The sequence below is a fragment of the Lissotriton vulgaris genome, chromosome 5 (assembly GCF_964263255.1).
Source record: "Lissotriton vulgaris chromosome 5, aLisVul1.2, whole genome shotgun sequence".
Lineage (NCBI taxonomy): Eukaryota > Metazoa > Chordata > Amphibia > Caudata > Salamandridae > Lissotriton > Lissotriton vulgaris.
In genome coordinates, this window is record NC_141693.1 from 1,222,728,367 (window position 1) to 1,223,016,724 (window position 288,358).

The 288,358-nt window shown below is 43.2% G+C and overlaps 1 protein-coding gene across 2 annotated transcripts; it reads left to right on the forward strand.

Annotated features, from left to right (window-relative positions):
- Positions 1-1,048: 1,048 nt before the first annotated feature.
- LOC147712346 (uncharacterized) lies at positions 1,049-172,176 on the forward strand. 2 transcript variants are annotated; one of them, XM_086923041.1, is made up of 8 exons: positions 1,049-1,296; positions 20,918-21,038; positions 33,318-33,428; positions 45,364-45,477; positions 140,432-140,506; positions 147,909-148,007; positions 152,537-152,614; positions 169,607-172,176. In XM_086923041.1, exons 1-8 carry the CDS (start codon positions 1,273-1,275, stop codon positions 170,236-170,238), a joined length of 1,254 nt encoding a protein of 417 aa, XP_086779167.1. In that variant the 5' UTR covers positions 1,049-1,272; the 3' UTR covers positions 170,239-172,176. The 2 variants fall into 2 exon arrangements, with proteins under 2 accessions (XP_086779167.1, XP_086779168.1); XM_086923042.1 differs by lacking the exon at positions 140,432-140,506 and having other exon boundaries at positions 1,137-1,296.
- Positions 172,177-288,358: the final 116,182 nt, after the last annotated feature.

Sequence of the window (288,358 nt, forward strand, 5' to 3'; positions counted from 1 at the left end):
TAGCTAATAACAAATTGGAGACCACACGTTACTGTGCTGGTGGTCAGTACACTGCCTGCCACGCCCAGGGCCCTGAGCTATTTATTGATTACAGAACTTGCCCTCCGTCTCAACGTCGGGCCAAACTACCCAACTCGATGCTTGAGGGGCGGGGGGGAGGGGGTGCTCAGCATTTAGTCAATTCCGGTCGTGGGCCACCATGGTTGCGCCCACCTAAGGCAACATTACACTCCAGACCCATGATGGCTAAATGTCATGCTCTGTAAATATGCAATATATAAGCACTTTATAAAATGTAACCTTGAGTGAATATGCAACTTGTATACATATATGTCTAACCACTTTGTACTTACTACTACTCCTATGTGATTGTAGAGTTTTTCTGTCTAACCACTAGCGTTTGTAGTAGACCTTTGTACTTGCTACTACTCCTATGTGAATGTAGCGTTTTACTGGCTTTTATCTTCCTTGAGTGAACTTGCAACTTGTTTATATGCAACTTTTGCTGTATGTACCTTTTTTGTAAATATTGTAATCCAAAGTCTTTATGTAATGCAACTGGTTCTTATGTAAAGCGCTCCGACACCTTCGGGTAACGTTCGCGCTATATAAAATCGCAAATAAATAAATAAAGTAACCCTCCATGCTGGCTTATGAACAGTCAAAATTGCCATCAACACACAGATAGATCTCTTCAGCATGTGCATTAACCACCAGAGTTAGCCTGCCGTCATATCCTTTGTTGGGCACCCAAACATCTCTGCACTGCAACAGGTGTCTTAACTTAAGTAGTAAGATAATTTAAAATGCAGCATTAAGCCAGAACAGATCCACTGACAAATGTATCCTAGCTGCTAATTTATTTGCGGCAGAGTTTGAATATATCATGTATAGTTTGACTGTGACTCCGGTCCTCGTGGCTCCAAGTACTTTCTGCTACCACACCTTGACCGCCAATTTAAGAGAGCCCAGGGTCATTTTCCTCAATTCTAGCACTAACTGAAATAACATCAAAGGGATAAAAGCCTACGCAACCCAAGTGGTCCCTGAGGCGGGTCCTGGCTGCCTGTTGTCTCGGAGCATGCGTCGGGGATAAGTGTTTCGGGTTGTGGCCATGCGCAGTAAATAAACATGGAGACGGACTGAACTTTCACTGGGTTTTCAGGTCTCATAGGCAGGTGTCTAGTTTTGATAAACAATCTCCATCTGCTGCTTGGGTCCAGCACGCGCGCCGATTGTTCATCTACGAAATCCAGTCAGAACAGAATAGAAATGCCCTGGCGGAACCCGGACAAGGTGAGTGAACGCACGCGCCGGGGTGCAGTCAGGAAGCAGGCCTGTGAGACCGGGTCTTCAAATGAAGCCCTTTTGAGTTTAAAGTGTTGGTGAAGACGGTTGCTTCCGTTGTGCGGAATACAGCGCGCCATTGTGACAGGTAAACAGGTGCACAGGGAAGGGGTGGGCACCTGTTCAGCACTTTTCATGATGGGACGCTGAGCAGAGGTTTTGATGGTGATGGAGATCGTTTCCAGACTGTGGAGCGAGTTTGTTTGTCCTGAGGTTGAAGGTCTCTAAAACCGTTAGATATCCGTGACTGTGTCCTAACACCGCAGGGAACGTTTGCAGCTATGAGACATAAACACCCCAAGTTGATATCGGATACGTTGAACAAACAGTGCAATGCATTTAACTTTTAGTACTCCAATAAATGGTATCTAATCGTAGAATTTAGACTGGTTTAGCTGGGTGTTAATCTTTGCATAAATCCATCTGTGATGACACTGAAACTCGTTAGGTCATATGTTGTGCTCCCTGATCTGACGGTCTTGTTTGCTTCTGGCATGGAGGCAGATTTAGGACTGACCTGTAAAATAAATCTGGACAAAGGGTCCAAATTCAGGACACAAGGTCACTTTTATGGCCACTTCTGACGTGGGTCCACACTTCACCACTTTATCAATGCATTTTTTTTATATTGCAGCCAACTTAATATTTGTATGCAGTCTGCTATATGAGATTACCTATAGGTGTGCTACATTTAGATGGGGTATTATGTCCTTGTTCAACAGTAAATTGATACCCTTTAGCATGGTGTCAAGGGAATCAATCATACCCAAATCTACTCCGTCTTTCTTGGACCGAAAGAATCAGCAAGTTTCTAAACATTTCAATACCCATAGCAAACAGTTTGGGAAGCATTAAGGTAAGTGACTTTTTCACGTTCTGCTCACCTCACCCTCCACTAGACATCAAATCTTAAAAAGATTGAGGCAGAGCAGATGATGTGGGTGACCGTCTCACACCTAATGTCACGATGTGAGGCAGGGCACAAGTCCTAATAAAAGAAGTGGGGGGACGGTGTCACCGGAAGTGACGTCACAATAGGAAGTGACGTCACGAAAGGTGGCTTGCACCATCGGGCTCATTGCCTCCCCTCGCTCACCCCTTAGATGTGATTGCATTTGAGAAGTCAGCTCGTGAGCAGCGTGCTGTGAGCTCTGAGCTCCTCGTCCCAGAGAGGCCGAAGAGTGAAGTCCAGCTGTTAGGCAGGGGGGAAGGCGTCCACCCGGTAAAATAAGTGGGGGGATGCCGTCCACCCGCGTGGTACCCTGACTCGAGCCCTGATGTGAGGTACCCACAACTTGCCTGTATGCTCACAGCACCAAGAAGTCCTGAATGATACATTAGTGTGTTCGTCAGGGACTACATTTATCTCAGAACTGGGAGCCTGATCACCTGACAGAATTAAAGAGTAGTATGAAATCAAGATCAGATGGGAGATCTATAGCAACTGATTCAAAGGGTCATTGCTAAAGAACAGGACAAATGAGGGAAAGAAGAACAAGCCAGGACAATTGCTAAAATCAAATGGGCCCTCCATAAGTATCTGAAAGTATTGTGTACATGAAGAATAAGCTCAGCAGAGCGGCCAGAAACCGAAAAAACACTGTCAAGTGATAGAATAATCATCACCCAACCACCCGGGCAAATTCTGTCTGTGTGATGGTCCATTGTTGGTGCTTTTAGTTGGCAGACATTGGCTGGGCACCTTGGGAAATTGGACCCTGAACAATTGTCTACTCTGCCCATGTCTTGAAATAGCTCTGCAGTTGAGCCAACCCCCAACCAATGGCCTGACTCATCCCTAAGTGCCAAAGAACTTGAGAATCTTCAGAATATTTGGGATGCAAATTACACAACAATCAAAATTATAAGGATATGATAAAGACTTTAAAATGTAGTAAGTGTTTCTTTAACATACGGAAGTGTTTCTGTTTACTATATTAGATCACAACATTGCATTGAAATGTATTTAAAGTGGAAGTTTTTAAACTTAAACTTTAAAAAACACTTATTAACCCTCCCTTCTGACAAAGCCATTAGTAAACAAAGTTAACCAACTGTCTGGTTCCCCTTATATCATGGCCAATAATATTTTTATGGCCAATAATATTTTTATGGCTGGTGGAACGTAACAGACCATTAAACATTTACAATTGAGATTTTTGTACAGAATCCATCTTGAATTGAATTATTAGAAAATGCTCTCAAATGAAACAAGTTGATATTACTTGAATCACACAATTTAGTCATGTGGGTGACCTGGGATTTGAACCCAGGTTTCCTGGTCACACATAGGGGCATATTTAGCATTGTGTTGCTTTGCCCTTGTACCACGCAAGGGTGATGCAACACTAAAGTTAGCGTGGTGCGCAAGGGCGATGCAACACTAACGTTAGATTTATCAAGCCACACAAAGCCACCTTGCGCGGCCCTGCATAAATTGATAAAGTTGGAGTAACTCAAGGCAACACAAATCGCTGCCTTGCGTTACTCTGCCCCACAGAGGCGTTCCATAGGTGGAGTGTGGGTGTTCCCATGCATCCACCCATGGATTTTGGTGCATTCCTAGATTTTACATTAATAGAAGGCCTGGGAATGCGTCCAAATGCTACGTCTCCCAGGGGGTGTAACAAGGAGGAATATGTTTATTTTTCCCAGTTTCTCCTCACTTTCTTCTTGTGCTGCATTCTGCAGCACACTTAGAAACAGGAAAATGCCTCTCAGGATTGGTTCTATGCAGGAACGTGTCCCTTACTGCACAAAAACAATCCTGCTTACAACGCAGGTACCCTTACACCATAGTGCAAAGGAGCCTGCATTGACGCTAGTCAGTCAAAAGTGCGCCAGTGCATTGAAAAGACAGGAATGCAGCTTATGATGTTAAATATGGGACATTGCTGCTCTTTCTCTTTCACACAGTGCAGCACAGCAAGGTGGCTCGCTGCATTGTGCTGCGTGAAACTGTGAACAATATTCCCCATAGTGTATTTAAGCAACTGACTAGATTACTTTCATTTTCTCAGTTCTATAACACAAGAGGACAGTATCTTTGTACAATTCTGTCAGTGAATAGTAGACCATTAGTTTAAAAAAAATCCTAGGTTACTTAAAAAAAAGGTAACCATATGCTAACATCACTGGCTTTCTCAGACTTTACATAGCTAGTCAACACAGCAGTCAAAGTTGTGATCCTAGCTCCGTAAATCCTAGGATGATTTTGCATTTCCCGAGGAAAGGATTTCTCTTAAGTCTTGCAACTTCTACTCTGTAGGCCAAGGGCAACAGTGAGGGCTTTCAGAAGTTCACTACTGGAGGAAGTGGAGCCTCTGATGGTGAGATTGCTCAAGAATGTTGCTCTGGAAAGACCTAGAGTTCACTGTCCTTCTCAAGCCTGGAGTTTAGCACTGCTTTTGAAAGTTCTGAAGCATTTTACATTCATACCTTAACATTGTGCCAGAGGTTCCTTCTCAGTTCCACACCACGAGGGAAGTGCTTTTACAGTGTTGGCTCCAGATTAATCTTCTGAGAAAGAATCTTTTTTTTGTTGTATCTACTGGACGTAAAAAGGACAGTTCTCATGCATTTGGAGATAACAGAATCGTGGAAGTTGGATAACCTATTTCTAAATTTGGGTGTCTGAGGTTCTACAAGTAACAACACTTTGATCTCAGAATGGCATGTGAGATGTACTGATTAATGTATTCTTTAACTGGGTATGGCCGGTAGTTTGGCTTGCACAACTTGGGTGACAGCCATCTACGGCTTCAGTCGCGACCAAGGCAGTGATAAATTGTACACTTCTAAAGCAACCATATCCTCATTCGGATCAAAACTCCCTCTTCCTGGAATGCTCCAGTTTTCGGAGTTGCCGTTTGTTTTGTTAGACTCCTGCTATTTGGTTCTGGAATTGTTAAGGTGTGTAATGTGGGTGCGTTTTATTTGTTCTTCTTTGCTGTCTGTTGTGCTTGGCACAGTTTCCTCGAATCAATACAAATGCTAAATAACAAGCATTTTCAATGAAATAGATCTTGCATTAGTTGAATTTGGAGCTACTGTCTTTACAAAAGGAAAAGAAATACGGCGTCCGCCTGCTCTTTCTTTTTTTTATTGATTGACTCTTCTAGCAATGGCGGCACTCCGCACTATGGGTGTTCAAAGCTAAAGCGCGGCGTGATGCCCTTGCTACAAAAGTCAATAAATAGAACAAAAAGTTGTGCGCCCACCATATTTTTTTCCCATTTATTTTCTATTGTAGCCATCACAGCTTGTCGTGCTTTAGCTTAATATGTTTGAAAGGAAAGCACATGCGATTGCTATAAAACTAAATAAATGGAAAGGAAATGCAGAATCCACCTTCCCTTGTGTTGACTTTTGTAGTAATGACGGCACACTTCTCTTTTTCTTTAGATGTTTAAAGCTAAAGCGTGGCGTGCCACAATTGCCACTAAAGTCTATAAATAAAAAAAAAACGAAGGCCGGCGGTCTCAGCATTTCTTTTCCATTTGCAAAGCCAATAGCTCTATGTTTAACTAAAGTTGTGTGGCCAAAACCAGGAAGTACGGCAGCTTTATGGGGATGGAGAGGGAGCGTCTGCAAAGAGGAGGCAACAGATGCCAGCCAAAAGAAACAATTGGTGAAGTCTCGTAGGAGGGAACCAAGCACCCACTGTTGGGCCAGATGGACACTATTGACCAACAATAGTAAAGGAATTTCCAAACGGCAGGCCAACCAACCAGAAGCGCTGTGCAGAGCTTAAAGTACATATTCTGAATGCAACATGTCTCGCAGAGGCAGCACACTTCCTTGGTGAAACCTTAAAAGGGTCCAGCAAATTCCTACCTCGATAGCCACTACACTTCTGGGTCTCTGTGATCCTAGTCTCGAACATCAGACTAGGGCGGACAAGAAGATTATGTGGCTTTGCATCGGGGCGGCCAAGCTCACTGTTGCTGCTGCGTGGAAACGGGGGGAGGCACCGGCCATCTCACTCTGGCATTCACGGCTTTCGAGGCTATGAGTTTGGAGAGAATGGCGGACATCTTCTTGGATGATTTCAAGAACTTTGAATTCCGTTGGGGCCCACTGGTTAGGTTTCTGTCCCAAGGCTTGCCATCTGGAGTATGCCCCGCTAGTGTTAGATCCCTTCACCTATTTCAATTTTGAACTCCCATCTTCACGTACCTTGATTCATGTCCTTTGAAGTAGCTACTACCACTGGGGAGGGGGGAGGACAGAGGGGGCGGGGGTTATGGGTTTTGTTGCTCTTTATATGCATCCCACATGAGCTCTTTCCACGGCATTGCCCCCGGGGTACTTACATGCAGCTGGGCGCCGTCTGCACTAGCACAAGGTGGAGACTGTAGACCCCTGCCCAGGGGACATAGCTCTCTGCCAACCTGCCATAGAGGCTTTTGTCAGTCTGTTGTTGACCCCCCGCTAACCACACAGATCACCTGGTGTCCCCACCACCCATGTCAGACACTGTGCCTGTAGAAGCGTTATTCTATCTATTGGGGATCTGGGCAAGACTATTCTCCTAGCGAAAGGGGTGCATGTGGGCGGAAGCAACGCTATCCCCTGTGTGGGACAATGTGCGGGATTGTCGCATATTTTTCTTATGTTTTAAAACTCAATAAACATACTATTGACAAAAAAGGGTCCAGCAGAATTGTAACAATTGAATTTCCAATTTATTTAATCGAGCTGTAATATATAGTATTTGCTTCAGTAGTGGTGCCTGGTATTCTGGGATTACATTAGAGCTGCAGCTAGATGTTTCTTTCAGGAGATGCAATGCCGCCTCATAGTGACTTCACAGGACTCCTTTGGTTGTTTAGTCTCTGCTGGCATGTGTATGAACTACAGGCCATCTTTCCTACAGTTCTGGCTCGATCCTTATGAAATCATTATATTGAGTGCTCATATTGAGTGAGCGGTGACGCCTTTTATTGTAGTGCTTCAAAAGGAAAACCCTGTAATAATGAGAATTCTTTAAGTACTGGTTACTATTTTGGTTGATTACCATTTTTTCTTATCAGTATTAAAATGGTCATCCCTTTCTACAGGTGACACATATTTACCTAGTTCTTAAGTATTGTCTTGAGGAGGCATGGGGTTTTCAATCTCACTGAGGTCTAGTTTAAATAGTTTTGGTTTTAATTTCACTCGGGACCTCTTCAATAAAGGTCACTTTAGGGCCTACCTAAGCAATTTTATATAGAAATGCATTCCATTCTTACTAGAACAGGCCTCGTAAAATCTTCTTGTCCACTCGCGAGTCAGATTTTATCAGGGTGAGCTATCTTTACTGACCCATTCGGGCGAGGGAGCGTGAGTGAATGAGCAATAAAGATGCTTTCAATCTTATTTTTTTAATCAGATTTGCTGTGTTCCAAAAACAAGATCAAATGCCGCCTTATGTCTTCCTACAATTTGCTGCTTATTTCATCCTAGAGATTGGTGTTTACTTGTCTTTCTCTAACTGATAAGTTAAAGACTGTCGCAAAGTGTACTGTGTGACAATCGTGCTGGGGGTATCGGGAGTGAAAAATGAAAGGCTATAATTTGTCAAGTTTTGTCTAAAAACATTTAAATAGCTTGTAGATGAACTATACAAATATAAAAAAATATATTTCAGTTGAAAGCGCATTTTATTTTGTAATTCTGAAGTGTGATGTTACCAAAGATTTTAAAAGGATCAAAACAAATCGAAACCCTTTACTTAGTGATGTACAAATTATGACTATTTGCTAAAACCCTAATTTCCAAACATTATCGTTTGTATGCTACATAGTTTTATTGGTAAAGCTGCAGGTCATTGGGAAAGTTTGTGGCCATTTCAGTGGAAAATATGCTGTCTGTAAATGACCGTGCACTACCACATCATGCTTTAATAATATATGTATTAAAAGTGAGAGTTTTAAAACATGAACTGAGAAACACTCCTGCCCCCGCCCTGATGACAATGCTATCGGCTAACTAAGAGGCAAGTCGGGCTTATATGTGAGCCAGATTCATATACATGGAGCAAATTCGTATTCTATTAAAACAAACAAGAGAGATTTTTTGGTCAGCAGACATGCTGAACTCACATATTTGAAGGTGTTCTCATATGTGATGATCAAGAAATCGGCGACTCAGTTAAAAACAATATTTGCCAAGGATCACATAATTGAGACCAGTTTATGGGCACATTGCAGTTAGGTCGGGTGGTTTTATCAAATCACCAAACCTGCAAGTCTGGTATTATTTCTATGATTTTTCGAGACTTGCAGAGATGCATACAATGTAGAAGAGCTCCCAGATCTTGGTGAGCCCAACCAGTCCATCTACAGTCCTAACTGTGGGGGGGGACCTATGAAGAAGCATGTCCACAATAAGTGGGTAAGGGTCCACTTCCAAAAAGAATTGAATATATAACCATTGTTTCTTCTCCGATTTATCCTTTAGCCAGTAAATCAAATTTGTCCTCCATCATATAGTTTACAGGGGTGTGGAGCTCCTATGGCCCAGGACGTATTATTTGGGGTCAAGGACAAGTTTGCATGTTTATTTTGTCCTTGAGACAAGTAGGCCCAACCCCCTGCAGCACAAACCCTTTGGCTGCCAGATTACAGTACCACATAATGGATCAGGGAAGGGCATTGTCTGCAGTTAAGGTAATATTTGTGTCCAAACCTTAATGCTGTTCAGACTTGTATGTATGGTTCATTAATAGAATGCTTTTATTATTAGGTTGAGCGCTCTAAGGAAATGTTGTAAGTTCAGACTAAACTACTGACAGTGGTTCCAGTATAAAAATGAGTACGCAAGTTTGCAAAGTTTAGCAATATGAGGCTACGTATAATGCTTCCAGGATTCTGTCTGATTAGATGCAAATATAGGCAAAACTTTGAAAGCAGGATTGATGTTTTTTTGCTTTCAAAATGAAAAGTTAAAAAAAATCCAACTACAAACAAAAGGTTTTGCTAAACTACTGTGAAATGTTAAGTACCGTTTCGTTGAACCATCAATTTAGAAAATGTGTTAATGCATGCTAGTATTTCCCCAAAAATATTTATGATGGGAAATTAGTGTAACTAGTTCATACAAAATTATAGGAAACGTGGCAATAAACAAGCAATGGCAAAGCCAATAGGTAGGTCATTTTTTATCAGCCTTTTGGTTTTGTTAATGTGTGTCTTGTTTTGACATGGTTTTTGTACAACTGTATTGTTGTGGGAGCTGCCGGGCTTTCATCATTATAACAGACAATGGCAAAAGCAACAACATTTTTGGACTCAAAAACCACACATGGCTACAGTAGTACTTGGCACTGAACGAAACTACTTTGTGTGCCGATATGCTCCTTGTGAAAGAGCAGAATGTTGTCACTCACAGTGAAGCCAGCCAGTAGATAGTGCGAGAGATACAGAATTCTAATAAAAACGAAAGGTCTTGGTTAACGGCAGACCTAAATAGGGGCCCAATTCTTAAAGAAAAGTCACAAAAGTGCAGCATTGGTATATGTCTTTGCATTAGTTCAGATTTTCAGCTTTAATTAATTTACAAGAATTTACAGGTGTCAGTCAGGAAATCTTACTCCCAGAAAATATCTGTGAACTGCGTTTTAGCATGAGCAAATATTCATGTGTAGATTTGCTCATGTGAAAATCTGTTGAGCAAGTTCACTTTCCAACCAACCACTTTTTTCCCCAACCCTGGCAGAAATTTTACCTCTGCCCTTGTCAGTACATTTCCAGACTTTCTCTATATGGTAAAGTATTAGACGAGTTGATAAAAACCCATAAACCATTCTATTAGCTTTGAACAGACTCAAAAGGACATTCCAACTATGGGGAACTATTGCTCCTCCAGCCCCTGTATTTAGATCTGCCAAAAGATGGCAAATTGCTAGTATTCAAACCCTACTATGATATGATCTCTGGCATAGTAAGAGAGGCTATCATCACAGCTCTTACATAATGAGAATTCTGCCATAATTTGCCTCTGCACTACATGGCACCAAAGGGACAAGTGGATTTTATTATAGGAAAAGTAGATTTATAAAGCAGCTGTCCCATGGATTAGTAGATCTTTTAATAAATTCCACACCCCTGAGTTTAGTGTGATTAATGTTATATAAGAGGATGGCTCTCGCTTATGATTGTGTAAATCACAGCCCAACTACCCCTATCAATGAGATGCCACTGTAAGTGAATATTTCTCTGCACCAGCAACTAATGAAATTCATGTTTGAGCTTCCGGACTGAGTGAAGTCAATTACTTTGTCCACCAGCAAAATAAAAGGCCAATATCTGGGAGATTAGGATTCACCTGCTTGAGGAAAGCGATGGGCAGGGCTGTGCACTTTCAGGCAGCAAACGATGTCACACACTCAAAGACTGAACTCAGACCAATTTGATTTGTATAAAAATATTATTTAGCTGTATTTATTTCCTAGAACCAAGCAAGGCTGGCACAGGTAAGTGTATTTGATCATTTTCAAGGCGGGTTTAACCCGAACAATGCAAGCAAGCTGGATGAAAATGACTTTGTTACAGGTCTGTAAATGCTTTCAATACAGTGCAAATTACTGTTAGATTGCTTGAATTACTTTTCAGATTACTTTCTGGATGGTGGCTGGTTTTATTACTGTGTGTGGGGGGGGGGGGGGCGCTGATTTTGCAGCGGTACTGCAGTATCTGCTCCCAGTAACAAAAGCAGCAGTGCTTCACTCTGCCCTCTCCTCGCCTTCCCCCTGATGACTGGTTAAAAAAATTGCCAGTGCTACTTTGGGTTTCCAGTGCAGCCCTGGCGAAAGGGTTGTCAATTTTCATAGTTGTTATCAGCAACTCCCACTTAATTAAGGTCGGGTAGAGGGCAGATTACCTTCTCTGTTTAGACTCTAGTTGTTGTGCACTCTCACTCTGCAAGAGGCTAAAAGCCTGGGTGGCTGGAGAGTATAGGCATAGAGTGTGGTCTGCTGTGGAAAACCCAAGGAGTGATGCTGAGGAGCTTAAGTGCCCCAGGTCAGGAGATCCCCAGTGCAAGGCAGGAGGGAGGACGCAGAGCCATCGCAGCAAAGGTATTTTAGAAGGGAAAACCGTAGTGCAGAAGATGTGAAGAGCCCTGCAAATTGGATTGCATAGAAGGGTTAATAATATTGCGACATAACATACGTGAGCACAAATATGCAATCATACGTGAGCACAAATATGCAAACATCCAATGAGGGACTATTGAAAAAGGAATGCTGTTTATATGGAAAAGAAGCCATTGACACATAAATTGCTGTAACTGGAATTTTGAAAGGTCATCAATTTAAGGAATTCCATTTGACTATGACTGAAATGTATTGGTCAACTATAGACAGCAACCTCACCTGCCTGTGAAGCCAGAATCCCCTTAAATTGTGCATTTTATTCTTAGAGGCCTTATACATCTTATTTTTATTTTGAGCAGGACTATTCAGATCTATTTTTTGAAACACCACTTGGCAAGTCTCTATGTACTCATTGTGTAGCCTCAAAGTATGTTCATCAATTTACCAGTTGAAGTTAGAATTCCATGGGTTAAATGCAGTGACCTTTTCCTTTTTTAAGAATGATGAGTAAATGTATCTGGTCACTGGCAATGTCTCTTATACCTGCATTGTTTTGCATCTAATCAATCATTAAAGAAAACAAAGAAGTCCATAAACATAGTCACAGTTTTTATCTATCACGTCATGAATTTACTATTGGCAAGTAAATGTCTGATGTACCACATCAGTACAGTTATTTGTATTGTATAACATTAAAAATGTTAGGTTTTCCAAGGCACCTGTTCCCCTGAAAGTCCCCGAGTGTTCAGGAGACTGTCGTGTGTCATGGTAATGATGCTGAAAGGTCAGCAGAGCCCAGACATAGACAGTTGCATGTCACTTGTGAAATGTTGGTTGATAAGGGAAGTCCATCACATTTCAGTATCACTTCTGACAATATAGTAATGCTGGAGAACAGTGAGTCTCAATGTCTGGTGCATCTCTGAAAGACAATTTGATGTCAGGCCTGTAGCAGGTCACTTGGGAGGCAGCAGAGGCACTCCCGTGCCATGTGCTGTGACACGTGAATACCTCTGCCCAGCAATACTGCACTAACAAGTTGAAAATTAAACATACGATCCAATCAATAGACCAATCTAGGTAAAACTAAAATCATGATGTTTGAAAAAGCTAACAAGAACGTTTACCTAGTAGGAACCCTAGACCATGTACCTCTCAATACACTGATTTATGAGTGACAATGGACAAAATATTTAATTGCAAAGACCGAACAACTAACAGATCAAAAAATTAAAACTTAAATACTTGATATATTTTTATCACAATCATATCATCACTAACGGTCTTTGTGGTCTGGCAGATAAAGGCAGATGCAATGGCTCTGAATTTAATTGAGAGAAATACTTAAAGGCATGTCTTCTGAATAGAAACAGTACGCTGCTCGTAGTTATATGCCTGGAGGGGTAATTCATGGCTGCGGCTGTTCCAGTGGATGAACCGTCTTAAAAAAGCTTGTTGGTGTTTAATTAGCTAAATCTTATTGCAGTACAATCTTAAAATCTGTCATGTGAGATGAATTGCTTAGGCACTGACAGAATCTATACATAAGATACATGCATGGCTTGAAATCTGAATATGATTTATGTGATGAATATAACATGGCCAAGGCTGAATTAAAACAAAAACATAATTTCACCTAAAGTAAAATCCAGTCCATTTTTATTTTAGACTTCTAAAGTGTGATGAAAAGTATTTTAGGCAACTGTCTTAGTTTCAGCTATACTTTTTTTTCACCCGATTACATTTTGGAACCCACATAGCATGCACACGTACTTATACTTACTTTGCATTGTACATCTTGAATATCTGTGCAAAAGCAGGAAATGGTGTGGTGATCAGTTGTAGATTATGGGAATTCAATTTACACTTTTTACCATTTTATATGTAAGTGTGCTGCATTTGGAGGTTTGCACAAAATTAAATCAAATCAACAGTTTAAAAGGTTTGATATTAGCCGAAAAGTGGAGGAATTATGTTTTAAAAATGTAGCTTTTATGGTATGTGTGTACAAAAATTGATTATTATTTGAGAGGATTGGTGACTAACAGTGCAGAGAAGTTGTAAGATTTGGGCAAAGTGTGCAATTGCTCAGGGCCTCACCTTCAAAGATGCCCCTCAGTCATATCTCTATCTCTGTCTGCAAACTTCTCTTCTCTCAGCCTGCCTCTACATGTGTCTCTCTGTCCGGACCATTGTAAGGATATTGGGACCCTGGCAAGGCTTATTTCTTTTTTATGAAAATTATGTTTTGGTTTTACCTTACTGGCAATACGAACGGTACATTTTTAGGTTTCGCTGGGGGGCGGAGCCGTTAGGCTCCTCCTCCAGCGAAATCTGTAGTTTCTAGTATGGGTGACTTTAACCCGCCTCTCTGCTTCATTGGCTAGCTCCATAAATGGAGGCTAGCCATTGGAACAGAGAGGCGTCCGTCAATGCCGGACCAGACACGGGGGCGTTCCCGAGATTCTTTGGCTTTTGCCGACGTCACGACACGCCGGGAACGCCCCCGTGTCTGGTCCGGCCGGGCCGTGTTTGCTGCTGTCCTGCCTTGTGTCCCTCCTCCCGCCGTTTCCCGCCTCCCTCCCGCCGTCCGTTCCTCTCGTGTCCTTTCCCGCCCCCCTCCCGCCCCCTGTGTCTTCTCCCGCCCCCTCCCGCCGTCCGTTCCTCTCCCGCCCCCCCCCCCCGTGTCCTCGTAGGTGCTGCCGCCATTTTTTTAAATTTTTTTTTAATCCGCGGCTGCCCACGCCGCACTTGTGCCAATTTTCGTGCCTCACGCCCCCTGTGTCCTCTCCCGCCCCCTCCCGCCGTCCGTTCCTCTCCCGCCCCCCGTGTCCTCGTAGGTGCTGCCGCCCGTCAGCTGCTCGGCACCTTGGCCGAGGCACGAAGGGGCTGCGACCGCATTGGTGGCTCGTCGACAGAGGCGCGCTCTGATTGGCCGCTGCAGTGGGCCTGTCCCCGTGAGCTGCGCCGCCGTTGGTTGGAGCCTCGCCGCGTCATCAGGATCTGCCCCGGGAGCCGCGCTGTGAGTGGCTGACTCCGGGGGAACCCTCGACGTCAGCGGAGGCCAGTGGGAGCTGCGACGGGGGCCGTGCCTGCGAAGGAGTTTGTTGGGGGCATGAACCGTTTTTGTGATTGTATAACGGGTAGGTTTTTTGTTTTGTGAGCAGTTCAGCTGTTGGTTGTGTAGGAAGGAGTTTATTTTGTTTTTTTCATGAGACTTTACCAAGGAGTCGAGCAGTTTGCTTGGCTGCAGGAGAGTCTGTTGAGTTATGTGCAGTTTGTTTGAACGCTCAGTAGTTGGTAGCGGCTGCCTCAGAGTTTGCCATGGTGTTCAGGGGAGTTTGTTCAGGAGTTCAGCAGTTTGTTCAGAGAGTGGGTCTGAAGTGTGCCGAGTTGATTCGCACTCCCGCCGTGTGTTAGGTCAGGCCAGGTCTTGCTTCTGTGCTACGTGACTGGATCGTCTTCCCACATGTTCTTGCCTTTGCCTCCGGTTCCTGGCGGTGTCCGCCCTTTCTTTACAAGCAGCACTGGTAGTGTGAGTGACTCCTTTACCTCGCTCACAAAGGAGGCCTCTATTTGAAAATTAGGCTTTCAATTGTCACATAATTTACGCCCTGCCTTCCACCTCCCAAGGTACACAGCTGCCCCTCGCATCACGGCCTTACCCCAACCAGAGTATTGTTAAAGGGAGCGGTCCTTGACCGTCCTCTACTGCACCGCAAGGGCCATGGGTTCTGTATTTCGGGGGATGAAGTCCTTCATGCAATAGACGTGATACACTTACTGGTGTTAATGGTGCAGTGCTACCGGTGGTAAGATCCTTCTTACACTCAGCATGCCCAATTTCAACACCACGATGTAGTGAATGCTATTGGGATTGTTGGGCTTTGATCCCCAAGCATGTGTCATCCTCCGTAACCCATTTATTTTTGGAGTTTTATACAGAGCGAACATGACCCAAAGATATCAGAGCGCTTTACATGAGCATCAATTGCATATCAGACTGACACATTCATTTTGGTATTTTTTTAGGCATGGGAAATTAAGTGATTTGCGCAAAATTACAGGATGCGTGAGCCTCCCGCCAGACTCCAACCTGGTTCCCCAGCTTCGAAGTTGGCTGCTTTAGCCGTGAATGCATTGAGAGACAGTGCTGATGGAGGGAGGGCGTGTGTATTTGTCAGAACGCTGGAGTCATTTTAGTAAGAGGAATGGCACTAAACACATGTTTTATCGAAATTGTTTTGTGAATACAGCACGTGAGCAGCTTATGCAATGAACCATCTGTCATCATATTTTCAGTTCGTCCAACAAAACCTATGAAAGCCCGCAGCATTTAGACTTTTGGACCTAATCTCTTAGAAAACCGGTTAAGACTATGACCTAGAATTACTTCTTAGGATTTTCACCTTTCTCCCTTTTGCAAAATCAATTTTCTTTGTGCATTTCGAGGAAAGATGAGGCAGATCCAAAATATTCATTTCTCGTTGCATTTAAAGCCTTTCTTTGAAAAATAGAACACCGAAGCAAAGAGATTAACAATAACAAATGAATTACGCTTAATTAAAAAAGAAGCTGTTTTTCCCCGGACATTTGTCTGCGAACATGAACAAAACAAATTAAACACCAAGAGATAAGGCATTGGCCCTCTCTCTTAATTTATGCAGGACTGCTGTGCTGACCATTCTAAATCTTGCAAGCTGACTGTGAGACTTAGAAGTGGAAAACAATACTGTAAAACGAGTGAATGGATCCTGTTAATATAAGGCTAAGTCGTCAGCTTAGAAACAGTAAACAAACTCAAGCGTGGCAGTTTTTGCTCACAGAAATATTTTTTAATTGGTTTTTACCCAAAAATCTATTTTTTTTAAAACAGCTGTGACTCAACAAAACATTGATGCGCGCTTAACATGTAACGCTAAGCGTAAACCAGGCTTCTCCAAAGAGCAGCTTGCGAACTACTGTTAGCTCACCTGGAAGTAGCTCTAAATTAGCAGCTTTTGCTTGTTAATTGAAGGAAATAAAACATCCTAAAACTTGACAGTCCTGCTGCTCATTAGCTTCCGGGTCTGAGTCTCCAAGTGCAAACTGGAAGCCGGAGTACATCAGTGGTGACTGACAGGAGAGGGTAGACCAGTAGGTGCGCTAACAGAATCAGGCAGAGAAACAAGGGAGGTAGATTGAAGGCAACAGAAACAGGATGAAAACTCAGAAGTATCCAACCATGAAAACAACTAAGCCACGGCTGACAGAAACAACAACCATGGCAAAGACAACATTTCTGCCTATTTAATAATTGAAAGTGACTTTTCATTGATTGGCCAGTTCATGTTTGAGGTTTTGTGAATGGGTGAGTAGATTAATGTGATAGTGAGTCAACAATTGAACAGATTAACTACTGCATGATCGATTAATACTTGAGCGAGTAAGCACATTGCTTGATAGCTCAAAGACTTTGTCAGTGCATGAATGGATTAATTAGTGATTGCATGTATTACTGCAGACTGGAAAACGATCATAGAGGTTGAGGCCTCCAAGCAGTAGTAATAGTAATTTCAAAATGCCAAGCATTAACAGTGTTGTGCCAGCGCAATTGTTACAAGGGTGGGGACCATTGTTCCAAGCAACCCTAAAATATGTTAGGAAATACTATTATTGTGCCATGCAAGCACAATGCAGGAGTGGGGACCACTGTGGCAAGAAATCCATCATATGTTAAGAATTACCATTACCACCATTATGTCTGTTACCATTTTCTCCAACACTCAGTAATCCTTTACGCATGTTCATATTTTCACCATCACTCATTAAACCTAATGGCATGTGTAAATGTGCCTCATTACACAGTAATCAGTGCGTATTTAACCCCTTCGACGCGGATGACAAAGCCAGCTCGTCATGGGCGTTACCTGCGCTGCGCGGATGACGAGCTGGCTTTGTCACGTAACGCGCGATTTTTAAAAATGCCGCGCACAGCGGGAAAAGCCGCCGCGGCGAAGCGGTTAAGTGTTTCCTATTACTCAGTAATGCTTAGTGTGTTTTCAGATTTGCAGCATCTGTTATTGGTGGTGACTGCTGGTTAAGCTTTGAATTCATAAATCTTGAGTGTCAGGCCAGATTTTCCCCTGTTATTTATGAGGCTTGTCTCCAAAGGCACTGTTGTACCGCTACTGTATCCTAGCAGTACAAAAGAGGGTGGTGATGGACGGAGTATCTGAACCAATCAAACACTCACACCCAGTCAACAGATCTGGGTTTAATCCATCACCGTTCTTTAGCCCACTCTGCCACCCCAGTTCAGACATGGTCATATGCAAATCAGTCTGACCCTGTGCCTCATGGGAACAGTCCAGCCCAAACTGCCAAGCCGTGCCTTCCCTGGACCAGATTCAAGCTTCCTAGGACCGGTTTCTGGCATTACAGCCGACTTCGGCCAGGCTTGCTTGAATCCAGTGGCAAAGTGAGCAAGGGACTCACGTCTGAGCATACCCTGCTAACTTATGGCGAACAATGTGGTACAAAAGAGGGTGGTGATGAACGGAGCATCTGAACCAATCAAACACTCACACCCAGTCAAGAGTTCTGGGTTTAATCCATCACCGTTCTTTAGCCCACTCTGCCACCCCAGTTCAGACATGGCCATAGTATCCTAGTGCAGGTTCAGGTTTGCACTCTTCATCATTGTTGAGATTTGTATCATTGATCACTGTTGGCTAACGGTTGATGGCGGTGAAACCCTACTCAAGCAGGAACCACAATCTCTGTCAGGGTGAAGCACAAGCAACCCCCAAATTAACTTGTGCTTAACCTTACGGAACTTTGCACAGAAGAATTCCCTTCTTTTACATTGGCTAGGCCCAGAAGGGCAAGAGATCTTTTAATACTTGCCTACCCTGACAGCGGATCAAGCAGGGGAGTTGAATGATTTTGAGATATGTTTTAAAAAACATGATCTGCATTCTTTGCCCAAGACTTCAACGTTTCTCGAAAGATATTATTTTGGCGGGAGCATACAGAGAAAAAGGGGAGAATGTTGAAGAGTAGATAACTGTTTTGAGAAAACTTGCTTCTATGTGTAATTTGGAGTGGAATTGAGATGAGCATTTGTGAGAGCTGTGTGGGCTGTGAGAGCTGTGTGGGCTGTGAGGGCTGTGTGGGCTGTGTGGGCTGTGAGGGCTGTGTGGGCTGTGAGGGCTGTGTGGGCTGTGAGAGCTGTGTGGGATGTGAGAGCTGTGTGGGATGTGAGAGCTGTGTGGGATGTGAGAGCTGTGTGGGCTGTGAGAGCTGTGTGGGCTGTGAGAGCTGTGTGGGATGTGAGAGCTGTGTGGGCTGTGAGAGCTGTGTGGGCTGTGAGAGCTGTGTGGGCTGTGAGAGCTGTGAGAGCTGTGTGGGCTGTGAGAGCTGTGTGGGCTGTGAGAGCTGTGAGAGCTGTGTGGGCTGTGAGAGCTGTGAGAGCTGTGTGGGCTGTGTGGGCTGTGAGAGCTGTGTGGGCTGTGAGGGCTATGTGGGCTGTGAGAGCTGTGTGGGCTGTGAGAGCTGTGTGGGCTGTGAGAGCTGTGTGGGCTGTGAGAGCTGTGTGGGCTGTGAGAGCTGTGTGGGCTGTGAGAGCTGTGTGGGTTGTGAGAGCTGTGTGGGTTGTGAGAGCTGTGTGGGTTGTGAGAGCTGTGTGGGCTGTGTGGGCTGTGTGGCCTGTGAGAGCTGTGTGGGCTGTGAGAGCTGTGTGGGCTGTGAGAGCTGTGAGAGCTGTGTGGGCTGTGAGAGCTGTGAGAGCTGTGTGGGCTGTGTGGGCTGTGAGAGCTGTGTGGGCTGTGAGGGCTATGTGGGCTGTGAGAGCTGTGTGGGCTGTGAGAGCTGTGTGGGCTGTGAGAGCTGTGTGGGCTGTGAGAGCTGTGTGGGCTGTGAGAGCTGTGTGGGTTGTGAGAGCTGTGTGGGTTGTGAGAGCTGTGTGGGTTGTGAGAGCTGTGTGGGCTGTGTGGGCTGTGTGGCCTGTGAGAACTGTGTGGGCTGAGAGAGCTGTGTGGGCTGAGAGAGCTGTGTGGGCTGTGTGGGCTGTGAGAGCTGTTGGCAATGTAAATAACAATGCCATTTATTTATAAGTTAAAAAAAAAAAAAAAGAAATGTCATGAGCAATGCCAATAACTCTAACTTTTCCAAAGGCGAAACCATTGCATTGTAAATGCTTGTTTATTCTTATAGGGACAAGGCCTCTTTTAACTGTTTTTGAGTGATTCCCGGCCCTAATTCTGAAAGTTTGGTTGGCATTTCACAGGCCTGAATTATCAGAAAATGTGTAATACAATTAAAAAGGGTTTTCCTAACAGGGACCCCAACAATATATCTTTTCCGGGGCCTCAAGAGTTTTTAAGACAGCGCTGTAACAATGCAATTTTGGTTTGGCTTCTTTATCATGGGCCTCCTTTTCATTTCATTTTGTTTAGGTCTGACCTTAAGCCAGTTTTAGCAATCTTACAAGCCTCTTGCTGCTAAAACAAATCCTAAACAAAACCACACACATATTTACATATATAGAGGGGCTTTAGTCAGGTGTCTTCAGCCATTGTTCTTTTCAACTGTCATTCAGATGTTAGTTCTTACCACAACAGTGGACAGCATGGGGCAGTGGGTCAGGCCAATTCATTATACCCCTCTTCTACAGTGAGTGAGGACATTTTCCTGATCACATGTGCACATTCACTTAAAATAAAGAGCACTTCGGTACCGGGGCTGGTGGCCCAATACATTACTTAATCAATATTTTTCTTATCATATTTTGTCATTTTATATTTTTTCTCGTCCTTTTGAGATTAAACTATGCGTTTACTTTACAATAATAAAGCCAATTGTTCCTTTTCTTTGCTAATCGGAATCGTAAGAACCGCATTAAAACTAAAAAGGGTTCTATAATTGTTCTGTATACACCTGGCTGCCAGGAAGCACTTTACTGGTGTATTAAAATGATATGCCATGATAATTTTTTTTAATTTGCATTGTTATTGCAAGCACAAGACTGCTATATAACGCAGTGCCTTGTTTTTTTTTTTTTTTTGTTTTTTTTTACATATTCTTGCAATAGAAATAATCAAAGGCTTGCCTAGGTCAGGTCGTTTGGCTTTGTCTATGCAAGTATTTTCTGTCCTGAAATATAACTTTCTATAACGGTATATTATACCTATTGTTAATAAACAAATGTGTCTGAAAAATTAAAATACCTTTTTAAATAAAAATACTTTTACCTTCGAAAACAAATTTTGTGCAAACTTTTAAGAAACACAATGTCAATTGGAGTAATTATGGGTCTACACCCGGTTCACCATTCCCCCAAAAACATTTATATGCAGGTACCGTTTTTTAGGGGAAATGAAGTAGCCTGTGTGATTTGTTAGAGGAGAAGGAATTGTGTATCCTAAACGAATTTCCATTCAGCATCAAATTATTTTTGCTATAGAGATTAGCTGAGAAGGTAATGCAATATTTATTTTCCGTTCACAGGTTACGTTCCATGATGCTTCTACCTATTTCTCCGAGGAGGAGTGGACACTTTTACAGGAATGGCAGAAAGATCTCTACAGAAATGTGATGAAGGAAATCCACCAAGCATTGATTTCGCTCGGTAAATTAACATCGTCTGCAATGAGCTGTTTTATAATTGAATATATGCCCAATTTGTTGTCTACGGATTCTCTCAAAAGGGTTTTCGATTGTTTTATGTTCTGTCTCCACTCCATCCTCAAGCATTATGAAGTAACGTAACACTCATTTTTTCTATACTAATGGGGTAGCTATGTGCAGGTGTATCCAAAATACAACATTTCCGGGGGTGATGTTGAAAGTGTATGAGTAATAGAAAGAGGGCACTGCATTGATAGAACAAGAGGACCAACTTATTGGTCGTTGGTGAACAAAACTGAAAAGAATCCATAAGAAAATAGTATTTGGGTCTAATGCCATTTTATATGATTATCGCTTACACCAAACTAACGTAGGTCAGTCAAGTGAAAGGATTTTGTCTCCCGAACCGGTTTCAAAAACTAGAAATCTACCATCTTGGGGTTACTTCAGCATTTGCAGTAGATTTCAGATTGTTTGTATTTGTTTGTGGAGGGGAGTAGGGGACTTATAGCAAATCCCAAGAGTACTCGGAAAAATGTATGATTGTAGATAATTTCTCGAAATATTCAAAATATTCTCACCCAGATTTACAAAAAAGCACTCACTTTTTTCCACTTGCATTCTGGATTGTGGGAATTTCAAGCAGAACGAACTTCCACAAAAATAGGATTATGCTTTGCAGATACCAGGCATTTGCTTTCATTTACCTGCTTCTTATTTGTGTTCCAGCTTGTCAATCTTGTTTATTTTTTTTTAAAAACATATTTTATTGGTTACATTCCAAAGACTGCAAAATTCTGTACCGTCGACTGGTACATACACATAACTCCCCGAGTCAAATAGTCAATCTTGTGTTTATCCCTCTCTTTCTCCCTCTCTTTTGGTTGGCTTCCAAGCTTCCACTGCTTGCATTTCAAGTTCTCCTTTTTTCTTTTGTGCTAAGTACTACTTGAAAGCGCACATGTTTTCCAGCTGTCTCCCTCATGTAATTCTCTCCCCCGTTTCTCAGTGTTTCTGCCTGTTACCTGTATCCTTGTCCCCAACCCCTTCATGTTGCACTCGGTCTTGTGTACTCCCCTGTTGCTTTATTGTCTGTGTGCTTCCTCATGTAGCTCTCTCCCTTTGCTCCCTCCCTCTGTCCCCCATGTTTCTTCCCCCACCAGCACCCTTCTTCTCTCACCCATTGCTTCTTCTTCCCACCCATGCCCTCTGTGTTGTTTCTGTTCCTCTACTTTGCCCCTTACATGCTCCCTCTGTGTTCCAATCCCCCAACTTTGCCCCCGTGTTGGTTCCCCACCCACGTCTTCCACGTGGGTCCCCCTTACCACGCCTTTCGTGTTGCCGCTCCACTGTGCCTCAAAAACACTTTTGTGCTACTTATGTATTTTTTATTTACCTATCCAAATCGGTATATAAAAAAGCCTCTTAAGTCATTTTGTAGACATTTGCATGTGGGGTACGCACATGTCAGAGTTTTCGTGCATTATTAACTACTTGCAAAATTTAGATCTGCCTGAAAATTTACATATATACACTGACATTATGCAACTGCACTTGAACGTTACTGTGATTGTATTTTTTTCTGGCTTATGTTAACTAGGCCTTAATTAGCCCTGGATGCCATCTTTCTTAAAATGGATGTCTCCTTCTGCATGTTAACTCTTCGTTATTTCAGCAGTACACAGTCAAGAAGAGCCATTTTGGTTTATTTCCATTGATTGTTCTTGCTGTTCTCGAAGAAATATTTCCAACACGGACACATTTGCAGTTTCCCAAGGCCCTTCGGCTAGCTCACTGCACTACATACAGTAACTAGTTTGTCCTGCCATCTCCAGACTATGTTATAATAGAGTGGTCAGAGTCCATATTCATGTAGTGGGATGATACTTAGATGCTAAAGCAATATCACTTTTTATACAATTGTGGTTTGATTTGCTCGAAGTATAATTCATGGTCGAGCTAAAGATGAGTTTGCAGAAATTGATGATTTCCTATGCAAGAAAACTGAATATGAACTCTCAATTTTGAGAGTGAGCCAGAGCTTTCCAGAATGTGAATAGGGATGCTGGCTGTTTTCTTTTTGATGTTGCTGGTCATTTGGGTCTTAAAACTTTTCTGATTTTGCACATTAATCTGAATTGCTTTACTTAATGAGCATTCATTGCACTGATTCTATGCGTTTGCATTTACAATTTCTGTAACCCATCTTTTGAATTTTTGTAATCTCTGTGAGTTTCTGTTCCTGCCCAAGAACACAAGGATTTAGGCTGTTACTTAATTGGATGTGTATTTTGATCTGATGTAGGGTGTCGTATCTCGGGGACACATTGCCTCCTGAAATTGTGTTTTAACTTAATCTCTGATTCGAATCAAATCAAATCAAAATATCTTTATTCGGGTTCCATATGTGAAAACCATAAAAGTACATAAAACCGCAATAAAATATTAAAAATCATTTTTCATTCATTGTGAAAAAGTTATTAAAAACTGTTACACATCATTACAGGTTCGTACGGTGCCTAATACAAAGTTTTAGATAATGTGCCACAGATTTTGTCATCAGCGAATTTTCCAAAAGTTGCAGGGCTAAATAGGCTGGACGACATCTACGGATGTTCATGACTTTTAGTAGTGGCAATATCCACCTCCTGCGTAATTGCATATAAAATTTGCAAAAAAATATGACATGAATTGTGGACTGTGGGGACATAGAGTCACACGGACACGCTGCAGTGTTGTGAGTCCATACATTCTGAGTGGGAAATAAAATCAGAAAATGATATATGTTAAGCCTAAAACGAGTAAGAAGTAGCTTTTCATATTGCGATAAATCATATTGTAAATAAGGTTGCATAGTTGGAACCAACTGTATCATTAAACATTGTTGTACTGAGGGTTTACCTATTTCGCACAACATTCGGAGTTCAGATAGGTGTGACAGGCACAGTGTTTTTAGGTCTTTTTTTGAAATGTCTGTTACGGATAATGGGTCTTCAAAGAAACTCGGACGGCCAATGTCAGTGAGAAAAGATTTTACATATGCCAGCCATTTTATCTTTTTCATATGGTCTAGTTTCATGCAGTCCTCTATTATTGTTCTCGTGAGGTGGCATTCTTCCGTGGCCCATACTCTGCGCCATAGCATGATAGGCTGAATCTTAATTATGTCCGATATATAGTGTACTCCGAGTTCAAGGTGACACCCAAATGTGGTGGTGCTGTTAGGAACCGCCAATAAAAACTTTAAAAAGGAGAAGATTCATTCAGCAATTGGCGTGCCGTTGAGGTAATGTTTTGATTTTTTTTGTTTGAATATGTTTTATTGGTTTTTACAAAAACATGAATATAACATCATTTATTGACCCAAGCCATAACCATGCATATTATCTCCACAAGTCTATACATCAATCACATTATACCATTATACTCAGGATGTTACCGGTGTCATATCATGTGAAAAAGGGGGTAAACTGGCGTGCGGTTGGTCACAGTGGTCTTGTGGTGTGCCAAATGTCATGGCCTCTACTCCCAATGATTGGTGCCATCCAGTTGCCATTGGAAGGAGCCATCCCGCGGCATGTGACACAACCCGGTGTCTCGGCCTTGTGTGTCTGTGCAGAGTTAGCAGCGAACTCGGGCGGCGAGACCAGTATATCGTCCTCGCGTCTCGGGAACGACATGAGGCCCGTTGCCTTCTTATCTCGTGGCTAAAATCCGTTTACCCAGTGTGCCCATTGTCGTGTCTGAGGCACTAGCGTGCATCCCCCCCCCCCTCTCAGGTCATCCAATGTGCACATATTACATTGTGGTCGTAGTCGAGCGTGACAGTGTTGCTATAGACATGTGGGCTTATCTCTGACTGCCTCAACAGTGTGCCTGTCAGTGGAGCAGTCTCAGCTCTCGGAACCTAGAACTGGCAATGTAGTCAAGGGAACAAGGGAGAAAGAATAGGGAAAATTAAAAGATAAAAAGGGAGGGGTCAACTTGGAAGTGTGTGTTGTGCGATATGGTGAGATCATACTAGCTTAATAGGAGCGGGGTGTGACTGTTGCGTGCGGTCAATTCCAACATGTCTGTCAAGGGACGGCCAACTCGGTGGTTGGTAGGCGGGTCGCGGCGGGGCGGGGGGTGCATTCGTGTAGATCCGCTGTGTTCATGGTCACTCGGAGTTTAGTGCTCGTGTGAGCGGGTCGCAGGCACCCCGGAGCTGGTGCGTCGTGTCCGTACACGATGGGGTCTCAGAATCCGCGTGTTATTGGCAGCACGTTATGTTGCGGCCATGTCTGGAGGGAGACTGATCGGGGGAATTCCCTGAGTCTGGCATTCTCGGTGGAAGGAGCATAGTGTCTCATCCCAAAGGTTCGCTATGGGGCATTTCCTAGGTCCCGCTGTCTCTTCTCTGTGGAGAGTAATGCTCTCTGCCCTCGCCCAGTTTTCAAATGAGGTGCGCCAATGCTCAGCGAGCGGTGATTCTTTGCGTTTCCAATGTTTGGTGAGGAGCCTCTTAGCCGTGATGAGGCCTAGGTCCCAGAAGCGGGAGGGGACTTTGTTGTGCTTCGTTCTCTTATATAAGCCTAATAAACATGCCTCCCACGTACGTGGTACTTTCATGGCAGTGCCTGTCTCCAATAGCTACAGCACCACCTGCTAGTAGGTCTGTATACTTGGGCAGACCTATAGCATGTGTAGGAGATCCGCTCCAGTCAGAGCGCATCTCGGGCACCCCGCAGAAGTGCCGGGAAAGTACTGATTGATCTTATCTGGCGAAAGGTATGCCTTATGCAATATATAAAACTGTATAAGTTTAAAGCGAGCGTTGCGGGGAATGTATTTGGGGCCTTCTAATACCATTGTCCACTCTTTGTCTGTCCACTCCCTCCCTCTGTCCATCGCCCACTTGTCACGCAGCGGCTGTAGAGTGAGTTGCGTGTGTGACAGCAGAGCCTGTGCTAACCAATGGATCATGTGTGAGCCATTTCCCATGACATATAGGTATTGCACAAGCTGGTGTGTAGGCGGCTCCTCCGCAATGCTTCCCCATACCTGTGTGTATGCCCATATTATGGATGCATGCTGTAAAAACTGCCCGGCAGGCAGTCCCGTGCCCTCGGCGAGTGTTGCGAAAAGGATCAAGGCGCCATCTGCATACAGATCCGCCATGGTGTCCACTCCCGGCCGTGTCCACTGCTTCATTGCCGCCTCCGTCACCAAACCCACAGCTCTGGGAGTACCCAAGAGTGGGAGCGTCTGGGCATACGGCCTCAGCGCCTTTGTGAGCCGGAGGCTTCGGGAGTAACATTTGCGGGCCACTGCAATGTGTAGCTGCGTTTGGCGTGTCGTCTTTGCTAGAGGGTGGAACATTGTGTGTATTTGGGTAGGGGACAGCACATCTGTATCCGTAGCCGTATCCCCCAAATTTCTACCACTTAGCCAGGCCGCTACCCACTGCAACTGTGCTGCTAGGTAATAGAGCTCCTGGTTAGGTACCGCGAGGCCCCCGGCGCCTCCAGGGGCGTATAGTTTCCTCAGCGCTACTCGGGGTCTCAGTGTTCCAAATGAGATCCCTGGTCATGGTTTCTAACTCCCTGAATATACAGGTCGGGACATAGGCCGGAATGTTAGAATAGTAATATAGCAATCATGGCAGCACAATCATTTTCACTAGCGTTACTCTGCTTGACACGTTGAGCGGGGGGGTCTTCCAAAAGGAGATTTGCGAACGTATGGACGTGATGGCCCGTGTCAGTTTGCCATCCAGCACTTCAGGTAAAGTTCTATAAATATGCACTCCCAGATATCGAAATGTGGTGGGGTACCAGGCAAGTCTCACATCGCTGATCCTAATCTCGGGCTCCGGGGTATCAGGGCTGAACGAATACACCCCCGACTTGGCCCAATTCACTTTGAGTCCTGACATTGCCTCAAAAGTTCAGAAGATGTCCGATAACTCTTGTGGTAGGAGGGTCAGGTCCCTGACGTACAGGAGCAGGTCGTCTGTATAAAGCGAGGCTGTATGTATTCCATCCGCTAACGGGATTCCCCAGTCCGCACCCCTGTCTCTCAGTAATTCTGCGAGGGGTTCCATAGCCAATGAAAAAAGCAACGGGGACAATGGGCATCCCTGTCTGGTGCCGCGTCCGACCTTAATGGTAGCGTACAGCAGCTTACCAGTGCGGACTCGTACCTCGGGCCTTCTATACAGTAGGCCGACCAGTTCCATGTAATCATCGCCTAGATTAAATTTACGTAGTGTCGCCAGTAAATAGGGCCATTCCACCAAATCGAAGGCTTTCTCCAGATCCAGAACTAAGCACCCCGACTGCGGCCACCATCTCACTGCATATGTCTGCACCTGAAACAACATCCTTATGTTTTGTGAGGTGCGCCTTGTGGGCACAAAACCATTCTGATCCCCGTGCACAAGATTGGGTACTAATGATGCTAATCGTTGGGCCAGTGTTGATGCCAGTATCTTGTAGTCTGTATTTAAAAGTGCCAGAGGCCGGTATGAGCCTAGACGCGTGCCATCTCTGCTCAGCTTGAGGAGAGACTCCAGGTTTGCCTCATTCATTGACTGGGGCAGGGACGAGTCCTCTAGAGCCGCAGAGTACTTCCGGAGTAGTTCGGGTATCAGTATGTCAGAGCATGCTTTGTAGTACTCGGCTGGGAGCCCATCTGGGCCAGGAGCTTTGCCATTCAAGAGGGCGAAAATGGCTTCGCGCAGCTCGTCTGGTGTAAGCGGCATACCTAAGTCATCCCGCTGGTCGTCGGTTAACTCAGGCAGCGTTATAGCACCGAGGTAGTCAGCAATGTCTGATTGGGGTGTGTGTAACCGCGATTCGTATAGCGCACGGTAGTGCACCACAAAGGCCTCATGTATCTCGTCCTTTGTGTACACCACTGCACCATTGGGAGTTTGTATCGCCGTTACGGGGGCTGTGCGATCTTCTCGACTGATCAGCCGCGCTAGTAATTTGCCAGGTTTGTCTCCTGTGTGATGTGTGCGGGCCGTGGGCCATGCAATTGAGGTGTCGCAGCCTGTCCAGTAACTTCTCGTGTTCAGTTTGTGCTTCTAGTAGCCTTGCGTCTTCGCCCTCAGTCGCTTCCTGTTCTCCCTGCAGCAGTTCTGTCTCTATGCGTGTCAGATCTCTCTCTACCTGTTGTCTGGAGTTAGCCTGTGTGCCCATGCAGTGCCATCTAAGCACCACTTTGAAAGCGTCCCACTCTATTTGAGGGGTAGACGCTGTGCCTGTGTTTTCCTCGAAGTACTGTGCTGTTTGTGCGCATATGGAATGTCTGAAAGGGCCGTCTAGGAGCAAATCTGGCTGCAAACTCCAAGTATGCACCAGGGGGTGCAGTCGTCTCCATGTCATGTCTATTATATGCGGGTTGTGATCCGAGTGTGTGCGTCCCATGTAATATGTGTTTGTTACGTGCGGAAGCATCTCACTAGTGACCATGTACCTGTCCAGGCGTACGTGTAAGGAATGTGCCCCAGAAAAGTATGAGTATACCCTGGTGTGTGGGTTGTGGCTGCGCCACGCGTCTTGCAGGTCCCATTGTGCAGACCAATTCTGCAAGGCCTTCGCGGCGGTCTGCGTCTGTGAGCCTGGCGGTGGAGGAAGTGACCGGTCCAGTGTCAGATCGAGAACACAGTTGTAGTCTCCACCCAGTATCCATGGGATCCCATGCCAAGGTGCAAAGGTGTCTGATAAGTGTACAAAAGTCTGCTTGTTCTGTGTTGGGAGCATATAACGAGGCCAGGACCATCAACCTTCCATCTAGTCTGCCGTTCACTATGACAAACCTCCCCTCCGGGTCTATGTGTGTGTCAGTCACCGTCAAAGGGGTGCCCGGTCTCGCTCACACCAAGGTCCCTCTAGCATATGAGGAGTAGTTTGTGGCATAAGGCTGCCCTCGCCACCTGCGGTGTAAGACACGAGTCTCCACCTCATTGAGATGTGTCTCCTGCAAGACAGCTATCTGGATGTGGTGGCGTTTGAGGTAAGAGTAAATCTGGTAGCGGCGGGATGGTGTGTGCATGCCCCTCACGTTCCACGTGCAAATCTTCACAGTAGACATTGTATATCTATAGCATATCCCTCGCCCGACCTCTCCACCACCCCTCGGTTAACCACAAGAGTCGCAACATGGAAACGCCCCAGCAGGGACATCTCGGAGGCACAGTCGCTCCCGCACACCACAACACAGGAATAAGAAGAGTCAGGCAGAACATTTCAGGCGATATGATAAACCGTGGAAGTCTAAATACGTGAAAAATACCAAAAGGTCGATTGCCGAACATGCCCCCGTCCATACTCTCAAGGAGAGAAACAAAGTTTAAAGCTAAGGGGGTCGCTGTGCGTTTAGCACTATAACTGTATCTGAATGATTAAGTCTGTAGTATGAGGGCCCCATCCCTCCCGGGATTTGCAAATTAGGCTAGACCATTTTCAGAAGAGCAAATAAATGGATACATATGCAGTTAACACCATACGTTACGTGTCCCAGTTGACCTACAGCCAGGCGGGCCGGCGCAAGTCCAGTGTCCCGGTTATACATGGCCCACCGCCACCAGGGTCCTTGCGGTTAGGCCAGTCATTGCTCCGCCCTCAGAACAAGTCTCCCGCTGGCCAGATGGCTGGCGAGCATATGTCTCACCATGTACAGCAGGATCACGAGCCATTCCGGGCAGGGGAATGTGTCCCAAACGTCCGGGGCATCGCGATCAGGCCAGTTCCAGGTCCGTTCAATCCCTCAAGCATTTCCCGGTGAGTATTTCAAGGGCAGTGTGTTCCCAGCACTTGTACCGTGTAGTCTGGAAGGAACATGACGGCCGTGTTATCAATCCGCACTTCCTGGAGCTTGCGCGTTTTGCATAGGCTGGAATCTCTATCATGATAGTTCAATATGCGGAGTAGCATTGGTCTGGGGTTGGAGCCCGTTGGTAGCGGCCTTGTCGGAACTCGGTGTGCGCACTCTACCACAAAGTACGGTGAAAGTTACCCCTCCGGGAGAGTGTCTCTCAACCATTTTTCCATGTGCTCCTCTGGGTTCCTTCCTTCCCATCTGTCCGACACACCTACGATAAGCACGCTGTTCCTCCGTGCCCTCCCTTCTGCATCCTCTGCACGGTCATCTAGGAACTCCACCCTGTTCAGGAGGTCTTGTACCTGTTTATCTGTTTGGGTGACCTGGGGTCGTAGCTCCTTCATGTCGCTCTCCAGGGATGTGGTGCGATCCACTAGCTTCTTATGGTCAGCTCTCAGGTGGGTAAGGTCAATGGCAACACTATCAATTTTGGTCGCCAGGGAGGTGCGAGTAAGCTGGATGGATTCTTCTAGCCTCTCCATGGCAGCCAGCATGGTGTCAAGCTTGGCCGCCGTCTGGTCCGGCTCTGCGTTCTTCCCGTTCTTATCCATCTTGCCCCTAGGTTGTGTGTTCCTGGTCCCAGTCCGGGCTCTGTGTCCCCTGACATTAGCACCCTGGTATTCGCCTGGTCCTTGTCGGTGGTGGTGGTGGCAGAGGCATACTCACTGGCCAGTGGGTCGGCGCGAGCACGTGCTCAGCTGTTGACACTTTGGCAGAGGCCTCCACCCGATGTTGTGTCAGCACTCTAGGACAGCGCCGTGCCACTCACAGCGTAGTGTTAAGAGGTATCCCGGCTCCAGTATCGGTCAATCAGCCCCCGCCACAGTGGGCAGCGCACTGTGCAGTCGGCAGTGGGTTGCGTCTCTCCTTTTAATCCACTTGCGCAGGCTCCCCTGGCCGTGGCCAATACCGCCCGTCTGGGAAGTGAGTGTGTGACCGTGTTGTTGGGTCAGGCAGTTCCCAATGCCCTTCACAGGTGGTCCTCCGGTGCGTTCCGCTAGGCAATGGGGCACTATTCACCGCCCACTCCTGCGCCCATCCTGATGCATGCAGCGCCTGTCGCTTCCCAAACTCCCCGTTGCTCGTGGGCCGCTATCGCCTTGTCTCCCGCGGCAGCAGGAGTCGTCCCCGCTCCCCTCTGCCGTCACTCCTCGTACCTGTATGCTGTTTACCACCACGTGGTCGCAGAGTGGTAGCTCAGGGACTCCAGGCGCGGCCGCGGGCACCCGTGTAGTCACGGCCCCCAGTCTCTACAACCACGTTGCTCCCTGGCGCAGATGTCGTGGCCTGATCTCCAGTCCAGGGCCTCAAGGGTCTCCAGCTCAGAGTTCGGGTCCTGTCTCGATCACCCAGCTGCACTCTGTACCAGTCTACAATGCGCTGGCCCGAGCGCTGTGTTACCTCGCGGGGGCTTCCTGCGCTCACGCTCTCCTCCTGTGCTGGTCTCGTGGGTGGCAGCGTGGGGATTCCGGCACCCCCCCCCCGTGCTCCTCCTGTCAGCCCCAGTTCTTGCCACAGGCGGTTCCGATCGCTTCCGCCAGCGCCGCTGTGCCAGGTCGTAGGCCGCACTTCCGGGCCTAGCTCTCCCGCCAAAGCTCTCCTCTCTCCTGCAGTCGCGCCCGGCCCGGCGTCGACCCGCTCGGCTGCCTCGTCCCGAAGATCCCAGTGCTGCCCGGTTCTACCGATCACTACCAATATCGGAGGGGCACACCTCCGTGATGTCCGGTGGTTGCGCCTGTGCTTTCTGGTCTGCTGCAGCAGGTATTTCGACGGGTAAACTCGCCGGGAAGGGGAGCTCAGAGCGGAGCTCTACCCAAAGGCGTCCATACCAGTTGTGTGCTTAGCCACGCCCCCTGTTGAGGTAATGTTTTGATGTGCGAAATTTTAGGAGTACTTGCACCCACAAAATGACATGGCTGAACGTGTCACAACATTTATTTCCATGTTAAGCCATGTTGCACAGCATTGGCGATGCGGTACAGCATGGTTAAAAGCCAGTAGCTCCTAGAGGCGAGACCTATTGGCTTTGATAATGATTGTTTTGAAGTTGGTGAAACTGGCAAGGGCAGTCAGTCGAATTCCATATGGATTGGGGTGATGTGGTTATATCCCTTCAGATCCTTGGTTAAGCATAATGCTGCATGTAGGATGCCCTTAAGGTGCACCAGTGTGGAGTCTGTGAGTTTATGGAGCAGGACATTCCTACCATTCAGAAGCAAGAGTACAATGATTTGGATAGCACTGCAGAAGTCGCTTCCTGGGGGTAATGGTTTCTCTTTCGTTAGTTCTGGAAACAGGCTATCCTGATTTTCTTGATGATGTGTTCCATCAGGGTGAGATCGGTGTCCAAGGCTAATACTAGAAACTTGGCATTTGGTGAAAGTTGGGGATCCAATCCGTTGAGGTTCATGCTGTTGAGCCAGCTTTGGACTAGTTATTGCTTGTTGTTATTGGCAAGTAGCAGAAATTATATTTTGATAAGATGCTAGACTTCCAGGTCTGGATTAGGTTTAAGCAGTGTTTGTGTGGAATGTGTGGAGCTTGGATCTTCAAACACAGGTATGTGCTGCCTCTCTGAATGAACAGGTGTCAGATGGAGAATAAGTGAAGGACTTTTTCCAAGAAGTCTATTCAAAACGTCAGGGTGTGGTCGACAGTGTCAAAGGCAGCTTATAGTTCCAGTAATCGCGGAAGGCTGGGGGTCATCTTGATCTGTGGTAAGCGGGGTATTAGCTATGCTTTGTAATGTAATATCACTGTGCTGCATCATGATCTGAAGCTAGATAAATAGTCACGCAGGAAATGGTTTGTTGGTCTTCACGTTGTGCATAAACTGCTTTTTTTAATGATCTTGCTAATGTAGATGGCCAGGTCATTATGGTCTGCTGTGTGTTTCTTCAGGAGAGGGAGTAACTGGCTTTTAATGAAAGCTTAAGGGGAAGAGGTTTTTAGTGAGAGCCATTCCTCTCTACTAACATAAGGCATTTCCTTTCCATGTGCATTTCTCTCTTTAGATTGGGTGTTTACCGGTCATGTGATTTCTCAGTCATTCTGGTCATTCCTCTGTGCAATTATTTCCTTGGCTTCAACTACACTGTTGTGTACTCTTCTAAGTTTGTGTCCCTCTCTGCATCTGTGTCTCATTTCCTTTTCAAGCTCTGTCTCTATGCTTCTTTTTCGTTCGGTTCGTCTCCACTTTATGATATGCTTCTGGTTTATTAAAAATCTCCCCAACTCCATTTAAAGATTTAAAGCCACAATTTGCCTAAGTTTACACTTGTGCTCCTTCTGGTATTTACCCATATGTGCATATATGTTCTGATCATACAATATACTACACTTTTCAAAAGGGCTGTAGAATAATGAATTTCAGTGTTTTTTATTTAATTTTTGTTTTCTTTCATAACAGGTCCACTTATTACCACCACAGTCATTTCACTAAGGGCTAAAGAAAATGAAGAGGTGAGCCGCGGAGGCAATCCGAAGTCTGAGAGAAAAACTGGCATCAGTGACTTCCCAAGTAAGTGAGTTAGTAGTGACCTGATAGTAAGGTGTAGGATTATCTTTTCAAGTCAAGCAGGCACTCACATGGGCACATATAGGTGCATGTTGTGTTGGTCCTTCTGTAGTGGAAGCAGTTTGAAATGGTAAAAGAAGGCCACCAGACACTGAATGCTGCCTCCGATGGAGTGCGTAATGGAAAGGCCTCCATGATCCTTCTGATGACTAATATACATCATGGATTGTACCAGGAGGGGTCTGTGATATGTACAGTGCATGTGGTCAAAATAGCATCTTTCCCCTAAGCTGAAAGGAATCAACAGGTTATTTAAAGCCAAAAATTAACTTCAACTGGGATAGGAACATTTTATATAGCCAAAGGTTCAATAAATAACTTTGCACACACAGATCAAATTTAGACTGCGACTTCTGTCAGAGAAAGGTTCATGAACTGTATCTTCCTCAGTACCAAGATTGAACCTTTCTAACATGGGGAAGCATCTAGGTTGGGTACAACAGGATGCTTCCCATCTGATAAGGGATCATCAACAAAGTCGCTAGTGGCAGGATCCATCGCTAGCTGAAGAAGTCTTATAAAGAAAGAAATATTCCTTGTCTCTTGCTTATTGCCTTGACTGGCTGTTATCACAGTCAGTCCCTTTTCTCTCGGTGAATCCTAAAATTGCTAATAAATAGCTGGAAATTCCTACCTGGGTGACGGTTCTGAACATTGGCCATGTACTTGTAGCTCAGCCTTGAGCATTCTTTTGGCTGATGGCCTTGTCAGCATTGGATTTTTTTCTGTGTCATAATTCTTTATTAAGAAATTAAAGACGTGTAATTTCGTAAAAGTATAATACAGCATTATAGACCCATATTGGTCTAATAAGATTACATGTACAACATAATATAACATGAAGAAAAGTTGCATATAAGAAGAGAGAGGAGGGGAAAGGAAGGATAGAATAAAAGACAGAAAGCTAATAATGGAAAGAAGGGTATTGTGCATAATATGCTGAGAAATTCTAACTGATTATAATCATGGAAAAGTAAGACAGTTAGTATAAATTATGGAATGAATAAATGTATTTAGAACCACTAAATTAATACATGCATAAATATGGATTATGATGTCATTTAGGATGATGTAGGGTCATGTAGGTAAGTAGGTAAATAGGTAAATATATAAATAGATAAGTAGGTAAATAAATAGATAAATAAGTAAATAGATAATTGGGAAAAATGGGTGTGCAAATAGGTGGATGAATAAATTGAAGGATGAATCATCATTGTTTTGTTGTGGCGGAGAAGCACCTCGCTTTCATAGGCCTGGGCTTCCATGATATGTAGTGTGGACCGGACATGGCTTCTGGTGACAATTTTGAGCTTCGATTCTTGGTGCTGTTCTCATAAAACAAAAAGATTTTTGTAATGACACGTTAAACGGTTGCACCAAAGAGCCATGTTTTCTATGGGTGTCTATAGTTACTATGATTGGTACCCGCTCATAGCTCATTTAGAAGTGAACTCCAAAGTTTTGAAGAGCAGACCAAGAAGGTCACTGCATTTAGTTCCGAAACGAATAACAAGTTTGCCTTGATGGAGCTTAGGGGTACTCAAGAGGTGTAGATTTTGATAATACTGCTAATGAATGCAGATGCTGGTGCTTTTAGAGATAGTTTGATGGTACAAAGTATTTTAAACTGCCACTGTGTCTTCTTAAGTAGTCAAGGAAGTAGAGAAAACAAAAGACTAACATGAGAGAATACAGGAGCAGCAAGGCCAAGTCACACTGCATTATTTTTTATGACCTGCAACTACCAAATAAAGTAAATAGAAGTTCCAAAATGTAGGAAATTGGCATTGTCTTGTCCGGATCCAATCTGAGCAGACTGCCCATCATTCACTATCGATATTTAAACATTTTAACATTTCCCTTAAGAGATTTAAGTAAAAATTACATTTGGAGATGACTAAGGAAATTAGGTGTCATGATTTGCCCCCTGTGCCCCCCACCAGGGGACCTAAATGTGGCACTTCAAGCATTCTAATATGCTCGGGACCTTTCACTGTATGCATAGATTGATTTCTAGGTTCTTCTAAATACTCCGAAATTCCAATTCATTCTTGATCCATGCCAGCTTTTGAGCAAGACCGTCCGCTCTTGCTAAAAACTCCAATTACCTTGGAATTCCCTGATTTCTGCTTTATCTCCATCCTTGCAGGCCAAGGGTAGGTGGAGGAATTCAGCATACCTAGGTGTAAGCAGATGCTAGCCTGCTTACACCTGAGGCTTGTGATCAGTGAGCTCTTTTAAGTCCCAGTTTCCTTCAGTCCCGCATTAGTAATTGCAGCAATATTCTTGTTTGACTGACTCCTTGTTTCCAAAGTTTTTGCTATCCTTCTTTCCAGAATTCCTGAGCAGTAGTCTATCCTTGTTTCCTGATTCCTGAGCAGTAGCTAATCCTTGTTCCTTTTATCTAGTACTGCCTGGTGTGGTACTTTGCTTCCTTGATTTGTAAGCCAGCACTATTTAGAGCATCCTTGATTCTTGAACTTTCACTCCTGTATTCCTCTTTCTCTCCAATGGCTGCCTTCTTCACATTTACCTTTCATTCCACTTTCTAGTTTCCTTTCTCCCTGTTCCTACTTTCTTAGTTAAAATTTTCTATTTGTGGTCTGTGATCTGCTTGCTGCCAAGTGTGCCCTTTGTTTTCTCTTCTTTCCTGTTGAGCACTCCTCCTTGCTAGCTCCTTGTCTATTGTGGCTGTGTATTTTAATTCTACACTCTTGCTGTTACCACCTTGTATGTTCCTGTTTGATCCTCCGGATTCATGTATGCAGCTGACAACCTAGGTGGTGATTCTTTCCCACCGTTAACCGCATGCGCGCTAGCGGAATTCCGCTAGCGCGCTAGGTTTTTCAAAATCGCACTTTGCGTGACGAGCTGGGCTCGTCATCAGTGTGCGAGCGGGCTACACCATGACGAGCCCAGCTCGTCATGAGTGTCGAAGGGTTTAATATTCTCTTAGAGATACTTTTATAACCTCATCATAGGTATCAGCTCTACAGACCCTGCCTTTGCATGTACATCCTACATGTTCATGTGTGTGTTTGCAGTGAGTATCTGTAACAGCAATTGTGAGTGAGGAACTTACCGATCTTTGGTCTTATGTGTGGAGCTCTTGAGTGCTTTACCCCACATTCCCTTTATTGTTTGCGTCGTTTTATACATGCCTGCCACATCGGTCCTTGGTGTTAATAATTCTGAATGACAAACTGCCTCTTGAGTGGAGAAGCGTGGCTCAATGGTTAGAGCGGCAGACCCTGATGCAGAGGTCTGGCCCGGGACCAGGGTTCAATTCCCGCCTCGGCGGCTCTTGGACTCAATTTCCCCGGACCTCATAATTCTCGCCTCGGTGCCTAGTCTAATCATGGGTCCCACTCTGTGACTCTGGGCAATAGCTTGCTTAATCTCCGCAACGGCCCGAGCAGCGCTGTGGATGCCTGGCTTCACCTTGGGGGTGCCCAGGAGTGGACATTTCACAGGTAAGCCAGGATGGGTTCCACAGCGGTATGAATACAGCGCTACGAGGCCTCCGGGTAGAAGTGCGCTATATAAATACTCTACATTTACATAAGTGCCTGCCCTTTCAGAGCCTTTTCCTTTCTTATTTCCTCATACAGAGTTTCCCCTTTGTATCCACTTTCAGAGCTGACTCTCTGCGTGATCTTTGGCGACTCTGTACCAAATATTCTGCTTACATGGTCTACCATGCCACCATTTCTTACCAGAGTTTTGACATTTTGTCAGAAATGGACAGATTAGAATCAAGTTTAACTCCCTGATATTCTTGCATTTGACCTGGGTATGGTTGTTAGCCATTTGGTAGGTCCAGTTGGAGTCAAGCCATGAATTGCATTTTCTATTAACTACAAGTACTTCTGTTTCAATAAATTACACCCATTCAGTTCTAGGTAGATAGGAGTAGATGACCCCTCCATATTCACCAATTCATATAAACCCATTTGCCCAGCGGCCCATGCAATTTGGACTTTCTCGAGTGTGTGTAAAAATGTTTTGGACATGCCAAAGCCTGCAGCCTGGTGGGTGTAATCTTTGTATGTTTGATTTTGTTTGATCAACATACTCTGGAAACCCTTGACCTAGAAATTGTGATACATTATGATTTCTCACGTCTTTATACAGTCCAATAGAGGATGGTAACTTTTCAGTCTTTGTTATGTATTCCTCAACTGGGGTAATCTGGATGATTTCTAACCCCGGGGTAAACATCTCTCATGGCCTAGAAGGGACGTCTACTTGTATGTTTTGGAAAGTATGTGCTGATCCTCTCCCAATGAGTTGTGGTATGTCCGCAGTGATGTCAGGCACTAGAATGTCAGGCACACCTGTTAATTTACTGATTAATCATTCCTTTTTCCGTGCGTCCATCTAGCCATTTAAAAGATTTGGCCAGATATCACGGACGTTGGTATTTTCAGCAACATGATGCCCTGCAGAAGTAATCTGCAAAATAAGGTTGGTCAGGATTGTCCAGCCTTGAAAAGGGCCTTCCACTGCGCAGTGGCATGTTTCTCTGCATGTTTTGTAAATTTCACACTAGCTCGGGAAAGTGAAGCCAGGACAGAGGGGCAACACGGAGTTACTGAAGGAAAACACTACTATGAAAAAAACAGATGGGTGCTCACAACACAGCAAATCTGCTTAATATCTGACCAGGGCATCCAGAAAATACCCGTCGAAGTGAAACAACACATTCATATACACCTCACCCTGCCATACTAGACCGACACCTCGCTCGTTTTTTTTTTAACACGGAGTGCGGTGTCCTTGAAGCGGGCGCTGTTGTCAGTGTTAAAGTTCAAAAAAAATAAAATAATAAACACAGCGTGGTGGTCCAGAAATGGATGCGGCACTTAACCTAAAAGTGCAATATAAATAATAAATAAACTGAGCGCGGTGTCCCTAAAGGGGGCGCCGCACTCAGGATACAAATACAATAAAATAGCATCCGCCACTGTGCCCATAAACAAAATAGTGCTGACCCCCTAGATAAAGCCGGCTGTGTAAGGAGCCAAGTAAAAGATCCAGTCCTTATGGGAGATAATAAACGGCGACAAGGCGGTAACAAGGAGGGACTAACAAGCCTCATAATCAATCGGAAGCCAGCATTTACCAAGGACAATGACACCAGCCAATAAAAAGTATGGGCGGAGAGAAGGCAAGGCTTACATAGCATACTCGACTACTGCATGCTCGCAGAGCGAGCTGCACGTGCTGCTATAGTATCTAGGCCTGGTACTTCACCAACAATACAGTCCTACATCTGCCACCTATTCCAATTTTATCTCAGCTCGGACCTACTCTTTTTTTTGGAAAGTGCCATGCTTTCAAGTTTTTGCTGAAGCTGGTAAGATTATCACTAGCTCTGAGGGGTTTGGAAGCTTTTTCCACTGCTGGGCAGCCTTGATCTGGAAGTCCTGCCCCCTGCCCTCACTTTCCTGAATTTTTGTATACAGACCAGATTAGCCATAGCAGAACGTAAGATCCTGCATGGCCTGTAGTAACTACATATCCTGTGTAGCAGAACTGGTCCAGTTCCCTTTAATGCCTTGAATATACACACATTGATTTGAAGACAATCCTCTCTCTCACCTGAAGCCAATGTAGCGCTCTCATTGCAGCCGAGGAGGAGTCCTATCTTGATCTGTTTAATGCCAATTTTGCTGTGGTTGTTAAAAGTATGTTGACCAAGTAGTCCGGCTCTCCCAAAAGAAGAGAATTTCATCACCAGTGCCCTATGTATTTTCAAGAGGATGAGAGCCAAGTCGCCCCCCTACCTGGGCCTTATTAATATGTTTGTTTTTTGGCTTATATCCATTATATACTTTGTGGAGCCTACCTTCAGGGCTCAGACTTACATGAAAAGGAGGGTTGCATGTGCCCCCCACTCTGTGTCTCTTTAGGGTCTAGGGACCGCATCTCCCAGGGCCTTTTTTTAACGGGGAGTGGGGCCCCCCTCCCTGATCCTTATTTGGTGCTGGGAACCCCAACGCTCAGTGCCTTTAAAATAAATGATTATTATTAAAGGGGAGGGTCTTGCGCAGCCCTCCTCCCCGAGCCTTATTAGCGCACGGGGACCCTATCCCTTACCTATTTTTTTTATTAAAGGGGAGGGGGACTGCATGGCCCCCTCTCTTACCCTTGTTAGGCCCTGGTGATTCCATACCCTGGGGCCCACATTATTAAAGGTGGGTGCCCATCCAGGACACCCACCATACTTGCACTCGTTGGAGGCCACGAAGGGGGGAGCCCCTGGGCCCCCGTCCGCCAGCTTGCTCACCACATGCAGAGCAAGACAGCAGTGCTCTTGGCTGAGGGGGCAGCTACTTATGCTTCTCCCTCTGGGACAAAGCAATATTTTTATCAGATTCCTACACCACTTCAGGAAATGGATCAAAACCAGGGAAACAGATCAAAAGTCTGCTCCCAGTGGGCGGGAGAATTTCTAAAGCTCCTACCTTCTGGGAGCAGACTTTGTGTTTGCTCTCACATGGCCGGTGCGGGCAGGAAAACCCCTATGTCCTGGGGGTGGACTCCCCGACACATAGCTATTGAGCCAGTCCTGAGAATGGGGTCCCCAATGCCTTTAGACATTCGAGGAAAAGAGCCATGCGGGCCCCTCTCATTTTTGACACATTTCGGCCCTGTGGCCCCCCCAAAGCAACCAACCCCACACTGCGCATTGCTTTCAGCCATACGCGAGGGTCATGGGGGACTTTGACACAGGCATAAAAACTCATGCTGCGCACTGCTTTTGCCTGCCCATGACAGGGGTTGGGCCTTTGCCATGTGTTGTAGGATTGGTATTTGGACCCCGGGGGATGCAATCCCCCAGCATCAAAAGTGACAAAATTGGGGAGGGTGCCATGCATTCCCCGGCTCCCATCCCCCAGGGCCCTATGAATTTTAAAAGGGGGGCAGCTGCCCTCCCCTTCCTGAGCCTGATTAGTTTATTTTTGTTTAGAAAGGCGAGGGACCTTGTGACCCCCACCCCCTCCCCGAGCCTCATCAGGCCCTGGGGAACCCATTCCCTAGGGCTGTATGTCTTTTAAAGGGGAGAGCGAATTGAGACCCCCTTCCCAAAGCCCAACTGGCCCTGGGAACACTATCCCTAGGGCCCGCATTATTTCAAGTTGGGTGCCCACCCAGGGCACCCACCATACACACGTTGGGGGTTTGCTGGGGAGCCCCAGGTCCCACATTGCCCCAGCTGGCTCCTCGCGTTGCAGGTAGGAGCAATGCTGGCGCCGGCATTGCTCCTGCCTGCAAGGAACATATAATTATTCTGCTCCCTCCAGGTGGGAGCAATATCTTGCTCTGTTTCCATGTTGCTTGAATATAAATTAACCTTGAAAAAATAAGAGGCCTTTGGCTAAACAGGACCAGTTGGTCTAAATAAATGCTGCGGCTGGGAGTACAGTTACAGAAACAATTGGAGGACAGACTCAAAATACAATCAATCAGAAATGGGTTTTTAGGTCTCGCCTAGCGAACGCAGCACATGCGCTACTTCTCCTTGGCAAGACTATTGTTGTCTGTTTGGTGCGCGAAGGGAGACAAATCATGTGCGCGCACGGACAGGCGATTTGCACGCGCATGGCGTCTCCTCTCTGGCGTCTCCTCTGAAAAGGTACAGGAGATGGCATGCGAGCGGACAGGAGATGTGCACTCCGTACGCGTGCACATCTCCTGTCCCCGCGTGAACACAGCGCACGCATGGCACGCTTTCACTTTCCCTCAGGCTGGGCGAGTTTAGCTGCTGAAGGAAGTGGGCGGTTTATGCAGCTAGTGCTGGACACCCTGATGCTGAGAAGGCAGCTGCGCCTTACCTGATGTATATGGTCAGGCCGTTGAGTGTTAATTGTCTAAGGTATACCGTGTGGGCATCAATATGTGTCTTGTCAGTTAGGCGTGTTGATGGCACTTGTCTGCATGTACCATCTCTGACTGGTCTCTTTGCTAAACATTCAATGTTGGCTTATGAGTGGAGAGCATGTGTTGTAGAATATTCTAGGGGGGGAACGGTCTAGGTTTTACAACTCTTGGTAAGATTTTGTAATCTATCTAAATCTTGATGGGAGAGTTGCTCTGTCTCTGCTCCACAATCCACTTTAGGAGGTCCCACCAATGTGACACTCTCCACAGTGGGCGGCTTCTGGCATGAAGCCAGTCTTGGGCTGAGGGTCCTTCTGGGACTGCTATGGACTGCCCTTCCCCCCACCTAATTTTGCCTCTTCCACAATTTGGTTTGACTTTTGATAAAGCGATTGTGAATGATCTGTCCAACTTCATGCAGGAAATTGACGATATTAGCATTACTGCCCTCGCCAGTGTCCTGTAATATAGTACAAGCAAACTAAGAACTATTTATATGGGAAAAAGGGAGGCTGACAGAGAATTGCGCTAATGAGTGAAGCCGACCGTGGATAGATACTGCCTAGGACCCTCGCAACAGGGGATACAACGACACCTGACTACTGTAACAGATGCTCGGGGTAGATTTTATTTAACCACACTTATTCATGCTTCATTACCTAGTCACGGTCCCAAAATCAGAGGCATGGATAGAAAAATTACTAAGTGTCCATGCAGTACATTCTATACATTTCATGTTTTTAAAATTTTACAAAGACATTAGATTGTGTGTATTGCGCCCATTATTATTATCGAAGAAGCTCATTTACTACCATGGGGTATTAACATTTCTACGTAAATTGAATGATGTTTACACCTGTTGTATCATCTTGACATACATTAAGTACGCAATTAGGAGGCAGTAGTCAGTTACCCATTTAGAAATATTACAGTAGGAGGAAGACTATTTTCAGATATTGAATATTACCCCTGCGTCCGTTTGACATAAGATACCTTTGTAAAATGTTTTTTTTATATTATTCTTTTATGTGTGTCGTTTTGATTTTATTTCTTGTGACATCTTCTACTTTAGACAGATTACCCCTTGATCACAAGTGTTCTAAGTTATGGCTCTGATGTAATTACTGATGAAGTTCTTGCATCCAAAATTTGCCCTGTATGACTTTTTATCTGTTTATGAGGACTGTCCCATAAGAGAGAGCTGCTATTAATGTATTATGGCGTTTATCGTGTTTTTTCCATTCTACCTGCATTTTAGATAGATTACCTCATGAATGCAAGGGTTCTAAACCATGTCTTGGACATAACCTATATATACACCAATTTGAATAAAGATCATATTGATTGATTGATCTGTCCCTTGATTCATCAGGCAGGCCTAAACGATAGGGATATTTAGGACCAGTTTACAGGGCATTATCATGAGATAATTGACTGCAGAAACATCAGTACCACATAAACATCAGAATTTTAGACAGATACAATACAAACCCTCTGTATTTGGACAGTCCCGTGGGCTGCATGCTATCAGTTAGTGCCCTCCTCATTTGACGTAATCCGGTGAGCTGGCGACACTTGAATGTTCTAATGAAACCCTAATGTATGGATAATCATATCCACCCTTGTACTTGTTGTCATTGGCCACTCTAATAGCACGTATTTATAACTACCTTAGATATATAAATATTTGTTATTCCTTTGTAGATTCCATTCAAGCCCTGTGAGTACCAAATACATTTCTACAGCCGGTGCTTAATCCAATGAGATGTCTTACCAGCTGATGGGGCAGCTACCTTTAAACCAAGCTATAACACAGGCAGTGATAAGCATGCATGTGCACTTATTTTGTAATGTAGTAACCCGACGTGTCCAATTTGAAACTATACAGAGCAGAAGTTCAGCTTGTATGCAGCAGTTGGAGCGGAGGGCTGAGATAACCATGACAGCTAAAGCGGTCTGTTGTCGACATACCTGTTGTTTACAATACGAATACTTAAAGTGGGCTTAGGGTCAGCCTGCTTTTTAGGTCGAGCCTGGACAGCACATGTGCTTCTGCGAGGCTTGCAGTAGTGGAGTATGGCTTTGAAGCCCCGCCCACTCTCCGCCCATATTTTTAATTGTCTTGTGTCATTGTTCTTTGTAAACCCTGGCTTCCGAGTCGTTATTAGGCTTGTTAGTCCCTCCTTGGTACAGCCTTTTCTGCATTTGTAACCTCCCATGATGACTGTCCCTTTTACTTCTTTAGCGACGTGGTATGTCTTATTTAGTCTGCAAAAACACTATTTTCTTTAATGAGTTTCTCCTACTGCAGGCATGACGCTCTTTCCTCACCATGCGCACTTTCACTTTCAAGCAGCCCCGGACAATGGCGGACGCTTCTTTAAAGTGAAAAAGGTCTCGCATTTACAAGACTTTGAGCTATTGCCTTTGCAAATGACAATAGCTTAAACTCTCTTATATGCGAGACCTATTGCGTTGCAAATGCTTGTTATAAATTTCTGTGGGCATCATAAAGTACTTCCATCAATCCTTTCTTGGTAAAAAAAATGCAGACCTTGTCTGTGGAGTCATAAATAAGACCCCTTATAGCAAATGCAGGTGAGCCTCGACATTGCGTGAATCCATTTGGGGCCACTGGGTAACGTGTCCAGATTCCTGCATGAAGGGCGTGTGAACGAACACTCTGTGTACTTGAGTTTCCTGTTCACGTTTGTCTGCTGGCTACATGCCACCCCACCTGTGATCTGTTTACCAGTAACCTCAAGCCTAGGTCGCAGAACCTGCCCGAGCAGGTATTTCTGAGTCTGGGTTGATGGGGACAATGCCTGAGGGTCAGGATCTAAAGTAGCTCTCGACTCTCATGAAGTCGTTGTCCTGTAGGTCCTGGGCCCTTGGCCGAAGTCAGAGTGCACAGCTCCCTGCTAACTGAAAGTTTCACCCGAACCAGACTCAGCACGACACAGAGCTCCACAGAGCTATGCAGCTCCTAACTGTAGGCTTCATCAAACCCAATGGCACAGAGTCCCATAGAGCTGCTCAGCTCCTAACGGAACTCCATGTGGCTTTTCACTGAACACTCCACCAGATTACGGCGCGGAGCAATGCAGAGCCGCACACTCCCAACTGAAAGTCACACTGGATCCAACAAAGTGCGACTCAAGAGGTCAGGAGAGCAACTCTGCTCTGCTTTTGAATCAAAATCAGAAGATACCACTTCCACCGGAACAAACCTGCTTCTGCATCCATCCCCCGCTCCATCACTGTCGACCTGAACTTTTGACTTTTCCATGATCCAGCACAACCAGATACCTGCAGTTGATACTATTTTTACCTAAAGTTTTAAAACTCATTACTCTGGTTCTACTGATTGGATGTTTGTCGTTTTGGTATCATTTTATTTATTACAATTTACTCTAAATTTCAAAAAGGTAGGACATTTCAGTTGTGTTCTATTTTCACTTACTGTTTACGTTCTGCATGAATTCTTTACACATTGTCTCTAAGTTGAATCTGAATGCTTGTGTGCTACCCTAACTGAAGATTAAGCAAAAGTTTATTTAGTGACTTTTATGGTTCACCCTGACAAAGATTGTATTATTTTAAGTGGGTTCTCACCCTCTTCAACAAATACTCAATTTTCTTGCATGCCCAAAACAGGATTGAAGGCTTTAGTTAGTCATCTCTTTAATACTGTAATGGCCAGGTTTATATTTATATCAACGATTTTATTTGATACAAAGAAGTAAAGCAACAAAGGCACAGGAAAAAGAAATCTTGTAATTAATGCTAGTCTGAATGCCTTTATTGTTAGAGCTTAGAGATGGGTAGGATTTTTTGTTTTTATCCCAACTCCTGAGAAGTTCAAGACATTTTGGAAAAATTACAGCAGGGGTACATTCAAAAGGAAGGATGCTGAGGGATAGATTGATAAATTAGCATAACGGCAATGTGAAGTGTTTGGAAATCCTGTTTTGCTTTCTTTTTACAACAGGTGGCATGGTACCTAATCACAACGAGTTATTTATAATGAACAGAGAAGAAAGTCTACATCTGAACAATCGTCAAGAGACACAAGAAAAACAAAGAAATTATTGTCTTAGCCGAGGTAAGGTCAATGAATGTGAAATCTGTGCCCTTCTGATTTAAGATGCAAGGTAAATAATCCCTCTGCTGGAAACCCAAGACCATGTTTTAATCAGTGTAATTGTTCTACAAAGAAATTATTAGTTGATTTAACTCAGTTTCAGTTGGTTTTGCATTACAATGTCATAACCGCATTTTTTCAAAACGGATGACCATATCTTCATTAATTAAAAAATAAACCTATTTTCTTATTGCCTGTAAACTTGTATATGGACATGTATAAGCATGTGACCCCAACCTCTACTTGGGGTTTGTAATATTGGGTTTACCTCAACATTTTCATAATAAAATATTGGAAACACATGTAGAAACATTATTATACACCCAGATCATTTTTTGCTAACAAAATATACTGATCGTTACTAGCAACTGTCCTGCTTTACACAATTGCTTAGCATACACACCATGCACTAATATTAACCTTTATACACTTACTAAACAATCACTTCCTACCTTACTTCACAAGTACTCTTATGATAAAAGTATTACCATCTTAAATCAACAAAAACTGCTATTTCATAAATATTAAAGAAATATACTTTCAAAATGTAAAAATCTTCTATTACAAGTAAATGTATGCACATGCATATTTGCCTTATTGTATATTAGTATATCAAACCACTCTTTCTTTCATAGCACGTTTCCACCACCTTTCAGGAATGCCCCTTTTTGAAAAACGCCTTCTACTTTTGAAGCAGGCCATACCAATGTAAAAAGCAAATTACATAGCAATGTCAAAATAAAATAAAAGTACAAGCTGCTTCAAATATAGTAACTTTATTACATGTTAGAACTTACCCAAAACAAAGTAAATGACAATATCTCTAATAACAAATGTGCTTATATTGCACACTTTAACACTAAAAATGTTATTGCAAGCATGCAATCTTAACAAGTTTACTTTCAATATTTTCCTGCTGGTGAACACGAGAGACAGGGAGCCTAGCACCTCACATACCTCTGTTTTCCTTGCTTCCACCTACACTTGATTTTTTACATGTTTTTTCCTTACTTGTGACCTTTACTCAGCACAACCGTTCGCTGTTTAGCTGCTGCTTTTTGACCTGTAAGTTAACTTCTTATTCAGAATTCCATAGATAGAAAAACTGTTGGGACATACTGCCTTGCACATAAAGTCAAACACAAGTAGATTATGATAGGAGCGCTGAAACTTTTTAGACACTCACCCCCAGTCACATAACTGGGTTGAATCCATCATCATTCTTTAGCTCACTTCGCCACCCCGGTTCAGACAAAGACAAAGCTATATGCAAATCAGTCTTGACCCTGTGCCTCATGGGAACAGTCAACCCCGAACTGCAAAGCCATGTCTTCGCTGGACCGGAAACCAGCATCCTCGCACTGGTTTCGGGGTAACACCCATTATCAGCCAGGCTAGCTTTAATCCAGTTGCAAAGTGAGCAAGGGGCCCACGTCTGGGCATACCCTGGCAACTTAGGACGAACTAATCAAACACAAGGAAATAATGGGCGGAGCACTGAAACATTTCAGACACACCCCCAGTCACAGATCTGGGTTGAATCCATCATCATTCTTTAGTTCACTTCGCCACCCCAGTTCAGACGAAGCTAGGCTGAAAGGGCAGGGACTTTGTGCACATAAAGTCAACATGTCTGAATTAGCATTAGTGCCGGTGCAGAGAGGAAGTGGGGACACAGGCCTGGGCTATTAGTTAGTGCCTTGCTTTAAGTATTTAGTTAATGCACGGTTTTGTTCACTGTTTTTAGTACTGAATTTTCACCATATCGTTTTTTTATTAACACTATATTGGTCATTTCTTTGCTGGTAGACATTATTTCAAATGAAGGCTGTACTAGATAAACAAAATTGTCTCCTGTGGTTAATTTTTGTGTGTGTTGTTTTAAGTTCAGCAGCTGCAATGCAAACTTCACCTTCTGATACCTTTTCACAACATTCTTCTTTGAGCACCTCTTCTGTTGTAGTCTGATCAGCAAATCAGTACTCCCACCCTCCTTAATGTTGAGGCCAAAGGGTTGCTACATTAAGAGATTCTCTTTCTGGGACACCTGGACCTCCGCCTGGACCCTCCTTCAGTCCGGTTGCTCCCCCACTCTCCTGCTGACCTGCACACTGGTATCGTTTGATCTCCTGCTTTCAGTTCCTGAAACCCAGCATCTCTGCAGCTCTCTGCTCGCCTAGCGCTGCACTGACGCTTTTATTTATTTAATTAACAGCGCTGCACTGTCGCTTTATTTATTTAAATAGTAGCGCGACGTCGCTGTGGCAGTAACTTGATTTCCGCTACACTCAGGCTGGTTTGTGCGTTTAAGGCTCTTTTTCCTAAACACGCTGTGCATTTGCTGCCCCAGTCTGTGCTCGCCTTTGACCCTCCATTTTGTGTTGTTGTTTTCCCCTGGTCCGCCCCTCCTCCCGCCACCGCCTCCCAGCTGCTGCCCCTCCCACCCACGATTAGTAACCTTCGTCGCTCCCGAGCTCTCTGTGACCGCCTGGACCCTCCTTCAGTCCGGTTGCTCCCCCACGCTCCTGCTGACCTGCACACTGGTATCGTTTGATCTCCTGCTTTCAGTTCCTGAAACCCAGCATCTCTGCAGCTCTCTGCTCGCCTAGCGCTGCACTGACGCTTTTATTTATTTAATTAATAGCGCTGCACTGTCGCTTTATTTATTTAATAGCGCTGCACTGTCGCTTTATTTATTTAAATAGTAGCGCGACGTCGCTGTGGCAGTAACTTGATTTCCGCTACACTCAGGCTGGTTTGTGCGTTTAAGGCTCTTTTTCCTAAACACGCTGTGCATTTGCTGCCCCTGTCTGTGCTCGCCTTTGACCCTCCATTTTGTGTTGTTGTTTTCCCCTGGTCCGCCCCTCCTCCCGGCACCGCCTCCCAGCTGCTGCCCCTCCCACGCTCCGCCCCCTCCACCATCCATTAATGACCAATGACCTAACGCGCAGCGTTCACGCGCAGCGATCGCGCCCCAGTCGCGCCGAAGGTGCGCCAAAGGTAAGCCCGTCTACGCCCGTCCGCGCCTGGACAGCGCCCAGCGCCAGACCCCCTGGTCCCCGTACCTCCCTCCCCTCCCGCATTACGTACGATGCCACCACCCTCCTAGCCCTAAACCCCGGCCGTCTCCCCAACTGCGTCCAAGCCGCTCCTGGACACACCCATGGACCCTTCTCTTGCAACTCCTGCAAGTTTGACGGCACCAAGAACAACTCCTCATCTACGAACACACAACAGATATCCGACCCCAACCACCTACAATGCATCCTGCTCAACACCCGCTCGGTCCACAGGCACGCCATCGACCTCTGGAATCTACTTGACACCATCTCTCCGGACGTCGCCTTCCTAACAGAAACATGGATGAACGCCACATCAGCCCCAGACATCACCATTGCCATCCCGGAAGGCTATAAGATCATTCGCAAGGACCGTACCGGACAAACAGGAGGAGGCATCGCTATCGTCCATAAGAAATCCATCCGCATCTCAACCAGCTCAGACGTCCATCTCGCCAACACTGAACACCTTCACTTCCAGATCCACATCGACCCCAAGACCACACTCAGAGGCACCCTCCTCTACAGGCCACCAGGACCCCGCGCACAATTTAGTGAAGACATCACGGACTTCATCACTCCACACGCGCTCCCCTCCGAGGATTACATCCTTTTGGGAGACCTCAACTTTCACCTTGAAAAGAACAACGACCGCAACACCACCACCCTTTTGGACAACCTCGCCAACCTCGGACTTAAACAACTTGTCACTACCCCCACCCACATCGCAGGCCACACACTCGACCCTATCTTCACCTCCAGCAAACATGTCTCCTTCAGCCACACCACAGCTCTCCTTTGGACTGACCACAGCTGCGTTCACTTTACCTACAACAAGTCCACATCCAACAACCACCCCCAACCCACTCTGCGAAGAAACTGGAACAAAATCACCACCGACCAGATCTCCTCATCGCTTCTTCAAAACCCCCCGCCCTCTCCTCAACCCCCGACCAAGCAGCCACTAACCTCACCCAATGGTTATCCTACAGCGCCGACATCCTAGCACCACTGAAAAAACGACATATCAAACTAGGCAGCAAGAAGGCCTCCTGGTTCAACGATGATCTTAAGAAATCCAAAGAACTCTGCCGCTCTCTTGAGAAGACCTGGAAAAAAGACCCAAACACCAGCACCAAGGACGCCTTCAAAAACGCCACCCGCAAACACCACCAACTGATCCGGAATGCCAAGAAAGCCGCTTTCAAGGACCGACTAGATAGCAACGCCCACAACAGCAAGGAACTATTCAACATCGTCAAGGAATTACCAACCCCTCAGCCAACTCCAACGACATCACCCCCTCTCAAGCCCTCTGCGACTCCCTAGCCTCATTCTTCCACAACAAAATTGCAGACATCCACAACAGCTTCGACAACCGACCCGAAGACCAACCCACCCAACCCTCTGCAGGACCCCCACCCCCCTTGAACATCCTCAATGGCTGGAACCCAATCTCCACTGAGGACACCATCCGTCTGATGAACTCTATCCACTCAGGGTCCCCCACAGACCCATGCCCTCACCACATCTTTAACAAAGCAGACTCCATTATAGCACCGCACCTCCGAGACGTCATCGACTGCTCCCTCAACTCCGCAACCTTCCCGGAATGTTGGAAACATGCCGAACTCAGCGCCCTCCTGAAGAAACCCACAGCTGACCCCACCGAACTCAAAAATTACCGCCCTATCTCGCTCCTTCCATTCCCGGCCAAAGTCATCGAGAAAGCGGTCAACAACCAGCTCGCCGCCTTCCTCGAAACCAACAAATCCCTCGACTCCTCACAGTCCGGCTTCCGAGCCAAACACAGCACTGAAACCGCCCTCATCGCAGCAACAGACGACATTCGAACTCTACTGGACAATGGAGACACAGTCGCCTTCATCCTCCTGTCTGTCATAGCACCCTTTTACAGCGCCTCAGAAACGTCGGAATCCAAGGAAAAGCACTGGAATGGATCACCTCGTTCCTCACCGGAAGAACCCAGAGAGTCCGCCTCCCACCATTCAAGTCAGAGGCCACTGAAGTCATCTGCGGCGTACCACAATGATCCTCACTCAGCCCCACCCTCTTCAACGTATATATGAGCCCCCTCGCGACCATCGCACGCCAACACAACCTCAACATCATCTCCTACGCTGATGACACTCAACTGATCCTCTCACTCACCAAAGACCCAAACACCGCCAAAACCAACCTGCATGAAGGAATGAAAGAAGTAGCCGAATGGATGTAGCACAGCCGCCTGAAACTGAACTCAGACAAAACAGAAGTCCTCATCCTAGGCACCTCCCCCTCCACCTGGGATGACTCTTGGTGGCCAGAGGCCCTTGGAAAAGCACCCATCCCGACGGACCACGCACGGAACCTGGGCGTCATCCTGGATTCCTCACTCTCGATGAACAGACAAGTCAACGCCGTTTCTTCATCTTGCTTCAACATTCTTCGCATCAACAAAACCACCATGGGAGGTAGATCCTTCTCCTACTTGGCAGCTAAAACCTGGAACTCACTTCCCACTCGCCTTCGCCTTACTCAGAACCACCTAGTATTCAGAAAGCAACTTAAAACGTGGATATTCGACAAGTAATTCCCCACCCTTCTTCAAGCGCCTTGAGACCCTCTGGGTATGTAGCGCGCTATATAAATCTCTTGACTTGACTTGACTTGACTTGACTGGGGCACCTACTTATGCTCATACTCCTGCTCGTACTCACACCCACACACTGACCCAGGCTCTATCTTTTCCCATAACAAAACAACAAACCTATTGCCAATGCTGGTTGTTTTTTGAGGAAGGGTGGAGATGTGGTTTATTACTGGCAGTTTGCCTTTGGAGAGTGAAAACAGGAGGGGTATTCTATTAGACCATTGATGTGGATGAGCCCTGTGGCCTTTTACATTTGACGTGAGGTGCAGATGGAGGTTCACCTCTCCACTTACAGTGCCATTGATTGTTACACATCCTGTCAGGTACCCCACAAGGCTTACCTTTGCTTGTGAAGTAGTCCAGCAGAGACGACCAGAGCAATCACCATTCCGGAGAAGCCTGTTATGAAGTGGCGGTAGTAGTTCGAAAACCCAGGAACCTCCCCTGGACACCCATCACAGAGGTTGGAGTTGACCATGGGATGATGGCTTCCACTTTCTTGGCGTCCATTTGTATGCCTGTCGGAGTGATGATATGGCCAAGGAACTCGACAGCTGTGGTGTGGAAAACACTTTTTTCCAGCTGCACATAAAGCCTGTGTTTTTCCAACTGCTGGAGGACGGTACGGACGTGCTGGATGTGTTCCGTGATATTCGGTGAATAGATCAGTATATCATCGATATAGACTATACAGAAAATATCGATGTAATCCCGTTAAACCTCGTCTATGAAGTACTGGAACGCTGCGGGCGTTGCAGAGTCCGAAGTGCATGACTTGGTACTCGAATAGCCGAATCTGGTCCGGAAGGCGGTCTTCCATTCGTCGCCCTTCCGGACTCTGACGAGATGATAAGCCCCCCGCAGGTCCAACTTCGTGTAGATGGAGGCGTTTTTTACTTGATCCAAAAGACTGGAAATCAACGGTAATGGGTACCGGTTCTTCACGGTGATGGTGTTCATAGCCCTAAAGTCGATGCAGGGCCTCAGATCACCTTCTCTCTTAGCCACGAAGAAAAGGGTAGAAGACACTGGAGACCGGGAATGGCGTATGACCCAATTGGCCAAGTACTCATCCAGATAGGAGCGTAAATGTTCGTTCTTCTTCTCTGTGAGGATATAGATCCGACTGCAAGGAAGCGTAGAACCAGATCCTGCAATCAAATGAACATTGAGGAGGCAGGGTGTTGGCCCCTTTCTTGTCAAACACATCTGCCAAGTCTAGGTAGGCTTCTGGTACGTCTGTTTGGGTGACTACCCCCATACCCAGCAGTGGTAATGAGTGTGCTTGAATGGTTTGGACACCAAAGGAACCCTCTTCCAGGTAACAGGAAACGCTGCAGTATTCCGATTCCAAGGTTATTATTCTGGACACCCAATCGATTCGGGGATTGTGGTTCACCAACTGGGGGGCGTCAATTACATCAAAGCCAATGGATTCGGTATGGTGGTTTGCAAAGGTCATGATCATGTCTTCTGTCTGATACCGGATGAGTCCTGAGGTAAGGTCCGTACCATCCACTGCCTTGACGGTTTCCGGTTTTGCCTTAGGCACCTTGGTCATTCCCAAGGTCTGAGAGTAGTGGGTGTCGCTGAAGTTGCCCGTGGCCCCGGACTCCAGAAGAGCAGTTATCTGCCATACCTTTCCTGACTGGTTTCGTAACGTCACCTCCACACCCACATGATGGCTGCCATCGAATACAGCAGGGATTGCTGTCTTGCAGGTTGATGAACCTAGTAGATGGATCCCCTTATCTACTGGGTTGCTTCGTTTCCCATCTTGTCTCCTTTGGAGACAGGCAAAGCATAGTGTCTCCTGACCCGCATGCGTGTTGGTTTCACAGGGCAGTCCCTGACGAAATGTCCGCTCTTGCTGCAGTAGAGACACTGGTTCTGTTTCCTCCTCTTCTCCCTCTCCGCGTTGGGGAGGGAACCCCGTATGCCACCTATCTGCATAGGTTCTGGACCTTCACTGGCGGGAAGGGCTTTGTCTTTAATTTTCTCTGTGTTTTTGTCCCCAAATGACAAAAAGCGATTCTCATCCCCTTTTCCTCTTTTGGTTTTTTAGGGCTCGCCTTTCCTATTCCGCAGGAATAGGAAACGAGCCCTAATGCAGTCAAACCATACTTCAGGCCAAGCAAGGGCTCTCCAGCGAATTTTCGGAAGTGCACGCCTCGTGCACGAGATTGCCGCCTGCCTCCACCCACATCAAAGCCATCTGTTGCTTTGCGCTCGGCCTCAGGCCGGCACTTCTCCTCCCCTAATTATTCACTGCATGGCCGGCCGGCACATCAAAGGCTGCTGCTCCCCATGCGTCTTGTCTATTTTCTGCTCTCTCAGTGTTAATCGGGGACTGCTCTGCCAAGCAACATCGTCATGAGCCAAGAAATGAATTCACTTCCAAATCAGTGTTGAGTGCGTCACTGACTGTGTTTAAATTTAATTTCGAGGTGCCCTTTACATTTCCTTTCTGCTGTGTCTGTCACCCTCAACTTGTTCTGTTCCAGGCGCTTTCTCCCCAGGCCACTTAATGGAATGCGTGATTTTGCATAAAGCCCTCCTACCGTGCCTTGCTAACTAACACTGGGTGGCAGTGAACAACAGATCGAAGCAATCTGACAGAGCCAACAATATTTTGAGTTTACCCCAACTTCCGTCTGAGTGCCGGTTTCATTACCATACGAAAGACAACAGCCAGCACTCCCCGCTCGTGTCAAAACACACCAGAGAGCACTTTATATAGAGGAGTCCAGCAAGTGTCGTAACCAATTACAATTTGGCACCATATGTTTCATTTCGAGTTCAAACACCGATTATATAGAGCTATCCAGGGGATGAAAGACAGTCTGTTAATTCCAAATGGTCTTGGCATTTTTTTTTCTCGATCTGCTTGCCTCCCTCTCTCAATCTGCTTCCCCCAACAGTGTACATAACTCGCCATTCAAACGCCCCCGTCGTTTGCCTGCTCTGTCCTACCTTACCTCTTCTGCAGACCCCCTGCCATTTTCTGTATGACCTGATTGTTGAATGCTCCATGTCTACAAACCTCCCAGCATCCTGGCCATTTCTACTTTCATTACCCACTCCTTTATCTGCCTTTATGGAGGCCACTCTCGCGCCACCACAACCCAATATAAAACTTTGTGGCACCCATGCAGGACCACGCTTTTCTCTGCTTGCCTTCCATCCCTGCCATCTCCAGCCTCCCACCTGATTCTAACTCCCCGCCCACCCTTTCAAAACACGGCCAAATTTAACTCCGTGCAGTGGTTTTTATTAACGGTTTAGATCATCTTGAATAGATGCATGAAAATCGCTTCTTTCTCGTCTTAAGACAGAGTTGGAAAATCCCGGTGAATTTACGGTTAATATTCCTTAGCAGTTACAGCAGTTACAGTAGTAACAGCGTTTTCATTACGTACGCACAAAGTGCATACTTATTCAAACACGGCTCACCATTTGATCTATGTGTGTATTTAGTCACGGCTCCAAGCACCCGCGCCTCTTGGAACCCACTGCCCCTTTGCCTTAACACTTCCACACACGGTTTATACACTTCGCGCATTTCTTCTAAATACTGGGTCATCTCGGGTCTGGTGGCTGAGGAGGAGTGGGGTGCATTCAGCGAGAATTCCAAACCTCATTTTCCGGCTCTTGGTTCTAAGCACTCAGACGCTGCATTGTGGGAGTTGTAGTCAATAAAACCCAAAGCTAGAAAAAAGGCATGTCGGTGTCAAAAGCAAAAGCAGATTTTCAGATCTTTTGAACTTTTTTTTTTTTTTACAGACCTGCAGTTTGGGTTAAACAACTACTAAATCATACGTGTGAAGTTAGGTCATATGAGCAGCCAGCGACTTCTCGGCGCATTCTTTTTAACCCCTAATCTACCAATCTTGAGAAAATTCTGCATTGCGCTAAGAGGAAGTTTAACGGGTTAGAAGCAACCATGATGACGGTCCACAAACGTGTACATTTTGAGCGTCAGTTACATGAAAGCGATAAACCTTTCACATAGGCCTTTCGCGCCAGGACACTTCCGGGTATCTGTGCGCCCTACAAATGTTCATTAACATAACATAACATAAATTAGGGATGAGCGTGGCAGGTCTTAATAAACAGACGGGTTCGTTCATATTGAGCACTCTCACAATTTCGTATTCCTGTATTCTAGACTGGCCTTTGTTTGTTAGCGCAGCAAACCATGAACTAAAATACCGGAGGTGACAAAGAGAACTTGTCTCCTGAACCGTAGCCCATGTCGACACCGAAATGAAACTAAAACTATACCCAACTAACCATTATTTTATAATTTCAGTTGGAACTTGCGGTCTGGGGCTAGACAATTCAAGCTGTCTGAAGCCAATCCTATCAGCGCCATTTCTTTCCCTAGGCCCATTCCTTATCTTGTTCCCCTGGGGACAGTTTAACACCTTCTCGTACCTATGAATGGCAGGTAACAAGCGCATCAGAAACACAAAAGAGGCAAACAGTCAGTGCTGAACACATTAAGGAGGCTGGGACTCTTGTCAGCCACGATTTCCTACACCATGGGGCCACAACACAGGGTGACCTGATGAATAGAGACACTTAATTTCCATTTGAATATATTTGCCTGCCGCCCTTGGGTACTACCTGCACTTAGAAGTGCCAGATGCAAGGTATGAATAGTACTAAATACAAATAAGATATCCGAGCTTGAATGGCGTCAAATGACAAGCCTGAATACACCACAGAGTAACACTTGCGTGCCTCGAATCCTATCAGACCTGGCTAGGGACTGTCATCGAGTACATTTTATTATATGAGACTAGTTCAAGAAGTGGCTGCAAAAATATAGCCCAGTGGCATTAGCACAAGTTGTATAGGGTGCCCACAACCTACAGAGCCTTTTAGCTTGGCGTTCCCGAAACCGGGGTCGGAAAATGCTGTGGATATACCAAGTACCATTGAGAAGCATACTGAAACAATAACGGCTTTTATATTTGTCAATTTGTTTACAGTAGCAAATGAATGGCGCCCATGTGACATCGTTCAATTACTGCTTCCAAGAATATTTCTTGACGCGCGAAATGTGGTGAAAGAGCGTTCAAATCCAGTGACGGTACTTGGGCAACATTCAAGCTGAGCCTGAAACCCACTCAGTCATAAATGTATAGAAAGCCAGAAATATTTGGAAATTCATTTCCACGCGTCTCTGTACTTCAGATATTTAGACTTATTATTTTATACGTAGTGCAAAAAGTGTTGAAAGACACTTAAGTGTTAAACATTCTAAAGTGAGTGCGCAGGGAGAACATTTTTGGGTTGGAAAAATACACTTTTCTTCAAATACTTGTATGAAATCACCACAATGAGGAGTTAGGGAACAGAGCCATGTGCCAGGATTAAATGTGAATCCCATTCCTATGTCCGTAATTTAGGCAGATTGTAAACTTTGCTTAGTTACGCTTATAATTTTTTGAATGGAATAACTGGTCAAAAATGTGTGCTGTCCAGCAGCGTTTGCGACACAGTTCGTTGTTTGCCACTTTGTATGTTGTGATTCCTCGTCAGTAAGGAAGAAACATCCAATGTTTGGCCAAGCATAAAAAGATTGGCTCTGAGGACAGATCTTTGAGGAGTGGGTTCACAGTGTAAAGGAAAGCCACAAAGAAAGGCTGAAAGACCTATCTATCTATCGCCCTCACTCTATCTATCTATCTATCTATCTATCTATCTATCTATCTATCTATCTATCTATCTATCTATCTATCTATCTATCTATCTATCGCACTCTATCTATCTATCTCACTCTATCTATCTATCGCACTCTATCTATCTATCTATCGCACTCTATCTATCTATCGCACTATCTATCTATCTCACACTATCTATCTATCTATCGCACTCTATCAATCTATCTATCTCACTCTATCTATCTATCTATCTATCTCCCTCTATCTATCTATCTATCTCCCTCTATCTATCTATCTATCTATCTCACTCTATCTATCTATCTCACTCTATCTATCGCACTCTATCTATCTATCGCACTCTATCTATCTATCACACTCTATCTATCGCACTCTATCTATCTATCTCACTCTATCTATCTATCGCACTCTATCTATCTATCGCACTCTATCTATCTATCACACTCTATCTATCTATCACACTCTATCTATCTATCTATATCTATCTATCTATCTATCTCACTCTATCTATCGCACTCTATCTATCTATCGCTATCTATCTATCTATCTATCGCACTCTATCTATCTATCGCACTCTATCTATCTATCGCACTCTATCTATCTATCTATCGCACTCTATCTATCTATCGCACTCTATCTATCGCACTCTATCTATCGCACTCTATCTATCTATCGCTATCTATCTATCGCACTCTATCTATCTATCGCACTCTATCTATCTATCGCACTCTATCTATCGCACTCTATCTATCTCACTCTATCTATCTCACTCTATCTATCTATCGCACTCTATCTATCTATCTCACTCTCTATCTATCTCACTCTATCTATCTATCTATCTATCACACTCTATCTATCTATCTATCTATCTCACTCTATCTATCTCTATCTATCTATCTATCTATCTCACTCTATCTATCTATCTCACTCTATCTATCTATCTCACTCTATCTATCTATCTCACTCTATCTATCTATCGCACTCTATCTATCTCACTCTATCTATCTCACTCTATCTATCTCACTCTATCTATCTCACTCTATCTATCTATCGCACTCTATCTATCACACTATCTATCTATCTATCTATCTCACTCTATCTATCTATCTCACTCTCTATCTATCTATCACACTCTATCTATCTATCTATCTATCTATCTATCGCACTCTATCTATCTCACTCTATCTATCTCACTCTATCTATCTATCGCACTCTATCTATCGCACTCTATCTATCTATCTATCGCACTCTATCTATCGCAATCTATCTATCTATCGCACTCTATCTATCGCACTCTATCTATCTATCGCACTCTATCTATCTATCACACTCTATCTATCTATCTATCACACTCTATCTATCTATCACACTCTATCTATCTATCACACTCTATCTATCTATATCTATCTATCTATCTATCGCACTCTATCTATCTATCTATCTCACACTATCTATCTATCGCACTCTATCTATCTTTCTATCTATCTCACTCTATCTATCTATCTCACTCTATCTATCTATCGCACTCTATCTATCTCACTCTATCTATCTCACTCTATCTATCTCACTCTATCTATCTCTCTATCACACTATCTATCTATCTATCTATCTCCTATCTATCTATCTCCTATCTATCTATCTATCGCACTCTATCTATCTATCGCACTCTATCTATCTATCGCTATCTATCTATCTATCGCACTCTATCTATCTATCGCACTCTATCTATCTATCTATCGCACTCTATCTATCTATCTATCTCACTCTATCTATCTATCTATCTCACTCTATCTATCTATCTCACTCTATCTATCTATCTATCGCACTCTATCTATCTCACTCTATCTATCTATCTATCTCACTCTCTATCTATCTATCACACTCTATCTATCTATCTATCTATCTATCTATCGCACTCTATCTATCTATCGCACTCTATCTATCTCACTCTATCTATCTCACTCTATCTATCTATCGCACTCTATCTATCTATCTCACTCTCTATCTATCTCACTCTATCTATCACACTCTATCTATCTATCTATCTCACTCTATCTATCTCTATCTATCTATCTATCTATCTCACTCTATCTATCTCACTCTATCTATCTATCGCACTCTATCTATCTATCGCTATCTATCTATCTATCTATCGCACTCTATCTATCTATCGCACTCTATCTATCTATCGCACTCTATCTATCTATCGCACTCTATCTATCGCACTCTATCTATCGCACTCTATCTATCGCACTCTATCTATCTATCGCTATCTATCTATCTATCGCACTCTATCTATCTATCGCACTCTATCTATCTATCGCACTCTATCTATCTATCTATCTCACTCTATCTATCTATCTATCTCACTCTATCTATCTATCTCACTCTATCTATCTATCGCACTCTATCGCACTCTATCTATCGCACTCTATCTATCGCACTCTATCTATCACTATCTATCTATCGCACTCTATCTATCTATCGCACTCTATCTATCTATCGCACTCTATCTATCGCACTCTATCTATCTATCGCACTCTATCTATCTATCTATCGCACTCTATCTATCTATCGCACTCTATCTATCTATCGCACTCTATCTATCTATCGCACTCTATCTATCTATCTATCTATCACACTCTATCTATCACACTCTATCTATCTATCTATCTATCTCACTCTATCTATCTATCTCACTCTATCTATCTATCTCACTCTATCTATCTATCTATCACTATCTATCTATCTATCTATCTATCTCACTCTATCTATCTATCTATCTCACTCTATCTATCTATCTCACTCTATCTATCTATCTATCGCACTCTATCTATCTATCGCACTCTATCTATCTATCTATCTATCTCACTCTATCTATCTATCTATCTCACTCTATCTATCTATCTCACTCTATCTATCTATCTATCTATCGCACTCTATCTATCTATCGCACTCTATCTATCTCACTCTATCTATCTATCTATCGCACTCTATCTATCTATCGCACTCTATCTATCGCACTCTATCTATCTATCGCACTCTATCTATCTATCGCACTCTATCTATCTATCGCACTCTATCTATCTATTGCACTCTATCTATCTATCTCACTCTATCTATCTATCTCACTCTATCTATCTATCGCACTCTAGCTATCTATCTCACTCTATCTATCTCTATCTATCTATCGCACTCTATCTATCGCACTCTATCTATCTATCGCACTCTATCTATCTATCGCACTCTATCTATCTATTGCACTCTATCTATCGCACTCTATCTATCTATCTCACTCTATCTATCTCTATCTATCTATCGCACTCTATCTATCGCACTCTATCTATCTATCGCACTCTATCTATCTATCGCACTCTATCTATCTATCGCACTCTATCTATCTATTGCACTCTATCTATCTCACTCTATCTATCTATCTCACTCTATCTATCTATCGCACTCTAGCTATCTATCTCACTCTATCTATCGCACTCTATCTATCGCACTCTATCTATCGCACTCTATCTATCGCACTCTATCTATCTATCGCACTCTATCTATCTATCGCACTCTATCTATCTCACTCTATCTATCTCACTCTATCTATCTATCGCACTCTCTATCTATCTCACTCTATCTATCTATCTATCGCACTCTATCTATCTATCGCACTCTATCTATCGCACTCTATCTATCTATCGCACTCTATCTATCGCACTCTATCTATCTATCTATCGCACTCTATCTATCGCAATCTATCTATCTATCGCACTCTATCTATCTCACTCTATCTATCTATCGCACTCTATCTATCGCAATCTATCTATCTATCGCACTCTATCTATCTATCGCACTCTATCTATCGCACTCTATCTATCTATCGCACTCTGTCTATCTATCTATCTATCTATCTCACTCTATCTATCTATCTATCTATCGCACTCTAGCTATCTATCTCACTCTATCTATCTCTATCTATCTATCGCACTCTATCTATCTATCTCACACTATCCATCTATCGCACTCTATCTATCTCACTATCTATGTATCTATCGCACTATCTATCTATCGCACTCTATCTATCTATCTCAATCTATCTATCTATCTCACTCTATCTATCTATCTATCGCACTCTATCTATCTCACACTATCTATCGCACTCTATCTATCTATCTCACTCTATCCATCTATCTCACTCTATCTATCTATCGCACTCTATCTATCTATCGCACTCTATCTATCTATCTATCGCACTATCTATCTATCTCACACTATCTATCTATCGCACTCTATCAATCTATCTATCTCACTCTATCTGTCTATCTATCTATCTATCTCCCTCTATCTATCTATCTATCTATCTATCTATCTCACTCTATCTATCTATCTCACTCTATCTATCTATCTCACTCTATCTATCGCACTCTATCTATCTATCTCACTCTATCTATCTATCGCACTCTATCTATCTATCTATCTCACTCTATCTATCTATCGCACTCTATCTATCTATCGCACTCTATCTATCTATCTATCGCACTATCTATGTATCTCACACTATCTATCTATCTATCGCACTCTATCAATCTATCTATCTCACTCTATCTATCTATCTATCTCCCTCTATCTATCTATCTATCTATCTATCGCACTCTATCTATCTATCTATCTATCTCACTCTATCTATCTATCTCACTCTATCTATCTATCTCACTCTATCGCACTCTATCTATCTATCTCACTCTATCTATCTATCGCACTCTATCTATCTATCACACTCTATCTATCACACTCTATCTATCACACTCTATCTATCACACTCTATCTATCTATCTATCACACTCTATCTATCTCACTCTATCTATCACACTCTATTTATCTATCACACTCTATCTATCTATCTATATCTATCTATCTATCTATCTATCTCACTCTATCTATCGCACTCTATCTATCTATCTATCTCACACTATCTATCTATCGCACTCTATCTATCTATCTATCTCACTCTATCCATCTATCTCACTCTATCTATCTATCTCACTCTATCTATCTATCTCACTCTATCTATCTATCTCACTCTATCTATCTATCTCACTCTATCTATCTCACTCTATCTATCTCACTCTATCTATCTCACTCTATCTATCTCACTCTATCTATCTATCTATCACACTATCTATCTATCTATCTATCTATCTATCTATCTATCTATCTCCTATCTATCTATCTATCGCACTCTATCTATCTCACTCTATCTATCTATCGCACTCTATCTATCTATCTCACTCTCTATCTATCTATCTATCTATCTATCTATCTATCTATCTATCGCACTCCATCTATCTATCTATCGCACTCTATCTATCTATCGCACTCTATCTATCTCACTCTATCTATCGCACTCTATCTATCTATCGCACTCTATCTATCTATCTCACTCTCTATCTATCTCACTCTATCTATCTATCACACTCTATCTATCTATCTATCTCACTCTATCTATCTATCTCACTCTATCTATCTATCTCACTCTATCTATCTATCTCACTCTATCTATCTATCGCACTCTATCTATCTATCGCACTCTATCAATCTATCTATCGCACTCTATCTATCTATCGCACTCTATCTATCTATCGCTATCTATCTATCTATCGCTATCTATCTATCTATCGCACTCTATCTATCTATCGCACTCTATCTATCGCACTCTATCTATCTATCGCACTCTATCTATCGCACTCTATCTATCGCACTCTATCTATCTATCGCACTCTATCTATCGCACTCTATCTATCTATCTATCGCACTCTATCTATCGCACTCTATCTATCGCACTCTATCTATCGCACTCTATCTATCTATCGCACTCTATCTATCACTATCTATCTATCGCACTCTATCTATCTATCGCACTCTATCTATCGCACTCTATCTATCTATCGCACTCTATCTATCTATCTATCGCACTCTATCTATCTATCGCACTCTATCTATCTATCTATCGCACTCTATCTATCGCAATCTATCTATCTATCGCACTCTATCTATCTATCGCACTCTATCTATCTATCTATCGCACTCTATCTATCTATCTATCACACTCTATCTATCTATCTATCTCACTCTATCTATCTATCTCACTCTATCTATCTATCTCACTCTATCTATCTATCTATCACTATCTATCTATCTATCTATCTCACTCTATCTATCTCACTCTATCTATCTATCTATCTATCTATCTCACTCTATCTATCTATCTATCTCACTCTATCTATCTATCTATCTATCTCACTCTATCTATCTCACTCTATCTATCTATCTATCGCACTCTATCTATCTATCTATCGCACTCTATCTATCTATCGCACTCTATCTATCTATCTATCTCACTCTATCTATCTATCTATCTCACTCTATCTATCTATCTCACTCTAGCTATCTATCTCACTCTATCTATCTCTATCTATCTATCGCACTCTATCTATCTATCGCACTCTATCTATCTCACTCTATCTATCTATCGCACTCTATCTATCTATCACACTCTATCTATCGCACTCTATCTATCTATCGCACTCTATCTATCTATCGCACTCTATCTATCTATCGCACTCTATCTATCTCACTCTATCTATCTATTGCACTCTATCTATCTATTGCACTCTATCTATCTATCTCACTCTATCTATCTATCTCACTCTATCTATCTATCGCACTCTAGCTATCTATCTCACTCTATCTATCTATCTATCTATCTATCGCACTCTATCTATCTCACTCTATCTATCTCACTCTCTATCTATCTCACTCTATCTATCTATCTATCGCACTCTATCTATCTATCGCACTCTATCTATCGCACTCTATCTATCGCACTCTATCTATCGCACTCTATCTATCTATCGCACTCTATCTATCTATCGCACTCTATCTATCTATCGCAATCTATCTATCGCACTCTATCTATCTCACTCTATCTATCTATCGCACTCTATCTATCTATCGCACTCTATCTATCGCACTCTATCTATCTATCGCACTCTATCTATCTATCGCACTCTATCTATCTATCTATCTATCTATCGCACTCTATCTATCTATTGCACTCTATCTATCTATCTATCTATCTCACTCTATCTATCTATCTATCTATCTATCTATCTATCGCACTCTAGCTATCTATCACACTCTATCTATCTATCTATATCTATCTATCTATCTATCTATCTCACTCTATCTATCTCACTCTATCTATCTATCTCACTCTATCTATCTATCTATCTATCTATCTATCTATCTGTCTATCTATCTCACTCTATCTATCTATCTATCGCACTCTATCTATCGCACTCTATCTATCTATCGCACTCTATCTATCTATCGCACTCTATCTATCTATCGCACTCTATCTATCGCGCTCTATCTATCTATCTATCGCACTCTATCTATCTATCGCACTCTATCTATCGCACTCTATCTATCTATCTCACTCTATCTATCTATCTCACTCTATCTATCTATCTCACTCTATCTATCTATCTCACTCTATCTATCTATCTATCGCACTCTATCTATCTATCGCACTCTATCTATCGCACTCTATCTATCTATCGCACTCTATCTATCTATCTCACTCTATCTATCTATCTATCTATCTCACTCTATCTATCTATCTCACACTATCTATCTATCTATCGCACTCTATCTATCTCACTATGTATCTATCGCTCTATCTATCTATCGCACTCTATCGCACTCTATCTATCTATCGCACTCTATCTATCTATCGCACTCTATCTATCTATCGCACTCTATCTATCTATCTCACTCTATCTATCTATCGCACTCTATCTATCTATCACACTCTATCTATCGCACTCTATCTATCTATCTATCGCACTCTATCTATCGCAATCTATCTATCTATCGCACTCTATCTATCTATCTATCGCACTCTATCTATCTCACTCTATCTATCTATCGCACTCTATCTATCTATCGCACTCTATCTATCGCACTCTATCTATCTATCGCACTCTATCTATCTATCGCACTCTATCTATCTATCTATCGCACTCTATCTATCTATCACACTCTATCTATCTATCTATATCTATCTATCTATCTATCTATCTCACTCTATCTATCTCACTCTATCTATCTATCTCACTCTATCTATCTATCGCACTCTATCTATCTATCTATCTATCGCACTCTATCTATCTATCGCACTCTATCTATCGCACTCTATCTATCGCACTCTATCTATCTATCGCTATCTATCTATCTATCGCACTCTATCTATCTATCGCACTCTATCTATCTATCGCACTCTATCTATCTATCGCACTCTATCTATCTCACTCTATCTATCTCACTCTATCTATCTATCGCACTCTATCTATCTATCTCACTCTCTATCTATCTCACTCTATCTATCTATCTATCACACTCTATCTATCTATCTATCTCACTCTATCTATCTCTATCTATCTATCTATCTATCTCACTCTATCTATCTATCTCACTCTATCTATCTATCTCACTCTATCTATCTATCTCACTCTATCTATCTATCGCACTCTATCTATCTCACTCTATCTATCTCACTCTATCTATCTCACTCTATCTATCTATCTATCACACTATCTATCTATCTATCTATCTCACTCTATCTATCTATCTCACTCTCTATCTATCTATCACACTCTATCTATCTATCTATCTATCGCACTCTATCTATCTATCGCACTCTATCTATCTCACTCTATCTATCTCACTCTATCTATCTATCGCACTCTATCTATCGCACTCTATCTATCTATCTATCGCACTCTATCTATCGCAATCTATCTATCTATCGCACTCTATCTATCTATCGCACTCTATCTATCACACTCTATCTATCTATCTATCACACTCTATCTATCTATCTATCACACTCTATCTATCTATCACACTCTATCTATCTATATCTATCTATCTATCTATCTATCGCACTCTATCTATCTATCTATCTCACACTATCTATCTATCGCACTCTATCTATCTTTCTATCTATCTCACTCTATCCATCTATCTCACTCTATCTATCTATCTCACTCTATCTATCTCACTCTATCTATCTATCGCACTCTATCTATCTCACTCTATCTATCTCACTCTATCTATCTATCTATCACACTATCTATCTATCTATCTATCTATCTATCTCCTATCTATCTATCTCCTATCTATCTATCTATCGCACTCTATCTATCTATCGCTATCTATCTATCTATCTATCGCACTCTATCTATCTATCGCACTCTATCTATCTATCGCACTCTATCTATCTATCTCACTCTATCTATCTATCTATCTCACTCTATCTATCTATCTATCTCACTCTATCTATCGCACTCTATCTATCTCACTCTATCTATCTATCTCACTCTCTATCTATCTATCACACTCTATCTATCTATCTATCTATCTATCTATCGCACTCTATCTATCTCACTCTATCTATCTCACTCTATCTATCTATCGCACTCTATCTATCTATCTCACTCTCTATCTATCTCACTCTATCTATCACACTCTATCTATCTATCTATCTCACTCTATCTATCTCTATCTATCCATCTATCTATCTCACTCTATCTATCTCACTCTATCTATCTATCGCACTCTATCTATCTATCGCTATCTATCTATCTATCTATCGCACTCTATCTATCTATCGCACTCTATCTATCTATCTATCGCACTCTATCTATCTATCGCACTCTATCTATCGCACTCTATCTATCGCACTCTATCTATCTATCGCTATCTATCTATCTATCGCACTCTATCTATCTATCGCACTCTATCTATCTATCGCACTCTATCTATCTATCGCACTCTATCTATCTATCGCACTCTATCTATCTATCTATCTCACTCTATCTATCTATCTCACTCTATCTATCTATCTCACTCTATCTATCTATCTATCGCACTCTATCTATCGCACTCTATCTATCGCACTCTATCTATCGCACTCTATCTATCACTATCTATCTATCGCACTCTATCTATCTATCGCACTCTATCTATCTATCGCACTCTATCTATCTATCGCACTCTATCTATCTATCTATCGCACTCTATCTATCTCACTATGTATCTATCGCTCTATCTATCTATCGCACTCTATCGCACTCTATCTATCTATCGCACTCTATCTATCTATCGCACTCTATCTATCTATCTCACTCTATCTATCTATCGCACTCTATCTATCTATCACACTCTATCTATCGCACTCTATCTATCTATCTATCGCACTCTATCTATCGCAATCTATCTATCTATCGCACTCTATCTATCTATCTATCGCACTCTATCTATCTCACTCTATCTATCTATCGCACTCTATCTATCTATCGCACTCTATCTATCGCACTCTATCTATCTATCGCACTCTATCTATCTATCGCACTCTATCTATCACACTCTATCTATCTATCTATATCTATCTATCTATCTATCTCACTCTATCTATCTCACTCTATCTATCTATCGCACTCTATCTATCTATCGCACTCTATCTATCTATCTATCGCTATCTATCTATCTATCGCACTCTATCTATCTATCGCACTCTATCTATCGCACTCTATCTATCGCACTCTATCTATCTATCGCTATCTATCTATCTATCGCACTCTATCTATCTATCGCACTCTATCTATCTATCGCACTCTATCTATCTATCGCACTCTATCTATCTATCTCACTCTCTATCTATCTCACTCTATCTATCTATCTATCTATCACACTCTATCTATCTATCTCACTCTATCTATCTCTATCTATCGATCTATCTATCTATCTCACTCTATCTATCTATCTCACTCTATCTATCTATCTCACTCTATCTATCTATCTCACTCTATCTATCTATCGCACTCTATCTATCTATCTCACTCTATCTATCTATCGCACTCTATCTATCTCACTCTATCTATCTCACTCTATCTATCTCACTCTATCTATCTATCTATCACACTATCTATCTATCTATCTATCTCACTCTATCTATCTATCTCACTCTCTATCTATCTATCACACTCTATCTATCTATCTATCTATCGCACTCTATCTATCTATCGCACTCTATCTATCTCACTCTATCTATCTCACTCTATCTATCTATCGCACTCTATCTATCGCACTCTATCTATCTATCTATCGCACTCTATCTATCGCAATCTATCTATCGCAATCTATCTATCTATCGCACTCTATCTATCTATCGCACTCTATCTATCTATCACACTCTATCTATCTATCTATCACACTCTATCTATCTATCTATCTATCACACTCTATCTATCTATCACACTCTATCTATCTATATCTATCTATCTATCTATCTATCGCACTCTATCTATCTATCTATCTCACACTATCTATCTATCGCACTCTATCTATCTTTCTATCTATCTCACTCTATCCATCTATCTCACTCTATCTATCTCACTCTATCTCTCACTCTATCTATCTCACTCTATCTATCTATCTATCACACTATCTATCTCCTATCTATCTATCTATCGCACTCTATCTATCTATCGCTATCTATCTATCTATCTATCGCACTCTATCTATCTATCGCACTCTATCTATCTATCGCACTCTATCTATCTATCTCACTCTATCTATCTATCTATCTCACTCTATCTATCTATCTATCTCACTCTATCTATCGCACTCTATCTATCTCACTCTATCTATCTATCTCACTCTCTATCTATCTATCACACTCTATCTATCTATCTATCGCACTCTATCTATCTATCGCACTCTATCTATCTCACTCTATCTATCTCACTCTATCTATCTATCGCACTCTATCTATCTATCTCACTCTCTATCTATCTCACTCTATCTATCACACTCTATCTATCTATCTATCTCACTCTATCTATCTCTATCTATCTATCTATCTCACTCTATCTATCTCACTCTATCTATCTATCGCACTCTATCTATCTATCGCTATCTATCTATCTATCTATCGCACTCTATCTATCTATCGCACTCTATCTATCTATCTATCGCACTCTATCTATCTATCGCACTCTATCTATCGCACTCTATCTATCGCACTCTATCTATCTATCGCTATCTATCTATCTATCGCACTCTATCTATCTATCGCACTCTATCTATCTATCGCACTCTATCTATCTATCGCACTCTATCTATCTATCGCACTCTATCTATCTATCTATCTCACTCTATCTATCTATCTATCTCACTCTATCTATCTATCTCACTCTATCTATCTATCTATCGCACTCTATCTATCGCACTCTATCTATCGCACTCTATCTATCGCACTCTATCTATCACTATCTATCTATCGCACTCTATCTATCTATCGCACTCTATCTATCTATCGCACTCTATCTATCTATCGCACTCTATCTATCTATCTATCGCACTCTATCTATCTATCGCACTCTATCTATCTATCTATCGCACTCTATCGCAATCTATCTATCTATCGCACTCTATCTATCTATCGCACTCTATCTATCTATCGCACTCTATCTATCTATCTATCTATCTATCACACTCTATCTATCTCACTCTATCTATCTATCTCACTCTATCTATCTATCTATCACTATCTATCTATCTATCTATCTCACTCTATCTATCTATCTATCTCACTCTATCTATCTATCTCACTCTATCTATCTATCGCACTCTATCTATCTATCGCACTCTATCTATCTATCTATCTATCTATCTATCTATCTCACTCTATCTATCTATCTCACTCTATCTATCTATCTATCTCACTCTATCTATCTATCGCACTCTATCTATCTATCGCACTCTATCTATCTCACTCTATCTATCTATCTATCGCACTCTATCTATCTATCGCACTCTATCTATCGCACTCTATCTATCTATCGCACTCTATCTATCTATCGCACTCTATCTATCTATCGCACTCTATCTATCTATTGCACTCTATCTATCTATCTCACTCTATCTATCTATCTCACTCTATCTATCTATCGCACTCTAGCTATCTATCTCACTCTATCTATCTCTATCTATCTATCGCACTCTATCTATCTATCTATCTATCTATCTATCGCACTCTATCTATCTATCGCACTCTATCTATCTCACTCTATCTATCTCACTCTATCTATCTATCGCACTCTATCTATCTATCTCACTCTCTATCTATCTCACTCTATCTATCTATCGCACTCTATCTATCTATCGCACTCTATCTATCGCACTCTATCTATCTATCGCACTCTATCTATCGCACTCTATCTATCTATCTATCGCACTCTATCTATCGCAATCTATCTATCTATCGCACTCTATCTATCTCACTCTATCTATCTATCTATCGCACTCTATCTATCTATCTATCGCACTCTATCTATCGCAATCTATCTATCTATCGCACTCTATCTATCTATCTATCGCACTCTATCTATCGCACTCTATCTATCTATCTATCGCACTCTAGCTATCTATCTCACTCTATCTATCTCTATCTATCTATCGCACTCTATCTATCTATCTCACACTATCCATCTATCGCACTCTATCTATCTCACTATCTATGTATCTATCGCACTATCTATCTATCGCACTCTATCGCACTCTATCTATCTATCTCACACTATCCATCTATCGCACTCTATCTATCTCACTATCTATGTATCTATCGCACTATCTATCTATCGCACTCTATCGCACTCTATCTATCTATCGCACTCCATCTATCTATCTCACTCTATCTATCTATCTATCACACTCTATCTATCTATCTCACTCTATCTATCTCTATCTATCGATCTATCTATCTATCTCACTCTATCTATCTATCTCACTCTATCTATCTATCTCACTCTATCTATCTATCTCACTCTATCTATCTATCGCACTCTATCTATCTATCTCACTCTATCTATCTATCGCACTCTATCTATCTCACTCTATCTATCTCACTCTATCTATCTCACTCTATCTATCTATCTATCACACTATCTATCTATCTATCTATCTCACTCTATCTATCTATCTCACTCTCTATCTATCTATCACACTCTATCTATCTATCTATCTATCGCACTCTATCTATCTATCGCACTCTATCTATCTCACTCTATCTATCTCACTCTATCTATCTATCGCACTCTATCTATCGCACTCTATCTATCTATCGCACTCTATCTATCTATCGCACTCTATCTATCTATCGCACTCTATCTATCTATCTATCGCACTCTATCTATCTCACTATGTATCTATCGCTCTATCTATCTATCGCACTCTATCGCACTCTATCTATCTATCGCACTCTATCTATCTATCGCACTCTATCTATCTATCTCACTCTATCTATCTATCGCACTCTATCTATCTATCACACTCTATCTATCGCACTCTATCTATCTATCTATCGCACTCTATCTATCGCAATCTATCTATCTATCGCACTCTATCTATCTATCTATCGCACTCTATCTATCTCACTCTATCTATCTATCGCACTCTATCTATCTATCGCACTCTATCTATCGCACTCTATCTATCTATCGCACTCTATCTATCTATCGCACTCTATCTATCACACTCTATCTATCTATCTATATCTATCTATCTATCTATCTCACTCTATCTATCTCACTCTATCTATCTATCGCACTCTATCTATCTATCGCACTCTATCTATCTATCTATCGCTATCTATCTATCTATCGCACTCTATCTATCTATCGCACTCTATCTATCGCACTCTATCTATCGCACTCTATCTATCTATCGCTATCTATCTATCTATCGCACTCTATCTATCTATCGCACTCTATCTATCTATCGCACTCTATCTATCTATCGCACTCTATCTATCTATCTCACTCTCTATCTATCTCACTCTATCTATCTATCTATCTATCACACTCTATCTATCTATCTCACTCTATCTATCTCTATCTATCGATCTATCTATCTATCTCACTCTATCTATCTATCTCACTCTATCTATCTATCTCACTCTATCTATCTATCTCACTCTATCTATCTATCGCACTCTATCTATCTATCTCACTCTATCTATCTATCGCACTCTATCTATCTCACTCTATCTATCTCACTCTATCTATCTCACTCTATCTATCTATCTATCACACTATCTATCTATCTATCTATCTCACTCTATCTATCTATCTCACTCTCTATCTATCTATCACACTCTATCTATCTATCTATCTATCGCACTCTATCTATCTATCGCACTCTATCTATCTCACTCTATCTATCTCACTCTATCTATCTATCGCACTCTATCTATCGCACTCTATCTATCTATCTATCGCACTCTATCTATCGCAATCTATCTATCGCAATCTATCTATCTATCGCACTCTATCTATCTATCGCACTCTATCTATCTATCACACTCTATCTATCTATCTATCACACTCTATCTATCTATCTATCTATCACACTCTATCTATCTATCACACTCTATCTATCTATATCTATCTATCTATCTATCTATCGCACTCTATCTATCTATCTATCTCACACTATCTATCTATCGCACTCTATCTATCTTTCTATCTATCTCACTCTATCCATCTATCTCACTCTATCTATCTCACTCTATCTATCTCACTCTATCTATCTCACTCTATCTATCTATCTATCACACTATCTATCTCCTATCTATCTATCTATCGCACTCTATCTATCTATCGCTATCTATCTATCTATCTATCGCACTCTATCTATCTATCGCACTCTATCTATCTATCGCACTCTATCTATCTATCTCACTCTATCTATCTATCTATCTCACTCTATCTATCTATCTATCTCACTCTATCTATCGCACTCTATCTATCTCACTCTATCTATCTATCTCACTCTCTATCTATCTATCACACTCTATCTATCTATCTATCGCACTCTATCTATCTATCGCACTCTATCTATCTCACTCTATCTATCTCACTCTATCTATCTATCGCACTCTATCTATCTATCTCACTCTCTATCTATCTCACTCTATCTATCACACTCTATCTATCTATCTATCTCACTCTATCTATCTCTATCTATCTATCTATCTCACTCTATCTATCTCACTCTATCTATCTATCGCACTCTATCTATCTATCGCTATCTATCTATCTATCTATCGCACTCTATCTATCTATCGCACTCTATCTATCTATCTATCGCACTCTATCTATCTATCGCACTCTATCTATCGCACTCTATCTATCGCACTCTATCTATCTATCGCTATCTATCTATCTATCGCACTCTATCTATCTATCGCACTCTATCTATCTATCGCACTCTATCTATCTATCGCACTCTATCTATCTATCGCACTCTATCTATCTATCTATCTCACTCTATCTATCTATCTATCTCACTCTATCTATCTATCTCACTCTATCTATCTATCTATCGCACTCTATCTATCGCACTCTATCTATCGCACTCTATCTATCGCACTCTATCTATCACTATCTATCTATCGCACTCTATCTATCTATCGCACTCTATCTATCTATCGCACTCTATCTATCTATCGCACTCTATCTATCTATCTATCGCACTCTATCTATCTATCGCACTCTATCTATCTATCTATCGCACTCTATCGCAATCTATCTATCTATCGCACTCTATCTATCTATCGCACTCTATCTATCTATCGCACTCTATCTATCTATCTATCTATCTATCACACTCTATCTATCTATCTATCTATCTCACTCTATCTATCTCACTCTATCTATCTATCTCACTCTATCTATCTATCTATCACTATCTATCTATCTATCTATCTCACTCTATCTATCTATCTATCTCACTCTATCTATCTATCTCACTCTATCTATCTATCGCACTCTATCTATCTATCGCACTCTATCTATCTATCTATCTATCTATCTATCTATCTCACTCTATCTATCTCACTCTATCTATCTATCTATCTCACTCTATCTATCTATCGCACTCTATCTATCTATCGCACTCTATCTATCTCACTCTATCTATCTATCTATCGCACTCTATCTATCTATCGCACTCTATCTATCGCACTCTATCTATCTATCGCACTCTATCTATCTATCGCACTCTATCTATCTATCTCACTCTATCTATCTATCGCACTCTAGCTATCTATCTCACTCTATCTATCTCTATCTATCTATCGCACTCTATCTATCTATCTATCTATCTATCTATCGCACTCTATCTATCTATCGCACTCTATCTATCTCACTCTATCTATCTCACTCTATCTATCTATCGCACTCTATCTATCTATCTCACTCTCTATCTATCTCACTCTATCTATCTATCGCACTCTATCTATCTATCGCACTCTATCTATCGCACTCTATCTATCTATCGCACTCTATCTATCGCACTCTATCTATCTATCTATCGCACTCTATCTATCGCAATCTATCTATCTATCGCACTCTATCTATCTCACTCTATCTATCTATCTATCGCACTCTATCTATCTATCTATCGCACTCTATCTATCGCAATCTATCTATCTATCGCACTCTATCTATCTATCTATCGCACTCTATCTATCGCACTCTATCTATCTATCTATCGCACTCTAGCTATCTATCTCACTCTATCTATCTCTATCTATCTATCGCACTCTATCTATCTATCTCACACTATCCATCTATCGCACTCTATCTATCTCACTATCTATGTATCTATCGCACTATCTATCTATCGCACTCTATCGCACTCTATCTATCTATCTCACACTATCCATCTATCGCACTCTATCTATCTCACTATCTATGTATCTATCGCACTATCTATCTATCGCACTCTATCGCACTCTATCTATCTATCGCACTCCATCTATCTATCTCACTCTATCTATCTATCTATCTATCACACTCTATCTATCTATCTCACTCTATCTATCTCTATCTATCGATCTATCTATCTATCTCACTCTATCTATCTATCTCACTCTATCTATCTATCTCACTCTATCTATCTATCTCACTCTATCTATCTATCGCACTCTATCTATCTATCTCACTCTATCTATCTATCGCACTCTATCTATCTCACTCTATCTATCTCACTCTATCTATCTCACTCTATCTATCTATCTATCACACTATCTATCTATCTATCTATCTCACTCTATCTATCTATCTCACTCTCTATCTATCTATCACACTCTATCTATCTATCTATCTATCGCACTCTATCTATCTATCGCACTCTATCTATCTCACTCTATCTATCTCACTCTATCTATCTATCGCACTCTATCTATCGCACTCTATCTATCTATCTATCGCACTCTATCTATCGCAATCTATCTATCGCAATCTATCTATCTATCGCACTCTATCTATCTATCGCACTCTATCTATCTATCACACTCTATCTATCTATCTATCACACTCTATCTATCTATCTATCTATCACACTCTATCTATCTATCACACTCTATCTATCTATATCTATCTATCTATCTATCTATCGCACTCTATCTATCTATCTATCTCACACTATCTATCTATCGCACTCTATCTATCTTTCTATCTATCTCACTCTATCCATCTATCTCACTCTATCTATCTCACTCTATCTATCTCACTCTATCTATCTCACTCTATCTATCTATCTATCACACTATCTATCTCCTATCTATCTATCTATCGCACTCTATCTATCTATCGCTATCTATCTATCTATCTATCGCACTCTATCTATCTATCGCACTCTATCTATCTATCGCACTCTATCTATCTATCTCACTCTATCTATCTATCTCACTCTATCTATCTATCTATCTCACTCTATCTATCGCACTCTATCTATCTCACTCTATCTATCTATCTCACTCTCTATCTATCTATCACACTCTATCTATCTATCTATCGCACTCTATCTATCTATCGCACTCTATCTATCTCACTCTATCTATCTCACTCTATCTATCTCACTCTATCTATCTATCGCACTCTATCTATCTATCTCACTCTCTATCTATCTCACTCTATCTATCACACTCTATCTATCTATCTATCTCACTCTATCTATCTCTATCTATCTATCTATCTCACTCTATCTATCTCACTCTATCTATCTATCGCACTCTATCTATCTATCGCTATCTATCTATCTATCTATCGCACTCTATCTATCTATCGCACTCTATCTATCTATCTATCGCACTCTATCTATCTATCGCACTCTATCTATCGCACTCTATCTATCTATCGCTATCTATCTATCTATCGCACTCTATCTATCTATCGCACTCTATCTATCTATCGCACTCTATCTATCTATCGCACTCTATCTATCTATCGCACTCTATCTATCTATCTATCTCACTCTATCTATCTATCTATCTCACTCTATCTATCTATCTCACTCTATCTATCTATCTATCGCACTCTATCTATCGCACTCTATCTATCGCACTCTATCTATCGCACTCTATCTATCACTATCTATCTATCGCACTCTATCTATCTATCGCACTCTATCTATCTATCGCACTCTATCTATCTATCGCACTCTATCTATCTATCTATCGCACTCTATCTATCTATCGCACTCTATCTATCTATCTATCGCACTCTATCGCAATCTATCTATCTATCGCACTCTATCTATCTATCGCACTCTATCTATCTATCGCACTCTATCTATCTATCTATCTATCTATCACACTCTATCTATCTATCTATCTATCTCACTCTATCTATCTATCTCACTCTATCTATCTATCTCACTCTATCTATCTATCTATCACTATCTATCTATCTATCTATCTCACTCTATCTATCTATCTATCTCACTCTATCTATCTATCTCACTCTATCTATCTATCGCACTCTATCTATCTATCGCACTCTATCTATCTATCTATCTATCTATCTATCTATCTATCTATCTATCTCACTCTATCTATCTATCTCACTCTATCTATCTATCTATCTATCTCACTCTATCTATCTATCGCACTCTATCTATCTATCGCACTCTATCTATCTCACTCTATCTATCTATCTATCGCACTCTATCTATCTATCGCACTCTATCTATCGCACTCTATCTATCTATCGCACTCTATCTATCTATCGCACTCTATCTATCTATCGCACTCTATCTATCTATTGCACTCTATCTATCTATCTCACTCTATCTATCTATCTCACTCTATCTATCTATCGCACTCTAGCTATCTATCTCACTCTATCTATCTCTATCTATCTATCGCACTCTATCTATCTATCTATCTATCTATCGCACTCTATCTATCTATCGCACTCTATCTATCTCACTCTATCTATCTCACTCTATCTATCTATCGCACTCTATCTATCTATCGCACTCTATCTATCGCACTCTATCTATCTATCGCACTCTATCTATCGCACTCTATCTATCTATCTATCGCACTCTATCTATCGCAATCTATCTATCTATCGCACTCTATCTATCTCACTCTATCTATCTATCGCACTCTATCTATCTATCTATCGCACTCTATCGCAATCTATCTATCTATCGCACTCTATCTATCTATCTATCGCACTCTATCTATCGCACTCTATCTATCTATCTATCGCACTCTAGCTATCTATCTCACTCTATCTATCTCTATCTATCTATCGCACTCTATCTATCTATCTCACACTATCCATCTATCGCACTCTATCTATCTCACTATCTATGTATCTATCGCACTATCTATCTATCGCACTCTATCGCACTCTATCTATCTATCGCACTCCATCTATCTATCGCACTCTATCTATCTATCTCAATCTATCTATCTATCTCACTCTATCTATCTATCTATCTATCGCACTCTATCTATCTCACACTATCTATCTATCGCACTCTATCTATCTATCTATCTCACTCTATCTATCTATCGCACTCTATCTATCTATCGCACTCTATCTATCTATCTATCTATCTATCGCACTATCTATCTATCTCACACTATCTATCTATCTATCGCACTCTATCAATCTATCTATCTCACTCTATCTATCTATCTATCTATCTCCCTCTATCTATCTATCTATCTATCTATCTATCTATCTATCTATCTATCTATCTCACTCTATCTATCTATCTCACTCTATCTATCTATCTATCTCACTCTATCTATCGCACTCTATCTATCTATCTCACTCTATCTATCTATCGCACTCCATCTATCTATCTCACTCTATCTATCTATCGCACTCTATCTATCTATCGCACTCTATCTATCTATCTATCGCACTATCTATGTATCTCACACTATCTATCTATCTATTGCACTCTATCAATCTATCTATCTCACTCTATCTATCTATCTATCTCCCTCTATCTATCTATCTATCTATCTATCTATCTATCTATCTATCGCACTCTATCTATCTATCTATCTCACTCTATCTATCTATCTCACTCTATCTATCTATCTCACTCTATCTATCGCACTCTATCTATCTATCTCACTCTATCTATCTATCGCACTCTATCTATCTATCACACTCTATCTATCACACTCTATCTATCACACTCTATCTATCACACTCTATCTATCTATCTATCACACTCTATCTATCTCACTCTATCTATCTATCACACTCTATCTATCTATCACACTCTATCTATCTATCTATATCTATCTATCTATCTATCTATCTATCGCACTCTATCTCACACTATCTATCTATCGCACTCTATCTATCTTTCTATCTATCTCACTCTATCCATCTATCTCACTCTATCTATCTATCTCACTCTATCTATCTATCTCACTCTATCTATCTATCTCACTCTATCTATCTCACTCTATCTATCTCACTCTATCTATCTCACTCTATCTATCTATCTATCACACTATCTATCTATCTATCTATCTATCTATCTATCTATCTCCTATCTATCTATCTATCGCACTCTATCTATCTCACTCTATCTATCTATCGCACTCTATCTATCTATCGCACTCTATCTATCGCACTCTATCTATCTATCGCACTCTATCTATCTATCGCACTCTATGTATCTCACTCTATCTATCTCACTCTATCTATCTATCGCACTCTATCTATCTCACTCTCTATCTATCTCACTCTATCTATCTATCTATCTATCACACTCTATCTATCTATCTCACTCTATCTATCTATCGCACTCTATCTATCTATCACACTCTATCTATCTATCTATCTCACTCTATCTATCTATCTCACTCTATCTATCTATCGCACTCTATCTATCGCTATCTATCTATCTATCGCACTCTATCTATCTATCTATCGCACTCTATCAATCTATCTATCGCACTCTATCTATCTATCGCACTCTATCTATCGCACTCTATCTATCTATCGCACTCTATCTATCTATCGCTATCTATCTATCTATCGCACTCTATCTATCTATCGCACTCTATCTATCGCACTCTATCTATCGCACTCTATCTATCTATCGCACTCTATCTATCGCACTCTATCTATCTATCTATCGCACTCTATCTATCTATCTATCGCACTCTATCTATCGCACTCTATCTATCTATCGCACTCTATCTATCGCACTCTATCTATCACTATCTATCTATCGCACTCTATCTATCTATCGCACTCTATCTATCGCACTCTATCTATCTATCTATCGCACTCTATCTATCTATCGCACTCTATCTATCTATCTCACACTATCTATCTATCGCACTCTATCTATCTCACTATGTATCTATCGCTCTATCTATCTATCGCACTCTATCGCACTCTATCTATCGCACTCTATCTATCGCAATCTATCTATCTATCGCACTCTATCTATCTATCGCACTCTATCTATCTATCGCACTCTATCTATCTATCTATCGCACTCTATCTATCTATCTATCTCACTCTATCTATCTATCTCACTCTATCTATCTATCTCACTCTATCTATCTATCTATCACTATCTATCTATCTATCTATCTATCTATCTATCTATCTCACTCTATCTATCTCACTCTATCTATCTATCTATCTATCTATCTATCTCACTCTATCTATCTCACTCTATCTATCTATCTATCTATCTATCTCACTCTATCTATCTATCTCTCACTCTATCTATCTCACTCTATCTATCTATCTATCTATCTCACTCTATCTATCTATCTATCTCACTCTATCTATCTCACTCTATCTATCTATCTATCGCACTCTATCTATCTATCTATCTCACTCTATCTATCTATCTATCTCACTCTATCTATCTATCTCACTCTATCTATCTATCGCACTCTATCTATCTATCGCACTCTATCTATCTCACTCTATCTATCGCACTCTATCTATCTATCACACTCTATCTATCGCACTCTATCTATCTATCGCACTCTATCTATCTATCGCACTCTATCTATCGCGCTCTATCTATCGCACTCTATCTATCTATCGCACTCTATCTATCTATCGCACTCTATCTATCGCACTCTATCTATCTATCGCACTCTATCTATCTATCGCACTCTATCTATCGCACTCTATCTATCGCACTCTATCTATCGCACTCTATCTATCTATCTATCGCACTCTATCTATCGCAATCTATCTATCTATCGCACTCTATCTATCTCACTCTATCTATCTATCGCACTCTATCTATCTATCGCACTCTATCTATCGCACTCTATCTATCTATCGCACTCTATCTATCTATCGCACTCTATCTATCTATCTATCTATCGCACTCTATCTATCTATTGCACTCTATCTATCTATCTATCTATCTCACTCTATCTATCTATCTATCTATCTATCTATCTATCTATCGCACTCTAGCTATCTATCTCACTCTATCTATCTCTATCTATCTATCGCACTCTATCTATCTATCTCACACTATCTATCTATCGCACTCTATCTATCTCACTATCTATGTATCTATCGCACTATCTATCTATCGCACTCTATCGCACTCTATCTATCTATCTCACTCTATCTATCTATCTCACTCTATCTATCTATCTATCTATCTATCTATCTGTCTATCTCACTCTATCTATCTATCTATCGCACTCTATCTATCGCACTCTATCTATCGCACTCTATCTATCGCACTCTATCTATCTATCGCACTCTATCTATCTATCGCACTCTATCTATCTATCGCACTCTATCTATCTATCGCACTCTATCTATCTATCGCACTCTATCTATCTATCGCACTCTATCTATCGCACTCTATCTATCTATCTCACTCTATCTATCTATCTCACTCTATCTATCTATCTCACTCTATCTATCTATCTCACTCTATCTATCTATCTATCGCACTCTATCTATCTATCGCACTCTATCTATCGCACTCTATCTATCTATTGCACTCTATCTATCTCACTCTATCTATCTATCTATCTATCTCACTCTATCTATCTATCTCACACTATCTATCTATCGCACTCTATCTATCTCACTATGTATCTATCGCTCTATCTATCTATCGCACTCTATCGCACTCTATCTATCTATCGCACTCTATCTATCTATCGCACTCTATCTATCTATCGCACTCTATCTATCTATCTCACTCTATCTATCTATCGCACTCTATCTATCGCACTCTATCTATCTATCTATCGCACTCTATCTATCGCTATCTATCTATCTATCTATCGCACTCTAGCTATCTATCTCACTCTATCTATCGCACTCTAGCTATCTATCTATCGCACTCTATCTATCGCACTCTATCTATCTATCGCACTCTATCTATCTATCGCACTCTATCTATCGCGCTCTATCTATCGCACTCTATCTATCTATCGCACTCTATCTATCTATCGCACTCTATCTATCTATCGCACTCTATCTATCTATCTATCTCACTCTATCTATCTATCTCACTCTATCTATCTATCTCACTCTCTATCTATCTATCTATCTATCTATCTATCTCACTCTATCTATCTCACTCTATCTATCTATCTATCTCACTCTATCTATCTATCTCACTCTATCTATCTATCTCACTCTATCTATCTATCTATCGCTATCTATCTATCTATCGCACTCTATCTATCTATCGCACTCTATCTATCGCGCTCTATCTATCTATCGCACTCTATCTATCTATCACACTCTATCTATCTATCGCACTCTATCTATCTATCGCACTCTATCTATCTCACTCTATCTATCTATCGCACTCTATCTATCGCACTCTATCTATCTATCGCACTCTATCTATCTATCGCACTCTATCTATCTATCGCACTCTATCGCGCTCTATCTATCTATCGCACTCTATCTATCGCGCTCTATCTATCTATCTATCGCACTCTATCTATCTATCGCACTCTATCTATCTATCGCACTCTATCTATCGCGCTCTATCTATCTATCGCACTCTATCTATCGCACTCTATCTATCGCACTCTATCTATCTATCTATCGCACTCTATCTATCGCACTCTATCTATCTATCGCACTCTATCTATCTATCGCACTCTATCTATCTATCTATCGCACTCTATCGCACTCTATCTATCTATCGCACTCTATCTATCGCACTCTATCGCACTCTATCTATCGCACTCTATCTATCTATCGCACTCTATCTATCTATTGCACTCTATCTATCTATCTATCTCACTCTTCTTTCTCGTCTTAAGACAGAGTTGGAAAATCCCAGTGAATTTACGGTTAATATTCCTTAGCAGTTACAGCAGTTACAGTAGTAACAGCGTTTTCATTACGTACGCACAAAGTGCATACTTATTCAAACACGGCTCACCATTTGATCTATGTGTGTATTTAGTCACGGCTCCAAGCACCCGCGCCTCTTGGAACCCACTGCCCCTTTGCCTTAACACTTCCACACACGGTTTATACACTTCGCGCATTTCTTCTAAATACTGGGTCATCTCGGGTCTGGTGGCTGAGGAGGAGTGGGGTGCATTCAGCGAGAATTCCAAACCTCATTTTCCGGCTCTTGGTTCTAAGCACTCAGACGCTGCATTGTGGGAGTTGTAGTCAATAAAACCCAAAGCTAGAAAAAAGGCATGTCGGTGTCAAAAGCAAAAGCAGATTTTCAGATCTTTTGAACTTTTTTTTTTTTTTTACAGACCTGCAGTTTGGGTTAAACAACTACTAAATCATACGTGTGAAGTTAGGTCATATGAGCAGCCAGCGACTTCTCGGCGCATTCTTTTTAACCCCTAATCTACCAATCTTGAGAAAATTCTGCATTGCGCTAAGAGGAAGTTTAACGGGTTAGAAGCAACCATGATGACGGTCCACAAACGTGTACATTTTGAGCGTCAGTTACATGAAAGCGATAAACCTTTCACATAGGCCTTTCGCGCCAGGACACTTCCGGGTATCTGTGCGCCCTACAAATGTTCATTAACATAACATAACATAAATTAGGGATGAGCGTGGCAGCTCTTAATAAACAGACGGGTTGGTTCATATTGAGCACTCTCACAATTTCGTATTCCTGTATTCTAGACTGGCCTTTGTTTGTTAGCGCAGCAAACCATGAACTAAAATACCAGAGGTGACAAAGAGAACTTGTCTCCTGAACCGTAGCCCATGTCGACACCGAAATGAAACTAAAACTATACCCAACTAACCATTATTTTATAATTTCAGTTGGAACTTGCGGTCTGGGGCTAGACAATTCAAGCTGTCTGAAGCCAATCCTATCAGCGCCATTTCTTTCCCTAGGCCCATTCCTTATCTTGTTCCCCTGGGGACAGTTTAACACCTTCTCGTACCTATGAATGGCAGGTAACAAGCGCATCAGAAACACAAAAGAGGCAAACAGTCAGTGCTGAACACATTAAGGAGGCTGGGACTCTTGTCAGCCACGATTTCCTACACCATGGGGCCACAACACAGGGTGACCTGATGAATAGAGACACTTAATTTCCATTTGAATATATTTGCCTGCCGCCCTTGGGTACTACCTGCACTTAGAAGTGCCAGATGCAAGGTATGAATAGTACTAAATACAAATAAGATATCCGAGCTTGAATGGCGTCAAATGACAAGCCTGAATACACCACAGAGTAACACTTGCGTGCCTCGAATCCTATCAGACCTGGCTAGGGACTGTCATCGAGTACATTTTATTATATGAGACTAGTTCAAGAAGTGGCTGCAAAAATATAGCCCAGTGGCATTAGCACAAGTTGTATAGGGTGCCCACAACCTACAGAGCCTTTTAGCTTGGCGTTCCCGAAACCGGGGTCGGAAAATGCTGTGGATATACCAAGTACCATTGAGAAGCATACTGAAACAATAACGGCTTTTATATTTGTCAATTTGTTTACAGTAGCAAATGAATGGCGCCCATGTGACATCGTTCAATTACTGCTTCCAAGAATATTTCTTGACGCGCGAAATGTGGTGAAAGAGCGTTCAAATCCAGTGACGGTACTTGGGCAACATTCAAGCTGAGCCTGAAACCCACTCAGTCATAAATGTATAGAAAGCCAGAAATATTTGGAAATTCATTTCCACGCGTCTCTGTACTTCAGATATTTAGACTTATTATTTTATACGTAGTGCAAAAAGTGTTGAAAGACACTTAAGTGTTAAACATTCTAAAGTGAGTGCGCAGGGAGAACATTTTTGGGTTGGAAAAATACACTTTTCTTCAAATACTTGTATGAAATCACCACAATGAGGAGTTAGGGAACAGAGCCATGTGCCAGGATTAAATGTGAATCCCATTCCTATGTCCGTAATTTAGGCAGATTGTAAACTTTGCTTAGTTACGCTTATAATTTTTTGAATGGAATAACTGGTCAAAAATGTGTGCTGTCCAGCAGCGTTTGCGACACAGTTCGTTGTTTGCCACTTTGTATGTTGTGATTCCTCGTCAGTAAGGAAGAAACATCCAATGTTTGGCCAAGCATAAAAAGATTGGCTCTGAGGACAGATCTTTGAGGAGTGGGTTCACAGTGTAAAGGAAAGCCACAAAGAAAGGCTGAAAGACCTATCTATCTATCGCCCTCACTCTATCTATCTATCTATCTATCTATCTATCTATCTATCTATCTATCTATCTATCTATCTATCTATCTATCTATCTATCGCACTCTATCTATCTATCTCACACTATCTATCTATCACACTCTATCTATCTATCTCACTCTATCTATCTATCGCACTCTATCTATCTATCGCACTCTATCTATCTATCGCACTATCTATCTATCTCACACTATCTATCTATCTATCGCACTCTATCAATCTATCTATCTCACTCTATCTATCTATCTATCTATCTCCCTCTATCTATCTATCTATCTATCTATCTCACTCTATCTATCTATCTCACTCTATCTATCTATCTCACTCTATCTATCGCACTCTATCTATCTATCGCACACTATCTATCTATCGCACTCTATCTATCTATCTATCTCACTCTATCTATCTATCGCACTCTATCAATCTATCTATCTCACTCTATCTATCTATCTATCTATCTATCTATCTATCTCCCTCTATCTATCTATCTATCTATCTATCTATCTATCTATCTATCTATCTATCTATCTATCTCACTCTATCTATCTATCTCACTCTATCTATCTATCTCACTCTATCTATCGCACTCTATCTATCTATCTCACTCTATCTATCTATCGCACTCTATCTATCTATCACACTCTATCTATCACACTCTATCTATCTATCTATCACACTCTATCTATCTATCACACTCTATCTATCTATCACACTCTATCTATCTATATCTATCTATCTATCTATCTATCTATCTATCGCACTCTATCTATCACACTCTATCTATCTATCTATCACACTCTATCTATCTATCTATCACACTCTATCTATCTATCACACTCTATCTATCTATCTATATCTATCTATCTATCTATCTATCTATCGCACTCTATCTATCGCACTCTATCTATCTATCTATCTCACTCTATCTATCTATCACACTATCTATCTATCTATCTATCTATCTATCTCCTATCTATCTATCTCCTATCTATCTATCGCACTCTATCTATCTCACTCTATCTATCTATCGCACTCTATCTATCTCACTCTCTATCTATCTATCACACTCTATCTATCTATCTATCTATCGCACTCTATCTATCTATCTATCTATCTATCTATCTATCGCACTCTATCTATCTATCTCACACTATCTATCGCACTCTATCTATCACACTCTATCTATCTATCTATCACACTCTATCTATCTATCTATCACACTCTATCTATCTATCACACTCTATCTATCTATCTATATCTATCTATCTATCTATCTATCGCACTCTATCTATCGCACTCTATCTATCTATCTATCTCACTCTATCTATCTATCACACTATCTATCTATCTATCTATCTATCTATCTCCTATCTATCTATCTCCTATCTATCTATCGCACTCTATCTATCTCACTCTATCTATCTATCGCACTCTATCTATCTCACTCTCTATCTATCTATCACACTCTATCTATCTATCTATCTATCGCACTCTATCTATCTATCTATCTATCTATCTATCTATCGCACTCTATCTATCTATCTCACACTATCTATTGCACTCTATCTATCTATCGCACTATCTATCTATCTCACACTATCTATCTATCTATCGCACTCTATCAATCTATCTATCTCACTCTATCTATCTATCGCACTCTATCTATCTATCACACTCTATCTATCACACTCTATCTATCTATCACACTCTATCTATCTATCACACTCTATCTATCTATCACACTCTATCTATCTATCTATATCTATCTATCTATCTATCTATCTATCGCACTCTATCTATCGCACTCTATCTATCTATCTCACACTATCTATCTATCGCACTCTATCTATCTTTCTATCTATCTCACTCTATCCATCTATCTCACTCTATCTATCTATCTCACTCTATCTATCTATTTCACTCTATCTATCGCACTCTATCTATCTCACTCTATCTATCTCACTCTATCTATCTCACTCTATCTATCTATCTATCACACTATCTATCTATCTATCTATCTATCTATCTCCTATCTATCTATCTCCTATCTATCTATCGCACTCTATCTATCTCACTCTATCTATCTATCGCACTCTATCTATCTATCTCACTCTCTATCTATCTATCACACTCTATCTATCTATCTATCTATCTATCTATCTATCTATCTATCTATCGCACTCTATCCATCTATCGCACTCTATCCATCTATCTCACTCTATCTATCTCACTCTATCTATCTCACTCTATCTATCTATCGCACTCTATCTATCTATCTCACTCTCTATCTATCTCACTCTATCTATCTATCTATCACACTCTATCTATCTATCTATCTATCTCACTCTATCTATCTATCTATCTCACTCTATCTATCTCTATCTATCTCACTCTATCTATCTATCTCACTCTATCGCACTCTATCTATCGCTATCTATCTATCTATCGCACTCTATCTATCGCACTCTATCTATCTATCTATCGCACTCTATCTATCTATCGCACTCTATCTATCGCACTCTATCTATCGCACTCTATCTATCTATCGCACTCTATCTATCGCACTCTATCTATCTATCGCACTCTATCTATCGCACTCTATCTATCACTATCTATCTATCGCACTCTATCTATCTATCGCACTCTATCTATCTATCGCACTCTATCTATCTATCGCACTCTATCTATCTATCTATCGCACTCTATCTATCTATCTATCGCACTCTATCTATCGCAATCTATCTATCTATCGCACTCTATCTATCTATCGCACTCTATCTATCTATCTATCACTCTATCTATCTATCTCACTCTATCTATCTATCTCACTCTATCTATCTATCTATCTATCACTATCTATCTATCTATCTATCTATCTCACTCTATCTATCTCACTCTATCTATCTATCTATCTATCTATCTATCTCACTCTATCTATCTATCTCACTCTATCTATCTATTTATCGCACTCTATCTATCTATCGCACTCTATCTATCTATCGCACTCTATCTATCTATCGCACTCTATCTATCTCACTCTATCTATCTATCTATCGCACTCTATCTATCTATCGCACTCTATCTATCTATCTATCGCACTCTATCTATCTATTGCACTCTATCTATCTATCTCACTCTATCTATCTATCTCACTCTATCTATCTATCTCACTCTATCTATCTATCGCACTCTAGCTATCTATCTCACTCTATCTATCTCTATCTATCTATCGCACTCTATCTATCTATCTATCTATTGCACTCTATCTATCTATCGCACTCTATCTATCTCACTCTATCTATCTCACTCTATCTATCTATCGCACTCTCTCTATCTATCTCACTCTCTATCTATCTCACTCTATCTATCTATCTATCGCACTCTATCTATCTATCGCACTCTATCTATCGCACTCTATCTATCTATCGCACTCTATCTATCGCACTCTATCTATCTATCGCACTCTATCTATCGCAATCTATCTATCTATCGCACTCTATCTATCTATCTATCGCACTCTATCTATCTCACTCTATCTATCTATCTATCGCACTCTATCTATCTATCGCACTCTATCTATCGCACTCTATCTATCTATCGCACTCTATCTATCTATCGCACTCTATCTATCTATCTATCTATCTATCGCACTCTATCTATCTATTGCACTCTATCTATCTATCTCACTCTATCTATCTATCTATCTATCTATCTATCGCACTCTAGCTATCTATCTCACTCTATCTATCTCTATCTATCTATCGCACTCTATCTATCTATCTCACACTATCTATCTATCGCACTCTATCTATCTCACTATCTATGTATCTATCGCACTATCTATCTATCGCACTCTATCGCACTCTATCTATCTATCTCACTCTATCTATCTATCTCACTCTATCTATCTATCTATCTATCTATCTATCTATCTATCTATCTGTCTGTCTATCTATCTCACTCTATCTATCTATCTATCGCACTCTATCTATCGCACTCTATCTATCGCACTCTATCTATCGCACTCTATCTATCGCACTCTATCTATCTATCGCACTCTATCTATCTATCGCACTCTATCTATCTATCGCACTCTATCTATCTATCGCACTCTATCTATCTATCGCACTCTATCTATTGCGCTCTATCTATCTATCGCACTCTATCTATCGCACTCTATCTATCTATCTCACTCTATCTATCTATCTCACTCTATCTATCTATCTATCGCACTCTATCTATCGCACTCTATCTATCTATCGCACTCTATCTATCGCACTCTATCTATCTATCGCACTCTATCTATCTATCGCACTCTATCTATCGCACTCTATCTATCTATCTCACTCTATCTATCTATCTATCTATCTCACTCTATCTATCTATCTCACACTATCTATCTATCTATCGCACTCTATCTATCTCACTATGTATCTATCGCTCTATCTATCTATCGCACTCTATCTATCGCACTCTATCTATCTATCGCACTCTATCTATCTATCTATCGCACTCTATCTATCTATCGCACTCTATCTATCTATCTATCTCACTCTATCTATCTATCTCACTCTATCTATCTATCGCACTCTATCTATTGCACTCTATCTATCGCACTCTATCTATCGCACTCTATCTATCTATCGCTATCTATCTATCTATTGCACTCTAGCTATCTATCTCACTCTATCTATCGCACTCTAGCTATCTATCTCACTCTATCTATCTCTATCTATCTATCTATCTATCTATCTATCTATCTATCTATCTCACTCTATCTATCTATCTATCGCACTCTATCTATCTCACTCTATCTATCTATCTATCGCACTCTATCTATCTCACTCTATCTATCTATCTCACTCTATCTATCTATCTCACTCTATCTAACTATCTATCGCACTCTATCTATCTATCGCACTCTATCTATCTATCTCACTCTATCTATCTATCTCACTCTATCTATCTATCTATCACACTCTATCTATCTATCGCACTCTATCTATCTATCGCACTCTATCTATCTATCTATCGCACTCTATCTATCGCACTCTATCTATCTATCGCACTCTATCTATCGCACTCTATCTATCTATCGCACTCTATCTATCTATCGCACTCTATCTATCTATCGCACTCTATCTATCTATCGCACTCTATCTATCTATCGCACTCTATCTATCGCGCTCTATCTATCTATCGCACTCTATCTATCTATCGCACTCTATCTATCTATCTATCGCACTCTATCTATTGCTATCTATCTATCTATCGCACTCTATCTATCTATCTCACTCTATCTATCTATCTCACTCTATCTATCTATCGCACTCTAGCTATCTATCGCACTCTATCTATCTCTATCCATCTATCGCACTCTATCCATCTATCGCAGTCTATCTATCTCACACTATCTATCTATCTATTGCACTCTATCTATCTCACTATCTATCTATCTATCGCATTCTATCTATCGCACTCTATCTATCTATCGCACTTTATCTATCGCACTCTATCTATCTATCTCACTCTATCTATCTATCTATCTCACTCTATCTAACTATCTATCGCACTCTATCTATCTATCGCACTCTATCTATCTATCTATCGCACTCTATCTATCGCACTCTATCTATCTATCTATCGCACTCTATCTATCGCACTCTATCTATCTATCGCACTCTATCTATCTATCTATCGCACTCTATCTATCGCGCTCTATCTATCGCACTCTATCTATCGCACTCTATCTATCGCACTCTATCTATCTATCGCACTCTATCTATCTATCGCACTCTATCTATCTATCTATCGCACTCTATCTATCTATCGCACTCTATCTATCTATCGCACTCTATCTATCTATCGCACTCTATCTATCGCACTCTATCTATCTATCTATCGCACTCTATCTATCTATCGCACTCTATCTATCTATCGCACTCTATCTATCTATCTATCTATCGCACTCTATCGCACTCTATCTATCTATCGCACTCTATCTATCGCACTCTATCTATCGCACTCTATCTATCGCACTCTATCTATCGCACTCTATCTATCGCACTCTATCTATCGCACTCTATCTATCGCACTCTATCTATCTATCGCACTCTATCTATCTATCGCACTCTATCTATCTATTGCACTCTATCTATCTATCTATCTCACTCTATCTATCTATCTCACTCTATCTATCTATCGCACTCTAGCTATCTATCGCACTCTATCTATCTCTATCTATCTATCGCACTCTATCTATCTCACACTATCTATCTATCCATCGCACTATATCTATCTCACTATCTATGTATCTATCGCACTATCTATCTATCTATCGCACTCTATCTATCGCACTCTATCTATCTATCGCACTCTATCTATCTATCTCACTCTATCTATCTATCTATCGCACTCTATCTATCGCACTCTATCTATCTATCGCACTCTATCTATCTATCTCACTCTATCTATCTATCTATCGCACTCTATCTATCTATCGCACTCTATCTATCGCACTCTATCTATCTATCGCACTCTATCTATCTATCTCACTCTATCTATCTATCTATCTATCTCACTCTATCTATCTATCTCACACTATCTATCTATCTATCGCACTCTATCTATCTCACTATGTATCTATCGCTCTATCTATCTATCGCACTCTATCTATCTATCGCACTCTATCTATCTATCTCACTCTATCTATCTATCTCACTCTATCTATCTATCTCACTCTATCTAACTATCTATCGCACTCTATCTATCTATCGCACTCTATCTATCGCACTCTATCTATCGCACTCTATCTATCGCACTCTATCTATCTATCGCACTCTATCTATCGCACTCTATCTATCTATCGCACTCTATCTATCGCGCTCTATCTATCTATCACACTCTATCTATCTATCGCACTCTATCTATCGCACTCTATCTATCTATCGCACTCTATCTATCTATCTATCTATCGCACTCTATCTATCGCACTCTATCTATCTATCTATCGCACTCTATCTATCTATCTATCGCACTCTATCTATCGCGCTCTATCTATCTATCACACTCTATCTATCGCACTCTATCTATCTATCGCACTCTATCTATCTATCTATCGCACTCTATCTATCTATCTATCTATCGCACTCTATCTATCGCGCTCTATCTATCTATCACACTCTATCTATCGCACTCTATCTATCTATCGCACTCTATCTATCTATCGCACTCTATCTATCGCACTCTATCTATCGCACTCTATCTATCGCACTCTATCTATCGCACTCTATCTATCGCACTCTATCTATCTATCGCACTCTATCTATCTATCTATCTCACTCTATCTAACTATCTATCGCACTCTATCTATCTATCGCACTCTATCTATCGCACTCTATCTATCGCACTCTATCTATCGCACTCTATCTATCTATCGCACTCTATCTATCTATCGCACTCTATCTATCTATCGCACTCTATCTATCGCGTTCTATCTATCTATCACACTCTATCTATCTATCGCACTCTATCTATCGCACTCTATCTATCTATCGCACTCTATCTATCTATCTATCTATCGCACTCTATCTATCGCACTCTATCTATCTATCTATCGCACTCTATCTATCTATCTATCGCACTCTATCTATCGCGCTCTATCTATCTATCACACTCTATCTATCGCACTCTATCTATCTATCGCACTCTATCTATCTATCTATCGCACTCTATCTATCTATCTATCGCACTCTATCTATCGCGCTCTATCTATCTATCACACTCTATCTATCGCACTCTATCTATCTATCGCACTCTATCTATCTATCGCACTCTATCTATCGCACTCTATCTATCGCACTCTATCTATCGCACTCTATCTATCGCACTCTATCTATCGCACTCTATCTATCTATCGCACTCTATCTATCTATCGCACTCTATCTATCTATCGCACTCTATCTATCGCACTCTATCTATCTATCTATCTATCGCACTCTATCTATCGCGCTCTATCTATCTATCACACTCTATCTATCTATCGCACTCTATCTATCGCACTCTATCTATCGCACTATCTATGTATCTATCGCACTCTATCTATCGCACTCTATCTATCTATCGCACTCTATCTATCGCACTCTATCTATCGCACTCTATCTATCGCACTCTATCTATCGCACTCTATCTATCTATCTCACTCTATCTATCTATCTATCTATCTCACTCTATCTATCTATCTCACACTATCTATCTATCTATCGCACTCTATCTATCTCACTATGTATCTATCGCTCTATCTATCTATCGCACTCTATCTATCTATCGCACTCTATCTATCTATCTCACTCTATCTATCTATCTCACTCTATCTATCTATCTCACTCTATCTATCTATCTATCTCACTCTATCTATCTATCGCACTCTATCTATCTATCGCACTCTATCTATCGCACTCTATCTATCGCACTCTATCTATCTATCGCACTCTATCTATCTATCGCACTCTATCTATCGCGCTCTATCTATCTATCACACTCTATCTATCTATCGCACTCTATCTATCGCACTCTATCTATCTATCGCACTCTATCTATCTATCTATCTATCGCACTCCTATCTATCTATCGCACTCTATCTATCTATCTATCGCACTCTATCTATCGCGCTCTATCTATCTATCACACTCTATCTATCGCACTCTATCTATCGCACTCTATCTATCTATCTATCTATCGCACTCTATCTATCGCGCTCTATCTATCTATCACACTCTATCTATCTATCGCACTCTATCTATCGCACTCTATCTATCTATCGCACTCTATCTATCTATCGCACTCTATCTATCGCACTCTATCTATCGCACTCTATCTATCGCACTCTATCTATCGCACTCTATCTATCGCACTCTATCTATCGCACTCTATCTATCGCACTCTATCTATCTATCGCACTCTATCTATCGCACTCTATCTATCTATCGCACTCTATCTATCTATCGCACTCTATCTATCTATCTCACTCTATCTATCTATCTCACTCTATCTAACTATCTATCGCACTCTATCTATCTATCGCACTCTATCTATCTATCGCACTCTATCTCACTCTATCTATCTATCTATCTCACTCTAACTATCTATCGCACTCTATCTATCTATCGCACTCTATCTATCTATCTATCGCACTCTATCTATCTATCGCACTCTATCTATCTATCTATCTATCGCACTCCTATCTATCTATCGCACTCTATCTATCTATCTATCGCACTCTATCTATCGCGCTCTATCTATCTATCACACTCTATCTATCGCACTCTATCTATCGCACTCTATCTATCTATCTATCTATCGCACTCTATCTATCGCGCTCTATCTATCTATCACACTCTATCTATCTATCGCACTCTATCTATCGCACTCTATCTATCTATCGCACTCTATCTATCTATCGCACTCTATCTATCGCACTCTATCTATCGCACTCTATCTATCGCACTCTATCTATCGCACTCTATCTATCGCACTCTATCTATCGCACTCTATCTATCGCACTCTATCTATCTATCGCACTCTATCTATCGCACTCTATCTATCTATCGCACTCTATCTATCTATCGCACTCTATCTATCTATCTCACTCTATCTATCTATCTCACTCTATCTAACTATCTATCGCACTCTATCTATCTATCGCACTCTATCTATCTATCGCACTCTATCTCACTCTATCTATCTATCTATCTCACTCTAACTATCTATCGCACTCTATCTATCTATCGCACTCTATCTATCTATCTATCGCACTCTATCTATCTATCTATCGCACTCTATCTATCTATTGCACTCTATCTATCGATCTCACTCTATCTATCTATCTATCTCACTCTATCTATCTATCGCACTCTAGCTATCTATCGCACTCTAGCTATCTATCGCACTCTATCTATCTCACACTATCTATCTATGTATCGCACTCTATCTATCTCACTATCTATGTATCTATCGCACTATCTATCTATCGCACTCTATCTATCTATCGCACTCTATCTATCTATCGCACTCTATCTATCTCACTATCTATGTATCTATCGCACTATCTATCTATCTATCGCACTCTATCTATCTCACTATCTATGTATCTATCGCACTCTATCTATCTATCTCACACTATCTATCACACTCTATCTATCTATCGCACTCTATCTATCTATCTATCTATCGCACTCTATCTATCTATCGCACTCTATCTATCTATCTATCTCACTCTATCTATCTATCTCACTCTATCTATCTATCGCACTCTAGCTATCTATCTCACTCTATCTATCTATCGCACTCTATCTATCTATCTCACACTATCTATCTATCTATCGCACTCTATCTATCTCACTATCTATGTATCTATCGCACTATCTATCTATCGCACTCTATCTATCTATCGCACTCTATCTACCTATCTATCTCACTCTATCTATCTCACACTATCTATCGCACTCTATCTATCTCTCACTATCTATCTATCTATCTATCACACTCTATCTATCTATCTATCGCACTCTATCTATCTATCACACTCTAGCTATCTATCTCACTCTATCTATCTCTATCTATCTATCGCACTCTATCTATCTATCTCACACTATCTATCTATCGTACTCTATCTATCTATCTCACTATCTATGTATCTATCGCACTCTATCCATCTCACACTATCTATCGCACTCTATCTCACTATCTATCTATCTATCTATCGCACTCTATCTATCTATCTCTATCTATCTATCTATCTCACTCTATCTATCTATCTCTATCTATCGCACTCTATCTATCTATCGCACTCTATCTATCTATCTATCTATCTATCTATCTATCTATCTATCTATCTATCGCACTCTATCTATCTATCTATCTATCGCACTCTATCTATCTATCTCACTCTATCTATCTATCTATCCCACTCTATCTATCTATCTCACTATCTATCGCACTCTATCTATCTCTCTATCTATCTATCGCACTCTATCTATCTATCTATCTATCGCACTCCTATCTATCTATCTATCTATCTATCTCTATCTATCTATCGCACTCTATCTATCTATCGCACTCCTATCTATCTCTCTATCTATCTATCGCACTCCTATCTATCTATCTATCTATCTATCTATCTATCTATCTATCTCTATCTATCTATCACACTCTATCTATCTATCGCACTCTATCTATCTATCTCACTATCTATCTATCTATCTATCTATCTATCTATCTATCTATCTATCTATCTATCTATCTATCTATCTCTATCTATCTATCTCACTCTATCTATCTATCTATCTATCTCTATCTATCTATCTATCTCACTCTATCTATCTATCTCACTCTATCTATCTATCGCAATCTATCTATCTATCTATCGCACTCTATCTATCTATCTCACTATCTATCTATCGCACTCTATCTATCTATCTCACACTATCTATCTATCGTACTCTATCTATCTATCTCACTATCTATGTATCTATTGCACTCTATCTATCTATCTCACTATCTATCTATCTATCGCACTCTATCTATCTAGCTCTATCTATCTATCTATCTCACTCTATCTATCTCTATCTATCGCACTCTATCTATCTATCGCACTCTATCTATCTATCGCACTCTATCTATCTATCGCACTCCTATCTATCTATCTATCTATCTATCTATCTATCTATCTATCGCACTCCTATCTATCTATCTATCTATCGCAATCTATCTATCTATTGCACTCTATCTATCTATCGCACTCCTATCTATCTATCTATCGCACTCTATCTATCTATCTCTATCTATCTATCCCACTCTATCTATCTATCTCACTCTATCGCATTCTATCTATCTATCGCACTCCTATCTATCTCTCTATCTATCTATCTATCGCACTCCTATCTATCTATCTATCTATCTATCTATCTATCTATCTATCTATCTATCTATCTCACTCTATCTATCTATCTATATCTATCTATCTATCGCACTCTATCTATCTCACTATCTATCTATCGCTATCTATCTATCGCACTCTATCTATCTATCTATCGCACTCTATCTATCTATCTATCGCACTCTATCTATCTATCTATCTCTATCTATCTATCTATCTCACTCTATCTATCTCACTCTATCTATCTATCTATCTATCTCACTATCTATCTATCGCACTCTATCTATCTCACTCTATCTATCTATCTCTATCTCACTATCTATCTATCTATCGCACTCTATCTATCTATCTATCTATCTCTATCTATCTATCTATCTCACTTTATCTATCTATCTCACTCTATCTATCTATCGCAATCTATCTATCTATCTATCTCACTATCTATCTATCTATCTATCGCACTCTATCTATCTATCTCACTATCTATCTATCTATCGCACTCTATCTATCCATCTCACTCTATCTATCTATCTCTATCTATCTATCTCACTATCTATCTATCTATCGCACTCTATCTATCTATCTATCTATCTCTATCTATCTATCTATCTATCTCTATCTATCTATCTCACTCTATCTATCTATCTCACTCTATCTATCGCAATCTATCTATCTATCTATCTCACTATCTATCTATCTATCGCACTCTATCTATCTATCTCACTCTATCTATCTATCTCACTCTATCTATCTATCTCTATCTATCTATCTCACTATCTATCTATCTATCGCACTCTATCTATCTATCTCACTCTATCTATCTATCTCTATCTATCTATCTCACTATCTATCTATCGCACTCTATCTATCTCTATCTATCTATCTATCTATCTCACTCTATCTATCTATCTATCTCTATCTATCTATCTATCTATCTCACTCTATCTATCTTTCGCAATCTATCTATCTATCGCTCTCTATCTATCTATCTCACTATCTATGTATCTATCGCACTCTATCTATCTATCTCACACTATCTATCGCACTCTATCTATCTCACTATCTATCTATCTATCTATCGCACTCTATCTATCTATCTCTATCTATCTATCTCACTCTATCTATCTATCTATCGCACTCTATCTATCTATCTCACTATCTATCTATCGCACTCTATCTATCTATTGCACTCTATCTATCTATCGCACTCCTATCTATCTATCTATCTATCTATCTATCTATCTATCTATCTATCTATCTATCTATCTATCTATCTATCTATCTATCTCACTCTATCTATCTATCGCACTCTATCTATCTATCTCACTCTATCTATCTCACTCTATCTATCTAACTATCGCACTCTATCTATCTATCGCACTCTATCTATCTATCGCACTCCTATCTATCTATTGCACTCCTATCTATCTATCTATCTATCTATCGCACTCTATCTATCTCACTCTATCTATCTATCTATCGCACTCTATCTATCTATCTCACTCTATCTATCTATCTCACTCTATCTATCTATCTATCTCACTCTATCTATCTATCGCAATCTATCTATCTATTTATCGCACTCTATCTATCTATCTATCTCTATCTATCTATCTATCTCACTCTATCTATCTATCTCACTCTATCTATCTATCTCACTCTATCTATCTATCGCACTCTATCTATCTATCGCACTCTATCTATCTATCTATCGCACTCTATCTATCTATCTATCACACTCTATCTATCTATCTATCTCACTCTATCTATCTATCTCACTCTATCTATCTATCTCACTCTATCTATCTATCACTATCTATCTATCTATCTATCTCACTCTATCTATCTCACTCTATCTATCTATCTATCTATCTCACTCTATCTATCTATCTATCTATCTATCTCACTCTATCTATCTATCTATCTCACTCTATCTATCTCACTCTATCTATCTATCTATCGCACTCTATCTATCTATCTATCGCACTCTATCTATCTATCGCACTCTATCTATCTATCTATCTCACTCTATCTATCTATCTCACTCTATCTATCTATCTCACTCTAGCTATCTATCTCACTCTATCTATCTCTATCTATCTATCGCACTCTATCTATCTATCGCACTCTATCTATCTCACTCTATCTATCTATCGCACTCTATCTATCTATCACACTCTATCTATCGCACTCTATCTATCTATCGCACTCTATCTATCTATCGCACTCTATCTATCTATCGCACTCTATCTATCTCACTCTATCTATCTATTGCACTCTATCTATCTATTGCACTCTATCTATCTATCTCACTCTATCTATCTATCTCACTCTATCTATCTATCGCACTCTAGCTATCTATCTCACTCTATCTATCTATCTATCTATCTATCTATCGCACTCTATCTATCTCACTCTATCTATCTCACTCTCTATCTATCTCACTCTATCTATCTATCTATCGCACTCTATCTATCTATCGCACTCTATCTATCGCACTCTATCTATCGCACTCTATCTATCGCACTCTATCTATCTATCTATCGCACTCTATCTATCTATCGCACTCTATCTATCTATCGCAATCTATCTATCGCACTCTATCTATCTCACTCTATCTATCTATCGCACTCTATCTATCGCACTCTATCTATCTATCGCACTCTATCTATCTATTGCACTCTATCTATCCATCTATCTATCTCACTCTATCTATCTATCTATCTATCTATCTATCTATCTATCTATCTATCGCACTCTAGCTATCTATCTCACTCTATCTATCTCTATCTATCTATCGCACTCTATCTATCTATCTCACACTATCTATCTATCGCACTCTATCTATCTCACTATCTATGTATCTATCGCACTATCTATCTATCGCACTCTATCTATCTATCACACTCTATCTATCTATCTATATCTATCTATCTATCTATCTATCTCACTCTATCTATCTCACTCTATCTATCTATCTCACTCTATCTATCTATCTATCGCACTCTATCTATCGCACTCTATCTATCGCACTCTATCTATCTATCGCACTCTATCTATCTATCGCACTCTATCTATCTATCGCACTCTATCTATCGCGCTCTATCTATCTATCTATCGCACTCTATCTATCTATCGCACTCTATCTATCGCACTCTATCTATCTATCTCACTCTATCTATCTATCTCACTCTATCTATCTATCTCACTCTATCTATCTATCTCACTCTATCTATCTATCTATCGCACTCTATCTATCTATCGCACTCTATCTATCGCACTCTATCTATCTATCGCACTCTATCTATCTATCTCACTCTATCTATCTATCTATCTATCTCACTCTATCTATCTATCTCACACTATCTATCTATCTATCGCACTCTATCTATCTCACTATGTATCTATCGCTCTATCTATCTATCGCACTCTATCGCACTCTATCTATCTATCGCACTCTATCTATCTATCGCACTCTATCTATCTATCGCACTCTATCTATCTATCTCACTCTATCTATCTATCGCACTCTATCTATCTATCACACTCTATCTATCGCACTCTATCTATCTATCTATCGCACTCTATCTATCGCAATCTATCTATCTATCGCACTCTATCTATCTATCTATCGCACTCTATCTATCTCACTCTATCTATCTATCGCACTCTATCTATCTATCGCACTCTATCTATCGCACTCTATCTATCTATCGCACTCTATCTATCTATCGCACTCTATCTATCTATCTATCGCACTCTATCTATCTATCACACTCTATCTATCTATCTATATCTATCTATCTATCTATCTATCTCACTCTATCTATCTCACTCTATCTATCTATCTCACTCTATCTATCTATCGCACTCTATCTATCTATCGCTATCTATCTATCTATCGCACTCTATCTATCTATCGCACTCTATCTATCGCACTCTATCTATCGCACTCTATCTATCTATCGCTATCTATCTATCTATCGCACTCTATCTATCTATCGCACTCTATCTATCTATCGCACTCTATCTATCTATCGCACTCTATCTATCTCACTCTATCTATCTCACTCTATCTATCTATCGCACTCTATCTATCTATCTCACTCTCTATCTATCTCACTCTATCTATCTATCTATCTATCACACTCTATCTATCTATCTATCTCACTCTATCTATCTCTATCTATCTATCTATCTATCTCACTCTATCTATCTATCTCACTCTATCTATCTATCTCACTCTATCTATCTATCTCACTCTATCTATCTATCGCACTCTATCTATCTCACTCTATCTATCTCACTCTATCTATCTCACTCTATCTATCTATCTATCACACTATCTATCTATCTATCTATCTATCTCACTCTATCTATCTATCTCACTCTCTATCTATCTATCACACTCTATCTATCTATCTATCGCACTCTATCTATCTATCGCACTCTATCTATCTCACTCTATCTATCTCACTCTATCTATCTATCGCACTCTATCTATCGCACTCTATCTATCTATCTATCGCACTCTATCTATCGCAATCTATCTATCTATCGCACTCTATCTATCTATCGCACTCTATCTATCTATCACACTCTATCTATCTATCTATCACACTCTATCTATCTATCTATCTATCACACTCTATCTATCTATATCTATCTATCTATCTATCTATCGCACTCTATCTATCTATCTATCTCACACTATCTATCTATCGCACTCTATCTATCTTTCTATCTATCTCACTCTATCCATCTATCTCACTCTATCTATCTATCTCACTCTATCTATCTCACTCTATCTATCTATCGCACTCTATCTATCTCACTCTATCTATCTCACTCTATCTATCTATCTATCACACTATCTATCTATCTATCTATCTATCTATCTCCTATCTATCTATCTCCTATCTATCTATCTATCGCACTCTATCTATCTATCGCTATCTATCTATCTATCTATCGCACTCTATCTATCTATCGCACTCTATCTATCTATCGCACTCTATCTATCTATCTCACTCTATCTATCTATCTATCTCACTCTATCTATCTATCTATCTCACTCTATCTATCGCACTCTATCTATCTCACTCTATCTATCTATCTCACTCTCTATCTATCTATCACACTCTATCTATCTATCTATCTATCTATCTATCGCACTCTATCTATCTCACTCTATCTATCTCACTCTATCTATCTATCGCACTCTATCTATCTATCTCACTCTCTATCTATCTCACTCTATCTATCACACTCTATCTATCTATCTATCTATCTCACTCTATCTATCTCTATCTATCTATCTATCTATCTCACTCTATCTATCTCACTCTATCTATCTATCGCACTCTATCTATCTATCGCTATCTATCTATCTATCTATCGCACTCTATCTATCTATCGCACTCTATCTATCTATCTATCGCACTCTATCTATCTATCGCACTCTATCTATCGCACTCTATCTATCGCACTCTATCTATCTATCGCTATCTATCTATCTATCGCACTCTATCTATCTATCGCACTCTATCTATCTATCGCACTCTATCTATCTATCGCACTCTATCTATCTATCGCACTCTATCTATCTATCTATCTCACTCTATCTATCTATCTCACTCTATCTATCTATCTCACTCTATCTATCTATCTATCGCACTCTATCTATCGCACTCTATCTATCGCACTCTATCTATCGCACTCTATCTATCACTATCTATCTATCGCACTCTATCTATCTATCGCACTCTATCTATCTATCGCACTCTATCTATCTATCGCACTCTATCTATCTATCTATCGCACTCTATCTATCTCACTATGTATCTATCGCTCTATCTATCTATCGCACTCTATCGCACTCTATCTATCTATCGCACTCTATCTATCTATCGCAATCTATCTATCTATCGCACTCTATCTATCTATCTCACTCTATCTATCTATCGCACTCTATCTATCTATCACACTCTATCTATCGCACTCTATCTATCTATCTATCGCACTCTATCTATCGCAATCTATCTATCTATCGCACTCTATCTATCTATCTATCGCACTCTATCTATCTCACTCTATCTATCTATCGCACTCTATCTATCTATCGCACTCTATCTATCGCACTCTATCTATCTATCGCACTCTATCTATCTATCGCACTCTATCTATCACACTCTATCTATCTATCTATATCTATCTATCTATCTATCTCACTCTATCTATCTCACTCTATCTATCTATCGCACTCTATCTATCTATCGCACTCTATCTATCTATCTATCGCTATCTATCTATCTATCGCACTCTATCTATCTATCGCACTCTATCTATCGCACTCTATCTATCGCACTCTATCTATCTATCGCTATCTATCTATCTATCGCACTCTATCTATCTATCGCACTCTATCTATCTATCGCACTCTATCTATCTATCGCACTCTATCTATCTATCTCACTCTCTATCTATCTCACTCTATCTATCTATCTATCTATCACACTCTATCTATCTATCTATCTCACTCTATCTATCTCTATCTATCGATCTATCTATCTATCTCACTCTATCTATCTATCTCACTCTATCTATCTATCTCACTCTATCTATCTATCTCACTCTATCTATCTATCGCACTCTATCTATCTATCTCACTCTATCTATCTATCGCACTCTATCTATCTCACTCTATCTATCTCACTCTATCTATCTCACTCTATCTATCTATCTATCACACTATCTATCTATCTATCTATCTATCTCACTCTATCTATCTATCTCACTCTCTATCTATCTATCACACTCTATCTATCTATCTATCTATCGCACTCTATCTATCTATCGCACTCTATCTATCTCACTCTATCTATCTCACTCTATCTATCTATCGCACTCTATCTATCGCACTCTATCTATCTATCTATCGCACTCTATCTATCGCAATCTATCTATCGCAATCTATCTATCTATCGCACTCTATCTATCTATCGCACTCTATCTATCTATCACACTCTATCTATCTATCTATCTATCACACTCTATCTATCTATCACACTCTATCTATCACACTCTATCTATCTATATCTATCTATCTATCTATCTATCGCACTCTATCTATCTATCTATCTCACACTATCTATCTATCGCACTCTATCTATCTTTCTATCTATCTCACTCTATCCATCTATCTCACTCCATCTATCTCACTCTATCTATCTCACTCTATCTATCTCACTCTATCTATCTATCACACTATCTATCTCCTATCTATCTATCTATCGCACTCTATCTATCTATCGCTATCTATCTATCTATCTATCGCACTCTATCTATCTATCGCACTCTATCTATCTATCGCACTCTATCTATCTATCTCACTCTATCTATCTATCTATCTCACTCTATCTATCTATCTATCTCACTCTATCTATCGCACTCTATCTATCTCACTCTATCTATCTATCTCACTCTCTATCTATCTATCACACTCTATCTATCTATCTATCGCACTCTATCTATCTATCGCACTCTATCTATCTCACTCTATCTATCTCACTCTATCTATCTATCGCACTCTATCTATCTCACTCTCTATCTATCTCACTCTATCTATCACACTCTATCTATCTATCTATCTCACTCTATCTATCTCTATCTATCTATCTATCTATCTCACTCTATCTATCTCACTCTATCTATCTATCGCACTCTATCTATCTATCGCTATCTATCTATCTATCTATCGCACTCTATCTATCTATCGCACTCTATCTATCTATCTATCGCACTCTATCTATCTATCGCACTCTATCTATCGCACTCTATCTATCGCACTCTATCTATCTATCGCTATCTATCTATCTATCGCACTCTATCTATCTATCGCACTCTATCTATCTATCGCACTCTATCTATCTATCGCACTCTATCTATCTATCGCACTCTATCTATCTATCTATCTCACTCTATCTATCTATCTATCTCACTCTATCTATCTATCTCACTCTATCTATCTATCTATCGCACTCTATCTATCGCACTCTATCTATCGCACTCTATCTATCGCACTCTATCTATCACTATCTATCTATCGCACTCTATCTATCTATCGCACTCTATCTATCTATCGCACTCTATCTATCTATCGCACTCTATCTATCTATCTATCGCACTCTATCTATCTATCGCACTCTATCTATCTATCGCACTCTATCTATCTATCTATCGCACTCTATCGCAATCTATCTATCTATCGCACTCTATCTATCTATCGCACTCTATCTATCTATCTATCTATCTATCACACTCTATCTATCTATCTATCTATCTCACTCTATCTATCTATCTCACTCTATCTATCTATCTCACTCTATCTATCTATCTATCACTATCTATCTATCTATCTATCTCACTCTATCTATCTATCTATCTCACTCTATCTATCTATCTCACTCTATCTATCTATCGCACTCTATCTATCTATCGCACTCTATCTATCTATCTATCTATCTCACTCTATCTATCTATCTATCTCACTCTATCTATCTATCTCACTCTATCTATCTATCGCACTCTATCTATCTATCGCACTCTATCTATCTCACTCTATCTATCTATCTATCGCACTCTATCTATCTATCGCACTCTATCTATCGCACTCTATCTATCTATCGCACTCTATCTATCTATCGCACTCTATCTATCTATCGCACTCTATCTATCTATTGCACTCTATCTATCTATCTCACTCTATCTATCTATCTCACTCTATCTATCTATCGCACTCTAGCTATCTATCTCACTCTATCTATCTCTATCTATCTATCGCACTCTATCTATCTATCTATCTATCTATCGCACTCTATCTATCTATCGCACTCTATCTATCTCACTCTATCTATCTCACTCTATCTATCTATCGCACTCTATCTATCTATCTCACTCTCTATCTATCTCACTCTATCTATCTATCGCACTCTATCTATCTATCGCACTCTATCTATCGCACTCTATCTATCTATCGCACTCTATCTATCGCACTCTATCTATCTATCTATCGCACTCTATCTATCGCAATCTATCTATCTATCGCACTCTATCTATCTCACTCTATCTATCTATCGCACTCTATCTATCTATCTATCGCACTCTATCTATCGCAATCTATCTATCTATCGCACTCTATCTATCTATCTATCGCACTCTATCTATCGCACTCTATCTATCTATCTATCGCACTCTAGCTATCTATCTCACTCTATCTATCTCTATCTATCTATCTCACACTATCCATCTATCGCACTCTATCTATCTCACTATCTATGTATCTATCGCACTATCTATCTATCGCACTCTATCGCACTCTATCTATCTATCGCACTCCATCTATCTATCGCACTCTATCTATCTCAATCTATCTATCTATCTCACTCTATCTATCTATCTATCTATCGCACTCTATCTATCTCACACTATCTATCTATCGCACTCTATCTATCTATCTATCTCACTCTATCTATCTATCGCACTCTATCTATCTATCGCACTCTATCTATCTATCTATCTATCTATCGCACTATCTATCTATCTCACACTATCTATCTATCTATCGCACTCTATCAATCTATCTATCTCACTCTATCTATCTATCTATCTATCTCCCTCTATCTATCTATCTATCTATCTATCTATCTATCTATCTATCTATCTATCTCACTCTATCTATCTATCTCACTCTATCTATCTATCTATCTCACTCTATCTATCGCACTCTATCTATCTATCTCACTCTATCTATCTATCGCACTCCATCTATCTATCTCACTCTATCTATCTATCGCACTCTATCTATCTATCGCACTCTATCTATCTATCGCACTCTATCTATCTATCTATCGCACTATCTATGTATCTCACACTATCTATCTATCTATTGCACTCTATCAATCTATCTATCTCACTCTATCTATCTATCTATCTCCCTCTATCTATCTATCTATCTATCGCACTCTATCTATCTATCTATCTCACTCTATCTATCTATCTCACTCTATCTATCTATCTCACTCTATCTATCGCACTCTATCTATCTATCTCACTCTATCTATCTATCGCACTCTATCTATCTATCACACTCTATCTATCACACTCTATCTATCACACTCTATCTATCACACTCTATCTATCTATCTATCACACTCTATCTATCTCACTCTATCTATCTATCACACTCTATCTATCTATCTATATCTATCTATCTATCTATCTATCGCACTCTATCTATCTCACACTATCTATCTATCGCACTCTATCTATCTTTCTATCTATCTCACTCTATCCATCTATCTCACTCTATCTATCTATCTCACTCTATCTATCTATCTCACTCTATCTATCTATCTCACTCTATCTATCTCACTCTATCTATCTCACTCTATCTATCTCACTCTATCTATCTATCTATCACACTATCTATCTATCTATCTATCTATCTATCTATCTCCTATCTATCTATCTATCGCACTCTATCTATCTCACTCTATCTATCTATCGCACTCTATCTATCTATCGCACTCTATCTATCGCACTCTATCTATCTATCGCACTCTATCTATCTATCGCACTCTATGTATCTCACTCTCTATCTATCTCACTCTATCTATCTATCTATCTATCACACTCTATCTATCTATCTCACTCTATCTATCTATCTATCGCACGCTATCTATCTATCACACTCTATCTATCTATCTATCTCACTCTATCTATCTATCTCACTCTATCTATCTATCGCACTCTATCTATCTATCGCACTCTATCTATCTATCGCACTCTATCTATCGCACTCTATCTATCGCACTCTATCTATCTATCGCACTCTATCTATCGCACTCTATCTATCTATCTATCGCACTCTATCTATCTATCTATCGCACTCTATCTATCGCACTCTATCTATCTATCGCACTCTATCTATCGCACTCTATCTATCACTATCTATCTATCGCACTCTATCTATCTATCGCACTCTATCTATCTATCTCACACTATCTATCTATCTATCGCACTCTATCTATCTCACTATGTATCTATCGCTCTATCTATCTATCGCACTCTATCGCACTCTATCTATCTATCGCACTCTATCTATCGCAATCTATCTATCTATCGCACTCTATCTATCTATCGCACTCTATCTATCTATCGCACTCTATCTATCTATCTATCGCACTCTATCTATCTATCTATCACACTCTATCTATCTATCTCACTCTATCTATCTATCTCACTCTATCTATCTATCTCACTCTATCTATCTATCTATCACTATCTATCTATCTATCTATCTATCTCACTCTATCTATCTCACTCTATCTATCTATCTATCTATCTATCTATCTCACTCTATCTATCTATCTATCTCACTCTATCTATCTCACTCTATCTATCTATCTATCTATCTCACTCTATCTATCTATCTATCTCACTCTATCTATCTCACTCTATCTATCTATCTATCGCACTCTATCTATCTATCTATCTCACTCTATCTATCTATCTATCTCACTCTATCTATCTATCTCACTCTATCTATCTATCTATCGCACTCTATCTATCTATCGCACTCTATCTATCTCACTCTATCTATCTATCGCACTCTATCTATCTATCACACTCTATCTATCGCACTCTATCTATCTATCGCACTCTATCTATCTATCGCACTCTATCTATCGCGCTCTATCTATCGCACTCTATCTATCTATCGCACTTTATCTATCTATCGCACTCTATCTATCGCACTCTATCTATCGCACTCTATCTATCGCACTCCATCTATCTATCTATCGCACTCTATCTATCGCAATCTATCTATCTATCGCACTCTATCTATCTATCGCACTCTATCTATCTCACTCTATCTATCTATCGCACTCTATCTATCTATCGCACTCTATCTATCTATCGCACTCTATCTATCTATCGCACTCTATCTATCTATCTATCTATCGCACTCTATCTATCTATTGCACTCTATCTATCTATCTATCTATCTCACTCTATCTATCTATCTATCTATCTATCTATCTATCTATCTATCTATCTATCTATCGCACTCTAGCTATCTATCTCACTCTATCTATCTCTATCTATCTATCGCACTCTATCTATCTATCTCACACTATCTATCTATCGCACTCTATCTATCTCACTATCTATGTATCTATCGCACTATCTATCTATCGCACTCTATCGCACTCTATCTATCTATCTCACTCTATCTATCTATCTCACTCTATCTATCTATCTATCTATCTATCTATCTATCTGTCTATCGCACTCTATCTATCGCACTCTATCTATCGCACTCTATCTATCTATCGCACTCTATCTATCTATCGCACTCTATCTATCTATCGCACTCTATCTATCTATCGCACTCTATCTATCTATCGCACTCTATCTATCGCACTCTATCTATCTATCTCACTCTATCTATCTATCTCACTCTATCTATCTATCTCACTCTATCTATCTATCTCACTCTATCTATCTATCTATCGCACTCTATCTATCTATCGCACTCTATCTATCGCACTCTATCTATCTATTGCACTCTATCTATCTCACTCTATCTATCTATCTATCTCACTCTATCTATCTATCTCACACTATCTATCTATCGCACTCTATCTATCTCACTATGTATCTATCGCTCTATCTATCTATCGCACTCTATCGCACTCTATCTATCTATCGCACTCTATCTATCTATCGCACTCTATCTATCTATCGCACTCTATCTATCTATCTCACTCTATCTATCTATCGCACTCTATCTATCTATCGCACTCTATCTATCGCACTCTATCTATCTATCTATCGCACTCTATCTATCGCTATCTATCTATCTATCTATCGCACTCTAGCTATCTATCTCACTCTATCTATCGCACTCTAGCTATCTATCTATCGCACTCTATCTATCGCACTCTATCTATCTATCGCACTCTATCTATCTATCGCACTCTATCTATCGCGCTCTATCTATCGCACTCTATCTATCTATCGCACTCTATCTATCTATCGCACTCTATCTATCTATCGCACTCTATCTATCTATCTATCTCACTCTATCTATCTATCTCACTCTATCTATCTATCTCACTCTCTATCTATCTATCTATCTATCTATCTATCTATCTCACTCTATCTATCTCACTCTATCTATCTATCTATCTCACTCTATCTATCTATCTCACTCTATCTATCTATCTCACTCTATCTATCTATCTATCGCTATCTATCTATCTATCGCACTCTATCTATCGCACTCTATCTATCGCGCTCTATCTATCTATCGCACTCTATCTATCTATCACACTCTATCTATCTATCGCACTCTATCTATCTATCGCACTCTATCTATCTCACTCTATCTATCTATCGCACTCTATCTATCGCACTCTATCTATCTATCGCACTCTATCTATCTATCGCACTCTATCTATCTATCGCACTCTATCTATCGCGCTCTATCTATCTATCGCACTCTATCTATCGCGCTCTATCTATCTATCTATCGCACTCTATCTATCTATCGCACTCTATCTATCTATCGCACTCTATCTATTGCACTCTATCTATCTATCTATCGCACTCTATCTATTGCACTCTATCTATCTATCTATCGCACTCTATCTATCTATCTATCGCACTCTATCTATCTATCGCACTCTATCTATCGCACTCTATCTATCTATCTCACTCTATCTATCTATCTCACTCTATCTATCTATCGCACTCTAGCTATCTATCGCACTCTATCTATCTCTATCCATCTATCGCACTCTATCTATCTCACACTATCTATCTATCTATTGCACTCTATCTATCTCACTATCTATCTATCTATCTCACTCTATCTATCTATCTATCTATCTATCTCACTCTATCTATCTATCTATCGCTATCTATCTTCTATCTCACTCTATCTAACTATCTATCGCACTCTATCTATCTATCGCACTCTATCTATCGCACTCTATCTATCTATCGCACTCTATCTATCGCACTCTATCTATCTATCTATCGCACTATATCTATCGCACTCTATCTATCTATCGCACTCTATCTATCTATCTATCGCACTCTATCTATCGCGCTCTATCTATCGCACTCTATCTATCGCACTCTATCTATCGCACTCTATCTATCTATCTATCGCACTCTATCTATCGCACTCTATCTATCTATCGCACTCTATCTATCTATCGCACTCTATCTATCTATCGCACTCTATCGCACTCTATCTATCTATCGCACTCTATCTATCGCACTCTATCGCACTCTATCTATCGCACTCTATCTATCTATCGCACTCTATCTATCTATTGCACTCTATCTATCTATCTATCTCACTCTTCTTTCTCGTCTTAAGACAGAGTTGGAAAATCCCAGTGAATTTACGGTTAATATTCCTTAGCAGTTACAGCAGTTACAGTAGTAACAGCGTTTTCATTACGTACGCACAAAGTGCATACTTATTCAAACACGGCTCACCATTTGATCTATGTGTGTATTTAGTCACGGCTCCAAGCACCCGCGCCTCTTGGAACCCACTGCCCCTTTGCCTTAACACTTCCACACACGGTTTATACACTTCGCGCATTTCTTCTAAATACTGGGTCATCTCGGGTCTGGTGGCTGAGGAGGAGTGGGGTGCATTCAGCGAGAATTCCAAACCTCATTTTCCGGCTCTTGGTTCTAAGCACTCAGACGCTGCATTGTGGGAGTTGTAGTCAATAAAACCCAAAGCTAGAAAAAAGGCATGTCGGTGTCAAAAGCAAAAGCAGATTTTCAGATCTTTTGAACTTTTTTTTTTTTTTTACAGACCTGCAGTTTGGGTTAAACAACTACTAAATCATACGTGTGAAGTTAGGTCATATGAGCAGCCAGCGACTTCTCGGCGCATTCTTTTTAACCCCTAATCTACCAATCTTGAGAAAATTCTGCATTGCGCTAAGAGGAAGTTTAACGGGTTAGAAGCAACCATGATGACGGTCCACAAACGTGTACATTTTGAGCGTCAGTTACATGAAAGCGATAAACCTTTCACATAGGCCTTTCGCGCCAGGACACTTCCGGGTATCTGTGCGCCCTACAAATGTTCATTAACATAACATAACATAAATTAGGGATGAGCGTGGCAGCTCTTAATAAACAGACGGGTTGGTTCATATTGAGCACTCTCACAATTTCGTATTCCTGTATTCTAGACTGGCCTTTGTTTGTTAGCGCAGCAAACCATGAACTAAAATACCAGAGGTGACAAAGAGAACTTGTCTCCTGAACCGTAGCCCATGTCGACACCGAAATGAAACTAAAACTATACCCAACTAACCATTATTTTATAATTTCAGTTGGAACTTGCGGTCTGGGGCTAGACAAATCAAGCTGTCTGAAGCCAATCCTATCAGCGCCATTTCTTTCCCTAGGCCCATTCCTTATCTTGTTCCCCTGGGGACAGTTTAACACCTTCTCGTACCTATGAATGGCAGGTAACAAGCGCATCAGAAACACAAAAGAGGCAAACAGTCAGTGCTGAACACATTAAGGAGGCTGGGACTCTTGTCAGCCACGATTTCCTACACCATGGGGCCACAACACAGGGTGACCTGATGAATAGAGACACTTAATTTCCATTTGAATATATTTGCCTGCCGCCCTTGGGTACTACCTGCACTTAGAAGTGCCAGATGCAAGGTATGAATAGTACTAAATACAAATAAGATATCCGAGCTTGAATGGCGTCAAATGACAAGCCTGAATACACCACAGAGTAACACTTGCGTGCCTCGAATCCTATCAGACCTGGCTAGGGACTGTCATCGAGTACATTTTATTATATGAGACTAGTTCAAGAAGTGGCTGCAAAAATATAGCCCAGTGGCATTAGCACAAGTTGTATAGGGTGCCCACAACCTACAGAGCCTTTTAGCTTGGCGTTCCCGAAACCGGGGTCGGAAAATGCTGTGGATATACCAAGTACCATTGAGAAGCATACTGAAACAATAACGGCTTTTATATTTGTCAATTTGTTTACAGTAGCAAATGAATGGCGCCCATGTGACATCGTTCAATTACTGCTTCCAAGAATATTTCTTGACGCGCGAAATGTGGTGAAAGAGCGTTCAAATCCAGTGACGGTACTTGGGCAACATTCAAGCTGAGCCTGAAACCCACTCAGTCATAAATGTATAGAAAGCCAGAAATATTTGGAAATTCATTTCCACGCGTCTCTGTACTTCAGATATTTAGACTTATTATTTTATACGTAGTGCAAAAAGTGTTGAAAGACACTTAAGTGTTAAACATTCTAAAGTGAGTGCGCAGGGAGAACATTTTTGGGTTGGAAAAATACACTTTTCTTCAAATACTTGTATGAAATCACCACAATGAGGAGTTAGGGAACAGAGCCATGTGCCAGGATTAAATGTGAATCCCATTCCTATGTCCGTAATTTAGGCAGATTGTAAACTTTGCTTAGTTACGCTTATAATTTTTTGAATGGAATAACTGGTCAAAAATGTGTGCTGTCCAGCAGCGTTTGCGACACAGTTCGTTGTTTGCCACTTTGTATGTTGTGATTCCTCGTCAGTAAGGAAGAAACATCCAATGTTTGGCCAAGCATAAAAAGATTGGCTCTGAGGACAGATCTTTGAGGAGTGGGTTCACAGTGTAAAGGAAAGCCACAAAGAAAGGCTGAAAGACCTATCTATCTATCGCCCTCACTCTATCTATCTATCTATCTATCTATCTATCTATCTATCTATCTATCTATCTATCTATCTATCTATCTATCGCACTCTATCTATCTATCTCACACTATCTATCTATCACACTCTATCTATCTATCTCACTCTATCTATCTATCGCACTCTATCTATCTATCGCACTCTATCTATCTATCGCACTATCTATCTATCTCACACTATCTATCTATCTATCGCACTCTATCAATCTATCTATCTCACTCTATCTATCTATCTATCTATCTATCTCCCTCTATCTATCTATCTATCTATCTATCTCACTCTATCTATCTATCTCACTCTATCTATCTATCTCACTCTATCTATCGCACTCTATCTATCTATCGCACACTATCTATCTATCGCACTCTATCTATCTATCTATCTCACTCTATCTATCTATCGCACTCTATCAATCTATCTATCTCACTCTATCTATCTATCTATCTATCTATCTATCTATCTATCTATCTATCTATCTATCTATCTATCTATCTATCTATCTATCTATCTATCTCACTCTATCTATCTATCTCACTCTATCTATCTATCTCACTCTATCTATCGCACTCTATCTATCTATCTCACTCTATCTATCTATCGCACTCTATCTATCTATCACACTCTATCTATCACACTCTATCTATCTATCTATCACACTCTATCTATCTATCACACTCTATCTATCTATCACACTCTATCTATCTATATCTATCTATCTATCTATCTATCTATCTATCTATCGCACTCTATCTATCACACTCTATCTATCTATCTATCACACTCTATCTATCTATCTATCACACTCTATCTATCTATCACACTCTATCTATCTATCTATATCTATCTATCTATCTATCTATCTATCGCACTCTATCTATCGCACTCTATCTATCTATCTATCTCACTCTATCTATCTATCACACTATCTATCTATCTATCTATCTATCTATCTCCTATCTATCTATCTCCTATCTATCTATCGCACTCTATCTATCTCACTCTATCTATCTATCGCACTCTATCTATCTCACTCTCTATCTATCTATCACACTCTATCTATCTATCTATCTATCTATCGCACTCTATCTATCTATCTATCTATCTATCTATCGCACTCTATCTATCTATCTCACACTATCTATCGCACTCTATCTATCTATCTCACTCTATCTATCTATTGCACTCTATCTATCTATCGCACTATCTATCTATCTCACACTATCTATCTATCTATCTATCGCACTCTATCAATCTATCTATCTCACTCTATCTATCTATCGCACTCTATCTATCTATCACACTCTATCTATCACACTCTATCTATCTATCACACTCTATCTATCTATCACACTCTATCTATCTATCACACTCTATCTATCTATCTATATCTATCTATCTATCTATCTATCGCACTCTATCTATCGCACTCTATCTATCTATCTCACACTATCTATCTATCGCACTCTATCTATCTTTCTATCTATCTCACTCTATCCATCTATCTCACTCTATCTATCTATCTCACTCTATCTATCTATTTCACTCTATCTATCGCACTCTATCTATCTCACTCTATCTATCTCACTCTATCTATCTCACTCTATCTATCTATCTATCACACTATCTATCTATCTATCTATCTATCTATCTATCTATCTCCTATCTATCTATCTCCTATCTATCTATCGCACTCTATCTATCTCACTCTATCTATCTATCGCACTCTATCTATCTATCTCACTCTCTATCTATCTATCACACTCTATCTATCTATCTATCTATCTATCTATCTATCTATCTATCTATCTATCTATCTATCTATCGCACTCTATCCATCTATCGCACTCTATCCATCTATCTCACTCTATCTATCTCACTCTATCTATCTCACTCTATCTATCTATCGCACTCTATCTATCTATCTCACTCTCTATCTATCTCACTCTATCTATCTATCTATCACACTCTATCTATCTATCTATCTATCTCACTCTATCTATCTATCTATCTCACTCTATCTATCTCTATCTATCTCACTCTATCTATCTATCTCACTCTATCGCACTCTATCTATCGCTATCTATCTATCTATCGCACTCTATCTATCGCACTCTATCTATCTATCTATCGCACTCTATCTATCTATCGCACTCTATCTATCGCACTCTATCTATCGCACTCTATCTATCTATCGCACTCTATCTATCGCACTCTATCTATCTATCGCACTCTATCTATCGCACTCTATCTATCACTATCTATCTATCGCACTCTATCTATCTATCGCACTCTATCTATCTATCGCACTCTATCTATCTATCGCACTCTATCTATCTATCTATCGCACTCTATCTATCTATCTATCGCACTCTATCTATCGCAATCTATCTATCTATCGCACTCTATCTATCTATCGCACTCTATCTATCTATCTATCACTCTATCTATCTATCTCACTCTATCTATCTATCTCACTCTATCTATCTATCTATCTATCACTATCTATCTATCTATCTATCTATCTCACTCTATCTATCTCACTCTATCTATCTATCTATCTATCTATCTATCTCACTCTATCTATCTATCTCACTCTATCTATCTATTTATCGCACTCTATCTATCTATCGCACTCTATCTATCTATCGCACTCTATCTATCTATCGCACTCTATCTATCTCACTCTATCTATCTATCTATCGCACTCTATCTATCTATCGCACTCTATCTATCTATCTATCGCACTCTATCTATCTATTGACCTCTATCTATCTATCTCACTCTATCTATCTATCTCACTCTATCTATCTATCGCACTCTAGCTATCTATCTCACTCTATCTATCTCTATCTATCTATCGCACTCTATCTATCTATCTATCTATTGCACTCTATCTATCTATCGCACTCTATCTATCTCACTCTATCTATCTCACTCTATCTATCTATCGCACTCTCTCTATCTATCTCACTCTCTATCTATCTCACTCTATCTATCTATCTATCGCACTCTATCTATCTATCGCACTCTATCTATCTATCGCACTCTATCTATCGCACTCTATCTATCGCACTCTATCTATCGCAATCTATCTATCTATCGCACTCTATCTATCTATCTATCGCACTCTATCTATCTCACTCTATCTATCTATCTATCGCACTCTATCTATCTATCGCACTCTATCTATCGCACTCTATCTATCTATCGCACTCTATCTATCTATCGCACTCTATCTATCTATCTATCTATCTCACTCTATCTATCTATCTATCTATCTATCGCACTCTAGCTATCTATCTCACTCTATCTATCTCTATCTATCTATCGCACTCTATCTATCTATCTCACACTATCTATCTATCGCACTCTATCTATCTCACTATCTATGTATCTATCGCACTATCTATCTATCGCACTCTATCGCACTCTATCTATCTATCTCACTCTATCTATCTATCTCACTCTATCTATCTATCTATCTATCTATCTATCTGTCTGTCTATCTATCTCACTCTATCTATCTATCTATCGCACTCTATCTATCGCACTCTATCTATCTATCGCACTCTATCTATCTATCGCACTCTATCTATCTATCGCACTCTATCTATCTATCGCACTCTATCTATCTATCGCACTCTATCTATTGCGCTCTATCTATCTATCTATCGCACTCTATCTATCTATCGCACTCTATCTATCTATCTCACTCTATCTATCTATCTCACTCTATCTATCTATCTATCGCACTCTATCTATCTATCTCACTCTATCTATCTATCTCACTCTATCTATCTATCTATCGCACTCTATCTATCGCACTCTATCTATCTATCGCACTCTATCTATCGCACTCTATCTATCTATCGCACTCTATCTATCTATCGCACTCTATCTATCGCACTCTATCTATCTATCTCACTCTATCTATCTATCTATCTATCTCACTCTATCTATCTATCTCACACTATCTATCTATCTATCGCACTCTATCTATCTCACTATGTATCTATCGCTCTATCTATCTATCGCACTCTATCTATCGCACTCTATCTATCTATCGCACTCTATCTATCTATCTATCGCACTCTATCTATCTATCGCACTCTATCTATCTATCTATCTCACTCTATCTATCTATCTCACTCTATCTATCTATCGCACTCTATCTATCGCACTCTATCTATCTATCGCACTCTATCTATCGCACTCTATCTATCTATCGCTATCTATCTATCTATTGCACTCTAGCTATCTATCTCACTCTATCTATCGCACTCTAGCTATCTATCTCACTCTATCTATCTCTATCTATCTATCTATCTATCTATCTATCTATCTATCTATCTCACTCTATCTATCTATCTATCGCACTCTATCTATCTCACTCTATCTATCTATCTATCGCACTCTATCTATCTCACTCTATCTATCTATCTCACTCTATCTATCTATCTCACTCTATCTAACTATCTATCGCACTCTATCTATCTATCGCACTCTATCTATCTATCTCACTCTATCTATCTATCTCACTCTATCTATCTATCTATCACACTCTATCTATCTATCGCACTCTATCTATCTATCGCACTCTATCTATCTATCTATCGCACTCTATCTATCGCACTCTATCTATCTATCGCACTCTATCTATCGCACTCTATCTATCTATCGCACTCTATCTATCTATCGCACTCTATCTATCTATCGCACTCTATCTATCTATCGCACTCTATCTATCTATCGCACTCTATCTATCGCGCTCTATCTATCTATCGCACTCTATCTATCTATCGCACTCTATCTATCTATCTATCGCACTCTATCTATTGCTATCTATCTATCTATCGCACTCTATCTATCTATCTCACTCTATCTATCTATCTCACTCTATCTATCTATCGCACTCTAGCTATCTATCGCACTCTATCTATCTCTATCCATCTATCGCACTCTATCCATCTATCGCAGTCTATCTATCTCACACTATCTATCTATCTATTGCACTCTATCTATCTCACTATCTATCTATCTATCGCATTCTATCTATCGCACTCTATCTATCTATCGCACTTTATCTATCGCACTCTATCTATCTATCTCACTCTATCTATCTATCTATCTATCTCACTCTATCTAACTATCTATCGCACTCTATCTATCTATCGCACTCTATCTATCTATCTATCGCACTCTATCTATCGCACTCTATCTATCTATCTATCGCACTCTATCTATCGCACTCTATCTATCTATCGCACTCTATCTATCTATCTATCGCACTCTATCTATCGCGCTCTATCTATCGCACTCTATCTATCGCACTCTATCTATCGCACTCTATCTATCTATCGCACTCTATCTATCGCACTCTATCTATCGCACTCTATCTATCTATCTATCGCACTCTATCTATCTATCGCACTCTATCTATCTATCGCACTCTATCTATCTATCGCACTCTATCTATCGCACTCTATCTATCTATCTATCGCACTCTATCTATCTATCGCACTCTATCTATCTATCGCACTCTATCTATCTATCTATCTATCGCACTCTATCGCACTCTATCTATCTATCGCACTCTATCTATCGCACTCTATCTATCGCACTCTATCTATCGCACTCTATCTATCGCACTCTATCTATCGCACTCTATCTATCGCACTCTATCTATCTATCGCACTCTATCTATCTATCGCACTCTATCTATCTATTGCACTCTATCTATCTATCTATCTCACTCTATCTATCTATCTCACTCTATCTATCTATCGCACTCTAGCTATCTATCGCACTCTATCTATCTCTATCTATCTATCGCACTCTATCTATCTCACACTATCTATCTATCCATCGCACTATATCTATCTCACTATCTATGTATCTATCGCACTATCTATCTATCTATCGCACTCTATCTATCGCACTCTATCTATCTATCGCACTCTATCTATCTATCTCACTCTATCTATCTATCTATCGCACTCTATCTATCTATCGCACTCTATCTATCTATCGCACTCTATCTATCTATCTCACTCTATCTATCTATCGCACTCTATCTATCTATCGCACTCTATCTATCGCACTCTATCTATCTATCTCACTCTATCTATCTATCTATCTATCTATCTATCTCACTCTATCTATCTATCTCACACTATCTATCTATCTATCGCACTCTATCTATCTCACTATGTATCTATCGCTCTATCTATCTATCGCACTCTATCTATCTATCGCACTCTATCTATCTATCTCACTCTATCTATCTATCTCACTCTATCTATCTATCTATCTCACTCTATCTAACTATCTATCGCACTCTATCTATCTATCGCACTCTATCTATCGCACTCTATCTATCGCACTCTATCTATCGCACTCTATCTATCTATCGCACTCTATCTATCGCACTCTATCTATCTATCGCACTCTATCTATCGCGCTCTATCTATCTATCACACTCTATCTATCTATCGCACTCTATCTATCGCACTCTATCTATCTATCGCACTCTATCTATCTATCTATCTATCGCACTCTATCTATCGCACTCTATCTATCTATCTATCGCACTCTATCTATCTATCGCACTCTATCTATCGCGCTCTATCTATCTATCACACTCTATCTATCGCACTCTATCTATCTATCGCACTCTATCTATCTATCTATCGCACTCTATCTATCTATCTATCTATCGCACTCTATCTATCGCGCTCTATCTATCTATCACACTCTATCTATCGCACTCTATCTATCTATCGCACTCTATCTATCTATCGCACTCTATCTATCTATCGCACTCTATCTATCGCACTCTATCTATCGCACTCTATCTATCGCACTCTATCTATCGCACTCTATCTATCGCACTCTATCTATCTATCGCACTCTATCTATCTATCTATCTCACTCTATCTAACTATCTATCGCACTCTATCTATCTATCGCACTCTATCTATCGCACTCTATCTATCGCACTCTATCTATCGCACTCTATCTATCTATCGCACTCTATCTATCTATCGCACTCTATCTATCTATCGCACTCTATCTATCGCGCTCTATCTATCTATCACACTCTATCTATCTATCGCACTCTATCTATCGCACTCTATCTATCTATCGCACTCTATCTATCTATCTATCGCACTCTATCTATCGCACTCTATCTATCTATCGCACTCTATCTATCTATCTATCGCACTCTATCTATCGCGCTCTATCTATCTATCACACTCTATCTATCGCACTCTATCTATCTATCGCACTCTATCTATCTATCTATCGCACTCTATCTATCTATCTATCGCACTCTATCTATCGCGCTCTATCTATCTATCACACTCTATCTATCGCACTCTATCTATCTATCGCACTCTATCTATCTATCGCACTCTATCTATCGCACTCTATCTATCGCACTCTATCTATCGCACTCTATTTATCGCACTCTATCTATCGCACTCTATCTATCTATCGCACTCTATCTATCTATCGCACTCTATCTATCTATCGCACTCTATCTATCTATCGCACTCTATCTATCGCACTCTATCTATCTATCTATCTATCGCACTCTATCTATCGCGCTCTATCTATCTATCACACTCTATCTATCTATCGCACTCTATCTATCTATCGCACTCTATCTATCGCACTATCTATGTATCTATCGCACTCTATCTATCGCACTCTATCTATCTATCGCACTCTATCTATCGCACTCTATCTATCGCACTCTATCTATCGCACTCTATCTATCGCACTCTATCTATCTATCTCACTCTATCTATCTATCTATCTATCTCACTCTATCTATCTATCTCACACTATCTATCTATCTATCGCACTCTATCTATCTCACTATGTATCTATCGCTCTATCTATCTATCGCACTCTATCTATCTATCGCACTCTATCTATCTATCTCACTCTATCTATCTATCTCACTCTATCTATCTATCTCACTCTATCTATCTATCTATCTCACTCTATCTATCTATCGCACTCTATCTATCTATCGCACTCTATCTATCGCACTCTATCTATCGCACTCTATCTATCTATCGCACTCTATCTATCTATCGCACTCTATCTATCGCGCTCTATCTATCTATCACACTCTATCTATCTATCGCACTCTATCTATCGCACTCTATCTATCTATCGCACTCTATCTATCTATCTATCTATCGCACTCCTATCTATCTATCGCACTCTATCTATCTATCTATCGCACTCTATCTATCGCGCTCTATCTATCTATCACACTCTATCTATCGCACTCTATCTATCGCACTCTATCTATCTATCTATCTATCGCACTCTATCTATCGCGCTCTATCTATCTATCACACTCTATCTATCTATCGCACTCTATCTATCGCACTCTATCTATCTATCGCACTCTATCTATCTATCGCACTCTATCTATCGCACTCTATCTATCGCACTCTATCTATCGCACTCTATCTATCGCACTCTATCTATCGCACTCTATCTATCGCACTCTATCTATCTATCGCACTCTATCTATCTATCGCACTCTATCTATCTATCGCACTCTATCTATCTATCTCACTCTATCTATCTATCTCACTCTATCTAACTATCTATCGCACTCTATCTATCTATCGCACTCTATCTATCTATCTATCGCACTCTATCTATCTATCTATCGCACTCTATCTATCTATCGCACTCTATCTCACTCTATCTATCTATCTCACTCTATCTATCTATCTATCTCACTCTAACTATCTATCGCACTCTATCTATCTATCGCACTCTATCTATCTATCTATCGCACTCTATCTATCTATCTATCGCACTCTATCTATCTATTGCACTCTATCTATCGATCTCACTCTATCTATCTATCTATCTCACTCTATCTATCTATCGCACTCTAGCTATCTATCGCACTCTAGCTATCTATCGCACTCTATCTATCTCTATCTATCTATCGCACTCTATCTATCTCACACTATCTATCTATGTATCGCACTCTATCTATCTCACTATCTATGTATCTATCGCACTATCTATCTATCGCACTCTATCTATCTATCGCACTCTATCTATCTATCGCACTCTATCTATCTCACTATCTATGTATCTATCGCACTATCTATCTATCTATCGCACTCTATCTATCTCACTATCTATGTATCTATCGCACTCTATCTATCTATCTCACACTATCTATCACACTCTATCTATCTATCGCACTCTATCTATCTATCTATCTATCGCACTCTATCTATCTATCGCACTCTATCTATCTATCTATCTCACTCTATCTATCTATCTCACTCTATCTATCTATCGCACTCTAGCTATCTATCTCACTCTATCTATCTATCGCACTCTATCTATCTATCTCACACTATCTATCTATCTATCGCACTCTATCTATCTCACTATCTATGTATCTATCGCACTATCTATCTATCGCACTCTATCTATCTATCGCACTCTATCTACCTATCTATCTCACTCTATCTAACTCACACTATCTATCGCACTCTATCTATCTCTCACTATCTATCTATCTATCTATCACACTCTATCTATCTATCTATCGCACTCTATCTATCTATCACACTCTAGCTATCTATCTCACTCTATCTATCTCTATCTATCTATCGCACTCTATCTATCTATCTCACACTATCTATCTATCGTACTCTATCTATCTATCTCACTATCTATGTATCTATCGCACTCTATCCATCTCACACTATCTATCGCACTCTATCTCACTATCTATCTATCTATCTATCGCACTCTATCTATCTATCTCTATCTATCTATCTATCTCACTCTATCTATCTATCTCTATCTATCGCACTCTATCTATCTATCGCACTCTATCTATCTATCGCACTCCTATCTATCTATCTATCTATCTATCTATCTATCTATCTATCTATCTATCTATCTATCGCACTCTATCTATCTATCTATCTATCGCACTCTATCTATCTATCTCACTCTATCTATCTATCTATCCCACTCTATCTATCTATCTCACTATCTATCGCACTCTATCTATCTCTCTATCTATCTATCGCACTCTATCTATCTATCTATCGCACTCCTATCTATCTATCTATCTATCTATCTCTATCTATCTATCGCACTCTATCTATCTATCGCACTCCTATCTATCTCTCTATCTATCTATCGCACTCCTATCTATCTATCTATCTATCTATCTATCTATCTATCTATCTCTATCTATCTATCACACTCTATCTATCTATCGCACTCTATCTATCTATCTCACTATCTATCTATCTATCTATCTATCTATCTATCTATCTATCTATCTATCTATCTATCTCTATCTATCTATCTCACTCTATCTATCTATCTATCTATCTCTATCTATCTATCTATCTCACTCTATCTATCTATCTCACTCTATCTATCTATCTATCGCACTCTATCTATCTATCTCACTATCTATCTATCGCACTCTATCTATCTCACACTATCTATCTATCGTACTCTATCTATCTATCTCACTATCTATGTATCTATTGCACTCTATCTATCTATCTCACTATCTATCTATCTATCGCACTCTATCTATCTAGCTCTATCTATCTATCTATCTCACTCTATCTATCTCTATCTATTGCACTCTATCTATCTATCGCACTCTATCTATCTATCGCACTCTATCTATCTATCGCACTCCTATCTATCTATCTATCTATCTATCTATCGCACTCCTATCTATCTATCTATCTATCGCAATCTATCTATCTATTGCACTCTATCTATCTATCGCACTCCTATCTATCTATCTATCGCACTCTATCTATCTATCTCTATCTATCTATCCCACTCTATCTATCTATCTCACTCTATCGCATTCTATCTATCTATCGCACTCCTATCTATCTCTCTATCTATCTATCTATCGCACTCCTATCTATCTATCTATCTATCTATCTATCTATCTATCTATCTCACTCTATCTATCTATCTATATCTATCTATCTATCGCACTCTATCTATCTCACTATCTATCTATCGCTATCTATCTATCGCACTCTATCTATCTATCTATCGCACTCTATCTATCTATCTATCTATCGCACTCTATCTATCTATCTATCTCTATCTATCTATCTATCTCACTCTATCTATCTCACTCTATCTATCTATCTATCTATCTCACTATCTATCTATCGCACTCTATCTATCTCACTCTATCTATCTATCTCTATCTCACTATCTATCTATCTATCGCACTCTATCTATCTATCTATCTATCTCTATCTATCTATCTATCTCACTTTATCTATCTATCTCACTCTATCTATCTATCGCAATCTATCTATCTATCTATCTCACTATCTATCTATCTATCTATCGCACTCTATCTATCTATCTCACTATCTATCTATCTATCGCACTCTATCTATCCATCTCACTCTATCTATCTATCTCTATCTATCTATCTCACTATCTATCTATCTATCGCACTCTATCTATCTATCTATCTATCTCTATCTATCTATCTATCTATCTCACTCTATCTATCTCACTCTATCTATCTATCTCACTCTATCTATCGCAATCTATCTATCTATCTATCTCACTATCTATCTATCTATCGCACTCTATCTATCTATCTCACTCTATCTATCTATCTCACTCTATCTATCTATCTCTATCTATCTATCTCACTATCTATCTATCTATCGCACTCTATCTATCTATCTCACTCTATCTATCTATCTCTATCTATCTATCTCACTATCTATCTATCGCACTCTATCTATCTCTATCTATCTATCTATCTATCTCACTCTATCTATCTATCTATCTCTATCTATCTATCTATCTATCTCACTCTATCTATCTTTCGCAATCTATCTATCTATCGCTCTCTATCTATCTATCTCACTATCTATGTATCTATCGCACTCTATCTATCTATCTCACACTATCTATCGCACTCTATCTATCTCACTATCTATCTATCTATCTATCGCACTCTATCTATCTATCTCTATCTATCTATCTCACTCTATCTATCTATCTATCGCACTCTATCTATCTATCTCACTATCTATCTATCGCACTCTATCTATCTATTGCACTCTATCTATCTATCGCACTCCTATCTATCTATCTATCTATCTATCTATCTATCTATCTATCTATCTATCTATCTATCTATCTCACTCTATCTATCTATCGCACTCTATCTATCTATCTCACTCTATCTATCTCACTCTATCTATCTAACTATCGCACTCTATCTATCTATCGCACTCTATCTATCTATCGCACTCCTATCTATCTATTGCACTCCTATCTATCTATCTATCTATCTATCGCACTCTATCTATCTCACTCTATCTATCTATCTATCGCACTCTATCTATCTATCTCACTCTATCTATCTCACTCTATCTATCTATCTATCTCACTCTATCTATCTATCTATCTCACTCTATCTATCTATCGCAATCTATTTATCGCACTCTATCTATCTATCTATCTCTATCTATCTATCTATCTCACTCTATCTATCTATCGCACTCTATCTATCTATCTATCTCACTCTATCTATCTATCTATCTCACTCTATCTATCTCACTCTATCTATCTATCTCACTCTATCTATCTATCTATCTATCGCACTCTATCTATCGCACTCCTATCTATCTATCTATCTCACTCTATCTATCTATCTATCGCACTCTATCTATCTATCTCACTCTATCTATCTATCTCACTCTATCTATCTATCTATCTCACTCTATCTATCTATCTATCTATCTATCTATCTATCGCACTCTATCTATCTATCTCACTCTATCTATCTCACTCTATCTATCTATCTCACTCTATCTATCTATCTATCACACTCTATCTATCTCACTATCTATCTATCGCACTCTATCTATCTATCTATCTCTATCTATCTATCTCTATCTATCTATCTATCTCACTCTATCTCTCTGTCTATCTATCGCACTCTATCTATCTATCTCACTATCTATCTATCGCACTCTCTATCTATCTCTATCTATCTATCTCACTCTATCTATCTCTCTCTATCTATCTCACTCTATCTATCTATCTATCCATCTATCTCACTCTATCTATCTCACTCTATCTATCTATCGCACTCTATCTATCTATCTCACTATCTATCTATCGCACTCTATCTATCTATCTCACTCTATCTATCTATCTCACTCTATCTATCTCACTCTATCTATCTATCGCACTCTATCTATCTATCTCACTCTATCTATCTATCTCACTCTATCTATCTATCTATCGCACTCTATCTATCTCACTATCTATCTATCGCACTCTATCTATCTATCTCTATCTATCTATCTATCGCACTCTATCTATCTATCTCTATCTATCTATCTATCGCACTCTATCTATCTCACTATCTATCTATCGCACTCTATCTATCTATCTATCTATCTCACTCTATCTATCTATCTCACTCTATCTATCTATCTCACTCTATCTATCTATCGCAATCTATCTATCTATCTATCTCACACTATCGCACTCTATCTATCTATCTCACTCTATCTATCGCACTCTATCTATCTATCGCACTCTATCGCACTCACTCTATCTATCGCACTCACTCTATCTATCGCACTCACTCTATCTATCGCACTCACTCTATCTATCGCACTCACTCTATCTATCGCACTCACTATATCTATCTATTGCATCACCACAGCATCACTCAGCACCACCACAGCATCACTCAGCACCACCACAGCATCACTCAGGGGCACCACAACATCACTATGCGCTACCGCAACATCACTGAACGCCTCTGCATCACTCGTCGCCACCACAACATCACTATGCGCTACCGCAACATCACTGAACGTCTCAGCATCACTCGTCGCCACCACAACATCACTCAGCGCCACCACAGCATCAATCTGTGCAACCATTCAACAACAACTGGTACCAATATGTTCTCTCAATGTTTCAAGCTTTATTACAAATGTCACAAAAATATGTTAATATTTCACTTCTGTTCTCGGATTTTCGTCACAATAAAATACACTGAACATAATCTTCACAAAAGTTATTTACAAAAGTTTAAACTATTGCCATTATAAATTACAATAACTTTCATTTAAGTATTAATTATTCAAAAAAATTAAAAGCCATTGTTATTTGTAATATCAATACATCTAAGTCACGTAAATACAACACATATTGCATTACAAATGCTATAGGCTTCACATTTGCGAAAGTTAAAACTACTGGCATTGTGAATGACAAAGCTATTAATTTTGCTATTTTCGAAACCAACACATAAATAAAAAATGTGTCATTTACAATAGCAATAGCTCAAACTTTCCTAATGCGAGACCGATTGCATTGCAAATGCTTGTCTTTCCTGTATCCTGTAATTTACCTTGACCACCAAATCGATGAATGGCCCTATCTCTTCCGGAGGGTCGGGCATCTGTGATATCAGGTATTTTAGTTCATCGCGTAACCTTCTATAGAAAACAGACACCTTCTTAGAGTCGGGCCAATGGGCCTCGATGACGAGTCTACTAAAGGTAGTGATGTGGTGGAGTAAGTCATTGTTACCTTGTCTTAAGCTAAGCAGCTCGTTGTCGGCTGCCTGGATGAAGGTATGGCGAGCGAACATCCGCCGCATTGTCTCTTTGAACACTGGTAGGTTGTGTAACATGGGATCATCATTTTCCACCAATGATATGGACCACTGGGCGGCATCCCCTCCCATATAGGACAGTATGAAGGCGATCTTTGAAGCGTCATCTAGAAAAGCAGTTGCTCTAGCCATAAAGTGTAGATGGCACTGATGGAGGAAAATGCTGTATTTAGTGCTATCGCCATAGAAGCGTTCAGGTGGTTCTAATTGCACCGGATGGGTTGTGATGACTTGTAACGCCGTGTCCATGATTGGGGTTAGAGGAGGACCCCCGAAAGGTTAACATGGGAGGCCGTAACAACCCTTCTTGTCTTGTAAGGCCATCATATCATGGTGTAGACTGAGGTTCTTTGCCTGCATACTGGTCAGCAGGGCTGCTATGTCCTGAAGGGATACTTCCGGATCGCTCATGTCGCCCGGGTGGGATAAAGTACGTGGGCTTTGAATTCTGTCAGGTACCCCAAAAGGCTTACCTTTGCTTGTGAAGTAGCCCCCCAGAGACGACCAGAGCAATCGCCCCCGGTACCCACCTGACCCCTGTGGAGATGAGCTGTACTCAGCTGGGACGAGGTGGAATCAGGGGTGGAAGCTAAAGGCGATGTAAAGGAGCCCTTGCTGTTAAGCAGGGTACATCTCTGGTAGAACCGTGTACTCTGGCTGGCAGGGAGAGAAAGGAAGACCCGGTTAGGAAGAATCCCACATCACCAAGTCCTAAGTACACCTCTACGCACATACAGATGGGTATCTACCTGACAGCGGAAACACCAATACCCTGGAAGTCTTAAGGAGGAACTGGTGCTCCAGCGTGATCAGTAACATTCAATGCAAGTGCTCCTATGCCACATAGTATATGAAAAGCAAGCCATCCAGCGCGGTGTCAGAACCCAAAAGTAATGCGCTCCAGCGCGGTGACAGGTCCCCCAGCAATGCGCTCCAGCGCGGTGTCAGAACTCAAAGTAAAACGCTTCCAGCACGAGAACAAAGACTAAACCCAAAGTAAAAAGCTTCCAGCGCGATAACAACAAATATATGAAAGCATTCCTGTGCTGAGTTAGGGAGTCAAGGGAAGAATGAGGAATGCCCCCAACATTTGCGCACCAGTGCGAAGTGTAGAAAGCACTCCTGTGCTGAGTTAGGGAATCAAGGGAAGATATAAGGAATGCCCCCCAACGTTTGCGCACCAGTGCGAGGTGTCTGCAACCAAGAGGAGCCTAGCGAGAGAGAACCAGGCAAGGCACTCCTGAAGGCAACAGGAACGAAAGTGGAGGGCGCTGCAGGCAACACGCGACCTCAGAATACCTGTAGAATGCCGTGCCTCTGAGCAGCAGCTCAAGCCAGGACTTCGTGAAGAATTCAGGAATTCAAAGCGCCTAGCCGGCGAGAACTGCAGAGGATAAGTGGATTCCCCCGGAAGCGCTGCTGCAGAGAAGGCGGTACCAAGGAAGACTAGACCGCATCTCAACTTCCGCAAGGAAGTGAGGATCGCGGTCTTCTGTATGTACTTAGAGGAGCCTCGGGCGGCGACCGCCTCAAACATGACACTCCCTTCTTTTGAGGGATCATGGCCGAGCTTTAGCACTTTACAAAACACCTCTACATTGATGACTTTTTTGGTTGCTGTTGCTGAAGATTTTTGAGTCCTTGGAACAGAGGTCTAGGCAAACCAAAGTAATGGTAGGAGAATTCAAGGATATGGTCAGAACCTGCCAATGGGGGGGGAATGCTGGCATTCCTGCAAAAGAAGTATTTAAACCCATATAAAGGGCCATGTGGAATATTGCTGGGCACCAATCAAGCTTGCCAGAGAGCAGTAAGCTCACAGGGAGGCCATGGCAAGTAGCCAGTGACTATGAAAAATCTTTGGTGGTTCATCTGACCTCACATAGAAAATTTGCGACTGTCTTCCAATCTTCCAGCTTCCCTTGATTAGTTCTAATCCTGTCTCCCGCAGCTATCACATTTCACATGATGTAATATGAAATAAGTTGAGTCATAGTCTTGCAAATCAGCTCCTATATCAGACAAAATTAGGAAATCTGCGAAACACATATTACATAATTAAATAAATAAGTAATTGAATGTGAGAAGCATACCGACTTCTTGTGCTCTGTTGGTAAATTGTGCTTTATGAAACATAAACACATACATAAAATTCTGATGTAGCACACATTCCATTGTCACCCGCTCTGTTAGTCAGCATCTCAGGTCAATCAAGCAAATGGGGTCCACGTAGGTGCTGTGTAAACAAGCCATACACCGTTATCTGGTGCTGAGTAGTCATCATTCTAAGGTCCTGATGTACTAAATTTCCAAGTAAGAAATCATGAAGCGACCAATAACGAATTCCAATTTGCGATTTTCTTATTTGAAATGTACCAATATGGTTCAGTTGAAGTGGTCGCAATTTGCACATCAACTTCTACCAAATGCATTGGTAGTTTGCAAAGTGGCTTTTGGACCTGGCATCCTTGGCATGTTTTCCCCTGACTTTTTTGCCGTATGACCTCCTGTTTTGCTGACTTCCATTTTGCTGGATTTAGGACTCTGGACATTTTGCCACTGCTAACCAGTGCTAAAAGTGCATGTGCTCTCCACTTTAAACATTATAACATTGGCTTCTCCACAATTAACATATTTGATTTACTTATAAGTCCCTAGTAAAGTGCACTACCTGAGCCCTGGGCATGTAAATTAAATGCTACAAGTGGGCCTGCTGCACGATACTAGTGGGCCTGCAGCACTGATTGTGCCACCTACTTAAGTAACCCTTTAAACATGTCTCAGGCCTACCATTGCAGAGCCTGTGTGGACAATTCTAAACTGCCATGTCGACCAGGAAAGTTAGCCCTCCTGCTAGGCTTAAACCTTCTTTTTTAATACATAGAAGTCACTCCTAAGGTAGGCCCTGGACAGCCCAAGGGCAGGATGCAGTCTACTTAAAAAGTAGGACATGTACTTTTAAGTTTGCCATGTCGTAGTAGTGAGAGGACTACTTTACTGCAAGGCCTCTCTCTCTCTCTCTCGCAAATAGGTTAACATTGGGTTTACCTTAGTATAGCTTTTAAGTGCAAGTTCCAATTGGGAAGCAATGGGACCCCCAAGTTTTGTGTCTCTGGAATCACAATTTAAAGTCCTAACTTATGGTGAAGTCAGATTTTTTAAATTGTAATTCTGAAAATGCCACTTTTAAAAAAATTGGTATTTTCTTAAATTAGCTATTTAGTGCCTTCTGACTGTCTTAATACACCTCTGGGGTGGATGACAGCTGGACTTTAATTCCCTCCAGAAAGCTGCTCACAAAGGGAGATTATGTGTGACTGATAAGACATCCACATACTAATGACCCATCCTGCCCAGAATGGGAGATAGGAGTTGACACACCTGAAAAGGCTTTGTCCTATCTACACACAAAGTGTGTATACAACCCTTTAGTTACTCAGGGGCCAGGGTTGAAAAGGTAGGGACACTGTGCACATAAAAGGCCTCTTTGAAGTCTCCCCCACTTCAAGGCACTACTAGGTGGAAGTGTTGGACCTCTCACACCACCAACTTACTACACTACTGGACCATTGGATACTCTGCCAGGAAGAAGGACTGCAGTGCTTCTACAAGGACTCCCACTCTGCTGCACTCTTGCTCTGCAGTGCTGAACTCTTGCCTGGGAGTGAGGACTAGACCTGCATCTCTCTGCCCCAGGACCAGGGTGATTCAAAGGGCTTATCTGATTGTCTCGTGTTGGAAGTGTCGGGACATCAAAGGCTTCATTTTACTCATCACCAGCACCTGAACTCTGCCATCTGAGATTCTTGCTCTTGGAAGTGGTGACAATCCAGTCTGGGGCCCTTGGAAGTGGTTCTAAAGTGCAGCAACTTCCAAAATCCACGCATTGCTGTAATTGCATGGCCCAAACTGGTGCATAGACCTCTACGCCATGCATGGCTGCTACTGCAAGGACAGAAGACCTCACATCGCCGACTGATTGGCACCTCTCCCCTAGTTCCCAGTGCACCCTCGACTTTCGCGGCTCGTCCGCGATGCATTGCCTCCATCTTGGGATTCGCCGACCACGCATTTCTGACTTGGGACTCGGAAACAACGCATCGCCTTAAACCGAAGGGATCGACGCTGATGCATCTCCCCCCTCAGCTCCAAGTTTCAGGTCTCTGTCGATGATGCAACAAAGTATTGGACATGGTTATTCTATGTATCCAAACCGTGTTCCACTGGGGTCAACCTGAACCTTTGGATTTGACCCGGCCTAGAGCGACCATGTTGGAGCTTTGTGCTTTAAAGCACTATATTTCAAAATATCCTTTAAAAATTCATTATTCGGGTTATATTTATTGGATCTTTGTTGTTTTGGTCTTGCTTTGTTCATTAAACGAAGCTCTAATTGTCTAACTAGGTTTGGTATATTTTTGTGTTTTATTTTCACAGTTTTACTGTTTGAAGTGTTGCACAAATACTTTACATATTGCCATTTAAGGAAAGCCTGACTGCTCTGTGCCAAGCTGCCAGAAGGTGAGCGCGGGTTCATTTAGGGAGTGTATCTGACTTACCCTGACTAGGATTGTGGTTCCTGCTTGGACAGAGTGCATACCTCTACCAACCTGAAACCCAATTTCTAACACCGACCTATGCATTAAAAGGTTGGTTCACAAAAATACCGAAGTGTAGTGGGTCGCAATTCGACTTACCTTATTAATATGCCTGCGGTACGTTGCTAATTGTGACCCACTACAATTGGCTAGTCACAGGCGTGATGGGATGCTGGAGTCAGCTGACCAATATGTCTGGGATTGCTTTTAAATAAAGCAATCTTTGTTTTCAAATGCATCCCATTGTCATAAATGGAAAACTGGATGATTAAAAAAAATACACATTTTATAGGAATAGGCAGTGATCGCATGAGGGATTTGTAAGCTTTTTGACTAATGATATTTATAAGACTACATACCACTGCCTAGTCCTAAAAACCTTTTTGTCAACATTCATAAAGTGGAAGGAGTCCCTTGGGAACCCCTTCCCGCTTGCAAATGGCTTTCCACCTCCTTTAAGGAGTTATAAAACATTGATGCTTTGTGACCAGATTCAGTAGGAAAACATTAATGCATACCTTTAGCAATCAGTATCTGAAAATGACGCCCTTATCACGCCACTTCCAAATACTGATTTGTTATGTATTCTGAAATCCAAATTGTGATTCGGTAAGATGTTTCCGAATCACAATTTGAGTTTTGTCAATACAAAAATAACATTTACGGTCTGCAAAGGCACCCTCTACAAATGTAATGTAAAATTGCTATGCACATGAAAGCCTCTCTTTGATAGTTGCTCCTTACTGGCTGTACATGCAGTGGTTTATTTGAGCCGGTGGTTTCTGGTGCTTGGCAGCAGCACTTAATTGTTAAAACTGCCACTTACAACAGACTGTAACATGGAGGTGCTGTTTTTCTAATTTAGACATCAGCTCAACAACAGTTATGCTCCTTACTGGCTGTACATGCAGGTCCCAGAGCCTCCACACCACTGGAGTCAAGCTAGCCGGGCTGATGAGAGGTGTTACCTCGAAGCCGGTCCGGTCCTCGGATGCTTGATTCCGGTCTGGGAAAGATATGGCTGTTGTAGTTCGGACTGGACTGTTCCCATGGGGCACAGGGTCAGAGCTGATTTGCATATCGCCATTGTCTAACCCAGGGTGGTGTGGAGTGCAAAAAAACGATGGATTTGAGCCCAGATCTTTGGACTGGGATGAATGTGTGACATTGATCTACATTCTGTCCATCAAATTGTTTTTTGTAATTTTCTCCCTGAGTGTACTGGGGTAGCTCAGACGTGGGTCCCAGAGCCTCCACACCACTGGAGTCAAGCTAGCCGGGCTGATGAGAGGTGTTACCTCGAAACCGGTCCGGTCCTCGGATGCTTGATTCCGGTCTGGGAAAGATATGGCTGTTGTAGTTCGGACTGGACTGTTCCCATGGGGCACAGGGTCAGAGCTGATTTGCATAACGCCATTATCTGACCCAGGGTGGTGTGGAGTGCAAAAAACGATGGATTTAGGCCCAGATCCTTGTACTGGGGTGAATGTAAGACATTGATCTACATTCTGTCCATCAAATTGTTTTTTGTAATTTTCTCCCTGAGTGTACTGGGGTAGCTCAGACGTGGGTCCCAGAGCCTCCACACCACTGGAGTCAAGCTAGCCGGGCTGATGAGAGGTGTTACCTCGAAACCGGTCCGGTCCTCGGATGCTTGATTCCGGTCTGGGAAAGATATGGCTGTTGTAGTTCGGACTGGACTGTTCCCATGGGGCACAGGGTCAGAGCTGATTTGCATAACGCCATTATCTGACCCAGGGTGGTGTGGAGTGCAAAAAACGATGGATTTAGGCCCAGATCCTTGTACTGGGGTGAATGAATGTATGACATTGATCTACATTCTGTCCATCAAATTATTTTTTGTAAATTTCTCCCTGAGTGTACTGGGGTAGCTCAGACGTGGGTCCCAGAGCCTCCACACCACTGGAGTCAAGCTAGCCGGGCTGATGAGAGGTGTTACCTCGAAACCGGTCCGGTCCTCGGATGCTTGATTCCGGTCTGGGAAAGATATGGCTGTTGTAGTTCGGACTGGACTGTTCCCATGGGGCACAGGGTCAGAGCTGATTTGCATAACGCCATTATCTGACCCAGGGTGGTGTGGAGTGCAAAAAACGATGGATTTAGGCCCAGATCCTTGTACTGGGGTGAATGTAAGACATTGATCTACATTCTGTCCATCAAATTGTTTTTTGTAATTTTCTCCCTGAGTGTACTGGGGTAGCTCAGACGTGGGTCCCAGAGCCTCTACACCACTGGAGTCAAGCTAGCCGGGCTGATGAGAGGTGTTACCTCGAAACCGGTCCGGTCCTCGGATGCTTGATTCCGGTCTGGGAAAGATATGGCTGTTGTAGTTCGGACTGGACTGTTCCCATGGGGCACAGGGTCAGAGCTGATTTGCATAACGCCATTATCTGACCCAGGGTGGTGTGGAGTGCAAAAAACGATGGATTTAGGCCCAGATCCTTGTACTGGGGTGAATGTAAGACATTGATCTACATTCTGTCCATCAAATTGTTTTTTGTAATTTAATAATTCAAAGCACTTTAAAAATGACGAATGCCTGCCACCTAACCCATTCTTATAGCTTTGGATGCATGGAATAGTCTAAAATGTGATTCTTGTATTGGGTATGATGGTTAGTAGTTGTGTTGGCACTGTCAATGGCAGTGCTGGTACTGGCAGTGGATGTGCAAGCTGCAGTTTACTTCCTTATGAGGGCCTTGACTCATCTATTTACAAGCCAACTAAATAGGAAAGTTGAGCACATGCCATGATTATATCAAATTAAACAAGAATTTACAATGCAAAAGATCTCGCATTTACGAGAGTTGGAGTTATTGGTGTTGTAAATTATGTCGGCGGCGGCCCGTGAAGCGGGTACCATGATGATTAAATAAATGCTGCACGGTAATAGGAACAGGGACCCACAGTGTAACAGGAGCAGGAAACAAAAGAAGTATTTCTGAAAGGAAAATATTAACACCTACAGTGTAAAGAAACTGTAGTTGGCCGTGCTCATGAGCAAAAAATGGAAGTGATGTATCTGGAGCGCAAACCAACGAGGAGTCCGCAAAGAAAAGTGACAGAGCAATGTTATAAGGAACTAGGCAAAAGGAGAACATAGACTGCAATGCTTCTATGAACAGGATGCTTATTGACCTAGTTTATAGTATTATTGTGAATCTATTGAATGTGTGGTTAATGTCTGATCAGCAGATACATTTTGAAAACGTGTTTTAAACTCAATATGGCATTGTACTCAGTATTCTAAGAAAAGCAACAAAGACCAATTTTTAATAAAGCACCAAACAGAAGAGACCATCAAGTGAGTGCCACTCGGGACAACAGAGACGCAGCATAACAGAACTTGGCGGGACTAGTGGCGTTAAAACACTAAACTGCTGTGTCAAAACTTGCTAAATTCATCCAATGTCCCCAACTTTAATCGCTTCTGTTATGGGCTTAAACAACATGAAGGATAAATTACCTCACAAGATACACATGTTTTTCTCTTGATTTTACTAAAATTATATGTAAAATATACTTCCTTACAGATTTTTGTCAAGCTTTTTTCTGTTACATATTTTGTTTCCACCGAATATAGCATACATCGTAAGCCAGTTTGTCAGCCCACTTGAGCAATTGGTTAACTTCTATATGAGCGATGGCATTTTGCACTTCGTTTTCCTTCATCATAGTATATAGCTGCATTTATACTTTTGCTTTTGAATGTTGAACATTAAAACCTTGTTGGCGTTGGCCCTTTCTTAAGGGTTACCCGAAACCTTTTTCCTTTACTCCTCTTGTTTCCTGAATTTGTTTTTGTTGGCTTTTAGGACACTTTGCTACTGCTAACCAGTGCTAAAGTGATTATGATGTCTCCGTAAAACATGGTAAAATTGGCTTACGTATGATTGGCATATTTAATTTACTTGGACACCCCCAATAAAGTGGTACAAAATGTAGTCAGAGCTTGTTTATTACATGCTACTACTGGGTCTACAGCACTTATTGTGCCACCCGTTTAGCATCCCCTTAAAACGCGTCTCTCCCAGCCATTGCATCACAGGTGTAGTTTTAAACTGCCATTAAAATCCAAACAACAGCACCAGCCATGCTCAAATTGCATTTTTGCTAGAAAATATTGTTTTTGAACCACATATGTAATTGTTACCGTTTTATTTCTTAATTACAATGCATATATTTATTGAAATTCACCTTTTTAATGTGACTATTAAATGCCAGCAAATACATTTAGGATGTTAGAAGGCAAATCACACTGTTGTGTGTGGGAAAAGTTCTCCTAAAATTTCAGAGTGTCCTGGAAATTACTTCAACGTTGGCATGCTCTTTGAGTTTGTGGCATGCTTCCTTGGGTCGGATTTTGTGTGAGGTGGTGCAGTGGCATTGTGGGTCTGTAAGACGACCTTTGACAACCTGCAAAGAACCTGTATAGAAAGCACTAGAAATAAATGATCTGTGAAAGAAATACTGTATTTATTTGCCAATAGCGCAGCGTGCTCTTGGGTAGGGAGAGGTCGAATTGAAAGACAGGGAGGGGTTACATAATAGGACTGGGTACATTAGTGGAGGAGTCCTTGAATATCGCAGCAGGTGAGTGGATTATAAGGCTCAGTAGGCAGCGGCGACAGGTGGTCTTGAGGTTATTTGACAGGGCAGGGGCAAGATGTGCGGTCAGTGGATATAGGTGAGAAGAGACGAGCAGGTAGTACTGGGAAGGTTATTCCTTAAATATATGATATGCAGTATGATGTTTATATAGAACAGAACAAGAAGTAAGTGCTGTTGTGTTTGTAGACTAATTATATGTACGTTTTAATTTGTGTATATAGATGTAGGTCAACAATACCGGTTCTGTAACGTCTGTATTGCTAGGCAAATTATCTTATGTTAATGTTTTATAACAAAACAACTGAAAATAAACTGGGCATGCAAATTACAATGAAGATCGTAATTACAGAAGCATTTTTAAACATTACAAAAGCTTGCATTCAGTTTACAAACTCAACTTTAAGAGATCCATAATGCTATTCCACGATGTTAACCGAGAGATGAAAATAGCCTCACAGCGCAGCGGCCCTCTGGTTTTATAGTACGCTATACCTAAGATGGAGCGGATTAGCCTCCAGTCCTCTGCGGGGTAGGAGGTGACCGGGGTAACATATTAAGGAGGGTTTTGAAAAACCGTTGCAGGGTTCTGCTTTTTACTTTGTTAAATAAAAAAATACATCATATTTCTATTACTAAACCAACAGCAGGGCGCCACTGTGCACTAAAACATCTGAACATAAACAAAAGATCCGATTTTCTCTTCAAGAAAACGTTTTTTTCCAGAGCGGTGCTGTTTCCCAAAACATCCCATTAAAGAAAGAAACTAACACCGCCCTCTTTGCTCCACATCGTCTGGTGGGAGGAGCAGGATTATGAACCGAACTTTAACCTTCGTTCACACAGAAGGTCCATGGCAGACTGGGGAGGAGGGGCTTAATCAAAAAACCCTCCGTTTTCTGAGACAAGAGCCCTCCAGGAGTTTATTTTTAATGTGGGGAGGTGGAAAAGAACGTAATTAGGACCTAGAGGCTCTGCCGCCACTAAGCTCGCACTACTGTAGAATGAAGTCAGAAAGAGGTCCGCGCAAGAGGTTAATTTGCTAAGGCTTGTTGGTGCTCCCGCTGGACACTGACCCCTCAGCACTCAACATCCTTTGTGGGACAGCTAGTATTCGGGTCATGGTCGTCCTCAGTGTAGCCTGGTCCTTGCCTCTGCAGAGTCAATGTCACCTTCATCTTTCCTGAAGCACCCGACATCGGAGCACATTCGTTTTCCAAGTATCCTTGTCACCACTGAGTAGCATAGACTCTGTCCCATCTGCTTTCAAGTACTCCTCTTCAAGAATCCATGTTTGGATTCCTCCGGACACTTCCTCCTCTTCCAGCAGCAGCACTTTCCTGAAGTCCTCCATAGGGTTTGACAGCGGTTTCCGACCCCAGTTCACACCTAGCTTCCCTGGGATAGGTACAACTTGGGTACCACGTTATCCACGGGTGGGGTGGCTCTCTAACCTTCTGTCTTCCATAGGGTTTCTTCAGGGTCCACTGGTTCTTATACCACTTTCTTAGTATATGGTTTGACCCCCCCGGGCCCACTGTGTGTTAGTGCTATTTAGTGTGATTTCTTTGCTTTAGTATTGTGTGCGTTGTGTCTATCTCCATGTGGGAGATACTATAAAGTACTAGATAGTGATGTATATTAAATACATATTTTTATAATACTCTGTGTGGAAGTGCTTTCATTTAATCTATACTATAAGATTGCATTCTGGTAAAACAAGTTGTTTTTCACTCCTTCTAGACTAAGCGTGCAGCTACCACTTGGATAGCTTTCTAAGGCTGTCTGAGACCTCTTAAATCACCGTAAGGGTTGTCTGGACTGGTGGAAGGTGCCCATTTACATTAGTAGACATCATATACCAGGCCAGCTTCTCCCACTCACTATAAAGGCAACATAGCTAAAGCATTCATGTAAGTGCCCGATGGAGGAACCTGTGCGGTCTTAAACTAGTAGGAACATTTTTAAAATAATAAAGGCATCATCTCTGCCAGACTGTGTATTGTATTTGGAAATAAAAACACAACAGTATTCATTTTATATATGCTATGTAACTTCTGCAAAGAAAATGTACTTTGATTTCCACAAGAAGTAAAAAGAGTTCCCTCTGTAATAATACACATTGTAGGCAGTGTGCGGAAGCAGAGCTATTTTGACTGACTGTCACTCTTTAAAGATGCTGCAAACACAGCCCACTTCTTCTGTCTGTCGTGGTTTCATAGTCCATGACTTTCTTATGCAGGTAGTGACACATTTTCACTCCATCCAAATGTCAGCTGCAAGGATGTCTCTAATCCAACTGCACCCCCCGTTTATGTGGTCCAGGCTTCAATCTGAAATTTGTCAAACAAAATGCATGACGACCTACTATACATAGCATATTGAAATATGAACAGGTTAAACATTTGTACTATACAGAAAAGGATTTATGGTTGAAAAGCTCAACTGTTCGTCACAGAACTAAAAATAAAATCTGTAATCTCGTTCGAGTTAAAAACATGTCATTTACAGTTACAACTAATCTAAATCAATGGGACCAAATATTCTTTTCACATTGTTAATTTAAAAGTAACTTTTGCAGTGGCTTGCTGTGATTAAATATGCCAATTTGTTTATCTCTGGAACACATTACAGTTTCTAATTTGCTCTATCTGATTTTCCTTTGCATGAGCGCAGACGAAGAGCCAGTTTTAATTTTAATTGAAAATAGTGATGAAGAGGTCGAAGAAAGCAGAATTGGCCCCAACCCAGGTGAGGTCGTCCTGCCCATGAGCCCATCAGTGCTGCAAGTGGATGATAAATACCCCGACTTAGTCTCCCTCATAGTGGACCTAGAGATGTTGGTCAGTCATTGAGACTTTCTCAGCATGCCACAGATGCTCTTACATTGCTGCATTTCTTAAACCTGTCCAGATTCTGCGCTCATCTGAGTTCAGAGACATTACACGTCTGCTCTTCACCACAGTACAGCCAGGAATAATTATATAAAGTGGCTTTCTTGTTTATGTCAGTGATAAATGATGGGAACCTATCAACATCCATTTTTAATGTTTCCTGCAAGCATGGGCTGCGTTTGCTCTTGGGTGTATATCTTCAGAAAAGATGGGTATTTCTGTTCCTTTTGTCATTTTTTTTAGTTTTAATAATTGTTTTTACATTTGTTTTTATGTTTCTTGGTTGTAAGGCCTTATTTTGGTGTGAAAAGGATTTTTTAACATCAGCATTTGGTGGGAAAGATTTGCTGCCCGAATGTGTACTTTTTACAATGAAAGTCTCTCTCTTGTTAGAGGCTACCTTTTCCATGTTAAACCTGGAAGCAACCTCCTTCTTGCCCAACAATACCATTCAAAGCTTCAAAAGAGGCAGGATTACCCATGTAGCGGCACTTCCTGCGTGCGACGAGATAGGTGTGGTATTGAAAGAGCTATCACACTATGGGCCACCTAACAGAGCAGCACCTGTTTCACCTACAAACATGCTGGGACTCTTTATATCTGAAAGTGATGTTCCTCGATGAGAGAAACGTAGGAAGTAGGAGGTAGTTCACTAGCTGCAATTAAACAGGACTCCCAGAGGATATCCGCATAGAATAAGACCCATTTATACAAACTATTGACTCTGGCTTCCGTATATCATTTTAGGGTCTATAAACTATCTTCACCTGTAAGCGTATTTGAGCTGAAGAAATATCCAGCTGGGATTTAAGGGGCATTTCTAAACTACTAGAGTGGGAAGGACCCAGTCAAACAGTAACAAGGTACGGATGCCATTTGCTTGAATCCTTTGCATGATTAAAAGTGCGGCGAGCTAATATTCTGGCTGTTTGGTGGGGTGAAATTAATGGTTCTTTAAGTCCAGGAGTTGGCTTTGTGTACTTATTGAGATGGTTCGGAGTCAGGTGTGAAGGTCTCCATTTTTAATGGCTCAAACAGCCTTCTACTAGGTAGGCGAAAGATTACGGTTTGGTCCAAAAAACTATGAGTTTAATAATAATAATAATCCACATTTGTAAAGCGCACAATCACCCGTAAGGGTCTCTAGGCGCTGGGGGCCGTCGGGAAGATTAAGCAAGCTATTGCCCAGAGTCACATGGTGCTGGGCTAATCTGTCGCCGGTGCCGGGGATCGAACCGTGATCCCCAGATTCTGGAGTCAGTCGCCCTAGCCGCGGCGCCACACCTCTTCCACAGGCATGTCTGACTGTTAGACATGGTGGGCATACTCCTGCTAACTAGTGTTGGGCTTGAATGTTTGCAAGTTGTTTTTCTTAGAAGAAGCTGTGACTCCTGATCCTGCTAGTAATGCAGCTGCTCAGTGACTTCATTGTTAAATTGTTTTCTTTCCACCGTTTGGGGCCGACGTGTGCTCTGATTCAACACCATCATGGTGCTCTGTTCAGTCTACATGGGTTCCTTCCCTTCCTTTCTCGATCGTGTCCCTCTTTTCTCTTTGTCTCAGGTTAACGACTGCAGCTTCAGCAAGGCGACTCTTGGTCGGCCTCTGCCCCACATGGGCATTTTGGGGCCTTCTTCCATGCCCAGACTGTGTCCCCCCACCATGCCTTCATGGCGATATGAAGGACGCCATTCCGCTACTGATCTGAGCTGCCACCACCTGTCGGGGAGGCATCTACAAAGGTTCCCGAATGTCCTCTCCGACCAGTGGGTGTTTGATACTATCCAACATGGTTATTATCTGGAGCTCATTTCCATGCCTCCCACCGTTCCACCTCGCAAACAAACTCTCCCCAGAAAACCAAAACCTACAAAAGGAAGAGATCCAAGCGCTCCTTTTCAAATGGGTTGTAGAACTTGTCCACCACCATCAGCAAGGCAAAGGACTAGACTTTCTGACAGTTTCCTCCAACCAATTCTGGACCTCCAGCCCCTAAATGAATTATATCAGAGCATTTTCACATGGTTACTCATTAGGATGTCCTCCCGCTGCAACAACAATGTGACTTCCTGGCTATTTTCGACCTGAAGGATTCCTATTTCTACATACCAATTCACCCAGCCCATTACCGGTATCTCAGGTTTGTAGTTAACTGAAAGCCTTACCAGTTTGAAGAGATCCCCTTCGGGGTCCCCGATGCACCCAGGGTGTTCACCAAGTGCCTCGCGGTGATGGCAGTTTATTTGCTGAGACAGGCATCCATGTCTTTCCTTCTCTGGACTACTGGCTCATCAAGAGTGCCACCCATCAAAACTTCCATGAACACACAGGTCACGATAAGCCTCCTTCACCAGCTAGAGTTTACCATCACGTTACAAAATCCCATCTCCAACCCCTCCTCACACAGCCTATCCTGGGGCAATCCTCAACACAGAAGCTGGCATAACTCATCCAAACACTGCCAGAATACAGTCCTTCCAGACACTAATCCCTCATTTTGAACCAGACCACCAAGTCACGATCAGGACAGTCACTCAACGCCTCGGCATGATGGCCTCCTGTATTGCCATATTGCACCATGCCAGGTTACACATGCTTCCGTTGCAGCAGTGGTCACAAGCGGGAGGGTCATTGAGAAGATCTAGTGTTGTTCGGCTGCCGCACTTGTCGCTCTCAGTAATGGTGGAACACCAACAACCTGTTGTATGGGCGCCTTTTCTCTGCCCAGTTCCTCAGAAGACCATTACAACTGGATGGGGTGCGCAGGTGTAGGACCTGACTGTACAAGGCCAGTGGGAACCCAGTCATCAGGGTCTCTACATCATTTACCTGGAACTACTAGCTGTTAACCTTGCGTTGAAAGCTTTTCTTCCACACTTGACTGGCAAGGTAGTCCTTATTAAAACGGACAACATGACAGCTGTAGGAAGCTGGTTCTTTATACAGTGGACCAAAAAGAGGTACACTTTTCAAAGATCCCAGGCAAACCCCAAAGGAATTACAGAGGCACAAATGACACTGACACCACAACTGCTCTCTTTTGTGCTAGTGTGGGCAAGCAGTTAGACATATCTGAGGGTAGCTAAGCATTTATTGCACACACGAAGGCAGTAAGGGAGACATACACTCAAAGAAATCCAACACCAATTTATAAAAATAACTCATACTTTTATATGAATTTAAATACCAAGGTCATCAGGTAAGTACTTTTTGAGTTATGAATTTCTACAGTTTTCTAAAGTTGACTGGAATTTTTGGGTGAGGTAATGTTATCCTATGGGAGAAAACGTACTGCATTCGGGCCTTTAACAGTGACTTGCAGGATTGTTCTCCAGGACTTAAGGAAAGTATGGGGTAAGGTCCAAGGCCACACCAACAAGTCACCTCCGGAGACTCGGGGGCTTCCGGGTGCAGAAGTATGTTACGGCGTTGGTTGTCCATACACTTCAACTGGAGAATAGTCCGGTCAGAAAGAGGCTTCAAGGTGGGACTGGGGGACCAGTCCGGGAAGCCACAGGGAGGGCTCGACCCTTGAGATGCTCGAGCACAGAGGGATACACTTGCTGCACTTCTCCTCGTGCTCTGGAGCATGGGTGCAGTGGTGTCTTTTCGTGTCGGCTCCTGTGCTGGAGTCCCTGCGGTTGGAGTGGGCCTGCAAAAAGGCTGCATGTGGTGACTAATCTGGGTAATCCCAAGGGTGGGCTTAGCTCCTGGGGGTTTGGGGACCTCCTTTGACACCTTCGCCTCCCTTAGACTCGGGCTGTGGAGTGTGGGTGCATAGGTACTTGGAGGCGTTGGGTGGTGGCGATCGAAGACTCACTTTGTTTTGCGTTCTGCTACACTGGGGCAAAGAGGACAGCTGGACTCCTCACAATGTGGGACTCACTGTCCCTGAAGTCCCTCGACGTGCAGGTCGTTTTTCCTCTGCCTTGGTATCTGGACTGAACACCGCACAAGAGATGGTGGAATTTCTAAGTTTGTGTTTACTTCAGGCTGTTCACCATAGAGGTGTGTCCAGCCTGGCAGTGCAACACGCCTCCTGCATTGCTAATTTTCCTGCCTGTCCTGGTGCCAGATGGCCCCAGGCAGGGAGTGGCATCTCCCCTGTCTGGAGAAGCCTTGAGTCACATATCAAAAGCGGCAGAGGCCTTTAAAGCCTCCTGAATTGATATGTGGATTCACAAGCCTTTCTGGGGAGGAAGAGAATAACACCTCTTTCCAGAGCATGTATTGTTTCTGTCCTCTGAGAGCAGAGCGTTCACCTCCTAGGGGATCAGAAACTTGTCTGTGGTGGCAGGCTTGAAGGCACTAGTCAGCCAGCACACTAGAAGATTCAGTGTGGTTTTATTAAAACGAGGTGTTTGATACCAAACACCATATGTTTCAATGAAGAAATTATGTAGCTGGGGACCTCATTTTGACCAGTGCAAAGGACATACCTTATGTGGCTTCCCTGCTCACTTGCAATGTCTAGTAATAGATCTAGCAAAAGACACAGATGATGGACAGAATGCAGAGCAAATCAAAGCATTCACCCCCTGGCAATAGATTTGGGTTAAATCCATTGTTCTTTTGCTCACCGTGTCACCTAGTTTAGACCCTGCTGTATGCAAATCAGTCTTGACATGCCTCATGGGAACAGTCCAGCCGAACTGCCAGGCCAGATCCTCCCTGGACCGGAAACAAGCATCTTGGGACCAGTTTTGGCTAGCTTGAATCCAGTGACACAGTGAGCCAGGCACCCACGTCTAGGAATACCCAGCGCACTTAGGGCAAGAAAGCAAAAAACACACCGCGGATGGACAAAATGCAGAGCAAATCAAACATGCACCCCCATTCAATAGATCTGGGTTAAATCCATTGTTGTTCTGCTCACCATGCCACCTCAGTTTACCCCGAAACCGGTCCCAGGGTGCTTGCTTCCAGTCCAGGTAAGACCTGGCTTGGTAGTTCGGGCTGGACTGTTCCATGAGGGATGGGGTCAAGACTGATTTGTATATGGCTGGGTCTGAACTTGGGTGGCGAAGTGAGCTAAAGAACGATGACTGATTCAACCCAGGTCTGTGACTGGGGGCTAGTGTCTGAAAAGTTTCAGCACCCTGTCCATCATCTCCTTGTATTTGCTTAGTAATAGATCTAGACATTAAAGGGGCATATATGCTCATGCAGATATGCTCTCACGTAAAACATAATACACACTGCCTTAGGGCTCAAAGGTCTGCTATAGGGGTGACTTGCATATATAAGATGTGGTGACTTTGGTATGACACCTAGGAGTGTGTCATGTCATTTTTTCATTCATGTTTGCGCCATTTCACGTACCCTGCAGTGGCAGTCTGTGTGGAATTTGTATGTGGGTTCCTTAGGGTTGCATAAGATATACTACAGCCCTTAAGAACCCTCTTCAACTCACATGCCCTTAGTACGTGGGGTGCCATTTACTAGGGACTAACAGGGGTGCTAAAGTAGTTAGCCAATTGTAGAACAATTAGATGTCACCTTGTTTTAGGTAAGGAGCATTGGCACGGAGGACTGGTTAGCTTGCTCAGTGCACTGTCTGAGTCGGAAATCAGCATCTAGTAGCTACAAAGGGGGAAAAAACTGGGGGGACAACTGCAGCAAAAGCCCAGTTTCCTACAACAGCCATGTATTATCTTCAGTAGCAAGGAGCGCCTGATCTTCCCAGTTCTGTCACCTAGCCCAGAGCATTTGGATGGGCGGGGGAGGGTATGTCTGTTTGTCACAAGATCCAACTGCTCGCGGAGTACCTGCTGGAAGTGAGCAACGACTTTGCCGACCTCCTAAGTAGTACGCAGCAACAACTCCACGAGTGGTAACTCCACCCCCAAGTCCTCCTCCAGTACTTATGCCAGTGGGGACTCTCTGAGATAGACCTCTTCACCACAGCAGAAAACACCAAATGCCAAGACTTCGTTTCTAGGTTCCCTCACCCACAGTCCAGAACACTGCACCATGGATTAGTTGGTCAGGGATATGTGCCTACGGTTTACCTTCTCTACTACTACTACTACCACTTCTGTTTTTGGTTCGTAGGCTTCGGCAGACTTCTCACCCTAATTCTGGTAGTTCCCACCTGGGCCCGACAACCCTGGTTCACCACTCTGCTCGAACTCTCGGTGGCTCCCAAACAGGCTGGACCTTCTCACGCAGAACCATGTAGAAATCAGGCACCCAGACCTTAGGTCTCTCAATATTGCGATCTGACTACTGAAGTCCTAGCATTTGGATACCATAATCTTCCACTGGAGCATTCTCAAAGAAGCTCTCAGGCCTGTTGCTTGGGCTTGTTATACTGCCTAGTGGAAAAGATTTGTATTCTACTGCCATTCAAAACACATTGACCCTTTAGCAGCCAAAGTGCAGGATATTGTCGGCTACCTACTTTACTTGCAGGCTTGTGGTTTTAGTTTAACTGCAATTCGATTACACCTAGCTGCTGTAGCCCCCTATTTTCAGAACAGGCAACACATCTCCCTCTTCAGAATTCCAGTTATTAAAGTTTTTATGGAGGGTCTCAAGAAAGGCATTCCTCCTTGGGTCCCACTAGCCCAGACATGGAAGCTCAGTATTATACTGACAAGACTCATGGGCCCTCCGTTCAAACCCCTCCAGTTTCTCTCTTGGAAGGTAGCATTTCTGGTTGTTATCACTTCACTCAGGCATGTCAGTGAGCTTCAGGCACTAACTAGTAGAACCTTTCTTCCTGATACACAGGGATATGGTTGTCCTCCTTACAAACATCAAATTCCTTCCTAAGATGGTCTCACAGTTCCATATTAAACCATTGAACTGCCTGTTATTTTTCCTACAACCTCACTCACTTGCGGAACCGAATCTCCATACTTTGGATGTTACGCGAGCCCTCGTGTACTGCAATGACAGGTTTAAACCATTTAGGAAAACACAACGGCTCTTTGTTGTTTTCTCCAGACTCTACATAGAGAAGGTCCTATCCAAATCAGGTATTGTAAGATAGATCAAAAGGGACATCCTGCACTAGATGCCACGAACAGCTGCTTACTGGGTAAGTAACCTTTTCAGTTTGATTTGTTCTTTGCTTTCAAGAAAGAAAATGATCCGCTCCAGATACATTCTTTATCAAATCAGTATAACTCTCTTTTGAAAAGATGTTAAAAGTGGATCTGCCAAACACACACTTTCTTAACGGATAAAATTCCCACCTATTGTATGGGTATGTCTGTTTTGATATTACACTTAAATGTATTTTTCTTTGTTAGGATATGAGATCATGTCGTTTCACATAAAAGATGAGGATGAGACCTATTACACCAAGCATCAAGACATCAAGAGAAAGGAAAAAATTAGAAGCTCCACAGGTAAGTAAATAGTGATGTGCTTATTGGAAACATAAGCATTACATGACACATGTGGAAGCACATTTTGTGTGTCCTATCCGTTGTCTGTGTAAAGAGTTGATTCACTCTCTGTCCTTTGCAATTTAATGTATTCTGTGATAATTCAATTTGTTATTGACTGCTGAATTTATTGAGCGCAGCAATAGCTGACCGTGTTTCCCTCACCGATATATGGAACAGAACCTCTATTCAAACAGGCAGGCTTTCACCTAGATCCTAAAATCTAAATTGTCCTGAGTGCAGGGCCATACAAGGGATGAGGAATTAAAGTTTCTGGTCCCACCCCAAAACACCTATGTGCCACCATACTGGTCCATTGGACAATACAAGGAGAAAAATTAATATCATCAAAAGAATAGGCTCATGGAAGAATATGCACTGCGGCCTACCCACAGTAATATACAGTGGCAAACATGAAGAAGGTGTTCGAAGGTCATTGAAGCATGTTACTATATCCTTTCCAATAGCTTTGAAAAAGAAACCTTATCAACTATCAGTCATATTCCAGCCCAGATTGCAGCATGGAGATTGCTATTCTGAAAACAACTGAAATAGTAGATGATGCCTGCCAGATGACAAACCAAGAGATCTCTTCAATTTTTTGACCATACTATACCGACCACAGAGGACTGTATTGAATCTGGTCTACACATGTCATTTTAGGGTAATGGCTTCAAGTGGTTTGTTTCCATTCTATGAGCAGGTGGCTAATTATCAAGATTGCAAGTAAAAGTAGAGAACTTGCCAAAATATGGTATGGCATCGTCAGAGTTATATGCTAGCCACCATGCTGTTGCGCGTGCAAACGTTGGGAATCTTGATGGAGAGGTCCTGTGACTTCCTCCAACAATTTGGAAACTACACTTCTGTAGTAGGGGATCTCTGTGTATAGTCATAATCTAGGGAATAGTCCCGCCAATGTGCGTGGACCCCGGAGCAATCAAAAATAATCTCTTAAGCTGTCTTCAATGCAGTCCTGCATAGACACTTAAGAGAAAATTAAAGACAATAATGCAGCCTATAAAGTCAGGGCTACACTGTCCAGTACTTCAACTAGACATGCAAAGGATATCCACCAATCATCACATTTAATACAGTCTGCTAAGTTTCACCCATAGAGAAACTTTCCCCTTCACAAAATCCTTGGAATGATAGAGAGGAAGGAATGGACAGACGTGCCCCATAGGCTGCCATTATCTGTCTGGAAAAGGGATACCGTGCATTTAAGGAACTCTCCGGAGCCCCTCGGTATCCCATGATGCACAGCAAACTCCTTTTACTTTCAGTTATTTTTGAAGGTGTATAAAGCAAGGCCTATAGCATGATTGCAGTACCATTTTCTCCACCGGGGAGGAGGGCGGGCGCTTATGACTATAACAGAGACACCCCTACTACAGAACTGGAGTTACAGGTAAGAAACTACTCCTTTTGAAGGTGTATAAAGCAAGGCCTATAGCATGATTGCAGTACCATTTTCTCCACCGGGGAGGAGGGCGGGCGCTTATGACTATAACAGAGACACCCCTACTACAGAACTGGAGTTACAGGTAAGAAACTACTCCTTCTGTAGTACGAGATCTCTGTGTATAGTCATAATCTAGTGAATAGAATGGCAAGCCCATCCCAACAACAAACCGGCGGTGGAGAAAAGACAACACCATTACTGTGCAAACAGATTTCTTAACAAAGCCTGCCCAACCTGAGCGTCTGCTCTGACATCAGAGTCCAGACAGTAATGCTTAGCAAAGGTATGGACCGACTTCCATGTGGCAGCCCTGCAGATCTCTGCAATGGAAACATTACGTAGCACAGCCGCTGTGGCCGCTTTGCCCCTGGTGGAATGAGCCTTAGACTTACCTCCTACGGTCTTATTAGCCTTCTGGTAACATATTTGTATACAGGACACAATCCACCTAGAGATGGACTGTTTCGAGGTAGCAAGACCAGTCCTGACCGACCCATAGTTAACAAACAGTTGGTCTGACCTACGAATATCCTTGGTCTTGTCTAGATAGAACTTCAACACCCTTCTCACATCCAGGGAATGAGAGACCTTTTCGCTGGAGTGGAAGGATTCTGGAAAAACGTAGGTAAAGTTATAGTCTGATTAACATGAAAATCAGAAATCACCTTAGGAAGGAACTTAGGATGAGTATGCATTACAACCGTAGCAGCATGAAAAACAGTATAAGGTTCTTGACAACATAATGCCTGAATCTCACTCACCCTTCGGGCCGATGTAATGGCTACAAGGAAAGCCGCCTTCCATGACAAGTGCTGTAGTGAAGCCTTATGAATGGGTTCGAAAGGCTCCTTCATCAATCTGGACAGCACCACATGCAACTCCCAGGAAGGCGAAAGACTCCGAACAGGAGGAAACACTTTCTTCAATCCTTCCAAAAAATCCTTAATCACAGGGATCTGGAAGAAGGAAGTCTGTGAAGGACATTTTCTGTACACAGTTAACGCTGCGTGTCTATGGAGGACTGCATTGAAGACCGCTTAAGAGATTATTTTTGATTGCTCCAGGGTCCACGCACATGAAAGGGACTATTCCCTAGATTATGACTATAACCGAGATACCCCTACTACAGAACTGGAGTTACAGGTAAGAAACTACTCCTTGCTTAACTTCCTTTATTGCAACTTCATTACACCCTACATAGGAAAGATACAGTCACTGATGATGCCAACTTCCTGTTGTCCCGTTTCTGTTTCTTCACACAGTTGATCTAACCTCAGAGTGAAATTTATGAGGCTGGATTCGCTATTGCTCCATTCCAACTAGCAACGCCAATGTTGCCTTGCTAGATCACAATACCACCCACATATAAAGAACCAGGGAATCAGTAACTTTCTGTCTTCCAACATGCAAAATAATGATTAATATCATGCCTTGATGTAGGCAGTGCCATCCTGAGAGTTTACAACAGTCCACTATGGCTCCTTTAAATGGCTTCGTGACTAATGACTGGTAATAGATCTACAATATAAAGCTCCATAGGTATGATAAGTGTAATGGGTGCATTCAAATGGTATTCTATCTTGCATTGGTAGTCCATGCAGTTCTTAAAGCCTGCTGATCTAAAGGGTGTGTGGAGGGTGGATGCAGCGATAGGTGTGTGAAAGAGAGAAATGTTGAGTTTGAGTGTGTCATAGAAGCTTGTATTAGTTAATTTAGAGTTCTACAATATCACATAGTATAATAATAATAAATAACAAAAAACAATAGTCCTTATTAATTATAAATAATAATAAAAAAGAAACTCCACATTTTCAATAAAGGGTAAAAAAAGCTAACCACACCCAGTAAGCATAGGCAGATAAGAGTATCAACAGGATAGAGGCAACAGTAGGACACATAGGCAAATGTGGAAGAAAAGCAAGATACTGGCAAGAGCCATGAGGAGTCAAGCTATGAAACCAAGAAGGGTGCTTCCGAAAGAATAAAGATAAGAGGGGAAATATTCAGAGGGCAGTGAGAAGATTGGGACAGCAAGGTGGAGAGGTATCTGGTTTGGCCCATCTGCGGAGGCAGTCAATAAGGCTAGATAGTTCAAGTGTAGGTAATGCTTTCAGTCCCAATCAAAGTGTCTTTGAAATGGGAGGACTCTTAATCTCCTTTCTAAAAAGTTGCAATATGGAACTGGAGGAAGTGAATGCAAATTGTTGTCTGAATATAGGAGACGCTAGGAGGAGGGAGCCCTAATTTCTCAAACCCATTAAACACAGGAATTTTCAAATGTTCTGCCAAATCATGAGTTCACATGTGGAGGGCCTTGTGAGTGATGCAGTCTGTTTTCAATTGTGCTCTTGCTTCATTGAGAAACTATTGTACTATAGAGTGATACTGAACACCTCATCAACTTGAAACAATCTAATGCATCCTATTGTTTGTAGATTATCCTATGTGTAAATAGGTCTACGTTTCCTGTCTTTCACTCTCTGTCCTTCTATCTTTCTTATTAAATAGCTTTTGTTTATAGGTATTAGTCCCACCTTTCTTTCTTCATCTGCCCCTGATAGCAGGGAAAACGTCTCACCTGCATTCCATAAAAGCTCGCCGGTCCGATCTAACAGACTGCGGATCTCTGAGTCAGAGGAGCAGATGCACCTGCTTTGCACAAAATGTTTTCTGGATCTACCCCATGAAGGGGTCAAACAGCAGTGTATGGTAAAATGTAATGCCTTCATGACCAGAAATGAAACGGTTAACTAGTGCTTTGCAGTTTCAAAGACTCGGCCATGCTCTATAAACCGTGTGCATGCATTTAACAGGATTGTGTGGGAATGCCCACAATAACAAATACATTCTTAACAAAGTTGTACAAATCAAATTTTCTAGATTGAAACAATTGTGGAGAACATTTGTGTTAATTTTCCTGGCCTCCGTATTTGAACATTTAAAACCGAATAAGCATTTTATTCATTTTCATTCAGAAGGCTATTTAATTGTTTACACTATTATTTATGTGTTCTATTTTGTTTAGTTGAGCCAGTATTTCCATCTATTAAGTTAGAAGAAGATCCACATTTTTACACGGAGTCCTTTTCTGAGGCAAAAACAGGTATGTGAAATTCCTTGGCTCTGGATAGTCGAAGGATGGCAGGTGGGGTGCATGGGAGGGAGGGGGGTTTGTGTGTGTGTGTTTGTTTGTCTGTGTGTTAGAAAATGAAACAAATCCTCTTTATATAGCTTCTTCACCAAGCATTTGGCAAAAGACTGTATTCAAAGGAGCATATGAATGATTTATCAACAGTACTATTGTCATATCTGATGTAGACCAATAACTTATGCAAAGTATTCAACCTAGACAATTGTATGGAGGAGCGAAACTTATCTTATGGTTACCTAGGAGTATCAAATGCTAGTTTTATATTGTTGCTTACATGGCTTGTGAACAGTTTTATTGCGCCTGTATCCTTTAGTAAGTATGTTTTTAGAAGCTGGCTATTTGTGTAGTTGACAATGACTGTTTAATAACATGATGTAGAGCAGCGGCTCTTAACCGTTAGTCCATGAATTCTACTCAGGGAGTCCCTGAACGCTCATAAAATTAAATAAAGAATACTAACATAAATAATCAAGTGTATATAAAGAAGCAGAATGTAAATTTGGAATTTTTTAAACGTTCTGTAAATGTGAATGAAATTCGAAATTGGCCGCTAAAAACTACTCTCTGATTGATTTGTGAGACAGCGGAAATGTATCAAATAGAATATAGCATGAACAATCGGTTGCCGTGATTTAATTTCGTGAAGCTCCAAACTTCCCTTTAAAATTAAAGTTGTGATTGTTTTATATTTGTTTGTGAATTAAATACAATTTTCATAATTTTGCATTGTTTTGTAATCAAAAGATCGAAAATGCTTAGGCCATGATCCCTAGCTTCCAGTAATTTATAAGTTTTTTTATAGTGCTAGACCCAAAGGTATCAGATCGCTTTCCATATAATGCGAGATCATTAGATTGAAGTACATGCAAAAAAACAGATAAAGAAAATTGTTCGTCCGCACGGTAGTTACAGTATGCAGACATGGGAACCGCTTAAACTAACAGATGTACAAGACATAGTGGACCGCTGAAACACTAATTTAACCACTACAACCGATTAAGGCAGAGTGGGTGTGAGCTTTGGGAACATAGCTCATTTAGGGTGTGTGTTAAAGTAGTTGTTGAGCAGTAGGTGTTTAAGGTCCCGTTCGCAACAGGAAAATGAGGGGTTGCAGCGCAGGTCATTAGGGAGTAAGTTCCATATCGTTGGAGCATTTCCAGGAAAAGAACATGTCTGGGAGGATTTCTTTTTCAGTTTGGGAGGTTTGAGAAGAAGTGCATTGGAGTTCCTTAGAAATCTGGCTCTTAAAGCTTTCGAAAGTTTGTTCTCCAGATAGTTGGGGCCAGTGTGTGATGCAAACAGTCTTGTAGAAACCTCTTCCTTCGACTGGGAGTCAATTGAGGCTCTTGACGGCCGGTTTGATGTGCACAAACCGATTGCAACCTGTTATTACCTGGGCTGCCATGTTCAGAACTGATCTTAAGGGGGCCATGTGAGTTTTCAGAGTTCCGGTGAAGATGGCATCACCATAATCAAGTTTTGAGAGGACTAGTAATTGCACTGCTGTCTTAATATCTTCAGAGGGAATGAAAGGATGGATTTTCTTGAGGTGTTTTAGTATGAGGAGTGCTCATTTGGCTGAGTTGTTGATGTGGGCTTTCAATTACATGTTTCTGTTCAGGGTGATACCAAAGGACTCAACAGTGTTGGACAGTGTTGGAGAACAGTTTAGAGCGTCCAAATTCTTGAGCCATACTTTGAATTGATAGCAGGTTCTTTTTCGGGGAGAAAAGTAGTAGTTCTGTTTTGTTGGGGTTCACCTTTAAGTGGTTGATATTAAGCCAAGTTTGTATATTGATTAGTGTGGTATTCAGATGTAGGATGTCCCTTGGTGATTTAATCTTGTAATAGAGTTGGGTGTCATCAGCATATAGGTGATATTTAACCCCTGCTTGGTTCAGAATAACCGTTAAGGGTTCCATGAGGAAATTGAAAAGGGCTGGGGATAGAATGAGCTTTGGGGTACACCATGAGGAATTTGTGTTGGTTTTGAGAAACAGGTATTGATTTTTATGTGTTGTGAGCGATGTTGCAGGTAAGATGTGAACCATCTAAGGACTATTCTATTGATCCCAGTACAGGTCTGGAGTGTCTCAACTAAAGCAGGGTGATTTACGGTATTGAAGGCAGCCGATAAGTCAAGTAAAATTAGGAGGCATGCATCACCTTCATTCAAGGATCTGCGAATGTCATCTGAGATAATGAGCATTGCAGTTTCAGTGCTACAGCCTTTCCTGCACCCCAATTGGAAAGGGTCATGGAGGTTGAATTATTCTATGTGTTGGTTTAGTTGTTGGAGGACGCACCTCTCCAATGTTTTGGCTAGAAAGGGAAGGTTAGTGATAGGTCTGAGGTTATTCAAGTCATTGGGGTCGGCACCTGGTTTTTTGAGTATGGGTGTGATTTGGCCTAGTTGGAGGCAGTCAGGAACATTGCCTGAGGAGAGAGATGAGTTGATGATTTTAGTCAAGAATGGGGCAATGATATGGTTGAGGTTTTGAACTATTGTGGAAGGCATAGGATCCAAAGTGTGGGATGTGGGCTTCAACGTCGCAATTATATTGAAGACTTCACTTTCAGTCGTAGGTTCAAAATCAGACCACTTCACTTTGTTTTTTAATTGAAGGAGATCAAGGTTGTAATAGAGGCATACAGTCCTTGGTTACATCAGGAGGGGGTTCTGCCATGTAGGGGAGTGAGGCCGAGGGGAAAGTTGGTAGGGATGTCAGATTTGTGACTTAAGAGAGTGGTTGTTCTATTTTTGCAACTTTATCAGTGAAGTAATTGGCAATTTCTTCACAGCATTCATTGGTGGCTTTTGCTTCATGTGGGGAGGAAAAGGTGGTTTGCAGTTTAATGATGTTGAAGAGCTCTCTGGGTCTGTTCGTAGCGCGGTCAAGTTGGTTGCGAAAGAAAATGGCTTTTTCTCTGAAGATGTGTTTCTTGTAGGAAAGCCGTGCCGTCCTTAAGCATGAGAGGTTCACTGTAGAGGATTTTGTCTCCATAACCTTTTTGACTATCTATCTGAGTTGTCTCCTCTCGTTGAACCAAGATTCAGATTGGATAGATCTAGACTGCTTCAGTTTGAGCTGTGCCATTTGTTCCAGAACAGAAGATACCGCCGTGTTGTAGTGGGCAGTGAGGTCATCAACTGTGGGAGTGGGAGGATGGTGCTGTGGTTGGGCACAGATCCTTGTCTCCAGTTCTGTCATTGATATTTGCTTTAAGATCCTAGCCCAGTGCTTGGGTCTGTCGGAGGGTGTTATTTGGGATCTGAGGTTAGATCTCTATATTAAACAGTATGAAATGGTGGTCTGATCAGTCAATGGGTGTGATGGATCGAAGTGGTGCCTTTTGATATGGATCGGTACTTTGCAAAGTAGGTTGATATTGTTAATTTCACAAATGTTAGTCAGATTACGTACTGTGGTATCTTCAGCATTGTTCCAGTGAATGCTGAAGTCGTCCAAGAAGACATTCTTCGAGTCAGCTAGGGAGAACCGTGTCAGTAGGTTAGTTATTTCTTCTAAGAAGAGGGTGCGATCACCAGGAGGGTGGTGGATGGTGTGAAATGTGATGGGAGAAGAGCCTTTGGCAGTGAGTTCTACTCCAAGGTATTCAAAAGTTGAGTAATTTGTGGTGTTGAAGGTGGAGAGACTGATTCCATCTTTGTGAATGATTTCTATTCTGCCCCCTTAAACACTACCCTGCACGACTCCCGACTCAACCCTGAATCACTACCCCCTGCAAGACCCTCCCCCGACCACCAGTCCTCTCCCTACCCGAAAACACTATCCTGCATGACCCGACCTACCCTAAAACACTACCCTGCACGACCACCCGACCCCTAGTCCTCTCCCTACCCTAAAACACTACCCTGCACGACCACCCGACCCCTAGTCCTCTCCCTACCCTGAAACACTTCCCTGCACGACCCACCAACCCTACCCTCAATCATAAAACAGTACCCTGCACTACACACCCGATCCCCTTTTACCCTAAAAAAGTAACCCCCACCCGAGGCCCAATCTTCCATACCTCCCTCTCCTCGTGGTTCCTCTCGCTCTTCCTGGTTCCTGCTGCTTGTCGGGTCTGATGGGCGGTGCATGTCGTTGTGAGGAAACGGAAGAGCCTCTGTTTCCTCACAACGAGGTGGATCGCCTATATTTTTTTACAAGGCATGTGCTTTTACCACACATACTTTTACAACTAAATTTGTTGTCAATCAAGTGTGGTAAAAGCACATGCGTTGTAAAAAAATGTGTAGTAATGACTATACGTTGGTACAACGCATGCGTGGTAACACTTGTGTTGTAATGGCATGCAGGGAAACGGCTGCGTTGTAATGGCTGTTTCCCCACCTGCTCAGCGCCAGGAAACACTTGTGGGTTATAGTGCACTGTACAGCTTTGCATAACATAAGGCAGCATTAAGTCAAAAGCCTCAATTCAAGCCATCTCGTTCATCGCGTCTGTGGGCAGTCCCTACCTTTTGTAGACTGCCTTTTCAATATTACAACATCAGTCTATAATGAGCTCCCATTCATGTATGGGGGGACTGGCTTGAGCACTCCACATCCTTGTTATGTCTTGTTTGGCTATGCGACAAGACCTCAACACCTTCTAAAGCAATTGGAACTGAAAAGCCAAGGTCTACAGAAACTTGCTAGAGAGCCTGATTGCTACATTACTTTTCAAAGTGTGGTGATTAAAGAAACTGCAAGTAGTTTGTAATACACCTGGTGGGCATTTTGAACAGTAAATGGAAGAAAAGATTTAATCTATTGTCCATCAATGTTCCCTCATTACAAAATACTTACGTCAAGCTCATTTGCAGTGTATATATAAACAATTGTCCCTCATAGTAAAAAGTTGACACAAGCTGAAAAAAATAGGTTGCAGTCTGCTTAAGGATTTATCTATACCTTATGAAACGTCAAAAACCCTGCTTGATGAACTTGGAGTGCAGCTCCCTAATAAAGTAGAAAATAAAGCCACAGAAAGCAGTATCAAAAGCACCCAGTGCTCGTCAGGTGATTGTGGACAGGCCAGGTAAGCATAGGCCTTTTAGACAGTAAACAGAGGCAACAGAGGCTACAAGGTGCTACACATTGAGCGACATTTCATCAATCCTTTAAAGTTACATTCAAAATAACAATGAGAACAAAAATAAATTAGACTTATTTAAATTACAAGACCGTGTTAAAGATCCATTACTTGGTATAATCTTCGTGCAACATTTTTGGTTTAAAATGGAGTCTTTAGTCTTGGTTTATTTGTTGAGAGATCACAGCTCAGGCATCAGCGCTGCCCTAATGTCATATGGAGAAGCATAATGGGGAACATGGAAAAGTGTGTTACATAAACACTCATTGATGTAGAGGACTCCCAGAAAATGACAAAACAAGAAGGTAATCAAAGACTTAATTCAAATCATAGCCACTCAGGCAAAGTTATGAAAGAAGAATACAAGGAACTTGGGAATAGACCAGGAAACACTAAGATAATAGTGAGGGACATCACAGGTGCTCAAGTGGTAGAGCTTGGGGAACTTTCTTCAAGACTTCCTCGAGTTTCTCTGGATAGCTTGTTCAGAAATGTAATGAAGATGATGGGAGATTCCTCCCTAGGAAGCAGAACATTTGTCTAATATTCTGGCTAAACTCATTTGTTTTCAGTTACTCAAGGCCTATTACAACTGGTAGAAATAGGTTACCATCCTTCCAAGGTTATTCTGATGCACAACCTTTCGCTAGTCGCTTGGGAGAGGAGAACATAAAGTCGTTTCTGATCACCCAACCTCAAAGAAAATAAAAATGCTGATCAGCAGTTTCATCTGGTCCATTGTTTGATTTGGCAAGACACATAGAATATCAACTTTCCAAGAGAGTGAATGTATCTCAGGCATAAAACATCTAGAAGGCTTTTCAGGGGAGAAATCTACAGGGGGAAAATTAGTAAAATGGCTATGACACCTGGTGTCGAAAGAGAGTAAAATGACAGAAGAGATAAGGTACTTTCAAGTAGAAGACCAACACCCGATTTTGCATGGCGTAGGGGAAAACTGGTTAAATGATGTGATTTCTTGAACGTGTAAGGGTGCTTATATCTGATGAGACAACTAAAGACCCATTATTATTTTTCTCTTTGCTGCAGTGGCAATTGCTCGTGTCATTTATGTCTCATTTAAGTTATTTCTTTGATACTGGTGCTTTCTCAAATACTGAAAGACGTGCTCACTGGTTTTTCCAGTTGTCGGGTAGGAGCTGCTAGGGAGACAAATGCTTAAAGTTTCAGAGAAACGTCTCCACCTGTTGGGCTGCAGACCATGGGGATTTGTCCTGTTTTATATGGGGATGTTTGCCCTGTGTGCATTTTTCTTGTGAGGCTTGAAGATAGGGAGGAAAGTTAGGTTCGATGGGGGCTCTTAGAGGCACTTGGAAAAATTACTCTACACCCAGACAAGAGGTAATAACACCACGTTGGGGAGCAATCAGTACAGTCAGTGGACTGGGTAACAACACTACATGTGAAATGCATAAACCTGCCTAATAAATGGGTTGGCAATATGAAGCTGATAAGGAAGTTGAACAGCAGTGTCCATTGCATTATGGAGACACATATTATAACACAGAGATTGACATACTGTCATTTATAGTGCCTGACCAGCATTTTCCTGCTTCTTGTACTACACAAAAGCTTGGATTGGCAGGCTTAGTCGTCAATTCTAATAAATAGCTGCTATAAATCAGCTTCATATGAAATCAAGTGGAAATTTGACTAGTGCTGTAGTAGACTCATATAAGAAATTATAATTGGTGCATATACTAAAATCATATATATTTTGAAGAGTCTAAATGCAGAGGTCTGAGGAGCTCAGAAATTGTAGACATTCCAGTATCTGAATACGCCACAATCACAAAACGCTCAAATTAGGCTGAGGGGAACAAAACTGGGGACGTTAAGACTTTATGACCAACAGTACATAGATCCTGTACTGTACACAGAGGTCAAAGAACAGATCATGGAATCCGTTTAACTCTGTGGTCCAAGAGACCGATCCCTGCAAATTTCAAGAGCTCAGTAGAAGCTTAATGCAGAGTAAATGGATTTTGAATCTAAGCACAAGGAACCATTGTGCACACAAAATTATAGGTAATCAATGTCTGTTAAAGAACAACTGAACCCACTTCTCAAGAAACTAATACAGTAAACCAAAATTTGTAAGAGCAATGGCTGCAATAATAGCCGCAGTCAGCATGGATGACAAACCATTTACTAAAGACTTGGCAGCCAGAGTTGACATCCTTCTCCATATTAGGGTAGACTAAGAACAAATAGGGGTTGTGTTAAACAGACATTTGATCACACTGAAATGATTGTGGACTTTTGGCATAAGAACAGAAGTGTATATCTACTTAAATCAATCTACTTAAATCATCGGAGAGAGGATATGGCTAGAAAGGTCGACCTGAAGCTGGGGAACCAGGTTAGAGTCTTGGCAGGGACGCTTAACATCCTTTGATTCTGGGCAAATTCCTAACTCTCCCCATGCCTAACAAAATGAATGCGTCAATCCCTAACGCAACTGGTGCTCATGTAAAGCGCTGTGATACCTTTGGATCAACTTCGCACTACATAAAACTTAGAAAGAAGAAAAAAACGTAAATGGCACTAAAACCAAATACTTTGGGGGTGGATGGTGCCAAAAATGCTACTCTTGCTTTCAAATAGCAACTAACACTTGAACAGACATTAGTGCTTGGCAAAAAGTTTTACTAAGATTTCGCACTCTTACCATCGGATAAATAAAGAAGGGAAGAGAGTAACTTGAGCTCTCTCTCCTTATTATACTCATTATTTTAAATGCTAAAAATATAGAATAGTGTTTAATCTGGTGCTAAACGATTCTTATTGTCTTTGTGATGTTTTATATTAGCTTACTTCAAAACGAGTGACACTCGTGAGATTGAGGCTGGGGGTATTGCAGCGTGGTCTAAGCCAGTCCCTGCAAAAAACTAATTACGGGAGCTGGAAAGGCTTGAAAGAAAGTGCCCAGGCTGGCCCCAGTTTACAAAAGCGAGAACACATGATGCCTGTCTTAAAAGGCCCTGGGTTAGGATCTAAGTCAACATCTTATATACGGTGTAAAAAGCTTATTCGAACGTAGGCCCAAGATGCATACAGAAAGATGCACACCACGATGCATCAGAAAAACCCCTTAGATGAGTTAAATCACAAAAAACATCCAGCCAAGGTTCAAACAGCAGTAAGAGAAGTTCGAGGCTGAGGGGTTTGTAATGCTTTAAACTACACTCTGATAAAAGACCACAACCTTGAAATAATGCTCTTGAAAATAGTACAGTTAGACTGGATCCGAAATCTTCAAGACTTTCAAGTCAAGTCAAGTCAGATAATTTATATAGCGCGCTACATACCAAGAGGGTCTCAAGGCGCTTGAAGAAGGGTGGGGAATTACATGTCGAATATCCAGGTTTTAAGTTGCTTTCTGAATGCTAGGTGGTTCTTTGAGGTCGCCAGGAGAGGGTACTGGACTTGGTAGGAGCTGGAAGTGATGTCTGCTGATTCCTCTGAGGTCATTTAGTGCCCACCCTGGCTCACCTACTTCAGTTCCCCTTTTTCCATGCCCTTGATGTGGATCCGGAACTTCACCTTCCGTTGAAATCGTCAGGTAAAAAGCGAAGAAAGCATAAGAAGAAGGACAGAAGCGCTCTAGGGGTCTCCTCATCGATCTCCATCATCACCATGACCCTCGACATGGAAGCCTTAGCTCGTTCTTATCCCTACAGAGAATCCTCCGTGCACTCCTGTTTCCGTTGTGGAACCGGCTCCAGACCGACCTCCTGTTCCAACACCATCAACTGTTACAGCACTAGCAGCAGCCCTAGTGCTTCTTGACTTAACAGTGCATAGTTTGGATTCTGCAGTATTTTTCAAGTCCAGGTATGCCACATTTGCTAAAACGATGCCATCTGGCGTCCCGCAGGGCCCAATGGAGCCGCAGCAAATCCCACTCTTCATGTTATGTTATGTTAAAAAGATTTATACTGCGTGCGTCTAACTGTAGGTGTCTTGACGCTTGCTGAGCCTGAACATGCTGAGAAGGGATCTGTTAGTTGTTAAACAGCCATGTTTTAAGCTCCTTCCTGAAGGCGAGCTGGGGAGATGGCTCTAAGATGTGAAGGGAGAGAGTTCCAGAGCCTGGCAGTGCTATTGACAAAGCTGCTACCTCGGCAGTTCACTTTCTTGAATTTAGTAGTGGCAATCAATCTGGAAGTGGCCGAACTCAGATGTCGATTGGGAGTCTACCACTTAAGATTTCCCAATAAAAAGTCGGATCCTACCTGATGCAGGGCTTTGGGAGCCACACAGAGGGCCTTGAATTTTTTGAATGTGGACAAGGGGACCAGTGCAGTTTTCGAATACCTGAAGAGATCGAAAGAAATTTTGGAAGATTCAGAATTATTCTGACTGCTGCATTTTGGACCGATTAAAGCGATCGAATCCGTTTTTCCTGTAGATTCATATAGAATCCATTGCCGTAGTCCAATTTTGAGAGCACTAATGCTGAGACCACAATTTTCCTGGTATTGCTTGGAATGAAACAGGTGATTTTCCTTATCATCCTAATGGTGTGGAAAGAGGACAAGACTACTTTGGATACTTGTGTTCCAAATTTGATCTTATCATCAATAATAAAGTCCAAGTTTTTACTTTTCATCACGGGTACAGGTGATGGACCTAGGCTATATGGCCATCATGCAGGGAGGAGGTTCCGAATAGTATTACCTCAGTTTTACCTGAGTTGAGTTTTAAACAATGCTTACTCATCCATAGGCTGATGGCACCCATGCAATCATGGAGTCTTGATGGACCTGAGGAGTCTTTATCAACTGTTGATACTGCAAGCTGAGTGTCATCAGCATAGGAGGTAGTATTCAGGTTGAAGCTTTTGATCAGAGTTGCTAGTTCGGAAAGATATTTATTGAACAGGAACCTCGCAAGGTTGTGTGAATGGTAGTGAGTTATATTGGCCCGGTGTCAATATTTGAGCCCTCTCTGAAAGGAAGGATGAAAGTATTGAAAGGTCCTTGTCTTTGACTCCTATGGCATTCAAGCGGTGGACCAGAAGCTCATGGTCCACTGTAGATAGACCCAACAAAATGAGGGGCCTGATCCCCCATTATCCAGTGAGGTTCTTATTTCTTCTGTAGTTTTTATTAGGGCAGTTTCATGCTGTGATCTGCTCTAAGCCTGAACTAACTGGGGTGTAACTGATGGTTGTCAAGGATGAATTTTAGACCGCTCTGAATTAATAATCTTTTCGGCGATTTTTCATGGAATGGGAAGCCTAGAGATGGTTGGTGAGATCATTAATATCAAGATAGGGCTGTTTTATTAGGGGGAGAATACAGGCTTGTTTCCACATAGTGGGAAACGCCTCTTGCAAGACCTTTTGATTAGAAATGGAAGATAGGTTCTGCAGCAAGTTTGAGGATCCTGATAGGACATGGGTCATCCGGTGAACCTGATTTAGCTCCTAGTTGGAGAGCAGTTATTTGATCGGGGGAGGTGGATGTAAATTCCAAAAGCAGGGATAGCCAGGAGCTTCCTGATGACTCAGCTTGATAGTAACCTTGGATTTTGAGCTGTCGAATATATTAAAGATTTGGTCGAGCTTGTCTTTGAAAGTAAAAGCCAGAGTGTCACAAAATTGTTGACTATGTATGGTCGAGTTATTTTTCGGGACCGAAGTAAGCTTCGTGACCACCCGAAACAATTCCTTGTCGGAATTGGATGCATCTCTATCATTTGAGTATAGTAGAGACTTTTTTTCTTTAATAAGAAGGGTTTTATATTTGTCTAACACCAATTTGTATAACTGTTTATCTTTGGCATCATAATACTCAACATCTTTCTTACCTACTGAAGGCTTGTTTTGTTAGTCTCAGAGCTTCAGAGAGGCAGGGGCAGAAGGCTCCCATCTGTATTTATGGGACGCCGTAGGTGAAGGTAGTTTATAAAAGGTAGAATTAAGCCAGGAAGTATAGGCAGATGCTGACGAGTTAGCGTCACGAGAGATGTCCGGTTGGGTCTGCCCTTTGGAGATGTTCCTTTGAAACTGATGCTGACGCCATACTTCTTCAACCCCACAGTTTGCTTCATAGCACTGTAACCAGCGCTTTGGACTCTGCAGAAAGCGCAGCCTCCAACTCTACCTCCACCTCCACCTCCTCCGACAACATGACGTCAAGCTGCAAGTCAAGTTCACTCTTGCCGAGAGGCCCATAGGATTCTGGCAGAGGAGGCGTATAGAGCTAGCCGTCCATGAGATTTTCAGGGCTGACTCAGACCCAGTGGAGCGTAATTATGATGATAAACCCATCCAAGACTCTCTGGATTTCCAAGGACTATCCTCTGCAAGTGGGTTGGGCACCTCGCCTGAACTCGCCATGACTGGACCACCTATGCCAGAGGTTGTCCCCTTCACAAAGTGATGCTCAAAGCTGCTGAGGTGTTAGACCCGAAGCTGCCTAAAATTAAAACAAACATCCTTACTGAGGTTCTTCTTCCTTCTGTGGCGTCAGCTGAGCCTCTTCTCCCTTTCAATGATCCCCTGTTTGATCCGGTGCTAGCAACTTGAAAGCAACCTTCCTAATTGCTGGCAGTGACTCTACTAGTGGTCGCCGATATTGTTCCACACCTGGCAATCCAGCTTTTTTGTCTTCCCATCCTTACCCAGAAAGCCTGGTTATACAAGCTTCCTGTTCAGAGGCACCCTTTGGTGGTACCTTTCCAGCAGTCCCGTCTGACAAAGAATCCAAACCAAACTGATGAAGGCTTGGAGAAAGAAGTTCTTTTCACCAGGAAGCATGGCCATGGAATTACTTGGATGCTAATAGCCTGCTCGCTCACTATAATCATGCGTTATAGGACATGGTGCAAATGATTCTTCCCCATGTGAATCCTGACATAAAAGTTCACTTCAAGGAAGTGATAGCTGATGGCCAGAATGCTTTGCGCCACCTAATAAAATCTGGGATGGTTACAACGGATTTGTTAGCCTGAGCAACGGGCTGTTCCAGCTCAGTGTGCCATGACATGCTTAGCTCGGGACATCAAATTGCTCCTTAGAAGTCCAGGTTAATCTAATTTATCTTCCATTCAGTGTTGTTTGAATCTTTGGGAACAAAACTGACTTTGCACTTTAGAGGTTTAAGACCTGCAGGGCCACTGCCAGTTCCCTAGGCCAGCAGCCTTCTTCTTCAAGGGTTTACTGAGGCTTTTGCCATTTTTTGAGGCCTTAGAAAAGGGTCATCCTTTCATTCCTGCCAGTGCAGGACAGCACTCCTGCAACAGAACCCACTTGTCATGCAATACAGAAGCCATGGTAAATCATAGGCTGAGGATCTACATTGCAACCCTCCTCCTTCTCTTTCTCCTTAGCATCCAAGGGAAAGCAGAACTAGTTCACTTCCTCAACCCCACGCTAAGCCTGAGAGAGTAAGGGTGTCCTGTTTTCTGCATGCCTGGAAGACCATCACTTCCAACCAGTCGGTCTCGCAAATTGTAGAAAAAGGTTACTCCCTCCGCTACCTAGAGATTCCACCTTCTACTCCAGCATCTATCCTCCCCTCCTCCTAACCACCTGGCCATTCTGCAACAGGAGTTGTCAGTTTTCCTTAGCGAAGGGGCAGTGGAGTTAGAGCCGGAGAAGGAAAAGGGCCAAGGTTGTTACGTCCGTTACTTCCTGGTGCCCAAGATGGACGGTGGTCTCTGCCCTATCCTTGATCTCAGGAGCCTGAACTTCTTCATAAAAAGGGAGAAGTTCAAGATGATGACACCAGCTCAAGTTATATTGGCTTTGGAGGTTGGAAACTGGGCGTTGTCTCTGAACTGGCAGGATGTGAACTTCACCATCTCTATCTTGCAGTCTCATCTGAAGTATTTGAGGTTTATAGTGTGTTCTGTACTATACCAATCTGAGACACTAGCCCTTGGTTTCACATTCACACTTCGAGTCTTCACAAATGTGATTTCAGTGATGACAGCCCATCTCAGACAGTCGGACCTCCTCATCTTTCCTTACCTGGACGACTGGCTCCTCAAAGCCAGTATGCCAGAGTTGGTGTTACACCATCTGCAGTTGACAGCATCTCTGCTGTTCGACCTGGACTTTTTGATCAACGAGCCCAAGTCTCATCTGTCGCCCTTCTAAAGAATCCTGTTCACTGGGTCAGTTCTGGACACCAAAGTTTTACGTTCTTCTCAACTTCACATAGAGTCCCAGACATCCTGGAAATTATTCTATTCCTCCAACCAGGCATGAGAATTCCAGTCCTGAGAGACCTGCGGTTCCTATGTTTTTGGCTTCCTGCATTCTCCTAGTCATGCGCGCACGTTGGCACATGATGACCCTGCAGTGGTGCCCCGGCAGGCAGTGGTTACAATACAGGGAAGATCTGGCAACTCCATTGTAATATCCTCCAGCACTGAGGCGGAAGTGGCTTGATGAAGGAACAAGGCGAACCGGACGATAGGGATGGCCTTTGCTCCTCCACCAGATGATGTTTCAGCAGTGACAAATGCCTCCACCTTGGAGTGGGTTGCTCATCTGAAGATCAGGGGCCTCTACTCTCCATAGGAACAGGTGCTTTACATCCACTTGCTAGAACTGCTGATGATTCAGCTGGTGCCAAAGGCCTTCCTCTCCTCTATCATAGATCAGTCTATCCAAATCTTGACAGACAGCACGCCGGCCATGTGATATGTCAACAAGCAAGCAGAGTAGGGTCTTGCCTCCTTGGTCTGGAAGCATGGAAACTGTGGTCTTGGGCACACCACCAAGTGATGTGGCTTGTTGCCAGTCACGTATCGGGGTCTCCTCATGCCAGAGCCGACAGCCTGAGCTGGCGTCATCCTACTGATCACAACTGGTGTCTTCTACCAGGGATAGTCCAGTCTCTGACCAGTGGGGACCTTCTCATGTGGGCTTGTTTGCTTCCTCGGAAAGTGCTCAATATCCACAGTTCTGCTCCCTCCAGTAACTGTTGAGGGGAACCTTGGGAGACTTGACTCAGTTGAAGTGGAACTTTAAGGGAACTTTCAATTGCAATATGGCTCCACCCCATACCCTTGATTCCTCTGGTTCTGAGGGAGATTTGAAGAGACTGGTCCCAAGTCATTCTCGTAGCTCTGGATTGGGAGAGAAGGGTGTGGTATGCTGACCTCCTGTGCTTCTGCATGTGTCCTCCGCTGTCCCTGCTATTCAGGCTGTACCTTCTTTCCCAGTCAGAGGAAATTGTTCTGCACAATCTCTGAGGCCTACACCTATATGCTTGGAAATTGAGCAGGGACAATGGAGCTCCTTTAAGCTGCCACCTGAGGTTATAGATGTTATCATATCTGCACGTCGCCACACAATTTAAGTTGATCTATTCCGGCAGATGGGACAACTTTGTTGCATGGCATGTGGAGAATGGTGAGGATCCCTTGCCGGCCATCTTATCCCACATGCTTTAATTTGCACTGTCCTTGGCTCAGATGTGCTGTGCCGATGGCACTGTGAAGGGTTATTTAGCTGCCTCTTTCTACTGGATCAGCCATCCCTGTTTAAGTCCCCTGTTGTCATGTTTTTCCTCATGGGAGTGAACAGCCGTTTTCCCTCCCACTCCACTTTGTGATTCCTCAATCAGACTTTGGTCCTTACATTTTTGATGGGAACTCCATTTGAGCCCCTTCACAGTTGTACCCTTTGTAAGTTAACTTTGGCGCAATAACGTCTGCTAGGACAGGTCAGTGAGTTACAAGCCCTTAGCTCTTGTCCTCCTTTCACTACCTTCTTCCCAGATAAGTTGTGTTGTAAACCAGGGCTGCTTTCCTTCCAGAGGTAATCACTCCCTTCCCTCTTGCTCAGTTCATCACTCTTCTAACCTTTACCTTCCTCCTCATCCCACAAAGGAGGAGGAGCAGTTGCATTGGTTAGATCCTAGGTGAGTGGTCAACTACTACCTAAACCGCACCAAGGACAGAGATTGGTTGATCAGCTATTAATTGGCTACTGTGGTGCCAAAAATGTAAAGGTGATTCAGAAAAAGACTATCAGGATAGATCGTCCTCTGCATTAAAAGTTGCTTCGCCTTAACCAAGAAAAATCTGTCTGAGGCGATCTATGCTCATTCCACCAGAGCACAATCTACCACTTCTGCTCTTGTGCTGGGCCTTCCAATTGCAGATATTTGTAAGGCAGCGACTTGGGCCTCTACACACATTTACAAAGCACTATTGTCAGGACTCAGAAGTGAGCAGAGATGGTCACTTCGCTGGGTCAGTTCTACATAGCGTCCTAGTATAATCATCCATTAACCCTCCTCCTAGGTAGCGTATTGAGTGGAATCTGTTCTACATGTTAGGAATTTGCAGTTAGTAGTATCCTCAGAAGAATAAATCATGTACCTGTGGTAATGATCTTTATGGTGGATACTTCATCTACCTGCAGATTCCTCACTGACCCACCGCCTCTCCGTTTGATGGATGATTTACAGAAAACATTATTAAGATCTAATTTTGCATTCTTTAGGTACTGCAACAAGTTTTACTGATGTCATTTCGCCCTCTCGCCATGAAGGCTTGGAAAAAATGGAGGGCAACTGGCATTGGTATACTAGGCGGACGCTATGTGGTCTCTGTGGCTTCATCTGTTGTCTCTCCTGACGCCTACCGAGTCCAGCACTCTCTACTGGCGACCTCGAAGCTTTAAAGTTTCTGAATCCTGTCTGAGTCCTGGGATTCTTCTACAGTTGAGGATTCCTGAGGTAGAAGAGTATTCACCAGAAAGATCTTTACCACAAGTAAGAAACATTGGGTGTCTTTTTATCATGTGTTTTTTGGCATACAGTTGTATAATTACCCCACCATATCTGACTAGGTTTATGGCAAAACTTGAACGAACATGGCAAAAATGTATTGCGTACAAAAACTGGATGCAAAACACTGAATCAGTGATGCTGCTGGTCTGACTCCTAGTATCATCTTGGCCATCTCTGATCTGGTCGAGTCATTAGGGAATTCTCCAGTACCAGTTGCAAAGTGTAATTTCTTAACATCTCTGATTAGAGTTCAACCTGGCATGTGGCCCTCAAGTGCAAGATGTTTATATCAACTGAAAGTTTTGAAAATCATTTTTTTGTTGTTGAGCGTTTTGCACAGGGTACAAGAGGTAATTACTGTGGTCTCATCCTAGATTGATTGTACTGAGCTTGCTTATTTTGTCTTTCATCCTACAAACTGCCCTGTTTCCAGATCTTGTGTGTTATGTCTTTTGAAATGCCAAGATTGTGAAATGCCAGCTCTGGCTCAGGTATGTGTGTGAAATCATTTTGTGATGCTGTGTATGCTTAATTGTGCCATTCACTAGCTGGGTCCTCTCATTTGATGAAACAATGTCGGAAGTGGGCACTTCTGAGCCCAGGTAGCCAGGTGCTGGAAATACGAACATGAACACACCGAGATTTAATAATATCTATTTAACTATGTGTCATGTTCTTATAACCTTCCTGGTTCTTTTATAAGCTAATTGTATCTCCTTTTTCCAAGTACAATTTGATTCAGTATGAAGAGGCCAGTAGTTTTTCTTCATTGTGCTTTGCTCTATAAATCTCACCTTAATATGTACTTGTTCTAGGATGCAGCCAACCTCTTCCCGTTGCTCCACCACAATGTTTTTCATTCCCAGAGGTTTGACCACTTTCTAGGATTCTGGCATATCTACACAATTGTGAGGCAAGCTGTAGAGGAGCTTACATTTACTCTAAATACTAAATCGTGGCCTCCTTGTAGTGAGTGCCACAATGTTATTTCCAGTACTGCTTGTTCATCTCTTTCACTTGTACAACCCTAATGCCCTGTTTTTGTAACCCAACAGTTGGAGAAAGCAGGAAAAGAAAAGCTGCTCACTCTGGACCAGGTTCTGAGAAAAAGACCGCTTGCAAAGAGGTGCATGGGAAAGCAAAAGGGAAGGTTGATGAGAGCACGGAACAAAGAACAAATGCTGAAAGTCAGTTGTGGTTTGGAAGTAATCCAGAGTTAGGTAGGGAAAGATCTGCTGAAAGCGACAGTGCTTGCATTCTCCCAGATAACGGCAATTTCCAGCAAGAAACTAACAGCCTAGTGAGGTCTGATGACTCTGGTGATTTCGAGAACAGTCTGTGGAATGCAAAGCTCAAATGTCAACCAAACACACAGTCGAATTTCAGACCATATGCATGGACCGAATACGAGACCTTTTTCAATACAGATACAGAACATTCTAGACCTCAGAAAACACAGATAGAAGAAAGACCATATCATTGCACAGTGTGTGAAAAGAGCTTCTTGCGGAAGCAGCATTTTATTCAACACCAAAGAAGTCACACTGGAGAGAGACCTTACCAGTGTAATAAATGCATGAGAAGATTCAGTTTGAAAGGAAATCTCAATAAGCATCAAAAGAGCACATCACGATGTGCAAAATCCCAAATGGGAAAACTCCTTGTTCCATCAGCGGCACATCCCTGAATGAGGATAGCATGGAAAGAATTTGGAGGAGAGATGTATAGAAAAGTACTGTAGATGGAAAAAATGGTTGGAGTCCCCTCATTTGCATGGAGGCAGTGCAGAATGAATGATTGCGACCTAAGTCATGAAAATGTCTAAGTGATGGAAGGACAACTGATATACTCCGTATCAATGGTCTAGCCGACCGCTCTAGATCCAAAAGTAATCCCATGTTAGGGGGAAAAGTAGAAGAGAACCCTGTACAGCTCTAAAAGAAATGCATTCCATGGACCCAAGTTGCCGGAAGAAGGCTAAAAATCTCCAAACACAAGTAGAATCCAAAAAGAGTATTGTAAAAAAAGAGGTGAAACTTAAAGAAAATATTAAAGTTCATAGTGAAAACAAGGCACTCCTCAAGAACTCGTATCAGGGAGATCTCATGATGTTTACAGCACAATCTGAAAGAAGCAAACTCGTATCTTTGCTGTTGTGCCACCTATAGCACACTGGTGAGAGGATTTAAATACCTTTCTAGTCACAGTGGACCATAGGAATCATCTCCAAAGGCCAAGCTGCCACTGTCCTCAGCTAGACATTATCACAGCCAATAGGCAAATCTGTGTGGATGGAAAATGCGTTACCATGGACCATAATTTTTGTTGTAGGCACTCCTTTCGTGCTTTCACCACTCCCGTTAGTTCTTTATGCATATGCATAGGTATCCCTGTGCTTGTGGTTTGACAACATTTAGAAGTTGATGAAATCTTGTATATGGCCACTTTACCAATGTGATGTCCTGGTGCGTATGGAGGGCAAAAATTTGACTTAAAGGGTCAGTGGTGGGCAGGACCCCCTCCTTTACGACGTCTTCCTTCTGCATGAGAACCTGCTTCCTTATTGCACCCCCTGATTTAACATGGTAATGTATGGTAAAAACACTGATTAACCGATTTTATGGTGGTAAATTCACTGCCATAAAAAGACCATTTCAGTCCGGAAAATGTACAGATGCACCATTATCAGGCAAGTGCATTGTTGAGGGCAGCCATATGCATGACATGAATGCTGACAACTGGGAGGTTGAACACCAAGAGTTGCCATATAATTCAGGAACCACTGAGGAGTTTTCCCCTGGTAATGTACACATATACCATAGTGTACACCTCTACTATCCGGCATGACTGTTCGCCACCTCCCATAACATTGAACAGTATGACTTGTCTTGCAGCTGGAAAAGAGGGGTGTTAGGCAGAGGTCACGGAGAACCAGAGCAAATGCTTGGTACAGCCCAAAACACATACGTGACTGCATCATGAGAAGTCCATGAAAAGGCAAAAGTATGTTAGAAGTCAGACAAACTGACATTGTTCGGCCACAAGAGACATGACCGTGGCTGTGGGATGTTGCATTAAAACATCAATACAGGCTTTGTTCACTCGTGCAACCTCATTGCCAGGTGTTGTAATATGATGAATCAGAAGGACTAAGGCGTTCAACGTCCTGCTCCATCTACACTAGCCTAGCAAGTCTGCGTACAAAATGAGGGAGTCCAAGCAAGGATCTGATTCGCTCAACTTCAGTTGAGAACACACACAGTGAGCAAAAATATGCTTTGAGATAGAAAAATGTGGTATGCTTGAGGCATGAACATCATCAATGCACGTGTGTACACAATGCCTATTGGGAAACACCATACAAAGAGTAGGACCAGTGGAATCTGGCATGCACACACAAGCATGCATATTAACTTCCTCTGTTTACCTGTGTAAGCAGATGACCAAGAACATATTCTGTGTCACAAACTGAGAACATGACAAGCAGAACAAATATCACCAACCTCTGCGTCAACGGAAACGGTTTTGTATCCTGGAACAATGGCGTGCGAGGTCATTTCCAGGTATTAGTCACATGATGTGATTTCTCTAACAAACATTAAAAGCAGGTAATAATCAGTACCCACCTCTTTCTCAGAGTTTCGTGCTTACTTTATTGGCATGTATCTTTATTTTAATTATTTTCACCTTCATGGCAACATGACCTTGGTGAGCAATTTTGTAAAATATACAGCACAAGATCAAATGACACCCCATTTTCAGTACATGCATGAAGGCAAGGTTGTGCCACTCTTTAGCAAGAAAGGGAAATTTGTGTTCACTAGGAAGAAGACTGAAACCTGTACCGAGCTGTGAAGAGAGGTTTTATGTGGGTCATTTTTGCCAGTGTATTTGTGTTTGCACTGTGAGGCTGTACTCATGGTTTAAATGGGTGGACAGCGTTCCTCATACAAATAGTATGGCACATATAGTGAGGGTAATACCCGAAGTAGGCTTGGTAAGTTAAGAATAAGTGATGGGGTTTACTTTCAAATTACCCATGTTCTCTGGTTGTCTGTTGCTGAATGTTAATTTTGGGCAGTACCATGGAGTCGGGGAGCACGCCGGGAAGCCTACTACAGACAAATGGGTACAATCTAGGGCTTCACACTTGCTAGAATTTTGGCAATCCTGTAGATTCCTGCTTTGATATGGTTGAGGGTGGTAGGTTTGGCATGGAAATGAATGGTATGTATAACAAGTTGCAGCAGATAGGTTAGCATTTGCTCCATGGCTGCTGAATGCCACCTTTGACATGTTATTTTCAATTCCTATTGTGATCTGGACATGACCAATTTTCCTATTCCCGGAATGCACAGCATCCCAGCAAACTCTCACCATCCACATGCCCCTACACATTTGATGTTTGGGGATCACTGACTCTCCTCAAGTAAAGCACAGGAAGCGAAGAATATAGGTCAACTTCTGTGGCCAAAGAAAAAATGGAGGGACTGGATAGTTGCTACAAGTAGCTAAGGACATTCCACCTCATAAACATTTTTAGCACAGTGACATGGGCCGCCAGGGTATGATACTGGACAATAATGTCACTGTCAGTTGCTCCCTGTTATGCCGCATTGCTGATTCCAGACATTCTTGAAGAAATTGAAATCAACTGCCTTGAGAATTTAGACTTATCTACCTTATAGTAAAGAAAAGATTACATTAAATCAAATGGCTAATATTGAAGAAACAAGCCTAAATAGATTTCTACTTAATTTGGATTTGAGCCCTAATCAAGCGATAATGTATAGTTAGTGTTGCAACACACATGTTGGCTTGAGCAGAAATCTAAAATCAATAAGTATTTGGAGAATAAAGAAAGAACTCTTTTTACAAAAAGATCCTTTTTGGCCAGTATTACTTTCAGGCTTTGAATTTTGTCTTCTTAAAGCCAATATGACTGGAACAGTCCAGCCTGAACTGCCAGACCACGTCCTTCCTGAACCGAAACCCACAACCCAGGACCTATTAGGGCTAATCAGCTTGGTAAGCTTGGATCCAGTGGCAGAGTATGAACATGACCAACATCTGTGCATACCCGTCCCACATAGGACGACTGTTAGACCAGTTATCCTTTAAGTGGTTTCCTCTAACTTTTTGCCTTCAGACTCTGATGACTTCTTTTATGCTGGCCTTAGGAGTTTGTGCACTTTACACTGCTAACCAGTGCTCAAGTGTTTGGGCTCTTTCCCTAGCATGTGGTGATATTGGCTTATCTTGAGTTGGCACATTTAATTTACTTATAAGTCCCTAGTAAAGTGCAGTGCAGGTGCCCAGGGCCTGTACATTAAATGCTACTGGTGGGCATGCAGCACTGATTGTGCCACCCAAGTAGCCATTTAAATATGTCTCAAGGCCTCCCATTGCAGAGCTAGTGTGTGCAGTTTTAAACTGCCATGTCGACCTGGCAAGATGAACCCATTGCCAGGCCAAAACCTTCCGTTTTAGGTCGAGCCTAGACCTGTAAGCAACATGAAGCATTGCTTGCTGTCTGCTCGACAACTATTGTTGCCCGTTTCTGGGAATGTAGACACGAGTCGGACGCGCGCTTTTCCAGTGTCAGTTTTGTTCGGGAGTGCGCTGCTGGCTGCTTGTAAGCAGACACACACACACACATACAGAACCCCCCCCCGCCGTCGCGCACACATACAGAGACACACACCCCCACCCCTCCCCCCGCCGCCGCCCACACACGAGCGCACCCTCCAGCACAATGGCATTTTCCTCGCAGCACTGAGACCGCTTCCCCGGCCGCTTCGTAGCTGAAGCATGACTTTAATTACCGTGTTTGCATCCTTTCACCTCCTCGTCTGCTGACCCTTGGATCCCAGGGCCAGCCAGGGTGCTCTGAGTGCTGGCCGAGGCACGCGAGCCTCCTCTCCCCAACGTGTGCGTCAGCTGCGGCGCCTCCTCTCTCCAGAGCGCGCGCCACCTGCGGCGCCTCCTCTCCCCAGCGCGCGCGTCACCTGCGGCGACTCCTCATCCCCATGCAGCAGGCACATGGCGCCGATAAAGTAGCTGGCTTTGCCTCCTCCCGTATATTTAGACGTCTACGCTCAAAGAAGAAATGCTTCTTACTTGGTCAGCATGAGTGATACCTGGTATTTTGACTATTTCTGTGGCACACAGAATAGATTGTCGAAATATCTCCCCCAGGCTATTCAAGGGGCGGAACTAGTGCTTAGAGAACATGTGTGCCGTACAAAGCACACCGAAAATTAAAACAACGGGCAAGCGCTGCTCTGATAGTATCTGGGGAAATAAATGAGGTTTTGAGGCGTGCCTGGCACACAGCGGGGAAGGGTACGTCCCTCTACCTCCCATATTCCCGCTCTCTCCTGGCCCGTCCGCCCACACAATCGCTCTTGACACAGGATCGTGACAGATATAAAGCAGACATCGGGCTCTGCAGAAAGGGCAGGAGCAGCGCACACCCTCTGCAGAGAGAGGAGGAACCGTGACAGGCACCACAGACCGGACAGGAGCGAGGGGACCGGGGCACGGGGTTTTCCTCTACCCGAGAGGAAGACGAGGGACGAATGTAAAGACCTTTTATGTGCCCCTAGTCTGCCACCCGCATTTCTCTCGTGAACGCTTGTGATCTCTAGTCAGTGCCCTGTTTCTCATAGCCTTCTCCCTATTTAACTAGGCTGTCTTCTGTACTCCTCTAGTCACTCCCTTGTGTTTCTTTAGTCATCTACCCGTGGGCTTCTCGGCTGCATCTTGTGTTCCTCCAGTCTGTCCCACGTATGCTCCCGTGCTTCCTTAGTCTGCCTCTTGGTTTGCCCCTGTGCTTGTCTAGTGCTTCGCTGACTTCATCTGGTTGGACCCGATGCTTGATTAGTGTGTCCCTGTGTTCTGCTAGGTTCCCTCCATTCCCTGGTGTTCTGCTAGTTTGCCCAGTGCTTCCCTGGTGTGCCCATATGTTCTCCTGGTTTGCCCCATGCTTCCCTAAAATGCCCATGTTCTTGAAGTGTGACCACTTGGTTTACTAGAAAGGCCCTTGTCCTACTAGTTTGCTTCTATGCTTTACCAGTGCTCTCCTGCAGTCTGCTAGTTTGCCACTACTTCCCTAGTGTACTTCTGTCCACTGCTATCTTGCCCCCTGTGCTTCCTAATTTGCTCCTCCTGCATTCTTCTAGTTTGCCCCTGTTCTTCCCTAGTGCGCACCTGTGTTCTGCAAGTTTGCCCCTTTGCTTCCCCAGTGCACTCCTGTATTCTGCTACTTTGCCCCTTTGCTTCCCAAGTGCTCACCTGTATTCTGCTACTTTGCCCCTTTGCTTCCCTAGTGCACTCCTGTGTTCTGCTATTTTGCCCATGTCCTTCCCTAGTGTGCTCCTGTATTATGCTAGTTTGGCCTGTGCTTCCCTAGTGCGCTTCTGTAATGCTGTGGTGGCGCTGAGCGATGCTGTGGTGGCCTTCAGCGATATTGTTGTGTGCTGAGTTATGCTGTGGTGGTGCTGAGTGATGCTGTTGTGGCGCTGAGTGATGCTGTGGTGGCGCTGAGTAAAAAAACTAATGCAAAGCATTGTCATTCACAATGCCAGTAACTCAAACTTTAATGCTGCGAGACCTATTGCATTGTAAATGCTTGTTAATACATATAAGTCAGCCCTAAGGAAGGTGCTGGACAAACCCATAGGGCATGCTCCAATGTATTTCAAAATCTGAACATGTCCTTTTTAAATTTTACATGTCCTGGTATTGAAACCTCTTAAATTAGTTTTTCACTACTGCAAGGCCGATATCTCCTGTAGGACAACATTGGGGTTACCTTGATACATTTTATAAGTGTAATTTCCAGTTGGAACGATTTCATTGGTTCAAGTCGGGTGTCTCGGGATTCCTAATTTAAAATCCTAACTTATGATGAAGTCGGATCGATATTACAATTCTGAAAATACCACTTTTAGAAAGTTGCAAAAACAATAGATGATGGATGGAATGCTAAACAAATCAGACATTCACCCCCGGTCACAGATCTGGGTTAAATCCATAGTTTATTAGCATACCATGTCATTCCAGATTGGACCCAGCCATATGCAGATCAGTCTTGACTCTGCTCCCCATGGGAACAGTCCTGCCTGAACTGCTATGCCAGGTCCTATCTGGGCCAGAAACGCGCATCCTGGGACCAGTTTCGGGTATCACCCTTCATCAGCCAGACTATCTTGTATCTGGTACCCACGTCTAGGCATACCCTTTCCAATTAGGGTGACAAATGCAAAAAGAACAGATGATGAATGGAATGCTGAACAAATCGAACATTCACACCCAGTCAAGAGATCTGGGATAATATTGTGCTTGCTACGCCACCAGATTCCAGCTTTTGTTCCGCCTTCTGTCCATCATTTGTGTGTAGAATGATTTGATTTACACCACCTTCCCATATCTAAGACCAATTTGAGTTTAAATTCTCCCTGATTGGCCTTTTTGCGTTTACCAAATGTATTCTCATTCTGTTGTCTGTTACCTCATCTGCAAAGATGGAGTTTGAACTGGCCTACTTGGGGAGCTATAATCTGGTCCAGCTCAAGGAGTTTTGTCAGAAGAGGGGGCTGCCCACAAAGAGGAGCTCTAAAAAGGCAGAGCTCCAGAAGACCTTGAGGGCATGGGCAGTGACCCACCATTCGCCAATAGATGATGAGGTGGTTGAGGAAGGATCAGAGCAAGACCAACAGGAGGAGCTTAAAGTACAGTCTGTTTGGGGGGGGGATAGGGGGAGGGGGGGTTAACCTACTCAGAGGATTGGACATCCCTCCCTGTGCAGGGAACAGTGTCTCTTCCAGGGGCCTGACCCCAAAGGATTTGGAAGACTGAAGGGAGGAAAGAAAGTTCAAGCTGGAGTTGGTTAAACTAAAGTTTGAGGCTGTGAAAGACTTGGAGGAGAGAACGTTGGTGCTATCACAAGCTGAGTGTAAAGGAGCTGGATCTCAAGGCCAGGCAGGCGGAGTCCAGCATTAAAGATGGCAGCGTACCTGCAGTGCCCTCTGGAGATTAGCGGAACCACATCCTTAAAGGTCTGTTACCTGACTTTGTTGTGGTAGACAATATTGGTAAGTTGTTTGAGGCTTATGAGATTGCCTTACAGATGCAGAAGATCCCTGCGGAAGGTTGGGACTAGGCTGTGTAGGTATATCCCTAGCGAGGGGAGGGACACCTTACTGGCCCTAGAGAAGGACAGGGTGAGATATGCCCACATGAAGGAAGCTCCTGTCAGCAAATATGGTCTGACTCCAGAAATGTATAGGCTAAAGTCCAGGGACAGTCAGAAACTGGCCCTGCAGACCTGTGTGGATTGTGTTTATTCCTTTTGCAACACACTGGATGGTTGGGTGAAGGGCAGTTAAGTAAAGGATTACCAGGGGCTGCACAATTTGATTGCACAGAAGCACATGTTCAGTCTTTGTTTTGCTGGTCTGCACCAACACCTGATTGACAGGAAACTCTCTGACCCCGGGGAGTTTGCTTAGGAGGCAGACGCTGGGTCAGCAATAGGGTCCATAGGATGGTATCTTGGGGGATCACCACAAGGGTTGCATGGTCCCCATCAGAAGAAGGATGAGCGAGATGAACATGAAAACAGGGAGTTCTCTAAAGGGTCCAATACTAGTTTCTCGGGTCAGGACAGCCATCCCTCAACTGATAAGAAGAAGAGATGATTCCCTGACAATAAGTCTTCAGGAAAGGCAGCCCCCCAAGTCCTATGAGTGGCAACAGGAAGGGCACTACCAGTAGGATACCAAGTGTCCCAAGCTGGCACAATCCGCCTCCAGTGGGCTGTCACTGGGATTGGCTAGTGTAACGCTTGGGGAGGAGATTGTATGAGATAGTGTGGAGCACCTAGCAGAGGTAACCCTAGTGTGCCCTGGGTGACCGACAACTCACATGCCTAGTAATACTAGGAAGTATAGGCAGTGGGTCACCATCAATGGGTAGAGAGTGAAGGCTCTGAGAGACACTGAAGTCAGCATGACAGCCGTCAGATGTCATCTGGTGACCTCAGATTAGTGCTGATGAGGGATGAAAATCCCAAACTGTTCGGGTGGTCCATCTCCCTTCAGGGTATGGGCTTTATGGTGGAACTCCGTCCTGGAACAGACCACCCCAATGCTGAAGGTATCTCCAGGTTCTTCTGCCTTAGTGAAGAGAACTTCCAAGCGTTTGGGTAGTTCTCCCCAGTTTTAGCTGGGGAACACGTGTTGGACATGGCATCCTTCGATTGTTTCCCTTAACTGTTTGCCTTCAGACCTCTGCTGACTTCGTTTTGGCTGGCCTTGGGATTCTGCACACTTTAGCACTGTTAACCAGTACTAAAGTGCTTGGGCTCTTTCCCTAGCACATGGTAACATTGTCTTATTCCGAATTGGCACATTTAATGTACTCCTAGGTCTCTAATTAAGTGCAGTACAGGTGCCCGGGCCTGTAAATTAAATGCTACTAGAGTGCCTGCAGCACTGATTGTGCCACCCACTTAAGTAGCCCTTTAAACATGTTGTAGGCCTGCCATTCCAGAGCCTGTGTGTGCAGTTTGAAACTGCCAAGTTGACTTAGTAAGTTAAACATGTTGCCAGGAACTGACCTTTCTTATTAATACATATGTCAACCCAAGGGTAGGCGGTGGACAGCCCAGAGGGCATGGTGCAATGTATTCCAAAAACAGGACATGTCTCTTTATATTTTACGTGTCCTGGTAGTGAAAAACTCTTAAATTAGTTTTTCACCACTGCAAGGCCTATATCTCCAATAAGATAACATTGGGATCACCTTATTATATTACATATAAGTGTTATATTCAAATGGGAAGATATAACTGGTTTATTTCTTGTCTCTTGAATCCTAATTTAAAATCCTAACTTATAGTGAAGTCCGATTTTAAATTGCAGTTCTGAAATTGCTACTCTTATAAAGGTTTTTATAAAAACAACGGGGTTGACCCTGTGTCCCTCAGAACCTGGGTAATATGTAATTTAAACAAATAACGGTTCTGTTGGGTTCAAACAGCAAGCAATTTGTCCAAACAGTTATTTTACACTGCTCCTAAATAGAACCAACATAACACCTCCAAAGCACTATCTCAAATCCTTATAGTAAATAATGAAGGAAGAGCTATATGTTACTTTATAGTTTCTTTATATCGTTCTTTATATCAAAAAAGTCATTTCTATACATTATATACATATAACTATCATCATATCAAGTAAAGTGCAAAACCAAGTGACAATAGTGAATAGTGTACTTGTGATAAACAGAATATATCCAAAGTTTCATGTAGAAAAACTGTACATGTATATACAAAATATCATTTCATACGGCCATCAACTTATACAATCTGAGAACCCTATTGTTTCTTTCAAATTTGTTGGGGGCTCCGAGTTTGAGTGGCCTGTGAGTAGATGTCATCTTAGAGTTGAAAAGCGGAAGAGAGTATCTTTTAAGAATAACATCCCGTCGTTTAAAAAAATCAGTTCATAATCTTAGATCACACTAATTTTGGGGATTTCGGTATTTGCAGAGAGAAGGGAATCTGAATCTCATAAAAAATGAGGTCAAAAAAGAAATTGATAAATAAACTAGGACTTTGCACACCAATTTTAAAGCGCTATAGATATTGAGCGAAATGTGCACTATAATAATCTTTAATATTAGGTAGAGAATGCCCAGATGCATCCTGAAAATAAAGATTCTACTTTTGAGAAAAAGGCTGCAGGAAGAGAACATGGAATAGTTGAAAACAAAAAATTGAAGAGTGGAAGCACAGACATTTTGATCAGGGCCACCCGACCCAAGATTGATAACGGCAAAGGACTCCATCTAGCAAACATAGAGTGTATTTTCCGCAAAAGAGGTTCAAAATTAAGTGTGTATAAATCTGAGACCGAAACAGAAAAAAAATCCCTAAATATCTTTTTGGCCTTGAATTTATACATCCAACTAGCTCTGGGTGTAGATTGGAATCCTTACCTCCACAAACTTATAGTTCGTTTTTTTTTTATTGATCCGATAGCCGCCCAAGGTTTCAAATTCCTCAAAAAGCTGTAAGGCACAGACCTGAGATTTAATATCCGGTTTAATTAAAAGCATGATGTCGTCTGCATACATTTTAATTTTTGCCATAGTGGGAATCGGAGGGACTATATTCACAGATTACGAATTGCTATGGCTAAAGGCTCAATAAAAAAAGCAAAAAGAATAGGGGACAAGGGACAGCCTTGCCGAGTCCCTCGCTGAACCTGTGCCTACTAAAACCAAATTAAAAATTATCTTAGCTTTGGCACCAGTGTACAAATTTTAAATTAAACTAATAATCTGTGGGGGAATTCCAAAATGTGCCAAAATAACAAATAGTATTGTCCAAACCACCAAATCAAAAGCCTTTTCTGCATCAAGCAGTAAAATTAAAGCAGGGATCTTTTTAATCTCAAAATAATCTAAAGCCTCCACCGAAAAATGAGTGTTAGTTACAAGTTGGCGGCCTGCAATAAAGCCATTCTGATCTGGGTGAATAAGATCCGCAGCAGCTATGGAGTTAAACCGCAAGGAAAGCAATTTAGTTGTGATCTTATAATCAGTATTCAGTAAGGTAATAGGCCTATATGAATTGGGGCCTTTAAGGTCTTTGCCCTTTTTAGGAAAACTAACCACAGAGCCTTCCGCGAAAGAATTTGGAACTTGCCCACTGTTTAGCATAGAGTTTAACAGCTGAAGTAATAAGTCGGAAAAAGAGTCAAAGAAAACCTTAAAAAATTTGGCTGGCAGGCCATCCGGGCCACAAGCCTTGCCCATTGGTAAATCTTTGACTACCAGTTCTAACTCAGCGTTGGTAAAAGGAGTTAACATTGCTTCCTGATCCTCTTGTGCAAGAGATGGTATTTCATATTTATTAAAAAAATTCCTGAGTTTTGCTTGATCTATATTTTGACGTTGAGTATATATTTTTTGATAATGTGACAGCATTATAGTACCTATTGCTACGGCTTGTGATATCTCTGTGTGTGTGTAGTAGGACATTTTAACACACAAATCTTGTTCGCAGCAGCTCGTTCTTTCGCCTGCCAGGCCAAAAGTTTAACAGTGAAATTGCTCTCCTCATATATCTTCTGAGATTGTCTACGAAATTGTTCCTCACTCTGTTTAAAAAAATTTGCACTAAGTTCACGTTTTGCTTCATTAAGCTTATTTTTCACAACACTAGAGGAATCAGATTGCCGTAATAGGTTTAAGGCATTTATTTTGTGATCCAGTGAATCTCTTGCTTGCTTAACAGCACTCCATTCTGAAGCATCCTTGCTGATTAGAATGCCACAAATGAAGGCTTTCAATGAATCCCACACAACATGGAGAGGGGCGGTATCTGAGTTGCGTATAATAAAATCTGAAATCTCCAATTTTAATGTTTTAATCCAATTCTCATCCTGTAAATATACCTTATTAAATAACCATCTTTTAGGGATTTTATCGACTTCTCCTGCCACAAATTCAATGACTAACATAGCATGGTCCGAAAACCCATTATGCATCAACTTTTGACAGGAAAACTCTAATTGCGTGGAGGCTAAAAAAAAAATCAATCCGAGACGAGGATTTATGTCTTCCTGACCAGAAGGTAAACTCTTTTTTTTGTGGATTATCTAGACGCCAAGGGTCACAAAGATCTAGTGTAATTATATTCTGGCTAATAGATCTTCGAGATTTAGGTTTAGGCTGTTTTTTAGAATGCACAGTTGAGGCTAATTTTACATCCATCAAAATATTAAAATCCCCTCCAATTACAATGTCCCCCCTAATCATATAAAGTGATTTGAAATAAGTCATCATATTTTTGATTCCAATCATCCACTGGGGCATAAAAGGAAACAAAAGTAATTGGCCTATGTGTGCCACTCACTGAGCATGTGGCCCAACACCATCGTCCTTCCCCATCTTTTTCAGTTTGGAGAATCTCAACATCCAAATTACGATTTAGAAAAAGAGCCACCCCTCGTTGAGATTCGAAAGCGCATGAAAACCCTTGATATGAGGCCCAAAGTTTAAACATGGAAACATTATCAATTTTTGTAGCAGGAATATGGGTTTCTTGCAGCATTACAATGGATGGGTCCTCCGTTCTAATCCAGGACTCAATAGCTCGCATTTTTTTTTTGATTGTTCAGTCCATTGACATTAAAAGAAATTATTTTTAAGCCTCTACTAGTCATTGTAAAGAAAATACTTCACTGCCTTCAGAATAAATGATTCCCTTCATTATCGTCCTTAAGCCCTTTTTCCATCCAAATGAACTTCCAACCTTACCCAAAGAAACTTGCATTTTTTCATTTTTTCTCCCCCCCCCCCCCCACCTCACCCATGCCATCCCCTCCACCCTCTTACGCCCTACCTTGTGGCCCTGTTCCCTCCCTTCTTCTCCTTGCCACGCTGGCCACCAGGTACTAACCCCTATCTTAGAGGTGCCTTGTTGTTGCACCCCTTACCCTCGTGACATCCTAGTTCCTCCCTACTCCTCCATCTCCCCCGACCATGTAACAGTAACAAAAGAAAAAAAGCGAATATGCACACGAAAGCTGATACCTAAGATCATATTAACCCTGTGTAATGCTATCCAATAGCCCCCTTGCTTCGTCCACCTCCGTAAACATATAGAATTTACCATTTACCAAAACATTTAACTTAGATTGCTGCGCAATCATAGCTTGTGCGCCTTTATCTTTGAATAATTGAAGTATCTTAACAAATTATTTTCTCCGTCTTGCGGCAGCAGCAGACATGTCTGAAAAAATCCGACATTTGGTAGTGGGGTTCGCCGCGAATTGTCTTTGCTTAAACGCTACAGAAAGAATAGTCTCTTTAACACGCACATCAGAGAAATTCACTAAGATGGTTCGGGAATACGTAGAGTTCAGGGGCTGATGAGTTGGGACTCTGTGCGCACGAGTAATAGTCAAGTCTCCTTTAAACTCGGGAAGGACCTCATGAAGGAAAAAAGAAGTAATCCATTGTTTCATATCAGACCCCTCGCTTTTCTCCGGAACCCCTACAATTCTCAGATTCGACCTTCTATTATAATTTTCCAGGTCATCAAGTTTAGATTCAAGATCTTTGGAGATTTTTGATACGCTTGCGGTGTCCTTCTTTACTTCTGCTAGATTTCCTTCTAGCCCCGAAATTCTGGTTTCAGCCTCTTGAAGACGAGCGGGAAATGAGGTCATTGAGTCTTCCATTTTATCCAAACGTTGATTAATCACAGCGAGCTCCGCCTTTTGAAATTGCTTCATCTCTCTCACTTCGCTTAAAATCAGATTAAGCATATCTTTTACTGATATCTGAAAGTCTCCTGTTGTGTCCGACTCTATTTCAGAAATCTCCTTCTGTGCCTTAGATACATCACCTGAGAGCAAACTTGATTGAATTGGAGCAGAGCTGAGTTGTGAGCTGACTGAGAAAGTTAGGGGTATAGCCTCAGTACCCGTATCACCAGCTATTACCTCGTGTTCATTGGAAATTGAAGGGCCCGTTGAGTCAGCCGTCAGATCCGTAGTCAAGGTTACAGAAGGATTAATAGCAGGTACCATAGATTTCCTTTAGAAAAAAGTAAACTGTTTAGTGACTTTCGAGATTTTTGACTCCCCAAGTGTTTTCGCCTCTTTAAGTATTTGTGAGCCATTCTGATTAGGGCCCTCGGTGGCAAATGTCGCTTCCTTCACTTTTGGCCCTGAAGTCCCAGACTTGTCCACTGCCTTAGCCAACTCCATATCCGGGGTAGGTGCTTCCCTTACTATATTATCACCAGGGCTCTCAACACAGATCAGCTTGGCACAGATAGACACAATTTCGGGGTACTCCTCTTCCCCCTCACCGGAGCTCTCCGAGTTTTCAATAGAAGAGGGTCCTTTATCCCCTACCACACCAGCACTATTAGCCGCTTCTACACCTTCTTTAATTTGTTGACGATGCGCTCTTGCTTTGGCACGAGCGGTTAATTGTTTCCCCATTTCAGATTGTCGGGGCTCAAATTTGTTATCAAAAAGCAAAACGCACTCTATCCATTCCCCCTAGGGCTCCTTCTACCCGTAAATTAGGGGCATCTATGGCATTCCTAGGGAACATACCATTTGATGACATCTGTAAAGCAGCTCAAATCAAAACACACAAGGTAGGGGAGGGCCTGAGGGGATCGTGTTTATAGACTGCTTTGGTACCTTGTCCCCCAACTAAGTACTAGACAACACGAGAGATACCAGAAGTCTGCTTACAGGAACCTAAGTAGTGTTCACTCTGTAAAACAAAACCAACAGGTTAATGTATAGGTCATAACAATCCTGATAGATGTATGACTGCAGGAGAAGAGGAAAACTAAAGAGATAGCCTCAAAGGTGCTAGAAAAATCCCCATCAGCCCGCTCAATAGCGGAGCATCGTCATCTGGGTAGTATGGTTGACAATTGTGGTATCCAGTGTGCCCTTCCTTAGGAACAACCCAAGGCTAGCAAAACTTGGACCATCATGTTGACCCTCAACCAATAGAGATGCAGACTGAAAGGGTTAAGTTGCAGTGCTCAAAGAATTGTGAAAAAGGAAAGGAAAAAACTTTAAATCCAAGTGTTCTAAAAATACCTACCTTGATGTCATTGGAAAAACTTTATTGGGTCTGACCATCAAGGTGGTATGGTTAAAAGCAGAGTGAAAAATAGCATGCAAGGAATTGCTATTCACCATGAATCTTATTTGGTCGACATGTTTCAGCCTAGATAGGCTTTCTTCAGGACCTATGATGCACTACTGCAACAACAACTTACTGTGTCAAGGAAACTAATAAGTGATACCAACTCCTCAATGTTACAGAGTCGGAGTGTCTTCTCCTGCATGTGAAGAAATGAACAGATACAAATGGCAACCATTATTGCTATTTTTCAAGAAGCTATCAAGTGTACAGTACACTGATTACTCCCTTGTTAATCTACTCACCCAAATTGTAGGGAGGAATTGCCTCACCTCACCTGGCACTAGCTCACAGTGAAGGAGGCCACGCACTAAAGTGAAAAGAAGAGAAAAAAGGGTAGGGTACATACGTTTCATTTAGAGATCCACAAAAGGGACTGTTAGTCCTACAGTTTAGCCTGTCATGGCAACTACAGTGTGGCAACTGCGGGGGGTAAAGGATAGCCATAATACACCTTGACATAAGGGCATCCTATTCTAGTCATTAGTGAAAGGCCCATATTTCGGGGTGACTAACAAACATCTTATTTGCCCGATTGAAAAAAAGGGGTGACCAATATGGTCAGTGCCTCCCCTCAGGACATCCACTTAATGATCAAGGGCAGCACCTGCACCCAGATCAGAGTCTCCTTAAAAAAGAAACTGCAAAGATGTAAAAGTAGAAAATGCAATTTCAAGAGAGACTCCCTGGTGTCCAGATTCTTAGCGAAGAAAGGGCAGAGTCCTGGACTGGCTCAATGCTATGCCTCCTCTCCATCATAGGGAATCAGGAAAACCAGGGGAAAACCAGCGAGAGACCCCTGTCCTCACCTCTCCGTCGTTGCCTCGCTCCGAATAGTGAGCCGAGGGGGAGGTGAAGACAGCGTGTGTCAAGCAGCAAGAAGTACAATGACTGTAAAGCAGCTACATGGTCTACTCCGCACACATTTACAAAACACTACTGTGTAGATGTGCAGGCAAAACAACAAGCAAGTGCGGGCCAGGCTGTACTCAAAACATTATTTCAAACTACTGCAACAGACACGGGTGGTCGCCGCTAAGGGAGAAACTGCTGTGCAATCTATGCAATAGTGTGTGGTCTGCAGCCCATATGCCTCAAACGGAAAATGCTACCCACCAGTATGCATCTGTTCTTGGCATGTAGGGCTGCAGAACCACACACGCCCACCCGCCTCCCCGGCTACCGGTGTCTGTTCCAGTATTATCTTATTTAGATTCACAATACATGGTCATCTCTATAGGTACTCCTACAACTCCATCATTTGCCCAATGGCCAAAACAAACTGAAGATTGAGTCGATGCCCATGCGCACTACGATCTAAGGGAGGAGTCATCCAACAGACAAACTCTCCCAAGACGACAACAAAGTGTACTCATCCGTGCCCACCACCAGATGGTGATCTAATGCAATAGTGTGTGGTTCTGCAGCTCTACATGCCAAGAACAGATGCATACTGGTAAGTAGCATTTCCCTTTTCTAACTTGGTTGGGATCCTTTTTGTGTGGTGTGTTCACTGTTCACTGTTTGAAACGCGGTGCAAATATTTACACATTGCCTTCAAGTTAAGCCTGACTGCTGTATGCCAAGCTTCCAGAAGGTGAACACAGGTTAATTTGGGGTTTGCTTGTGCCCAACCCTTAATAGGGTTGTGGTTGCTGCTTAACCAATGCTCACACCCTAGTCAGTCAGTAACCCAATTTCTAACAACGACACACTGAAGTATTCAATAAGGTGAGGAATGGAATGTTTGAATCCATCTCTGCCACTGGTAACTACTCATGGCCGCATCCCAGTCTATTGTTATTTTGCATATCGTGGCCTCTCAATGTGGACCCAGCCATAAACAAATCTGTCCTGCCCTTGCTCCAATGGTAGTCTATGGAAGCAGTAGACCCGGACCTAGGCTGACTGCGTTGGAGCTCGGGTCAGATACATCATGTGGTTTGGTCCTGTTACATTTTACAAAGGAAGATTATCCCCAAGCTGGACACTATTAAAACTGCATCTCCCCCCCCCCCTCCATAGTCCTGATGACTGAATATCTAAAGCTGATAAGTGCCACTAGTAGTCTTGAGCTTCTGAGATTTCTAACTGATAATGTTTTATGTCCCAACACAGAATGAGACTTTGTCACTTTTTCAGAGGTGTGGGGATCTGTAAGCTGGACAAAGATCAAATTCAGTCTGACGCTGTGGAGCTGCTTGAAAACGTTTTCTGGGGGTCCCCCTAAGGCTCTAGAGCTCTTAGGAACAATTAAATAATTCCTAGACTTTCTTCTGGTGTGCAAACATACACAGGAGTACACTTCTACGGCCCTTATTGGAAGGCTGTTAGAGACTCTCAGGGTGTCATGCAGAGGTCCATAGCATAGTACAGTCCAGGTCCCGTTGTCACTGATTAGCTTCGGAGTAAAGGTCTCTTGCAGCTTGTTGTGTTGCTGTAGCCACCCTGAATGTCAGAAAGCTGATCCTCTGCGTACACTTGTTTGTTATGGGTACAAGAAGAAGCAGGTGCAGTCCTTCAGGGCTTCTCTCACGTCACATACAGCAGGACCAGTCCTCTTTCGGTCTTCCACAGCTCTAGAAAGTTTGGTGAGGATGGTGCCTTGGGGAGACACATTTCTACCTGGCACCAGCTAGCGGGTGGGAGGGGCTTTCCTGGCTCTTCCCTAACCAAAAGGGTAGAATTTGCAGGGGCAACCCTATCCACTTTTGCAGTAGTTCCCATTTGTCCCACTGTTTACAATCCCATAGTGCACCATATTCCCAAAATTCAAGTTAGAGAAACCTTTCTCTTCTTGTGCAGAGCCCGTGTGCCCACCTAAAATCATGGACTCAGTAAAGAGTGTTTCCCTATCTGTGGTCACTCCAAACTGCTTCTGCAGGTAGCTTTTCTCCCACTAGGGTTGGTGTTCATGGGGACAAAGGCTGGGCCTTTTTAGGTGAAAACTGACATATCCTGGGCCCACCTTAAATGGCCATCTGGCCTGGGAAAGAAAACACCTCTTCATCCAAGGCATTTGACCCTCCTCTTGGGGCCAGTTTTCACACCTCATTTAGGTCTAGTACTTGATTGACAGCTGCTGGAGAGCTAATGTAAATTAACCTCCAGGTGCTTCAGGCATGGACAAGGTACATTTCTAAAGGTTTATTTTCCAAAATCATTTATTAGAAATCCAACTTCACAATTGAATTAAGCTTCTAGTTAATGTTTTAGGAGTTGTTGAATTATTTTTCTAGTTGGTCCCAAACTTAAGATAGAGTTTGATCTATGCTCTGGTTTATGTACAGGACAGCCAGGCTTGCCACAGTGAAAATGAATTGCAGAGCCATTTCACTGTAGAGATACGGTGACATTATTTTCTACATATTCCAACTTTATGTAGGGGTAACTTACATTAAAACGGAATTTCTTAGCCTGTCAAAAAGGGTTATTTTTACAGGTTGCACTGCAGGTTTTACACCTGCAGTAGTCGGGCTACAATGGTAGGCCTGAAACCATGTTTTGCAGGCCCATTCTGGACGGCACAGTAGGTGCTTCAGTCCACAAGTAGCAGCATCCAGACCCTGGGTACAGTTTCTATATCATATACTAGGGTCATAACAGGCAAAATAATTGTCCCAGTAAGGAACTAGCCATTTTAACCATGTTTAAGGGGGGGCGAGCACAGGCACTGTACTCCCATTTAGCAAAGATAACCATGCGTAGTCCAGCAAAAACAAGGTCAAGAAAATGTCAAAAGACCTGGGGTGGCCACGAAGAAAAGACAGATTTTCTACAGTTATGAAGTGTTAACATTCCAAGGAGATAGTTAAAGTGGAAAGCAGTAAGCATTTACTCCCACAGAGATAGCTGTAGTTGGGACCGTCCTAGGAAGTCTACATCATGTGGATTAAAGGTTCAAAGTTATCTTCCACTATATACTCTAGAACCGTGTTCACATAGATGGTGGAATAAATAAGTCTAGAGGTCACTTCTTTAAACCTGTGTTCTCCTTTTGAGGTTCGGGCCGTTGGGAGATGGGCATGGCCACATATTTCCCCAGTTGATTCTGTACCTTGAATAGACTGCAAAGCTGTCAATTATTGAATGAAGTGCCATGGGCCTGTGAGGGTTAGGAGTATGTCAAAGCAAACCGCAGTGCTCTTGATTCCTCTGCCGGTGTCTCTGTACCCTAGAGTGCTATAGTTTTTGTATCACTGGAGAATGATTTCAAGGTCAATAAAAAGGGCTGAGGTTTCGGAATGGGGCCAGCAGAAATCCAAGACAGACTATCTCTGCTTTCAGTCTCGAGCAAGGCCACTGGACCTCAGAAATATTATCACCATCAAACCAAAACTGCTGAGTGTTCTGAATTAAGAACTCATTTTCTGTTGTTCATATGCTTTCTCAGCATCAAGTGAAAGCACAGTGATCTCATCCAGATTCTCTTTGGGGTGCCACAGCAGGTGCGAAGGAGTTCTGAGGTGGTTTCTTGAAGAGTGACCCAGTACAATGCCAACTTGTGATGTCTGAATTAAAGAATGTTTGATGTTTTGGGAGCAGGGTCATCATAGCTTTCAGCTTCTTCGGATGCCCTACACTGCATTGTGGCTTTGTTGGGTTTGCCCTCCTGTAGTATTTGTTATTCCTCAGGTGCCTTGTTGTATAGGAGGTCTAAAACTGCTTATTATGTCCTTCCATCTGCTGTACATAGTATATGTGGGAGCTGGAACCATGTAAGCATGACAGGAAGTTATAATTTCAATGTGTAGGAAACATTAATCTCCATACATCTAGCAGGTCATTGTCTTGTATGTGAGGCTTTATCTTGTCTATTTGCTTTCTGTAGTTTGGGATAGGTAACTGAATTCAATTTGCATCTTATTGTATAAGTGCAGCCAAGCACCTAACTTCTGGACGAAGGCCACATTAGATAGATTATGACCATACATTTACTCTAAAATTAAGGGTGATTCTCTGACAACTATCTTTTTTTTGCAAACGACTTTATTGAGTTTTATAATTGTAGAATACATCAGGAAATCAAATCAATCATTGCACTGTGTCCAGTGCCATGATCCATAGCTCTCCTGTCCTGAGGATAACACTATTGCTGAGGTCTACGCTTCCGACGCCACAGAAAACACTACCACTGCGCCGACCCATGCTCCACGGTAGGACCTTTAACCTGCACTCACTGCCACTTCACCTGCCACAGCACACACACCAGCCCCACTGCGATCTCACCACAGACACCACCTGCACAAAAAACACCAACTTGTGTTTGCCCTTCTCAACACATGGTAGTTATGCATGCATTCCATCGAATTATGGGACCTCATTGTCTTCCTCACCGAGACTGATTCAACCTCACATCCACCCTAGACATTGCCACAGCAATTAGACAGATATAAAAACACTCACCAGGACCTCACCAACAAGCAACAAGCCGGTAGGACGACAGCAATCATCCACAAAGAGACCATACAGTGCACCACCACCACCTCCCCCATGGAACCACTCAGCATTATGCTCCACATGAACGACAAGACAACCATCTAAGGCACCTTTGCATACCGACCCCCCGGGCACCCACTCCAGCTTCTGTAACACAATTGCAGACTTCATTGCGCCCCTAGCCTTAGACTCCAAAGGCTACATCTTCCTCAGCTACCTAAATTTCCACATCTATTACCCCTATGGCAACTCCGCACATCTCTTTGGCTGTATGAGCAACCTCGGATTGACCCAGATCCCCAATGACCCTACACACACTACAGGACACATGCTGGACCCCATTGTCACTTACAGGGACAGCGTCAAATACAGCAGCTTCACAGAACTCACATGGACCGATCACTCCATCTTCTACTTCAGCATCTCCAGCCCCGGATCGCCATCCCCAAGATGACCAGCCCCCCTCATTCCCACCCCCTGGATTGGTGAAAAATCTCAGAGACCAGCTGGACGGACCCCTCAACACCTCCAACCCAGCGAACGCCACCAACCTTAAATAGGGAGTGAAGAACTGCAGTGCCTTTATCACCATTTGCGCCAATAGCATTGTCCTCATCAAAAACAACATCCAGGGAAAATCCTCTGAAAAGGTCAGATGTTACACCCAAGACCTCAGAACAGCGAAACGAGATGGCAAACCGCTTGAGAGGAGATGGTGCACCAGCAAGGACATCTCCGACAGGGCAGCCTTCAATTCCTCCATCGAAGCTCTACCACTACCTGCTGAGGGCAGGAAAGCATACAGCACTAGATATATGCTTCGAAACCAGTGTCACAACACCAAGGAACTTTTAACATCATTAAGGAATTTGCGACCCAACTGCTGGTGAAAACATCACACTCTCACAGGAGCTGTGCGAAAACCTTGTGGACTTCTTCCATGACAAGATTGCAACCATATACAGAAACATGGAACCCCAACCAACACCTATAGACTTCCTTGACAGATATTCCACCCCCACAACTGACCGGAATCACAGACTGACCACCTGAAACCACCTTTCCATACCAGACACTCCCAGCGAAGGTACTGAAAAGATCATCAGCAAGCACCTCATGACATATATGTATGTATAATTGTATGTATGTATGTATGTATATTGAATGTATGTATATATTTATGTATGTATGTATGTATATGTATGTATGTATATATATATATATGTATATATTTATGTATGTATATATATATATGTATCAAATGTCCTCAAATACGAAGAAGACAACAGCACTCGAGGGGCACTTTCTACCATGCAAAGTTTAATTTCGCAGGTGCTCTACACAGCCGCGTTTCGGCGTGCTGCCTTCGTCAGTGTGGGTAACAACAATTCATGTTTCACAGTGGATTAAGTAAGACATTTTTTCTTTCTTTTGTCATGAAGATAGACAGAGGACAACCCCACCTTGGTCACCCTAGGCACCATCTTGGAATGTTGCATATACAACCTTAAGACGTTAACAGGTTGTGCAATTAAGCCCATAGATGGGCAGATCCATACAAAATAGTGGGTATATACAATAAATCAAATGTTTATGTTATAAACAAACAAAATAAAGCCGTGGATCGGCTAAGGTCCTCTATCCAGATTTTTCAATTAATAATCCACCAATGTTTACACACATACAACCCATCATGTTACTATATGTATCAAAAACTGTACACTCTGAATTCTATTATCGGTTCATCAACATGCTCATCTGGGCAGAAATTCAAGATCCCTTGAACACATCATTCTCATATTCCCTAGCATATGTTGATTCTGAGTACAGGAAAATTTCAGAGCATTGATCATAATGCATTGAAAAAAAGCATTGGGCAACAGTCTGGTAACCTTGCAGATTAAGCAGATACAATAAGGCAAAATATGTGCAATTGATAAAAAATCATGCGTATCAGTTTCAAAAAGAAACAAATGCTGTAACACAAGACAAATTCTACATCACATCACGAATATATAAGATCACATGTAAACTGTCTGATCACCATAATTCATACGAAAATGATTCTATTTGGATCAGAAAAGGGGGCTCTTTGGATACTGTGTGACCCTAATGATACTGACTTATTTCCCCAAATGGAACGCCATCTCCTCCCCGGCGTTTAAACCCCTGGGGTGTTTCGTAGAGAGATCTATGATGAATCTAGATTCTAATCTACGGAGTCGTCTCAGGCGGTCACCGCCCCTCACGTTTGGAGGTATGGTGCCGAGACCGTAATATTGTAACAGTTTACGGTCCCGTCCATGTACCTCCGCGAAGTGGCGGGCCACTGGGTAGCTAGGATCAGCTTTGTCGATGGCCCTGAGGTGTTCCATTATCCTTAGTTTTAGTTCTTTAATTGTACTGCTTATGTAGCGAAGGCCACATGGACAGTCCAAACAGTAAACCGCATATTGCGTGCTACAAGTAATGAGCTTCCTAATAGGCATGCTCCTTCCTGTGTCCGGTATTGTATATGAGAGAACCCTCTTACTGCTCGCACAGGCTTTGCACCTACCACAGGGGTAAAACCCCTTTTGATCCCTTAGGGTGTTTGTCCTGGGAAGTGGTTTGTCCAAGTGACTGGTGACGAGCATGTCTCCCACTACCTGCTGAGGGCAGGAAAGCATACAGCACTAGATATATGCTTCGAAACCAGTGTCACAACACCAAGGAACTTTTAACATCATTAAGGAATTTGCGACCCAACTGCTGGTGAAAACATCACACCCTCACAGGAGCTGTGCGAAAACCTTGTGGACTTCTTCCATGACAAGATTGCAACCATATACAGAAACATGGAACCCCAACCAACACCTATAGACTTTCTTGACAGATATTCCACCACCACAACTGAACGGAATCACAGACTGACCACCTGGAACCTCCTTTCCATACCAGACACTCCCAGCGAAGGTACTGAAAAGATCATCAGCAAGCACCTCATGACATATATGTATGTATGTATGTATGTATGTATGTATGTATGTATATTGTATGTATGTATATTGAATGTATGTATATATTTATGTATGTATGTATATATATGTATGTATGCATGTATATATATGTATATATTTATGTATGTATATATATATATGTATATATATATATATATATTTATGTATGTATATATATATGTATATATAATATATGTATGTATATATATATATATATGTATATATTTATGTATGTATGTATATATATATATATATATATATATATATATATATATGTATGTATGTGTATATATGTATGTGTATATATGTATGTATGTATATATATGTATGTATATGTATGTGTATGTATATATATATATATATATTACCTACTGGCGGTCGCCAGTAAGTATATATAGTTAGGATTTTTTTCCTATGGGACTTTTGAAAATTCTATGTCTAATAACTTTGGCGTTTGTGGACGGAATCGGCTGAAATTTTCAGGAAAATGGCACATTTTGTTTCTGAGCAGCCCTTGAGAATTTGGGGGGGTTTCGTCAAGGGGGGGCCGAGAAAAAAGGGGGGTCCCAAAACGCGTTTTTCCCATGTTAATTTCCATAGGGCGTTTGGCCTCACTTTTAGCTCGAACGGCTGAATGGATTTGCACGAAACTTGGCAAAATTGTAGGGACTGTTAGCCCGATGTGCCTTTGCTGGGTCTCAATATATGTGCTCCAGTGGATTTTGTGAAATTAACGTTTTAAAAAATTTATATATCTGTGACAGCGTCCCAGATAGCGCTCCAGATCGCGTACTTTTTGCGTCACGGAGCTTTGCGAAGCGATGCTGATTGGCTCTCCGGTGTCTGTCAACATTCTAAACAGTCCGGTGCGGCCGCCATCTTGTCTGTCGGTAGGATCGATAGACAAGAGGAGGAGAAAAACGAAGGGGGAATTTAATGAAAGGGGGCTAGGTAGACCTCTCTTGACCCCCTAGGAATGATGTTGGGGTTATTAAAGGGTCCCGTGGGGCAAATAATAAAAATTTGATTTTTCGCGGTAGAAGCGCTTCTCGGTTCGCAAACTGGTAGCGAAACGTGAATTCGCCATTTTGTGTTTCGATTTCATTAAATTACTAGGTATAAGGGGGTACGGGAGACGTATCCTGACCCCTTTTGTTTTCTGAGGGTGGCTGAGGAGGCTCATATATGTTGATACATGTCTTCCAGCGGCTGTGCGTGAGCGTTTTTTTTTTGGTTGCGTGACGTCTGTTAACGTTCGATTCGATGGAAATCAGGAAGTGTTGACCGCCATTTTGTCACTGCGAGTAAATATTTAGTTTTAAATAATTGTTATAAATTAATCCTTATTGATAAACATTGTCTGCGCCATCTTGTCTTTTTTGCAATGCCACACTTTTGTTGAGCACGGCAGCCATTTTAGATGCCTTGACCAGACCCACTCTCTGCACGCCGCCGATCCTCAGCATGGCTCCTCACCCTCGCAAGCATCTCCTCCACGCACTGGTCACCCCCGCTCTCTCTCTCATGCATAGGCCAGAAACCTCCTCCCATGTGCGCTGCTCTTCCCTGAGAATCACACCCTGTGCCCGCCCGACACCACCCTTTCACCCTATTCACTACCGCACCCTCTGACACTCTTCTTCCTCTGTGTCCGATTGTTCAGGCCGGTCCCAGGCTATCACCTAGCCCCGCAGATGTAGTTTATGGCCCCAGCTGTAGAGAATCACCCCTCTTCAAAGGAGTTACAGTAGATCTGTCTCACCACACGCGTTCCTACTATCTGATAACCATCCTGTATTGTGCTTGGGGAGGGGATTCTCACTGTGAGGGTGTGTGGGACCGAGCCTGAAGCAGAAGATTCCAGGGATGCCTCTTTGTACATCAAAGTTTTTACAATTATGTGTCACATTATAAATATATAGTACTCCAACAAAGTAGGATTATAACACTTTAATAACTTTTAAATATATAGAACGCAACAAAAACAGTAAATACATTTAAACATTTTTTTGAAAAAAGAAGCAACAATGGTCAGTAGCTGTGTTTTGTGCGAATAGTCCCAAGGCAGCACAACGTGCTGAGTTCTGGAGGGCACCCAGGTGATGTTACCTGGGTGCCGCACTGGTTTTTGGTATCCTACAATGCAGCTCCGAAAAACAGCGTGGGGCGTCCCGGGGGGTGCGCGGGTAGGCCTCGTCAGTAGCGGTCTGTTGTGCGAATAGTCCCAAGGCAGCAGAACGCGCTGAGATGTGGATGGCACCCAGGTGATGTCCAGTAAGTTGTCGCACTGGTTTTGGCATCCTACAATGCTGCTCCGAGAAACGGCGTGGAGCGCCCCGGGGAGGGGGGGGAAAGGCGGCGTGAACGGGTCTCCCCAGGTGGAGGCTCGTCGGCTGTACTGGGGCGCCCCTTTACCGTTTCAGTTGCCATTCCGCCCGCTTTTGCTACACTGTGCCTCATCCGCCATTCAGCTGTTTATCGCCCGCTCTTGCGGCTACAGCGTCTCGCTCACCATGTAGTTGAGTTGCGCCCACTCTTGCGGTGCAGCGATAGGCGGCTGCCACAGGACTCTTAAAATGGCGGACGGCTCTTCGGATTTGGGCCTGGTCCACTAACATGGCCCTGGGACACCTTGGAACTCGGACGTCCCCTGAGCCTTGAAGATTTTACAAAAGTCTTGGGGGCTCCCGACTCCTGCAGGCTTCCGGTGGGGAGCGGCTGCCATGATTGCTCGCGGAATGACCACGACGGAGCCACGAGATGGTGGTGCTCTCAGGCTGACGCCAGCTTTAGTCTGAAACATCTAGAAACAAGGTGGGGCTTTCATCGTTTGGGAAAAAAAAATGTTTTAATCCAATGAAAAGTGATATTTTTAGGTCATATGATCAAGCCTTCCATCATTAGGAAACCAAAAGTAAAATGAACCAATGAAAAGTTTTATAAAGAAGTCACATGACCTGTTATGCTTACGTTACGCGCTGCTATAAAAAGCGTAGAAAATCCGTTGGCACGTGAGGCGGCGTCAGTAGCGGACCGATGTGCAAATAGGCCAAAGGCAGCACAACGCGCTGAGATCCGGATGGCACCGAGGTGGTGTCCAGCAAGTTGCACTGGTGTGGCCATCCTACAATGCTGCGCCGAAAGTCGGCGTGGGGTGCCTGGGGGGGGGGGGGAGGGGGGGAGGTGGCGCAAACTGGCCTCTCTCGCCTCCCCAGGTGGAGGCACCTGATGTGCAGTGCGGCGCCCCTTATCTTTTCACTCGCCGTCCAGCAGAGTTGCGCCCGCACTTGCTGCTACAGTAGGCCGAAGGCAGCACAACGCGCCAAGATCCGGATGGCACCGAGGTGGTGTCCAGCAAATTGCCGCACTGGTGTGGCCATCCTACAATGCTGCGCCGAAATTCGGCGTGGGGCGCCCCGTTGGCCTGTGAGGTCGCGTCAGTCAGTGGGGGCTGTTTGAGAAAGCAATGTGATGCTGTGCGTCGCCCCCAAGATGGAGGCTCCTCGGCTGCAGTGGGGCGCCCCTTGGTGTTTCACTCGCTATCCAGCTGAGTTGCGTCCGCACTTGCGGCTACAGTAGGCCGAAGGAAGCACAACGCGCCGAGATCTGGATGGCACCGAGGTGGTGTCTAGCAAGTTGCCGCACTGGTGTGGCCATCCTACAATGCTGCGCCGAAAGTTCCATGGTCCGGCGGAACTTTTTTCCTTTTCCTTTCTGCATCTTGTCCCACAATCCGTTTAACCTTTAGACACGACCAGGTCCCTGAATGTGTGCAGGGGGACGCTATTGATTGAATCAAAATGGCGGCTTCACACAAAGCTGACTCAAGCGTTGCTGGTGATGCTATACAGACAAAAAATGGTTTTCAGTTTGTACATTCTTCAGGATTTTTCCATCCAAGTCTGCTTGAGAGTTTGTAGAACAATGGCTTTAGATCTTGCCCTCCCCTCTTTTGACTGTTGGTCTTGTTGCCTATGTCTTCTGTTGTCATTTAACTGAACCTTTTTTGACTGCCGAAAGGGGTTCTGGTCCGACCGCTGGTTGGTGGAGATATTTTGACTATATCCTGGACCTGCCCGGCCTCGCCCAAAATGGCGCCGGTATAAATGGGACTCGTACCTCCTTGTTGTGTACTGGTTGCACAACCTTGATATCACGAGATACGTATGCAGTTTTGAAGCACATGGCGGGCGGGAATGAGAATTGATTGAATATTTCGACATCCCTATTGATATTAAGTTCTGATGTGTTATTGATTACTGTACTATTGAAAGTTCGAATTAACGTCACCCATGGTACTTGCCCGCAAATGTATATCTAGATAATTTTATTGTAAGTGGCCCTGTCGTATTTTAATTACAAAATGTACGTCCACCGATTCCGCAACTGTTAGACACCTTAGTTCTTGCAACCTAATGGCCCGCTCGTTGCGTTCCTCTACAGTGTAAATGTCTCCTCATCATATACGATTCCAGTTTGCTCCGTGGCCGGCCCACGTGGTTATAGGCCCGTATTTGTATACTGACATTTTCACAATAAAGGTTTTTAAAACAAAACATGGTAGTAGTATTTACATTGGTAAAGTTTTTAATTTTAGTCACTGTTTTCGAATCAGTAAAAGGCAAGTGAAATAAAGCAGTCCAATTACATGACGGATAAAAGGTATAATACGCAGGAACGCAGTAAAGATAAATGGTCAAGGGCTGTTGTGTTCTTTACTCCTGCAACATAAAGTGATCGATAAGAATCTGATATTCGGGCGTAGCGGCGACTAAGACAGCAGGCCAAGCATCTTTTGCTCAACGGCTCCGTCATGGGACGAAGAAACGCCCTTTTGCTAGAAAAAGGAATATATTTTACTTGCAGGACAGTTGTAAATTTTCCGGGAAAATACATTAGCCTGGAACATTATAACATATATGTTTTTAAGAAAAAATAATGTTCGAAAGCAATAAAAAGCGTAATTTTTGGGTCATATGACCAAGCCTTTCATCATTAGTATAACAAAAGTAAAATGAACCAATGAAAAGTTTTATTAACAAGTCACATGACCTGTTATGCTTACGTTACGCGCTGCGCGCCGCGCCCCGGATCCCTTCCGGGAAGCTGCGCTTCGCGCACTGGAGTACTTCCGGGTGCGCTAACGCGGCGTGTCATATAACGCATTACGCGACAACGTAGGTCCAGAATATAGTCAAAATGTCTCCACCAACCAGCGGTCGGAACACAACCCCTTTCAGCAGTCTAAAAAGTTCTGTTAAATGACAACAGAAGGGACAGGCAACAAGAACCATCAGTCAAAGAGGGGAGGGCAAGTTCTTCCCTACCGGGTCACGTTGGGGCGCTACCGGAACTGATCGAATTGGTAGTCTACAGTGTTTCTGGATGTTTCAGACTGAAGCTGCTGTTAGCATGAGAGCACCACCATCTCGTATCTCAGTCGTGGCCATTCCACGAGCAATCATGGCAGCCGCTCCCCACCAGAAGCCTGCGGGAGTCGGGGGCCCCCAAGACTTTTGTAGAATCTTCAAGGCTCAGTGGACGCTTTCGAGAATGGGGCCCAAGCCCTAGCAGACAAGCGTCCAAGTTCCAAGGTGTCCCATGGCCATTTTAGTGGACCACGCCCAAATCTGAAGAGGCGGCCGCCATTTTGAGAGTCCTGTGGCAGCCGCCTATAGTTGCATCGCAAGAGCGGGAGCAACTCAACTACATGGTGAGCGAGACGCTGTAGTCGCAAGAGCGGGCAGTAAACAGCTGAATGGCGGAAGAGGCACAGTGTAGCAAAAGCGGGCGGAATGGCAACTGAAACGGTAAAGGGGCGCCCCACTACAGCGTGTCTTCAGGTCAAACGGATTGTGGGATAAGGTCCAGAATGGAAGAGTCATCAAAAGGCAAAAAGTTCCGCCGGACCCCGGGAGCCGGACGCCTATGTCGGGGGCGATCTTAGGCCACGCCAGGGCAACACGACTTGGGGAGGGGGCAGAAGTCAAGCGCACCCTCCCAGTCCGCGCCACCACACCGTATGTTGAAAATCTGAAGCCATCGTTCTACAAACTCTCAACCAGCCTTGGATGAAAAATCTTGAAGAATGTACAAACTGAAAACCAGTTTTTGTTTGCATAGCATCAGCAGCAACGCTTGCTATCAGAATGCATGAGTTTCATGCTCGATCGATTGAGCTAGCCGGATCAGGCAACAAAAAGTATAAAATAGTTATGTAAATAGTTATTTAATAAAATGTTTTACCCTGTTACTTTGCTGGTGTGTTGTATATATTTATAATATTTGCATAGAGTTTATCGTTATTTTGGGCGGGGTGGGTGGCGGAGCCGAGCTGTCTTGCAGCCATCATGGTGTGGAGCTCAGTTCATCTCACTAGTTTCGTATTTCTCATGAAGGGTTGTTCCTAATGTTTCTATTTTAGCGAGGTCAAAAAGAGATCCCATTAGTGGCCTACTGATTTTGCTCGATTCCTTTTGTTTTTGTAAACGATTTTTCACTATCTGCAAAGACTAAACAGAGTATTGCGACTCTGTGCTTGTTTGTAAATACAGAATGAACCAAAGTGAACCAATTCTAAAACAGTAAATGCTTGGATAGCAATCAATCAAATAGAGAGAGAAGCAGGCACGACGGATTACAACGGGGGCAAAGGCCTGCGTTAACTACCCTTCACTATCTGCAAAGAGAGAGTACTGCTAAGAGAAAAGAGGGGGGGCGAGGGGGGGCAGCGTTCAAAGCACATCAGCGTGCATAAACACGAAAATGTTTTTACCTATCATGTACTTGACATTTGACAGCTTTTGATATTTGCTATTAAAAAACCATTGAAATTCAATGAAAAAACCATAGGTTTTAGCCCATATATAGTTAGGGATTAGCATTTACAAAACCTTATTTTACTCGCATAAAACCATTGAAATTCGCATATATAGTTAGATGCGCTAACTATATATCGCGCACCCGCAATCCACTGCTGATGATGTCACATATTACATCATTCATGACATGCTCAGTGACATCACTGATGACATCACTGATGACATCTCAAATGACATCACTGATGACATCACTGATGACATCACTGATGACATCTCATTTGACATCTCATTTGACATTACTGAGCACATCACTAATGACATCATTCATGTGATAATACGATGAACCTCTTCAGACTCTAATATAACCTTAGATACACTCAGTGTAAACAGACACTCGCAGACTGTCACTCATCCATGGAGTTACTCACACACCTAGTCAGTCATGCAAAGAATCAATCACACCTCCATTTCCTCTACTATACAGTTATACACACCTTACTTATTCAAACATATACTAACACATATTTACTCTCTTATACAATCCCTGATACAAGTTCACAATGATCCATACAGCCACTCACACATTCACTGGCTCTTATGCACAGTTATTTATATATGTCAACTCTTACATGTACTGTGTTTTACATATGTACTTACTTTGACATGTAGCACTGAGATATCCATTCACTCACCAATACACTCATGCACACAGTCAACCGCCCATACAGCTGTTTCCACATGCACTTTTGAACCCATACATCTAGTGAATCAACTGCTCACACATCTATGCACAGAGTCATACACCTCCCAGCCACCCACACACACTCAGTCTCCCATACAAATACTTGGGCAACCAATCAATAACCCATATAGTTACTCATATAGCTACTGATCAACACATGCAGCAGTTTACAGAACAACAGACATAATAATGCACAAATTAAGACAGTTTAGTCACTTACCCATTCACTCAGTGAGACACATTTAATCACTCACTTATACAGTCAGTCATGCACCTACTAAATCCTTCATCCAGACACTTATACATCCACTCATTCTTCAATATGTAAGACATATTTTAACTTTACAGAAACATACAGTCACTGGATGTTGTCATCAGTGATGTCATCAGTGATGTCATTTGAGATGTCATCAGTGATGTCATTTGAGATGTCATCAGTGATGTCACTGAGCATGTCATGAATGATGTAATATGTGACATCATCAGCAGTGGATTGCGCGTGCGCAATATATAGTTAGCGCATCTAACTATATATGCGAATTTCAATGGTTTTATGCGAGTAAAATAAGGTTTTGTAAATGCTAATCCCTAACTATATATGGGCTAAAACCTATGGTTTTTTTCATTGAATACACTGCACATTGCGTATGCGACGAGTGCACACTGCCAGGCCCTGTCTTGCATCACAGATGTATGGTGTTGCGCCGGGTACGCCATTCCCTCATTTTGTTTATGTCTCAAAAGTATATGTAAATAACTTTAAAGTGTATATAACAGTAAGCGACAATTTAAAATATTTCAAACATTTATATATTTCTAACTGTAATAAACATATTATAGTAAATATATTGTTTCAAAATTGCATCGGGTGCGGTCTCCTTCCGCACTGAGTGTGCGATTGCCATGTGACCTTAAAAAAAAGCTTTTCATTACTTTATTTAACAACAACAATACCTCTGACACCATAGATAACAATTTTTCTTTTTGCCACAATAGTCCCTTTTATTGACTCTGGGCTATTACACATTTGATTTTTGCATTCTTTATATTTCTTTTATATATTGGTATCCACCTTTATTTCAAAGAACTTTTTCATCTATTCTCCTTTTTACAAATCATATATTCCTGTGAGGGAAAAAATCATTTAACATCTATATACACAATACATTGACTGTACTCCATATACATATACACTATAAATACAACTAATTAAATCGTTATACACATTGTCATTCATTGATTAAATCAAAGGAGCGTTATTTTCCTCCACTCGGTCCTACTTATGCTGTCAAAGTCAACTAACTGGGGTCCTAGCCCTCTTTGGCCCTCAGTTGAATCTATGTTTCAAGTCCTAAATAGTGTTGGAGATTATTGCTTTGTACAGTTATGCTCTACTGGGAATTTAATTCTTTGATCCAGTAGTTCTCATAGAGGGTAATCTAAGGGCATAAAGTTCTCCAATCCACTAGTCGTTGCCAACGCGTTTCGACCGTCTGTTTAGGACAAAAGAAGATTTCAATATGCGGTCTTCCTCAGGGCTGTGTACTTTGGCTGTAGGACATCATGGTACACCCTTATTTATCTTCATCCAATCTGTGCAATTCAATCCTCCCAGTGCTGGGTTTTCTATTTTCCTTTGTTCAGGTTTGCGGTATCTTTTCCTGTTTAGTCTTGTTCCGTTCTGTTGTCTATTCCGTACCGGCTTCCGGGTGTATTGGCGTCTACTTTCATTACTTTATAACATTTCCCGTTGTAGCAGTCGAAGGACGCCACCCATTTTAGTCATTCTCTCTACAGCATTTCATGACACGCCTCGTCTGCTTAGAGAGCTTTTTTTAAATGTTTTGCTATGTACACATATATTGCACTACAGGAAAAGAGTGGAGGCAGCACCAAGTATGAAGTAAGACAGGACCACGTTGTATCAAAAATTATATTTTCCTTTATTTTTTCATTTTTAGGACAGCCAACACGTTTCGCTCCCCAACCATGGGAGCTTCGTCAGGGCTGAAAACAACATAAAAATGATACACCAATATTAATAACACATACTAACATTTAAAAATTACAACAGAGAGACAAACAATATTAAAAACAAATTGAGTCAGGCTTCTAAGAGACGAGATGGCAACACCTGAAAGAGCCATAATATCAATCCTATATTTTAAGGGACATTTTTCCTTAAATCTGAAAATGCATATACAAAAATGAAGAAAACAAGGTAACTTCAGAAAAATATATTAATACACGGTGCAGAATGCAACCAAATATAAAGTGTTTACGGTAAGAATTGAAAAGGGGAGACCGGGGAGGTATGTGAAGTGAAGCCCAAGTGAGGGGTAGGGAAAGTAAAAAGTGGGGGAAACAGGGAGGATAAAAAAAAGAATCATGATAGCACTTGAGTAGACTTATACAGAATGATTGCCCAATGTGATAGATATACACATACACCCACTCACAGGTGAATTTGCCCAAAGGTTGAAAGTATACATAATACCATTCTCACCAAAGATGTTGGTAGATCCTGATGGGACGCAATAACGTAGACAAGGAAACTGGTCAATACAGTAGCAAGAGATTCTAAAATGAGAGGACACAGATTGCATGAAATGACTGTGTTGAGATCAAAACCTAACAAGTATACTGAAGTAACCAGACTCCTTACCCAATGTCAAGATTCCTATATCAGGACAAAGATGAGGACAACGTCACGGGCTTTAAGGTGAATCTCATCAATAGTCAGGAAGGTAATATTTCAAATGTATCTGAAGAGGAAATGAGATTCAAAAAGTTGTCAAAAGAATCACAACTTGTAGAAAATGTGACTCCAATCCAGAGTGTCAGTATACTGAAGTGTCCAGATTTCTTACCCTGTATCAAATTCCTATATCAGGACAAAGATGAAGACATACGTCACGGGCTTTAAGGTGAATCACATTGGTAGCCAAGAAGGTAGTATTTCAATTGTATCTAAAGAAGAAATTAATATTTAGAAAGTTGTCAAAAGTGTCACAACCTATAGAACTCTTAACTCATAACTCCAATCCAGGTCGTCAGCACTTAAAAGCGTACTGATCCCATTGTGTATACACAGTCACAAGAAGGCAATTAGTCTCCAAAAAAGGGGAATCCTATTATATACACATAGTAAAAAGGGGGGGGGGTCTGGTTAGTCACAGACCTCCAATACAAAAGACGGTCCAAAATGACTCACAATAGTATTGTCGTCTTTTATGAGAAGCGAAGAGCGTGTGTGCAGACCTTGATAAGCTGCTAACACAAGTGCTGCAATACAAAGTAAAAATAATATCAACAGACATATAAATATTGCAAGTGTCCAATCCTTTAACAAGATGCTATCACCAATGCTGCAGTAAGAGGCAATATATATCAAGTCAGGCATATGAGTTAAATGAGAATTTATAAGAAATTCATGCCTGTCTTTTAAGACTTGGGCAAACTGAAAAATGTTAGTCCATAACAATCTGACAATAAATTTTATTATTAGCAACCGTCCAGGGCTATTGCATCTGTCAGGTAAGAAAGTCGGCCAATATATCATACCTATATGTGTCATGTTATCTCCATATTCCCCCAGAACAGTGCATAAAATAGACAAGGTTCCATTTACAAAAGACGGACACATTCTCATTGTAGTGCATAAAATAGACAAGGTTCCATTTACAAAAGACGGACACATTCTCATTGTAGTGCTAGCGTCTTAACAAAATGCTGACTGAAAGAAAAAACAGAGTATGAAGGGGAAATATTCAGCAAGTTGACATTCCAACAGGAACAAACCGTTACGTCTTAACAAGACCTAAGATGGGTTGAAAAACGGGCACGAATCGAACCCGCCAACCACAACGTAAGAGATAGGGAGCAACTCGGCGAGGCCGAGTAGTCAAAGGGCGTTGTATCAGAATGATACGTGCTTACCTCCAAACTTCGTAATGCAACAGCGGCCCGTGGCAGATTCGGTAGAACAGATTGAGTCCAGTCGGGTGTGTTTTTAAACACCCCGCGCGCCAGTCACATGGTGCATGATTGTGAACACGTGAGTATTCACAAAAGAAAGCGAAAACTCACGCGACCAAGCACCGGATAGAAAGCTTAAAATAGCACATCCCTTTCGGGCGGCCATGATATAATGTCCACAGTTTGCATCTACCATAATTTTAAAGAAGATTGGATTCTAGAGCCATTCACAATTTATCCTAAACTAAAAGAAAATTCACCAATTGCAAAGATATTGCAAATAATGAACCCTAAATAGAAAGTAAGGAGAAAATAATTACAAACCAAAGTTGCGGCGATATTAGCCGAATATAAAAAGATATATACTGCAAGTAAGGAAATACGAATAAAAAACCTTAAATATTGAGCAAGAAGGAAACGAAGTTGCAGACGAATAAAAAACCCTAAATAATGAGCAAGAGGGAAACGGAATTGCAGACCAAAGTGCGGCCATATTAGACTGGTCACAAGCCAACAAACAAATTGTCACAAACAAGTAGTGAAATTAATATGAACTAAAACCAACACCCAAAAAGAAGGCTCAATCACCAAAACATAGACTTAAAGGTGAAACATAGAAAAATAAAAAGACGTGAATACACATATAGTCAAAAAAAATGTATCATAATGGAGTTGGCAAATCATCAAAGATACTTCATAAATTAATAACAAAAAATATAATGAAAGTAGTATCAACAGCAACCACAGGTAAATGTTGTTTAACAACAAACACAGTGCTAAATGAATTAAAGGACAGACCAAATGGATCAACACAACATATCCAGTAGAGAACCACACGGGTAGTTTCAGCAAAGGAGACAACATGGAAGAGGCTGAAAATAAAATGTCACAAATCGTTTTGGATCACGCTGGGGTACAGATATCACATTTATATCCAAATAAATAGTACAGAATTTAAGAATTAGCACTCATAGGGGCATTGAATCCGAGGTGTGTCACTAGAGAGTTTGCTAAATCATACATTATAAAATTTAATGCATTTCGTTATCGGAATTATGTCCCTGATTAATTGCTCGAAGGCGACATATCCATTTAGCTTCCTCTCTCCTTAGGGTAAGCTCCCTATTGCCACCTCTTTTATTGGGCGGAATGTGTTGAATTGCATGGAACCAAAAGGTGTTATCATGAGCATGTTCCAAATTGTAATGTTCCATTATCGGATGCCTAATGTCCCTATTGATGATTGCCCTGCGATGCTCTTGGATTCTTAGTTTTAGTGGTCGTATACTGCTGCCTACATATATGCGACCGCAGGGGCATCCTAGGACATAGACTGTGTAAGGGGTATTGCAGTTACAGAAGTGGGTAATTTTGAATTGACGATCATTATTATATGAAAAAGTGAAGGTCTTATTTCTACCCATCTCACAGACATTACAGGTTCCACATATAAAGAAGCCTGAGGGTTTAGGGGCTAGCCAATTTTTGTTATTAGGAGGTGTAGTCACATAACTCGGGCATAGTTCTTTGCGTAGGGAGATACCTCTCCTATAGCCGATCAAAGGTTTTTCACCTACATGTTTTTTCAAGCCTTCAATTTCAGTAAGCAAGTGCCAATTCCTCCTAAATATATTGAAGATTTTATCACTGTGGGATGTATACTGAGTGGCAAATCTCACTATGTTAGCTCCCTTGTCCAATTTAGCTCTTTCATTCTTACTGGTCAGGGTAGATTCTCTGTCCACAGTTTCAATTCTACATACCGCTCTATCCACAATTCGTTGGTCATAACCTCGTTTCAAGAATCTCTGTTTGGTCACATTGACATTGTCCTTAAATGTGTCTTCTTCACTGCACGTTCTACGAACTCTAACGAGTTCGCCAAACGGAATGTTTCTAATTACCGAACTGGCATGTGCACTGGAGGCGTGTAGTACAGAGTTACAGGAAGTTTCCTTCCGATATAGTTTGCTTTGGACCCGACCATTCTGTACATAGAAGGTGATGTCCAAAAAGTTGATACTGCTCCTATTATGTGACATAGTAAACTTCACATTATAGGGATTGTCATTTAGATACACAAGATAGTTGGTAAGTTCCTCATCAGTCCCAGACCACAGACATATCACATCATCGATGTACCTCCCCCAGAACACGATGTGATTAGTCCAGGGGGAGGCACATCGGGCCCAGGCATGCTCCTTCTCATACCACCCCATAAAGAGGCAGGCATATGAAGGAGCAAACCTGGAACCTATCGCGGTACCACTGGTCTGCTGGTACCAGCGATCATCGAAAAGGAAGTAGTTGTTGAGCAGAATGAGGTCTATCATCTGCAAGATCATTTCATTCTGAGAGTAGAGCTGGGCATCTTCTCTATCTAGAAATGATTAGACTGCTGTTTTGCCATACACTCTATCAATACACGTATAGAGACTAGTGACATCTAATGTCACAAAGCTAAGGTCATCCGACCACTCAAAGTCATTGAGTTTGATCAGAACATCCTTGCTGTCCTGAACATAGGAGGGAAGACTCAGCACATATTTCTGCAACGTAAGGTCCACATAGTGGGAGAGGCCTTCGGTGGGTGAGCCCACCCCCAAAATAATAGGTCTACCAGGCGGAAACCCTTCTCCCCCCTTATGAATTTTAGGGAGGATGTATATACAAGGGTAGGAGGGGTTAGAGACGTGTAGAAATCTAAATTCATCCTCCGTAAGTAGACATGAATCCTTCCATTCACACAGTCTCTCGTTGATGGCATTCACTACAAGTGGTATTGGGTTGCTCTTTATCTCCCTATAGTTCTTACCATCTGCTAATTGTCGTTTGATTTCGCCAAAATAGTCTACCCGATTCATAATTACCACACTTCCGCCTTTATCGGCCTCTCGTATGACAATAGTAGGGTCATCCTTAAGATTTTTAAGTGCTTGTCTTTCAGAGTCAGTTATGTTGGACCTAGTTCCAGTGTATCGCTGATTAGACGTGTCAAGTTTGTACAACTCTTCAGGGACTTTTTGTGAAAAGCGTCTATATTGGAGTGGTAGCCAAATGTGGGGATAAATTTGGATCTAGGATGGAGACCACTATCATCAGTGATTTCTTGATCGATACCTAATTCTGTCATTAGAGCTGGTATGTTAGTCTGTTCCTCCTCATCTAGGGTCATAAGGCAATGTACAGCACGGATAGAGGCAACAGTGTGTTCGCTTTCATTCATCCGGTTTGTGGGAACAGCACTACACACAGCCCTGTTGGAAAAGAAATCCTTCAGTTTGAGAAGCCTAGTGAATTTAAACAAGTCAACGTGTACATCTGCGAGATCACCCATTTGCGTCGGGCAAAAATTCAATCCTTTACTCAGAACTTGCATATCAGTAGTGTCAAGAGTTTTATTTGATAAATTTACAACTTTCAAATCCTGTATACCATCAATAACATTTGACAAATCAGCAGTATTAGCTATTTCTTTGTTTTTACAAGTTTGTCGGTTTTTCCTACTTCCTTTCCACCTCCTACCGCCCCTCCTGATTTTGGCTGTTCCCTTTTTTGTTGGAGGCGGCTTGACATTCTCAACTTTGCCAGTTCCTTCTGGAACGACTAGGCGCCCTCGCCTAAAGGGACCTCGGGTGTAATGATGGAAGAGGCAACACTGCTGGTTGATGAAATAGAAACGTAACTAACTGACTGGTTATCCTCGCCATCATCCCTGTCTTCCCTAGATCTTTTTTTATCCTCAACCACTGGGAGATTGTCGAATTTTTTAGCAAAAGTGTAAATTCGACCGTCCCTGTAATCACGGTCGTCCCTCTTGATTTTACGTAGTTTTTTATCCTTAAGGTAGACTTGGTGATTGTCCATTACTTTTTTCAAAATGGCAAAGTTTTTTTCAATTAGATCCTTCTCCCCCAACTCACCAATCTCTTTTTCTATTTGTTCAATCTCGGCCTGTAATTTTTCACCCTTTTCTAACGAGTGCTTGACCAAGATTTTCATCATAATAGATGATGCTCCCTCTAAATTACTCTCCCATTCCTTGAGTAGATCCTCGCTCAGATCCTCAAAGGTGGGGAAAATAAGTATCCTAAGTCCTCTAGGGACTTTTCCATTCTCGAGATATTGTGTCAGGGTTACCCCATCCCACCATCTACTTAACTCTATTTTACGTAATCCCTCTAGTTTTAAGAAAAGGCTCTTTAAACTTTTTTTGCCAGGTTGTTCCGGAGCAGGTGTTGTAGTAGGATTGATGGGTCCAAACAGATTGAGTGCCATCTCTTCACGTCCATCATTATATTTAGACATGATATAATATCAACAAATGTCACGGGTGGAAAGAGTGCTATGTGATCCAATTCAAATCCAAAAAAGAATGTTCCACAGCGGATCAAGCAACCAGCACCTCTATTTTCCAACGTCCCTCAAAGTGTTCAATTTTTATGTGCTGACAACCTCCAGGACCTGCTGTGGTTTGGTCCCACTGGAAATCCAGACGAAGACTTTGGGAAAAGAGTGGAGGCAGCACCAAGTATGAAGGAAGACAGGACCACGTTGTATCAAAAATTATATTTTCCTTTATTTTTTCATTTTTAGGACAGCCAACGCGTTTCGCTCCCCAACCATGGGAGCTTCGTCAGGGCTGAAAACATAAAAATGATACACCAATATTAATAACACATACTAACATTTAAAAATTACAACAGAGAGACAAACAATATTAAAAACACATTGAGTCAGGCTTCTAAGAGACGAGATGGCAACACCTGAAAGAGCCATAATATCAATCCTATATTTTAAGGGACATTTTTCCTTGAATCTGAAAATGCATATACAAAAATTAAGAAAACAAGGTAACTTAAAAAAAAATACATTAATACACGGTGCAGAATGCAACCAAATATAAAGTGTTTACGGTAAGAATTGAAAAGGGGAGACCGGGGAGGTATGTGAAGTGAAGCCCAAGTGAGGGGTAGGGAAAGTAAAAAGTGGGGGAAACAGGGAGGATAAGAAAAAAGAATCATGATAGCACTTGAGTAGACTTATACAGAATGATTGCCCAATGTGATAGATATACACATACACCCACTCACAGGTGAATTTGCCCAAAGGTTGAAAGTATACATAATACCATTCTCACCAAAGATGTTGGTAGATCCTGATGCGACGCAATAACGTAGACAAGGAAACTGGTCAATACAGTAGCAAGAGATTCTAAAATGAGAGGACACAGATTGCATGAAATGACTGTGTTGAGATCAAAACCTAACAAGTATACTGAAGTAACCAGACTCCTTACCCAATGTCAAGATTCCTATATCAGGACAAAGATGAGGACAACATCACGGGCTTTAAGGTGAATCTCATCAATAGTCAGGAAGGTAATATTTCAAATGTATCTGAAGAGGAAATGAGATTCAAAAAGTTGTCAAAAGAATCACAACTTGTAGAAAATGTGACTCCAATCCAGAGTGTCAGTATACTGAAGTGTCCAGATTTCTTACCCAGTATCAAATTCCTATATCAGGACAAAGATGAAGACATACGTCACGGGCTTTAAGGTGAATCACATTGGTAGCCAAGAAGGTAGTATTTCAAATTGTATCTAAAGAAGAAATTAATATTTAGAAAGTTGTCAAAAGTGTCACAACCTATAGAACTCTTAACTCATAACTCCAATCCAGGTCGTCAGCACTTAAAAGCGTACTGATCCCATTGTGTATACACAGTCACAAGAAGGCAATTAGTCTCCAAAAAAGGGGAATCCTATTATATACACATAGTAAAAAGGGGGGGGGGGGGTCTGGTTAGTCACAGACCTCCAATACAAAAGACGGTCCAAAATGACTCACGATGGTATTGTCGTCTTTTATGAGAAGCGAAGAGCGTGTGTGCAGACCTTGATAAGCTGCTAACACAACTGCTGCAATACAAAGTAAAAATAATATCAACAGACATATAAATATTGCAAGTGTCCAATCCTTTAACAAGATGCTATCACCAATGCTGCAGTAAGAGGCAATATATATCAAGTCAGGCATATGAGTTAAATGAGAATTTATAAGAAATTCATGCCTGTCTTTTAAGACTTGGGCAAACTGAAAAATGTTAGTCCATAACAATCTGACAATAAATTTTATTATTAGCAACCGTCCAGGGCTATTGCATCTGTCAGGTAAGAAAGTCGGCCAATATATCATACCTATATGTGTCATGTTATCTCCATATTCCCCCAGAACAGTGCATAAAATAGACAAGGTTCCATTTACAAAAGACGGACACATTCTCATTGTAGTGCATAAAATAGACAAGGTTCCATTTACAAAAGACGGACACATTCTCATTGTAGTGCTAGCGTCTTAACAAAATGCCGACAAAGAAAAAACAGAGTATGAAGGGGAAATATTCAGCAAGTTGACATTCCAACAGGAACAAACCGTTACGTCTTAACAAGACCTAAGATGGGTTGAAAAACGGGCATGAATCGAACCCGCCAAACACAACGTAAGAGATAGGGAGCAACGTTCTATTGGTCACGGATTCTCAGAATTTTTCGAGAAAGAAATATGTTCAACCGGAATTTAACAAATGTATTAGAGTAATCCCCTGACGAAGGGCTCCGCCCGAAATGCATCGGGATGTGTGATAATGTGTGTACCATAACATATTGAACCATATGTGGATTACAGTTACCTCTACATTTTGGAAACAAAGACATTTCTTCTATATGTCTCAATAAATTTTGAAAGATGGATATCTTTAATCGGAGTATGAACTCATAATTACCACAAGCGTATGGAAACAGACCAGTTGGTCCCCCTTGTGTTGTGCTCAGAGGTGTTCTCTCCCTAGGCGGGGGAGCTGTTCCCTAGTTATTCACTTCACACTGCCTGGCCAGACAGTGTTTTCCTCTTGCAGCACACCTCTATCCATTACAACTCTCTACCTTGGATTAAATTTGCTGTGCGAGTTCCCTTTCACCATTGTTAAAACTTCAACTTGTGACATCCTCAATCATAAAATCGAGCCCCCGTTTCACTGTTCGAACCTGCTGTACCACGGTGTACTGCACCGACTAGTGTCAACCAAGCACAATAATCATGTGCAGCAGTTAGCTACGCAAGCACAGAGTCTGATGCACCTCAACAAAGGGAGTCCTATCAAAACCAAGCAGCAAGTAATATCAGACATCTTCCATTGTGGAATCAAGACACTGTTCCACTGTTGGGACCTAGAGTTGCTTGCACCTGGTCGAAGGGGGGTACCGTCATCTCCACTCTCAGATGAAGTTCTAACATCTTTCATTGTGGGATCAAGACACCGTTCCACTGTTGCAACCTAGAGTTTGACGCACCTCATCGAAGGGGGTAGCAGAAATCATCACAAACTGTGACTTCTGACATCCTCAATCATAGAATCAAGACCCCGTTTCACTGTTCGGACCTTCTATACTGCAGTCTATTCCAGCGACAGCAGTCAAGCGAGCCCAATAATCATGTGCATCAGTTAACTACAGAAGCACAAAGTGTGATGCACCTCAACAGAGACAGTTCTGTGAAAACCAAGCTAAAGGTTGTATCAGACATCGTCCATTCTAGGATCAAGACTCCATTCCACTGTTGGGACCTAGAGTTGCTTGCACCTGGTCAAAGGGAGTATCTTCATCTCCACTCTCAGTTGCAATTCTAACATCTTCCATTGTGGGATCAAGACACCGTTACATTGTAGGGACTTACAGTTTGTTGTGCCTGATCAGAGGGGGTACACAAAAATCATCACACACTTTAACTTCTGACATCCTTAATCATAGAATCAACGGGGGGAAGATGGCGGCTGAGTAGGAAGCTCAGTCGGAGAGCTCCCGGAGCACCCGTGATGCAGCGACAGTAGCGGTTGGAAAAAAAAGCACCTGCGAGCAAGAAAAAGAGATGTACGGAGCTAGATGACTACAAGAGCCTACCTTCTCTGATAATCTTTCCAGGGATGGTGTGTTCCCTAGTTTCTCTCTCTCCCCTGCCGGATCGTGGGGTGACGAGTGAAGTTCGGCGCTTTCCGCTTTCTGCTTGGTATCCGCCTGGTATCTTCGAGGAGGACGTGGTTTGCCGCCTGGGGGTCAGGAGGGCGTCGACCAGTGCAGGCGGGAGCCGTGGACGGGGTAAGTTTGGCCGGGAGCCAGAGAACCTCGTAGGAGCCGGGGGTCAGCTCCACAAGTGGGACGCTGCAGCAGCAGCAAGATCGCGCTGCCGCCGTGCCTCCGGAAGACTGAGCTATCAGTTCCGGGGCACGAGCGGTAGAGTCAGAGGGGGACCGATTCAGCTCCTTGATTCTGCCGGCGGTGCAGGGATTGCCTAGAGTGCCTCTACTGCCTCAATTATAGCGAGTGGGCACAGAGAGAGCCTAAAGAGTGTTAAAGACATAACGTGGCAGAAACAGTCAAACGATAAGAATACAGAGAGTCGGGAAATAATAACAAAAATAATAACAAAAATTCTTAAAACTGCAGTTCCCCATAAAAACGATAAAAGAGAATCAAACAACTCTATTCAAACGGAGAGGGTTTGGACATCAAAAAAAATAATTTGCTTATCACCACAAAATAACATATGTAATAATATCAACAATCTCAACAATCAGTTCACTGCTCATTCTGTTTCCCTAGAAGGAAAAACACCTGCAAACTATCAGCTTATGAGTAAATTCATAAAAATAGCACAGGAGGATAAAGAGGATAAAGAGGACTTACTTCAAGATCTAGAGGAGAACCCTGGAAAAAAAAAAATCGAGGGGACGTTGGAGAAACATCAGAACCCCAACAATCAGAGAACCAGGTCAAACAAGTTAAATCCTTCTATAGCCTGCGCAACAGAAATTTCTTGAGCCAAGAGCAATTCCCCAAAGGGATTACACCGAGAGTAAGTAGAAAAAGACAAAAAACCATATCAAAAGGCCACCTCAAGAACACCTCAGAGAAGGAGGAAAATAAATTGGACACAGCTCTAAGATCAAAAATAAAGGTCACTCCCTCACTAAGAACCTATTTTAAAATCCAGCAGCAAGGGTCAAAGCCAGAGTCTCAAGCTTCTGCGCAAACACAGTTCGCTTCGGAAACTTTGAGGGGAGAAAAAGAGGAGACTATCAAACTTGCAGAGACTTTCTCTTTGGAAAAAGAGAACCCGCAGACGACACCCCTCCGAGTTGGAAAAATAGGTTCAAGCAGCATAAGTAAAAGGAGAAAATCCAGAAACAAGAAAAAGAACTTGTTAGAAGCAAAGAGCTTGGAAGATATTTGGAAAACTAACAAAGGAAACAGAACAGTAGAAAGAGCTGAAGTTCAAGAGACACACATGGGGGAGGGGGGAACAGAACCCTCAGTCGCAGCAGTACATATAACTGAAGAAGACGAGGACAAAGAAGAAGAAGACAATGCGAAATCTCAAGGGAGCCACAAAGAATCCTCGAAAACCCATACAGACGAACTTCTTGAGAGGATATGGGCAGAAATGAAAGAGAAATTCTCCATCTCAGAAGCAAAACAAAACAAGATCCAGGAAGTTTGCGAAAAACTAGACAACAAGTTAAACGCGCTAGGAGACAGAGTCACGGCAGTGGAGAATGAAGTTGTTGTGCTAGACAAAAGGGTGGAAAAAAATAGAAAGGAAATAAACTCACTACGGTCAGAAAACAAAATCATGAACGATAAATTGGAATCCTTGGAGAATCAAGCAAGGAAAAATAATATCAGGGTTCTAAATGTGCCGGAGAACCAAGAGGGCAAGGACATTAAAACATTTGTAGTGGCACTTCTGGCAGAATATTTCCCATGGGCAGATAAAGGGACACTGGAAGAAGACATACAGAGAGTACATAGAGACCCATATGGAAAGAGCAAAGAAAGAAAAAACCCCAGGAAGATCCTAATCAATTTCAAAACGTATTTGCTGAAAGACAGGATCCTGGGAGAAGCTCTCAAAAAAGGAACCTACAACAAGGACAGTTGGACTTTTACAATAAGATCTGATATGTCAAAAGCATCCCAGACCAGGCAATGGGAATTGGGAAACTTAATGTCAGAACTACAACAACTAGGTGCCACGGTGCAGATGAAATTTCCACCGTCGTTACGTATCATGTGGAGGAACAAAATGAGAAACAGGAGAGAGCCAGAAGAGGTGAAAGCCTTGATAGAGCAAATAAAAGATCAAGTGCGCTCAGAGGAACCCCATAGCTAATGATCTACTGAGCTAAATGAACTTATGTAAAGAAAATAAATGGAAAAAAAACAACAAAAAAAAACCCCTAATGGGAAAATCATATGTAATCCAAAACATATTTAAGCGCAAAAGTAGAAAAAGAAAACAAAGCATGAAGGTGTTTTCAACCAATTAACTTTTCTATTTAACTGTATATAGGCAAGAATCACGGGAACGGGAAGCTAAAAGGGTTACGAAGATAACCGAAGGAAAAGAAGATGGAGGCTTCCCCGGGGAGGGCAACTCTAAAGCACAATTAAAAGAACATAAAATCACACGAAAAAGGGTGGGGAGCAAAATAGGGGAAAAAAAACAAAAAAACTTAGAAATTTAAGACAAACCGGAGTTATATCGCACAAAAAATCACAACAAATAAATAAAATAAATGGGGAGTGCAAGTAGAAGAGTAAAAATCTTATCGTGGAATGTAAATGGCATGAGGACAAAAAGTAGGAGAAACAAAATCTTGGAATACATTAGAACCGAAAAAAGTGAGATAATAATACTACAAGAGACTCATCTCTTAAAAGAAGAATGGGATCAAATAATCAAGAACTTAGGGTGGGTAGACACCCTTGTATGCACTACACAACAGTGTAACATCAAGGGAATCGATAATATTTAAAAAATCCCTAAAAGCAAATGTAACTTCCTTAAAAGTAGACAGTAAAGGTAGATGGGCCATAGCTAGCATTAAAATAGGAAATTCTCCCTTCACCATTGCAGGTTACTATGGGCCCAACTTGGATGATGCCGATCCTTTGCGAAAATTATACTCACAGTTGTTACTAGCCACCTCTCCCATAATACTGGGAGGTGACTTCAATCTAGTGCTAGATTTAAAAGTAGACAGATCACCACCAGGGAGACAGTCTAATTTGAAAAAAATGAGAGAATGGATAGGGATCTACAAAAGAGATCTCGACCTAGTAGACATTTGGAAAATTAAAGGAGATAAAACCCACCCTTTCACCCTGTATAATAAAAAACTGGGGCATAAATCTAGGATCGATTACTTTTTGATCAGCAATGAATTAACAATGAACGTAGATAAAGTATCCCACCTACCAGCTCATTTGCCAGATCATTCCGCAGTACAATTAGCATTACAAGTCATAGTGAAAATAACGGAAAGAAGATTCACAGTCGAGAGAGCCTTGCTACAAGACGATCAGTTAATAAGAGAACTGAAAAGTGAAACAAATAATTTTTTTGAATTAAACGCCTCAGGTACCACAGAACAAACAACTTGGGACACCTTTAAAGCCGTTATATGGGGCAAACTTCTGAGTCTAGGGGCTCACAAAAACAAGCAATTAAAACAAGAGATCTCAGATCTGGAAAGTACTATTAACTCCCTAGATATCGCTATTTCTATGGAACAAGAGGAGGTAAAGAAACTAGAACTTTTTTTTTTTTTTAAAACAGAGGCAAAAGATAAAATTGATCACATCTTGGAAGAAAGATTGAAAAAAAAATGGGACTCCAGCAAACTAGCAAGGCATGAATATGGCGAAGGTTGTGGTAAATGGCTGGCATGGAAACTTAAAACGGACTTGGCAAGAAATAAAGTGGGAAGCATAATTCCGGAGGATCAAACTGTTCCAAACTCTGACGAAAATATCATCAGGCAAGAATTCTGGAAATTCTTATAGAGCTTTATATGGAGGATATAAATCCATCAGATGAAAAGATCAACTCCTACTTGGAAGATGCGGCGCTTTTAAAACTAACAGAAGATGAAAGAGAAGGTCTGGATAAAGAAGTCCTCGAAGACGAAGTGGCGGAGGCCATTAAAAGCCTGAAAAAAGGAAAAGCAGCAGGGCCTGATGCATTACCGAATGAACTATACATGATACTAAATGACTCTATACGTCCTCATTTGACCAAATTAATCAATACAATTCTTATACATCATAAAGCTATACCTAACTCCTGGAACGACGCCATAATTACAATCATCTTGAAACCCGGAAAGAACCCTGCCAAATGCGAGTCGTATCGTCCGATATCATTGCTGAACGCTGACTATAAAATATTCGCAAAAATTTTGGCAGCTCGGTTAGGGAAAGTATTGTCAAAATTGCTACATCAGGATCAAAAAGGGTTCATCAAAGGGAGAAACCTACATGAAGTCACTCTAGAATTACTAACTGCAATAGATATCGCAACACATGAGAAAACTCCTCTCACCATACTCACCGTTGATGCCGCCAAGGCTTTCGATAGGGTCAACTGGGCCTTCCTTGAGAAAGTTATGGGTAACAACAACATAGGATCAAACTTCATACATATGGTAAAGCAAATTTATAAGGATCCAAGATCTAAGGTTCTAATAAATGGTAGTCTTACAGAAAATATAAAGATAAACAGAGGAACGAGGCAGGGTTGTCCCCTTTCTCCTTTGCTATTCAATTTATACATTGAACCACTAGCGAACAAACTAAGAAATAACAAAAACATCACTCCGTTTAAACACCGCACATGGGAGAAGAAAATCGCACTATATGCGGATGACTTAATGATCTTCTCGGATGACTACTTAAGAGCCAAGGACACAATCGGGAAAACTATAGAAACATTTGGGAAAGTCTCAGGAGACCTTGTAAATCAAACAAAAACGGAGATCATGACATGGATTACTTCCTTTCAAAGTAACAGCATAAAAAAAGAAATCAGATATCTAGGAATCCTAGTGAATAACGATATAGGGAAGATTCCACAGCGCAATCTGAACAAGGTAGCCGGAGATGTAAGAAAATTGCTTGAGGCTTGGGCCTCTTTACCATTAAGTTTGATAGGGAGGTCAAATATAGTCAAGATGACCATCTTACCAAAGTTTACTTTCCTATTTAACGCAATACCATTAGAGTTTGGAAAAACGGAGCTAGCACGAGCACAGAGAGACATCACAAGCTTCATATGGGCCGCAAAAAGCACGAGGATTGCTTGGAAAAAAATCAGGAGGGGGAAGAAAGATGGAGGGCTAGCCAGCCCAGACCTGGTGGAGTACTGCAGAGCTTTCCAATTCAAGAATATCAGAGTACTACTAAAAAGCCATGACTATTACCCAACCTACTTACAAGCAATCACAAAATCAGATGATCATGTACTGTTTAAATTTGGACACCCTAAGTACTTCAAAAAATAAAACTTAAGACACTAAGGGATGCAGCAAAGTTGTGGGCACAAATAAGAGGTATTTTGAAAATATCGTACTACAGCAAAAGGGCCCCCATCTGGGACTCGCCTGGAACCCCAGATTGCTTCAAAGACATACTTGCACTTCCAATAAAGAGAGCCAACGTAAAGTATTGGGGGCAAATACTAAACGGACCCAATCTGAAAACATGGTCAGAGCTTCAAGAGTTGACAAACCATACACTATCCAAATTCAAATTCTATCAAATTTCAAGTTGGTCCAAGACTTTACCCGGTGTAAACAAAGGTATTGACAAAGTAGAAAACGATATGGTTAAAATAATACGAATACCAAAAGAAGTAGCGAAATGGTACTGGGCTCTGATAACGGCCAACGACATAAATCTCAACATAGAAACACAAATATGGGGGAAAGACATTAACAGCAGATCTTGATCTAATCTGGGAAAAATCTGTGGCAAAGTGTTGGTCAACTCTGAAATCCGCTGCCTTGAAAAGGAACCATCTGTACACAATTCACCGGGCATACTGGACACCAAGAAAGCTCTCCAAATTTAAAAACGCAGGAATAAAGAAATGCCCAAAATGTGGAGAGGAAAGAGCAGACGACATCCACATGTTCAAAACCTGCCCCCGACTGAAAGAATTTTGGGATCAAGTTGGTAAGACCCTGAGCACTATCCTGTCCAAGCAACTAACTGTAAGTACAATTCTTACCCTTTTTGGGATTGTAGACCCACGAAATGGAGGGGGGCTCACCAAAGGGCAAGAAAATCTCCTCTTTGTATTAATAGTTCTTGCAAGGAGGGAAATTTGTATTAAATGGATAGGATCTTCTAGCCCAACCCATGCAGATTGGTTGAACTCGGCCATAAGAATTAACAAACTAGACAGAATAGGAAATGCAAGTAAGAGATTTAGATTCTGGGAAAGTTTTGAAAGTTTCTTAAACCCCAAATAAGATCTAAATGTAAGTCCTATGATTAATGTGATACTTCTTCTGGTGGACAAGTATGATACTTGTCGAGTAGTCAAGATGACTAGCTCCCCCCGATCCAAATCAGAAGTAATGGTATGTAACGGGTAAAGGAAACTCCTCAAAAAACAACCAACAGGAGGAAGATAAATACTCCCCAGACAAGAGAGACCGAGGGGCAGTGTCGGAAAAGAACCAGAGGCAGACACCTGATACTCCGTACTCATACAGATATCGCAAGATGAGGACAAAAAAAAAAAAAAATCATAGAATCAACACCTTGTTTCACTATTCAGACCTGCTGTACCTCAGTGTAGTACACCAACTACAGTCAACCAAGGCCTTTAATCATGTGCAGCAGTTAACTACGGAAGCACGAAGTCTGATGCACCTCAACAGAAGGACCTCTGTGAAATTGAACCTGTACATAATATCTGAAAGAGACACGTTAGTGATAGATTCCTTACCTTAGAATATCCCCAGGCGTCAGACTGGATCCGGAAATTTTTGCGTAGCAATACCCCTGCGCGCTGGTAGGCGTCGTCTGCGGCTCCGCGTCCGTCGTCGGCGTCGTGAGCGCCGGGATGACGTCATCGGAGTATATAGACGGCGCCCATGCGCGCTGACGTCAGTTCTTTTTTCCGCGCCAGCTAGCGCAGATCCGGAAGAAGCTCTACCCCCAGTCACTTTTTGACTGAAAACTTTTTTGATCTTTTTGATCCTCTAGTCAGTCGATTCTCGACTATCGGTGCCAGGGATGCCCGGGTTCAAGCCTTGCTCGAAGTGCGGCCGACTCATGTCGGTCACGGACCCCCATCGCCGGTGCCTGAAGTGCTTAGGCCTCGACCACGACGATCGAACCTGCTCCGACTGCCGGGCCCTGACGTCGAAGGCTAGGCGGGAGCGGTCCCGCAAGCGTCTCGAGTTGAGGCAGTCGGCCCCGCGCCGCTCCAGGTCCCGGTCCCGGTCCCACGGGAGGTCGAGGGACAGGTCGCGAGGTCGGAGTCATCGACGTTCCGGGAGTGGACACCGATCGTCTGGTTCCAAGTCCTCAGGTAAGAGGCATGAGAGGTCGGAGCGACACCATCGGTCCTCCGACCCGCCCCGTCGCTCGCTCGATGCGACCGGGGATTCGGGCGACACCGCCCACGCGGCTCCGCGGGAGTCGCAAGCGTCGCCGCCTGCCCCACACCTTCGGGTCCCTGGGCACGGCGCGTCGCAGGAGGAGGTCGAGAGGTACCTCATGGCCATGAGGGCCCTCCCTCCTCAGTCGGTTCCCGTGGCGCCTTCGGGCCGATCGGCTCTGTCTGGAGGTCCTTCCGGGTTGGGCGCTTCGGCCCCGACGACGTCGGGTGCTTCGGCCCCGGCGCCGCTGGCGACTTCGGTCCCGGCGCCGCGCGACCTCGCTGGATCCGGCTCCGGATCCGGGACCTCGCCGGTCGACCCTACGACCTCGCCGGCGACGTCCCTTCAGGTGTCGTCCCCGGCAGCCGACGTGGTTGCCGACCCCAATGCTTCCTACGGTCCTGCTCAGGTGTCGGAGGGGCGCCGCTGGGCGCCGATTCCGTCGGCCTTCGGAGAGTTCTATCTCCACGAGGAGGCCCTGGCTGTTAATCCTGGTCTCCAGGAGCCGGGTGACGAGGAGCAGTGGGAGGGGTCCGAGGACCCTCTGGCACGTGATTGCCAGTCTCATCAGGACTGGACATATGAGCTTGGGGAGGCCAGTGGTATTGACACCTCGCCAGACACTGGATTTACGTCGCCCCCGACTGTGGCTTCGGAGGCGGGTTCTGCTTACAGTGTAGTGTTGACGAAGGCAGCTAAGGCCCTAAACCTTGAGCTCCCCGTCGCGGCCGTGAGGACTAATCTCCTCACTGAGGTACTCAAACAGCAGTCCGGCTCCGCGGAGCCCCTTCTGCCGTTCAATGAGGCCTTGTGTGACGTTCTGCTGGGCACTTGGTCCAAGCCCGCCACAGGTCCCCCTGTGGATAGGAACGTGGCCAGACGCTACCGCCCGGCACCGGGCGACCCTTGCTTTTTGTCCACCCACCCCACCCCCGAGAGCCTGGTCATCCAGGCCTCCAACTCCCAGACCGCATTCCCGTCGGCCCCGCCCGACAGGGAATCCAAGAGATATGAGCAGTTCGGGAAGAAGGTCTTCTCGTCTGTGAGCCTAGGGCTCCGGTCAGTGAACACCAACTGTCTCTTGGGCCGCTACACCCACACTCTGTGGGACACGGTTGCGGAGGTGCTGCCACAATGCCCTGAGGAGGTCAGGGCTAAACTCAGCCAAACCCTTGCGGACGGCCGAGATGCGGCACGCTTTTCCATCCGGTGTGGGCTGGATACCACGGACTCACTGGGCAGGGCGATGGCAACGACGGTGGCGGTTCGACGCCACGCCTGGTTGAGGTCCGCCAATTTCTCGGCCGATGTCCAGGCCACTCTCCTGGACATGCCGTTTGATGGCCGTCGCCTCTTCGGCGACAAGGCAGACCATGCGCTGGAACGTTTTAAGGACTCCAGGGCCACGGCCAAGTCCTTGGGCCTTGCGGCCCCACGCCAGCAATCGGGTGCCTTTCGCTCCTTTCGTGGCCACGGAAGGGGCGCCCCACCACGGACCGTCAGCCACGCGCCGCAGAATGTTCAGCAACGCGGTGGCGGCCGTGGGAACCGCCGTGGCGGTGGTCGGGGCCAGCGGCGAGGCCAGTCCACACCTCCCTCAGCAGCCCCCGCCTCAAAACCTTCCTAGTCCGAGTTTTCAGGCCCATGTGACGCCTGTGGGAGGCAGGGTTCGCCGTCACCTCTCCCACTGGCATACAGTCACTTCGGACAGGTGGGTGCTGCAAATTGTCCGAAGGGGTTTCTCCCTCCCCTTCGAGTCTTCCCCTCCATCCATGCCACCTCAATACCACCGTGTGTCGGGGGATCACTTGCAACTTCTGCAAGAGGAGGTTTCGGCCCTCTTGGCCAAGAGGGCCATCGAGCGCGTTCCTGGGCCAGAAGTAGGACGTGGCTGTTATTCCCACTACTTTCTGGTACCCAAGAAGGGCAAAGGGGGCCTACGCCCTATCTTGGATCTGCGGAACGTCAACGGCTTCCTCCGGACGGAGAAGTTCAAGATGCTCACTTTGGCTCAGGTCCTGGCTGCCCTGGACCCAGGAGACTGGATGGTAGCGTTGGACTTGCAGGACGCCTATTTCCACATCCCCGTCCTGCCGGCCCACCGGCGTTACCTGCGGTTCACGGTAGGCCAAGAGCACTTTCAGTTTACCGTGCTCCCCTTCGGCCTTACCAGCGCCCCACGGGTGTTCACGAAGGTGATGGCGGTGGTCGCAGCCCATCTGCGCAGGCAAGGGGTATCAGTCTTCCCCTACCTCGACGACTGGTTGTTGAAGGCGGGCTCGCCCCAGACAGTCGTCAGCCACCTCCAGACTACGGTCGACCTCCTGCACTTGCTGGGGTTCTCCATCAATGTGCCGAAGTCACACCTGTGTCCCTCTCAGAAGCTCCTCTTCATCGGAGCGGTTCTCGACTCGGCGCAGTTTCGGGTTTACCCACCCGAGCAGCGGGTTCGGGATATTCAGGCTCTGATTCCTATCTTCGGGCCGTTATCCCGGGTCTCGGTCAGGTTGACGCTGCGGCTTCTGGGACTGATGGCCTCCTGCATCCTTCTGGTGCGTCACGCCAGGTGGCGGATGCGGGCTCTGCAGTGGGACCTGAAGTTTCAGTGGGCCCAGCATCAGGGCAACCTGTCCGATCATGTCCTGATCTCGGAGGGCACTGCGAAGCAACTGCAGTGGTGGCTCACGGACCGCGACTGGGTCAGTGGCAGACCCCTCTCTCTACCCCAGCCGGAGCACGTAGTTGTGACGGACGCGTCCCTCCAGGGCTGGGGAGGCCACATGGGAGAGGCGGAGATCAGAGGCCTCTGGTCTCCGGCGGAGTCCCGGCTCCACATCAACCTTCTGGAGCTGCGGGCGATTCGTCTTGCACTGAAGGCATTCCTCCCCTCTGTCAGGGGGAGCGTGGTGCAAGTGTTCACCGACAACACCACCGCCATGTGGTACTGCAACAAACAGGGCGGTGTGGGGTCGTGGACCCTTTGCCAGGAGGCTCTGCGCCTCTGGCAGTGGCTGGAACATCAGGGCGTGACTCTGGTGGTTCAACACCTGGCAGGTTCTCTGAATGCCAGGGCGGACGAACTCAGCCGCCGGTGCATGATGGATCATGAATGGCGTCTGAACTCGGACGTGGCGCAAGGTCTCTTTCGACAGTGGGGAGAGCCTTGGTTAGATCTATTCGCCACAGAAGAGAACGCGCAATGTCAGCAGTTCTGCGCGTTGGAGCTTCCAAGGCGGCACTCGCTCGGAGACGCTTTTCGTCGCGAGTGGAGCTGCGGCCTGTTGTACGCCTTTCCGCCTATACCACTTCTGCCCAGAGTGCTGAAGAAGATCAGGCGCGACCGGGCCCGAGTTATCCTTGTGGCTCCGGACTGGGCTCGAAGATACTGGTATCCCGAGCTACTCAGCATGTCAGTCGCTCCCCCGATTCGTCTGCCTCTTCGGGAGGACCTTCTGTCGCAGCAGCAGGGGACGGTCCTGCACCCGAACCTGTCCAGTCTCCACCTACAAGCTTGGAGATTGAGCGGCGGCAGTTGAGGCCATTTGACTTGCCTCCCGAAGTCTGTGACATCATTCTGGCAGCCAGGCGTCCCTCCACAAAGTCGGTATACGCCTGCCGGTGGAATAGATTTGTGGCATGGTGCGCAGCAAAGGCTGTGGATCCCCTCTCTGCACCCCTTTCGGAAGTGCTGCTCTTTCTTCTTTCCCTTGCCCAGCAGGGCTCTGCTCTGGGCACTCTTAAAGGGTACCTTTCTGCTCTTTCAGCCTTCTTGAGGCTACCAGATCAGCCTTCTTTGTTCAAGTCCCCTATAGTGAGTAGATTTCTGAAGGGCATCACGCACATGTTCCCTCCTGTTCCCTTCGTGATGCCCCAGTGGGACTTGAATCTTGTTCTCACCTATCTGATGTGTGCTCCCTTTGAGCCCCTTCATAACTGTCCTCTTCGTCTCCTTACGCTGAAGACGGCCTTCCTGGTTGCCATCACCTCTGCCAGGAGGGTGAGTGAGCTCCAGGCTCTTTCTTCTTCTCCGCCTTTCCTATCTGTTCATCCTGATAAGGTGGTGTTGCGTACACGACCTTCCTTTCTGCCCAAGGTTGTCACGGCCTTCCACATCGGGCAGTCCATCACCTTGCCCACCTTCTTTCCGCCTCCGCATCCCTCGAAAGAGGAGGAGAGGCTCCACCGTCTGGATCCAAAACGTGCGCTCTCCTACTACCTAGACCGCACTCGCCAATTCCGGGTGGATGACCAACTCTTCGTTGGTTACGTGGGCGCGAAGAAGGGAAAGGCTGTACACAAGAGGACCATCTCCAGGTGGATCATCTTGTGCATCCAAGCATGCTACTCCATGGCGAGGAAGGAGCCCCCGGCTGGATTGCGGGCTCACTCCACTCGGGCCACGGCAACGACAACTGCCCTGGGCCGCGGTGTCCCCCTGCAGGACATCTGTCAGGCAGCCACGTGGGCCTCGCTGCACACGTTTGCAAGACACTACTGCCTGGACAGTCAAGTCCGGAGGGATGGCTTCTTTGGCCGTTCCGTCCTCCAGGACTTTCTGGTGTGATATTGGTTCGCAGACCCACCACCGGGGTTGGTATTGCTGGGGTATCTATTCTAAGGTAAGGAATCTATCACTAACGTGTCTCTTTCAGATGCACAAGTTACTACTTGTGTAACGATATATCTGTAAGAGACATTAGTTAGTGATAGATTCCTTACCGCCCTCCCATCCTCCCCGTTCTGCGAACCGATATTTAGGGTTAAGGTCATCCCCTTTCAGGGCCCTAGTTTCAATGGCATCAGTGTTAGTTCTATCATGGCTCTGCGTATCTGGCGCGGAAAAGCTGTGTTATCAGAACTGACGTCAGCGCGCATGGGCGCCGTCTATATACTCCGATGACGTCATCCCGGCTCTCACGACGCCGACGACGGACGCGGAGCCGCAGACGACGCCTACCAGCGCGCAGGGGTATTGCTACGCAAAAATTTCCGGATCCAGTCTGACGCCTGGGGATATTCTAAGGTAAGGAATCTATCACTAACTAATGTCTCTTACAGATATATCGTTACACAAGTAGTAACTTGTGCATCGAGCATTGTCCATTGTGGGATCAAGACACCGTTCACTGTTAGGACCTAGACTTGGTTGCACCTGGTTGAAAGGAGTACATTCATCTCCACTCTCAGATGCAGTTCTAACATCATCCCTTGTGAGATAAAAACACTGTTCCACTGTTGGGACATAGAGTTGGTTGCACCTGATCAAGGGGGTACACAGAAATCATCACAGTCTTTAACTTCTGACATTCTCAATCATAGAATCAAGACCCTGTTTAACTGTTCAGATCTGCTGTACTGCGGTGTAGTCCAGAGACTGCAGCCACCAAGCCCAAGAATACTGTACAGCAGTTAACTACGGTAGCACAGAGTGATGCACCTCAACACATGTAATTCTGTGAAAAAGAAGCAGCAGGTAATATCGGACATCGTTCATTGTGGAATCAAGACACCATTCCAATGTTTAGACCTAGAGTTGGTTGCAACTCGTCAAAGGGAGTATCTTCATCTCCACTCTCAGATGCAGTTCTCACATCATCCATTGTTTTTGGTCAAGACGCCCTTCCACTGTTGGTACCTAGGGTTAATTGCACCTGGTCAAAGGCAGTACACAGAAATTTCTCACAGATTTTAACTTCTGACATCCTCAATCATAGAATCAAAATCCTAGTTCACTGTTTGAACCTGCTGTACTGCATTGCAATTTCAACTTCATGCATAGCAGTGGCAGCTTCATTTTCCAGTATTGGTCGTCTAAGAGGACCGTGACTACATGGACCACTAGTTTCACTGTCCTGAGAACTTTCATTACTAATTTCAGCTGTAATAGTCTTTTCCTGTTCAAGTTCATCATTCAACATTTTTAAATATATAGCAAAAATTGTACATGCAACGCTACCTTTACATGTATTACAACAATCTTCGTAACAGTCAAAGTCTCCAAGTAATTCACTTTCACTACACCATAGCAAACAGTTGCAGAAGTGCTAAATAGTACAATTCTTGCTTATCTAAAGTTTCACAACTATTTTATTTGTGGTTTATGATATTACTCTTTGCATGTTTTACTAAACAACCATGACATCGAGGTACTGCATATTTTCCTTTTACATTCTGTTTAACATTTCTTTTTAAGCTGTAATGTTGACGTACTTCATACAGACATAGCTGTTCCAGAGCTTGACTCCTTTTCGGTTAGTAGGTGTCCAACATATTAGTTTTAAGATTGCCTGTACTGTCTGTTTCATTTACTGCTAATTCTTCAATTTCTTCAAATGATTTCAACACTATTTGGTTTGCAGGCAAGATCTAAACTTACCCAAATGATTCCTCGTGACTTTGAATTTAAACTTGAAGAGCACAAGCGGTCTGAACATTCATACAATCCAATTTCTCGGTGGGAAAGCATTTTCAATGTAAAGCTGTACAATTCTTTACTAAGGCTTTTCTCTTGTGCAATTTCTTCCCACATTTCTTTCATCTCTATTTTGTCTGATTTTGTTATGTAACATGTAACATAAAATGCAACAGCAATTGAGTTATCTGCAACATACTGAATGTCCATGTTCGCATTCCACATTTTTAAAATGACGGGATTGTAATCATTGATATACTTGGACACTTCTGTTCTTTTTAAGTTGTAGTTATTCTTTGGGGATTTTCGAGTTATTGTGTGCATTACAAAAGAAAAAAAAAAGAATTTACTCTTCCTTTACAAATGACTGGACAGGAAAAACCAAACCGACATCTGGTGCAAAATTTTCCTTTAGACTTGTATTTTCTTCTGCAATATTTTCAACAACCGTGACTTTGGAAACGTAAAACTTGCTAGCTCAAGTTCTATCCCCTTCTTCTCTTGGTATCGCACATGTCACATACTATTCAATGAAAGACCATACTGTTTCATCAGAATCATTTCCAAATTTAGGTTCATCCTTGATCCATAGTAGCATATGCATATGAGGTGCACATCTTGCTTGATACTCCTTTCTCCAAAAGAAATCGGTAACCTCTCCAAAGGTGGATTCTTTCTATTGCAGATAAGACATTGTAACTTGAAACCTATCATTGAAATATCTGCACACATTTACAGGATCCATTAAAAACAGTTCACCACGGGTCTTTATTTCAACATTATTTATATTGGAATTTGCTTCTCTTAGAAACTCAAGCAAATCTTCCCATGCATACTCTGCACAGCTAAGTGTTACAAACCATGTTGGTGTACCTAAGTTCCGTAACATACACTTGAGTTCTTCATGACGACAATACCAATACTCATTTGTTCCACTTTGATATGCCATTAAATTGTCCTTCTAAATTTCCAACTGTTTCTTGAACTTTCTTCACAAATTCTTTGAACTTTAGATTTAAGTATGTGGTTCACTGCATATGACAGAGAAGACAGATCACTTTCAAACAAAAGGTGAGATATGTATGAAATGCACTGTCGAAATCTAGGATCTTCAGAATATAATCTGAAATTTCAAGTGGTCGAATTGAGAAAGTGGACAAGTCAAGGACTGAAGATATTTATGAACATTACACAATATATCCTTTGCATTCAAAAGAAATACGAAGCAGCATTGAGTTATTTGAAATTCAAAAAGCACAGGGAACTCCAATGAGTATGGGAGAAAAGCTTGGAAGGTCATTTTTTTCGACAGCTGTTTCCTACAGGAGAAGGTGAACAGTATAATGATCGACCTGTACAGATTGCAGCTTCAGAATATCGGTCAACAATATTCTTATTCTAAACGTATTACCTGTTCACCCACATTTACAGTTTTGTAATAAATATTGTTATCTATAAGATATAAGGTAGCCTTTTCAACTTTAACACCCACAAATTCTTGCCATATTTTCTGACTTTTTGTTACTACACCATTTACTAGAATGACTACTGCCTAATTTTCTTCTTTCACTCCAGCGATAGTTTCAATATTTTACTTAAAATCCAAAGGTAAGTACACCACTCTTCCTTCAAACCACTTTGCAAGTCTGTTGGTGGCAGTGTACCTGTTTTAGGCTCAATCCGAATTATAGTTTGAAAACAAAGAAGAAATTGAATTAGAACAGACTCATGTGTATTCAATTCTTCCAGTTCCTCTGGAATAGCTACTAATTCTAAGTTATGTACTGTTCTCTTCTAATTTGTTGTAACAATATTTACATATACGTTGATCACTACCTAACTCAAATTGACCTTCCACCAACAAGTAAATTGCAAATTCTACCCACATTGTTCTCCTTTTCACTTTTCAAATACAAACCAACATTCCTACTTTGACTTTTATAATAAGTACTTCGACAACAAACACAAACATAGTTTCGTATTTCAGAGCACACTCCATTAAACTTACCAATTTCTTCTTCAAACTGATCCGTGCTAATCACTTTCCCATCTCCTCCAGCATCTGTAATTGTCAAACTTTCACTTTCTATGAACTGCTCCTCTGAACCAAAATATTGCATTTCAATATCATCACACTTTTTTTGAACAACTAATAAAGAAGCATATAAAACACTTGTACTCAGTTCACTTAAAAACTATGCAGGACTTTTTACATAGTACACTTTACTCACAAACTTCCGCGTTTCTGAATGACGTACTGCTAACATCCTCAACTAATGAAAAACACTTTTACAAACTTTTCTTGAAAGACAAGCCAGAGAATGCCCATACCTCAGTATATTTTCTTACATGACATTGATCTAGTCCTTTCAACGACTTAACCTTCTGTTTAATACTTTCTCTTCAAAATCACAATGAATAACTTCTGTTTTAAATTAAAAGCACTATCCACTATGCTTTCAATACTCTGCTCTCTTTGAATTGAAATAATTTACTTTTATATTTGCAGCATGTTTTCATTAAATTCTATGTCAGGACCGGAGGCTTCAGATTATGCTTTTCTCTCTTCGCTGTTTATTAACACAACATCGCACAGCAGCCAGAAAAGCGTCAAAACGTGAAAATTTTTTAGTATTCCCAACACAGGAATATCAGAAAAACATTGTAATAACATCGTTTAATAACTACAAGTCCCATGAGATCAACATTAGGCAGTCCTTCTTTAGTGTCCATAAATCCCAATATAAGGTGTCCAACCAACGAACTCCTCCTCTTTCTTCGCTGCTTCGCAGCCAGTTAAGTGCTATTCTCCCTCTCTTGCACATTTGTGTTTGTTGAGGTTTTTGGTGTTTCTCTTATTCTATTTGCATTGACTGTTGCTTTGGGGGGTCTGTGGGGTTTTTTCCCTTCCAGAGCCCCTTCCATCGCGGGGACGCCTTCGCCCCTTACGCGATGTCCCCGTGCATTCCGCGGTGTTGAGTTCGCCGCTAGAGGGCGCCGTTGCGTCGCGCCTGCCAGCGCGCAGCTTTCGTCTCACTGCTTGGAGCCGCGCTGGGGAGTCGACATCGCAGGTGCCCTGCTGCCGCCTAACCCTGACGCCCTCTTGGGTTGTACTGCCCTGTGTTTGAACGCCCTGGTGGGGTCTGTACTAGTGGTTGTGACCACGTTGCCGCCTGCGGGCGATTTTCAGCACCTTTTTCTACATCAGCTTCCGCTGGGGTGTTCCCCGCTCGAGCGCGCTGGGAGGCGGTGTGACCCGGTCTCTGGAGAGAGGGTCGGCGCGCTGTGAAGGCCGGTGCTGCCTTTTGATTGCCCGGTTCCGCCGGCCTACAACCTTTGCTAACCTTCGGTTGGCCCACACGTGGCTGTCTGTGTACGCCATCGGAACCCTCAGTTTCCAATTCCTTCTCTACTGCGTGGTGGACGCCATGTCTGAGGGGTACTACGTCGAGGAGGAGGAGTCTCACCAGTACCTCCAAGACGACGAGTTCTATGCGGCTGTGGACCAGTCGATTTACCGGTGCGTGCAGGAAATCGTTGGGCCTATGGAGGACAGAATTTCAGCTCGCATTGTCGTGGAATGTGCCAAGTTGGCACCGGCTCTAGGGGGGTTTCCCGCCAATGACCCTAGCCAGCCTCCGGCGGCCAAGAAGCCACGTGGGGACGCGGGTCCCAGTGGTTCACGAGGTGTGGACAAGGACGCCTTCGAGCGCCTACGCGACGCTTTCCTGGCTAAAGCGTCCGGGTCGGCCTCCGAGGCGCCTCCGCCTCAGACCCCTTCAACGCCGGCGGACGTTGTCCCGGCCTCCCCGGGGGGGGTTTCCCCCACGGATATGGACAACGACGACGACGACGACTCCGTGCGGTCATGGCGACCGGCGTCCAATTCGACAGAGTTGCCCAAAGACACTTCAGGCATGCTGGCCCCGGACGAGATCATGCACCCGTGGTCGGCCGCTTGGGCGCCTGGTGACAAGGTGGCGCAGTTTGTAGCGGGCCGCCTCCGCAAGCCCTTGGAGAAGGAGGCGCGCAGCTGTTTGAGGGGCGAATGTCCCCGCCCGACTTTGGATGGGAAGGTGGCCATGACGCCGGAGCTCGATGGGAAAATGGCCACCTTCATGGCGAAGTTCGTCAAGGACCCCCGGAAGGGGATCGACCGCTCCTGGCGATCCTGCCAGGACAAGCTCTTGGACACCATTGGCCCCCTCACCAAGATTCTCGATATGGCCGAGGAAGCCAAGGTGTCGGGCAGCGCCATTTGCCCGGAAGTACTGTCCAACTGGGCGCAGCGGGCTGTTATCTTCCTGGGGAATGCCAACTGTGCCCTTTCGACCGAACGGCGTCGGTCGCTGCTGATAAAATTGGATCCTAAGTTGGGCGACTTGGCTTCGTCGGAAGCTGGCGCTGTTGCCCAAGGAGGGCTCTTTGGCGAGCCATTCATAAAAGAACTGGGGAAGTTTGTTTCCACCTTCACCTCCCTGGACAAGGCCCAGTCAACCATCAAGCGGGTTTTCCACCAGCGTTTTTCCCGGGGGGCTGGTCGTGGTAGGGGCCTCACGACCGGCCGTGGTGGTCAGCAACAGCCCGGAAAAGGGCATGGCTCCGGCAGGGGAGGCTACAACTCCTCCACGAATTACAACAACTTTTACCCCACCAGAGGTCTGCGTTTCAGAGGACGCGGAAACTTCCGGAACGACTCCGGCAGCAACAATTCACACAGTGAGTGTTATCCCTGCGGATCAGGTTGTTCTTGGGGGGAGGTTGGCGCGTTTCCCCCAGGCGTGGGAGGCTATTACAGCGGACGCATGGGTCCTTCAGACCGTGCGGGGGTTCCGCATAGAGTTTTACGACCAGCCGTGCCAGGTAGCGCCTCCTCGGCCCATAACGTTTTCTCAATCGGACGCGCCCTTGATCGACGAAGAAGTCTCGGCGCTGCTGCGCAAAAGGGGCTATTTGTCGAACAACGCGCCACCCCCGGGGTTTCCTGAGCAATATTTTCCTTGTGGAAAAGGTGGACGGGGGCAGACAACCAGTCATCAACTTAAAGGAGTTCAATGTCTCGGTGGTGTACAACCACTTCAAGATGGAGGGCATCCATCTTTTGAGGGACGTTTTGCTCCCGAACGACTGGATGGTCCGTCTGGACCTCAAGGATGCGTATCTGGTGGTTCCGATTTACCCTCCGCATCGTCGTTTCCTTCAGTTTTGCTGGAAGGATATGGTGTTCGAGTTCAAGGCCCTTCCATTCGGTCTTTCCTCGGCCCCTTGGTGCTTTACAAAAATTCTGCACCCGGCCATCGAAACCCTGCGGAGTCACGGGATTCGGCTGATCGTCTATCTGGACGACATCTTGCTGTTGGGCCAGGACCCGGGCAAGTTGACCGCTCATCTGTCTCAGACAGTCTCCCTGTTACAAGGTCTGGGGTTTATTGTCAACAGGGAGAAGTCGGTTTTCACACCCGCCCAGCAAATGGTGTTCCTGGGCTTTGTGGTGGACTCGGTGAAATCGACACTCAGTTTGCCGTCCAGGAAGATGGCCAAAATCAAGCATGTGCTTCGGCAAACTATCTCCAAATCGCACACCTCCCTCCGGCAGGTGGCCAGGGTAGTAGGCCTTCTCTCATCGTCCATTCAGGCGATATTCCCGGGCCCTCTTCACTATCGGGCTCTTCAGCGACTGAAAGCGCATCATTTGCGCAGAGGGCTCTCTTACGACCGCTTGATTCCCCTGTCGGTGGAGGTCAAAGAGGAAATGTCTTGGTGGCTCGCCCACATGGAAGCGTGGAACGGCCGTGCGATTTTCGGGTCCGTTCCGGACTTGGTGATCGAGTCCGACGCCAGCAGGTCTGGCTGGGGCGCCCGCTGCGGGGATTTCTCCACAGGCGGCGCTTGGTCATCCGACGAACAGCGACTTCACATCAACTGCTTGGAACTTCTAGCAGGTTCGTTCGCCGTCCGTTGCTGGACGAGGGACTCAGTGAAGTCATGCGTCCTTCTACGGATGGACAACGTCTCAGCGGTTCGGTATGTGAACCATTTAGGGGGTCCGCGATCAAGAGCCCTTGCGGACCTGGCGAAAGACTTTTGGGATTATTGTCTCGCCCATCAAGTCTCGGTTACGGCGGAATACCTGCCGGGTCGGGCCAATCAGGTGGCGGATTGGCACTCGAGATATCTCCGAGACTCCAGCCTGTGGAAGCTGGATGTTCAAGTGTTCCGCTGGCTGGCGGCATGCTGGGGACCGTTTTCCATAGACCTGTTTGCGTCCCGTCTGGACTTCCAGCTCCCGAGGTTCTTCAGCTGGAGACCGGACCCCTTGGCGAAGGAGACGGATGCGTTCCTCCAGGACTGGAGTCTGGAACGGCCGTATGCCTTCCCGCCTTTCTCCATGATAGTGCGGGCCGCGGCCCAGATTCGCCGTCAGATGGCGGACGTCGTGATGGTGACGCCCGTGTGGAGTTCGCAAGTATGGTTTCCAGTTCTTCTGGAACTTTCCTGGGATTCTCCAATCCTACTCCCCCGGCTTCCTCGTCTTCTCCTCAATCCAGACGGGGTCCCTCACCATCTCCTCCAGGGTTCTCTCCGCCTCATGGCATGGAGGCTTTCAGGCGACGTTGGTCGCTCCCTGGCCTTTCGAACTCAGCTCAGCACTTTTTGTCCAAGGCCTGGGCAGGCAGCACTGCCAAGAGGTATAGATCGGCTTGGACCAGGTGGGTTCGTTGGTGTCTTCGACGGGATTTGGATCCCATGGTCGCAGGCCTCGTTCCTATCCTGAATTTTCTTGCAGAACTCTCTACTGCCGGCTTAGCATACCGGACGATTAATACGATTCGTTCTGCCATATCGGCGGCTCATGTGCAGCTGGATGGAGTGGCGGTCGGGGAGCACCCCCTGGTGTGCCGACTCCTTAGGGGAGTGCGTCTGGCTTTACCGCCGGAGCCATGGTATTCAGTCCTGTGGGATGTCAACGTGGTGTTGAACCTTTTTCTTTCCTGGCAGCCTAACAAGTATCTTTCCTTAAAAGAACTGTCAGCTAAACTGGCGATGCTCCTGTGCTTAGTGTCTTGTCGCAGGGTGTCTGATGTGCGTGCCCTGGATGTCACGGCGAGAGCGTTCTCCCCGGATGGGGTGACCTTTACCGTGGGCCGACGCACGAAATCGGCTACAAGGTCTATTTCCTACCCGGCATTTGCAGATGCCCCTAAGTTGTGTGTGGTACAGTGTTTGAAAACCTACGAGGATGTCACAACGGAACTTCGCCCTCCGGGCGAGCGGCAGTTACTGATTGCGCTGCGCAAACCGCACAAGGCTGTCTCTTCCCCCACTATAGCCCGGTGGGTGCGTTGGGTGATGCAGGAAGCTGGTATTGATACGAGGCAGTTCGGAGCTCACTCGGCAAGAGGGGCCATGGCCTCAAAAGCGTTTGCCCTTGGGGCACGATTAGAAGACCTCATGCACGCTGCGGACTGGTCTTCGGATTCCACCTTCAAAAGGTACTATTTTAAGCCAGTGGTGGATATTGCTAGTTTGGTGTGGACAAGCCTTAAACAAGCATAATCTGAAGCCTCCGGTCCTGACATAGAATCGAAATTTGCCTAGCGTAGTAACGGTAAGTTTCAATTCTATTAAGGACACGGAGGCGAGGATTATCCCACCCATACCTCCTGCGGAGATCCCGCCCGTACTGGAGTAAGTAATCCGTTTTCCGACTTGCAGTATGGTTACTGTTTTTCATGGGTTGCATGTCGATTGACTTGATGCTCTGCTTGTTGATTTGTCTTCAAGTTTAGCGGGTATGGCTTAGCTCACGCTGTTCTTTTTTCCGCCAGGGAATGATGGTGCGAAAAGAGATGCTTGAGACTTTGGCCTGACTCGCCACGAAGAAAGAGGAGGAGTTCGTTGGTTGGACGCCTTATATTGGGATTTATGGACACTAAAGAAGGACTGCCTAATGTTGATCTCATGGGACTTGTAGTTATTAAACGATGTTATTACAATGTTTTTCTGATATTCATGTGTTGGGAATACTAAAAAATTCACGTTTTGATGCTTTTCTGGCTGCTGTGCGATGTTGTGTTAATAAACAGCGAAGAGAGAAAAGCATAATCCTCGCCTCCGTGTCCTTAATAGAATTGAAACTTACCGTTACTACGCTAGGCAAATTTCGATTCTGAATCACTCTAGATCGAAAATGTCTGACGAATTTCATGAAACTCCTTTTGTCCCCGAGTAACAGATACTATTTCTTTATCATGTTTCCTTTTCCTGGTATTTGAAATTGAACTCTGCTTCACCCTACTTGAAAAATTCTTCTTTTTCCTCGTGTGATCTTTTTTTCATTAAATGTTCGAAATATTTTTTTCACAAACTATCTTGTACTTATAGTAGAACAAACTGTATCTGTACTACTCGCATTTTTTTCTAAGTGAAGATTTTGCGTTTTGCTGAAATATATATTTTCTTCTTTTTTTTTTTTCCCACTTCTTAGCATTTCCGAATTTTAATCCAAACGACATAATTTTCTGAAAAACTAAAAAAAAGATTCAATTATTTTTCACATTTGTTCACTAAGTAAGTAAGTTTATTTGCACAGTTAATTAAAACCAATGCAATACAATACAAAATATGAATTGAAGTAAAACAATATAAAATCACATATGTTTTAAAACCATCATGGTGTGGACATTGCTGTTCTGTTCATCCTAATTATAAAAACGTGTTGACCTTTCATTTATCACACAAGTATTTAGACAGTAGACATAGTTTCTGTTTTCAAACAGGTTAAGATCAGATCAGTTCAAAAATCAAGTCCGGGTATTTTTTCCTCCACTGCCTTTAAAAATGTTACAAGGCTGCAGCTCAGCTGAGGGTCCTGAGATGAAAAACAGGTAAGAACTGCGCTCCTTCGTGTGCATGTCCCGTGTCAGATACAATGGCGTCTCAAAAGAAGTTTCCGCTCCTCTAGCATTTTCTCACAAGAGCATAGCAGATGAAGCATATCTTCTTGCATGGTACCGCATAACGTGCCTGCTTTCTTTTTTAGCCAGTGTGGGAGATGCTGAATGCACGGCAACAGACCTAGCCTGTACCTTAAAAAGCACATTTTGGTCTTTTTGGCGTAGCCCAGACCAAAATAGTTCTGGGGAGCTTTTGCCGAATATGAGTTCAGAATCATCCAAGCGTGCGTTCTTTTTGAGAAATCTGCTTTATCTTGGACCCACGACTGTTGTTTAATCGGCTTCTTTGCCAATTCATTAAACGTTTTGTGATCTGAGGAGGAAGCCCAGAGCTGTTCCAGCCCAGTGTTTACAAGACTTTTTGCTAAGTATTTAGCTGCTGGTGAGGTGGGAGACTGCTCTAACTCCCTCCACAGATATTCTTTCAATGTTCCTTGTGCGGATTTCCTCACTTTGTCCCATACACAGATATAGGCCCCCTGTTGTGCCAGGAGCTGTTGTTGGATGCCAAATTCCAGCCTAAACTGTGGTGGGGAGGTTCGCTTAGGAAGGCTAAAGATGATTCTATATGCGGCTATAATTGTGCTGTCGAGTATTGTTGCGTCTCTGCCTCGTAGGACCTCACTTCCATAAGTTATTGTAGGCAGCTGTTTGGCACGAATAACTTTTACCAAAGGTGTTAAAGATGGACCAGAAAGCTTGTTATTCAGTATTTTTAAAGCGATTGCCAGTGCAAGTCCTTTGCCTCTGATGCTAGACCTTTGCGCACTGAATCGACCGCCGTTATCAATCTTCACGCCTAGATATTTATATGTCGACGTGTCTTTAATGCGGGAGTTGTTCCAAAACCACGAAAAAAAATCCTTTTTCTTTTACTAATAGTCATAGTTTGGGTTTTCTCGAGGTTTACTATTAGGTCGTTTGCCTTGGAATAGCTCTGTGCGGTGTTCAAGAGGTTTTGAAGCCCTACTTTGGTGTGGCTTATTAAGACAATATCGTCCGCATATAAGCTGCATGGTAGATTAAGCCCTCCTAGTGTAGGAGCATGTGAATTGCAGTTGTTCAAAATTGGAGCCAGGTCGCCCAAATACAGATTAAACAGTGTTGGGGCCAAGACGCAGCCCTGCTTGAGGCCATTGTTGGTCTGTATCCGCCTCGACAGCAGTGAGCCGTCCCCCACCTTTATCTGTATCCAAGTCTCCGTGTGCAGGTTTATTAACGGGTCCAACAGTGGTTTTGAGATCCCCCATCCGTTTAATTTTGACCATAGGAGATTCCGGTTAATGTTGTCAAAAGCCGCTTTATAGTCTATGTAGCAGAGATTTAGGGGCAATTTTTTTGTCTCTGCCTTGTCTATTAGTATGCCCATAGTTAGTATATTGGTCGTAGTGCCCACTGATTTAACAAAGCCTGTCTGATAAACCAGTATCAGAGATTTCTTTGTGGCCCATGCCTGTAGTTCCTCCAGCAGTAGGCCTGCGAAGTATTTCGCCTCATTGTCAATTAGGGCCACTAGTCGATAGTTTTGAGGGAGAGCCCTGTCCCCTGCTTTATATATTGGGGTGATGATAGAGCCCTTCCAGGAACCTGGCAAGATGTTCGAGCTCCTGATTTCCAAAAAAGGGGTTCAAGAGCTGCTGCCCAGTAACCCACATCTTGTTTGAAGAGGATTGGCGGGATCCTGTTTGGTCCCGGAGCTCCTTCCCTTCTGCCTTTTTTGATTTGGCATTTGATGTTGTGTTGCAGTTTTGAGGGATTGATTAATTCATGACTGTCTTTAATGTTTGTGCACAATTGTGTTTGTTGTGCATTGTCAACTTTATGGTCTGTTATGATGTTGGAGTTGAATAAGTCCCGGTTGTTGGGTAGGTCTTGATTGAAGTGCTTACCAAGATAGAGTGCCCATGTTTCCTCTGTGATGTTAGATGAAATCCCCAAGTTTGCTGGACATGTTAGGGAGTTAACGGTTTTCCAAAACCTTGCCCCGTCATTCTGTTTAATGTCTGAGTGGAGTCTTGCCCACAAGTTGTCCTCCATTGTTTTGTTTGCTTTCCATTTCAGCTTTTTTAGTGAGGATTTCAGTGTCCGAAGATGGATTTGCTTTGCTTTTTCTTTGGGATCCAACTGTATTTCCCTCATTAAACGGTAAATCGAGTTTTTTGTTTCCTTAATTTTTTCTCTGTACTCTCGAGATAGGTTGTCCGTATTGCTGAGCTTTGCATATGCATTGGGCTTCGTTGCATAATTCGACATGGTGGTTGTAAATTGTTCCCATTTTATGATTTCATTTGATCCAGTGTGCTCCATAAAGTGTTGTTGTGCCCTTCCTATTAAGGTTTCGCCCATCGCTACCGAGTACTTAATTTTTTTTAAATTAACAGTATGAATAGTCTCTTTTGGGGCATGTGATCGCTCGAGTATAGGTCTCGCAATGTCCAAGGCAATTTCCTGAGGGCAGTGGTCACTGTCAGTTATTTTTTCCTATCCGGAACGAGGTTGTGTAATGAAAGAGAGGTAGTGAGATGAAGGTGTAATCTAATATGCTGTTTGCTCTTGTTGAATGATAAGTTGGGGCTGGCGGACTATCTCCCACAAACCTACCGTTTGGGGCTCTGATATTGAAGTGTTCCAATTCTTCAAGTATCTGCGTTCCCAATTTTGTTTGTTTGGCTATTTGTAGCTTCCCTTGCAACGGTAGGTCCCAAGTTGTATTTTGAGCTAAAATTACCTCTTCTTGTGGTGTACCCATGAGGTTGAGGTTGAAATCCCCTGTAAGTACAATGTTAGTTGTTGATCTTCCCGTGATACTCTCCTCCAAGAAGGTGTATAGTTCCTTTGCTGCTTTTTTTTCCCTTTAGGATGGATATTAGTGTTGATCAGAATGCAATCGGTATTGGCTTTGCCTGAACCTGGTGGTGCTAGGGCCAGCTTAACTGCAAGAGCAGCTGCCGAAGAAGGCCCATTTTCTTCTATCTTGACAAAACTAGTGGTTGCTACGTATGTTGCTAGGCCACCCTTTAGGTGCCCGTACTTAGCTGTCCTTTTGGCACCTGTGAAAAAGCGTAGGTACCCCTGGAGGTGTGGAGGTTCGGCGACCCATGTTTCCTGTAAGGCCACTATGTCGAATGATCTTATGTAAGCTATAAATTCTGGATCCAGCATTTTGGTGGCTAAACCATTGATATTCCAGGAGCATATGCACAATTGGTTTTGCATATGCTCCCATGGGTTCTGGCCGATTTGTCAATTGTTGTTTTTTATGTATCTCACAATCCATCTTTGATCTTTCAGCTCAGTTGGAGCTGCCCTGTCTGCTCCTTTCCAGCAAGTAATTTCAATATGCTCATTGCTGCCTGTTCCACATGGCCCTGCCGCGCCTCTGAGAACCGAGGTTCTGAAGCTGCCTGCATTATCCCTGGACTCCAGCTTTACTCCTGGATATAGTATGTCCGGGTATCCTGGCTTTATATGTGGTTTTATCGTAATGCCCCAGTTTTTGAATACCTCAACTTCAGATAGAATTTTCTGCGATATTGCTCCCGAGGCCCAAGTCGCCTTAGTCGCTTCCCTTCCTGTACCTTCTGAGGCTATAAATTCAATCGACAACAAATCTGTGCTTGACACATTTGCCAGTGAAGGGATGTGGGATAGTAGCCGTAATATGTTGCTTCTGTTGAGGGTGTCATGTCTTCCTTTGGAGATAAAATCTGGGTTATACCATATAGCGTCTGGGGTATTCCCTTGATCGTTTATACACCGACCTCCGTTATAGATGTTGATTGATGGTTTCATGTCCGCACATTCTGTTGGTCTTGCTTTTACCAGATAGGTGTCAATTTTGGTCGCTCCGCCTGAGGCTTGGTCATTGGCGCATTGATAGGAGGCAAAAATGTCAGGTTCTGTGTGTCTCACCCCGCCGCACGGCCGGTGCACGTTGCCTGTCAAATTTACGGGTGCCGTTCTGTTGTTGTGCGGTCTCCCCGTATATGTGATGTCACAGTTGCTTGGTTAACGGCGTATAGTTGACTATCCGTCAGTCCTATACCTTGACTTTCTGCTCTTTTGTCCATTCTGCCCAGAGTGAGTCCTTGTTTTATGTTTTGCGTGGGATTGGGGCTGGTCTTCGTATTATTTTTTAGCGCATTTGGCAGGCCAGAATCAGTAGGCGTTGTACTATTCCCAGGTAATTGGGCAGATGTTAATTGGCCGTGTTGAGAATGGACTTTTTGTTCATCTGATCTGGTGTTAGCTGGTTTTTCCAAGTGCTCAGTTGTGTGGCTCATTTCATTGGGATTTTGTTATAGAATGTCTTCTTCCCCAGGTTGTGACTTGCTTTGCTCTGTAATGATAGATCGGCCAAAAAGTTGCGTAAATCCTTCGCGTTTTGAGCAGAGCTTATATTTCCTGCCTTTGCGTTTTTTTAGCTCGCCTCTGTTTTGCGTTTAATTTTAGATCGATGTTATCTTCATCTATGGTGTCCGTTGGTGAAGGGCTCATTGGTCCCATGTCGTTCACCGCTATGCTTTTGGTTAGATCATTCATTTTGGCTTGTTCTTGTGCGCCTGTGCTCATCAGTTCAATCTTTCATGCGGCTTCTGGATCTTCACCAGTTGTTTCTTTTCCAATCACCTCTGTTTGTGTAGAGAGAGCAATTTTGGTCTCTGTTGTTTTTAGGTGACCCTGTATCTCCCTGCACCGCGTGGGGTTTTGCTGAACAGGTCTTTTATGCTGTGTACACAGGTCTGTCAATAGTGTTGGGAGGGTGGATAACTTATCAATGATTGGGCCGCATCCGCACCCACTGCTGATCCTCCTGTTTGCGTCTTGTAGATGGTCCAATTTGCTCTGGAGAAGCGTGTTTAACGTAGTGGCAACCACAAACACGGCTAAAGTGTCTAATAACGTTAGTTGGGTGTCCATTTTCTACGATTGGTAGTGTAGAGCTTCCACCAAGAGTTGTACTGTGTTTAGGAGGCTAGGCCAAGCGCTTTCCTGCCCAGAATGTTTTGGAGTTTTTTTTTCTTGGCTTCTGAGTGGCCCCTTGCAGTTTTCTACTCCTTCTGACGTGCCTATTTCCGATTGATTTCCCTGCATGCCTTCAGTTCTCGTGGACCGTATGTCTGAAGCCGTCCTGCTTCTGCTATGGTCTTGAGGATATGCAGCGATAAGTTCTTCCCATTCCTCCTTCCCCAAGTAAGAGGATATTTCTATCACCTCTGACACTGGGCTCACTTGCCTTTCTATTTTATTTTTTTTGTAAAAGTTTTATTTTGCAGTATATCAGTTGAAACGGAAAAAAAGGGGGGGGGGTAATAGGAAGAAGGGAACCAGAAGGGGGGAAAGACAGCGACATACCGCTACTCAGCCCCACACAGGGGGTGCAAAAAGGGGGAGGGAGGGCGCATTCAAATAAGGAAGGGCAAGAGAGCTCCACAGTTCAGAGGCATAACAATGGGGGAGACCCCCCCCAGTGCGGCTTTCAGTCCAGAACAGGTGTCCGCAGAGCCCAAGCTCCGCCCATAGTCCAGCAACCCTCCCTAGGTACAGCCAGTCGCAGCAAGAGAAAGAAGAAAGAAAGGAAGAACACTAGATAAGTACCCCAACTATCCCTCCACCCACAGCCCTCCCCAACATTCACCCTCCCCCCGGTGGCGGCAACCAACAGGCACACAATACAATGTAGGTATTCTCGCAATCAAAGTTGGAAAAGATGAAGAGACCGCAGCGTTGGCGGGCAGACAGCCGAAGGCAAGCCTCGGGACAGAAATCTCACAAGTGAGCCCCAGTTGTACATAAAATTCTTAAATTGCCCCAAGAAGATGTCGGAAAGGCGTTCCATGCTCAACAGACGCCACAATCGGGCATGCCACAAGGAAAGAGCTGGGGCGGTCGGGGACTTCCACGCAGCCGCCAGAGTCATCTTGGCCGCACCCAAACATAACCACAGAACACGTTTGTCCGCTCTAGTCTGATGTTCAAGCAGTGGGTCCCTAAGCCCTAAGAGAACGAAGGCCATGGTGTCAGGGATCGGGTAGCCCAGGATATCTTTCACGTGGGAGAGAATTTCAGCCCAGAATGGTCTGATGGCGGGACAATCCCACCATATATGGCTAAAGTCTCCAAGCATCCCACAGCCCCGCCAACACCTATCCGAAGTAGTAGGGAATATGTGGTGCAATTTAGAGGGATACAGATACCAGTCAAAAACAAGCTTCATGTGCGCTTCTCTAAGGTCAGTAGAGTGATTGTGCGTCGAGACATCTCTCCATAGGGCCTGCCATTCAGTCACAGATATGTCCCTCCCCAGTGTGGATTCCCAATGGTCCTGATAGCGCGGTCGTGGTGCCACGGTAGAGTCTAACAACAGTTTGTACAGGAAGGAGATCGTCCCCTTCATGGTGGAGGTGTGAAGAATGAAAGACTCGAATTTCGACAAGGGTCTAGTAGCCGCGTCCACTACTGCGGGCGATGTTGCCCAATGTAGGAGTTGGAGATGTCTGTAGCGTTCTGTCGGGAGGACGCCATAGTCCCTCATGCAGTTGTGGAAAGTGAGGGGCTCGGCGCCATGGAATAAATGGGTGAGGGATCTACATCCTCCCTCCCTCCAAGCGTCAAAGGGACCTTCCTCCAGGGCCGGGGCAAAAGCCGGATTGAAGTGGATCGGGGTGAACGGGGACGGGAATGTGGTCCAGCGGTCGTCACCGCTCACCGTGTCCCAGACCTTCAATACCGTACTCGTGGGGGTGCTAATATAGGCATTTTTGGGCCGGTCTGCTTTAGGCTTCCAGGCTAAATCCCAGATGGATCGGCCCGCTACGCTCCGATCCATGTGGAGCCAGTGCTTTTCCGACAGTTGTTGTGACCACTCCACGATGACCCTCAGTTGGGTGGCTTTGTAGTACAAGTGCATGTCCGGAAAGCCAACCCCTCCCTCCAAGCGTGGGCGCCGTAGGACCGAGAACGGAAGCCTGGCACGGCCGCCCTGCCAAACGAATTTCAGCATAATAGTCTTCAGTTTGCGGAAGTAATCTAGCCCTATTGGAATAGGCAGCGCCTGAAAGAGGTATAACAGTTTGGGTAGGAGCACCATTTTAAGAGCGTGTATCCTGCCTAGCCACGAGATGAATTTAGGCTTCCATCGTTCCAGCTCCGCCCTAATAGAGGAGAACATCGAAGGGAAGTTAGCCTGGAACAGGGCATTCACAGAGGGGGTCAACCGCACGCCCAGGTAAAGCAAGGACTCCGACGCCCAGGCGAGCTTGGTGAGCGACCGGGCCAGCTGAACCTCTCCTGCCGATAGGGTCAGATTCAGGACGTAGGATTTGTCGAAGTTGACCTTGAAGCCCGCCACCTCTTCGTAGGCGGTGAGTACCGAGTGGACATGAGGGAGCGATAGCGCCGGCTCCCCGAGAGATAACAGGACGTCGTCCGCAAAGAGCGAGATCTTGTGCTGTTCGCCCGTAAAGGGAAGACCCAAAATCCTCTCATTGTCCCGCACCGCCACAGCCAACGGCTCAATACTAAGAGCAAATAGTAGGGGCGAGAGGGGACATCCCTGACGCGTCCCACGGGAGTGACGGAAATTAAGGGACCTATGGCCGTTGATCAGCACTCGAGATGAAGGGCCGCTGTAGTTGGCCTCAATCATCCTCACGAAAGAGGGCGAGAAACCGAAGGCCAGCAGTGTCTTGTGCAGAAACCCCCAGTCTACGCGGTCGAAGGCCTTTTCTGCATCAAGCCCCACTAGTACCGCAGGTATGCGAAAACGTTCCGCCTTTTCGATGAGGTGTATGACGCGACGCAGGTTATCATGGGTCTGCCTGCCCTTAATAAACCCCGATTGATCGGGATGGATCAGAGCAGGCATCAAGTCTTGCAGTCTACTCGCCAGGATGGAGGAATATAGCTTGGCGTCCAAGTTGAGAAGCGCGATCGGCCGGTAGGATGTACAAAGAGTAGGATCCTTCCCCGGCTTGGGAATAACAGTGATTAGCGCTTCCGCCATAGAATCCGTGGTTCTGCCATCACATGCCATCGCGTTGAAAAGGGAGACTAGGTAGTCACACACCTCCGAGGCGAACGTTTTATAGAAGAGGGCCGTGTAGCCGTCTGGCCCTGGGGCCTTGTGCAGCTTCAGGCCAGCAATGGCGGCTAAGACCTCCTCCCGGGTGATGGGGGAGGACAGTGAATCATTCCAGTCCGCAGAGACTTTCGGGAGAGATAGACCCTCCAGGAATTTGGACTGTGCGTCCGAGTCAAGGGCGTCCCCCGAGTAGAGTGCCGTATAAAAGCGCCCGAATACGGCCGCTTTGTCCGCATCTCTGTGCTGAACAGAGCCCATGTGGTCGCGAATGCCCCCTATATACTCTTTCTCGCGCTTATCCCTGAGTTGTCGGGCAAGATGGCGCCCGATCTTGTTGCCCTGGGAATAGGAGGTGCGCCTAAGACGCAGAAGAGTAAACTCCGCCCTGTTATTGTAGTGGGCCCTCAGCTTCCCTCGCACCGCCGTCAGGGGGCGCAGAGTCACTCTGGAAGGGTTTGCCTTGTGAGCCTGCTCTAAGGAGGCCAGCTCCAATTCCAGATCTTCCCGTTCCTTACGCCTCAGTTTATTCAAACTAGCATTGAGGGCGATGCACGTGCCCCGTATAGAGGCCTTACATGCGTCCCACGTGGTATACACCGACGTGTCTGCAGGTGGGTTGAGTAGGAAGAAGTCACCAATCGCCTTGCGCAGAGCTTTACACGACACCTCGTCGCGCACTAGAGCTGCTGGAAAATACCACTTTCGCCAACCATCCCCCCCGGTGGCCCAATGCAGCCCCAGAACCACGAGGCTGTGGTCCGAGAGAGAGAGCGGAAGAATGTCCGCTAACTGTATATCCCCCCGGAGGGCCTGACTAACCAAAACATAGTCAATGCGGGAATACGAGTGATGTACGTTGGAAAAGAAGGTGTAGTCCCTGGCCTGAGAGTGGAGAGAGCGCCAACTATCAATCAGTCCCATGTCCCCTATCTGACGTTTAGTGTCATCTGAAAAAACTCCAGTGTCTGCTCTGCGGCCTCCAGAACTATCCAAACCCCTATCCCAGACCATATTGAAATCCCCCAATAAGAGCAAGTGGCCCTCCACAAAGTCCCCCATCCTGTCCAACAAACCCTGCAGAAATCCATTCTGACCCGCATTAGGAGCATACAGCACTGCAAAAGTACACAGGCGGCCACGCAACAAACCCTTCACTAGCAGCCAGCGACCATCCCTATCCACACTGACGTCCATGGGCTGAAAATGCAGGGAGGCTCGGAATAGCAGGGCCACCCCTCTATGCTTCGTGGCCGCAGATGCCCTGTAAATAAGGGGGAACTGCTTATGACGAAGCCTCAACTCATCCCTCCTAGCCAGATGCGTTTCCTGGAGGGCCACCACATCTAAATGATGGTCTAGGATGTACTTCCAGAGCTTCTGCCGTTTCTGCGGAGAGTTAAGGCCCTTTACATTCCACGTTCCTACGCAGACAGGCATAAGAGGCAGCACAGAGTCCACGCTAAGCTCACAGCCAGACAGCCACGGTGCCCGCACCGCCCCCAGACATGCATTAGGACCCAAGCCCACGGAAAGGTTCGAGGGAAGCAGCCAGACCACAACCATTCTGAGAGGCCCACATGGATATACCGCAGGCCGCGCCAGGCAGTCACGTGTCGAAGGCACACAAATGTCAAGAAGGGGCAGACCTCGAAGCACCTTACACACATGGAGGAGAATGTCATCAAAAATATCTTCAGCACACCCACAACACACCACGCCGCCGCCACCACCCATAGTCCCAGCCCCAACCCAAACCACCCCGCACTGAGACCCATACTCAGACTTCCAAGAGTCCCACCCACCCCCCCCTCAAGAACAAGAACAAGAAACAACAAAAAACAACACAAGGCACTGAACCTGAACCTCGCAGTCTTCAGTTCCAGCAGGTCATGGTTCAGAAGTCCCCTACTGGACTGGGGTTGGGGCGGGGGGGTCCACCTGGGGACCCCCAGGTCCATAGTCCGGGGTGTCTTCACCAAAAGTACCATAGTACCCCGGGGACCTCAAGCCAAGAGCCCCTCCGACGCCAATCTTCAAGATCGGGGTCACGCTGCACTAGAGCTCATCTGGGAATCCGTCATGGTGGCTGAAGCCACCGAGGCCACCGCAGCCCCTCGCTCCTGCTCGCTAGTCGCTGAGTCCGGCCGTCGTCGGTCCGCGGCTGGGCCCACATCGTGCCAAGATGAAGAGCGCCGCCGCCTCCGGGATGGGGAGCCACGCGCCTCCTGCGTTGGGTCTGCCTCTTCGATACCTAGGAGATCTCTCGCCTCCCGCAGGGAGGTGATCTGTCGCAATCGGTTGTCCCAACGGAAGATGATCCGGAAGGGATGGCCCCAGGAGTAGGATATTCCGCGGCCCCTGAGGAAGGCGGTCACAGGGCGGAAGTCCCTCCGCTTCTGCAAGGTCGTCGCAGCCAGGTCCTGGAAAAGCTGGGGGCGGTGGCCCCTAAATTGCAAAGAGGTCGTGGTTCTCGCTTTCCGTAATATCCTCTCCTTCAACTGGAAGTCGTGGACACAAACGAGGATGTCAGGGGGTGGCCCACCGCCCCTCCTGGGCAGGCCAACTCTGTGCACTCTGTCCATCTGGATGTCACGCACCTCCTCATCCTCCAAGATCTGGAGAAACAGGGCCAGGACGTACCCACGCAGGTCCCCTGCCTCGCCGTCCCACGGCACCGCCTTAATACGAATGTTATTTCTCCTGGAGCGGTTCTCCAAGTCTTCCGCGTGGGTTTGTAAATTCAGATTTTGCTCCGTAAGGCGTATGATGTCCTGTTGGAGTTGATGGACATCATTCGCCATGCTCAGATCATGGTCCTCCAGTATCGCCACCCTCTCGCCGATCCCATCCACATCTCTCCTCACCTCTCTGAGGTCCGAGGCCAACTGCGTACGAAGTTCGGAGATATCGTCCTTGATAGTGGCGAAGAGTTCTTTCATGAAGGCTTTGGTTGCCGGTGCCTCATCATCAGACTGCCTGGAGGAGCCGCTGGCTCCAGGCGAGGCCGGTTGCTGTGATGGTTTGGGGGCTACTTCCTTCCCCGGCTTGCCCCCTCTGCGCTGCGAGTTGGACATGGTGGCCAGTCACTGCTCCACTCCTGCACTCAGGCTCCAGACCACTGCACTCGGGGCTGAGAATCGGGACGGCGACTCACCGCGTCAAGGCGACCCCACAGGCGCCGTTCGGCCCCTCCAGCGAGCAGAGGGGTACCCTCCTACGGCAGTGCGGCCTCGCTCCTTCTAGGCCTCTTCGAAGCGCCGGGGCTCCAGTGCCCTAGAGTCAACCCAGGGACAAAAGGCAGCCGGAGAGGCCTGCCCCTCCAGGCAGATCACCAGGCTAGGGCCTACGGAACCTCAATATGGCACGTGTCCCCTCCAACAGCCAGGCAGGGATCCTCCAGGTCGGGATGCCAGCGTTAGGGTGCCTCCAAAGTGGCTCCAGGCACTCGGCCGCCACAAGGGCCCAGCATGCAAATGGCGGCAAGTACAGCGCGCCACCCACCAAATCTGTACCAGCTAGGCACGGGCGTCTCGTTCTCTCCAGGCGCCGCCGTGGGGGCCCACCTCCAGGGTATCGGCAAGCCACTCCACAGACTTCACACCAGAGTTCAGGGCCCCCGATGGTATCCCAGGCTCAACTGCTGCCCCGGAATGGCCGCCGGCACCACACGGCTCACCTCGTTGTGTGCTGGGTATGCAGGACCACGCGCCGGCCCTCCGGCCTTCGGCACCAACCAGGCAATTTCCAGTGCATGCGCCGAGATGGGGCCTCGCCACGCCGTCACCCCGCCAGCCTCCTCCCGCCGGCAGGCTCGCTCGACTGCTGCTCCCGGGGTCGAGGAATCCCCCTGCTCCACCTCCGCTGGGCCGGCGATGAAGTGTGCGGGCCGGTTCCGAGGTTCCGGGGGGCGCCCTTCGGCCCTCCGCTGGTCTCAGGCGCCACCTAGCTTCGGCCCGAGATCGGGTCGACGAGCACTCCTGCTAGTGTCCTGCAGAGGACGGTCCGTCTGCTGGCGGGCTCGGACCCTCGCTGCCTCCGCTCCGCGCAACGGACCCCGCGTTGGTGGCACGGCAAGGTCCGGGGCTGCTCCGCCTCTTCCGGGCAGCAAATCACGCGAGGCCGCCGCCGTGCAGGCCGCTGCACCGTGCCTAGCTCTCGCCTCCTACCGGGCTCCCTCCGACGACCGGAGGGCATCGGCACACACCACCAGCAATTCGGCAGCTCCCGCCGACCAAACAGCGCAGGCAGGATGCCGCGGGACCCCGCAATCAGCCGCTGTGCAGGAACGGCGTCGGAGAGGCTCGAGAAAGCGTCCTACTCCGACGCCATCTTGGCCACGCCCCCAATAGGCTTTCTATTTTATTTTGAGTCCTTGCCGTCTTCTTATCTCCTGCCTCCTGTTTTTTTTTATAAGAAGTGTCCAGGACTACCAGGGATAGATCCTTCTCTTCCTCACGATCAGTTCCAATTTCCTCCTTGTTTTTGGGTTCCACGATGCGGCTTATAGCCTCTGGGCTTTTTCCGTTCCTCATACTGTTGCTCTTGGCGTTATCGCTGATGTTAAATTTGCCTCAGTCTGGTGTTCTTGGTGACCTATCCTTTGCATTATTTGACCAGTGTACTTGGATTAGGTTGGTGTCTATGGTCATTTTCCTCCCTGTTATGGCTCCCGTGGATGTGGTCTTTCGCCCTGCCTGGCAGTTATTAGGCTGGGGTGTTGATGTTGTTTGAGGTGAGATTATAGGCGTTGTACTGTTCTTTCCTTTGCTCTTGTCCTTGTCCTGTAGGGACTGTGTGCCACTAAACTGATAGGGCAGGGGGAGCTGAGATGGTTCAAGGGGCGGTTGTAATCCTGATACTTCATTGATCTTTGAAAATAGGTATCCCCTGCGTTTTTTAGAAAACAGAATTTTGTGTAAATTTTGGGCTGAAACGAGGATTGATTTATTTTTTTGCTCCTTTCTGTATTGGCCATGTGGTCGCTTTTTGAGTTGTTTAAAGCAGACTTGTCCAATGTTATGTCAATTAAGGAGCTCTGTGTCGTGGGCTTAAGTTTGGCTGGTGGAGACTCTTTGGCTTCCTCAGGTGACTTAGTTGTTTGTTTGCGCTTTTTTGATCCTTCTTTGCTCGTTGGGTCTCCTCGGACCCTTCCTGATCTAATTTTGGGGCCTTGGTCCCTCAGTTGCGAGTTAGAGGATAGGTTGAAGGGTATCAAGCGAGACCAAGTGGACAAACTGCCTTTATGTGACCTATTGGTGCTGTTGGCACAGGTTTCCAGCCTTGACCCCCGTAAAACTGTCAGCACAAACAACTCCCAGAAGGCACCCAGCAAGTGAAACTGGGGCTGAGATGAAGTGAAACCAGTGAAGTCCAATTTCCTCTTATGTCTTAATGGCCTGGTGGCTCAGGCACCGCTTCTCGTGCCCCCTCGTTGCAAGAATTTTTTGTTCACTATGTTAGATTAATAACATACAATTACAAAACTTCCATTAACGACTTCCATACCCAGTGCTACAATGTGATCGAGCATGACAGAGGAGCACTAGGATAACAAGTAGTGCCATAGAACATACAGCAAGCTTTTATTTAATTATTTACATAACCTTTACAAGTTATTTGTAACTGCACTACCTCATACTTTTCACCTCTCCACTGCACCCCACGACCCCACAGCACTCTTTCTGCAACCCACCGCAGACAACTTTATAGATAGTATTTTTAAAATTTGTAATCTATGTACTTAGGATGATATTATCAACCAAACAGCGTACACAAAAATTACCATTATTAGCCTACAATTTTATCTATAACTTCCCAAACATAACACTGCACCCCAGCCTTTAAGTGTGTGTGTGTGGGGGAGGGTGTCTGTGGGGGTCTGAGCACCAGCACTTTATTTTTGGGGGCCTCAAAACAGGTCTTTATGGTGGCACCAGAGAAGGGTGATGAAGTATGCTCCAAAATAGCAATTCAAAGCTTTGTTATTGGTTATTAAATTAAAAAAATCTGCCGAACAATGCTTTTCGCAAGCCTTTTCGACCCCTTAAGAGGCTGGGTAGATGAGTAGAATACGTCATATTTAGGATCGCGGGCAGAAGATGCACGGAAATAAAAACGTATAGTTGAATAAAGGGCGAGTGGATGCATGGCCAGATGCATCAATGCATAGATACATAGATGGATGTATCAATGTATGGATGGATGGATGGATGGATGGAAGAATGAATGAATGAATGAATACAGGGACCAGTACTTACAATAGATGAGTGGGCTGATAGATGCTTAGGATTGGTTCTGGGACATATGTATCTATGGATATATAGGCGTATTACTGCATGAATGGCACAGTGCTTACAATAGGTAAGTCAAGTCAAGTTAAAATTTGTATAGCGCACTACTCACCCAGAGGGTCTCAAGGCGCTTGAGGGAGGGGGGAAAAGTTATTTATCAAATATCCAAGTTTTGAGTTGTTTTCTGAAGGATAGGTGGTTCTGTGTAAGGCGGAGGTGGGCGGGGAGAGAATTCCACGTTTTGGCCGCTAAGTAGGAGAAAGATCTTCCTCCCATGGTGGATCTTTGGATGCGTGAGGGCTTGATTGGACGATCGTAGTTGGCGGGTGGGGGTGTAGAAGGTCAGGCGCGTGTTGAGGTATTTGGGTCCTAGGTCGTAGAGGGCTTTGTGTGCGTGGGTGAGGAGACGGAACGTTATTCTCTTGTTGATGGGGAGCCAGTGGAGGTCTCTCGGGCGGATGCGTTCTGAATGCGTTGAAATTTTTTCTGTAATTTGGCTGTGGTTTCGGCGTAGAGCGTGTTTTCGTAGTCTAGTCGGCTTGTGACAAGTGCATGGGTGACCGTCTTTCTTGATTCCGTAGGGATCCAGCGAAAGATCTTTTTGAGCATACGTAGGATATTAAAGCATGATGATGAGACGGCGTTGACTTGTCTGGTCATCGAGAGGGAGGAGTCTAGAATGAATCCTAGGTTGCGAGCATGGTCCGTTGGTTTGGGTGCGGTGCCCAGGGCCGGTGGCCACCATGAGTCGTCCCAGGAAGAGGGGGATGATCCTAGGATGAGGACTTCTGTTTTGTCTGAATTTAGTTTTAAACGGCTGTTCTTCATCCATTCGGCTACGTCTTTCATCCCTTCGTGTAGGTTGGTTTTGGCGGTGTTTGGGTCTTTGGTGAGGGAGAGGATCAGCTGTGTGTCGTCAGCGTAGGAGATGATGTTGAGGTTGTGTTGGCGTGCGATGGCTGCGAGGGGGCTCATGTAGACGTTGAAGAGAGTGGGGCTGAGCGAGGATCCTTGAGGTACGCCGTAGATGACTTCAGTGGCCTGTGATCTAAAGGGGGGAGGCGGACTCTCTGGGTTCTTCCGATGAGGAACGAGGTGATCCAGTCCAATGCTTTTCCTTGTATCCCGACGTTGCTAAGGCGTTTTATGAGGGTGCTGTGACAGACCACGTCGAACGCTGCGGAGAGGTCCAGTAGGATGAGGGCAACTGTTTCTCCGTTGTCAAGAAGTGTTCGAATGTCATCTGTGGCTGCGATGAGGGCGGTTTCGGTGCTGTGTTTGGCTCGGAAGCCGGACTGTGATGGGTCGAGGGAGCCGTTGGACTCGAGGAAGGCGGCGAGCTGATTGTTGACGGTCTTCTCTATTACCTTGGCAGGGAAAGGGAGGAGTGAGATGGGGCGAGAATTCTTAAGTTCAGTCGGGTCTGCTGTGGGTTTCTTCAGTAGAGCACTGAGTTCGGCATGTTTCCAGCTTTCTGGGAAGATGGCTGCGTTGAGGGAGCAGTTGATGATATCCCGGAGATGGGGTGCGATGATGGAGTCGGCTTTGTTGAAGATGGGGTGAGGGCATGGGTCGGTTGGTGATCCGGAGTGAATGGAGTTCATCAAGCGGATGGTGTCTTCGGTGCTGATTGGGTCCCAGGCGTCAAGGGTGGTGGTGGTGGGTTTCAGTTCGGTGGTGGTGAGGGGGGTGGACTGTTCGTCAAAGCTGTTATGTATGTCAGCGATTTTGCTGTGGAAGAACGAGGCTAGAGAGTCGCAGAGGTCTTGAGAGGGGGTGATGTCATTGGTGCCGGCGCTGGGGTTGGTAAACTCTTTGACGATGTTGGAGTTCCTTGCTGTTGTGGGCGTTGTTGTCGAGTCGATCCTTGAATGCTGATTTCTTGGTGGATCGGATTAGCTGATGGTGTTTACGGGTGGCGTTCTTGAGGGCGGTCATGTTGTTTGTGGTTGGGTTTTTTCGCCAGGCTTTCTCGAGGGTGCGGCAGGTCTTTTTGGATTTCTTAAGTTCGTCATTGAACCAGGGGGCTTTTTTGATACCTGGTTTGTTGTGATTATTTTTCAAGGGTGCTAATTCGTTAGCGCGATGTGTGATCCATTGTGTGAGATTGATGGCTGCTTCATTTGGGTCCAGGGATTTGGTGGGAGGGTTTTGAAAAAGCGATGTGTTGAGCTGGTCGGTGGTAAATTTGTTCCAGTTTCTGTGGGGGATTTGTTGTGGGTGGTCGTGGGTCGTGGTCTTTCTGTAATTGAAGTGGATGCAGCAGTGGTCCGTCCAATGGAGTTCTGTGGCATGATTGAAGAAGATGTGCCTACTGGAGGAGAAGATTGGGTCGAGCGTGTGACCGGCGTAGTGGGTGGGGGTGTTTACCAGTTGTTTGAGTCCGAGATTAGCGAGGTTGTCCAGAAGGGCGGTGGTGTTTCTGTCGTTGTTCTTTTCCAGGTGGAAGTTGAGGTCCCCTAGGAGAATGTAGTCCTCGGAGGGGAGGGCGTGTGGGCTGATGAAGTCGGTGATGTCTTTTCTAAATTGTGTGCGGGGTCCTGGTGGTCTGTAGATGAGGGTGCCTCTGAGTGTGGTCTTCGGGTCGGTGTGAATCTGGAAGTGAAGGTGTTCGGCGGTTGTGAGGTTGTCATCGGAACTGGTCGTGATGCGGATGGTGTTCTTATGGACGATGGCTATGCCTCCTCCTGTTTGGTTGATGCGATCTTTTTGAATGATCTTGTAACCGTTCGGGATGGCTATGGCGATGTCGGTTGCAGATGAGGCGTTCATCCAAGTTTCTGTAAGAAAGGCGACGTCCGGCGTATTGGTGTCTAGTAGGTTCCATAATTCAGTGGCGTGTTTGTGAACAGATCGGGTGTTGAGCAGGATGCACTTCAGATGGTTAGGGTCAGAATTCTGTTTGGCGTTTGTGGATTTAGTGTGGGTCCTGATACAGTCGAACTTGCAGGAGTGGCAGATGAAGGGTCCATGGGTGTGTCCTGGGGCAGCTTGGTAGCAGTTTGGGAGACGGCCGGAGTTGAGAGCAGAGAGGGTTGCGGCGTCATACGTTATGCTGGTGGAGTGGAATTTGCGGGGACCAGGGGGCCTGGCGCTGGGCGCAGTCCAGGCGCGGACGGGCGGAGACGGGCTTACCTTTGGCGCACCTTCGGTGCGCATGGGGCGCGTCCTCTGCGCGTGAACGCTGCGCGTAAGCTGCTCTGACATAAATGGATAGTGGGGGGGCGGAGCGAGGGAGGAGCAGCTGGGATGCAGGAGCGGGGTGGAGAGACGGGCTGGGAGGCAAACAAACAACAAAATGGCAGCAGAAACAAAAGCGAAACCAGGCGAGATTTGGGCACAGTCTGGGAAGTCGCAATGATATGGGCAGAGGCACCGGCACAATCGGGCACAAATTATTAAACAAGCAGTGCAATCTAGCGCTACAATACAAATCAGGCACAAGTAAATATGCAGGCAATGCGATATAGCGCTACGATACAAATCTGGCACAAGTAAATATGCAGGCAATGCGATATAGCGCTACGATACAAATCTGGCACAAGTAAATATGCAGGCAATGTGAGCAATGCACAGAATACTTAGATTTAGCAGTAAGCACTCTAGCGCTACGATACCAGGTAGCATGGGGAGCAACCGCTTCTGCACGAGTCAGGACGGTCACAGCGCTAAGGCAAGCAGGACGTTCCTTTACTATCTGTGGGAGGGAGGAGCAGCTGGGAGGCGGGAGCGGGGTGGAGAGACGGGCTGGGAGGCAAACAAACAACAAAATGGCAGCAGAAACAAAAGCGAAACCAGGCGAGATTGGGGCACAGTCTGGGAAGTCTCAATGATATGGGCAGAGGCACCGGCACAAACAGGCACAAATTATTAAACAAGCAGTGCAATCTAGCGCTACGATACAAATCTGGCACAAGTAAATATGCAGCCAATGCGATATAGCGCTACGATACAAATCTGGCACAAGTAAATATGCAGGCAATGCGATATAGCGCTAAGATACAAATCTGGCACAAGTAAATATGCAGGCAATGTGAGCAATGCACATAATACTTAGATTTAGCAGTGAGCACTCTAGCGCTACGATACCAGGGAGCGTGGGGAGCGACCGCTTCTGCACAAGTCAGGAGTGCAGGAACACATGTATGTATGTATGTAAGTAGGAATGTATGCATCAATTAAAAGATGGTTGGAAGGCGCAGTGCATAGGATGGATGGATGCTGGGTTTTAATTGGGCCGGGTCTGAGGACTGGCAGTTATTTTCAGGGAGCCTCCAAACGGGTCTCTATTGGGCTCTATTTTCAGCCCTCGCAAAGATAGTCAATTTTTTTTTTTATTGCACTGCAGTGAGAGCATGCACATCGATTTACGCATGCTTATATTGCTCACTACTGAGAACTGGAGACATCACGCTAAGTTACCCGTGTTGTAGAAGGAAGGGAAATCCTTTAAAGAATGTTTTTTTCCGAACGTAGGATAATTGAAGAGGATTCTAAATCACACAATGATACTTATCTTAATTTAGACCACGGCCCAACTTGCATAGCCCACACTCCTTTAATAGCTATCTCCCCCCCTTTTAGAGCACCCCCACTTTTTGTCCCCCACTTAGAACACCAACTACACCATAGTAACAAATAAACAGTGTAAGCTTCCATTCAAATATAAAATGGCACCAAGTTTCATAATTTTCCATCAATGCTATTAGCCTTCTACCACAGTACAAGAGACTCTATCAGCACAAAGATTTCTTATCCACAGAAATGTTGTGTGATTTTTGTAGCTGTCTGCTGGAACGCGCATCACCAAAAGGTGTTAAAACATGGTAATTTGCCATAAAAACATATACCATACCATAAAGCGATTCATAAATGGGCACACTGACACTGCACCACCCTCTTCCTCATCCTTCCTTAACCTTACAAAATCAAAGAGCCACACCAAAACTACTAGACACACTATAGCATTACAGGAACCTGATTTCAACAACTCTGTCGGAACGCGCTTGAGCAAAGCGTATTAAAACATGCAAATGTGCAGGTAAATATACCACGCCATAGGGCACTTTATAAGTGCTCCCAGTGGTTCTACATCACCTTCAGTAGCTCAACATCTGCACGTTACTAAATTCTGTGTTTCAATCAGAAACATAAGCACCTCCCCCACACCCACCCCCGCCCTTCCTTAACCGTACAAAATCAAACCGAAAACCCCCACCATTCCTAGAAGCGCCACTATACCCATACACAGGCTTAATTTTAACAAGTGTGTGCCCGAATACTTATTAACAAAAGGTATTCAAACATGCAAATTTGCGAGAAAAACATAAACCACCCCATAGCACGGTTAATAAATAGACCCAGTGGCACCACATTACCACATTACCTTTACTAGCTACACATCTCCATGTTACAAATATCCATGTTATAATCAGCAACATACCCCCCCAACCTCACCCTTGCTTAACCTTACGAAATCAAACAACGAGCCCCAGCACTCCTGCTAGCGCCACTATAGCCATACATAGACTTAATGTCAACAGGTGTCTGCCGGAATGCTCATCAGCAAAAGCTATTAAAACCTGCAATTTTGCAACACAAACATACACCATACCATAAGACAGTTTATAAATAGTCACAGGACCACTACACCACCTCAACACCGCCCTTACTTAACTTTACGCAATTCCAAACAAAGAGCCCAAGTAAACGTACAAAACGCCACTAAAGCCTTACAGAGGTTTAATTTCAACAGATGACTCCCAAAACGCTCATCAGCAAAACGTATTAAAACATGGAAGTTTGTGGGTAAAAGATATACCATGCCATACCACGCTTTATTAGTGCCCCCACTGGTACTATATCACCTTTAGTAGCTTCACATCTGCATGTTACTATATTCTGTGTTTCAATTAGCAACATAACCACCTCCCCCACCCCCGCCCTTGGTTAACCGTACAAAATCAAACAGAAACCCCCACCATTCCCAGTAGGGCCACTATACCCATATACATCGTTAATTTTAGCAAGTGTCTGCCGGAACACTAATCAGCAAAAAGTATTCAAACATCCAAATTGGAGGGTAAAACTTAAACCATCCCATAGCACGGTTTTTATAAATGAGCCCAGTCGAACTACACCACCTTTACTAGCTGCACATCTCTATATGTTAAGAAAGTCGTTTAAACACTCTGTAGAGTGTATAGCAGGGGATGGGGTGGTAAACAAAGTTCTAATTCCCAAACTTTTGTTATCGTCCCTCTACTGTAGCTATACTAAAGACATTAAATGGAATGAATAAATTGACAAGTGTCTCAAAAGAGATAGTGAAACTCGCCATCGGTAAAACCCAGACCACTTCAACACCTACATATATACAGCACAGGCACACAGCCTAACAAATAGTATCACTTAAAATCACATATAATTCTCTAATGTCAACAAAGTCATACAGAAAATATACCGCACATTTTCATTCCTTTCTTATCTCTCACACATGTATAAAATATCTCTTCTAAAGAAGCACTCCCCAACCACTTCTATTCCATAAGAACAGACAATAATTAATACGCTTACTACCATATATTTTAGTATATCTACCGTTTCATTAATCACTAGTAAGAAACTACAAAAACTATTAACTATACCCATATGCAAACCAGAAACCATGTTTATATTATATCTCAACCTATGATCATATGATTCAAACTATGCGTACATATAAAAGGAACTTATCACTTTTCCTATCTCCATCTCTTCTCCATGTAATCTCCAAACTCTGTAGACGGCCTCACAGTACAGCAACCTACCTTGACTTACATTCAACTCCACCTCTCAGTGTCAAAAATGAGACCACAACCTGCCCCTATAACATTTCCAGGTTTCGTTTTATCGCTTTTAACTTAATAACACATACATCTCCTACCACCACCCCATTACCCCACTATTTCAACAAAAAGTATAATTTGCAAACGTGCAACATTTTGTTTATCTACCCGAATACATTACAAACTAAAATTATTGCTGTACCTCATTTTCAAAACCATACAGTCCTGTAAAGATGACAAACTACACTTCTTCTTTGTGAAAAATTTCTAAACATATATAAAGTACTTATTTAACAACAGCTCAAATTTGATGCATATTTTATAACCAATATCAAACACCACACTTTACTAAAACTATAACTCTGTCGCTCCATACATAAATACATGTGAAGAACAAATCAGAATACTTCATTCCTTCAACGACATTCCAAAACTTATCTCCATTGGTTAATTTTGAACTTTCCATACGAAAAGCTACTTAATATTCCGTGCCACATACAGGTCACAAGTTCAACCTATTTTATCACCACACTTTCTGGAACATTCTAAGACACTTGCAGGTTAAAAGTTCATCCATTTTTTTTTCTATCCTTATTGATATACTTTTGCAACATTTTATCGAACATTTAACGGCACGTGCAGTTTAAAAGTTCACAATAGGGGTCAGTAGTTCATCAGATTTATCCCCAACTCCAGCAGCACCTCAGCTTATGCCCCCAGTTCCATCAGACCCTTTAGGAGTCAGTGCTTTCCACTTTCCAAATTCCAAATACCAAATTCATTTCATACACACAAACTTACCTTCACTCTCTCAATATAACACCCCATAAGCACCATACACAAGTTACAATGTTCGAAACAAAAGTTACTCCGAGTAGGTGAAACTACATGCTGACACTACTTTACCAGATGTGGCACAGCGGCCAGAGCACATGACTTCACACCATATGACACACAGTTTGGGATCACTCTTTCATCCCAGAGTCCTGCAGCACCTCACCTTAGCAGCATAAGACTAGACACTACCTCACATATTTTCTGTACTCCAAGACTTTCAGACCAGTACGGGTCAGTAGTTCGTCCTAGTAGTTATAAACACATGCTGACACTACTTCCACAGCTGTAGTGCAGCGGCCACAGCACATGACTTCGCAGCATAAGACACACAATTTGGGCTCACCCTTTAATTCCCGAGTACTACACCAGCTCACCTTAGCAGCATCAGACTCTGGGCAATACGTCACTTAGTTTTTGTAGCCTAGCACATTCACACCGGTAGGTATGAGTAGTTCGCTTCGCACCCCCTGTATAGCACACCCTAAACACCCCACAGAGGTTACAGTGCTCCTACCTTCCTCTTTCCTACTTTTTTTGCCCTTACTCGCTTTAACGGAGTCACAAAATGGCGTACAACACTTCCTAGTTCCCTGAGACTCAAGACAATACCTCACATATTTTCCGTACCCAGGACTTTCACACCAGTACGAGTCAGTAGTTCATCCTAGCACGTATAAACACATGCTGATACTACTTCCAAAAGTGTAGTGCAGCGGCCATGGCACATGACTTCACAGCATAAGACACACCGTTTGGGCTCATGCTTTAATCCCAGAATCCCACACCACCTCACCTTACCAGCATCAAACTCTACGCAATACCTCACTTAATTATTTCCGTAGCCCACCACTTTCACACTGCTAGGGTTGAATACTTTGCTTCGTACCCCCTCTATAGCACACCCTAAACACCCCAGAGGTTACAGTGCTCCTACCCTCCTCTTTCCCATATTTTTCACCCTTTTTTCACCTTACTTGCTTCAACGAAATAACAAAATGGAGGCTAACACTTCCTAGTTGCAACCGCTCGAACGACTCGCAGCCAATCAGAAGCAAGCTCGTGCTCGTAACGCCTCAGCCAATCAGAAGGCAATATTCCCAAATATCTGTACATTTTCGATATTTCTCAAAAACTACTGAACTGATTTACACAAAATAAACAAAAGCATGCTTCTCCCTGCCAAACTTGGGGTAATTCCGTTCACCCGTTCAACCTGTAGCCTTATCTAAAGTTTCCTATGAAAATTAACATGGAGAAAACACGTTTTGGGACCTCCCTTTTTTCTCGCCCCCCCTTGAAGAATCGCTCCCAAGCTTTGAACATAGGAGCTGATATCAACAAAGAATTCCTTTTGAAAATTTCGCAAAGATTCGTTAGTCAACGCCAAAGTTAATGGGAATAGTATGTTGTGATTTTCCTATGGTAACTACGTCCTAACTATAACTACCTACTGGCGACTGCCAATAGGTAATATATATATATATATATCTCCAACATAACCTCCCTTGAAAAGCACAAAGAAGAATGCCGCAGACCGGAGTTTGATGAAAACCAGCACTTCTTTATTGCAACCTTTGAAAGTGGCAACAGATTCAATCCTGACGCGGTTCAACTCTCGTGGAGTCTTGTTCACAGGTGAGCAGTATGAAAGACTGAGATTTAGTCCGTTTTTTAAAGGCTACAGCGTCTTTCCATAGTCTCCTATTCCTATGATGTCCATAATGCATTGGGATAATCACATTATTAACATGATAATGCATTCTTTTTTGGCAAGCCCGTTATTCCGTTTTCCACTGTATTATTAGATTCTGGGGAAATGCTGGCTCATACTTCCAAATATATTCGTGATGTCCCATGCACCAAAATGCTCGAAATTTCTAGATGCCACATTTTCTCTGCAATCACATTATTAACATGATAATGCATTCTTTTTTGGCAAGCCCGTTATTCCGTTTTCCACTGTATTATTAGATTCTGGGGAAATGCTGGCTCATACTTCCAAATATATTTGTGATGTCCCATGCACCAAAATGCTCGAAATTTCGAGATGCCACATTTTCTCTGCAGTGCCTGTTTATCTAACTCCATCAAAGCGGCCAGTGTCCGTTTGAATTCCCTTGCTCTGCTACACTGCATGATGAATGGTGAAACAATTTTCATACCTTTTAGTTCAGTGTATCACGCAGGCGGGTCGGGCTCAAAGTTAATTAAATCCAACGTACTTTGCTCCAATCTTGAGGCACTGCAGAGAAAATGTGGCATCTAGAAATTTCGAGCATTTTGGTGCATGGGACATCACGAATATATTTGGAAGTATGAGCCAGCATTTCCCCAGAATCTAATAATACAGTGGAAAACAGAATAACAAGCTTGCCAAAAAAGAATGCGTGATCATGTTAATAATTTGATTCTCCCAATGCATTATGGACATCATAGGAATAGGAGACTACGGAAAGACGCTGTAGCCTTTAAAAAACGGACTAAATCTCAGTCTTTCATACTGCTCACCTGTGAATAAGACTCCACGAGAGTTGAAACGCGTCAGGATTGAATCTGTTGCCACTTTCAAAGGTTGCAATAAAGAAGTGCTGGTTTTCATCAAACTCCGGTCTGCGGCATGCTTATTTGTGCTTTTCAAAGGAGGTTATGTTGGATGTAAGCGGGGTGCTCTGATACCCGCATGCCGTGGCCGCCCTGTTGAGGTCAGGGGCTCAAGATTGGAGCAAAGTACGTTGGATTTAATTAACTTTGAGCCCGACCCGCCTGCGTGATACACTGAACTAAAAGGTATGAAAATTGTTTCACCATTCATCATGCAGTGTAGCTGAGCAAAGGAATGCAAACGGACACTGGCCGCTTTGATGGAGTTAGATAAACAGGCACTGCAGAGAAAATGTGGCATCTAGAAATTGAGCATTTTGGTGCATGGGACATCACGAATATATTTGGAAGTATGAGCCAGCATTTCCCAGAATCTAATAATACAGTGGAAAACAGAATAACAGGCTTGCCAAAAAAGAATGCATTATCATGTTAATAATGTGATTCTCCCAATGCATTATGGACATCATAGGAATAGGAGACTACGGAAAGACGCTGTAGCCTTTAAAAAACGGACTAATTCTCAGTCTTTCATACTGCTCACCTGTGAACAAGACTCCACGAGAGTTGAAACGCGTCAGGATTGAATCTGTTGCCACTTTCAAAGGTTGCAATAAAGAAGTGCTGGTTTTCATCAAACTCCGGTCTGCGGCATGCTTCTTTGTGCTTTTCAAGGGAGGTTATGTTGGAAGTAAGCGGGGTGCTCCGATACCCGCATGCCGTGGCCGCCCTGTTGAGGTCAGGGGCTCAAGATTGGAGCAAAGTATGTTGGATTTAATATATTTGAGCCCGACCCGCCTGCGTGATACACTGAACTAAAAGGTATGAAAATTGTTTCACCATTCATCATGCAGTGCAGCAGAGCAAGGGAATTCAAACGGACACTGGCCGCTTTGATGGAGTTAGATAAACAGGCACTGCAGAGAAAATGTGGCATCTAGAAATTGCGAGCATTTTGGTGCATGGGACATCACAAATATATTTGGAAGTATGAGCCAGCATTTCCCCAGAATCTAATAATACAGTGGAAAACGGAATAACAGGCTTGCCAAAAAAGAATGCATTATCATGTTAATAATGTGATTCTCCCAATGCTTTATGGACATCATAGGAATAGGAGACTACGGAAAGACGCTGTAGCCTATAAAAAACGGACTAAATCTCAGTCTTTCATACTGCTCACCTGTGAACAAGACTCCACCAGAGTTGAAACGCATCAGGATTGAATCTATTGCCACTTTCAAAGGTTGCAATAAAGAAGTGCTGGTTTTCATCAAACTCCGGTCTGCGGCATGCTTATTTGTGCTTTTCAAAGGAGGTTATGTTGGATGTAAGCGGGGTGCTCCGATACCCGCATGCCGTGGCCGCCCTGTTGATGTCAGGGGTTCAAGATTGGAGTAAAGTAAGTTGTATATATATATGGAGGGGTCTCCTTACTTCATCGAGGTCCCCGAGCCTGCGAGCCGTTGACAATGTGAGGCATGAGAGCGAGGGAAATGAACTCTGTTTCCGAGGACAAGTGCCATGGCTTCAAATCAAGTCAGCGAACATTGCTACTCGGCTGCACGTTGGGACCATGTAGTGCAAGCGAGTAAACGGACCACCGACCAGTAAGTGTGGAACAATGCCTGCTGGGTAATGTAGTTCTATGAAAAGGAACTCTGGTGCAATCCGTGCCATGTTTTGCAGACACCGTCAACACTACTTCAGTGGTTGAGTTAGAGACAGAAGCTAATGGCACCAGTGGAACTATGTCGACACAAAGCATCAGAAGAAGGTAGTAACCGAAACGCGTCATGCAAATGTGTTGAATAAATGGATTTCAAACGTACCTTTGTGCCGCCTCTTCTACTTCCCACGAAGGAGAATGCTTTGGAATACAATGCGTGAAACCCATTACACGCGAGGATGGCACCTCTCAGCGAGTGTCTGAAGGCAGTGAATGCTTAAAGGAGGGTGATATTGGGAGTGACCCGGACCGCCGGCACATATCAATGGCCGCATGACAACGCTGTCAAGGACAGTTCATACTTCATGGAGGGGTCTCCTTACTTCATCGAGGTCCCCGAGCCTGCGAGCCGTTGACAATGTGAGGCATGAGAGCGAGGGAAATGAACTCTGTTTCCGAGGACAAGTGCCATGGCTTCAAATCAAGTCAGCGAACATTGCTACTCGGCTGCACGTTGGGACCATGTAGTGCAAGCGAGTAAACGCACCACCGACCAGTAAGTGTGAAACAATGCCTGCTGGGTAATGTAGTTCTATGAAAAGGAACTCTGGTGCAATCCGTGCCATGTTTTGCAGACACCGTCAACACTACTTCAGTGGTTGAGTTAGAGACAGAAGCTAATGGCACCAGTGGAACTATGTCGACACAAAGCATCAGAAGAAGGTAGTAACCGAAACGCGCCATGCAAATGTGTTGAATAAATGGATTTCAAATGTACCTTTGTGCCGCCTCTTCTAATTCCCACGAAGGAGAATGCTTTGGAATACAATGCGTGAAACCCATTACACGCGAGGATGGCACCTCTCAGTGAGTGTCTGAAGGCAGTGAATGCTTAAAGGAGGGTGATAATGGGAGTGACCCGGACCGCAGGCACATATCAATGGCCGCATGACGACGCTGTCAAGGACAGTTCATACTTCATGGAGGGGTCTCCTTACTTCATCGAGGTCCCCGAGCCTGCGAGCCGTTGACAATGTGAGGCATGAGAGCGAGGGAAATGAACTCTGTTTCCGAGGACAAGTGCCATGGCTTCAAATCAAGTCAGCGAACATTGCTACTCGGCTGCACGTTGGGACCATGTAGTGCAAGCGAGTAAACGGACCACCGACCAGTAAGTGTGGAACAATGCCTGCTGGGTAATGTAGTTCTATGAAAAGGAACTCTGGTGCAATCCGTGCCATGTTTTGCAGACACCGTCAACACTACTTCAGTGGTTGAGTTAGAGACAGAAGCTAATGGCACCAGTGGAACTATGTCGACACAAAGCATCAGAAGAAGGTAGTAACCGAAACGCGTCATGCAAATGTGTTGAATAAATGGATTTCAAACGTACCTTTGTGCCGCCTCTTCTACTTCCCACGAAGGAGAATGCTTTGGAATATATATATATATATATATATATATATATATATATATATATATAAAAACAAGCAACCAGCTCCCACAGGATTAACCATGGAAGAAGGCACAGACTCGAGGTAGTCAGGCTACAGTATCTGTTTTAATTGATCAAGTCATCCTCAATCATACCCGAGAGACGCGTTTCGGCTTGCTGGAAGCCTTTGTCAATCTGTTTGGCGCCATAGCAAGATCAGTATATATAACCCATCCCACTAGAATCAATCATGAGACATACTATCATGCACGTAAATAAAAAGTGACCCTGTGAAAAGTATACATACCTACTATACATAAGTATGCACGATATGGTAGGTAAACAACATATAGTAGTGTCTGGACTGCATAGTGCAACTCATAACCTAACACAATATATCGTGATCTTATTGCATGTAAAGAAATATACAAAGTTCAGGCCATCCTCTCAGATTGAAAAAAATAATTTACATATGTATGTGTGCCGCCAACCCCCCATTGCGTATTACCTGTATGATTAAAAAAAGCAAAAATGTTCTGATTACTTTAAAAGAAATCATGCTGCTTATATTTTTCCCTTAATTAGTCAGTTCACGGCAAATTCTAATTCAACATGTCCATAAATACTGATAACGGAACCGCCAGCATGCGGCCTCCGACTTCTTCTGTGAAAACAGATGTTCATTTCCACTTAAATCCTGGTCGCAAAGTTAGTGAAAAACTCTGATTCAAATACATTTTCTACAAGAAATAGGGACTGGATAAATAACAGCTGCTTCCACGGGGGTCCAACTAAACATCAAATGTTCGACTTGTGTGTTGCCTCCCACGCGTGCTTTAAACTCAACTGAACTACCCGTCCCATAATGCAGTTTGCCAATTCAATAGCGGAGTTACACAGATATAAAAACAGCACCAAAGTCCGTATTGCATCAGCATATAGTCTTGACGATGTACTAGGATTAAAAAAACAGTGCCATGAAAATAGTCATCTGTGGGGGGAAGAAGCACAGTCTTAATGTCCTAATAGACATGCAGCAAAGTTATAATTTAAATCAGGCACAAGTTCGAGATTGAGGGGGACCAATGCACAAAAATAGAGTACGCCAAACACACCTCACCGCATCGCCATAGGCCATCCGCGGTGCCCAGTCCTCATGTGGCGCCGGCCTGCTGGGCAAGGCATTTCTTGCCGGGGAAACACCGATCCCGCGCTGGCAGTCGCAAAAAAAGCCTCTCTACAGGCCCATAGTCTCCCTCCACACTCATCCTTGTTCCTCTTCCCGGCTACCAGACTTGGGGCTCTCCCTTTAGCACTTCCGTACTCCTCCAAAACCATGCGGTCAGAATAGAGAGCCTCAAACGACTGGTGTTCTGTGTATAGCGTGACGATCGCTCACGCTGAAATGGATGATCACAAGCAACCAGCTCCCACAGGGTTAACCATGGAAGAAGGCACGGACTCGAGGTAGTCAGGATACAGTATCTGTTTTAATTGATCAAGTCATCCTCTATCCCACAGATACACGAGAGACATGTTTCGGCTTGCTGGAAGCTTTTGTCAATCTGTTTGGCGCCATAGCAAGATCAGTATATATAACCCATCCCTCTAGAATCAATCATGGCCATAAAAGACACACTATCATGTACGTAAATAAAAAGTGACCCTGTGAAAAGTATACATACCTACTATACATAAGTATGCATGATATGGTAGGTAAACAACATATAGTAGTGTCTGGGTATATATATCCTACACTTACTCTTTAGTCTGTCCTTGACAAGAAGTGCAGTGGCTCAGACTGTGTATTAAATTGTTTTTTATTCAATGAAGATATGTAGGTAAGAGGCTCACATCCCTATGCGTTTCAGCTTTAGCAAGCGTTGGTCACTGGAAAAGCCTGTCTGTATTTGAAAATGCCCACGTTGTTGTACATACAGGCTGTATTTCCTCTTCAGAGCGCGCATTGGGAAAAAGTAAACCAACTTTTAAATAAGGAAAAATAGCATGTTTTACTTCAATGTTCCACGCTAAAACCCTTTTATTTTAAAATTGTTTCCCATTGCAAAAAATTGTTGCGTGCTTATCTAGGTTCCTGATCGATACTGTGACCTTATGCCCCTATTCGGCTATAAATCCATTTATTCCCTATATTGGCATAACCGTTCAAGTGCGATTTTCTGAAAAGTCATCTCTGGCCTCACACGAACAGAGCCACATTCCAGCATGACTCTCTGCTACTTCCTTTGCGACCAATTAGTGCAATGACAGAGCAGCAGTCACTATCTGATATTCCTAGATAACACTCCGAGTTCTTCAACAAGATAAAAACTTAGCAAACCTGGAAATCCCCGCTTGCTATGTTTTGATTAGTAATGGAACTCTAATGAGCAACTGATAACTGTCACTTCCTAGTGACATCTTTAATTGACGTCTTATGTCCAGCAAACTTGCGTCAAACCCGGCACCCGTCAGGTATAAATATTACCAACGTTGCCTTAAGCAAGGAGAGAGATACGAGCTGCGAGTTCGTTGCCTGTTGCTGATGCCAGCTGCCTGCATGACCCTGTGTTGGTAAAAACTAGCACTCTGTCGCTGCAGCCTGCTATCCTATGGTGGTGAAGCTGCTGATTACCATTATCGCCGCTACAGCGCGAACTATGGTGCAGTACGCTTAAGGAGCTGAAACAGCCGTCCTCTGCGAAGACATCCAGCCCAGCTGCCCGCGGACGCTGTCACCCCTCCTTCCTCGACGCGCTGAGAGAAGCCGCTGCCTTTCTCGTGCAGAGAAATCCAGTCCCGGCGCTTCCGGTTTACCCTCGCGGGTGACTGGGATATCGAGAGAGACCCCTGAAGGAGATACCAATCCTCCATCATTCTATTCAGAGGTATGGTGTTGACTAAACCCTTAGACGAGAATTCTTGAAACAAACCTTGTCAAAACCAACTTAACTTAAAGCTACTTACTTACTCCCCTTTCACGTGTTAGGCTTAGGTCAGGCACACTGGGGTAGGCTTAGTTAGAAGCACCAGTTGAGTATGTTAGCCTAATGTATATATGACTGTATATATGTTTTATTACTTTTAAACCATTGTATGGCTAAGAAACCATATCAATGCTTTTACAGTTCTATTTCGCAATACTTATCTTACTGTACGTACTTTTTATAATAACAGTTATTGCAATTGTGGCAATACATTTCTCTTGTACGAGAAGAAAGACTGTTCAATAAATGTTAACCTTTATTGATAAACGCCCGTCTCTCTATTCTCTACATACTGTGAAAGTAAACTGCACTAGACTGACTGAGTGAAATCTATGTCTATTGTTTCACACGACCCTAGAGATCGACTCTTGATCTGAGGAGCAAAGTTGTCATGTTGCACGGTTGTTGGAAAACTGAATCCCTTCTTGTCTGTGCCAAGGAAGCTGATCACTTCCTATGCAGAGAAGAAAGTTTCCAGTGACCTCTGAGCTAGTTGGTAACACAACCCAATTAAGTTTAGCATAGTCAGTGGAGGCCTGGAATATAAGCAGTTCCACGTCGATACTACTGTTTATGTTATTCCAATGCGCAGGGCCTAGTGGGAAACTAGGAACTACACTACAAAATGTCCGGTGTGCCCCATGCACTTTCAGGTTGTACATCTCATTTAAACTTTGTTTAAACACAACAGCCAGCAAACGGAGAATCATTCCTTTCTGCATCCCTTACTTGCCTTCCTATGTTTCTCTTGAAGGAAATCCTTTCTTTTATCCGAGGGGGCAAGCAGTCATGCTCCCAAATCAAACTTATCCAACTTTTGATTTGTTAGGAGCCCCAGACCTCAACAGGGCTGCCAGTGTCTCGGGAACGAAGCTTCCTGAAAAACATCATACAACTTACTCCTTAGTCTGTCCTTGACCAGAAGTGCACCGGCTCAGGCTGTTTGTGAAGCGAAGGCGGGAAAAATCTTCAGACTTTTCCCGTGAGCAAGGCTTGCTAAAGCTGAAACGCGTAGGGATGTGAGCCTCTTGCCTGCATATCTTCATTGAATAAAAACCAGTTTAATACACAGCCTGAGCCAGTAAAATATTTTGACCTGTCTTTTAGAATTTTTATAGAGCACGTCCTTACATCAAAAAAGAGAGCTCTTCTGAGTTTATTTTAAGCCATGGTTAGCAGTTTTGTCAAATAGGTTTTTGTGATTTATAGAAGCATGCAGCTATATTCCTGTGTACTGGTTTGGGCTTAGCCCATGACCTTTTGTTTTAAAATATAACAAATGTGAATTATTTTATTATATTATATATATTTAAATAGAAGGTGCTATTCCTCCTTAAATCTTTAAACAAGCATTTGCAATGCAATGGTCTCGGCATCATTAAAGGTAGAGCTATTGGCATTGCTCATGACATTTCTTTTTTTTTCTTTAAATCATAAATAAATGGCATTGTCATTTACATTGCCAATACACAGCACTATGCACTCAACAGCACACACCATTCTGCACCTGCACTCACTACTCTGCACTCACTACTCTGCACTCACTACTCTGCACTCACTACTCTGCACTCACTACTCTGCACTCTGCACTCTGCACTCTGCACTCTGCACTCTGCACTCTGCACTCTGCACTCTGCACTCACTACTCTGCACTCTGCACTCACTACTCTGCACTCTGCACTCACTACTCTGCACTCTGCACTCACTACTCTGCACTCACTACTCTGCACTCACTACTCACTACTCTGCACTCACTACTCTGCACTCACTACTCTGCACTCACTACTCTGCACTCACTACTCTGCACTCACTACTCTGCACTCACTACTCTGCACTCACTACTCTGCACTCACTACTCTGCACTCACTACTCTGCACTCTGCACTCACTACTCTGCACTCTGCACTCACTACTCTGCACTCTGCACTCACTACTCTGCACTCTGCACTCACTACTCTGCACTCTGCACTCACTACTCTGCACTCTGCACTCACTACTCTGCACTCACTACTCACTACTCTGCACTCACTACTCTGCACTCACTACTCACTACTCTGCACTCACTACTCTGCACTCACTACTCACTACTCTGCACTCACTACTCTGCACTCACTACTCACTACTCTGCACTCACTACTCTGCACTCACTACTCACTACTCTGCACTCACTACTCTGCACTCACTACTCTGCACTCACTACTCACTACTCTGCACTCACTACTCACTACTCTGCACTCACTACTCACTACTCTGCACTCACTACTCACTACTCTGCACTCACTACTCTGCACTCACTACTCTGCACTCACTACTCTGCACTCACTACTCTGCACTCACTACTCTGCACTCACTACTCTGCACTCACTACTCTGCACTCACTACTCTGCACTCACTACTCTGCACTCACTACTCTGCACTCACTACTCTGCACTCACTACTCTGCACTCACTACTCTGCACTCACTACTCTGCACTCACTACTCTGCACTCACTACTCTGCACTCACTACTCTGCACTCACTACTCTGCACTCACTACTCACTACTCTGCACTCACTACTCACTACTCTGCACTCACTACTCTGCACTCACTACTCTGCACTCACTACTCTGCACTCACTACTCTGCACTCACTACTCTGCACTCACTACTCTGCACTCACTACTCTGCACTCACTACTCTGCACTCACTACTCTGCACTCACTACTCTGCACTCACTACTCTGCACTCACTACTCTGCACTCACTACTCTGCACTCACTACTCTGCACTCACTACTCTGCACTCACTACTCTGCACTCACTACTCTGCACTCACTACTCACTACTGTGCACTCACTACTCTGCACTCACTACTCACTACTCTGCACTCACTACTCACTACTCTGCACTCACTACTCACTACTCTGCACTCACTACTCTGCACTCACTACTCACTACTCTGCACTCACTACTCACTACTCTGCACTCACTACTCACTACTCTGCACTCTCTACTCTGCACTCACTACTCTGCACTCAGTGTACAGTGTACAGTGTTCAGTGTCATCTTTAAAACACCATTGCTGAGCGCACGAGTTCTTTCAACAGATATGGGTTTGGTCCAGGCATTACTGTGTCACCTTCAGATGATGACCGAGAGATGAGGCTTGTCAGGCCAGAATCCCATGCTATCTTATGGGAGGTTCCCTCCAGACGACAGAAGCGTGTGCTTTCAATCCTTATAAAACATAGATATGACATTCTTTTGAGGACATTACAGTGTAACATGGATCAGCTGCTCCAGATGTTTTGCAAGAGGGACAAATGCTCCTTTAGATGATGGAAGACTTTCTTTGTACCTTTCTGAAAAATGAGCCAGAGATAAATAGCGCGGTGCACTGTCACCCTGTGATTATGCAAACAGCTGCATGTGTGCACCATCTTTCTATCTCGGTTGAAAAGAACTCAACAGTCATTTAACAGCTGCTTGTGAATACATGTAGACTACCTCGATGATTGCCATTCACGTGGCATGTTTATTCATGTCGTGCTCATTTTAACAAATGCCATTCATCTTCCCATTGGTTTTCCAGTACATTTGCGTGATCGAAAGTGAAGAATGCCATTCGGGTCACTGTGCCCTTCTTCACGTCAGAGCTAAAACCAAACACAAGCACTTTTGACCAAAAATACTCAATCAATAAGAAAGGTAAAACTAATCAATAATGCACCATACTGCATCCAGTGACTGAGTTAATAATGCACAGGCTCCAACTCTCACCCAGACATATGGTAAAAAAAATGCCCCCCCCGGAAGCCCGCCGCGGCCGCCCCGGAAGTCAGGCACGGTCGCCTGTGACGGTGGCGGGGCCACGTCCAGACCGGAAGAGGAGGCAGGCGGAGTCGATGCGTCTCGCGGCCCGGGGCTCCTGTGAGCGGTGTAGAGTCCCGGGGCCGCGCCAGCAGGACGTTTGGCAGAGTCCCCGACATTGGCCAGGTAAGTTCCAAAAGGCTGGGAGGGGGGCTTGGTGCACGTGTGTGTGTGTGTGTGTGTATGCTCGTGTGTGTGTGTATGTATGTGTGCGACGATGACGGCGGGGGAGGGGGGGCCTCGGTGCACTTGTGTGTGTGTGTGTGTGCGCGCGCGTGTGTGTGTGTATGTGTGAGGGGGGGAGGTGTCTCTGTATGTATGTATGTGCGTGCGTGCATGGGTGCTTGTGTGTGTGTATGCGCATGCGTGTGTGGTGTTGCTGCTTCCCAGGAGACAGCAGCTGAGCGCGTTCGCCGAGCGCGTGGCCAGCGGAAATCGCCTCCTTGAAGAGGCAATGCGCGTGGCCAAGGCTGTCTCCTGGGAAGCACAGTCCCTGACAAAAGATCTCGGCGGAGACGCGCTTCCGCGCGTCTTTAGCCGAGACCTAAAAATTATATCTCCAGTTCCCCTTGTTGGATTGTTGTCATTTTGTTTATTAAATTGTACTGTATGTTTCAAATTCTGTTGGGGTTTTTATTATTTTGCTTATAGAATTAATTACTGTTGTGGTACTGCACAAATACTTCAGACATTACCCTAAGTTATGCCTGTCTGGTCTACACCATAGCTAGCAGGGGGTTGAGCTCAGGTTAAGTTAGTGACTTTGAGATTTCATACTGACATGAGTTGTGATTATTCCCCCCCAAAAAAAATAATACAATTTCTTACACTGGTGTTCAGGGGTGGGGTACAAAATTTGTGTTTTGCTGTACCATTCATTGATTTAAGTTAAAATGTAAAATCTCTTCATAAATGGACATCAAAATCAACTTTTGATTTTTAATTGTTTTTTTCTCATTATTCCTAAATTTCATTCCTACCCTACAATGTTGTACCTGTGATTTTTGAAAGAATGGAAGTGGATCTAAGGAGCATTGAGAGGCTCAGCATGACCGATCTGAGAAGTATGTGCAAAGAGATCGGGCCTATGGCTGGTGAAGGAGTCCAAGAAAGGGACTACCAGATTGTCATTAGAGCTAGATTGGATGTGCTTCAGTCTACCCCACAGGATTGAGTGAATGAGCTGGAGATGGAGGAAATAAGGAAAGAAGAGTAAGATGATATTGCAAAAGCTCCATAGGAAGACATCCCCCAGAGAGTAACATCACCTGCATTGTCCAGAGCTGGGAGCAGTGTGTCCTCCCACAGGATGTCCACATCAGAGCTGGAAGACAGACACACGAAGAGGGCTCTAAAGTGACCACTGGCAACCCTTTCGCTTGAGGAAAGGCACCTGGCTCTACATGAAAAGAAAAAACTATATGTAAGAAGGGACTAGATAGCCCCAAACAACCTCTCGCACAGCTTGATGCCGTCGCTGACGTGCATGTTTTTTAAGTTCATTTTTATCCCTTCTTTTCATTTTTCTTTCTTTTAACCATATTTTAAATTCTTCTTTTCACCATCTTTTATCATTTTACTCCAAGGACCTCAACTAGTATATCATGCCATTTTCACATTTCTGCTATTCAAATTGAGCCAAACCAGGCCTCTTTCAAAGAATAGGAATGATGCAGAAGTTCATCACAAGCAGTCTTTATTTTGCGTAAAAGACCCAAAGCATTTCGGGCTACTGAGGCCCTTCTTCGAGGGTCGCTACAATTAAAATGAATACAAACAGTTAATACCAGTAATCTTAAGTAAATGAGTCATTGCAACATGATATATACATACATTCCTTATTTAGTGTGTACATATTAACAAACTTATTTCAATAAATGCATAACGTAATCCTGTGTTTCACCTAATACTGTACCCCAATCCCTCCTTTCCAAACCTTCATGAGCACACCCCCTCATTCCCAGTCAATCAACAACTCCTCCCAGGGGATCTCCATGTAACCCGCACCATCCTCGTGCTGAAACCCTCCAGTCTGCGCTACTGGCACCCCATTTAAACATCGTCCCTACTCTAAGCTTGCTTGTCCATAAACCCACTTTACGTATTTCAAAAGCGCATATACTGCTGTTCTAGACTCACAATGCTATGATAGCAACTCTACCTTCAATTCTCACGAATCCCCCAGTGCTTAAATAGACCCAATAATGTTGTGCCATATTATCATACCTGCTCTGTTTATCTTTAAAAACCCAGGTGTCACGCCATCCTCCTGAAATCGAAAAACAGCTTCAACTCCCCACCCGAGCTCTTAAATCACTCCACCTGTGTACCCAGAATCCCTCCGGATTGGTTGGAAACCAAGGACTTCCCGTCTTTCTGAGAACGTAAACTGCATTTCCCACTATGCATTTCAACAGTTTGACAAACCGAACCATACATTTCGCCAAGTTCTTTGTACCAGCAGGAAAAGAAACAAGAAACATGCTGCTAATGTTTACGGTGTCCATCTGTTAATCAATACTCGTAATTTCATTGTTTGAACTTGTGATGAACCTAAGATGTTCCGTCAATTGGTGTGGATCCCAATATCTTCCTCCATTATTTCATAGTGTTCTCTGATTATCCAACGGGTGCAGTCCCTGGTTAGGGCAATAGTTATGAAAGTTTTCTTTGATATAGGTGTGCATCCCTACATCAAAGAAAACTCTACATGAAAAGAAGGCAGCTGAGGAGAAATGGTCACCAGCAGAGATGGAACGGAAGGAGGACAAATTAACCCAGGCCTTGGAGAGAATGAAGGCCCTGCTTGGCAAAGAGAGAAGCATGCTAGAGCTGGACCTGAGAGCCAACAGGAGCGAAATTAAGGGGCATATTTACAAGTGCTTTATCTCCGCTTTTTTGCCTTACAAAGCCAAAAAAGCGGAGATGAAACCAGCGCCCTATTTACAAGAGGGTGCTAACATGCATACTCGCATGTTAGCACCCTTTTCCCCAAAGCCTCCCTTGGCATCTCCAATGAGATGCAAAGTGGGCGTTACTGGGCGTACCCCAGATGGACTACCTTGCAAATATCGCTGATGTTTACATCGCGATATTTACAAAGCAGCCCACATGATTTTAGCACATATTAGATTTTGGCGAAAATTGCCGTTTTCGCCAAAATCTAACGTCTGCTAAAATCCTGATTTAGCCATCCCTAACATAGGGGGTGGATTATGCTGATATGACCCTGTGGGTCGTATCAGCAAGGTTATCACCCTTTTGCAGGGAACATCGCTGGAAAACCAGCGATGTTCCCTGCAAAAGGGCGATAACCTCACTATCTCTGGAAATGTTATCGCCTTGGAGTAACGAGTTGTTAATTACGCGCTACCAGGGCCATAAATACCAGAGATAGCCTGCGATAACATAATTATCGCTAAGCACGGCCAGCGATGGTTATCGCTGCCTGTTGTTAATATCCCCCTAAATTTGGATTGTGAGATCCAAAATGGCACCACATATCAGTGGATGTGGCCTGGCCCTTTGCAAAATAACGCAAATATGGACACGCAAATCTTTTTAATGGTGATCTACTCTTTAAAAACAGAGCTGCAATAAGAATGAGGGTATTTTTTCAATTATTAGGGACAGTATCCCACACCTATCCGCACAAGTGTCACGATAACTCGAATTCTAACTTGAACCCATTTCACTCCCAAAATTTTTTTTCTTTTGTGCTAAACCCGTTATTCAGATTGTCATCAAACAACACACGTTGAACCTCTTCAAATCATCAAAACTGGGTAAAAATAATTCCAGCAGGTTTTGCTGTGGTTGTGACAGAACTTTCCCTGCGGAAATTAACAAGACGGTTAACAGTTTTGAGAACCTCCCCCCTCTCCCCTCTATAACCTTTTCTCCCATTGACTGATCGTCACTAAACTCTCCAGAATTAGTCAACTTGGATATAACAATTTTAAGGGAGGCTTTGTACTTTTGTACAGAATTGTCAAACAACACTGGAGTTGTTCAAGATAGATAACAACCATGACCCTGAATCAGTATTCATGTTCTTTATATCCCTTGGGCCTCATTTATGACTTTTTGCCGCAGGGAAGCGCAGCAGGCCTTCCTGCTGCGCTTCCCTACGGCAAAAGAAAAGGGCAGAAATGCGCCGTATCTACAAGATACGGCGCATTCCTGTCCTTTTCCCCTCCGCCGGCGCACAATGGGCTGCCTGCGCCAGCGCAGGCACCCTTGCACAATGGTGCAAGCGTGCCTGCGTTGCGGGAAGATTATTTTTTGTACAGGAAGGGAAACCTTTCTGTACAAAAATAATCACAAGAGGCTTTTCCTCTTTCTATGTGTGCTGTAGAATGCAGCACACATAGAAAAAGGAAATACGAGGAGAAATAAAGACATTTCTCGCTGTTGCGCCTCCCTTACGCCTCCCCTGGGGAGGCGTAAGGTTTTGGCACTGCTTCAGAGTTACGATTTCTCGTAAATCTGGGGCAGTGTCAAAAGGCCATGGATGTTGCTGGGAACGCCCCCTGCAACACCCATTGCACGCCCCTTTCACGCAGAACACTTCGTTAAAGGGACTGATATTTATCAGGCAGCAGTACGCCACAAAAACTGGCGTACTGCTGCCTGATAAATACCACGCTGGTTTCTGCGCCACGGAACTTCATGAAAAGTGAAGTTCCGATGGCGCAAGGGGCCTCATAAATGAGGCCCCTTGATTTTCTCGTTTTGCCTCACTTAGTTGCACCGCGTTCTTTCATTGGTGTTGCAGCTGTTACTCTGCCCATTGACCATTATTTTATCTCTTACCATTTCACATCGCGTCGTCATACTTTGTGCTCTTTCAACCTGATGTGTGCCTGCCATCTACTGGAAAATTACTAAAGTGCAGTTATTTGCAATTGTTCCTTGATCATTCCATAAACAGGACTTCACTAGCCACGGTCCACTTCTTTACCAGAGTCTGCATTATTAAGGGTAATTCATGTGATATGCATGCTGCTATGTGGTTTAATTTCCTCACGAATTATGTTAGTCTAATTTTGATTATACCATATATTTTCTGTTTCATCTTGTTTTTATCTATTTTTTAGGTTTCGCCTATTATCATTCGCTTGCGAATGTAATAGGCGAAAATTTAAGGGCTCGATCGACTGGTCAAACCACTGCGGTTTCTTCACAGTGCATGTGAGTCACATGACCACAAAAGCGGGTCACGTGACCACACAAGCACGCGCATCTCCCTAATCCGCCTGCCACACTTCTCCTCCCCTCGCTCGCATTCCCCCCCCACACCAGGCTCTCCCGCCCCCATCCAGCTTCCCTCCGCGCATCTGCCTGCCACACTTCTCCTCCCCTCGCTCACATTCCCGCCCCCCCACCAGGCTCTCCCGCCCCCATCCGGCTTCCCTTGTACCCTCTTAAGCCTTACGTCACAGACAAAACCCTCTGTTCTAAATGGACGGCAGGATCACAGCACAAACGTCTGAAGTGCTTCAGTTCGGAGTTAAGTTCTGTATTTCATGTTAGGCTTCTAGATGCAGCCACAGCCTGACCGATCCCGTTAGAGCTCTATTCTCCCAGCACATTGACACCAACATTTCATGCTTCTGCACATTCTCACAAGCATCAATACTCCCCAGCATGCCCTTGCGCACACAATCACTACATCATCCAGTTTCCTTACAGACAGCCACCACCACCAAATCCATTATATAAAGCTACCCCATAGATCAATGCCAGTCCAGAAGGTAGAATGACACCATCAATTGTACAGCTACGACCCTTTCACAACGAGGCATTCACATCTTGTTTTTTTTCCAGTGCCATTGTTTTCGAAAATAAGCAAGCCCTTTGTCAAAGGGCGGCTTCGGTGAATGCCTTAGCTCCACTTCTGCTGCCGGCTCTTGTCTGGAGCACTTGTCTCCTTTATGTTTTCACTGTTTTCCCCTTGTTATTTATAGTGATGATTTCCGTGTTTTTCTAAGCAATCCTATCGCTGTTGCAATTTGCACATTCCATCATGGCGCCTACACTTGAGTCCTTTGTCTATGCTCACTGCACCATAACCGGATATAGTTTTCCGGGACAGCCTACCACTGCCAGTACGCCGATTATAGTGACCTGGATGAGAGCGTTTGATATCGAGCATTTTTTGCCAAAAGTAAGCGAAAGATTCATCATTCCACCATCCTATGTACTAACTTTACTTGCATGATATTTTTAAAATAATGGGAGCACTTTTCAGTCTACTATTTTGAATAGCGGTACCTCTCTGTGAGGTATTAAACACAGCGCGCCTCCTGAACTACTGCTGAACACGATTTTCGTTAAGTTTTTTATGTCTCATTTGGAGTATGTGTGGACACCGGGCTTTACTATTTACATTTACTTTACAATTAATACACTTTCTCATTTGGTCTTTCTCACCCGCCTCTCATTTTATATACCCGACACTAAGTCGGTCACATTTTTATCCGTGATTCGAGCTTTTGCATGTATTTATTTAACTACTTTCGTTAAGTAGTCTTCAGGTATCGACTATAGCCATATATTTTTGTATCGTTTCACAGAATACCCCTGATGAAGAACCTAGTGTCCGAAATGCATTGGGTGACTCGTTACTTGAATAGAGAAGTGATGCACCGTTTGAACATGTTTTGAAACACTCTTTATGGATTGACAAGGATTGATATTATGACTTCATGTGGAGCAACATGAAATAAAAGAACCACATTGTTAACATCATTTTCTTTGGATTCAACTTACTCAACTTTTTGATACAACGCCTGAAGTAGCGTTCCTCTTGGTTGTGCCCAGGGAGTTGGCACCTAACCTAGGTACCACTGCCCGAGTTCATATTTCCACAGCTCTATCCCAGGAGCACACCACAACAGATCTACCTCGAATACCTGCGGAGTATGAACCCTTTACTTTATTTGTTATTCAAAGAGTGGGAAGATATAGAACAGACAAGCACTGGCGTTGCCAATAGGTTTCGCATTTGGAAAGTTGGAGCTATTGGTTTTGTAAATGACATTTTATATTTATATATCGTTATTGGCATTGTCAATAACAATATATAAATATAAAATGTCATTTACAAAACCAATAGCTCCAACTTTCCAAATGCGAAACCTATTGGCAACGCCAGTGCTTGTTATCACTGTGGGATGCAATCTATCAGCTAAGACCTTTTAAAAAGCAACTCCCCACAGCAAACGGCCTCTTGTAACTAAGATATTAATTTAAGAGAAGTAAGAGTAGCAGACAGAAGCTCGAAAAGCTCGGGTCAGCTTGCTGAAAGAGATACACTTTATACTAGTATTGAAAGAATATAAAATCTCTCAGGGATAGCAAAATTCTTTCAGCAGTTTGGCTGACCCATCTTAAAATAAAAGTCCTTCCCTGATAGTTTGTGTGACTTAGGCTTCTGAAGCTGGAAATTTGCGAAGACCAGAGCTCCAGGTGGACACTGGGGTATATTTACAAGAATTGCTGCTAAGCAGTTTTCCCGCTGCAGAGCAGCAATTTTGTTACCACTGCCGATCCCCAAATCCTAATGCTATATTTGCAACATCTTTACAAGACGGCAATACATGTTATGTTATGTTATATCGTATTTGTAAAGCGCACAGCCACTCAAACGAGTGTCCTGGCGCTGAGCAGAACAATGTGCAACTGAAAACAGAGCCCACTCTCCGACAAATTACTGCTGGAATAGCCAGGTTTTAAGTTGTTTCCTAAACAGCAGTACATGTGTCAGGTGTTTGATGGCATTTGGAAGCTTATTCCAGAGATGTGCTACTTGTACTTGATATGAGCAGCTGCCTCTGCAAGAGCATGCAAATTTAGGCACGTTCATCAAATGCTGGTGCGATGATCTTAAGAGTACCGGGCGTGTAAGACATCATACATCTCCTAATGTAATGAGCTCTGGTGTTATGCAACGCTTTGAAGGCCAGTGTCAAAGCCTTGAACTGGATTCTGCGACAAAAGGGAAGCCAGTGCAGGTTATTTAGATGAGGCACGATCCGTTCTCTGGGGCCCAGCATAAGAATGGATCTCGCTGCCACATTCTGAACCACTTGAAGTTTATTTAATAAACATTCTGGAAGCGCCCAGATAGAGGACATTCGCGTACTCCAGCCTTGAGGTAATAAGAGCTTGGACCCTTGTCCTTCTATGCGACAGCAACAGGAGCAGCAAAAATCTTCTAAGCATTTTCAAGCTGCCGTAGCAGATTCCTGTCACAGATTGTACTTGTTTTTTCATATCCAGTGAGTTATCCATTTTAACCCCTAGATTTCTCACTGCACCGGCAGAATTCTGCGGGGGGGGGGACATGTCTGATGGCCACCAATGCTTCCAAGCATTTGGGACAAGAGGTCCAAAGAGAATCACCTCGGAGTTCTCCGGGTTGCACTGTAGCTAGTTGCATTTAAACCAAGCAAAAACCTTACTTAGGCAGTTATTTATCTTCTCCCCATCGAAGTCCTCTCCCTTTTTACAGGTAAACAACAGCTGAGTATAATCAGCTTAGGATATTATTAATGCACCTGCATCTTCCGCCAGAGGGGCAAGGGGTGCCATATACAGATTGAACAACAATGGACTCAAAATAGACCCTTGGGGCACAGCAACCCTCATAAGAGGTATAAGGGAAGAGAAAAGGTGGGTGGGTCCAAACCTCGTGGCTTCTCTTGTCCACAAAGGAGGAGAACCATTCCGACACCATGCCCCCTACTCCGCACTCTCGCAGTCTCAGAAGGAGTCTGTCATGGGGCACGGTGTCGAAATCGGCTGATAGATCTAACAATATCAACGCCGCTCTCCCACCTGCATCAAGAGTCTATTTGATGGATTACGAGATCGCGAGAAGAGCTGTCTCCATACTAAAATTAGGGCGGAAGCCAGATTGACTTGTGTGAAGGAGGTTGTGCGAGTCAATGAATTCGGAAGTTACAGTGTTCACATATTTTTCGATTGTTTTGGCGAAAAAAGGCAGGAGTGAGATGGGTCTATATAGTTGGATACTAATAGAGGATCTGCCGTAGGCATCTTTAGCAGAGACAATATTTTGTCCCTTTTCCAAATAGATGGAACCTGGCTGCTGCTAAATGACAAATTCAAAACTGTATTGACCTCTGGGTTGATGAGATCAGCCACTGACGCAAGTATTTTAGCCGAACATGGATCCGAGGGTGAACCAGACTTTAAATTCTTCATTATCTTGGAGAGGCGTGGCTAGCAGCCGATCATGACGGCAGCATAAGGGACGAGCTCCGCAGCTGAAGCGGCCTCTTCGACTATCCGACTCATAATCCGCCACAATTTTCAAGCCCTAGAGGAGGGTACCGGAGCCCAGGACCGGGCGGAGCAAGTAGCGAGAAGCGGCGTTCAAATCCGACGCCTGGGGACCGAGTTACATCGCGGCTGCGGTTTGGCCTACTTCAATCGCTTGAACTGGGACCTTCCCTGATCGAGTGGCCCGGCAGGAAGTGCAGTTGATCCGGGGGACCAGGACCGGAAGTGTCCGCAAGCCGCATAGGACGGCCGAAGACACGGCAGTCACGCAGCCAGACTGGGCGCCGCCTGCGGTCCAAAGAAGTGTGACTGCAATATTATACTGTAACCGGTACCCCCAGTCCTGCTTGAAGTCGGACCGGCGGCCACAGGCGGGAGGGAGCCTAGGGAGGTGCAGGGCAGCCGCCATTTTCTAGGCCAAGGAAGTCACTGCGCACTTATTGACTGTTGGCACACTTCGCCCTGCGGAACACCCTACCAGTGCCCGATTGATGGGCCTGAGCACAGCAAAAGACTTCACCCGGTTCAGGAGCCCAATACGATCCCCCGGAGGCCTGGGGAGAGACAGCTAGTTGATATCGGCGGACACTTGAGAGGCGCCCTGGCCGGGCTCACGCGTGGACGAAACCACTAACATTCTGTGGCCGAAGTGGGTGCACCACTCCGGACAAACTGGAGCGGAGAGGCCCGAAAAGCACGAAATCTAAAGGCATGGCAGGGAAAGGACCCAAGGGCGGCGCCACACAGACCCGCATTGAACGATATACGTCCGACAAACCAGCTACCTCCCCAGTGACGGGGAAGGATAAGGGGGGAAAAACTGCAGATACCCCGGGAGGAAAGAAGGCAACGTTGGAAGATGTGATGCATGCACTGGCTCAGCTACAGACGACGGTGGGTTCGATCTCCACGGATGTCACTTTGCTAAGAGCCGACCTCCACAAAATGTCGGAGAAGGTCAAAGACATGGAGGTGGTCACAAAATCCCTAGTGGAGGATGTCTCCGAACTTCAACAGGCAATGGGGAAGATGGCGCAGGACAATAAACTGCTGCGTGAGAAGCTTGACGAGCAGGAAGGGCGTTCTAGGCGGAACAACATCCGCATTATTGGGGTGCCGAAGTCGGAAGGCATAAGAGCCATGGACTTGTTTGTGGAGAGCTTAATCACGGACGAACTTAAACCGAAAGGCTTGTCCACCTTTTTCTCCGGGGAAAGGGCCCACCGCGTGCCGGGAGGTCAACCGAAGCCGGGGGCGGCTCCGCGGCCCATAGTAGCCCGCCTGTTCAATTTCCGCGACCGAGACGCCATCTTACAGGCGGCCAGGACATCCCCTCCTATTAAACTCCAGAACTCCACCGTTGCCTTCTTCCCTGACTATACGGCGGACGTCGCACGCAGGCGAAGAACCTTCTTTGAGGTTAAAAAGGAACTGAGAACACGAGAACTACCATACTCCATGCTCTTCCCTGCGAGGCTTAGGGTAGTAGCAGAAAACAAAACGTGGTTCTTTGACAACCCAGAGGCGGTGCAGGACTGGCTGGAGGGGTGGAGACCGGGACACCACCCGCGACGAACCAACCGACCCCCAAAGGGCCGAACTGCGGGAAAACATCCGGACTCCCAGGCGTCGGGAGGGGGCCCAGAGAGCAGTGCGTCCTTGGGAGCAGATGGCGGCCAAGAAGAAAATGAGGAACAGTAATCTCCAGACTTCTATGTTTCATTAGACTTATAATGCTGTACACGCACTTCCCGCCATTGGACACTGGGTGATGGACCTCCGAGGGTGTGAATGAGAGACCGCCGGCAGCGGAGAGTCCCTCACCCCAACGCGCAAGTACACTGTTTTGGGGTTGGGGTATGCACTCTGCTCAGTTGGGGGGGCGGGCAGTTTGGAGTCCGTGTAGCAGGGGGGCAGGGAGGGGGGTGGGTAGGGACACAAGAATGGGTAAAGTTTGGGACCACTTGGTCCTGCGAGTTCTGGTTTTGCACACACACATGTTCATTGGTATGACTCAGCAATTGGGAAGCATCGTATGTCACGGGGACAGCCAGATGGCGGGAGGTTGGGAGGAGTCACATCTGTCTTACACTCGTCTCCACACACCACCTCACTCATGGCGAGAAGGCCTCGTGATCTATAGTGATCCCTCCGTTACAATGGAGAGGGACTGTATCCAACGGGCTCCTCCGGACCCGCCCACCAGCTCTTCCTATGGCCAGGATAGATAACCACACCACACCAGCCCCGTTGCGAATCATGTCATGGAACGTTAGGGGCCTGGGCGACAAGATCAAGAGCGGCCTGGTACTGCAAGGCATTAAGAGACAGAGACCCACCCTAGTTCTTTTACAGGAGACACACTTTGTTGGGGGTGGCCACACGGGCTCTGGATAGGAGGGGATACCGTATGATAGCACACGCTGAATTCACCTCAGGATCACGTGGCACAGGTATATTGCTAAGAAAATCCTCCCAATACATAGTAAAATCCACAAAAATAGATGATCAAGGCCGCTTTGTGGCAGTACATGGCCAGTGGGAGGGTAAACTGCTAAATGTGGTCTCCGTTTATATCCCGCCGGCGTTACAATCAGTAGCTCTGCCGGACCTCGGCAAATTCCTGCTGGAACTCCCTGAAGGGGATTTGCTTGTAGGCGGAGACTTTAACATGACACTCACGGACACCCTCGATCGATTCCCCACACGCACACAAGCAGATGGCCCTAGCAAGCTACAGAACTTTCTGGAAGCACAGGGTTTGGTGGATGTATGGCGTACACTGCACCCAGATCAGCAACAGTACTCCTACTACTCAGCGACTCACAATAGTCTTTCAAGGATAGATTACTTTTTCGCACTGGGTAACGGTCTCCTCAACATTAGCGAGGCAAAGATACAGCCGAGAGGCATCACGGATCACTCGCCGGTCACTCTGACCGTAGCTAGCACAGGCACCAAACGCAGGAGGGTGTATCCGATCTTTCCGGGGTATCTCAAAGCCCCACAGATTAGTAAAGACCTGAAGAAAGTGACCCGGCTCTATTTTGAGGAGAACCAGTCATCGGTGGACTCCCCTTCAATACTGTGGGAAGCCTACAAAACGGTGTTCAGGGGTCAGGCTATTGCAGCGATAACGAATCACAAGAAAACACATAGGAAGGAAGCATTGGAATTGGAGTTGGGCCTTGAGAGGGCCAACACTGCCCATATGGCAGACCCATCGGAAGACACACTTCATGACCTACAGATACACCAGCGCCGCCTCAACGACCACTTGAGACTAAACACAGGGTCTATGACATAGGGGATAAAGCTAGTAAACTCCTGGCATGGTTAGACAAGAAACAAGGGGGGGGGTAGGAATATACTACAAATTACGGACTCTTGTGGCACTGTCCACACCCAACCGGAGGACATAGTAGAAGCCCTGGCTGATCACTTCCATGACGTATACACTCCAACGATAGTGGTGACAGAAGATGAGGCCCGGGACGCCCTCGAATGGGTGCCTCTGCCAAAACTGACGGAAGAGGCGGCGAAGGATATTGACGCCCCCTTAACAATTGACGAAATTCAATCGGCCATTAACTCCCTCCACTCGGGTAAAGCTCTGGGCCCCAACGGGGTGCTCATTGAGTGGTTTAAAACCATGTCTGAATCCCTAAGTATGCCCCTTCTTCAGATGTATGAGGAGAGTAGGTTGAAGGGAACATTGCCCCCATATCAACGGATGGGGACTATCGTTGCTATCCCGAAACCGGGTAAACCGCCCAGTGACTGTAAATCATATAGGCCTATTTCCCTCCTGAACCCGGAGGCCAAAATAATAGCAAAAGTACTGGCAAACAGACTTATGCCATGCTTAAGTCAGCTGATTCACCCGGACCAGTCCGGCTTCATGCTGCATAGAAGCACGGCCCTGAACCTTCGCAGGGTACACGGAGTTGTGGCAAGACTCTCAATGTTAAAAGAACCGGCAGCGATACTATCACTAGACGCCAAGATGGCATTCGATTTGGTGGAGTGGAGCTACCTCTTCGGGGTGCTCACCCGTATGGGCTTTGGTCCAGTCTTTATTTCCTGGATAAGGATGCTTTATAAGGATCCCATGGCCAGGGTAGTAGCGAATGGCCACATGTCTCGGGCCATACGTTTAGGACGTGGTACGCGACAGGGATGCCCACTCTCGCCCCTCCTTTTTGCTCTGGTCCTGGAACGGCTGGCAGTCATTATCCGTACTACGCAGCTTCTGAAGGGGATACAATGGGATCCACAGTGGGAAGACAGAGTGTCCCTTTACGTGGACGATATGTGGTGAGTATCAGGTTATACCATCAATTGGGCGAAGTCGATACTTTTTGAGCTCAGGGGGCCTCTCCCGCCACTGCCAGACTCCTGTCCGCTGGAGATAGCTCCCTCTTCTTTTAAATATCTGGGAATCCACATCACTCGAGATGAAACGGAGTTCCCACGGCTCAATGTGCAACACTGGAAAGAACTCCTACTGACATTGCTGGGCAGGGCAGCATTATTTAAAATGATGGCCCTGCCGCGCTTTTTGTACGTCCTTGAAAACGCCCCACGCTTGATACCAGCCAGCTTCCTGCAGAGAGTAACAGCACAGATCACGAGTCTGCTCTGGGGGAACCGGCCAGCTCGGATTTCGCACACAAAGCTAAATAGGAGCTGGTATGATGGAGGCATTGCACTGCCTAATATGCAATTATATTATTGGGCGGCCCAACTCAGGATCCTTAATCAGTGGGTGCACGCCCCGCAGGATGATCCAGCATTCAAAGCGGACAGGATACAACTGGGTACAAATAGCTTACTGGCACCTCTGTACCATCGGGGCACTGCGGCGAAACTCATAGGGCCCACTAAACACACCGTTCAACCGTGGTACAAGGCACAAGCGAAGTTACACTGGGATGGGACCATCACAAAGCTCACGCCTCTGTGGGACACCAAGGCACTGGGTCATCTACGACGCACTAAGGGCTTCACTCAGTGGGACAACATTGGGATATCGACCGTGGGAGACATGTGGACTAGGGAGGGAGTGGTTTCATTCGCGACCCTTCAAGAACAGTACGAACTGGGGGATAGCGAGCTGTATAGATACATACAGATTAGACACGCCCTACAGGCAGCAATCCCACCAGACACGTCTCCACCAGAATCCTCCCTGTTAGAGGACCGTCTGCTCACAGATTTCATGCAGGAAGGTGCAACCTCTTTAACATATCGTAAGCTAATCAAAAATTTACCTGACCCGCTGGAGAAGCTAAAAGACAAATGGGTGACCGACGTCGGAGACCTAGACGAGTCCGACTGGAACGCAGCCATGGCGTCTCCACGTGAGGCGGGTATATCATCTAAATTCCGTTTGGTACAGTTAAAAATTTTACATAGGATTTACTACACCCGAACAACACTACACAAACTGCAGAGAGCAGACCATCCGTATTGTCTCAGGGGCTGCGGGGAGGAGGGCACGTTCATACACACGCTTTGGGAATGCCCACATATTGTTTGTTATTGGCAGCGGATTTTATGCACCATTGCACAGACACTTCACACCTCACTCACACTGGACCCAAGGGTATGTTTACTAAATGTGTGGGGGCCTACAGATCTCACTTTCTATGAAAGGGTGTGGACTACGATAGGACTTATCACAGCCAAACGAGATATCGCACAGAAATGGGGAGCGGCGGATCTCCCCACACTGGCACAGTGGATCAGGAACATGGATATGCTTATGTTGACAGAAAGGGCAGTCTACAAACTAAGAGATAACCCGCGCAAATGGAATGGGGTTTGGCAACCGTGGAACTCCTGTAGGGGGGATATTTGTGAGCCATTGATGGAAGAGGATCTTGAAGGTTCTGACAACGAGGAAGACACTGAATAGGGGCCGAGGCCAACGGTGGGCTATCTACATGGAGGGGACGGGGCTGGTCACGTAACAGTGGGATTTGACGGGGGGGGTGTGCGGGCGGGACGTGATCTTGGAAGAATTGCACAATTGGTCCCTCACAGGACAACTTCGATGCTAGATAACACGCTAAGAGTAACTTGTTGTCGTACTGATTCATGTGTGCAGTTTCTTTTAGTTTACGTTTAAAATGAAAACAAAAAACACAAAAAGCAAATTGTATTTTCATTGTAAATTACATTCGTTCCACATAATTGATCATCTTGATAATTGATACTATCTCTACAACCGGACAGGATTTAAGGTCTCTGCTCTGATTATCTTTACCCCATACTGCAAGCCGGCATCAGGGTTGTAGGCATATATTTGTACAGAGATGATAATGCTATATGACTTTGCAATAAAAATACATTTAAAAAAAAAATTCTTCATTATCTTAAAGGTTTGTTCCAGAGTAATAATGGGAAACTGGAAAAAGATAGCTTTGCATGAGAGATTAAAGCTAAGGGACTGCAACTTAGTCAGTGTGTCCAGGGAAGGAACTAGGGAGGATTGAATGTCTGCTATTTTTTATGAAAAAAGAAGCTAACTGACATGACCAATTTTCAGATGCTTCGCACTTGACGTTTGCTACTGCAGGTGACGTAAAATTCTTCACAATTTTGAAAATTTCCTTGCTTTTATTAGCCGATTCCTCGATCTTGGCTGCAAAGAAAATGTTCTTTTCTCCAAAAGTTTTCGATGATACTGTTTTAACTCCCTTTTATATAGTATTTTGTTATCTATACTAAAGGTACTTCTCCATGCTCTTTCCAGCTGTTTACAGGCGCTTTTGCAAGTTTCATTGAACCAGGGTGCGGGGCTTTTTGCTGTTAGCTGGGGTCGTACAGACTGCGGGGCCAAAGGCTCAACACCTTGTTGTATCCAATTTTCCCAGCTAAAATCCTCACTCTCTATCTTTTTACTCAAGGACAGAGGTTGCGCAATAAGCTCAATATTCAGGGCCTCGGGGTAACTTTATAAAAAGGCCTAGATTTAACAACAGGCTGCTTCTCCATAGTATGAGCAAGTTTCATTTGTTTCGCTATCTTTAATTCTATCAGAAAATGATCTGTCCAGACTAAAGGAATAGGCTCTTCTGTTTGTACTGGAATGTTGGAGAAGACTTGATCCAGTAAATGGGACTTTCTCTTGAGTAGGTCTCGTAACGAGGGGAATTAAATTCAAAGCCTCCAGTGCTTCCCCTAAAACTAAAGCATCAGGGCTCTCTGGATTGTCCATCTGGACGTTAAAATCGCCCAGGGCCATGAAATGTTTAAATCTGAGGACAAGAGGTGCCAAACCATTGGCCACACTCCTCAGGAATGGGCCTGCATGGCCAGGAGGTCTATAATTTAGAGCTCCCGCTGATGATTGATGGGCAGAGAAAGAGCAGTGAAAACCAAGACACTCAGCACCCTCAATTTCAACCATAGGGATTACTTTGGCAGAGATATCATTTTTAGTGATCATTGCAATGCCCCCCTTTCCCAATGTTACGGCCCTTCCTCAGACTAGTATGCCCAGGAGGAATAGCTGTAGCCAAGGTGGGGTTGGATGATTCCATAAGCCAGGTCTCTGTTAGAAATAGAATATCCGGTCTTAAGTCAGATATTAGATCAAATACATGTTGGGTATTTTTATTCATAGAGCGAACATTGAGTAAGTAGGTTCTAATATACTCTTGCTCATAAGTCCCGGCCAAATTCAAAAACCCTTCCCTCCCTCCTACAGCAGGGCTAGCTTCCCTGACTGCGCAGATGGAACTAGTACACTTACACTTATTGCATTTCATTATGCTACCAGCCTCCCCTGGCTCTATACAGTTATGGCAATTCAATAGGAGCATATGCCGCATCAGCTCTAGGCTATTATACTTAATATGTTCTTGAGAGTCGTGGTGCCGACACCAGAGTTTCCCGCCCAGGCCGCTTCCGGGACGGGGATGGTCGTCGACGGGCTTGCCTTTGGCGCACCAAAGGAGCGCCCGCTGCTCGCGTCCGCTGCACGCCCGGCTACACATACGGTTTTATGGGGGCTAAGCCTCTAGAACGCTAACTTCCCGAAATGAGCGCGTATTCTTCCTCCACACATACGACAATGTCTCAGTGGACCGGGGAGAATAGGCAGTGCGGGTAAGTAAAGGAAATGTGCAAATGGCAAGTCAGAGCAGGCAAGTTTAATAGAGGTTAAAATAATAAGGCATCTGATACCAGCAGAATAGCTCACTAAAAACGACAATCACTCTCGCACAAGATTCGGCAATGTACTTGCTTTCAAAACGCGCGTCCGCTGCACACCCGGCTACACATCTGGTT

Coding starts and splice junctions, on each gene's coding strand:
- LOC147712346 (XM_086923041.1), top strand. CDS start 1,273: ATGCCCTGGCGGAACCCGGACAAG. Junction 148,008..152,536: donor AAAAATTAGAAGCTCCACAG/GTAAGTAAATAG, acceptor TATTTTGTTTAG/TTGAGCCAGTATTTCCATCT. Junction 152,615..169,606: donor CTTTTCTGAGGCAAAAACAG/GTATGTGAAATT, acceptor GTAACCCAACAG/TTGGAGAAAGCAGGAAAAGA.